The sequence below is a fragment of the Netta rufina genome (assembly GCF_964035555.1).
Source record: "Netta rufina genome assembly, chromosome: 7".
NCBI lineage: Eukaryota > Metazoa > Chordata > Aves > Anseriformes > Anatidae > Netta > Netta rufina.
Genome location: NC_140130.1, coordinates 1,329,589 through 1,536,654, shown reverse-complemented (window position 1 = coordinate 1,536,654; position 207,066 = coordinate 1,329,589). Strand labels below are relative to the sequence as shown.

At 40.9% G+C, this 207,066-nt stretch overlaps 2 protein-coding genes across 2 annotated transcripts; both read right to left on the bottom strand.

Annotated features, from left to right (window-relative positions):
• Positions 1–21,002: 21,002 nt before the first annotated feature.
• On the bottom strand, positions 21,003–118,364 carry BICC1 (BicC family RNA binding protein 1). The gene is made up of 21 exons (XM_084289932.1): positions 118,148–118,364; positions 87,032–87,078; positions 72,280–72,349; positions 48,159–48,238; positions 46,597–46,755; positions 45,558–45,611; positions 44,385–44,579; positions 43,194–43,445; positions 39,372–39,503; positions 38,539–38,725; positions 36,858–37,016; positions 36,293–36,489; positions 35,851–35,992; positions 34,552–34,708; positions 33,037–33,199; positions 31,382–31,421; positions 30,613–30,767; positions 28,360–28,513; positions 26,595–26,755; positions 25,063–25,162; positions 21,003–23,850 (listed from the first exon to the last, which is right to left on the bottom strand). Exons 1-21 carry the CDS (start codon positions 118,347–118,349, stop codon positions 23,720–23,722), a joined length of 2,937 nt encoding a protein of 978 aa, XP_084146058.1. The 5' UTR covers positions 118,350–118,364; the 3' UTR covers positions 21,003–23,719.
• Positions 118,365–142,608: 24,244 nt separating this feature from the next.
• LOC311211162 (protein NDNF-like) lies at positions 142,609–147,352 on the bottom strand (the record flags this gene model as incomplete). The annotated part of the gene is made up of 3 exons (XM_084289715.1): positions 142,609–143,960; positions 145,120–145,253; positions 147,165–147,352. The coding sequence occupies 3 exons, from the start codon at positions 147,350–147,352 to the stop codon at positions 142,609–142,611; spliced, it is 1,674 nt and encodes a 557-aa protein (XP_084145841.1).
• Positions 147,353–207,066: the final 59,714 nt, after the last annotated feature.

The window sequence follows — 207,066 nt, the reverse complement described above, 5'->3', positions numbered from 1 at the left end:
CTACTTACATCCATTAATGCACCAAATTAAAAAAAATAAAATAAAATAGGAAGGAAATCCTCTTTACCTACAACGTTTTAGCATGTGTAGGAACAACACGGGCTGAAGTACTTTCAATAACTTTTCTACGCATCTAAAGATTCCCCAGTAAGTGGGTTGTTTTGTTGCTCCTGACACCTTAAATGATAGATGCATAAGTACGCCTTCTCATGGTGAGAGCTGTCATGCCCATATGATTTGTTTCTTCTTATTACAGCATTCCACTTCTACCAAGCTTTTGACATATTTTTTGTGTCTGCATTCTTATTTAAACCAGACATTGCTTTCCACACACCTTCGTTTTTTTTTCTCCTGTTTAAGATCTGCAGCATTTGTGCCTAGAATACATCTAAGTTTACTTCTTGCCCTGCCTATTTTTATGTACTGATTATCAAGAACTATTTACTTGTAATGTTCTTTGTTATTCTTTCACAAGTTTTATTATATTCTATTATTTTTATTACTGGATTAGAGGATTTTCATCATTTTCTCAGCTTGTGATGCATCATCCAGATTTATGCGCTCTTCTAATGCTTTTCTAGCTTGGAAAATGAAACAAAGCCAACATATAAGCCTCGGTGATGAATAATGCCAGCAGAATAACCGCAACCAACCAGGCATGGCTGAGGTGAAGCCCATCTTTCTTGTGCACACTTGCTCCAAAAGCTGTCCCAGTTCATAGGAAACCTAAACTATGCATCCCAGTACTACTTTTTCAACCAGCTATCAGCCTTGGCTTCTTCCCCTTGGCCGTGCAGGCAGCTGTATCCTGCAGAAGCACCCTCAGCATAGCAGTGCAGTGGTCAGAAGGGCCCGTGCACCCCAGCCTCCCCTCTCCCCTTCCCTGTGCAAGTCATCCCTCCGCCTCGGAAGGGCAGGTTTCCCAGACTGTAACCAAAATGCAACCAAAGCCCCAGATGGTTTTACAACTGCAGGGAGAAAAAAAAAGAGTATGTGAAGCCTTCCTGATCTAGGAAACTGCTGGCATAGCAACCACAGAGAGGAAAATCAGAGCAGAGCATTTTTTTCAGTGTGAAACCATTATTTTTAAGGAGTCTATGGGTAAAAGCCTTCCTTGCTTAATAGGGTCCTTGTCAGAGAGCTGTCGGGGGGGATGGGGTGGGGGGGGAAACACTGTGGTTATTTGGAAATTTGAAATTGGATTTTCCAAAGCCTCACATCAAAAGTGAATTTTCAATAGGTAATATGGCAAGGACACATATTCAGTACTACCCAGCATGAAATGCTAATTGAAACTGAGGTCAAGGTGACTTGCATCTTGACAATCAAACAACACATGTTCATTAAAGGAAAATATTACCAGATGAGCTTGATTGCATTTTTAAAAGAAACGGACAAAATTAGACTAAAGAAATGAATTGGAGACAATTTAACATTTATAGATTTCAGTAAGGAATCTGATATATTACTGTTTAATATCCTGAGGGAAACCATTAATTAAATTGGCTCATTCTAAAATGCAATTAAATTGATACAAAGCAGACCACTGAGCTTCAGAAACCACGTAATAGCGAACCAGAGTCCTCACAGCATCTACAAGAGCTTCCGCAGGCCCAGGTTAAGTCCTTTCTGAAGCACCGTAAAGGAGCTGAAAAGCCACGCTGGGAGAAGCTTGTCTGAGAGCAGAGATGGTGCCGAACACCCAGGGAGCTGGGGAGAACAGGACTGACAGTGAGATGGCAGAGCTCATAAAGCCAGGTCTGCCTGGGGTGCTGCCTCCCTAACACACATCAGGAGCAGGGAACCTGACGGGTACTTCACCAGTCTTTGAAAACAGTGGCAGCAAAGACAACCCGGCTGTGGCAGCTGAGAGCAAATTGCCCAGGGTGATGCCGTAGTAAAGGAACTCAGAACCAGGCAGCTAACATTGTCTTTTCTTTTCTTTTTTTTTTCCTTTTTTTTTTTTTTTTTTTTTTTAAATGATTTGCGTATCTGAGGTCCGCGGTGTTCTACCAATTTGGGTAGTACACCCAGATCTCCAAAATGTGGATTTATGAGTTCAAGCCTGTGCAGCTCTCGTCAGCCTCACAGTCAGGTTGCCAACATTCAGCTGCCTGTCGAAGAGCCCTCTCTGCAGCCCAAAAGGCACATAATTTAAGAACAAATGGGTGAACTCGGCTATTAGTACCAGGCCCCAACAGCTGGAGACTGGTTGACTGTTGAACTAAAGCCATGGCTATGCCTGAGCTGGATACAGATTGGCAAGCAAACAAAAACAGGTTTCCTACCAGAGTCCTAGAACTTCCTTTTTGGGGTCTTATTGGAAGTAGAAGGAGAAAAAAGAATTTTCAGCCTTTGGGGACTTTATTTTCTAGCCTAAACAAAATCAGAAAATACAAAAACGCATATACATGGGAAACGAATGCTACATTTTTCCCTGAACCCTAAAATATATTTGCTCTGGTTAGTGGAAAGGCTTGTGCTGAATCACTGTCCGTTTGAGCTTTAAGGCCTGAAGTGCCTTTAAGACAAATAACGATTTTTCCCTGAGCGAGGGAAGCAGCACGGCTCTGCTCCCAGCGCCAGCCTGTGCACTCCTGGGCCTGTGACACCATTTTGCAGCACACCGGCAGCACGGCAGGAACGCGCAGTGCCTTCGGCACAAAAATGCCTACAGCCAGTGCCCTTTCCAGCCCCGTTCCCCATCTGCTCGCCCATCAGGCCTCTCACCCAGACAAGTCCTTGGGTGGAAGCTGTCACTGGGCCACTGCAGCCCTTCCGCTCCCAAAGAGGGCAGCGCTGTGCCATACAAGGAAACCCAAAGCTGTAGGGCACTCGGGGCTGGCATCTGTATTTCGGGGAAAGGGCCCTTCTGTAAGGAGCAGCACTTGTGCTCCGTGCGAGCACTGCAGTGGGGATTTCCACTTCTCAGGTGAAGAAACCACCTGGGCTGCAAAAATGCCCCGGTCCCTGCAGCAGCCAGAGGGGGTGATCACCAAACCATGCTGAGGAAATGCTGGGGAGGCTGGCCTGGATTGCAAGGCAAATCTCCCTTGCTCCTTTCTCTAAGGGTCTAAATACTGTATTTAAAGCAGAATACTAAAGTGCTCAAAACATTTTAACATGCCTCTAATGGGCTTCCACCAGAAAAGAGAATCAACTACTATTAGGACTCCTGTAAGCAGCTTATTCCTCATTCCAAAAATATTGTTTCTTCCTTAGGGCGTGGAGAAGCGTGGCATCGAGTCCATGAAAGCTTCCCAACAAGTGGAGAAAACTGGATAAGAACCAAATGGACCAGGAACTTTGTGTGAATAAAATATCTACAATATTTACATTTGGTTCTCATTTATAATGTTGTATGTTTTGTGATTTTTTTTTCTTTAACAGAAAGACTTGTGCAATTTTAATTATGCAGAATATTTCGAAGGAAGAGAATTCAGTCCAGAAAGTTATCCCATAGTCCTGATGAAACACAGCTATGCTAAAAATGAGAAGAAACCAAAACTGTCCTAGCTGATAACATGGGAATTTTTGTTCCTTGACATAATTTCTGGAAGCACGGCAAGTTTTCACACCAATACCAACATATTTTCTTTGTTAACGGTAAACAGCAGAAATTCTGAGTTCAGGGCAGTACCGCAGCATGCAATTCACAGCACCCTCAAGCAAGAGGTCCCAAACCTCAGAGCTGCTCGGAAACCTGGCAGAGGAGGGCCCTGCAGCAATCAGCGCCAGGCCCCCAGGTGCCTGCGGGGCTCAGGCCTGCACCGCCACTGTTGACTGATGAGACCGTGCTGTACGCAGGTCCTCCAGAGCACGCTGGCTTTATAGGCACGTAAGCTTAGCCACAAACAAAAACGTGGCTGCTTGGGAGCTGCCTTGGCCCAGCGCTGGCGTGGAAAGAACAGACACAGCAGTGCTGCTCCAACAGAAAGCCCTGCTGAGGTCTGTGTAACCAAATTCAATTTAATTGTGTTCTTACTCTGCAGGTCAAAAAACCTTTCAGAACTTGCTAGGCCTTTACCAGCCTTATTGCTTGCAAAAGCGTTGCACAAATAACAAGTAGCCCCCCATTACCCAAGCTACTATTTATCTAAGTGCCTCAGGTTGAAAGGCGAGCGCAAATGTGTTGAAGACACTGCTCCTCAGGCAAAAATCTGTCTGGTGAGAGTCCCTCCCAGCCTCTCCGCAGAGAGAAACTAACAGAGAGGCATTTGGTAGAGGTTTTGAGCAGAGAGAAATTTTGAAGTATTCCAGTTCCCAAGTTTGGGTTCATTTTCACTTCCAAATGACATACAAGCTTTGCATGCAGGTTAATTTGAAGAGTCCATCTAAAGAAAATTTGGTCCTTTGATACCTATTATTTCAAAATCATTTCATGAATTTCAGTCACCTAGAGGATTGCTGAAGATCTGTACCAATGGTTCAGTCAAGCCATTGCTGTCCACACGTGCTCTATCCAAACTGCTGCGGGAGAGGACACTGGGAAGCCCACGCTAGGCTGAAGGGAAGAAAAACATTCAAGCCACTCTTGGACTTACTGGGGGTGATTTTAAATTATTATTATTATTTTTTTTTAGAATGCAATATGACTTTTGGTAGCTCACTAAATACATCAGTCTATTACAATGAATTTCATTCTGTTGACCTTTTAGGTCACTGTACTATAACAAGATAATGCAGTGAAAATGCTCACTTAGATAAGCAAAACCTTTTCTCTTATAGCTTTAACATCTAAAAAAGCTTGTTCATTACTGTAGAGACACAAACCATGCTTTTTCCTGGGAACTGAGCGCCTACAGGGTATGAAAGCTGTCTGGCAAGTTTCGCACCTAAGTAGAGGAACTGAGAACAGATTTTTTATTCTTTCCAGCTTTATCGGGAGAAAAGAAAAAAAAAAGGAAAAAAAAACAACCACCACCACCTTTACAGCCAAGTAGTCACAGAGTTTGTCTTAGTTATTTTCAGGAAAATTGGCCTCGTCAGAAGGCAACCAGGAAGGTGGGGAGAATAGTGGTGTAAGCAGCATGAGATACATGAAAAATAAGCAACCTTTTTTTGACGTGGATGCTCCATGGGACTTGAACTAATTTGCCTTTTACTGTCTGGGGAGCCCAAAATATTGCAACAGGAATGCAAGAAGGAAGCAAGCACGTTTGACTTTTGCTGGAAGGACTTGAATAAATGCTTCAGTAAGTCTTGGTTTTCAAACACTCTACAAGCTGCAAGTGCTGGAAGGGAACATCCGTGGGATTTAAAGAGCACTGAAGTTATTGCCCTGATCCCTGGTGAACTGCAGCCATGCAGTCCCAGATATCCCTCGAGCCTTAACAGAACACCAGGGGACTGAAAGAAAAACTCTGGTTTGCACTTCTGCAAAATGCCTGCTACGGTGGTACATGGGAAGGGCATGTGGAAACAGGAGGAGAGGAAAGCAGAGCAGCAGGAAAAGTCTTTGCTTTATCCCAATATCATCCCCAAACTAAAACTCTGTATGTGCTGGGGCACAAAAGCCACTGACAAGCTTTTGCCTGCACCTGTTACTTGCTGTAAGCTAAAAGGTCTGGGGGTTATGGCCCTCATACTGTGAGGTCAAAACTTCCACTTCCAACCCTGGGATGCAATTGGAGCTGATAATATTGCAAAGCTCACAGGACTTGTGGATTTTCTTAATTGGAAGCTAAAATCCTGTATCAATGTTGTGCCACACCTGTCGTGATAGGCTGGAAAACAAACAAACAAAAACCTCTAAAATATTCAGTTTTAGATCCAGACCTAGATCAAATGCCTGGCAAATCTGTAGTTGTCTGATTCAGATGTGGACAGCTGGGGCATGCAGCACTGCTGTCAGAGGATCAGCCTCAACTGCATAAGACCTGAGCCCATTAGAAATAATTCAGGAGGACAAGTAACAAATACTGTGTGATCGCACCTTTAGATAGCTGGGATATAGCAATCAGAGGGGAACAGACCCTGTCGGGACTCGGAACACGTAGGGTGAAATTCTTCGGAGCTACATGCTGTGTGATGTGCAGAAAATTCACTCCTGTCTTCCTTTAGGTGCTGAACAAACCCAGCCCCTATAGAGTACGGAGAGCAGACAATTTTTGTTGGAGCAGATAGAGAAATGGTATACATTTTCACAGATGCTGAGAACTCCAAGTTCCTGTAGTCAGAGCCCAACACAGCCCCAGGGACAATCTCAAGCCCATGTTTTTGTCAGCCTCTCAGTGGGGACTGCCCTGCCCTTCCCCTGTAAGCCCTCTCCCCGTGCTTTCCCGGGGGTCACACAGATGCACAGCTCTGCAGCACAGAGATGCGTGGGCCTTGTGAACACACCACCTTCTGCACCCTTGAGATACTGTCAGAAACCAACACCAAGCAACGCTGCACCTGCAGCCCTGAGATGGAGAAAAAATAATAGCAAAGAATAAAATCAAGTCAGTACTTTAAATGATTGTTTTTGCTATAAGCAGAGCAGCAGGCTCAGTGAGGAGCCGTGCTTTGAGAAAGGCCAGACTGACAAATCTCAGCACCCACCATGGACCAGCACCACTAAGGAGAAGCACGATGGGGCATTTTCCCAAGGCAGGGGCAGCCCTGCTGAGCTTGCAGGAACACATCTGAGATCCTGCACCTCTCAGTTGGCTGCAACAACGTCTGCTTTGCCAACAGGACTTTAAAGAATCACCTAAGACAAATGTTAAGGTATAAAAGCGCCTGATAAAATAAAACATTGGCTTACATTGAATTAGGACTATATTTTGGCTCCCTAACAAGAGCTGAAGCACGCCGGGACTGGTTTCATTGGTGAGGAAAGGTTAACACCCTGACACTTAAAATTCTTTGCATGCTGATATTTTCCACTTGTTCCTTAGCAGTGGATATGACCATAGAGACTTTGTAGTGATTTTTCCTCCAGCACATAAAAGCAACAGTTCACACACTGTCCTTCCTCAGAGGTGTTTCTGCCTGGAAAAGCAAGTGGCCCCCAGGGGCTGACTGGACCAGGACAGGCAGTGGCTGGGACCCCAGGGGCTCCTCTCCTGCCTGGCAGGGAAGCCAGGAGCAGAAAACAGTTTCTCCTCACAGCCCTCATCTCTAGATGAGGTGGAGCTCTGCTTTTCCTGCAGTGAGAGTGCAGCTCTGCTGACGGCAGCAGTCGACGTCTTCTTGAGGAGCTGCTGTATTTTCTCCCGTGTCCAAAGTCATCTGTTTATTTTGAGACAGTGACAAAGTCTCTGCTGCTCTCCAGACAACACCGTTACCATGTCAGTACAAAACATCCCCCCTCCTCTGCCTCCGTCTGGCCGCCCCTCCCTGCCTGCATGCGTGCGACGGGTGGGAGGACAGCGATTTCCTTTCGCTAAATTATCCCTCTAAAATGTTACCTCAGTTGTTTCTGGACAAGCCTAACACTGCATACCTCTTCCAGCCACATGCCTCTGCTGTTTTCTGAGCTGCGGCTTCCTTTTCTGGCCCACGACAGCAACCCCAGAGCACGATGCGCTGCCGCAGCTGGTTGACACCAACCAGCTCTTTGGGCTGGCAGGAGCTTCCCTGGCCATTTCCCCAGCATATGTAAAACAGGCCGGGCCGAAGCTGAAGGTCAATGAGGTGATATGCTGCATGAATATTTTTCTTTCATGTTCCTAAAAGCACTCTATGTACTAGCAAATAAACTTTCATGACAGAAACATCAGCCCCTCACATGTTCAATGCTGAATTTGTGGGTGTTTTTACCACGACTGATACCAGCACTCGAGAGAACAAAGATTAGCAGAGCTGCCAAAGACTGGAAGAAACTGCAAGTAAGCGAAATTCCTGCTAAATTTTTCAGATGTTATGGAGATGGAAAATAAAGGGGTTAAAATACTTAGAAAAAGGTAACGTAACAGAGATCCCTATTTCAGCAAAGCCAACATGAAAAACTGTCCTTAACAGTCAGGGTGTATTGTTTGCTGTCTCTTCTGGATATTTTAATCATGGGAGAAGCATCCTTTTAGTCCCTAAACAAATGTACGGCATGTGATACGTGCTGGAAGTGAGCTAAAGCCAATGGGAAGAACGACAGCAGTTGTACACGTTTGTTGGCCTGTTGGATGGGGCAAACGGAGCCCTTCCTGAGCAGGGCAGGAGCTGGGCCAGAGCACAGGGGCTATGCAGCTCATGGCCCACGGGCACGGCCCGCTGACCGGGATTTGTGTCCACCGCAGGCACCACTGCCCGAATCGCCCTTGCTGGAAGGGGACAGTGCTGCTGTTACCCAAACTGTAGGTGGTAAATCACAAAGTATTTCACGGCCGTCCCAATGGAGTTATCTTTCACTGGTCATAGCAGAAGAATGACTTCAGTTTGTTTTTTAATTTTTCAAAAGGGATGGGCTGGCTTGCACATGCCAGAGTCCTGACCACGGCGAGGTGCGGACAACCCAAGGCCCGGGGCTGACACGCAGGCCTCCTCTCTTCTGCACAAGAAGCACCACAAGCAGGACCTGCGTGCCCTTTGACAGAAGGGGCTTCACCTCCCCTTGCCCCTTGAGCCTCCTGTCCCCAGAACAGCCACCAGTGGGTCGCAATGCAGTTTCCACGAGGCAGGTGTATTTCCCAGCTGGCGCCCAGGGAGAGCCAGAGGAACTTGCTGCCCCCCAGGGAAAATGCAGGGCAGTCAAGGACCTCAGCTGCCTTCCCCAGCACCGAACTCGCACCCATCCTCCCCTCGGCAATGGCAAGAGAAGAGAGAAATTCAACTCCGAGAAATGCTAAAACCCAGCCAAAAACACAAGCCAACAGAGCAGGCGGCCAGCAGGGTCGTGTAAGTATGCGATACGTGACAGCGTGCTGCGTTTTATTAAACAGCAAGCACCTCGCAACAGAGGAACCGTCTCCAAAACGTTAATTTTCCTACAGTTGATTAGCTGTCCAGCATCCAGACTCACTTCACCTATGGGATGGAGCACGCGTGGGAGGGAAACTGGCAGCGAGCACAGCAAACGAGTGCCAGTGTGCGGTCGTGAAGTGCTCTCGCACCACAGTGGGGATTAGCGCGTTCCTCAGAGAAATGCCAGATACTCCCCCCGAGTTCCTCACTTCTTTTTTTGGTGGATGGGGGCAGCATTGCCTGTTAGTCCTTCAGTCGGACACTCCTGCTCCCTTCTTTTGGGCAGGCTGACAGACACAGATGTATCATCTACCTCCTCCACACTGGCGTGCAAGGCTCTCAGGAGCCTCCTGCCTGCAAACACGTCCTTCTTTATTTTTTAATTAAAAGCAGTCTTGATGTGCATTTTAATGCAGAAAGGCCTCTCTCAGACAATAGCATTTCTATTTTGTTGTTCTTTTTCCCTCAGCTCTGCAAACAGGAAGGGGGCTGAGCTGCCCCGCCTCCTGGTGCATGTGGCTGCTGCACACAAACGTCAGCCTGTTTCTGAAGGCCAGCGTGCAATGGGAACGATCTCGTTCCCGTAAGTCAACAAACAATGTTTAGAGAGGTCTGTGCTGTGGGAGGATTTCCTAATGTAACGCAAGACAGACTTAAAACACATGTCTACGCCGGTAAAATTAATAAAGCAACAGGGCTGTGTTGGACAACAGATACAGGAAAACAAGAACTTTCTCCTGATGACTTCACCCCAAAGGGGTCAGCTGCAAATCATGGGCTGCATTGGTTGGGAAGGGGAAGCTCTGGAGATTTCACGAAGAACTTGAAAGCAAACTTGTAGACTTGAATAACAAAAACAACATTTTTCTTCTAAGAAAAAAAAAAAAAAAGGAACATTTTCCCAGCATTGTATCACAAGGGCATCACTCATGGGGCAAGTGTTGCAACCTGCATCAGCGAGGAACAAGCCTGGCCTGAGCCACGGAAGAGTTTGTTTCACCCCTTTCTCACTCTGTGGACAAACAGTAACATGTGGACATGTCTCTCCCACACCCCACATTCACCCATCTATTTTATTCAGGCAATCTTAGGGAAGATCAAAAAATCAGGTCAACACTTTTAGACATCAAAAAAGACCAAAAAAAAAAAAAAAAAAAAGTCCCAAGTTTGTCTAACGAAGCTTGGTTAAGAATGTGTCAGCAAAGGAAGTTTGCCCCTGCCTGTAAATCAGGCAGAGAGGGACAGATCCCCCCCCAAGACAGGGCCAGGCTGCCCCGGCACAATCTTCAGATACACCTTGAAAAAAGACATTTAGATAATTAAATTGTGGACCTTTTTTTCACCATCTTCTCAACATAACTATCAAAATAAAAACTGATCCAGTTGTCTGGAAGCCTCTGAGTAATCTGCTAGAGTCCAAAAGGAAATTCTAGGGAATATTCTTGACTCTTGACAACCCATTTCTGGACCACACGGATCTTGACCTACCCCACCATGGCTGTTCCCAGGTATACCATCACCTGCTTCCACCAAACAAGGCTTTAAAATGTTGCCTTATCTATTTTATTTTTAAGTACTTTGCATGCAAATGAAGTACTCGTGCAGCACGCTGCAGTTATAAAAGCTTTACTCCTTTTTCCATTGCCCGGGGAGCACAATAGATGTTTTTCATTTATTACCACGTAGATCTTATCCTCTACAACTTCAAGACCTCTAAAGATCAACCATTAGTAATCTAATTTTAATAAATAAGTAGCATGTTGTAGAAACCTGCATTAAAATCCCACAATCACATGTACACGCAAAACCAAAAACTAAACTTCTATGTGGTAAAAACAAACAAAAAACCCACACATGCTTATCTTAACTCTGATGATCAGCTTTAGCCAAACTCTTAATCTACCTTAAACTTAAGTGCATCTCCTGTTATTTGAACTAAAACTTCTACTTACTGCACTGCATTTGATTCAATGCCAACTCGCTATTTTCCTAAAAAAAAAAACAAAACAAAACAAAAAAAACAAAACAAAACAAACAAACAAAAAAAAAAAAAAACAAAAAAAAACTTCCCAATACCTAAATTTATTTAGAATAGGACAATCACAGAAATAAAACAATCACTGACTCCCCTAACCACATCTCAAGTCTTTTACCTTCCTTCCTGAAATTACACGAACCATATGACCAAAGAAAAACATTGAAGCAGAAGTCGCTGCAATTCCACAAACCATATAAAATAGTTATTTGTTATTGAAATGTCTAAACTACCAAAATGTTTAACTTATTTTCTTCAGTTAAAATGTAAGACAGCAATAGCCAAAGTACTCCAGTGTTGTTGACTATGGAACTCTGAGGATGGAAGAAAGTTTAATAAGCAGTAGGTATTTTTCTCAGACTTCACTAGTTATAAAACCTCTAAACATGTGATATTTTTATGTAATCTCGTAAAAGCTTGTTTGAAATTCTTTAATATGTGTGGCTATACTGATCTAATGAAGTTCATCGTTTGAGCCAGAACGATGTTGTTTTGTGAGGCTATTACCCGGCCAGCTTCCAGACTCTTATGAAATACAGCTGCTGCACGATTCCTGATGAGTCCAGACAGTGCCTCTGGGCACCTCAAAGCTCAGTGGCAGATTTTAAACCACAACTCACAGGTCACTGTCCTCAGACAGAGTTTCAGCAAGCTACAAGTGTGTTGTATGAATTCACCAAGAGCAACTTTGACACACTACAGCTTTACATGCAGAGGAAAAAAAAAAATCTTTGCTTAGTGAGACTCACACAGAAGTTTCCTTTATTGCTTATGACCCACATGTGAGCTGCAGCTGTCCTTGTGCTCCTCATCAACACCAGAAAATCATTACCCTCCCCTATACCCTTATCACTGCACAGCAGAAGCTCACCTTTTCTCACTGCATCAAACACACTATGAAGTCCCAGCACACTTTTCTACAGGTGCTATAGGGGATTTACATCTGATGTGCCAGCCCCATAACTACCTGAAAGAACACTTTATTTCCAAGCAGACAGTAAAGCTTGCAAAGCAGAGAAGAAAATACTGTTTCTATTAAAACATATTCGTTATTCAGCAATGCAATCAATCAACAACTCTTTAAAAAAATCCTCAATGTTTATAACTAATTCATTTGGGAATCTTTTAATTTGCACTTCTTAGCAGTTAAGGATATCATTCCAAAACCCTTAATAATAATTAGCTAGTCACCACAGGGCCAAAAAGCTGACATTTCCGCATACTAATCTGACTGCTGGAATCACAATTCCAAATGTCAGAGCAACGGAGATCACTTAGAAATTTGTGAAGAGATAGTAAAGTTTTATTATTTTGGATAGGTTAAACGAATTGCAAGAAAACAGGAGGGGGTATATTAGGCATGACGTAAAAGAACTAACCTAAAAGATTTCATTAAAAAATCATTTTCTACCAGTTCTGATGAAATCAAAGTTGTAGCAGAAGAAAAATGGCTTCTTTTTCTAGCACAATTAAACATTATTTTAACATTTTTGCTAGCAAGTACAGATGACAGCAATTATCTGAATGATGTGCTCAGATATTTAAGTTTGATTTGTCCCAGAAATAACATGGCACAGAAAGATTTTGAAGCTTCTGGATGTTTTGCAGAGGTTTACAGAATGCTGAAATGCCTTTGTGTGTATGTGTGTGCACGCGGGTTGATGGAAAGCCACAGGACTGATATTTTGCCCTGGAAAAAAAGTCAGAAAAGGTCAAAAGCAATGAAAACCTCAAAACGCTATTAGAAGTTTTGCTACATTTTTGCGGTGCCTTTGGAATCCCCTTCTCAGCATTTGTTACTCTCCCCTCGGCCCTGGCTGCCGCAGCGTGCTCCGTTCTGCCAAGCCGGCTCACCCCAGCGAAGCCCATCTCTCGGGGCGGTGCACGCCATGGCAGTAACGTCCTCCCGACTTGCCAATCTCTCCATCTGCTGCCACAGCAGGGGCGTTGGGAAAGCTCTACTTAGATGTCACACTGCCTGTTGCTGCAAATTTTTGCCATCTGCTGCTAGTGCCTTCACTCCTATCCTTTGCAAAAGTATCAGAGACTCAAAAGGGAAAGCAATTCCTTTATCATACGTTTAAAAATACTGTTAATTTGAATCACAACTGCTTTTTGATTGCTCTTGTACTTGCACAGACATAACAAATTGGCGCAGACCGAGGTATTAAGATGTAAGGTCAGATTGCACAGATATTAAATAACCAAGCATATTTAACCGTCTACACCAAAGCTACTTCTTACAACAAGCTTTTGTACTACTTGTTTTTTAAAACTGACTTGCATAACTCACAACCTGTGTGAATAATACGTGATTCTCTCATACAGCCGAGCCCCAAATTCATCACAGAGCTTATCACACTGGAAGGCAGCTTAAAATCATGCAGTATCACCCACAGAAACACACCATCCCTGCTCGCACAGCACCCCGAGCATGTGGCCAGCCACACAGGGAACCTTCTTTCCCTGTGGCTGCTTCTCTTCCACTTCACGTAACTGCTTACGCCTGCACCTGGCAAACCAGGCCTCAGTGAGACTAAATATGCAATTTGAAATACCCTTGGCTACAACACAACATTTTAAAACAAGTTAAAAATCAAGTATTTGGAGAATAAAACATCTTCTATGGTCCTTCTGTGGCCCAAATCCAGGCATCAACGCCCAGCCAGACCTCGAAGGCTTTAGGGACCACACAGCACACAGACAATGCATTGCCTCCACGGACAGAGCCCCACTGTGTGTGCAAGGGAGAGCAAAGAAAGGCATCGTGTGCCCAGACACAGCTGGGCCACCAACAACTTTCCAGACAATTTCTTTCACAGGATTTTTAAGAGGACTTACCTTAGGATGGTGCTCCTGGATGCTGCTGCTCCTGTGGCAGGTCGCCAAGGCTGGCACTCCTCACTCGGCAGCAGGTGAGGTGATAAAAGCAGGTAAGGTAATAAAAGCAGGTGCTTCCCCTCACAGGCCCCCAGCACCACCCCACCCCTCCCCACCACCCCTCCCCACCTGGAGCACCGTCCGTCACCTCCAGGTGTACCTCATGACACAGAAAGGCTTTTTTTGTACCCCGAATTGCTCCCCACAGCTGAGAAATCCTTACCTGTGTGCTACACGGCATGGCCACGGCCCGCCTCAGCTCGGCAGCCTGTGGGCGCCATCTCCTTTCAGTGCAAACTGCGAGGCAGCGCCTGGGGGTCACCGCGCGGGGCTGAGCTGCTCCCAAACACACCTTGCATGGAGGGGACAAGGTGCACGGTGGGGCTGGGGGAAAATTTGGGGCCCATCCCGAGTGCCCTGGTGCTGGCTGAGGGCCTGAGGCGCTCTGTGAGGAGAGGGCGGCGCCACCCCCCACACACCTGGTCCCGCCGCTTCTGGAACGTTCCAGAAAGTTCTGGCAGCCACGCCCTGAGGGCACAGCTGAGGCACCCCTGGGGTAATTAATCGCAGAACAGGCAAAAAGCATCACATGGCAGGGAGTGAGGGGGAAAAAGTGGGAAAGTCCACACCTTAAGGGGGGCAAGACAATGTATCATCAAGGGTAGAAGCCTGAATTTGGCTTCAAAAAAAAAAAAAAAAAAAAAAAGCAGGTGTAAGATCACAGCAGGGGTAGGGGGAAGGAAGCATTGCTCTATTATACGCTTCTGTGCTTGAACAAAACAACGTGATTTTCACTTGCTTCAAGCAAAGGGAAAATCTGACATGAAGAGGTGGAGGTCACGCAAAAAAGCTTTCGCCATCTTTTTGAGGTTTCCACACGCCCCTCACGTTGAGTAGCATGAAAATATACTGGAACGTTTATTGGAAAAGGATTTTCCTTCAGGAGTCACAAATATCTTCATTCGTCTGCTGCCAAATTTTGTGAGCTTGGAAAATTTCAAGTAGATAAAAATGCTTTAAGATGAAACACTGAACTGTGACTGCTTTTGGGAATGGAGGTGAAAGGAACAGGCTCGGTGATTCTGTCACAGCATTCTGGGTTTTGATGCATATGTACAGACCCTGAAATGCACATGAACTTTCACTTATACCCAACATAGACCAAAGGTACAATGCCTCCAATTGTACTCAATTTATAGTGGAGAATTCTAAAAAAGCATTTTCATACAGTACATGATTTAATGCCTGTTTTGCCCCAGATAATATAAACAAACAAACAAAAAAAAAACAAACAAAAACTTGAAAGTGATTTGAGGAGCAGACACAAACAGTCTCGAAGCTTACAAATCCATCACAGAATGATGTCAGCAGAGAGATGACTTGAAAATGTTGGGTTTTACAGTTGCCAGCAGACCAACACACCTGTTGAGTCCAAAGACTTTATTCTCCTGCCACATTTATGCAACAAGACAATGCACTAGAAACAAGACCATATGCAATCCTGGTTTTGGGGTTTCATTATACTGTCTCCACAGCAGCTCCAAGAAAGAATAACCCCATCTTAATATGCAGCTGAAGAACATGGATGCATTGGTCTTAACAGTGATATTACAGACAGATGGGAAGCAAGGAGGAAACATGCCATTGTACTCCAAAAGTTAAAGAGGAAGTGGGTGGACTTTAAAGAATCCTTCTATGTATAATTGTGTAGTTACTGGTGGTTACAGGAGATGCCCTGTGGAGTCACTCTGCATAATGATTTTTAAACTGTAATAAAAACACCATGCAAACAGACAGATGCTCCTTTTTATGAACGTAAAAAAAAAAAGAACCAAAGTAGTAAACAAATGCTTTCTTCACTTATTCTTCATTCATAATCACCCATACGAAGAAATGATGGCCTCATCACAACTGGTCTTGTAATCAGTGTGCTGTTTATGTTGTGCTTACAAATTTCATTTCAGTGCCCAGTGATCACTACCATCATCTGTGCCTTCACTGCCATTGTCTGTAGAGTGCTGCAGTCCCTACAAAGAGCAATGGAAATGCAATTCTGCCTGAACCTTTGAAATGTCTCAAAATCTCCCACTAGTAGTCCCTTGAAACTTTACTGCTCACCAGAAGAGAGCAAGAACTAGGGCCAAGTATGGGAGAGCCAAGATCTAGGAGAGGTGAGCAGACGAGACCAGCAGCCAAGAAAGCCAGCAGTGCCAGAAGCATTATTTCCACACTACAGTCCTGACGTTCAAATCCCTTAAAAAAAAAAAAAAAAAAAAAAAGCATTCAAAGCTCTCATCCACACTAGCGGTTCTGGATATTCGCCACATTAATCACTCATAGGAAAAGTCAATGCTGTGCTTGTACAAGCAAGAGCTCATCAAACTGCATGTAAAATTTTAAAATATAGCTCTTTCTAGCATTTGGAGTCCAAAAGTATGATGGAAAAAAAGCACTGAATCAACAGTGGAGCATCTGTAACTACTTTTAGTGAAGATGGAAGATAAACCAGTGCTGGAGGCACACTCAGAAGGAGCCTTCTTACATGATAGATGCCTTCAGTATTCCAGCATCTTGGCTAGTGTCATCATTTGGTGGAAGGAGAAACACTGCTGGGAAAAAGGTAATTCTAATGTAGTTGAACAAAAATATCTATTGGCCCAAAGAGACTAGTCAGCTAATTGCCCCCAATCCAGCTTCCAAGCAAGATTCAAATTGTCAACAGTTTAGGGTCGCTTACTGGGTTATCTTTGTACTGATTTTTAGACTCTGGGCTACACTGAAAATATTTTTCAGTATGAAAAGAATCTACATTTTTAATAGTGAACTGTCATCCAAGCTGTTTCAGAGTAAGGACCTTTCTGGTACCTGTAATAGCAACTTCACACTGAGGTGAGCTTAGGCATTAAAATAGAAGCTTATTCTTGGAGAAACCAAAAACCATTGTACTGCACAGTGGAAAAAGAGTCCTTCTAGTTGAAAAGATAGTGAATGTTCTGCTCAATCTGAACTTTAAACTTGATTTACTTTGAAATGCACTCATTCTTAGAATCATCTCGTCTTTTCTTGTAGTGCATTAACATTACATACAGCAAGATTTACAGCTTGAGACTGTGTTTTCCTTGGGATGCTTTTGTTTTAGGAACCATAGATTTGTGCCATGTCCATTTCAGACCTCTTCAAATCTTCTTTCTTCCTTGTCAAAGGCTGACAAAGTTATTTTTATCAGAGCAAAAAAATATAACAATATTCATATCAGTTCCTGGTGCTTGGGTTATTATACTAGTGGTGACTTTATTTCTTAAAACATTCAACAGCCATTGTCATAGAAATGACAAATTTTTACTTCATTACATAATTGTTTTTTTTTTTTTTTTTTCCATATTATGCTTTTTTTTTTTTCCCCCATCTGTTAGTTTCCATTAAGTTGCAACACAGTTTTGGCACAAGCTTGGTAGTTTCCATCACAATGTATTAATCTTTTTTCATGTTTTGGTCAAACATCTGGAATCACTCTGCATCTCTCAGTAGAGCAAATATTGCCCAAATCTTTCTCCTTGGAAGATCAGAGAAGTTTGACAGCAATTGATGCTTTGACTGGCATATAAGGTTCTGAATCTTCATAACCAAGTATCTTAATTTCCCAGCATAAATAAGATTTACTCTGATTCAATTGTCAAATTAAATACATAGAATAGGTCTGATAATTATAGCCCAGGATATTCTTAAGGATACTTGGAGTAACAAAATAATACACCTTAAATATACACACATGAAATTCCAAAAATTTTAGTGTATTTTTCGGACTAATTTAAGAAACAAGGTTTGCAAACAATTTTTTCCTCATAACTTGCTTTTCGATGAAAACTTATGAGTTACTTGTTGTTGCTTTGCTGCTGAAATTTGTTACAGTAAATAGCTTAACATAGTCTGTTCTTCAATAGTTTGCTTTCTTCAAGGTGAGGAAAAAATTAACTCTTGACTCCTCCTAATATCAGTGTCAATATTCAAATGGCAAATATGACTGTTCCACTTTGTCTTCTAAAATTTGCTTTGTTGATTTTACTAAATCATGTAAAATAGGAAAACCAGAAACACTATAAACAGAAAGCCGGTATGTCTGTAGGAGACAGGAGACAAAGAAACCCGAATTTTCCTTAGTACAATGGCAAATCATGATATTCAAAAAGCCACTTCAACTTTTGGGATTTATTTTTTAGATGCAGAGATGTCCCAGGTAATATTTTAAGCCAAGATAAAAATAAAGGAGGTTTATGCCAAAAGCACAAGTTCATTATTATTAGTAGTAAAGTCTGTTACATAACATGAGAGAGAGGAAAAAGGACCATTGGAGTAGGAAACATGAAAATAAATGTCTGTTTCTGCAATACCCACAAAAACCTTCATTTAAACTTGAGCATATTTAATAAGGAATACTTATTATTCCAAAAGCTGTAAAGTCCATTAATGTTGCAACATACACATGATGGGGGGCACACGTGGATACTTAGTACTTAAGCAAGGTTTTCTGCTATGCCCTATTCATAAAAGCAGCATCATGACTTTTTAAATAGAAAATTTCTTTAATGGATTTATGTTCATTCTTCACTAAGTTGGGGTTAATTAAAACTGCTTTGAGATGTACCCAGAGGACAAAAACCAAAATAAATGTAAGTGCCAATCTACAACTTTATCAGCAATTGATTTGACTTCCAAATTACTCCAAAATTCCCAAGCAACCTTTAATGCAGTGGTAAATGTGTTCTTCAAGAGGATTAGCACCGGAAGCTAGACCTGAGTCTGCTGTCCAGACCCCAACTTTTGCCAAATGTGAACACTTTCCACTTGTGACAAACACTGTCGGGCAATGGGTGCATACCTTCAGGCTGTTTGTCAGAGAAGGTAAACACGTGAATTGCCTGCAGCTCAGAAGGTCCTGCATTATGAACTCTTGGGGTGCATCCATCTGAAAGCTTTTTTTTTTTTTTTCTATACCAGATACTGCGTGAACTGTTTTAAGTAGGTACCTTTTCTAGCTACTCAGGAGTAGCCTCCCTCGGTCAGCTTTCAGAGGCTACGCACACTGATTTCCTGCCGGTTTTGTATCTGATCAACATGTTTCTCATATCCTTGTTGTAGCTATTAGTTTCATCTTGCTGTTTGTTGGAGCAACTGCTTGACTGGTTACTGGCATGTCCGTAAGACCATTCTTCTGTTTGTACTTGTCTTGAAGAACCTTTAACAATAAAATATTTTAATAATGAAAATTAGACTCATAAGCAAACTAGCTATCGTAAAATAAAAGAAAAAGGTGTCAATGAACAGACAGTAAAAGAAATAACCTACCTGTTTTCTAAGCTTGCAAAATTAATACATTATATGATTTTTTTGACAATAACTCATCCACCTCTTATATGGCAGGTACAGAAATACTGGCTTATGAAAAGCATTTACAATTAACTCCCTATCAGAGTAAGAGGCCATTTACGTTTCAACCAATTCAGACACCTTCCCTAGCTGCCTACATGTCTGTACAGTTCTCTTACTTCACAGAAGCTATGGAAAATATTGTAGACAGCAATCATGCACATCAGAGATATTTCCAAAAGACCAATTGTTTTTCCTTCTCCAATAATCAAGAGCTGTGCAGCTTCAGGTAAAAAACCAAACCTTTCTTCTGCTCAGATGCCAGTGATTGGTTCTTCACTGAGAAAAGGTAGCTGTAACAGTGTCCAAACATGTCTGGAAACAAATACTTCCTGGTTTACTTACTGTACTTATAGTAAAAGCACACATTCCAGAATATCCTTGCCTACTGCACATTTCCCAGTCAGCATGCAACAGGACTCAATACACCTTCTGTAACCATTTTTTCCAGGACTTTGTAAAGGTAACAGTCCTCTCCACCAAGCAGTTGATTTGGAGTTGGGTCAAACAGTGAGGATGGATGTCCCGTCTAAGGTATAGGAATATCTTTCTATTTTCTCTTGTGTATAGCCAACATTTCTCAGTACATCCTCCTCCTCTTCAGACTGAAGATCACTAGCTTTGCTTTTTTGACTGGTTGAACAGAGAAGTGATGAGTATCTGGGCAGCAAAGCCTCTTCAGTCAAGGAGCAATCCTGTTCATGCCTTGCTATGCCAGCTGCCTGGAACACTGCTCACACTGTATGAAGAATAGCTCTGATGGTCCGTCATTGTTTCTCCTCTTTCCTACACCACCTTTACCATTCTGCTAACTGTAGCCACACAGTAGTTTCATTAGAAGCAATTCCCAAATAAACAGTCTGCAAATGAAACCATCTTGTTTCAGATCCCTGTTGTTAGTTATTGCTCCGGCATCGGAAGTGCTGTGCAATCTGCTGGTCCACCTGCCTCTGCAATTCCCACTTAATTTATGCCAATGCCTTGTGAATTGGTGCTGAGTACTACAGCCTTGGGTTGCCTTCAAGAGAAGAGCTGATCTGTCCCTGTTCCTCCATCATTTTCCTGAATATGTACTGGGAGTTGCAGAAAACATTTTTAAGAGGTCAGTGATCCAGGAATACTGTAATTTGACTAAGTGGAGAGCTGTGTGTACAAAATAATCAACTAAGAAAACACATTAGACTGGAATGATGAAGTGCTTGGACATACTGTGTGAGGCAAGTAACATTAAATGCATCTCACTACATTTCAAACAGACAGGATTGATGAAACATTGCCTGCATATTACCTCAGCGGGAAAGCTATTCCTCTTGCTAGATTTCAACCGGTTCCAGGGCCAGTATCCCAAATAAAAAAATCATATTGATTGTCAAGAATTGAGTTCTTTTACACTGAAAGCAACAGTGTAACAACCGTCACAAAAGAACACAAACAATCAAACCAAGCAGTACTTAAAATGGGAAGGCCAAATGAAAGAATAAAACTCACGTAAGCCAAGCCATTAACACCTGCTCTGAATTGAACCTGAGAAAATTTAATCCCTTTTGCATTATTTTTTTTAATGAGGTATAGCAAAGAAGTGTTCTCATTTAAAAGCCAAACATATTGCATGTGATACAAAAAGAACAGTAGAACAGAGTATTAGCATGTGAAAGAAACATGTTGCAATTATGTGAAATACTGCTTTTTATATTTTATTAACAAGCAAGCATCCCTGGAATTGGGTCTAAATAAAAATATTTCATTAACCAATCAGAATACAAGGGAGTTATATAAATTTATTTTATGGAGCATTGATTAGTTTTGAAAATTCCCATTTTTACTGTTTTAATTTCATCTTTTATTTAAAAAATCACTAAAAGGACACAACCCACAAAAATACAATCTGTATCTGCTCTATATTTACAGATAACTGGTCACTATTAAGGCACAGATTTAAAACTAACATTTTTATGTAGCAAGTCAAATATTTGTGCATAATACAACACTAACAATACGGTATGCTGTACTGTCATATTCCCTTTGTGGAATCAAAAGAAGTGAGAAATTCTTTTTCCAGTGTGTTCTTCTTTTTTTTTGTGTGTGAAGCCCTATTGAAAATAACGTTGTTAATGGGAAATTCTTCACTTTGGTGTAGATGATGATAAGCACTGCTCAGCAAAAGACCACATCAACTTAATACTGTAATAACTTCTGTTTCCAAATATAGTACTGTCTAGATATATAGCATGCACTTATGAAAGACTAAAAATGTAAGAGTGTAAAGAGTTTTGATGATTTAGGTTCAGGCAAAATAAGCAAGAAGGGGTTGCAGAAAGTTCTGTATGAAGTGTTGTTGAGTATTTCAATAAAAGGTCTGATAAGATCAACATGACTGAAAACAACTTGATTTTCAAACAATGGTCTTGAAAACGCAAACATTTAAATGAAAGCTCGTTTGTAAGCACATATATCAGTCCACATCAATGGAGCTATCTATGTGCTTAGAAGCAAACATAAGTGTAAATAGCTTTAGAATTAGAAATTGTGGCTTCCACAAGGGTTTGCATGAAGTTCTCTTTCCTGTGTAACAAACACACACACAAATACCTCACAAATAAGTGGATATTTACCTATGGCATTTGAACACAGTAGCTTTGATGTGAACAACTGTGTGCATGCAAGATGCAGTTCTATCCATTCTAATCCGAAGTACAATTTTAAACCCAGAGGAAGCTAACTGCTACTTGATCTACAGTGGAAGTCACCCAGCTATACACCATTAAGTAGATATGGCTGAAATGAGTACTGAGCAGTTATTTTTTGTTAGCCACAATAGGCTTTATATCATTGCTTGATCATCTATGCCCTCAGGTAATAACTTCTTGAAATTCCCTTTGTGTGTGCAAATCTCTCGACCTCATTTTGTTTTTCTCACCTTAAAAGAATTATCCATGGAAAGTGTCAAAACTATTTCTCACCCATTTTTGCATAAAAACCAACTACTGTAAATGTTACTCTAATGCCTTCTGTTAAGAGCACTTGACAGTGGTTTATGTCCATCTCAAAAGGCTTGTACACTGAACATAAATAATACTTTACAGTAGAGGTAATTCACAACATTTCTTATGGGAAAGCTTTTCAACAAATTAATGCTTGGAAATTTTATATTGCATTGCAGAAAGAGGCACTTTATGAATTCCTTCATTATATGAGAACCCTTCATAAACCCATAACAAGACATCTGTAAAGACAGAGGAATAATATTGCCAAATTATTCGGACTTTCACAGTATAAGAATGCAATAGTTAGCTCTAGCCACTTATAATATCGACTCTGTTGAACATAACTTGTTTCAGAAATAGTTCATCTCCAGAGTTTTAAACACTTCTGCAGCTGACCATTACACATCTAAACTGAACAAAACAGATGCTATTACACCTATTTCATGTTGGTCACTTATTCGCTGCATGCATAGTCATGTAAGTAATATGCGTCATTTATTAAATGGCAACAGTGCCGTCTTGTCAAATTAGATTAGTTGTATTTAATCAAACTGACAGCCCAGAGCTCTAGTTTGATGAATGCCTTTCATTCTCTACCATAAATCTGCAGTAGATCAGTTTAATGTTACATATTGTAGGTGTATAGGATCTAAAAATAAAAGTCTGATATAAATAAGTGTCCTTTAGTGGCAGGATACTAAAAATAGCCCTTTGCTTTAAGACAACCATTAAAAACAGTTTTAGCATAAAGGCAGCAGTTAAATATGATGACCGCAAAGGGTTAATATTGCAAGGTCCATTTTGGTCTTTCATTGCATCTGTTACAGTTAGCGAATTTCATTGCAAGCAGTACTAGACTGCTTCATGAGAGCATAATAGGACTGGTCCACTACCGTGTGGCTGGATTTTGGAACAACCTCTTCAGGTAGCTACTGGGGAGACAGAGAGAAGGGAAATCTGCATAAGAACCAGTTCCTAGTACCATTAGAGTGAGAAGTGACTTAATGCAGGAACATTGAAAAAAATTTGATTAGTGCCAATATAAAAATCAATATGGAAATGAAAGAAATAAATTTCCACAGGACAAGAAATCAGAACATGTAAAGTGCAGAAAGACCTCAATAATTATTTTAAGCAGTACCAGAAAAATCCATCTTGATAAAACCAACATCTATGCTCTCTGGCATCCCAGCTCTTCATTCTTCCTTCATTCAACAAAGTAAAAATTCAGTGCATACATTATAGTTATAGGTAATAAAATACTAAACAAAGAACCCTATATTATTATTATTGCAAAATCTGTCCAATCTACATGAGTAAAACATAACCCACATTTGGTGTTTTGAAAGACAGAAAATGTGTTTTCTCTTTTTTGGCACAGTACTGTGCAGACAAAATGCTTTGGTCCTTGATACCCAAACTCCCAAAGTGCAGAGGGTGGTGTGCAGTGAAGGCTGTCCACAGGATTGCCATGTCCATCTTTACAGCTGACTTTTTGAGCCACAACTTACTGCTACCAGCGACCGCTGACACTAGCAATGTCCGAATGATACTGACGTGGCAGTCTTCCACTCGCTCCACCTTCAAGGAATGAGGCACGTATGTTTGCTGGGTCAAACAGCTTTCTTCGGTTTTTATTCAGCTCTACAAAGTAAACAAAACACCCCTCAGATACAAGCGTTTATTTATTTATTTTTAAATCAAAACGACCCAAAACTTCTTTTTCAATAAGAACACTTTAGATACAGAACAGTATCAACTGAGAACGTCAGTGAGGTACTCATTCAGTTTAATCAGGATAGTAGGAGTGCCAGGGTAAGACTCTGTAGAAGCTGATTGGGAAGCAAGCATCTATTCATCGCAGTTCTTAATTTGCACTGACACAGTGTGGAGTTGATACTTTTTTTGCAATGATGCTTTAGATCAAATTGCCACAGCTGAAATAATTTTAAAAGGTTCTGCTACCGAACTCAAAGGCTGCAGTCTTCTGAAGGGACATGCACATAGAATGTATAGTTGCAGCACAACCATGTTATATAAAATGAGATGACAAAAAAAAAAAACTTAGCATCTCAATCATTTCCCAGTGCACGTATCTTTAACAATAACATTGAAACAGTATTTTACTATGGATTTTATTAAAAAATGGCGCTCACCTCTCATTCAAATACACACCCTAAGTTTGTATTAGCAAATGCTCATCCAAAATGATTTTTCTTTCCCCACTTATCTGTTCTTATGAGCAAACCAGATGTGACAAATCACTGAAAGATTACAGAATTTCATGACAGCTACTAAGCTAAGTACATTGTATTTCCACCCTCTTTAGGCCATCACTTTATATGCATTCACTAGAAGCGATGCAATTGGAAGGAAAAATGAACTAATGTTGCACTACCTACCTGAAGAAAACTTTCTCCAATATAAATTCATCACCAAGACAGCAAAGACAGAATATTCATATGTAATATGAAATTGCACGCTATTTCTTACAATTAGAAAACAGAGCTAGGCATAGTACAGCACACTGGAAGAATCAGTATTTGGCCTTCATCTTTCTGCACACGGGGTATGAGACAACCTTTTAAAGTGAACTGGAAAAAAAAATCAAGTAATGTGTTTTATTCAAACCTATGCAATTTGTAGGGACTCACAGTTCTGGGGAATAAAACAGAGTTCACTATCTGCTGTGAAACAGACTTTGTACTAGGCTCCAACTTTTCCAAGCAGACCATGCAACTGAAAATTTATTTGGGAATATGAAAGCTTTATAAAGCCTGGTCTTAAGTGCCTTCTGAGGAGGGGTAGGTCACTAGAAATCAAGAAAAGAAAACCCGTGTGAAGTAGTTTCTTTACCTGAGATTGCAAGCAGCATTTTTCTTCTGGCACCAAAAGTGGTAATTCCTAGCTCTTTCAGATCTTGATCAGTAAGAGTAAGAAACGTCTGCAGATCGATCTAAAGTGATAAGGAATAGGAAAATTAAACAAAACAAGTTTATCCCCCAAACCATTAAGCTGTAAAATGTGGTTCAGAATAGCCTCTTTTTTTTTTTCCTACTGCATTTTACATGCAGAGAACTAGTTGGCAGAAATGTAAACAGCAATCACTGCATTCTAATGACTTCTTCACAGTTTCTCAGTTTGCTACCCTCTCTCTCTGACAGAAACTTAAAAAGTAAGCAGTTTTTGAAAAGCACAGAAGTCTACTAATGACATTTGATTTTGAGTATTTATCAGAATTGCTATAATGTAATTGGAAACAACCAGATAGATATGGTAGGTGATTCAGATTTCAGAAAGTTAACAGAAGAAAATTGCTCAGCTACTGGTGATGCATTTGAATTAAAGCACTGAGCATTTCACAACGTATCAGAGTGTGTACTACTAATACAATTCATGGAAATGCCATAGAAAATTTACTTTTCATTCCGGCCTGTTACGCTCATCACACTTGATCAGTGACTTGAGGTTAAAATAAAATAAAACATCAAACAAAAGCCATCTTTAATGTTAGAAACAACACAGCCATCTCCAGTTACTCATTGAGAGTGGCCTCAAAATAATATCAAAGTTTTAATGACTAGATAATATGGGCACTATGGAGCACGCAGGGGAGCACAGAAGAGATAAACCTGAGGGACTGTACACAGAATTAACTGAGGCACAGATGGACTTATTTCTCCAGATTGACTATTGATCCTGCCACACAGTTCGGTTGCACAGAAACCGAATTCCCCCCAGCAATAAGCAGTAAGATTAGAGAGATGAGAAGCATTTGGCAGGAAATGCACCAGATCCAGCTGCACTGGACTGATATGGCAACAACACACTCCGACGGACTCAGGATGATTCCGTGAGTGCGTGTACATGAGTGACTTGGAGTGCTGGAGGAGGTACAAGCTTGCCTTCTGCCTAGCCTTGAATATACCCCTGGTGCATGCAAAGCAGTTTTCCTCTCCCAGAAACATATCTCAAGCTACAGATATATCTCAAGGTACACCAACAGAGCAACTCATGTACAACATGAATGGAAGGTCCTCTTGGAGTTTATTCTTCATGAACAAGTGCACAGTCCCCTTGACAACAAGGCAGTGTGTGCAGATACCTACTTTGCATGGTCTGTTAGGACAAAACACTCAGGTGTGGATCTGAGACCACCAACTGGTGCAGATCTCACTGCTGATAAAAATAAAAGTTGCAGGATGAAACAATGCCCATGCCCAAGCTCACTATCTGGAAATTCAGAGACATGATAAAAGCTAGAATAGCGCTGCTCATGAAAATCCTGTCACCAAGAGACTTCTCAGCAGCTTTGGTCAAGAGATGGAACCACCACTGTTGTAAAAACACACTACAAACACAAAGATATCTTTCAAACGAATACTGACCTCTTGCTGTTGGAATACATCTGTGTATTTGCCCAAACCAAGTTTGCTGAACAGCTCAGGCAGGTCAGATCCCTTGAAGAGGCTGTTCAGGTTGCAGCCATTGCTTCCTGTCAGCGAGGAAATGCAGTCCATGTAATTGCTGCTACTGAGATAGTGTTCAGCTGAAAGGGAAGAAGTGCACTTTTCAGTCACGTCACAGAGATGTGCGATTTTCTGTCACTTCAACACCGCATTCAATTAGATCATTAAATTACCTAAATATTTAAATTATTTAACATCAAAAATGAAAGCAAAAAAAAGATCAAAAAACACTTCTCAGTTGTCTTTGAAAGTGAACAGAAGGGGTTTTTGTTTTCTTTTCCTTAAGTTCTGGAATTTGTTTTCTACACAAAGTCACATTATGTAAACAGTCACATGGATGCAATTCAGAACCTCATACAGGGCAAAGACCTGAAATGCACCACTGCTTTTCCCTCTCCTTACGCCCTCTCCTGTTTTCTCCAGTAGGTGTTTTGGAAAATACCATTGCAAACAATCACAAACTGCTCTTTTTGGTCTGATTTGGGAGAACACCATGCTGGAGCAATTCCTGGTAGAGGACTAGTGAATAGCTGCATGATTTGTTGTACAGTACAGATTAAAAAAGAATTAAATAGTTTTATAAAAGATTAAAACCAGAAATATGCTCCCTATAAAATTTTAAATTACATTCCCAAAAAGTGCATTTTAAAATGAAATTTTAAAATTTTGAAATTTTTAAACAAGAAAACCCATGTAGCTGCACAATCCTTACCTTTTGTATGTCATAGTTCACAAACATATAGGGGTTTTTTTGTTGTTGTTTTTGTGCAGCATAAGAAAAATAAGATAGCTGCCTGGAACTATATCAGGAATTTGTGTAAATGAAGCCACTGTAAGCACTCCCTCACTTGTTTACAGACACCAGAAAGTATACAGCAGAAGGGTACCTTCCTACGCAAGTAAAAATATGATTGTCCCATTTTGGAGGAGAATTTTAGAACACAGACTATTCAGTGTTCAATAATAGAACCGTGAACATGAAGTTTGACAAATGAAGCAATTACTAGGCTGGCATTTTAGGCTGTAAAAGGCAGTGCCTTCATTTCCTCTGTATCAGAGTAAAACAATACAAAACATATCAAAACAGAAACTAATGATCCTACAATCAGTGCAGATTATGCAAAACTTTGTACTGGAAAAAGTGAAACATTGCAAGATACTACTGATGCAGTTAGGAACCACTAGCATAAAAACAAAGCAGAAATTCAATACCACTATATGACCGTATGAACAAAAACTTACATAGTAGTACTCCTAAACTTATTTGTTAAGGTAAACACATTAATTTGTCCAGCCAACTCATAACTGTTTTTTCATCTCCTGTCCAAAAATTCCATTCTTCACTCACTAGCAGATAGCCCACTAAAGATTTGTCTATTGCTGCATCAATTACAGCAGAATAATGGTAGTCTAGAAATAAGCTTTTACATCTGTACACCTTGAAAAACAAAACAAAACAAAAAAAACACCACCACCTTTCAAGGCAGCAAAGAGCTTTCAGAAAGATTGTTTTGCATAAAGAAATTCCTTGAAGGTTTTCTGGATCAACACTTGTATATCATATTATACTACCTTGCAAATGCTTTGAATATGTATTCATTTATATCAATTATATATTCACAATATTCATTGATACAAATTTGATTTAATAATAGTAATAATCAGATCTTAGGAAACTATTAACCTGATTTATTTTGTTTCCGCTTGGGGCTGCCAATTGAGGAGACAAATTCATGAGCTGTGGGTCCAAGCCCATTATGATCTCTCCAGTTATCAGATTCACTGCCATTTCCAAGGTGCTCCCGACTGTTGGACCGTGAGAGAGACATCGATGAACCCTGCAAGCCACAGAAAGAACATTTGGGCAAAAAACAGAAGTTTCATTGTGATTCAAATATTTTCTTTGAAGCAGTCCTGCTTAAAAACAGCTTTAATGCTTGCAAACATTCTTTTGGCAGTTGATCAATTGTCAAATTGCAAGCCAGACACAAAAACAGCAGGTGTGCTTAAAACATATGTGGTTTAAGGATTTTAAACAGTTCAGAGACTACACTTCAGAATGAATTGCTCGGTATTTCCGACTTTGTTTCCAAAAAGTTCTGTGAGATCAGATTCCCATACAAATTCTAGACATTAAGCACTCTGTCTATGCATCCCTTCATGGGGAAGAGAACTACAGAACATTTGTTTAGAGAGAAGTGAATGAAGTATACAGTACTTGACTATTGTATACAATGCAATGACAACAATCCTATAACCATTTGTGAATTTTTTTGATATCTTTTATAAAAGATTTTCACATTCCTGTAGAATATTAATTATCAACTCCAATTACCACTGAGTCAGAGTGTTTCCAATAAAGGCAACATTCCCTGAAAAGCTGCGGTTAATTAGGGAACTGGGTGGGGATATACCCAAAAAAAGATTAATATTGATACCGCACACATACACAAGCTAAAAAAATATAGAATTAAAACAATTTAGTTCTATATATTTGCATCAAATTCTAACTGAAAAAGCACAATTTAGGAGTTAATCTTTTCCACTGCTCAGGAAAATTGACACCACTGGAGAAAAGCAAAAGCTCCTTGTCATTAGCAAAATCAGGTGTCAACTGTGGTTAGTATGACCCAACAAATGAAGAAAGGAATGGATTTACTCCAAGCCTTACAAATGAACAAGAAAAGACAGAGCTTATACATTGCGCCTGAATGTGGTGACGGCTAAAAGTTGTAAAGCAAAAAAGATGTCGGCCAATGTTTCTGAATGCCCGATAAAATATTACAGTGGAAGTTACATGTTCAGTGATCTTTTAATTTGTAAAAAAAACAAAACAAAAAAACTTTCTAGACCATAGACTGTAATACCAATACTGTGTCTCTTCAACGACTAGTCCCTCAGTACATTCTATGTTTTACCCAAAAAAACGTACATGCAGGGAAGAAGAGTGGCAGCATGATCTCTGATACCGATGATGTTGCAGACTTCTACTAAATAGAAGCATGATAACAAGGAATCCTAGATTTTTATTTTCCCCAGATGTTTCCACAATAGCTCATACCAAGCAAGGGAAACAGGAGTCCGAACATACTACATTTCAGGGTGAGGAGCTAAGCCTGTGGTTTGTACATGGGCAAACTCCAAGTGACTAAAACACAAAACGGTCTTAGAACTATATGTCTGCTTAGAGACCCTTAGTAGTGCATCACAGCTTGGGGAAAACCCCCAGCCCAGCTCAATCAGTAAAGTAAGTTAAATAAAATGACGGATTTTGGTTGTCACTTTTTCTCTCCAAGTCATTTCTGCAAACTCAGTATAAGTACTCAAATCTATTACACATAACTGAATGTCACGTGAAGTTCATATATCAAGTGGGGAACACTAAAGTACTTTTTTTTTTTTTTTTTTTAAAAAGTGGTTGACTTTAAAAAAAAAGTGGTTGAATATTTCTTTTAAATTAAGTAGATCAATAAAGCAAACTTCTACAGCTTTGTGAACAGAATGTAACATAAGCTGCTACTATTCCTTTTTCTAACATTGTTTCACCACACAGTAATTTACATTATATAGCTTACATGTTATATAATCATATTATTTTAAAGCAGGTTACACAATTACTACCACTAGTCTGTCTACAATTATTGAGTCATTTGGTCCCTTAAGTTGTTTTCATCTACTTTAAACAAATATCTTTACAGGAGCAAAATTCTACAGATCTAGAGCATGATTTATGCAGCTGATATAACTGTATGTTGGGCTGAATGTATTCCATATGCATTGTTAATTATCTAAGAAACATTTTTCAGAATAAAAATACTTAATACCTTAAAAAAGGCTAAAAAATCTAATCTGAAACCAAGGTTCAGACATTTCTCAAAAGAAAAAATTACATCATTCAATAGAAATAAATTTCCATTGCACTCTGTGTTCCATATACCTCATATGTAGTTGTCATAGATGGCTTGTACGATACATGATTAGCTCTTCTCAGTTCTTTGATAGTTTCTGCAGGCATAGATTTAGAGAACCCCAACCCACTCCATGTATTTGTTGGGGTTCTCACTTCGGTTACAACTGGCTTCTTTAACATAGCTGAAAAAATTCAAAGATAAATTGGTAAATCTCAACCTTACTAAAGACACAGAGATAATCATCTTGAAATCATGTATGCTCACAGGCTTCTTCAACACACCAAACAAATCCTTAACGCCTTCAGTTGCTACACAGATTGAATCCTATACTTCCTGAGGACAATTTACTCTGTCAGAAGTTAGGGAAACCCCTTACGGCTACAAGGAAGCCAAAAGAATCCCATCTGTTTCAAAACAAAGTGCTTCTGTTTTTCTTCTGGCAAGAGCGTATTTAGTTTATTTTTTAAATAGGGTCAAAGACACGGTTATGTCCCTTATCAATTTTATAACATAATCTACTCCTGAAACGTGGAGCAACCTTGCCAATATGACAAACATGCTAAAATTTGAGCTGGTTCAGATGAAGCATTACAGCTGTGAGTCTTTCTGCAATTTGTTTACACTGAGTACTTGATACTACGTTGGTATTAAAAAAAATTTGGAACATAAAAAATATGCCTGTGTTTCACTATCAGCTTGAAATTTGATTAAACCAAGTTATAGAACTGAGCCTTCAGAAAATTCTTTCAGTGATGTACCAACAAACTTTTCAGAAGTCATTGTTAATCCACATACCTTTGGTTGCTAGTAGCTTCTTCTGCTCATAGTCAAATGCCTAAAAAGCAAACACGCAGGAGATGGTTTAATTACCATTCCAACTAAATGTCATTCTAGTATTTAGCTCTTTTTCAAAACAAAGTTTTTCAGAAGCTGCCAAGGAATACGTAACAGTTTCTTGTAAACGTAAAGCACTCATTCAAGCATAGAGTAAGATTTATTCAAGCATAGATAAAGATTTGAAATAATTATCTGATTTCCATTTGTGTGAGGCTACAGCAGCATTTAGAAACTTAGGGCAGAACAATTGTTTTGTAAGATTTGTAAGATTTTTTTTTAAACCCTAGTTTCTCTTCCATAATCACCTATTCTTACCAGTTAAAACATTCCCCAACAGTATGAAGTGATATGTATCTTAGATTGCAAATCTAGGTACCACAGTTATCTGGAATAACCTTCTTTCAAGTTTAGTTCCTCTCCATGCACTCACTTTCTAAAAGGAAAACAGGTGAATTTTGGCAGAATTTAAAAAATTGTGTTTCACTACCAAAGACGATAGAAAATTTGAACTTTAGATGTCACTGATTAAATCCATTCTACTTCTCTGAATTACAGATTAGCAAGTCTAAATATGCAAAACTACAAAAATGCATTATTTAGCCTGAAGCGTTAAGCTCATTATTTAAAAGAACTAGACCTCTGATACGAAAAACAGCTACAAAACATCGAAAACACCAAACTTCATCTTGCCCCATTACTTGATGCAGTCTAGTTATGCCCACACTGATAGATCTGTACAGAAGAACTGTTACTACTGTTTTACAAATAAAGTATATCATATTTGTATGACAGAACTAGTGTAGCTGCTTCAATAAATGCTTCTGTAGATAAACCTGAAGCTACAATGAAAAATGTTTTGACACTGCTTATGAAAACTTGTAAAGTGTTTTTCGTAAGTTATCACTCATCCTAAAGTAATGATATAAGATTTTACACACGTTTAAGATGCTTGAGTAGACTAATTAGCCATATAGGTTTTTTGTGCTGAATTTTTATTTATTTAAGCTCAACAGAAGCATAATAGTTCCCTCCCTCCTTCAGATGTTAAGTTGAAGACCAAACAAATTTTTTTTTCTTGCTTTCTTTGGAGTACAAAGACTTAGAGATTACTATTTCTCCTACATTAAGTTTCTATGAGAAGGTAATGACTGTATTTACTTATTTGAAAAGGTCTTGCTGTATTATGTCAAAAATAGCTAGTAATCCTATAGCAGTTTTAACACAAAAATAAGGTTACTTTCTTCCTTCTGTAATGTATGGTACCCTTGGATGTCATCTGAGAACTAAGGGAAAGCTAAAGTTAACAACAGAAGTTATTGTTATTACACATCGAAAGAAGCCTCCTGTATATCACCACACCTTCCTGCAACTGGAGATACCATTTAGTCTAAACTCACAAGAGCAGCCACCTCAACATCATTTCTGCATATCAAAACAAACCAGCCAACCTAAGTACAACCCACATCTTGAAAGAATGAACAATTTTGCTGGGAAATGCATTCCTGAAACCATAATGGCAAGTCAGTCTGCTAGCCAGTTTCCTTTGCACTTTGCACATATACTTTGCAATTACCAAGTCTTGCAGTAGATCTGGGTTTATTTGGGAAACATACCTGCATATTTACATATGATGGCTGTGCTAGACGTGCTCTTTCGGAGTTCTGCTGGGCAGCTGCTGCTCGCTCTGCTGCCCGCTCACTTCCAGGAGCCTTTTTGTCAGCCATGGGACTTTCAGAAGCACTTAACTCTGCATCCGAGAGCAACCTCTCTGTAGTACTATGGAACAAAGTCAGTATCAACTCCAGTCTTTCTTTTCACAAGCAACGAACATTCAATGCAATTGTCATAACTGAGCTTTACTCCGAGAAGTTTGGCAGCAAAACTCAACAAAAGCTCAACAAAAAAAAAGTCAGCAAAAAGTACACAAATACCAACATTTTTCCCAACATTCCCTAAGTCTCAGTTTTCCTTCACTATGTACCATTTACTTCCAATGGTGAAACGAGACATATTGCTGCTGCCTATTTAACCAAGTATGAGGTCATCAAGTAAGATTGAAGCTTTCTTGTGTCAAGAATCATTACATGCAATCCCTACATAGTGTGGCTTTATGCTGTTTAGCTTTGCTCAGGCCAGCACCTCAGCAGTTCTAACAAACTAACAGCAGCAGGGAGAGATACATGTAAGTGGCAAATAAGAAGGATAACGTGGGTCCTACGCTTCGACAATCATGATCCTGCATGCCAATGTACCTCATATTGGAATTTTCTTCTGAAAAAAAGCCCTATCTTATGCCTGCTCTAAAATAATTGTAAACTCTCACTTCAAAGCATATAGAAGTAATCATGTTTTGAAAGATTACTCCCAGAAGAATAAAACCCTAAAGAAATGTTGAGACTAAATCCACAACAAAAAGAACAAGACATACAAACAACTGAGCCTGATAGTTTAGAAATCCAAGGATTTCTGCTCATGAGAGCAGAATTAATGAAATAGATATTACAGCTTTAACAGTGTAAATAGATGAGGTAAAAGATAACATGCATCTCAAGAGTCATGATAAGCAGTTCCCAAAAGCTACTTAATACTACTTAAAGTAGATTGCACAAAACATCACACTAGGAACAAAACCTGTATTGCCAAGATGTATTATGACTCAAAAGGGCCTTTCCCACTGCTGGGTCATGTAAAAAAGCAAAAACAAAAAAATCATTGGGAACATGCTGTTATGTCCTGAAAGTCATTTTTCTACGAAGAAAACAACCTCAAGGACATAAAGGCTGGAACTTAAGAATTGTTCTCAATGTAATCAGTAAGAAGGGGATGTGCAAAAACATATCCTTTAGAAACAGCTAATGAAAGTTCCTCTGAAAAAAATGCCCAGCCTTTTGTGGGGAAGAAAAGTTGTTTTTTTTTCCCCCATCTCTTCAGACACAGACACAAACTAAACAGAAAAATTCCTGATATGTACAAAAAGTATTCAAAGTTTACAAACAAAAGACAAAGTGGAGGACATAGTAAACAAGCCAAGTTCAGTTTAAGACAGCTCTTTGAACATCTAATGACGGAAACATCTATCTACAAAGACAAAATAGTTCCATTAATCTGTATGTGCACTTTCAGCTTACTGTAAGTGAGAGTTTTTGGTGCCTTGCAGTAATTCAACTGTTTGCCTCTTCGTACACGCCTGCTTGGAAGAGCTCATCATCTGCTTCAGGTCACTGGTATTTGCTGAATGTGATGGACTCCTTGGCATGCCCACTTCTACAAAAGCATCATTGCAACCTAGAAGGCCAGTAAAGAGGATAGTTAAACAGAACTCCTCTTACATTCTAGTGTGCTTAGTGAAGTGATGACAACTATTAAAAAATTGCTCTTCTTATTAACCTAGTCTGCAGAGTTAACAACTTGGCCTGAGGTAAATCAAAAATGTAATTTCAGATACACAGAAAAAAAAGCATCAATATTAATGTAGTGTGTCTACTGTATCTTGTAAGTTACTTGAATAAATGAAGGCAAATAAAAGGCAAGTAATATTAGTTAATATCAAATTTAAAGATCATCAGAATGACTATTTCAAACAAATTTGATTTGGTATCCAGTTTTAATAAACCTTGTCAGGTGCTTATATAATCTCTGCTGGGATAAAAGCTCCCCACTTAATATTCAAATACTTTCAGAATGTATTTTTGCAAATATTAATTGCCTTAATTAGGCAATGTACCATTTATTCAAATCAGTATTTCAGATGACTACAAGCATTAAGAAAAGAACATCTCCTTGTTGATCAGTATTTGAAAGGGAAGCAGGGCCTTTACACAAACCTGCACAGAAGTTTGAAATGAAACTTGCTTTCCTTTCCTCCATAAATGAAGGAAAGATAATTATTCTGCATTCAAACAGCTAAAGGAAAACTGAGGTTTTATTATAAATAGCCAATTAATTCTGTCTGCCGATGTCATCTAAGTCTGATCTACACATAATTTTGTGCAAGAATAACTCTCTCAAAAGGCACTATTTCTTTCCATTCACTGAAGAGCAAAAATAAAACAATGCTAAAAAAATTATCTACTGGTTTAAGCTATGAAGTGAAGCTGCTACAAAAGAAATATTAAAATTGTTATAGATTGTTTCCCTAGATAAATAATATAAAAATAACATGGGATGTAAATAAAATGATAAAAGCGTGTTTATGTTAAGTTAAGGTGTTTCTATCATCAGCATGGCTCCTTTAGCATAATTTACTTTACTTGACTATAAATCTGTGAGATCCAACAGATATTTTCCTTCAGTATTGCTGCACAACCAATGCACAGGCATAACGTGTTGATTTAACTAACTACATCAATTGTGCATTTCCGTTTCATGAACTCTATGTAGGTTGCACAAATGCTACCAGACAAAAGAACAGAATGTCAAGGTCTTACCTTCTGCACTATTTGACTTGGCAGCTACTTGTTCTGAGGCACCATGAGTACTTGTTTGTCTTGCCGAATCACTGTGGTTTGTGCTCAACACATTTTCTCCCAGCGATGTGGCAGACAGCGCAGCATACTTGATATTTGAGGTCTGAAATGATTGTCAAAAATGGAAGTGATTTTATGTTTTATGCTTAAGAAAATATTGCAAAGTTTGCTTTTCTGTCTGTGCAAGAAAGCAAGAAATTCATTTCTGATACAGGAGAAATTTCATTTCCAATTTTACAACATGGGACAAGTTTTCAAAAATATAAAGATGTTTTAACACTACTGCTCTATGTAGAAACTTAGTAGCTTTAAGAATCTACCAATGAAGCTATTTTTTTCCCTAACTTTTGTAGAACAGGTTTGTTACAAACAGATCTGGTTCTCCAGAGATCACATCACTTACCTTCACGTGACCATTTAAAGAAGGTGACCCTTTTTTACTCTCTGGTTGCATGCCGTTGACATGAACTTCAACAGGAGTCAAGCCTGGTGGTGGAGATGGAGTGTTCTGGCTATAACTAGGTACTCCAGACAGCAAAATACTAGTTAAAGTTGCTTGGGCAGTAGATGGTATCATTAGGTGTGGAATAGCAGAGAAACCTGCAACAAATTTTGGTCATGTTCTGATTAATTTTCTCATTTTAAAAAATTCTCACTTAATACTTCTAATAAAAATGTCTATCTTTATATAGCTTGACACATTACTGAAGAAGTTGCCTTTAAAATTGCATGCCAAAATCAAAATGCTCTAACCATTACTTTGTGAGTTAGCAGTTTCTTACCCAAAACATCAAAACATTGTATGTACATCTATAACCTGCTGTTGCATAAAGTTATAGCTTCAAATTTTGATATTTATTAATCTGTGTGAATATAAATTCTTAAGGCTTTCATAAATGAAAAATTCTGGACTTTCAGTTGTCATTCCTACAAGTTACTGTTGAACAATTCGTTTAACTTCTACCAACCTGTGGCATTTGTGTTAGCAAGAGATGTCGCCCATAATGTGGGGCTAGGTGTGCCTGAACTTGGACTCTGCAGGGGACTCACAGAGCTATTCAGAGCATTCAACAGAGAGTTTGGAGTAGTTGAGGTGTTGACCGACAGGGCTGTTGGACCTAAAAGGCCTGCAAAAAGTCGCACACGTGAATATTCGGCTAAGACTTAGTGAAAAACATTGTGACCAGTTTTTAAGTACTAATTAAAACAAAAACAACAAAAACAACTAAAGTAGCACCCTTGTACATTTCACAGACATATTTGAACACTAAAGCTGCTGTTTACTTGGTGCAGAAAACAAAGTACAGGTAGTCTTAAACTAGGAAACATATAAGAAGAACTGCAGCATCCTTTATGTCCACCTACTGGACTAACTATGGTAAAATCAAAGCATCTGCACAGGTTGCTTTTCATCTATGCCATTCCTGTTTATCTCCTTCATCACTGCTTCTGTCAGTTTGTTTCACAGAAGCATCATTTGCAAAACAAGAAAGTAACTGCACTTCACAACCTTACTTCCATTTCAAATAGCCTTTTTCTGAGCACCTCATATGGATGAACCACTACCACACTAAAATTTATTTAGCTCCTTCTTGCTTTTTCAGTACTGATGGCAAGTCACCCTCCAAAGCCATTTCCTCAAACCAGCTCTTCACCTATGAACATTCATAGGTCAGTTCAGCATTGTAATGAAAAAAGGTAAAGCAAAACTAAACAAAAAAACAATACCAAGGACCTAACAATGCAAAGGCATAACAACAACAGTACCAAGAGCTGCATTAAAAGCCACAGTCAAATTGCACAACCACTTGTACCCATGCAACCCTCACAAAAGCATCTGACATGGAACTGCACAGCACTGCTGGATGGCAGATTGCGAAGTAGTTATGTGAGAACACTGAATTTCAAGAGCCAATGTCAAGATTTGACACTAAATTCTTCTGTCAATTTTTATTTATTTATTTATTTTTAACATTTCTGGTAATCACATATTTACAGAACTTAAAAATGATGTGGTTATTGCAGTCTGGACTCTGCATTTCTTCTATAAAATGTTGGAAGATAGCAAACTTAAGCATTTTTGCACTAAATTTTATAATGATAAATAAGGTCTAAATTGATAGCCTGCACATCCTCAACTCAACTAGAACTGAAATACTGTTTTTGGTACTTGCACTTCCATGTTACAAACATAAGTACCTACCCAAATTCAAGGCAACCTCATACATCACAACATTGCCAAAGGGAAAAAAAATCACTTGAAAAAGATTCCTGTGAAAATCACAGAAGTAGTGTCCTATATCACCTGCATTTCCCTTCCTTTCCTTTTCAGCTGAGTGGTTTGCAAGCTTCCGGATGATTTTCTACAGAGATGAGTCATGCTGCTGATTATGAAAGCCTTGGAGGAAGTTTTTACAACAACAAGCCCTTGAAAGGCCAGATGCTTTTGGAATAATCTAATGCTTTAACACGAATCCTTATGCAAAAACACATCTGGGTTTTGCACAAAAACTAAATATGTATATTTTTCAAGTGCACGTGAATTAAGTTTCAAATGTGTGCATGTGTACATATATGTACATACATAAATGTGTATATAGGTAAATATACATACACATATAAACATATACATAAAAATAAAATACATACCAAGTCCAGTGAGTCCTAGTCCTGCTGAGGATAAGATATCCAAACCAGGACAGGAAAGACCAACAGGGCATGAGACAGTAGAGGGATTTGATGGTATGGTGACTCCACTACTTTCAAGTCCCAGTAGACATTTCCGTGCCTCATACATATTTAAGGCATTTCGTTCAACACTTTTGACAATCACAGACTGTAGGGGGAAGAAAAAACAAATCAAACCAAAGGAAAAAAAACAAACAAGGAAAACCAGTTACTAGCAAGATCTAGAGAAGTGAGCCAAATATTAAAGGCTTGTATTCTCTTTTATCAGTAGTCTATATATAAAGTGGCCAAAAAAGGTTTATATGAAAGCTATTAAAGTTCTAGCTGTCCAGAAAAAAGAAGTTAGGAACACCTGAAAAACTAAGTTACCAAAAAACTATTTCTTGGGTTGTTTTTTCTTTTTCCAACTTCTCATGCAGACAAGTTTTTCTCACAGTAGATTTTTTTTTTTTTTAATTGATTGCTAACAAACATTGCAATTATGCAGGGGAGATGTGATTGAAGGCAAATTTCTATTAAAAAAGTGTTTCAAATTTGCCTCCCCATAAACAACCAAAAAAATCATCAGTATCTTCCATAAAAAAAAATAATCTCTGTATTGTCAAATATTTAATGAAAAATTCAAACTGTCATAAAGGAGAACTGTTTTAACATTTCAATTGGCATTTCAAGTGGAAAATATGTATATGCATTTATGATCTGTTAAGGCAGGAAGGAGGGGCAGACATGTCAACTCATCAGCTCTGAAAAGCTGGCATGAAAGCCTAAAAAGAATATTTGAGCTTCTCACCAACCTTGCTTGGTTGCTTTGGCTTTGGCTTAATGCTTATGAAGACATCTAACTGCTCCATTAGTTGTGTTATAAACTGTGGTTCTACTTCAATTTCTTCCTTCATATCAAACATGAGCACAAGAGGAAGGCACCCCTGAAAAGACATTCAGAAATTCATAAAACTTATAACCTACGCTGCTTCCACATGAATGTTGGCAATAAACTGAAATACATAGATTGTACACATGTACGTCATGGTATTATAAGTACAGAATACAAAGCATGGATGAAATGAAGTAAAAGCTACCTCATTGCCTGCAACAGCATAACAGTATATTTTTACCCTAGGATTTTGACCATCACAGTAAGCTCACACATGCCCCCACATTAGCTACCTACACAAAATTAAGGGTGTCTGGAGGATTCAAATTCAGAAACAACTATTATATATCAAATCAGAATAAAGTATTGTCAAGAACAGATAGCAGCACTCAAACAGTCCACAATAAACTAAGTTTGTAATAAAAGGTTTCTGCAACTCATCGTTGTCTGAAGCTCAACTTTTACCTTTCTTTTCCCCCCTCCTCTGTAGCTACGTCAGTATTTTCCAGTGATATAGGTGACAACTCTGAAACCTTTCAGATAGTGAAATTGTAAGTAACCTGCCAAAAATTAAGAAAAAAAATCCCTACCAAAACAAAAACACAACCAAAGAAGGGGAGATGACAGAGGGACAGAAAACCCATCCTACAAGATATCTTGGGATTATTAGATTGCTCATAAAATAAGAACAGAGGGTAACAGTCAGTGAAAGGCAAATCTTTGAGAATTTAGATTCACACAAAGTAAATATAACACATCAGAAAAAATTGTAATGTACATTTTAGAAAGTGGTCACATTTAGTCAGTTTCCTGTTTCTCTAATTTTTTTTTCAAAACAAAAAGCAGCTGATTGGTATATTCTTCAGGTCACCAGCTCAGTATTTTATATTTAGATAGTCCTCAACAGTACCACCTATAGCTACAGAGTAGTTTCCAAACCTAAATAATTGAAGTAATTTTAACTTAAGGAAAATTAAACCAAGATATCTCAATTATTTTGACTTTACGAAGACTGACAAATACAGCTTAAATTCAGTAAATGAACTTATCTGAAAAAAGTCATAAATGGAGTTTATTTTAAAACTCTGAAATGAATAATCCAATAATACAGGACTTAAGCTTAACAGAACTGCTGAGAGCAATTCATACATAGATTTTCCAAATGTTTTCATAAAAGAGTTACAGAAAGTATTATCAGGTTTCAACAAATGCCTGCTGAATGAGAATGCAACTAAAAGGATAACAAGAAAAAAAGGAAAGTGAAAACTTTGAAATTGGAATGTCATATTTTATAAGTGGATAGATTTTTGCACTACGGTTTTGGTCTTGTGTGTTTAGAGCACCTGCATGATGATGTTGAGAGAAACACAAGCATTGTTCTTTGATAGATTGTGAGTGAACAAAAGTGATTTGTCAACATCCTTCATAATACATGTATAGTACAGCCTGCATTATTATATATGAAACTAACAAAAAGCAAGCCTCGGTATATTTTTAGTAATTATCAAAACAGGAGAAAACCAAAGGGTTTGGGATGAAGGGAAGACAAACCAAGAACACGTCTCCAAAACTCCTCTCACTTGTTTAAGTATTTAATTAAAAATCACTACACCTTCTTCCTTCTCCAGTTTCCTCATCACTACTGTGAAAACTATACTACACAATATAACTCTACAAGCAATATGCTTACGCTTAGAAATGAAGACTTGTAATGCTTGTCAGAGATTATAGGTATTCACAATTCATACACCACACAGCCTTCTCAATTAAATTAGTTACTAGTTAATATTAAAGCTTCCATTTAAGACATACTGCTAAGCAACTTCTAAAAAAAATAGTGCTACTACATTGCATATGTCATACTCCAAGGAATGCTACCTATGCACAGTATTACATTTCCTGTTGATATTGTCAGCTCTGCCTCTAACATTAGCCTCACGAGAATTACAGAATCACATGCAAATGACAATTCAGTAGTTCAGAAAATGGTTACGGCATTTCTGTTCTTGGTATCAATGTCCAAGTGCTTCTAGATAGTTACTTATAGGACAACCTATCAATAAATCAGTTTTTATTTCATTTTAAAATCACACACTTAGTTCCACAGGACATTTCTACTGCCTTGCTGTGAAACAGCATCAGCTATTACTCTGGCTGAATCAGAGCACTTGGAAGGTGCCAGTAACAAACGTGACCATGGGGAGAAATCCAGTGTGCAGTCACACCTTGCAGGAAATTGCTCCAAAACACAGAAATTTGATTCCACCGGACAATGCCAGAGAAGAAAACAATCAAGCAAAACATACTTCAAAAGAAGCTGAGAGTGACTGCAGGCATTTATCTCTAGTTAGCACAGCTGCCTTCTTGTTTTTCTCTGAGGCTGAAAAAAAACAACTCACTGCTTTTACTAAGGTAGGAAACGGAGATAAGCTTTTATCTGGTTAGTTGCTTCTTCCTTCAGCTTTTCAAATTTGTTTTTTGAATACACATTCTGTTATTAAGTCTGATTTATCTACAAAACTGGAAACAACAGCAGTTTCTGGATTACATGTCCACGGAAGTTGAAACAGACCAAATCTCAATTTATCCATGTCCTTATGTCAGTACCCTTCTTAACGGGTGACAGAGTCGGCATGCTTTGGGACACAGAGCTGTTCTGCTGCATTTGCAATTAACAACTCAGGCTTCAATAATTTCATAAAATGGCCCTTGTGTAATCCGAAGTTTCTAGAGTAAAGATATATTTTCATATTTACAGGATAGCTTGTTTGCATTTCCTTCCACTTATAAAACCTACATAAAAGCACTCTTTAAACCTCATTACAGAAATACGTAGAATAAGATTTTCTTAGTATTTTTAGGCACTGTCCTCCCAGAATATAATAACCATGACTATAATTGTACAAAGAGAATGGTGGCACATTTTTGCTTTCCACTATACAGTGAAGCATTGTGCAGCACAATACAGATGTTGACTTATAGAACTTGATGGTATCATGGTTTATCCTGATACCAGCTTCAAACTGGATTTGAGTCCAATCTTCCATGTGTTGCTCATAAATATCCATATAAAAAAACCACATGTACAAGCATCAGTACTACAACAATGCCAAAAAAACTCCTATTAAGCTTAAAGGCCAATATAACAAAAACCTTTACAAGTAATAATAATATTCATCACCAGAGTTATTTTTATAGAAGGGCTTATAGTATTGAGACTACATTACTAGGAGTGTAAGACTGTGGTGTGAGTAAACAACAACATCCCTAATTATCTGTTTTCCTTGAAAACTCACCCACACAGAAGGTAAGGAAACCCTGCCTCTTCCAAAGGAACCTACTTACCTGACAAACAGGGAAAAGACAAGTTGACGAAAACAACAACAAAAGACAGCCCAGCACCTAACAACAATAACCCCCTTCTGCACCCTCCAAATCTGCTTTCTACTCTGGAGCACATTGTTATCAAATATCATAAATTTAAATTGCTTATGCTGCATTTATATTGCCAAGGCCTTTATTCAAAGCATACTACCACAGATTGCAAAGATTTTGGATAACTACACACACTCATAGAACACTAACAAAATTAGAGCATTCAATCAACTCAGCATTCTGCAACATCAGTAATAAACCCTCCCCTCCCAAACTCATTTAAAATGGACCAATAAATACATATGGAAGTGGCGTATTTTTCCCAAACTTAACATTTTTACAAGGAAGTTTAACAGAAAGTACATACCATGAGATACTGTCTGGCAAGACAGACAGACTCAATTGTGCCCTGGAGGTAGACAGTGGATTTCTTCTGTGGGTTACTAGGGTCAGGAAAGTGGATCTGAGCACCAGTCCTCTGCATGATATGCTTGATGTTACTTCCATTTCGACCCATCATAAAGAGATGATGCTGTGCTGCAATGTCTAGTTGTGTGCTCACAGGGATTGCAGAAGCCAAGCTCCCAGCTAGGTGTTCTAGAAGCATGGCTGTTCCTTCCTGCAGGGGTAAATGCAGGAGACTGGTTAAGCAGTGCCCACAGGCATACAAAACAATGCTTCATCAGATGGTTTCCGTATCCATCATGCACTTCACATCCAAGGTAAAGAAATTTCGGTTTTGTTTAAAAACCTGATTGATTTGTAACAGGGTAAGATAGGAACTAACCGTTACCCACTATTTCTGTTCTATAACAAAATGCAGAGTTTAATTGCCGTTATTAAAGGTAAACAGGAAGACATCAAATTGCCTGAGCCCAGTGGAATTTCTGTGCTCGTAAACAGCAGTAAGGAAGCCAACTGAGACATAACTGGGTAGGTACGCTTCCAAAATGTTTGTCTTTCAGTTTTGGCCCAAGACATTCTTACAGGCTTGAGATATACCCTTATGAGACCGTATCAATCTGTCACAGTGGCAGTCATTAACAACTTACTAATTTTATTATGATAAATAGCCTCCTGGCTGTTCCTTTACTTTCACGTTAAATTCACATCTCCCAGTCCTGGGAGATTTGCAAGATAAGTTTGATTAACTACTATGGCAAGTTTCAAAGTTATGTATACGACCATGAAAATATTGAAGTGTTGAAGATTTTTATTGATATATCAGTCTTTTTTTTTTTTTTATTATTATTATTATTATTTATGGACATTGGTAGGATTAGGACCTATTCCAGAATTGCTGCAGACCCAAAGAGGTATGCAACACGAAAAAAAAACCTTATCACAATGTCAGATTCTAAACTTAAAATTATTTCCTCCACATTTTTATGCTTTACCAACATCAGTTTAATAAAAAAAAATGAATAGTAGTTAGACTTTAAAAGTGATTATATGATAACATGTACAGATAAGGCAAGATATAATGTTAATACAGTGCTTAAAGTCTAAATTATGAATATTTCTAAAATGCAGAAGCTTGCTTAGGAAGACACATTACCTTCACAGCACTAGTGTTATTTTGTGACCCTCTGACAATGACTGTAGCACCATACATTCGAGACCGTTGTTTAAAGGAAACTGAAATATTGTATGTCTGAGATATATGCTGAATTGTGGGAGAATTAGGATCTGGGATTGGTTGCAGAATTCCGGCAATAGGCAATTCAAACATGAGTACCAATGGAAGCAGCTCCTAGAACATTAAAAAGAAAATATCAAAAACCTAAGTCATTCAGTGAAATTACCACAACGTGCTTACTGAATCATAATGTATCAGTCAGTGATAATTAAATTGATATAATACACACTCTATGCAGCATCCATTTGTAAAAACTTTATCTTGCGTTCATAAAAGGCACTGCTTTTCCAAGGAAACAAGTTTTGTTTTGTTTTGTTTTCCCTCATGTTGTTTGTTTACTTTGGGTGGAGTTTTTTTCTTTGTTTTTGATCCAAAATAACAGAGTCTTTTGCAATTATGCAGCAGTCAAAGTCAGGTTCATTGCCTGTATTTATCCACATGGACCTATAGACATCAATATTTGTGAACATTCACAGGGAAGCTTCTTCTCTGTCATGGATTAATTAGAGCTCTGAAGTCAGTTACGAAGCTGCATACCATTGGTTTCTTTCATGACTGTCAAGACCGAAGATTTATGTGACACACCTGACTACAGTTGTGAAAAAATCCATTTATTGGACTTAGTATCCATGCCACAATGCACATACAATCAAAACTAGAAAGCGAAGACAAGAAAGTGCTGTGAGTAGAGAAACAAATCAAACTCCACCAAGTTACTTAAACGGTTAAAATTAAAAAGGTTGCAGTTGCTTTTCTTAACTCAGATTCACACCGGATGGCTGAGCTCCTACAGACCATCTCTGGAGTGTAAATTAAGATGCAATTTTAAGTACAATATGGGATACTTTACTTCATGCTTGTACTGTAGACTCTGCATTCAAGGTCCACCTCGGACTAGTTAAAGATTTTGCCAGAACGTGAATCACTTTTTGTAATACCCTTTGCATATTACTCATACAAATCCTCACACTTGTTCTTATATTTTTGCTGTCAGAGAACAGAGCTAGACAACGTTGGGGTTCTCAAACCTCTACTGCAATATTTTCCTTTAAGGTGTTTTCACAGGAACGTTATACTGAAATAGGCTATTACCCGAATTCTAACTCTTGCAGACTCCACTCCAGCTGGCTGTCCTGCAATAGACACCTGGAAAAGTAAGGATATAGAAAATATTGCATCACATTTTCAAGTGAGGCATTTGAAAATATATTCAAATACCTATGTTTTCTTTAAGTATCAACATATCACATCTGGTGACATCCTAAGTGTTGTCTGAACAGTAGATGAAAATTTAATTCTGTTAAAAAGAAGAAACTTATCTATAAATGTTGTAGCATGTTAGCTTACGTAAGCTTAACCAACTAGAAGAAATTTATCAAATGATCAACACAGCAGTTTGGATCAAATAGTGGAATTACTATTGTATGCAGGAGCTCAATAATCAACAAAAAATGTTTTCTTGGATGTTTTGAAACCATCATGTTTTGCTGAACAGCCACTGGGATGCACAAGACGGATTCTAAATACTAGGATGAAAGATTTGAAGGTTAACTTTTCTCTAATGTTAGCTTTACAAAAGATATCCAGATCAGGTACAATGACTTATTAGAATAAACTATTAGAATAGAACATTCATTTTTGCTAGCTATCCATCAACTTTAGTGTTCAAAAAAAGTTGCATCATGAGCCAAAAGCACCAAGAAATTACATATGTGCTAAGCAAGTCAAGATTTGAAGAAAAAAAATGTACAAAGGCTTTACTTTTCATACTGTTTCTCTAGTAGAACGCTCACACTAAGTTGTTGATTTCTGTACACTCAAAATAACTTCAGTTGAAAAAATAAAATGACTCACAAATCATCATAAATTGTTCCCACTCGTTTATCAAGTTTTGTTCATTTAGGAAGTCCCATGCTTTCCAAAAAGTGTAAATATAAATCTGACTTTCCTAAACATGAATTCACTACCCCTCTCCACCCCCCCAAAGAAAACCAAATAAGTAAAAGAAGTTTAGAAAAGTCATGTTTCATATTCTCAGCATCTACATTATAAATAAGTTTAAGTACATATATTTATTAAGATACACTCGTTTTTATAAAAATAAAAGCTATATACACATGCACACACTTACTTGGTTGCTTTTTTCCGCTTGATTATTCCTATTTGAATCTGGAAAATGAATATGGCATCCGGTTTCCTCCATCACCTTTTTAATATTATTGCCACCTTTACCTATCACATGAGAATGTTCTGTATGCGAAACATCCATCTTCAAGGTTACCCGGTTGCTCTGGAAATCAAACACCCATGATTAGATTTATTAAGTGCAGAACCTGAGTATTTTATAATAATTTAGCTTCAAGAATGACATTGAAAATTGCATTTCCAAGCATTTTTCTAGTGGCTTAGCTTCTGTTCAAGTAAGACGCTTTTAATATGGATAAGAATCAGAAGCTAAATCATTAATATTTTCTTTCCAATATGGAAATATGGAAATTAAGGTACATCTTCAAAAATAATGCCTAAAGCTTTTAAAACATGCCCCAGATTTTATGAACAGTGACTTCAATGTCCTTCTGCAAACCACTCTAATTTGTTTGAATCCTGTGGTGTTTCAATTGCAGTCATACACACCTGACTGATCTGAAAGGATCATATGATGACAAGTTCAGAAAAAATGAGAAAGCCAAAGGACCTAAAAATAACCTTTCTTCCCCCTTAAGCCAACACACCAAATTTTTCTGGTGCATCAATTTTTGAAATATACAGATAGTGTTATTAAGAATAGCTGTAGATGCTACCTGTTAACAATAGACCTAATAGTTACTCAAAAAAAACCACACCTTTCACTGGTGAGCTCCTTTTGGCAATCTGTTTTGAGTACCAAAGAGCTGGCATACAACTATGCAGAAGCTGTGTACACTGTTCCTGAAAAACTTGCCATTAGATGAAATGAAAATTTGATATAAGACTCTTGGCCAAATACTAGAAATCTCAAATTCTGGTCTGGATTTTTTTTAAATTAGATGCTTACTGTAATATTTAACACCAAGTTGTAAAAGTGTTCCTAAAATTAAATTTCAAGCATAACTAGCATTTTGAAGTCCATTAATAAAATTATTTTCTTTATAAAAGTGTCTCGTCATTTATCTCAGAAGTAGCCAATATTGCCAATGAAAGACATCAGAAAAATCCTCCTTTTGAGAAAGAACATTTGTCTTCAGGAATGTTATCAAGAAGTTTGGGGATTAGAAGGGATGTTTAGCTTGCTTCTGCTTCCTACAATGGAATACAGACCATGTGAACTCACGTCACTTCTAACCTGAATACCTGCCAGTTTCCAGAAGTCTCCAGAACGAGTAGTTCTCAGAGTTCTCCGTATTCTCTATTTTTCATTTTCCTCCCCTGGGTAATCCAATCCAGCCCGGGTACTCCTGGGTGTGTGTCACTACCTACCGCTGCTTGCTCACTCCCACTGCAGTAGTGCAGGGACCGTGCAAGTTCTCCCAAGACACAGCACCATCTTCACATCTTCCCCAGACACAGAGGTATGCCTTTTGCCTCTTGACCAGGTCCTAAACATTTGGCTTTTCTTTGGGCAACGTGCAAAGGCATCTGCCTTCTACATCCTCTTCTACATCAATTTCACCACAGATTTAGGGGTTAAGATGTCAAAGTAAATTTTTTCCTTACTTTTGTGTCCAGGACAGACATGATTTTCTCTTTAGCTTCTTTAACATTTTCCTTTTTTCCAGAAACTTTAATATGGGGATCTATAAAAGAAATAGATACTTGTAAGACAAAACAAACAAACCAACAAACAAGAAAATATGTCAAAACTTCCCTCACTGTTTCAATAATTGCAATCTGAAAACAAAGCATTTTCAAATCTTCCAGAACCATTTGTACCCATTAACTATAGTTCATTGATAAATAGTACCACCAACCTTTGGGATTCAGCTAAAAACAAACAAACATTTTTCAATACATTCACCCCCCACTAAGATTACTAAATGAGTTTATTAAATACGCTAACCAACTTTAAACAAATAAAACTCAAATGTCAAGTCCAAGTCTCAGTATTAAAAATATTAATCCGCAATGCAGATACGTAGCGAAGCCACCACGTCTTCTCAAAAAGTAGTAAGAGAGGGCAAGCAAAGAGCATTTTGACAGCCTCACTTAAGCTTCTAATGGAGACAACATCTAAGAGGGGAAAAAAACAAAACCCGCCCAAACCCTTAAGCATTACTACATTATTTAATTCATTCCTGCAAATATCCTCTTCAGTCTGAACTGGCAATAAAAAAGGTGCTCTGCCAGAAGCTTTCTAATTGAATCTATCAAATCAAATTTAAACGGTACTATTAAATAATAAATCAAACCTCTGAAGTGTCCTGTATATGCATTAGGATTTTCTATTAAGCTAAATATCCAAGAGTAACACCAGCTGATAAAAGTTTTAGCCTTGTGAGACATAAAAATGCGGTTCCACAACACAAATCAGTCTGCATTATATCTTTCAGACCATTGTCTTTAAAAATGAGAACGTGTTGTGCTGAGCTAACACGTAGACTTTCACTTAAGTGGAGTATCAATCACTCCAAGTGTGAAAATCACACATTATAGCTGGTGTAGCAGCACCATCTGCTGTCCAGAAGCATAAAGTACCACAATGTAAAATTTATCAACATCAGACACCAGCCTCCACCCAAATCTCTCCATCTCAGATACAGTTCTGCAGGTGGGTTCTGGTCTGTTTCTCTTGCCCTAATTCTGGAATAAATTTCCTTTTTCTCCTGTGATGAGGTCAACTGCTTTCCTGAAAAAAATAAGCAACAAAGAAACCCTCTTCTAGCTAATGAATGATAAATTAATCTAATTCATTATGCTAAACACCTCACATAAAAGTAAATGTGTGTAACTTGTACGTATTTTCAATGGCAGGAGAAAACAGTGTAACAACTTATCTGCCTTTCCCATCATCTCAGCAACTGAAATAATTTCACTACTAAAGAAATGCCAAATAATACAACTTCAAATTGTAAACCTGTTGTATTCAATTGAAAACTGGGTATGTTTAAACTATGCCTGAATACTCTTCTGTTCCAACAATAAAAAACTAGGCTTTTACCACTGGCAAGTTTTGAACACATTCAGCTGGAGATACAGAAATACTGAACGAACAGCAGATTCACTGCCAATTCTCATGAAAGTCAGGAAAGCGCAGTATTTTCAGTTCTGAGAAGCAGATATCTTTCATTTTTTTATTAAAAATAGAAAAACTGCAGTCGCTAAAACATGGTATGCGCACAGAATCTAACAGAAGCTCTGAAAATCTGCTGCTTCAGCCTTTTCACAACAAAGTATAAAAAAAGTAGTCTTGAGGGCAATTTTTCTTTTCTGTTTTAAGTTGACAGTAAGCCATGTGGTTCTAATGTGTTTAAGCTGTGAATGATATTTGAAGTGGATGTTGCAGGCAGAAATTCCCAGAAGCAGATTCTAGCACACGATGTATGCTCCAAATGCTCATTAGAGGCAACCAGGAAAAACACAAAACCGAAGGAAGAACACTTCGGGCTGATTTGCAAATATTTGTAAGCCCTGTATTTTAATAGACATTTGGGTCTCAAGTATGACAAGTATCTGGAATCACATCTAGCATCCCATAACTTTTAGTACCAAAGAAAAGTATTACTAGTCTGTAATGCTATTTATTCATCCATAGGTGAAAATACATTTCAGGATGCTTTTTTTTTTTTTTTTTTTAAATCCTACCAGACTCCCCTTTTTTGTTAATACTGTCAGCTTCAGAAAACAACAACAACAAAAATCCTGTACTGGTGCACTTAAGCTTTCTTTGTTCTTTATAGTGGGGAAAAACAGCTCAATTCCTCACTTAAAAAACAAAAAACCCACTGATGCCAGCGACAATTCCAAAACATGCTAAGAAGTCTTTCAAAATTGGTCTTAAATGCCCTCTCCTTACTTGATGACTTCTCAATGACACAGTGGTTGGTAATGGATATGAAGCAACTTGTTTTTAAGTTACCCAAATTCCTCCTCTGAGGCTTGCTCAGTCTTTCCTTCAAGGAAATACAGTTTTGATATGACATCTCAATTGAAATCTTGCATAAAAAAAAAAAAAAAAAAAGCAAAAAACCCCTAACTTTCAACAAACAGATTTTTGAATTGGCTTTGGAGGAGTTGTGAGTGCCCCGAAACGATGCCTGGCCTCCAGGCAAACCGACAGATACCCACCCATGTGACACTGAACTGGTGCACAGGAACAGATCACTAATTCAGGAATTGCTTAAGAGTTCAGAGGGGCAATTAGATTAGATTAGCATCATTTTCTGTATATTACAGACATTTAAATTTCTTAAATATACCTCTCCAGGGAATCACTTAAATTGTTTACTTCGCAGTTCCTCTACAAAACATGGAGAAGTGGAGAACTGTCTGCTCTAATGATTCATCAGTTTCAGCCTCCCAAACGTGTACCTGGTTTCTGTCATGTTTTTCACTTATATTCCGTGTTTCTCCTTCTACCTTTTTTTTCCACTGAGATTCAAGAACAGTATTTTCTTCCAGGGAAGGTACCTATATGCAATCAAGTCACTCTATCGTTACAATTGTTTTTTTTTGAGGCAAAGCCTAAATGCTTGCTTGTCAGATCATTACAAACAAGCTAGAAAAGCTTTTTTTTGTTTGTTTTGTGTTTTCTTGGCTAAATAGTACACTTTCAAACTAAGAGACTTCCTATTTCTGTTTTTAAACACTATAGCAGGTTTATTAGAGGGAAATCAAAAGACAAGTTTCTCCCAGGCTTCCTGCAAGCCCAGGTACACAGTACAGACCAGGCTGCATTTGACCTGAAGTGTCTGCCAGCAGAGAAAATCCGTCACTACTGAAATCAGCATTTACCTGCTATTTCAACTTTTTTTGTTAATCCAGACTATTTGATGCGAAAGCCTGAAACTGCATAGTATCTATGAATTGTTGTCACTGAGTAGAATAAAATAGCATGCCATGTATTTTTATGCATCAATACAGGGGAGTAATTAAAACATTGACTTCGGCTTCTTAAATATTTCTTGAAGCTGCTGCCATCAATACAGAGCCAAATACCTTAAAAATCTTTGTTCCAAACAGTTTCTGCTTTTTAGCTCCATAAACTCAGTGTTGGTCAGTAACTGTGTATGGCAAGCAACATCCCTCTGCTATTTTATTTACATAAGCTGAGGCTGAACACAAAACTTTTCCATGCCACCTATTTTCTAACGTGCAAGTATTTATTTCATGCATTTACAATTACATTTTGAAGTTTATTAAAAACTTACTATCTTACCTCTATTGAGGCAAAAAAACATTTGTTGGATCAAGCTATACACTTAATATTTGAAATACCTGCACGGTACAAACATCACAGTGCATTCTCATCAGACAAAGCCCAAAGTAAGATAATTAGTACTGTTTGAAGTGTGAAGATGATTGTCAGGCAAAAAAAAAGTAGAGCAGGTGTAACAAACATATAATACTGTCAGGACAGATGAGCATAAAAGTCACCCTTCTGCCAGTGTCTAGACTTAACTGATTCACTATAGCAGGTGCACGGGGTCTTAGCCTACCAGAGACCACCACTTCATAAGGAGCAGGTTGACTACTTCCCACAGAGCTGGCTCTGGTGAGACTGGGACATCACAAGGTCATTTTTTGCCCAGATGACAACTGGATCCAATCATAAAGGTGCCATGGCCTATTCCATCCTGAGGCTTCAGGATAACATTGGTTTGTACACCTACCTCCCCCTGCCAAAACACTTTTGAACATATCAAATCTTAACCCCGTATTTATCAACTCTCCTGACTGGAAGTATGCTTAAATATATGTATAATCACAGCAAAGAACAGATGCTTACCATGAAAATATGAAAAAAGGAAGGAGGCGCTGAATCTTTACAACCTATCTGCCACATAGCACAAAGGCCTCGGAAGCAATCTGCATGCTGAAAACATGCAAAGCTCTAATACTTCACTACACGTGTACTATCACAACTGGAAAAGATTTTGACTTATAAAAAAACATTTAATGTCTTGTAAAATGTGAAAAAAAATTGCTCTATGGTAATTTACCTTGTAATATATTTTGACATAAAGTATCTTCCGTAAGAATGGAAAAGACATTTTACTTTAACAGATTATTTTCCTTCAAGATTGGGGGAATGTTTATATAAAATAGAAAGCTGAAGTTGCACAACAGAAAATGCTGGAAGTTTTTCTCAACAGTCTTCATTTTGCCAGACTCCTGCCTTGAAGTGGCCTTTTATTGCTCCTCTCCTCAAATTCCTCATTCCACACTTTGGCAGAGTTTCCAGCTCCTCTGTCCACAGCTACACCAGCAAGCCTCCAGCTTTTTTGCTACTATTGTGTGCAGCATTTCTGTAAACAAAGTAAAATTCCTCCAAGCCAAAACACGTCTGTGCCAGTGCAAGCACATCTACACTAACTTCTGCCAGGCAAAAAGTATTTCAAATAATTAGACATCTAACTTGCAGGCCTCTACTGTAAATCAGACATTACATTTAACGGGCAAGCTCTTCAGACCACAACTATGCATCTAGCTTGTTTACAGGCTGAACAGACTTAAGTTACAGAAAATCCACTATTCTAAAATTAGCTGGGCAACTGGGCAACAGGAGGGCAGATGACAGTCATTCACAGTAAGCAGCTGATTAGGATCTGAATAGCCCATACGTATTGCTGAATCTGAGCCATTTGAAGAAAAAAAAATACAGACTTAAGAGACCTGGCATTTTTAAGAAGTTATGAAAGTAGCAGCCCAGAACGTACTAGCAAAAATTCAAACTATATGAAGAAATATATATAAAAAGAGAAAGTCAAACGCACATATGGAAGTTGGTGTGTTCTCAAAAAGAAAGAGCACATTTACACTACAGCAACAAGATGAAACAGGTCTATAAACCACAGAATTAATCAAAAAAAGGTCAAGTAGAACTTACTATTAATACAGAAAAAAAGGATACTTAAATTGAAAAATATTTATTCAATGCTTTTAAATAAATTTGGAAATACTGCGTATAAAGTTGTTACAGTGGATATTCACTGGCTGAACAAGATGGATTGATGTCAATAGCTAAAATAGACTTGAAACAGGCTCAATCTATTCCCATGGAGAGCAGCATTAAGGAAAAAAGCATGCAGCAAATGCTCGTGATTAAGGGCATATGCAAATGAATTCAATGGAGTGAGAAAGGCAATTTGTCATTTGGGCACTTCTCGCTGTTGGCTGATCAGTTCAGAGGACTTCTCACACTTCCAGTGTATTCACTTACCTCCCGGTATCTAAACCACAGAGGAAATCAAGCTACTGATACACTGAGGGAGAATGTGGGGGTCATTGCCTGGTGCAGACTTCCCTGTACCCTCAGATGTATCGCTTAATGCCACCAGGTTGGGCTTCTGGTTTAGTTTGTTCTTCCCCCCTGTAGTTGAAGTCAGCCTGCAGCATTGTCATATCTGAAGAAGATTTCAGCCGGCTAACTTGGGCATCATCAAAAGCCCAGCCAGAGCACCACAAAACTCAACATGGGCTGCAAGCAATTAACAGTGTCTTCAGAGCAGACATATCCTGAGGCTCTGGGCATTCTGGGGGATCTATTTGTTGTGGAGGAACAGCTGATTATGAAATGTCCTTGTGAAGAGCTAGAACCAATGCCTATATCCATGCATGTGTTTGAAAAGCTTTTTCTTCTCAGATCTTTTTGACTCTTAACTTTCCCTCTTCCTGGCATTTAACTCCAAGCCTTCTTTAGAATTTCTGTTCTACCTGGAGTGTGACAAGGAGAGGGAACAAAAACTGAGTATTTGTGGCACTGCCACAGCTCTTGCATTTCAGCTGTGGTTGTTCAGTCACCTGAAGAGCATTAGATCTCAGAGCATTACCTGTCAGTCCTGCACTACGACAACTGTATGATGGTGAAGTCTGCTATCCCCCCTCCTTACTTCCCAGCATTTATACAAATACATGGATACACATGTACACGGGTGGGTCCACCCAACTGCTGATTATTGAAGCAGGGGCTGGGTAAAGCAACCCTGACACAACACCCCCTCACTCCCCTCCAAACAATGAATTGAAGAAACACCGTGCAACTTCTGCTAGAGGTGAGAGCACCTTGTTTATCAGATTCCATAATATGCATTATATACAGGAGTTTAAAAGAGAACTTTAAAAACTCTAGCAGGCTACTTCAAATAAAAGCTGTTTGATGTAACATTACAAATAAAAAGAAAAAACAAAATCAGGTGCACTTCTGCATCAAATCATAGCTGAATCCTACATTCAGATCTCCTAGCAGCCTTGAAATGTCACCACGGAAAACCAGAAATTAAAGTTCAGAAAGCCTAGAATTAAGTGACAATCAGCCAGATAAATCAGATAAGCTTAAAAAAGATTACCTGTACAATTTATTATATTTGGAGAAAACCTATTGATGACTGGATTCGGATCCAGTGACAGAGGAAATGAAGTTGAAAAGGCTTCTCTTAAAGCACAAGCAAAGAGGCAAGACAAGGGAGAGGTAACAGAACAGATGACAAATTAAACAGAAAAGTGACTGGATTTGAAGGGAGAAGGGGAAGGCCAAGGTGGAGAAGAAGACCTGAAAAGAAGAAATGAGAATGAATTAATTGTAGTCACCTGGAGAGTTCCATTTCAGACACACAATTTTCATCTCTGAGCACTTTTCTTAACATTAATTTCCTTATTTTACTTTTTCTAAACATAATTTTTAGGGACATTTTGTAACTGCATTCAGCCCAGGCCATCAATGCTGACACTTCTTGGACAGTTAGTTGATTTTCAGCCTTTCCCCTGAAAGGCCAGCCCAAGCAAGGCAGTCCCTCAGCAGGACCCAAGTCTGTTATGCCTTATTTTTCCAGTATGGAGCCAATGAATTCATGGCTCATTACTTAAATGTCTGTTGCCATTGTATCTCAAAGCACAAATGCAGAACCACAATGCTTGGGAAAGAAAATAAGAAATAAAGAGAGGAAAAAAATTAGGAATTTAAGCCATCTCTTAAACTTAATACTATGAAAGACACCACCATTATATTTTCACTGCACATATGGTCAAATTCAAGGTAACAATTCTGATGTATAAGCCTGGAAATCATTTTAGATTTTGTACACCCATACTCACAAAAAAAAAAAAAACACAAACAAAACAGTAATGGTGGCCATGCTTTGCTAAATAAAAGGGGAAAAACATTGTAACACCTGACTTGTCAGCCTAAATGTTAGCCTTAGGCTCAACCTGCTTTGCGAATTCTCCCACATCCAAATCCAACTACATTTACTTTGCATCTTTATGCCTGCAGGTTACTGCTGCTCCTTTTAATGCCTTATGGCTCTAGCTGACTGCATTCCACTGTGCGCCCTGTGTCTCACACAGCCATCGGGATACAGCATTAGCATTAATTTTGTGGTTGGAACAGGAGGATGCAGCCAGCCTTCCAGCAAAGAATACTGCACTGGTTACACCTGCGTGTACAGGACAAACACAACTCTCCTTCTGAGAATCCCCAAAAATCAAGGTGAATCAAAGACGGAACAAGCTGGTTCTTGACACTGCGCTAGACACTTGGTGGCTAAAGCCAAAAATAATTAAAGGTACCATTTTTGGTTACTATTACAAATATTCCATCACTTCTGTTAGTACAATATTTCCACAGTGCAAAAAGCACATATCTCCCTTTCCTGGATTAAATTATTTTAAGGTTCTTCTTTTATCTGCATTTCTGAAGAACGTGGTGAGGATCTTCCTGCCCTCTCCTTACTGAGAGCAATGCCAAGTCCAACACAAAAAACAAACACCATTTGAACCACCTTCTTGAGAGCTAAGTAGCAGCAGCTCCAAGAAGTAATGGAAATGATTCATATTTCTAGTTGCAGCAAGGCACAGTCAGGTCATGCATTACGAGCGTGTTGGCCTTCCAAAGAGTACCCCAGCCTCCCACCCCAACCCAAACACAGATAAACACACACCAGGGAGCACTCCACCAGCTGCCCAGGAGCAATCTGGAGTGCAATGAGCACAGTGACAAGATGCAGCATCCCACAGAGGAGCAGGGCACTCCAGTGGGGTCAGCAAACAGCCTCTGTGAGAGCAGGAAAACAGAGACGTGTCCTGATGAGCTAATGCTGGAGACAGTTTGTAAATAACTTTTACTATGGGGGAGAAAAGTGACTGTTTTTAAAAGATGTCAATGATTTATTGCTCATAAATCCTAGTGTGTGTTGTGCCAATATCACCTGCCTACACTGCATTGGTGCACAGAGCATGCACAGCGCAGAATAGCAGCAGCACAGTGCAGGGGGCTCTTACATCCCTGACAACCCAAAGCTCCTGTCTAACAGCACACTGTCTAATACTGATTTGATGTTTTAGTAGACTCATAAAAACAAACTCAAGTTCAAACAGAACATGTTCAGTGCCCAAATTTCACCTACTTGTCTACCAGATACAAATTACATTGCTTACAATCTATCTAGATGCTAAGGAAGAAAAATCTGCTTAATCCTTTTACAAAATCGTATGGTGGCAATCATTTTATTTCTAATGCACAAAGTCACATTATTGCTACATATTACATTTTTAAATATTGGGTTTGAAATTTGAGATGTAATATCAATATATATTTTAAAATTATGGTAATGTTAAAGTGTATAAAATTTGACTCAAAAATAGTTATGACTTTTGAAAATATATTTTAAAATCACTGGGTGTTTTTATCTGAAAGCCAACATGGTAATATAATAGCTGGAGACCTTTTTCCATGACTTACTGCTATACAAGCTCTAATCTCCACAAAGAAAATAATTAACTTAGACAGAAGGTAGAAACACTGCTTCCCCTAAAGCCACCTGTGATGGGCCTCATCAGGAAAGAAAAGTAATTTAGAGGCAATTATTTGATCTGTGAAAGCTTCAGGATGCTTTTATACAGAGAATTTCTAATGTAAGTACCAAATTACACATTCTAACCTAATAATTATCTGCCATTTCTTTGTTTTTAGCACAGTAATATTTATGTTGCACTGTAACAGTTGAAAATCTTGCATTAGAAGGTAATTCTTATTTAGGAATACTAAATTCTCTGCCGAATAACAGGCAGGGTGCCACTGATATGGGAAGTGAACCTTCACATCCTGAAGACCAATGACCTCCCTAAAATTTCTTCTGTTTAACAAGGAGTTCATAGCAAGTAAACAACACACTGCTCGTGCTGTTTCTCTGAGGATAATTTTTCCAGGCTTTGCTTAACAAAATTACCTGAAGCAAATGTCAAGTCTTAGCTTTTAAATCAGCCAACCAGACCTGAGCTGTTCCAGTGAACTTGCTCTGCATCTCTTCTGTTCATCTGTCTCCAGCATTAGCTCAATTGCAAAGCTCATCTCTGGAAAATTCATCTCCTGTTGAGCACCCATGCAATGTCAAATTCAGCAAAATCACTCTTATCTCTGCGCGCCCCAAATCTGAGTTCAAATAATATGATGGGCTCACAGAGAAGACCAGTCAGTCTCTAGGTCACAAGTACACAGTATAGAGCACATTGCCAGGTACCTGCTAAGGACAGGAAAGTCTTTAAAAAAAAAAAATCCAAGAACACCACATAAGCTAATGCCAATTTTTGCTGAAAGATTGTGACAAATCTGTATCCCCAAGTAATTTAATTACAATAACATGAGTTTGTATTACCACATTCCAGGGCTTGAAATTTTAGTTTTACTACAGTTAGTGCCAAGCACTCTTACTGGACATTAAGGCCCTTGATAATTCCCTTCATAACACAACTGTGCTTGTATTTTGGCTCTGCTTTATCTCCCAACTATAAGCAAGTTGCACCAGAACACACAACAAGCCCTAAGCAAAAACAGGAAAGTTTAAAACCTTGTTAGCCTAGAACTTTGTTCCTGCTCTTCATACAGAAATAACCACAGTTCAAATAACTTTTCTATAGATTTACTTAAAGTTCCTGGGCTTCTTTTTTTTTTTTTTTTTTTTTTTAAAAAAAAAAAAAGGACACATTCCCACCTGCTGCCTTGCTCACTGCTTAGAGATTGTTTTCGTAGATCATAAACGTGACCAGAAAGTACTGTATGTTTCTCTGAGCCAATACTAGTTCGTGATTTTGCATTTTTGTGTAGAAGCAGGACTAGATACAGGATAAGCACCGAGCGTGGAAGACTCAACAATTTCACCACAAACAAGATAAAAGACTCCAGCAAATGTGATTTTCTTTGAAAGGTTTCTCAGTTGTCACCTACACTGCACGCGAAGCAGGGAGCATTAATTGATCTGTCTGCTTTCTGAAGTGGCAGCAAGCTGGAGGCTTGTATAAATAGCTCCAGTAAATGAACTGTGTGCTGCCAGCTGCTGGCTCAAGGGATGCTGTGGATTTGTGCGTGTCAAACTGCTCTGATCGAAGAGAATTGACATGAACTCCCATGGCCATGTTTTGCATGGCCTGGGACAGTCTCTTCTGTTCATTTATTTATTGCAAAACAGGGAGGAGTCATTTATGCCTGGGTCAGCTCCTCCAGAAACAAAAGAAATAAACGAACTTGTGATCTAAACACAACTGCTCTTTAATTTTTAAAGTACACAATTACAGGGTTTGAGGATTTTTCTTCAAAATATGAGAAACAGTTTGCACTGACAGTTTCTCATTTATGGAGAAAGTTAACAAAAAGCAGATGCAGCTCATAACACAGAGCCTGCAATACATGCTGTAATTAATCTGGCATTCCAAACAATAAACACAGTGTCAGCAAGAGACTTGCTTTAAATCTTTAAGTCAATTATGGACTGATAGCCTTAGCAACACATTCAGGAAAATATTTACCCATTTACAAAGCTGTGTTAAGAGGAGCCGTAGTTAAACTGCTGTTCAGCAGGTAGCCCATCGGTTAATTTGCAGCTCGGCAAGCAGTGAGTATGTGAGGTGAGTACTTGGAGAGCTATTGAAACCACTAAGATCCTTTCCCTCAATTTACTCACAAGCCAAACATCATAAAGACAGAAAAAAGCAGAACTTATCCAGCTTCTTCTCAGCCTGATGACAGCAACCGCCCATGGAAGAGGGAGTGAATATTTTGTGTGCGTGCATGCATGTGTCAGATGACAAAATACACAGATACCATTACTCCTAGCAAATTCTGAATAGAAAGTAGTGAACTATAAGAAACTTGTGCCTTCAGGTACAGAACAGGTGGTGGCAGCAGCTGTTTCATCTGAGATCTTGAGAAACTCAGTCTTTTTTCTCCACATTCTGCATTTCCTATTTCAAGTAAAAGCCTTCCAGCCTTAGCTTTCCACTAATTGTTTGTCTACAGCAGGAAAAAAAATTAAAACCCCTTTCTAGCATCCCCTACAAATCTGTCCAGTCAATGCAAGATAGAAAAACACAGAGCAACAGCTGTGGACAAACAACATAAAACAGCTGAAAATCGTCCCCACAGTTTAGCTGTCTAAATATTTGTGGCAGAAGACAAGTTTTCCATTCAATGCAGAAAAGTCAAAGTGAAAATTCCAGCTCTCAAGTATAGTCAAATTCAAAGAGTAAACACTGAGAATTCAACCAATAACGAAGTTATGCCATATTCAAGAAGCTGCTTTCAAATTGTTTTACTCTAATAAAATTCAGCCAATATTGTTTTTGTTTATTGCTACCACCAGGCATAGGAGTCAGTCATATGCAAGCACAGGATGAGTCAACCATGCCAAAGATGCTGCTTGAGAGAAGCTCAAAACCATGATCTAGCACCAGTGTGCTGCAATTCCTGAATGCCAATATTTCAATTACATTCTTATGTACTTTGCTGTCCAGGTAGACCTCTACCCTCCTGTTAAAAAAAAAAAAATAATTAAAATGAAGAAGGTCAGAGAGCAATGAGAATGAGCCCAATACAACAGCAGGAAAAGAAGATTTGCAACTTCAAAGCCTTTTCAAAATGAAACTCCTTTCAAAAGCCTTGGTTGGACAAACACAGCAAATCTGGCTACCCCGACACCCACAGCCAGGACAACAGAGCATCCTCTGCTTGGTTATAAGCATTGAGGCACTGTCAATGGCAGCACAGTAGTTGTGACACTGAGGTAGCAACCATACGTGGCTGGGGGTGCAAAATAAAATGTGAAGGAGACGAATAGATGCTAAAATATCACGGAGAATCCCCTCTGCAAGGAACACTCTCTCCAGCCCCAGCTCAGTGCTTGCTCCTTTTCTCTGCCAGCAGGTGAGAGCAGAGCAGCAGAGGACGGCACTTTCAGATACACATTTAGGAATCTAAATTTAAGTACTCAAACACAACTTACCAAGCATTCATTTTGAGCTGACTGTGGTTCAAGTTGAACTAAAACTGCAGAATAGGAAGGAGCAAAAATTATGCCAAAAAACCTGTTAGCTTTTCCTCCATAAAATCCAAGAGAAATCTCTTCTGTGACAGAAATGTTTGCTTCCAATCCTGTACTAAGCAGATGCTGATAACAAGTCACCTCTCCTATTCCTACATAACATTTATTATTACCTTTTAAAATATACACAAGAATATTTTTAAACTCTTCCTACTTCTTATTTTCTAAGCATGCACTCTGCTTTTGAATGTCAATAGTATTCTGTTGCCTTGATGCCATTGGCACACCTTGATAAATGTGTCCTATTCCATCAATTAATGGTCACTGAAAACACCGACCAGTATAGGGCAGCATGTCAGAAAATTTAGCAGAAGGGAAGGTGCTACATATCCATCACTTCCAGGATAGGAAGCCACCTCATCTCCCTGGGTTTCAGGCAAATTTCTTGGAAGCAGAGAATAACATACACTGCACCTAAACATTTTTGATTTGTATTTTTGTCCTAGGAAGCGTACACATTTTGAAAGTTTGGATTTCCTTGAGGTGACTAAATGTCTATTTATTCACACGTCATTCATGTTTATTGTTCTGCAAGCGCCTGTACCCCCAGACAGAGAAGTTAACGCTAACAGCGCTCACATTTTCACTCCAATTATAATAAGAAAGGGGGAAAGAAATATACACATGCATGTATTTTGCACATGTAGAGTTGAGCATAATTCAAAAAATTTATTGCTAAAAAACTCGATGTGAACAGTTTGGCACAGCGGTATTTTAAGCAAGTTCCAGAAGACAGCTTGCATTTTCTCAAGTCTCAATATTCTCTCAGCTTATTTTACTGGCTATTATTCTCCTCCAGAGTTACAAAACCAAGCAGTTTACGTTATTTGACATTGCACTGGACACAAATCTAATAAACTGGATGACAGTTGCGCTCAAATTGAATCCTTTTTATTGCTGTCTTATTTCACTTGCACACATTCCAATTCTGTTTTGCGACCTTTAGCAGAAAGCACCAATATCCTCAACTCCCTCAGATTAGAAGCATGCTTTGTGTTCCCCATATTTTACATCATACATATGTTTTGATGTAAGTCAAGACATCTGTTAAATCTTTAACTAACTGAAATTGCAGTCAGCTAGCTACATCTTTATCAAAGCTGCATAAAGATACCAGATAGGAGAAAAGCGATATGCTAGATACCTAACCAGCAGTTTAAGATAGTAGTGGAAGTCTGCACCAATACACTGCTGTTTACCACCTTTTCTCCATGATACTTTGCTCACAGAAATTTCAGAGCTGAACCTGACCTCATTTAAGCCTGATTTTTTATTTTATTTTTTTTAGACTCCCATTCTGCCCTCATGTTTCCTGCACCTCCTTTACTGACCCACACCTCCATCTCTCCGCCTCTCTCTTCAGTGCCTCCATCAGCCTCCCATCAGCCTCCCATTTCTTTTCTGTGTCTCTCCCTTCTTGTTCCACTTCATCCCCAACTTTTTCCATTCCTACAGCTTCCCTCCCATTACCAAGACATTATTTACCTTTTCCCTTCCCATGAGTTACTGTCGGGAGGACACGTAGCCAGCAGCCCTCAGTGACTAGCCGTGGTCGATCAGTGTTGGCAGGCTGTAGGGGTCTCCCTGGGTGAACCACACCAATTCGCCAGCTGCAGTTGCAGCCACACAGCCAGAATTGCAGCCTACCACAGCTCATGACAAACACTTACCAAAACAATTATTTCTGAACTGCTAAAAATCTGGAAAAACAGTATTTATCCCAAGAACACTATTTATGCCCTGGATTTTGCTCTCTTTGGATTTGAGTTGTTTTACAGGAAATGTTAGTCTTGCTCAAAAACCAAGAAATCAAATGACTCGCACAGTTTATACAAAGTTAAGTTTGTTCAGATCAAAAGCTTAGAAGTCAGAAAGCCATTCCATGCTGTAGTTAGTTTTCAGATATTCCCTCCTATTGCTTATTCCAGAAAAGTCATATGATTCAAATTAGTTTCCAGAGGAAGTCATTAAACAGAGTTTCTATCAGTGATGGTTTTGTGTGTTTGCACTTGGTCTTTGGCACAGCCTCGGGCTATATTTAGAATCTAAAACGTAAAGAATGTTTGAAACCAAAGCAATTAAAAAAAAAAAAGAATTTATAATAAAATAAGATCTGCAAAAAATGGATGATACTCATTTAGATTTTGGTTCTAGACAGTCTACAGGGGTTGCACAAGTTTGAAGAGGGGAGCAGGGCCGCCAACCCTACCTCCAGCTCCCACGGGCAGCAGGAAAGCCTGAACATCAGCTGAGACACTGGCTGGGGAGGATTGCTCTCAGGATGGCAACTACACATCAACAGTAGTACAAAACTGAAAACACTAAAAAACACAGGGATTTTTTTTTCAGACACTAAATACTGTATATTTAACATTATTCCTTCAGATGATATAAAGGTAGTGCTCTGACTCCCTAGTAAAATTCGTATGGAGATATATGTATATATTTAATTAATGTAAGTGTCTGACAAGTTCTTCAACTTGATATCTGCTGTGTGCAGTATTTTCTCCATGCTCTTGAAAGCTGTTTTCAGGTCTATCCTCTTCCACTCAAGCCATTTTTGATCCAAATCAAAATGCAACCATTTGCATCTTGTTTACTAACCTAACACAGCATTGCCATTCACTGACCAAAGCCTAACGCATAAGCAATCTTTTAAAATTAGCATCTTTAACTAGACTTACATCAAATTTCATATTAGTGTCAAACATCTGCATAAAATAACATTAGATTTGTTTGGAACCTTCTGAATCCTTATGGTTTAAACACATGGAAGCAGGAGGGAGTTACAGCTCGAAGTGAAACACAACACTTGCTTTCTCAAAGCTTTCCCAGTCAAATCCAAGATAAAGTATGTGCTCAAACAAAACAAAAACATACTGTGGGCTTCAAGTGATGTTTCACACTTTCAGGGTTAATTTGCCCCTACGGGAAAAATCCTAAAAACTGTGAATAATCCCTTCACAAAAGAAAGAAATATATTAATGAGCAGTAATAGTTAGTTAAAAAAGCAGATAGCATACAGCTACAGCATTACAACTAATTGATGACTGCAGCATCTTCCAGAGATGCATTCTGAAGCCCTAATTATATATGCATGTATTTATGCATGATTGATAGGAATTACCCGACCATCATTCTGTATTATGACAATTATCACGAAGATGCAGACTATTAAAGTATTTTTGCAACCATATTTATTTTGGTTGTGCATACTTGATTTATATCAGAGCAAAATCAAATCAGAAACTAATTTTAAGCACTTCAGACGATTGGAGTTACAAGCTAGCAGATGCCACATGGACCAAATTAACTTTTATCTACATGGAAATGCCAAATAGTTCTGCTATAGAACAGTCAAGCACAAATTTAAAAAAAAATGTTTCCCAGATTATGTACCACATCTGAGTGAAACATCGTTTTATCAAATAATTGGAGGTACAAGAAGTGATCATTTTTTCACCTCAAGAAGCCTTGTTAGCGTTTTCAAGAAACATTACAGGGCATCCTTCACCTCCTGACATGATGGCCTGCAGTATGTAGAAACACACCATTGTGGAATTCGTTAGCTTCTCATGCATACTACTTAAAAGTTAGGAGTTACAGTTACTTAAAAATTTTACCATCTTTAATATCTACTTCCATAAGAAGTTATCACCTGAACAACTCCAGATCAGAACGAACCGTTTACATGTTTTTGAAGAGGTCAAGAAAAGCTGCACAGGAATTTTGTGGCATGCACAGTCCACAGCAGAGCTGGCGTGGAACAGCCAAGCCTGTCGTCATGGGGACCAGCAAGGAAAAGACATTTAAATGCCAAGATTTTTAAGAAAACCTCTGCTGAACTGGTATGAAGTCAGGCCTACATTTTATACCTTGGGAACCAGAACTGAACAGCTTTAAAGACCGATCTGTGACAAAAGGGCAGAGACATCAATAAAGCAGCAGCCTTGACCTCCCTCTCCAGCAGGAGGATTTGGCACGGGGTGCACCAGGCTGGTGGGCTGAGCTGCCTGGCAGGTAGCTGTGGAGACACAGAGGCACGGTCAGGCACGCAAGAAAGCAAGAGAAGACCACAACCGTGCTGTTCCACAGCTGTGAAAACAGCTCTGTCTCCCTCTTGTTTCTGACTGAAATGGTTCCTGCCTGAGGGGAAAACCTCCCCCACAGCCATGCTCCTCTGGGCAGCACCGATGTGCCTGCAGGCAGGGTCCAGGCTGGGATCTCTGCAGACCCTGTACAACATGCAGTAGGGCATTTGCCATTTGAACCCATGCTCACGTTCATCTACACTGGAATCAATGCTGAGACAACAGAAAATGGTACCTTGAACATGAACTGCTCCAGAAGTTACCTTTGGTTTTGAGCACTTCAGCATCTAAGCACCTCACAGAGGTCTGGCTGCTTTCTGTTCCTGCGAGATCTGCATCACTTGACAGCTCTAGTCAGAGACGACAGAGCACATCCTCAAAAGCTCAGTAACACCACTGCAGGTCAACAAGGGTCTGACTAAAATAAATTAGCATAAAACAAAGCTCTGAACTAATTACGTGGCTCTTCATAGCATAAAATTTTAGGCAGGAAAATGAGTTGATTGTATCCCATGTTCTCCCTTCTTGCACTGTCCATTTGTTTTGCTTTGCCTTATTCTGAGAACAGCAGAAACTACAATTATTTTAACCAGAAGCAGCACACAGTGAGGTCAAAGTAGGTCAGGAACAAAAGCTGACCAAAACTATGAAAAATTACTGTTACTTCAGACTGGTTAACGCAGCAAAAATAACAGTCTGAAGTATTTGGCAGTCCTGTGATGCAGTATCACACCTTGTGCAGTGGGGATGGCTCAGCATATAAGATTCAAATGTGAAATAAAATTCAAAGAATGCATTACCACACTTACAGAAACAAACTGTAAACTGCTTTTACAGTAAGTTAGTCTTCAAACTTAAAAATAATCTTCACAGTCTGATAAGTCAGCTAGATAGCTGCATACTGACAAGTATATAAGCAATTCCAGCCCATTAAGCTTTGTTTCCCCATTATTCACCAAGTCGTTTTTCTGCAGTTTCAGAGATTAGGGAGGGTTACAAGTAAAAAGACTCATTTTAGAATGGAAAGAAATTACCAAAATTCTGTGACAAAGTTTGAAGTGCTTATGCACTTAAAGACCATTAACACAGTTTACATGGGCAAAATCTCTACGAAAGTAGCAGGATCCACTTTTATCTTCAAAGAATTAAGATGGTATCAAGTAATCATGTAATCATGTAATTAGGAAATGTAGCCTTTGTCAGAACATGTTTTTACACAACTTGAACCATCTCTGAAATACATAATCAAATTTCTACTGAGAAGTATGCCCTGATGTTGCAGCCTCAGGTTCACACGCAGCTGTAAATTCCCCTTTCTCTCCTCCCATCCTGAGATGTGAATCTCCATTTGCCAAGTAGAACATACATTATGAAGAAAAACTTACTTGAAACATACCTATTTTCAGATTGAGGCCACAAACTAAATCTATGTCGCCTGTGAACACTTAAACTCACTGCCCATATTCAGTGAAGAGAGATGCTTATTTTCTTCTGTTTACATACACACATTTTTATGAACTTTCCAGACTAGATTCATATTCTCCATGAAGAACTGAGTAACTCACTACATGCTGGACAAACAGCCAAGAGGTTCATGCACAGCAAGTCTGGCTTGACATCACCTACTCTTAAGAGAGCAGCAAAGTAAGTTAGAGATTTTTCCAGTTGTTTTGTGAAATAACAGTTTTCTATACTTAGAAGAATAACAAACAAAGTGAAGGAATTCATCCTCACCATTCATTTCTAGGAACGCTTTTAGAAGTGTTCTTATGACACCGTACAGAATGCAGCAGCTACTGATAGGAACGCACAGGTACATGTTCTAATTTTATTCTAATTTTGGTTAAAAAGTAAAGCAGATCATAGTACATATGTGCTATGAAAAAAAGAGGATCTAACCTCTCTTTAGCCCAGAGTAACAAAGTCATTTAAGGAAAACATATATGAAAAAGTTACGTTATGGCTATAAATAACAGTAAGTAGGAATAACATACACAAATAAAGCCTGAGAATAGGAAAACACTCTAGACTTTAAGAATAAAGCAATCCTACCAGGCATAGCACGCACATATATAGCGCAGAGTACAGATTTGAACTGCAAGGTCAGTGGTGTAGCTGCCAAACTGCAGGAAACAGCCTACAGTTTCCAACATCAGTAGTTAAACAACACAGAAGTAAATAGCCTAAACTATTAGGTCATTTTTAGTTACTTTTATGCTTGTTAGACTAAATTCAGACTTGACCTAATTCTTAGGGGAAATTTCAGATTATAGAACTGCACTTCGCAGACGTGCCAGCCCCCCAGTATTGACAAGAGATGGGCATTTTACCTCGTAGCACACACTATGTGCTTTCAGTATTCCAGCATTCTCAGTGATCACTGGAAGTCGGAAAACCTATTTGTTTATCTAATGCTTCCATTTATTATCAAGTAACATCAACACGAGGAACTCTTCCTGAAAGGGTCCCAGACCACTTTTTTATGCCACAAACATTTCACAGTACTCAAAATTTCTCACCTGCTGCCTCATAAATATTATTTGATGACTATGTCCTGGCAGACACTTCGCTGGGGTATATCGTTTTTAGAGGAAGGAGACAATTAGTCAGTCCAGTAAGTGGCTCTTCTCCTGTGCACCAGCAGTGAGCTCAAGTACCTGCAGCCTAAACTAGGCAAACATCATTTTGAGTGACACAGAGCGTCCCCTCCTCCTCCTCAAGTTTTTGTCACCAAACAAGAGCTTTCTGTTTTCACACGACATCGCTGTGGTCACCACAGAGATCCCACACAGTGGTCAAATTAGACGTGGGCAGTGTGGGAGGGAAGGCAATGCTGCATGGCCACCACAGGCCACATGCAAAAGGAGCATCAGTCACCTATAGTAGAGATGCGACAGATAACACACAACTTAAAGCTTCTTGACTAACCTGCACTCGTTTTTCTTCTGAGCAGATCAGACCCATGCTTGTAAGAAAGCACCATCTGCAAGCAGGCAACTTGCTACCTGAGAATGAACAGCAGCAGCCGCTTGCCTGACCGCATCTCTGGGATCCTGGGCAGGACTCAGTCCTTGACTCGTTTTTCCATCCACTGGAATATGACTTCTGCACACACTGGAAGAGGTTATGGTGCTGTATGGGGGTTATCAACTCTCCCACTTGCACTTCACCCTAAAATACTGGGTTTCAACACGACCATTCAATACATTTCATCTGTGTTCGTGAATACACTAGAAAAAAACAATGCTGAGGTGTTGTACAGTTTTATGCCATGTGTTTCACTGACATTTCCATTTGGGAACAGCAGCCTCGCTCTCTTTTGTGTGAGTTGGGGATTCAGCTCAGTCCTGATATTGGGAGCTGAAATGGTCAGGGTTGCATTTGTGTATTAAAGAAATGAGGTAATTTCTCCATGGAACATGCTTAAATTATGAAGTGCCTGCACGTGTGACACTAAAAGCTGGCAAGTAAAATGCTGAACTGCTGATATGCAAGCCAATCCTCCATGTTTAGTAGTTTTGTTTTTTTAATCATTTTCAGAGGTTTAGAGACTCACAATTATCCCTGTTCTGTAAGCTCAGTGTAATTTGCACTTCCCTTTACCACCTCTTTTAATCTCTCCAAATTTTCCCTGCTCTAACTCTCCGAATTTATTCCTGCCTAGTGCCAGTAAGTTCCCATGAGCTGCAGTGATTTCTTAGGCCAATTGTTGGCCAAGCGTTACTGCAGGGCTGCCCATGTTCTCAGCACACGATGTCCCCCCGGCTTCTTTACAGCTGTTGAAAATAAAGGCACACACCTATACCGAGAGGAACAACATCTAAAGGAGGAATGAAGAAACATGAACACACATGAAATCTCAACTCTTAGCTGTAGCTAAATACACCCTGCTGTGAACTTTTATACTACTGAATAAATCTTTTAAAGACAAGCATTCCTAGGCAACATTAACCATACCAGAGAAAAAACAACAACAGTGATAGTAAGGGGGAAAATAGAAAAAATCCCGTTTGTCTGTTTGACCATGAATTCACAGAACGCTGGAAGATCGGAAGCCTCCGGAACATCAGCTGCTGGCATGCCCTGAACTCCACCTCTTGCACCCCCCACGTAAAAGCAGAGGTGCACAGCTCAGGGCGTCAGTTCTGGGTGTTCCAGAGAGGGACTGGGCATTACAGAGTGTTTCAAGTTGTTCCCCCTCTAAAGGCCTAATGGTATGGAATCTCCTCGTGAACCTGAACAAATGGCTTTCTTAAAGATGCTATTGGAAGACTTTTATCTGTTTGTGTGTTTTCTAAACACACATTTCAAAATACTTCACCCTCATCACCCGAGCAAGACTGCAACATCTGGTATTCATTAAAGCCAGGAAATTCCTGTTTTGGCCTTCATGAAACTATTGAGAGTTGATAATTGATTTGTGAATCCTAGTCTTTGTAAAGGGCTATTTTTGCAATTTCATATTAAAACAATTTTTAATTAGCAAATTGTTTAAAATCTGTATATGGTAAGTGCAGACATTGGCATTTTTCAACTCAAAATTTTATGAAAACACTTATCAAGTTTGAGTTTGAACTCCCCATTACAATACTCTACATGGTTATTTCACAACCATTAATTTAAAAGTTGTAGTAAATATGAAAGAATAAAGTTTAGCAACTTAGAGGTCACTACTCTGAATGCTTCAGCTTCGTCACAGCAAATTTCTCCTCAAGGGATCAGAAAAAGATTCAGGGGCTTGTACAGAACATAATCTTCAGATCCTGACTGACCCTTCTGATGCACAGCTTGCCTACAAATCTCCATTTATGTGCAGTAATTAGAAAGAAAATATGTAAGCTGTCCTTCCTGAAATAGTACCAACATCAAATTAAGAACTGACAACAGCGAGAAGAGCAATACATAAAGCCCTAAACACTTCACAGTAGACTCGATAGCATGACACAAAGAGCATGTACAGAGAGGTCTTCCTAATGGTTTTCTTCCTTTAAGAATCATCATTTTTTGATGTGTGATACTACTGATGCTGCAGGCAAGCTGTATTTTGTATTTATTCATACAGCTAAACTTTATCTAAAGAAGTTTAATTTGATTATGATAACGTGCAGTATACGACTGGTTTACAACATTGTGCATCAGGAACTGCTTCTCCACCAGCTGCTTACCAGGCACTCAACTGGCAGCCCAGGAGATGGGGAGACAGCGTGTGCTCAGAGTTCAGCTCCACAGCTGGCTGTCCAGTTCCTTGTGTCAGACTCCCCTCTCCATCACAAAGTGCCATTAAGCAAAGCTCAAGTATGTTAAACACTTGAGAGTATTCTCCCCATATAAACAGCTGCTGCGTCCACAAATGTAAAGTTAGACAACTGCAAACAATTGACACCAAATGTAAACAGAATATATAAACTACATCGTATTTCACAAGAAATGGGAACCTTTAGGTTAAGGGATTCTTTGCACACAAACTGTAATTCACTATTTTAGGTGAATATACCCAACTTCCCTGGGCAAAGCCAGCCAGAGAGTAAAATCTGAACTCAAGAGCCACCCTGCAGTCCACAGAGATTTGAAACTTTCTTTTTTAATAGTTCAGCATATTACAAAAACGCCTCCTCATTTGCAGCCCACCACTATCTAAAGTATATTTTGGCCTGAAGACTTTCCAAGATATTCGCTCCTATTACAGATGCACTCAGTGTGCCCTACTGTACTATGCATTTCTTCCCCCACTCTCCCCCATAATTTTTTAAATTTATCATCTCATATCTTTTAGCTATTTTATTACCCTTGGTCTTCAAATTCATCCCGTGTATTTACAGAGCGTCATCTACAATCTAGCATTTTCTCTTTGAGATCACCAAAAAAGATTAATTTACATAATGTGCATGTCTAATTACCAACCCAGCATTCCAGCCAGCCACCTCTTAGCTCTCTTCACAGATACTTTTCAGCTTCAGAACTAGGATCATTTAACTTGGAAAGAAAGCAAATGCAAGTACTGCTTTATTTCTTCTTTTACCCACTTCAAAAAATAAAAAATAAAAACCCATACACCTCTCCTGCCTCAGTTTCCTGAGGAGCTTTAGCTGTGTTTTGATTTATAGCACAGTAGGCAGTAGACCACAGGATTGCACAAAGACCTGCTACTCTCACCCTCCTATAAACATTAGTTCCACATTTGAATATATACATATGATACCTGCATTTTTTCCAGTCTGAATTCTTCCCCCATTTTCCCCTCTCAAGTGTTTTTTTTTCCTGTACAGGTGGAAAATTTGTACTTCAATAGCATGTGGGAAAGTACCTCTGAGACCAAATCTCATTATACTCCATGTTATTAATCCTGCACTTTTCTGAAGAGACTATTTTTCTTCTCGTAAGACCTTCTTCACTTACAAAGGTTAGCCCACATTTCCACTACATTCTAAATAAAACATACAAAGGAATTATTTGAACTCCACCTTTTGGGGTTTTAATGTGTATCAGCCTGAACAAAAATATGTGAAACGTTGAAAAACATACCCAGTTTCATTTTTTTCTGCAGCTGAGGAATTAAGTACTACTTTCATTCAGTCACAACCTTTAAGAACAGAACTAGAATGCTTATTTCTGAAAGATCTTCCAGATGATATAATCGATACATACGAATAGCCTGTACTTTGAGAAGAGGCATCATTTCAAACAGATAATACCAGCCATTGGTAAGGAAACACTCTGCTTCAGTTTCATTAAGAAAACAAAGAAGCATACAAACTGTTGCTGTCAGGAACAGAAACAGTGTTGCATTGTTCTAACTGGGCTTCACTAACACATCTTTTACTCTATAAAACAAAACAAAAAAGAAAAATAACAGAATACCCACTAATATACAGTATTATCAGGAAAAATAACTAGCTTTGGCTACCATAAAATACAGAAGCCATTCAGATGGTATGGAAAATTACACAGTAGAAAGCTGGCATGCTAAAGACAATATGTTCATCAGTGTTGACAACATACCTGCAGAAGCACAAGTTACTTAAAATGGATTTCTACATCAGGTATCTATACAAAGTTGAGATAAATTCAGCAAGAAATACTCAAAAATAGAAGATTGAAATAAAAGTTTCAGATGCCCACTACTGATACGGCGACTCTAAAGACAAAACTGCTTGTTCCATGGCTTTACTTCTTTAAGAGTTGGTCCCACCCAATAAAAATACGAAGAATGAAACAAAATACCTTTTTTCGATTTTGCTCCGATCTTCAATTTTGATGGCCAAGCAATCTGTGTATTTGTTTCTTCCATAATCTGTTAAAAAAAAAAATGCATTTAAGCCAAATAAAGTTTTTATTGCCCTACTACAAAACCAAGAGTTCATTTTTGCAAAAGATAAATTTGTTCACTATTTGTAATCTATCAATTGTTATTACAAATTCATGACTTGTGCTAATGTTTTTTTTGAGAGAAATTTGTTTGGTGATAGGTGGATATGATTTCTGATAACCCTAAAAAAATGTGAAAATCAAACCAAGAATGCTGCTCCATGTCCATGAATTTCAGAAGGCTCCTGCTAGCCACAACATGCTCCAGGTGCATCTCAGAGTGAATTTCAAGGCTTTACATTACAGTTCAATAAAAACATTCTTAAGTTATGTTAAGATAGTTTCTAAGTAGAGACCATCAAATTTAAAATGGAGTTCTTTTCAGTTGCTTTAAGATGCATCAGTTTGCCCTTAAGGCTTTTTGCTGTAGTTGGGTTTTTGCTTTACCTTTACCTGAAAGCAGTTTTTCACTGTAAGCCTATCCAGGCTTCAAAAATTTTACTTCCTGGTTTAGGGCTCAGATAAGAAATTCAACAGCGTTTAGCATAACGCAATGCAACCTATCTGAAAATCTCAAGCTAGTTAACAGGGCAAAACCCATATGCGTGCAAACATGCACTTGGAAAACCATGGCTCGATGTGGCCTTCTGTTGCTTTCTCCATTTTAGAGACTAAGTCCGCTGGGCATAGGAACATTTTACTGGAATTTGAAGATGACACAGTTACAGTGCATCACTAACACATTTAGTATAAATATAGGTGAACGAACCAAGTAACACCAGAGATCTCACACACAAACCAAATTGTTTCTAAAAAGCGTTGGGCTCATCTACTGAGACTGAAGAACTTTTCTCCTACACTGCCATCTCATCAAGAAGTACGATGATCGAATATTTGATACCAGATACATCATACTTATATGAGAATAACTGGCCATCCTGAGTACGAAGACAGTATTTTATCACGAACACCTGCAGAAATGAGAAGGATCTGTCCTTATTAGTACATGACAAAATGGTTATAGGATGCCAAGAAAACTCATCCACTAAAACAAAAATACCATCCTAGATGCATCGAGCAAGGCATTTTCCCAGGGTTCTTTCCCTGGCAATAAAGACTGCAATTAGATTCCCTTCGCCTCCTTTCCTCCATGCTGAACAAACCCTGCTCTCTCAGCTTCTGCTCGTACATCCACTGCTCCAGGACCTTGACCAACCTGGTGACTCTCCACTGGAGTCACTCCTGTTTATCAGGGTCTTTTTTTGGGCTGAGAGGAATGCAGCCGGACAAAGGCCTCCGTATGCTGCTGTCAGGACCCAAACAGATGGGACTAACTAATTCACTTGATATGCCGGGTCATGTCATTTTAGATAGCCTGTACAAAAATAATTCTGCCAAGAAAAGGGTAGTAAGTATTAAAGAGGTTATTGAACACACAAAATGGCAAAAAGTATACAAGTATTCACCGTAAATTCAGTCTGTGAAGTGGAAAAACATGTAAAGTCCAAAGGACTAAAACACTACGCAAGTAAGAAGCAGGAATAGACAAAGAGCTTTTCACATGGCAACTCTCAGGGTCTGGTTCCTCCTGTATGAAGGATATAGGTTCAACTTCCATGAGAGAGATAAAAAAAAATCCTCATACAAATGAGAATTACAATACACAAAAAAATGGATACCGTCCAAAAGAGTCAACTCATGAAGAGTGGTGGGGGTGAGGGAATTAAACAAAGCAGTACATTTTAGCATTTCTTGTCATGAGCAAGAAATGTAAGCAATAATAAAAAATATAATTCCAAAATAAATTATAGTCACATCCAAGAAGAAAATGAGTGCATTAAATAATCAGCTACAATACCAATAAACTTTCAATAGTAGTGTAAGTCACAACTAAGGCCGACTTCTCTAAAAACTCCTTGTTATCTTCTCCATCCAAATCCCCAGTATACCAAAACAATTTCCAGATTAGCACACCATGTGGAAAAACTGAAAGCGTCAGCCAGACTTCATTATACTATATTTTTGGTTTCAGCAAATATTGGATAATAAGTTACAGCTGAAATAAGCCATTTCCAGGAGGATGAAATTCTATCAGCAACATAGACATACTTCTCACAATTTTCCAATCCAGATGTGAAAAAAGTTATTTCAAAAAATTCACCTGTGTCTGATAGAGGGCTTTGGGCCAGGATTATTCTTAGTTGTGCAACAGGCAAATAAATATACAGAAAAAGAGCAAGGAATTAACTAAAAGGAGAAAGGAGATGCTAAAGCAAATAACAAATGCAGGAGTGAGTTTTACAAGATTCAACGTAAAGGGAACCACAAAAGAGGAGAAAAGAGAGGAGTGAATGATCATCATTCCAGGCAAGTGTTATGTCCCATCAGTACTTCACCCACTCACTAAAAACTGGAAACTTGCGTCTTAAAGAAATTAAGTCCTCCTTATTTCTAATGATAAAGAAATAAAAGCCCATGGCTTCAGAGATGCATACATTCTGGGGACATACAAAAGAGATGCCTGATGAAATCTTCAAAGGAAAAGAGGTCTGACTGGCAGTCACTGAGATTTGGCTAACTAATACCTTCAAATTCTTTTGAGAAAGCAAGGCTACAATTTACCACATTAGACCAAAAGGAAGGCTCACAATTTGGTCACTATAAAGACAAGTTTATCTCCTGTCTTATGTAGTTACGCAGAAAGATGTCTGGATGCATTTACATTAAGTGCATTTATTGAAGTAGAAGCATGCTCAGAGTACTACTGGCTTTGAACTCTAAACAGTAAACTTCATGATAAATTCCAAGCTGACTGTAATCATCAGCATCATCTTTTCCACGTATTTGAAAACGCCGTATTACATAGGAAAAAATAAGTTTTTTCTGCAAAACTTATTTTTTTTCACCCATTAAAGTAACTTCTCTTGCTTGTCAAGCAATTTGAGATCATAACTGCCAAAAAAGGTTTGCCATAGAAAATAATTTGTTTATATTTTTGAGAAATCACAATTTTCCTAGGAACCCTTAAGCAGAGTGTAAGCTGTATTTCAAAAACAAAGCTCACGCACTACAGTAATCAGAAAACTCAAAAAATTGTATGACGAGGACCAAAACTGCAAAAAAAAAAGTTGTATTTTGTATATTTCCTAAGTCAGGTCACCTACTTGTTTTTTGTTGGCATTGGTTTTTTTTTTTTTTTTTTTGGTTAATTAACAAAAAACACCACTCTTTACTGTAACAGTAGGAGGGGTCACAAACCTCTAGAAATACAGAAGCTGAGTTTGTCCTACAGCTGTTAAACTTGAAGGTAACAATCTTGAAAACTGCACCACAGTAGAACTCTGCATAGCATATATCACCATGGCATCAACTTTTAACTGTATCTTAATGTTCTACCCGAGGCAGTTTTAAGTGTAAAACAAAACAAAACAAAAACAAAAAACAAAAAAAACCACAGTACTACCCAGGTGTTTTTTTGTTTGTTTTTCCCCACAAAACAGATTTGGAATCACTCCATAAAAGCTTCAACAGCATGTTGCAATGGAATACTTTTATTAGTGTAAACACGGTGTTATGCCACATACCCTGAGAACAACAGCACTGCTCTCAAATAAGCAAAACAGAACACAGAACTTGCTCTGTAAGTGATATACAAAACATGTACTCATCCTTAGACTGAATTTCCTCTAATTCTGAGTTCATGACCAGCTAGACTGCTAAACAGTACCTCTGCCTAGGTTTCCCTTTTCACATGAAATAAACGGTAGGGTTTGTACTAATTGATAACTTCTTTCCGTCAGTTGATCCTTCAAGATGGGGAAAGTATCAGGCACATTTGGCAGCAAGATTTAATCTCATAATAAATAATCATAAGATTCTTCTCCTCAGAGTGAGAAAACTCTTAAATAATTTATCTCCATCTTCACTTCTCTCAAAAGAAATTGTGGTATTTACGCAGCCAAAACACACAAGTTATTCTCAGTGGAGAGCACACAGGTGACACAAGATACTGTAAGACACACACACAAGAAATGGGGCTGTGACCTGACCCTAAAAATCTGACTCCAGTTGCAGATCACTGGGCCTTCAAGAAAAAAAAAAGTCTCAGGCAGCTTTCAGCCTCTTTGTGTTCCAGCTACTCTGGAGTTATTTAAAAAATAATAATATAGTTTACCCACTTCAGTAGGTTTTTGACATTGAAATATGATTTCCTATTGTCTGAAGTTGTAATTTTTGTATAGCTGATTTTTGATGGAATCAGAAATGCCCTGATGCAAAGAAATAATGAAACAGAACTCTATTAAAACCCCAAGAATTTTAAAATTCAGAGGAAGTATTTTACAAAAAGCAGATGAAAAAGAACAGCCGATTGATTGGGCCTTTCCTCATTTAGAAGCAAAGTCAGCAAATGAAAGCAGTATTATTTATCATTTGTGTTATGAACTTATCTTTTTCTAATTACCTGGCCTTTGGGATTCATGCATCTCAGCCATTCCTGCCTTACTCTTTATTCACAAGGAAAGGGAAAACACGTAAGAAAAGAGAACCTCTAAGTTTTCGCACCTGCCAGGGCAGGCACTTCTGCAATTGCTTTTCTCAACTTTAACTCAGCAACCAGCTCATTCAAACTGAAGTGACAAAAACTTCTCAAAACTGCAAGTATAGCTGTCAAAAATACAAGAACACCACCAAAAACAGCAAACCGACATTCATTTTGTCAGTGATAAGTCCCTTTCAGCGTGGAAAGTTAGATTCCTCAGTTTAACCTTACTAAGTAGAACAGAAAAATACGTACACCTTTTTAACACAGTATACTTAAACAACGAAAACGTTCCAAATCTTTAAAAGTGTATTTTATTTCCATTTTTAGAACAAATGCATGTTTGTCTCTATCTATATTTAAGAGCATCACTTTTTCCCCCCCTCTTTATATGCACAATAGCAAGTTTTGTACATACCCTGCATTTTTCATGCTATTAAAAAACACAGAAAGTAATTGAACTGCACGCCCACTGGCAGTTCTCATTCACCTGTCCAGGTAGTGTTTGTGTTCCACACAGATCAGGTTTTATCTTCACAGCCTTTCCCTATTTTGTCTTTGCACATAAAAACCAAACACACACCTAGGCTTAGACCACCACCACCACCAAAACCCCATCTCAGTTTAGATGGTCCTTCAGCATCCATTGCCTTCGCACAAGTGGCACCTTCTAGCACAGTTCTCTTCAACACCAACATTCCAGTAATACTGAGGATATACTCTAAGCATGGATCTAAGATTTCAGTAAGCACAGATAAGGCAGGCAAACCTCTATTTTCATCTGCTGCCATGAAACAAAACTCCTTTCCCCAACAAGAACCACCTCCCACATTCTCAAGGCTAGAGGCCAAGTTACTTCTTGCCAAACAGCTGGAGCAGATAGGGTAGGTAAATTACACAAAATAAAGTTAAACTGCATAACTACAGGTGATCACATCTGTAAAAACAGAAGTTACTGTCTCTGTGGCAAAATAAAATAGAGGTAGATGAGAAACAAGGGAGGAAGCGGAGCAGTGATTCCTGTAGCCTGCTTTACCCTTCTCAAAGTGACCTGAAATCCCCTTGGGGGAGTGGGGACAATTCCTTCAGCAGTTTAAATGATGAAACAAGAAAAAAAAACTGTAGGGAAAAATAATGACATCCTTCTAGATCTTGGTTTTGACTTTGAAATTACCTTGTCATACAGAAAAACACACCACCGTGTACAGTCAAGACAAGGACTGAACCGTACTCAGAATACCTTTAGACAGTCTTAATGTTATGTCCAATCCTTGGTTCACATCTCATAGACCAGCTCTTAGTATGAAATCTTACAGCAAGACAAAGAGGCATGACCAGATAAGATACGATCTTTCCAAGCAGTATGAAGGCAAAATGGAAAAGTTTGAGGTAATGTTTAAGTATCAAGTCAAGGGAAAGAGCAAATGAGAAAAAAAAAGGAAAATAATCTAAATCAGAAGAGTAAGACACTGAAGCAAGAGATAACATGTAGATGGCTCATCTGCAAAACAATTCAAAAAATATTTGCGAGGACTCAGTTGTAACTCAAGCAGGTATTGGAGACGGACAGAAAATGCACGATAGACTTTACTCATTACATTCCATTAGTATACCTCAGACGAGCAAGTATAAGGATGCCTCTAGAGAATTACTCCTCGCAACAATACCCTCTGGAACTTCAGAGCCAGATAATCGGCAAGTTCAAGATGACTCCAGATCTCCACTTCAACTCAGCATCAATTCATACCCGTTTCTCCACTGACATAAGAACTATAAAGCTCTTGGAGTCAGCACAAACCCTCAACAGCTACCTACACTACAAAAAAAAAAAAAAAAAAAAAAAAAAGGTACCTCTCTGCATTAGCATGTACTGTCTAAATTACTCAAAGGAGAAAGTCTCCTGTATGGGGGGAGGATGAAGATAGAGAAAGATGATAAACAGTAACATTTACCAAACACTTATTTATGTTATCATGACTTCGATGTAATCATGTTTTGGAGCTGAATCTCCATGTTGTTAAACTGCACGACTCTTTCAGGATTACCATGATTGGTGAAGTTTATGGAGAATAACAAGTACCCACGGAATCATAAATGACTGCTGAAAGAAAGGTGATTGATAGTTGTTACATCACTGTATCCACATCCATTTTTAATATCTAGTTTTGGGAATCAGTCTCTCCCCTGAACCTCAAGAAATTTTTTATACACTTATTTTTCCAGGTGTTACAAAAAATATTATTCAGGATCAAAATGCATTCAGTGGTTAACGGAAAATTGTAATCAGACTACTCCAGTATCTTCGATACTCTTACCTTACCAGAAGATAAAGATCATAATCTCATGCCTGTTAGTTCTCGTTTACACCTAAATCTACCTCAAGTACTTAGTAAAATTGGTTAACCAGAACCAAAGTGACACACTACTGTCAATCTTACACTGGCTCAACCCAGTGTAAACCATAAACATGAAGTATAGCTTGCACAGAAATCAATATAGATTTGTTTATAAGCAGCAGAATATCTGAGCTGAAGAGTCACAGCAGACAAGCAAAACCCTACAAGGGTTGATACTTGTTCTTCTAATGCAGATATGGTGAAACAACAGTATTTGAGAGGATGACTAATCCCTGAACAAGAGTTTTGGCAGCAAGAACAGAGCAATGGGTGTAGCTGGAACCAGAAGGCATATTAAATTTAATGCCTTTTTTATCTGGGGGGGGAAGACAGAAGGAATGGGACAGACAAGGATGGGAAGAAAAAAATAAGATACAAAAGCAATTGTGTTGTTAACCAGGAACTGGCAATTCAGCATCTAAAATTGGTCAGACTAGAGTAAGTGTTTAAGATGCCAAAGCCAGAACACATCAATGGTAAAGCACCTATGTTTGGGAAGGAAATATGGGAGACGTAAGACATGGTGGAAATATGTAGGTCTTCTGAAGGGCTGGCTCACATTTTGCGTACAGCAATGAATTCTTAGCCCAAGCTGCGCCCGTATCTCCCCTCCTAAAGTCTACACATAAAATTCAAGATCAGAGTTTCCTGCATACATTAGCAATACTGCACACACAGAAAACACCCACCACCACCGTGCTATGTGTCTGACTCCATAGCGTTCAAGGTACTTCTCTGCAGGTAAAAGCAAAGGGATATTTCTGAACACAGGCACTACACTAAGATGGCACCAAGGCACCAACAACTTTTAAGCTAAAACAGAATTTGGAGTTCAGTGTGATCTTCTGTAGCCAAGAAAAAAAAAAATCATCTGCTATTCAGAATGGCTGCACAGTGAGCATTAAAGCTATAAAACAAACAAAACTGTATTTAATATAGATTGTCCTAGATTAATAGTTTACTTAACTATTTAAAAACATGCAACAAAATCATGCATAAAGGAGACAAGAACTGATCCTTAGTTGTGTAAATTCCTGTATAGCAAGGAACAGCATGAAAAAAGCCTTCCCAGGTGCAAGGAGATGAATGCATGCAGCTCTCATAGAGTGGGGTAGGGGTATCTGACTTTCCTATTTTATTTTACAACTGTCAGAAACCCAAAACGTTTAAAGTCTCTCTATGCAACTACTTTGCTAGTCCTTCTCCTGTAACTCCACCCGTATTTGAAAAGGGTTAAATATATATATATATACACACAGTCATCTGGGAGACTGTATATGGATAAGGTTCAATATTGGCAAAAACAACAATTTCATGATTCCATTACAAGTTATTTATTTCAGTATTGCAGGAATTTGATCTTCACGTATGAATGTCCTTTTTGTTAAAAGGATTTAAATTTAAAATTAGCTTCGATAAATGCTAAAATAACTTCATCCAAAAAAGTAAAAATGTTCCAGAGTTATCCAACTAATCTAGATTCAGGTACAAATGCAACCAAAAGTGTGTTTATTTCCAAATCACAGAAGTCTACAGCTTCATGTCAAGCTAAGCAAAATACTGATGTGTTTTCCTTTAACTTCTCATGACTGATAATTTTGTGGTCTGCATGTACAGACTTAGAGACTTCCACTAACAAGCAAGCAGGATGTTTTAAAGGGCTATATCTGACCCCAGATTACATCTAAAGAAACTCACCATCTTTGGTACATATTCATAGCTATTTCTAGTGAGAAGAAAACTATTGATCAGTTGCCCTTACCTTTAGAGAAACATTTAAGCCTTTTCTTGAATTCAGTTCATTGTTTTGTTTACCCTGAATGGAAATATAAATTCAAAGTGACAGGTAATGCTTTTATTTTATATAAATGGCTGAAAATATAGTACAAAGTGTAAAAGGATTATCTAAGCTAGCTTCTTTTTTGCATGCTATCAGTGCATCTGTGTACAGCATTAATGAGTTCCAAACAAGTAACAGAAAAAAGGAGAAGTTTTTCGGAGAGAATTACTTAACATCGAAGCCCCACAGCATGTTGCTGGAAGAGCAATGGATAGGTAGCCACCTCTCCTCCCTTCACAGCAAGGGAAGAGGCAATCAGGCAATCAATCCCCTACCAGCAAGGATCAGAAACCCGCTGCAGGTTATTGATGTGTATCACTTGCTCACCTCCTTTCCTCACCGTTTCAGAAGAGGGAATTTGAGGACCAAAAATCCTTCTTCTGTATTGTAAGACAAGACTTCTCTTTCAGAGTGGAAAGGATCAAGCATCTCAACAGGGATTGAGGTGACTAACTGTTCCTTCTCTATCGCTGCAGAAATCTTGCACAAAAGGTGAAGTATAGCAGTATGGTTGCATAAAATCGGTCTTCATCAACTGAAGCTGTGTTTCACTTGGACCTCAGACCAAGTTCCACACAGTGACACAGAGTCACTCACTCCATCCCAATGGGCATTTTGATCCCTTGTTTCTGACTAAGGAAACCATCCCCTACAAGCTTGGCAGGGACAGTCACTGTTTCAAGGCTTTCACATGCAGTGGGCACTTACTGAGCTGGGCCCATCAGACAGCACTTTCCTATCACAGCCTAACTCTCAAGATTGCCCCCGTTATATCAGAAGCAACAAAGAAGAAGCTAAAGCTTGTGATTTGAGTCATTGTATTTACTCCATCCCCGTAACAGATGGATTGCTACACCACAGATGTGATGAACGCAGTTTTCCACACAAATGGAGGCTTCCCACCACTTTGCTCTGCCTGAACTAAGCAAAACGGTGAAGTCAACATTCTCAATTTACCTTTTTAGACAAGCTGATCCAACCTTAATAGCCTCCTTCTTTCCACTGGGTGGGGCTTCACCAAAAGGGAGACAGAACTCTTCATCTCCAGATTTCTTGCCAATGCCGACTACTACTGACATTCTTTGAACTCTGCCGTCCATACCAACATCCCTGAGCAGTCAGTTCCTCTTTCCAGGAAGCAAAATAGAGGAGCTAAACATAAATTAGAAGCTCATGCCAGCATTCCCACCACAGAATAGCACAGCCAGGTGTTCGAAACAAATTCTGGAAATGTATGGCCTTAATATGTCCTTGTCACATGCTATGAGCCAAACTCCACATCAAGCATAGATTTTAATGCTGACTAATATGGATATGGATTGATTTCTACCCAGAAAAAGGTAAAGTGTGGAATCAGTTTCTACAGTTCCCAACTGCTGCTGGGGTTAAAATGGGGACAGAAACCCATGATAATGTATAGATAAGCATGAATTTATTATGTCTCACTAGCAAGAATAAATAGCACTGGAAGAAACCAACAACTGTATTATTGCCATCAGAAATGAGAATATAGCCTCAGGGAAGCAATAATTACAAATACACAGTTACAGAGAAGTCATGGATGAAGACACATGGAAAGCCCTTCAAAAAGTTCCTGCTGAGCACAGATTATAATCAGCCTGGGACATCTTAGTCTCAGGTCAATGATTAATATTTGTTATGCCTGAAAGTGCCCTAAGCCATCCACATTTACAGCTTTACCTACACATTCCGTATTCAAAGATTACAAAAGAAGACTGACCAAATTCCAGCCTGGCCTACAGCAGCAACAGAAAAATATCATTTTTAGTTATATTTACATGTATCAGAACATATTTGAAGTGTTCATGTACATAAGAACTAATATGATCTCCAAAAGTGTTTTTTTTTTTTTTTTTAAGCTGCATACAAATGAAAATACAGGATGTTGCAAAACCAGCTCTATTACTGTTAGATAAATAAACAGGGGTTGAGGCTGCTTCCTTATTGCCTTTGCTACCAGAGCCTCCTAAACAAAAGGTAATGTATGGTCATTAATAACTTATATGCATATGGAAATGAATTTAACCAACAAGTGATACAAAATGGAATTAGATGTGTTTTCATAACATGACTGCAAATTAAAACAAAAAAACAACTCTTACTGCTACTGTTTTTCCAATCTTTATACAGAAAAAGTAGCTACCTTTAAGAGATCGTTTCACCAAATATTGCTTCCTAGAAAAACACAGTATATTTGAAGAGCCTACTCATTTAATGAAATAAAATGAGAAAAGGAAACCCTAGTCTTCCTTTACACACCTAACATTATCAGATGAGACTTTCATACAGATGTAATATTTGCATATTTGCAGCTTCATGCTTCCAACACTGCCAAGCATGATTACATTCCCTTCAGCAAGTAACAGGCACTGTAGTCAAGAAAGAAGCATAAGCATTTATAAAACATTTTGCCTAAATCCAGCGTTAACTTAAAAAACAAAACACCTACGTATCTTCAACTGTGTAAACTGATATTAATTCCTGCAAACACTACTTCTTCTTGATTAAAAACAAATCCACATCTGAAACATTCAGAGACAATGAAAGCCACAAGTTAGAGTTGTCTGGTAGCATGTTGTGCTTTCCACAAAACTGAACTCTGCAAACAATTGAAAGCCAGGAAGGGAAGAACTGAAGAGCCCCCTCAGAAATACTTTAAGAGCCCATGACTAATGCACATAGCACACTGAACCATGCTGAAATGAGGAGCTTACATCTGACCTAGAGTCAAGCACTTGGACAGAACCCCACATGGGCATTTCACATGGCCATGCACATGCAGTCTTACATTAGCCTAACAAATCCACCCAGTTTCTACTAAACCCCAACATTCACCCATCTCCCACCATACTGTTGACAGTCTCATAATTAAGGCTCCTCGTACACTGTTTCCTTCACAAATTTTAGAGTGAAAGGTTATCATTTAACACTAAGATTCCAATATTAAAAAAAAAAACAACACCAGGCAAGACTTGAGAAGGCCAGATCCAAAAGCAAGCAGAAATGATGCAATAAATTCCCCTCTGTCCATATGGCCAACACTCATCTGGTTTGGATTATAAACTCCTCAGGGCAGAGACCCACCACCTTCTTACATTTTATATAAAGTGCCACTCATATCTATAGTGCTACATAAATTACAATGTTCTCTGAAACAATGTCCTGCCTTTGTCTGGGAGGGACCCTGCTTGCCTATGAGGCATGAACCAGATGTTATGGAACTCAATGGAAAAAATCCACCGTCAACTGCAAATGGGCTTTGGATCAAAAGAATTTTATTATGCATTACTCACAGAATAAATTAGGACAATAATATATAGAGCATGGTCCACAAGGATCTTTTACATAAACTGTATGCAATACAACCACCAACCAATCACGTTTATTTAAGATTATCTGCCACTGAACTGCAGATCAGAGAGCTAGGGAGGGACAACCATCACATTATTGATGCATCCCTTGTTAGCAGTTCCCAGTGGTTTTGAAAGATCCACATCAGACTGTGTTAGGTCCTCACCCTCCACCCTGCCTCTGCTAAGTAGAAGATAGCATCACAAAATCTGTGTTAACCTAATCCTTCAAAAACATGATGGATTTGTTAAGGAGCATGCTATGTGTAGCTTAATGACCCTAGTTAAGTCCTGACTTTATAGCTCAGCTTAGGGATCACTGAGTAAATTCTGCTCCTCCTGCAGCCTAGCTTATATGAACCAAGCACATCTCCTGCTGTCCAGCCACCACGTGAAGCTATCAGCAGTGTCTTGCTTCCCTCCAGTACTGGCCTCCTCTCTCCTCACTCTTCATCTGTGCCTTGACGTACAGAATCACTGAGTCTTTGCCCCACTGCTTCTGTCATTTCAGCATCCATATGGAAACTTCTCTCACCTGGCTCCCTCCTTCCAACCCACTGCAGTTCAACCCATTGAGCATACAGTTTGTCTGAAGATGTTACACATGGCAACATCGATGCTAATTATACCCTCAATTCTTGATGTCACTTAAGAGTGATGTACCTCTCTTCACTACTCAACTTGGGTCCAACAACACAGCCCTGAGAAAATTATTATTCTGAATACATTTTTGAATTTTACTACACCTTTGAATTCATATCAGTTTTCTGGAAGTACCTTGCTACCTTAGTTTGCAATATGTTTTCAATGTTCCAAATGAGTTTCTTCCTCATTTTACCTCCAGAAACTCTGCCTTATTCATTTCACATAAAAGGGAAAAAAAAAGCATACCCCTGATTAAAGGAAATTGCACAGACAGACGGTGAGTAAGCCACGAGCAAAGTTTTTTTGAACAAAAGAGAAAACTCGCAAAGCAGATAGTTTCCATCTGTTTTTATTAGCTGTTATATCATGTGTATGTACAGAAGAGATTCACTAATCTAAATTAAACTACAAAGTTGGTGAGTCACTAAGAAGAATGCTAGTCAAAATGAAGCAGCTTTAGCTTGTTGCCATATCCACATTGTGCCTATATAATTACACAGGCACATGACAATACATTAATGCCAAAATAGACAACGCATTATCAATATTGATAAGTAGTGTACTCTTACTCACACAGCACTTTTTCCTATTAAATTCAAACCAATATTTTTTGCTATACTAACAGCTGTGTATTGTAAGGTACATTATATCTACAGTACATAACCAGGTATCCCAACGCACATCACATATGTCAGTCCTTTAACACCCCGCCAGTGTGTGAAAATGCTGTGATGTAAAATAAATGTGTAATATGAAGTATCTGCTACTAAGGCTCAGTTTCGTTGCAACAAGTTAAAAAAATCCATACATTTTGATAAAATCCTAAGAAAGAATTATTGATAATTTCTCCTTTGTGATCACTAATATTGGAAAGTCAGGCACAAACAGCACATTCAGAAAATTCATTTGTCAGTCAAGAACATAATCTGAAGACTCCCATACAATTGTGTTTAAAAACAGATATTTTGCTTGTATACATATTCCTCCCCTCCAGCCTTGATCAAAGTGCTTGATGACCACAGAAAGGATGAACTGTTCTTTCACATCTAAGAAGATACCTTCTAGCAGTACCATCTTTAAAGTACAAACCAAACATTGAAAAAATATGGACAAATACTTGTTTAACAGACAACCAGTCAAAGAGCTGTTTCAAGACTTTTCAGGATACAGCATGAGGATTTACATTGTCTCTTCTACGGCACAGAAAGACAAAGCAGCTCAGTTTTATTTGCATACTGTATGCAGATCTTCATTAACTCAAATAATATTTTGCATACTATTCATAAAAAAACATATTGCTTTGTGAAAAGCAATTTCAAAGTCATTACTCTTGCTCATTCTTCTCTTTGTAGTTTAGTTGCTGCAGGACTATTTTTTCCAGTCCTTCCATGCCTCTGTCTAACCACAAGCTTTATTGAATCACTGTGTGGACTGTGCATTTCTTTCTTAAAAAGGACTTTGCATTTCCCAACCAAATATTTATGCTTTCAATGATAGCACAATAAGTCTCACGTCAGTTCTTCAATAACAGGATGCAGTGTTTATCCCCAGAGATAAAACCTTAAGACCACCTCACAACATCTTTTAGATGAGCCCCCTCCTATTAGGCCAAATACTTTCATAACACGGAGTTTGAAACTTTCAATTAAAGAATAATTAAGCTCTTACGTGAATAGCAGTAGAATATCCCAAAGAACGTATTTATCACTGTCCATGCACGGCTAATGGTTAATAAATAACAAAGACATAAAAAGTGTATTTGATCAATACAGTGGAAACTGCACATGAAGTTTAATTAGTTGACCTCATGAACGAGCAATTAATGTAATTTTTCATCTAGTGAACTGTTGCTATTGAATTAAAATATCTTTCTTACCTTCTGAAAAAAGTCTTCCCCACTTTTCCCTTTGCCTTCAGCAGCAGCTGTAAAACAAAAACAAGATCTGGTTTCAAACTACTTCAGAGAAATTTTTTAAGTCTGCATATAGAAATCATCAGTGAGTTCATGCTACTGTGAAGTTACAACTCTAGGTCCTCATCTTCTCATGCTACAGACATTTATCAGCAACTGACTAACACTTGGAACAACTCCTCCCAAGTCGCTTGCTAAGGATCAAGTCCAAGCAGATGTTTTTATTTGCATAATAGAGCTACTATACATGGATCTATATGTTAGTTACAAACTATCTAAGATCACCCAAGTCTAGTGATTTATTCACACTGCATACATTACCATGTAATTCTACTAATAAGATGGTAAAAAGAAAGCCAGAAGGGCACAGCATTTGCTCGATCAAGAGTTGGAACCTAAACCAGAAGTGTTGTATTAAGCCTGAATTGACTTAATAATAGTCCTGTTTTATTTTTTAATTCAAGGCAAATATCACAACTTGATCCAGAGAATTTTTGCAGCACGTACTTCCCACCAGCCAGTGCTTGAGCTGCCACATTCAGCTGCCACAGCTGAAAACCAAAAGCAGCCCTAGACACCAGCAACAGCACCACTGCACACAGGCGCTTTTGAGCACTCCGGAACAGCGTTCAAAGGAGACGACTTCAAGCTAGAAGTGGCTGTGAATGTGGCTGCTGCTGCTCAAGCTTGGCAAAGGGTAAATACGAACTCGTCATGCAGGAAAAACATCTGGATATGCTTAGCCTAGGAAATCAACGGCTGGAAGGTGAAAATACTGACTCCATGAAGAGAAGCTCTTCAGAGGAAGGGAAAGAAACCTCTTCACACCAGTACCATTTGTAGAAAAAGAGACAAAATGGGGAACACCACCCTGCTCCTCACACCCAACATGCTTCTTGTGGTGTCAAGGGGTGCGATGTGAGGGGTCGAAAAGGGGCATGGTCAGAGGGCTGCGTGCCAGCACACTGAAACGCTCCCTGCACTCCCAGGGCCACACCAGGACATTCATATTTATCAAAAAGGCAAGAGCATTGGCAGGAAGAGCAAATAACTAACCTAAGCACATGTGGGCAGTAAAACTATACAGCCTTAAGAGTACTTTTCAAAAAGCCTGCAGAAAAACCAGCAGCAGCATTTCAGAACAGGGCTTGCAAGCTTATAAGAAGCAATCATGTAACTTAGTGGTTTCCAGAAGATGACACGAATTAGGGGTTGACTCTCTCCCATGTGTACTTAAACCTCTAGCTGGACACTTAGACAATGCAATAATGGCACTCAAAAGTGGTACAGCTGTTTGCATCTAGCATATGTTGCAGCTTATCTGTGTTGCAACTCAGGACACAGCAACCAAGTCCAAACACAGTAGGTCTTCAGAAGAGAGCGAATCACAGAGAGGATAGTTCTCTTTTCCCAGAAAAAGGAATGCCTCCAGATGAAACTCCAAGGAGAGGGGAGTTTCCTGAGTAGTACCGGATTGCTGAAGAAACTCCTTGTCATTGCAATGTTTTTGTATTGCTTACGCACAGACTAGGTCTCTGGTTTGCCCCACAACCCAACCTCCAAAACTCTGTCCCCGCTACTCCGTTCTTCCCACTCTAATTGCACAAGCAATTTCAAGCTCCTCAGTTAGCATTACCTCAGCTAGTGCATTCGAAGAGCAACTGCAACAGAGCAGATACAAGCTTATGGCATGAAACTCATTTCTGCCCAAGAGAAAACAACACCACTACTGTTGTAACAGTTTCTCAGGAAACACCACCACCATCACCTACATACCATGGAGAAACCATAGACTACAAAGTCCTATCTGATAAATCACATCAGCTTCTGAATTGCAACTCAACAACAGTCAAAACAGAGGCACAGAGTGCAGCCTAACAAGCAGCCACCTTGGGGCAGAGCAATTCCAGGCTCCACAACCCCACAAACCGAGAAGAAAAGGGCACCCTCCAAAATGCTTTTCTTCAGAGGACACAGAAGATAAGCTGTAGAAGAGATGAGGACAGATGGGAAGCTGAAGTTGTAACTTTGAGAATAGGCAAATTTTGTTCCAGCTGCAAATATGTGATTTCTAAACTGAATACAAACCAGAGATGGCTCAGATAATAGCAGTGATGCTCTGCAGGGCATTTAAGCAGGATGCTGACAAAGCAAATTCCAAGCTTCTCATTGTAGGTTTATTTTTAAGCAGGATCATTCTGGTGACCTGATTTACAGCGTGGCCCCACCAGCAGCTGTATGACACAACCCAGTGACTCCAACAAGCACGGACAAAGCCAGGAAGAGCAAGGAGTGCCAGCGGCCTAAACAGGGCTCACAGAAAAACACAGACAGTTGTAGAGAGAATGACGAGTTAGAGCAAATGGCATCTACAAACAGTTTAGGTTAATATCCAGTGTTTTCAGTTGTTATACTGTATTATGAAGATATGGTTTGTCATCGTAGCTTTTCAGTAGGTGAGATGATTGTCAAGTCCCATGGTGTCTACCAAAAGGCAGGGAAAGCTGTACTGAATTTTTTTGAAACAGACCTGAAGTTTACCATTGCAATACCTTAAAGTTGTTCTTACCATGATTGAAAAGGCACAGCAATATTTCAGTATTTCATCCATGTCCATTCTGCATTTAGTCTCTTAAGAGTAACTCCACTACTCCTTTTTTTTTGGGCAAGACAGTTGTTGAATATTAAGGTGGCCTAGTCATTACAGAATCACAGAATTTCTAGGTTGGAACCATCTCCATTATGCAGTGAAAAAAAAATCAGAATATTAACCCAAAATACTGAGCTAGACTTAAGGTATCTTTCAACAGAAAGAAAGAAATAAGAAAATTACAAGTCAAAAAGATAATCTGTATGAAGCAGTATATTCTGTTTTCCATTGTTAGCTATTTTCCAGTTATTTCCCCCTTTCACACTCCCTCATCCTTGTAATTCTTTGAGCCAGTGATAGTGCTTTACTGTGATGTTACTCAGCTTCTTATAATTAGCTTGTTTATTTCGAAGAGGAAGAGAAATTACACTTAAATCAGAAATTTCATCACTAGTTTATACATTTGAGGATACCACCTATAACTGCATACTTAATAATCTATGTTTACCTGCAAAGTACAGAGGCAAAAGATGCAATGAGATCCACTGCTCCTGAGAACAGCAAGAGTTGCCAGACACAAGGAAAAGTTACCCATTTCTTTCATAATTAAAGGGTTGAACTCATTTTGTTCAAGCACCACAAACCCACTATCCTCTATAGGCAAAGAACTTGCTGGAATGGTTCTGAGCTTCTGAAATTTATGCACCAGTCATTGAAAATGGAAACACTTCTACAGTGTTCAAAAGCTTACAGTGTTCACTAGGAAAAGCTGTAATTTAGTAAGTCACTGAGGTTGACCTCAATCAGACAAACTTAGAGAAAAGTAAGTGTTAACCTGCGTTTAGGAAAAAAAAATAGCCCGCTAGGTCACTGCATCCTAAGCTCAACTTCTTTCTAAACAAATTTTGAATATTAACCTTGACTTTCAAAACAAATTTCATCTTTTACAAATCACATTGAGGAGCTCTCACAATTTGTATCTGACATTTGTTCCCTGACAGATTATTTTAGTAAATCACACGAATATTAATTGAAACATCAGTATGAAATTGACTTCCCTTCAAAAAGCAGCCTTTGCAAGTTTCAAGCAGGGGAGGCAGAGGGACTGGCAGCGCCACACAGAAGGCACAACGTAAGCCATCTGACCACTGAATTTGACACAAACCTTCAGATTTTAATAGACAAAAGTTTTGCGTTTTACGACTTTGTAAATAAAATGTGTTTTCAAAAACACCACACCAGTAACAAAGATGAAACACCCCTGCCTAGCTGTTAAAGTAAGATCATTAATCCTGATCTAGGAAATCCTATGTCAACAAGGGCAACTCTGTTATTAAATGACTTGCCACATTCCACTTGAAATAATCATTAAAAAGAAAACTAAACCAAAAAACTTCAAGAGCTCTTTTCCCATATGCAGGTCACTAAAGCCCACTCTACCCTGAGCTGCTGTTTAAACAACAAGCCCAAGAAGTAGTGTGAAAGATTTTATTTTCTAAGAGCACTTGCAGCCATCAAAGGGAAAGCCTTTGCTGACCACTTGCACCTTGTGCTGCTCTCCTCGGTTTGGCAGCACAGCCACGGCAGGGCCCACACCTAGCTCTCTACCCCGAAGAACCAGCAGCACTTACTGGAACTGTTCCCCAGTCGTATTTGGCTGGAAGGTGCTGAGGGAAAGTTTGGGGCTGACTTTGCTGGCAGCTCTGCCACGCACCAGCTGACGGGTTTTGGGCATCCCCAGCCTCAAGCAGGAGCAGCAGACCAAGTTCTCTCTCCTACATCTTCCCCAGAACCTCGAACTCCTCGAACAGTGGGACCAGGCACCACAAATATGACCCAAGTAGGAACAGAGCAGTTCTTAAACTTCCTAACATCCCACCTTACAGCATAAGCACTACCAAGTCAACAACAGCACTCCTTGAACTGAAGCGTGCACAATGATGAAGGATCAGCCCCACCTCCATGGAGAAATAGGAAAGCATCAGCACTTAGTCAGGATTTGCAGAGCTCACGCCTAGGCACACCAGCCTCAGACGACCACCATGCCCTTCGGCCCATGTCCCAAAAGAGGATTTGACCAAAGCCACATGAAATGAAATGGCAATTAACACCATGCTCTGACTTCTGACTGAGAAATTTATTCATCTTTGCCAACCTCTGCTACTCAGGAAATACTGTTTTCTTAGAACACTATTTATTTTCTGGTATTAAATAAATAATCGTTTAACTGACCTTCACAAAAGAATTATTTTTACAGAAAATGGTAACATTGGTTTCAGAAATACAAAAAAGTACTAAAGTAAATGTGCATAATAAGCATTTTATATTTTAAGCCACACTGTTTATTATAATTTCTTCCATACCATGAAATATTTTATATCAGGTTTTCACTTTTCAAGATATATTGGATTGCCAAGGTCCCATCCAATCCAAATATGAAACAGTTGAAACAGGTGTTAACTATTATGGTACCCACCAAGTACACCGCTTGTCTACTTAATCACCAAATCATAAAAAAGCCCAACTGTAATTTCTTCTAAGTTCACATGGAAAAGTGAATTTGAACTTTTACTTTGAATGTTATTTTAATTAAAAAGAGAATTATTACAATGCAGACCATATTTTATAGGAACCAAACCCAAGGCCGAAGGATTCAGTCAAGTTTTGTTTAAAGGAGCTGTTGTTGCAACTTTTTGTTGATCTCACACACGAGCTTTGTGTCTCATTTCCTAAGCTCTTGAAACTGATACTGCAAACAATGAAATATGTATTTGTGAACGTGCCTTTAGCTTGATTAGCATCCAAACTTCTTCCTTTCTCTTCACTGAGAGACTGCAGTTATGAAAGAATCTAATAGCTTGTCTGTCTCTTAAGGTTTCAGCTATGAAGAAAATTATTCCTTACATCAAAACCCTCTTAAAAGGAGAGTTAACAACAACATATTTGAATTTTAACAAGACAGACCAACCTAATGGGACTTCAAGTAACTGTAGAATATTCCTGAAGATAAGTCACAAACTATCTTAACTTTTCCATCCACTGAATCAGAAAGAACTTGAGATTTTCCTCATGGCAATTAGATCTGATCTTTTCTTGAAGTCATAAAAAGGTGTTAACCACAGTGTTATTTTGTTTGTTTCAACTAAACAGACAGTTCATCATCAGAAATAGACAAAAGCCAAGTCAGAGTTTTTTCCTCAGAAGCTACCAAGCCTGTTATTGTTTAAAAAATAAATAAATAAATAAATCATTGAACAGCTAGGCTTGCACCAGAAACCAACACAAAAAATATGGTTTTCTGTGCACAAAGTCAGACTATAACCCACACATACTCTTAAAGCTTGCTTATATCAAGCCAAGATAAAGAATTCCACCCCCATAGGTCACTGAGTTAAGCCAAATAGCATAAAACAAGCCTTTAGGAACGAAAAGATAGACTACACACTGTTAAGAAAAAAAGTCTGACCTAAAGTTGAATTTATTGAAATCCAAACAAAATAATTCTCCATTTTCCTTGTAATTATAGAGCTAGCCTCACTTCAAGTCTCACTTTCTTTCAGCTCAGAAACTAAGCTTAGTCATCTCTTTTTCTGTCTAACTTCTGAAATGAAAGGGTCTGGTGAAAGAAAGTAGCAAGGCCTAACTAAACAAGGAAATTACACAAACATAGAATACAATGTTGTTTTTAACTGGCTTTTTAGTAGCGCATCACTTATACATTCTTCTCACTGCAAAGTTCCTTAGATTTTCTGTGACTACTTCGAAACAGGCTGCAAGTTACAGATATTATCCCGATAACACAGCTGCCTTTGCTTTCATGGGAAGACAGACCTTCGCTACTAGGAGGGGGAAAAAAAAGTCAGGATCTTCCCTGTGCAATGTGACAAACAGGAAAAAAAAAAAAAACATGAGTTTCATTATAATAAATTTAATCAATTAACATATAACCCTTACCAATCTCAGTTTTTTAGGGTCTCAATAAGTCTGTTTTTCAGAGTCAGAGAATCGGGAAAAAAAAAAAAAAAAAAAAAAAAAAACAGGCACTTACACTTTCTAAAATTCCTAAGGAAAGCAGCCTTTGGTTTTCAGGGTGCTCACCACAGGTCAGAGTAAGCCACGAGTCAACTGGAAGTATCAGGAAGGGAGACAAATGCCAAAATACTCAAGAAGTTACTGGCATGCTCAGCTAAAAAAGCTAGCAGTAATATATCTGTACACACACAATGCTGACAAATTTGTTGAGTCAGGAACTACAAGACATCTGGAGCATTACACAAATTACCCACTGTCTACATATTCTGTGACTGAAGGACTCTTGGACTGCAGGTAACAATAGGAGCATCACCTTTCATCAACAAATTACGGGGGGGAAAAGATTAGAGCAATGAAGATAGATACCCCTGACACAGCTTTCTTCCTCCAGAGAACTCGAAGAATTTCAGCATTGTCCATAAGTGACAATTAAGAGGTTATAAGTAACGGAAAGGACGTTGTCTGGGTGGGTTTCATTGGATCTCCTTCTGTTGGAAGGTGCTTGATACATAAGCTACAAAGCCACTGGTAAGAAAAAAAAGAAGTGCTAGGTGCTAAAACATAAAACAGGTACCCCTAATGCTGGGAAAAAAGCAAACCGAACATAGGAGGCTTTAATCCTGCTGTTGAAATATAGCAGCTATGAGCACCATGGCAGTACAATGCCTATGGCCTCTTTTCGGACTACCTACTAGCCAAATCAGACTTCTTGAATCCAGTCCTCATCTGGACACACACAAACAGAGGTTAGAAGTTCTTATTTTTCATTACTCCCCAAAGCCTACATTTACTCCGACACATCATGAAAGCTATATAAATTTATTCAGCCATTAGACTGTTTTTCAATAACCTTTTTCTGCATACTATAATTAAGAGTACTAGCAAATAACCAAAGCCATCCTAAAAAAAACCTCAAAATTTCAGTCTTTTTCAATGTCTAGAGAACAATGCAGAGAAAAAGGAAAAGCTTAAAACAAATTATACATACTTCCATTGCAGACATTGCCAAGAAAGAATGGAAGAAAAAATGCCACATATACTCAGAAGACCAAGATGACATTGGTTTTGAGCAATTATTTCTCATGATCTGGGTCTGTTTTCTTTAAGAACTCCATAGATTTGGTGGCTAATAGTACTGGGGGAAAAAAAAACAAAAACCAAAACAAAACGAAGCTACCGCCTTGTCAATTTTCTTTCCCCTATATCAACATTTTCAGAATTGCATACCCTGAAGTCCATCCAGAACCAATAATTTAATATATAACAATTGTAAATCTCAGATACATACCAACAGATTTTTCTCATTTTGTAAAACAAATTTGTCTCCAGGGAAAAAGCTGTCTGCCAAGCCTCTGCGTAGAGAAAGTTTGTTTTATATACTTTTGTAATCAAGTAACAGACTGAAAGCCTGCTGTGAAGCTGGGGTTGCTTTGGGACCCCATTTTCCATGTTAGGGATCTCTTCTGCGAAAGGCACACGTGGGACTGGCTCACCCTCACAACCACAGCACACCTCCTGACACGACACGGAGTGCAGCAGACTATGGCCAAAGATTTGGGGTTTCAGTGAAGATAAAGTGAATGCTTTGCTTCCAGCTAGCTATTCTTAAGAATTCAGCCAGGAAAACCGAGTAGCTGTCAGTGCTCCATTACCTGATTAGAAGTACTCTATTCGCTGCCTCACTGAGGCTTCTTCAGTATTAAAATGCAGAAAACCTCTTATCGCTTAGCTAGAGGACTGGTGATCGTAGGAGATACTGGATGTTTTTTCTGAAATGAGGGACAGCTAGCTTATGTTAATTACATTAAGTATTCATAAGTTGAATTTAAAACCTTATCATTTTAATTAAGTCCTAGTAAGAAAACCTGAAATTAAAAATAACTGTTGAAATTCTAGATCCCACTACATAAACTGAGAGGACATGCTCAGTGTAGACAAACTGAAGTTTAGTTTGCTTTCTCAAGAGGTTTCTTTAAAGAACAGCAACCTAACTTTTGGTAGTTTTTCACCCAGATTCCCATTTTTATTTTAGACTTTTTTTTCTCTATTTTTATCAATGGATTAAGACAGCTTATCAGCATCTAAACATTGTACTAGGAGAGCTTAGCTACCTATTTTTCCCTTAGGCCAGAAAAAAATGCATCTGAAGTACTGATAATTGACTTTTTTTTTTTTTAAATATCACACTATATTTTACAATAAGACAGGTTTGCTAAGTTTCATGTCTATTAATATGAGTGAAATCTGATTAAAACATTGTACAATTGTGCACCCTCCCATCTACAACTATTTCCCCCCCGTTTTGCAAAAAATACTTCTTGAGTATAAATGGAATACAGGACTAAAAAAAGAGAAGTATGATTAACCCAAATATCTCTAAAATGCTTTCACTAACTGCTCTTCTCACACTCCTCATCCAAGCTGTGCTGCAGAAAGATGCAAAGTGGAGTCATGTCCCAGGAAGCATCACCTGCACTGAGATACATTTGCCATTTTAGTCAAGAAGCCAGTTAATCACCTCCTCTCCTTCAAAAGAGCCTTTCTGCAACTCAGTCTTTCAGGAAATTTGGGAGCCTGTGGTCAAAGTGATAGGCTGGCAAAAAAAAGTTTGCACATCACATGAACTCAACCCAAATGCTTTGTAGGCACAAAACTGACAGCACCAGTCCTTGGCCAGACATGAAGTCAACAAGAACGATGCTCTCCCACACCACACACTGCCAAAATAACATCAATTCCCTTGCACCATGATACAAAGAGAGAGAGAAGAAGACAGCTGGAGAAGGGCTGCTCTGGTAGCCGCAGGAAAATCTCACCAACATCCCACAGGACCCATGGCTGTTATAAAATACTTCTCAGTGAAACGAAGAGCTATTTATCCTGGCAAGTTGTTTTTCCATTGCTGTATGCCTACTCCCTGACACAAGGGAAGAGATCAGAACAACGCAGTCAGGTTCAGCCCCTCCAGCACCGCTTCCATGTCGCCCACCTCAGCCGACTCCCTTACTGCTCTGTGAGCCCACACGCACCCAACCCGTGCTGAATGTGAGGGCTGCTTTTCCACCTAGGGAGAAAGGGAGAGCAAAGACGAAGACAAAGACCAGTCTTCCAGGCGCTAGCATCCTTCCCTGTCCCTGCAGCCCAGCCACCACACGCTTCCCAGGAGGAACAGGACCCGCGGTGGAGCCCCGTGTTGTCACACACCTGGAACCAAGACTTAGAGGTGAGCGCACGAGGAAGAAGTATGAGACGTAAAGCTTGCCATTTTCCTAAAAAAGCCCTGCAGCAGGGCTGCTTCCCTCAATCGCTGGATGCTGTGGAAACAGGAAAAAGTCTCGAGTGCCTCAGGAGGCAGAGCTTCTCCTGCTGCCAGTGACTGACAGCGCTGATTCTGCCCCCGAGCCACAGTCTCCATTTAACAGAACTCGCTGTTTACAGGAGGGAAAAAAAGAAATAGATATATCATCGTTTCAGAAGTGCCCCAGGGGCTGACAGAGGATAATTGCCAAATACAAAAGCTCTGCTCTCACCAGATTGATGACTAGGGATATTCTTTCTATTTGTTTAGTGTTCAACTTTCTCTCTACGCACGAGCACTTTTCTTGTCAGGTACACACACAGATACTGTATGATTCATTGCATAGGAGAGAAGAATGCAGCGAGGCTGTAAAAAAATTAGAAAGAAAAACCCTACAGATTTGGATAAAAATGTACACAATATTTTTCTGATGGCTCTGCTTCTTATGAGTCATTCACAGATGTGGAGTTGCAGGATGGAAGCCAAGATTAAGTCAAAGACAAAGCTTTATACAGGAAACCAGCTCAAGTCTGTTGCAATGCAGGTTACATACTGAGCTACAAGGAAAAAAAGCCTTTCCATCAGTAAAGAAACACTGTGCTTATCTGGCACCATTATGCTAAAGGGATTCTGCAAATACCCAGGGACAAGGACAAAAAACATTATTTGGAATGAAGATGTCTCTTCCCTTTCTAAAAGCCAACCAGCCACATGCTTTCCAGCTTTGTGGAGATAACCGGAATATTTGGAGAATAAAAACACAAACAGTTCCCTTTTTATGTTCAAAAACACTTTTTCATTTTGTCTCTGTATCAAAACAAATAAAAATGTCCCTGAGTTTTTCAAGAATGCACGTTATGAGCCCTTTGCAAGATTTCTGACCTTGTGTTTCTGCAGGAGTACACAGGTTGTCTTAACACCTCATATGACAAAACCACACTCGCAGACCAAGCACCCCAGCCGTTTGCTGTCACGTTTTCCCTTGAGCTCAGCATTCTGCGTGTCTGCCCTTTCCTAGTTCGCATTAATCAGACAGTTTGGGCAATGATCCATCGCCTCAGATCTAAGTTCTTTCATGGAGACAGCCACACATCCTTCTTGGTTTTTGCCTCCCATCCCAAAACTCCTCATGAAGGATTTGGCACTGGGGTCAGGTGTTTGCCACCTATCGTACCATATATAGTTAGCATCATTAAAATAAGTCTAATTATTAATTATCAAATGTATTAGAAGCCTGTAAAGTTCTACTTAATAAACAAGCAAACAAATCACAAACAGGAGGTAAGGCATGTGGCTTCAATAATTCTAGCTGGGGGCTGTAAAATTTAGAATAACATGATAAAGTTGAGTATAAGACTGTCTCTCTTCCATATTAGGTTTACAATGTATTACACTACTGACACTACAACTGAAGCTGGGACCATTTGTTACCAACTGTTACTCTGAGCATCCCGTAAATCAGATCCTTTTGTCATTTTTTTCTCCTGCAGGAAGAAACAGAATCCTAAGCTTACATGCAGAAGAAAGTAAACCCACTTAGATAACCATAACTGGGCTATACATTTGTATAAAGTAGCAAAGGACCAAAGTTTAAAAACTGATCAAGAAAAAAGCGTCTAATGTCCTGGGATACTGATGCATTCAGGTGTACCTAAGTACAGGCACAAGCACTGGGGTACTGCAATTTCAATGGAGAAATTAAATGGAGAGAATATAAAACCTCAAACTTCAGAGAAGATAAAAATTGCATCTTAACATGTAAGCCAACTTACAGCAGTGCATTTCATGTCTCATTACATACAGCTCACATTTAAAAAAACTGTGTTCCAGTCTGGTTTGTTCTAAGATGTTGCCATAAACCAGATTACATTTGAATGAAATAAGTTGGTCTGCTTCATTCAAGAATAAACACTTTTTTTTTTTTTTTGGTCTGTGTACTGCAATCCAGAGGAACTAACTTCAACGTGCAAGAGAAGTTGCAAAGTAGTTGTCTGTGTAAGGAACAGGGAGTGGAATCGATCTCCCCAAATGATGTATGTAAGGGACAGGGCACAGCAAAAGAAAAACTAACCCATACTTCAAATTTAGAGCAATGGAGCACTGCAACAAAGCACTCGCTAATTTATTACCTTGTCTCCCATACATTAGATAGGCAAAGAATCCAAATTATGCATCAGCCCCAAAACCTACAATCTAAGTTACGTCGCCAAACTAAAGTTTACTCCCAGCATCAAGGTCTTTCTTCTTTTAAGAAACCAAGGAAATGAAGTAATTGTTTAGGTAAGAAGATCAAAGCACAACAAAAGTCTAGACCTTTCTGGTAAAGGTGAAAGAGTTTTAAGAGTTTTATTTTCACAGCTGTTTTTATGTCCACATTTTCAACATCTACATATTTTTTTTCCCTGTGACCAGTTCCCATATTAAAAAACAGAGCTGCTACATGCAGATGCTGAAGAAAACAAACGACTGTTTGTGTGTATATATAAATAGATAAGAACACACAAACTCAGAGTGAAGAAAGAATGCCACATTGTATAATTACAATTTATAGATACAGTATAAAATTAGGTAAAATCCTGTGCTGTTTTACACTAGAGTGGTAAATTTTAGCAAGCCTAGCACCCATACAGGCTCAAATCATGCTGTGCTGGAAGATGTAGACCACATTTGTTATTGCGTGTTGCTTTCATTTAACTAAATGCTGTTTCAGAAACCTAACAAACTGACTGTAAGGGTGGAATAATGAAAGCAGAATTCCAAATTACACAAACAAGCAAAGTAACATATGTCTGTACAGTTTCATTAGTAACTGCTCAGTTTAAAGCTTTTACATCCCACATCACACAAAATCCACAAGCTTCTACAGACTGCCTTGCAACCCAAAGTACCACCACGGATGCTCAAATATTGCAAACTGGCACTGATTCTGTAGATGACAGAGGGGTCACAGGAACAGCCCAACCCAGTTATCCACCCAAAGTTTAAAAAAAAATAAAAAAAGACAAGTTTTAATAAAGCAGAATGTTCCTGGCACACACACACAGAAAATGGTTGATAAACCCAGGGCCTGATGAAGCACTGATTGTCTCATTTTATGCTTGCTGCTGTTTGCTCAAGGCATCTCCATTAAAGGATGCAAAAGAGAAAAGGTAGTGAAACCACTGGCCTTCTATATAGACTTAGGTCTGTTCAAGCCAAATGAAATGTCTGCTGCTCAGATAACAAAGACAAGGGACTTCAAAGCAAGAAAGCCTTCCTAAAGCTACTTTCAAGTGAAAGACAGTTACGCTGTTATCACTGGCAAAGGTTGAGGTACAGCCTGAGCTGATCAGCCCTACAGGCCTGAAGCTTCTGGTCATCACACAAGATAAAATACAAGGAAAAAATAAACAGCAATAAAACCATTTCCTCATCTTTTTGTTCTACTAACTTGGTGTAAGAATTACTTACCATTGAGACTTTTATCTCAGGAATAATCCAAATCTCTACTTGGAAGCTGAATGAACGTACTGGAAGCACCTGCTGCTGAGACTGCATATGCATGGCGGAAAGCTGATGTGTTATATTTAAGTAGTTTTTACCTGTTCCTTTCACTGTACAACACTGATCCATGCATTTTCACATGGTGATTCCTCCCACACTGAAGTTGATCTCAAGACAACAAAAACTCAAATCAAGGACACAAGCTTTGCAATATTTGATCAAAAAGTTATTGCCATAGCTTGCTCATATTATTACTGATTTTATAGCTCAACCATCAAACCCCACACATTTTATTGAGCCAAAAATACATCAGCAAACTCTCGCCAATTTTTGGCCATATATAATTTTTCTCCGCTTCCAAATTATGTATGGTGGCTACTTAGGAGATGTATAGAAACACAAAGCTTTCCTCTGCCTGCCCACCCCTTGCAACAGATCTTAGCAGAATACATGCACATCTATGCAGAAAAATGTGTTTGTGCTTTTCAGTTTTCATGAAACCATCTTAAAACTCTCGTTTTGCATGTGCTGTATTGCCTTTGACGACTCAGACTTGTACAACAGCACATCCAACTAGGTCCTAACAAAACACCACTTACGAATAGGCCTAGCAAAATTTGAAAACCAGTCTTTGAATTGGTGATTCTTTTATTTGAAGGTTATTCAACTGAGCAAGGTGTTGAGAAAACAAAAGTAGAGAGTTGTTCTGACTTTATGCTGCCTACACGAGCAGGCCCCAGGTTCATTACTGCAAACAAATCAGGGCCCACAGCACATGGTCCAGCAGATGAGTAGTACGTAAGCCCCTGCTAGCTAATTTATATTTTTATGGACACAAAGCTGTTTCTAAAGCTGTTGTTTACAAGAAATAAATAGAAGCCAGAGAAGTTACACAAAACTATTTACACAAACCTGCGATACAGGGCAGGAAATGCTGAAGTTAAACTAATGACTCCAAGGAAACAAGAAAGCATTGTTTTGTGGTTAGACACCTAATTCTGAATTACACAGCTCACTTGATCTGGTTACCTTCAGCATTTCTGATACTAAAGTTTCTCATTTCCATTTTTTAAGACTCAAAAAAAATCACGATCTTCTAAGCGGGACTAATACCAAAAACTTTTAAGTTCATGCAAAATAAACTGAAAAGAAACTTGTAAACTTAAAGGATATAAAATGTCAAGTGTGGGGAAGTGAAAAATTAAAACAAAGAATGTGTGATTTCTGCCAAAATCTAGAAAAACAAACGATAAAGAGTAAGGAACTAATATTTGGCCTACTTCTGCCTCCAGTTCCTGTGTGGGAGCTTTAGCTGAAGAAATACTGCATTTTTGCAAACAAAAACAACATTAAGCAGCACGATGTTAGTGCAGCTGACAATGTAATGCTGTTTTCAGGAATAATTTTCACTATTTCTGCTCCATAGTTTTCAACTCAGATACTTTTGGAATTCTTGTATGTTTTTCCTGTTTTATATCAACTATCAACTCCTCTTTTAGTGTCTACACAGTAATGAGTAACTCATACAGGAGAAATAGGAAAGGTAATCAAATCCTAACCTGTATGAGAAAGTTTTAATATATCATGCATGTTTATAAGTGACCTTGAACATGACTTAGCATTTCAAAGTGTCTGCTGATTAGTGCAAGGTACATGTATCACACAATTAGGGATGAAATAAGCATTCACACTTCCATCTACACAAGCATTTAGCATAAAACGGTGTCCCCAAGATCTACTTTTTTTGTATGTATATTCAGAACTAAAGTAAAAAGCTTGTTGAGTCTGAAGAACACTGGGAAGCGCCTCTTTCACCGGGTAGTATACCAGCCTACTTCTCAGAAAAAAAACAACCCAAACCAAAACCAAAACCCCACCACTCAGAACTTGCAAAACACAAGACAAATAAACTGATAACGTTTATAGCTCTTCCAAGCTGGAGCAGATTTAAGTAATGGGGTGACAAAAATCTAATTCTTTATCACAAAAGGCAGAGTATTACCACATAATCTACAGAACATGCTACGTACAAAACATCGTGTAATGCTTCAGGACACATCTCTTCACATGATGTACCTCTTGCAAAATACCCCAGTTTTTTATTAATATTCTCCATGTGCTTCATGCCTGCATAAAGCATTTGCCAAAACACTCGCTTTCTAACTGACATGGAAATTGTGCTCATTTGGAAGGAATGTCAGTGAACCAATGAGAAAAAAAATCAGGACTATTTTTAAAACCTCGTCATTTGCCCTATCTGTTACCTGCCAATTTGTGTCCTTTGGAGCAGACATAATTAACTGAAATAACTTCACAGCTGTGGGACAAACAAAACAAACTGCTATCCAAGAACTTGTAAAGATTATATTGCTACGGCAACAGATAATGCATAGCCTTAACCACAGGTAATCGTGCTTTTATTTAACAGGAAGACGGGTATTGATAAAGTGATTTTAAAACAGGGCAAGAAACAAGTAGCCTAAAACATCAACTTAAATAACACACAAGCCTGGCAGAAGACAACACATTGTCCACAAGTCTTTATAAAAGCAGCATAGCCAACAACCACAATTGAGGAATGCTAGAAGAGAATATGATTACTGGTTAGAATAATTTTCAAGAACAGAAACAACATGTGATGAGAAAAAGGAGTCTTACTCAGGGAGCCATGTTTGCCCTGAGAGGTACCTAACTGTGTTTGCATTCCACTATGCAAAACACATGACTGTATTCATATAAATTATTAATTATGTGGTTATTTTTAATTTTCAATTATCATATATATAGCTCATGTGGGCAAACAAGAACATTATATGAATACATAATGTCTAATTCGAGAACACTTTTGTCTTAAGTGGGCAAAAACTCATTCTAAGTTACGTTCTTTTTCAACACTGAACTACAATGCCTACAGGGAAGTATCACAATCACAGAAGAATCTCAGAGTTCACGGATCACCATTACTTCCTTGGGGTTTTATCAAAAAAAGAGAGGAAAAAAAACCTTTTACACACTGGATCAGATTTAACCTTCTGGGAACTTCTGAAAGTTGATTTCATCCTCTAACGCGTCTTCCACCTTATAACTGAGGAAAATACTCCATTGATGACCTTCTTATATTACAAATATGTTCTTTTCAATATGTTGAGCCCTTCCCCTCTTAACCACAATGACTCTGCACAGAGGATGCCAGGTCAGTATTCTCACAGGTTTCTAAGAATCTCCAATCTAGGCGAAGCTTAGACAGATGCTGAATAATGTCACTAAATCACCCAGGAGCAAAAACCAAAAGGCACAGGTGTGCCACTCGCAGAAAGAAATAAATTTAAGAATATTCATCTTCACTAAAATAGCCAACCCTACATTTTTTCCACTTAAGACAAGAAGGAAATTGAACATGGAGCCTTTTAATCAGAAAATACCTACAACCAAGGAACAGAAAAACTAAACAAGTGATTACAGCCTTTGCTTGTAGCCATCCAAAGCAAAGATACACAAAGTTCTGCGGCAAAATATAAACCGTCCACAAAAGATTCCTAACATTCCTCTTCCATTATAATAATTTAGTCTTCAAGATGTTCCACAACATGAGCTGTAGCTTCTTGCAGCACAAGCCAACTAACGTAAGAAGTGCATTCTTTTTGCAGTTAAAATGGATTAGCTTTAAAACTAAGCAGAAAGGGAAAATTGAGCAAAGAAAGCTAGGACTTGCTGCTCTACTTCCTCTGTTGAATGTTTTAGAGAGTTCATGTTTCAGGAGTTTTTAAGCCCAGTAAACAGTAACCTAAGGCTGCAAAAGACTGCACTTGAGGAGGAAAAAGAATAATAGTACAGTAAGTTGTATTACTATAATTTTCCTGCAAATGCATCACGCCAAAAGCTTCCACACAAGGTAGTTGCATAATAACTACTTCCTGAAGCCTTAAAGGAGCCTTTATTCTCTAATACCATCCAGACATGGAGAAAGGATAGTGCTCAGCTCTGCCATCACAGTGCTGATACAGTGGACATGAGATAGTGTTCCAAGTTCAGAAAAATCCTCCTTAAAAATCAAGGGCCCACCTAGCATCTAAAAAACAAACAAACAAACAAAAACACACAACTACCTAATGCCTGCTCCAGAAAAATGGCAAACACAGCTCTGCTCACAAATAGCAAGTATCAAGCAATGCATCCTACTATTAATTTAACTGCATCTTTTTACAGTTGTAATTAACCCATAGGAATTTTCCTAGTTTCTCAGTTAGCAGAGACTTCAAAGGATTTTATGTTCAAGTCTTTTTTTACAGTTTAAAAAAAAACACAACTCACGTCCACATACAATAATGCAAAACTAAGATTCAGACTACCATCTCCTAATATTGAAATCCAGGTATTCTAACTAAGTATATAGTTAGAATACATACAAAAATATACACACTTCATTTGGCCACACTCTAAAGCCAGTATTTATCATGGTCACTACTTACTCTTAAACACACAAGACGTTCCAGAAGCCTTACCATCAACTGCATGCAATATCACCTGCACAAAGACACCAGAGGAACTTCCATTCTTCATGCTTCAGAGTCCCATCAGACGAGACAAGCCACATTCACTGCTGGTTCTTGAGATAGACCTGATGGCGAGGTGTTTTCCACTGTACAAACAGTAATTTCATCATTTACAAAACGTATCAGTAGTTAAGCTTTTTCATTGATGACCTCTTTTGTTTCTGTTGTTTAAAATCAGTGCTACTTCAATTCTTTCAGCTGTTCCTTAAAGCCAGAAACTGGCTTTTTTTTTTTTTTTTGCATGTTACTAAAAGCAATGAAGTGGCACATATAATTAAGTTGTATGAAGACTTGTGGATTGCTCTGCAAGGACAAGCATGGAAGTTTATAAATTACTCTTTTCCATAGACATTGCAAAGCTCCCAAAGTGGTGTTGGCACAGTAAGCAATATTGCAGTGATCAGAGTGAAAGTCAAAAAGATCAGATGTGAAAAAAATCACTGCAAATATCAGCTGTGAATAAAGAAAAAAATCTAGAAAGAACAGAGGTAAGTTTGGATGGTCAACTGCATTTCTAGAGTTCACAAGCCATTATTAAGACTGCCATTATTATTAAGACTGCCAAAAAAAGCAACATTTCCTGTTTGCATTTTCTTCTTTTATTTTGATATTGGTTGGATTCAGGTTTCCTGTTTCAGTTCAGCTGGCTTTAACCATAAAATACTTGTCAGCTCAGTAAGTTCCTACCCTAAAATCATGAGACAGCCTGGCTACTATGAAGCCACAGTTTTGGCAAAACCGATTTGCAGGAACTGAGACAAGTTCTCTCTGTAACTTGCTGAAAAATAACCACCAAAATTAAGATGTTTCAGAAAAAAAAAATTGCTTCTGTTGCCTAAGCTGCCACAGTGAAATGTGTACCACCTCTAGCTGTGCCTGCATCAGTCTGCTCAATCACAGGTTAGAGAAGTTTATCCAGAAAGAAGCTATCTGTATGTTGCTGAAGAAACAGTCCTGAGGAGCTAGCTCTAGCACAATCCCTGCGCACTCAGTGCAGACAATCAGTCAGCTGCTAAGCTCTACGTTGCAGCAATTAACTAGTTACTCTCAGAAAGTTGTGAAGCACTCCAAGTTTAAGCAAAATTATTCGGTAACACAGTAGTTTGGACCCGTGGTCCACCTGGGGTTGTAAGTTGCCATTTATACCAGGAAGTCCTAGAGTCTTCAACTGAAAAACTTAAAAAAAGAAACAAAGGTACAGAACAGTTTGCCTAAAAGGCATCCTCCTCCTGAACAAGCACCTTATTCTTTTCTGTCCTGACAAAAAGTGGGAATACCATCTCTCTAAATGCAATGAAGTTCAATTCAAGACCTACCTAAAAATGTAAATTACGTTTCTGAAGCAGAAGAGAAAGCATAAGAGCAGAACACGAGACAACAACAACATCTGGGAATTGCTAGAGATCACAATGAAGGATTTTTCTATTTTTTAAAACCTAAGTCATCCCTAGTTATCTTTTGCTGATGCTGAACTCTTGTTGCTTGATGTACAATTACTTAAACACCATCAAGAATTCATTACTACCCTTTCAATAATCAAAGTAATAAGGTACTAGATAATATTACATACTAAGGTGATGCAGAGTATGAAGCTGTCTAAAAGCTCAAAATTACTACCAGACAGAATTGATCTTCCTTAAAAATCAACACATTCTCCTAATTATTTTAATTAATTTGCAATGTGAAAACAATTTGTAAAAAAGTGCAATACTTAGAAGGTGAATACTGAGCTGTAGTTCAAACTGATTGACTATGATCTTTAAATCTCAGGGGTTTCCTAGAACATGACAGCTTCTACTTTACGGTCATTGCTTTTTCTTTAGAGTAGAATGATGCGAACCAAAAAAGGCCACCCCACAGCCAACAGCTCTACATCACTGTCTTCCTCCATTTTTTATTATGGAAGTCAACAGGCACTGAGGTATCTGAACTGGCTGTTGACATTAAGAGAAAAAGGACACCTGCCTTACTCATGTTTTCACTGCAGCAAAGCGACCTGATCAACTGGAGTAGCGCTCGCCAGCATGCACTAGACAAATGCACCAGCTCTCCCTACTCCATTTATCACACAGAAAGCAAAGGGCAGCCACACAAACCTCCCCCCCAGCCTGGCCAGCATCCTGGCTTTAGCTTGTAAATGGTGTCTGTAAATGGTGCAGAAGGTAGCAGGGAAGAGACACCAAAGGCAGCCCTGAGGCTGACAGCACTAACCCTGTAACACCCACTGAAGCTGCTGGCTCCTCAGGCCAGAGGTTGGTGAGGCAGCACCAACGCCACCTCTGCAGCAGTAACAGAGACCAACCCCATTACAAAACCCTTGTAAATAAACATTTGATATTCTAGAAGGAAAAAAAAAAAGTGTATTAAATATTTTAAGTTTCAGTTTGAATCATACTCTCAACTCAGAGCACTACTAACAACACTCAGCATCCTATGTAAGTGAAAAAAACATATTTCCAACAAGATACATACTGATTAAAAATGCTTAATTCAGATATAACGATCTGTAATCAAAGTTGCATCTTTCAGGTGGTAAATCATTCAAAATGATACTAACATCCAACAGGATTCTCTTGCAGCACTCCCAGATACTTGCAGTAACACAGAATTTAAGTTCCGTAAATATTTAAACATAAACAAAACTTTACAACAAACTGACCCTACTTTTTCATGGCTTAAACGATGCCTCATGTTTCAAACTCTGGAATGACTTTTTATTTCTGCCAAATCTCTGAAAAAAATCGAAAAGATGTCACTGAAGGCCATTTAAAATAAAGAACCTGACTGCTGCTAGGCAACCCAGAAAACATCCTTATGTGTTCAATTGTTTAGTGCATTAAAAAAATTTCACACATATGGCAAATCCATGTATTCTGGACTCTAGCGACGGTAATGTCTTCCACACTGAGGGAAGAGAGAGAATTCTGCAGGATACATTCACATTGCAGAAAGGAATTGCTTTTAAAGCACTGAAGATTGATCAAATTTATTCACTGTTTCTGCACATGGCATAGATTAAAGACCAGATTCTTTCTTATCCACTATTTTACACACGCTCCAGAAGTAAGTTTACTAAGGAAAAGCAGCACTTAGATTTGTTCTACTAAAAAAAGTACCGAGATACCTTTCCACCATATACTATTTTCAAAATGTGCTCCATATCCATGCTCTTAAAACTAATGCTATTTTAACTGCCCTACCTGCACATAAGCAAAGGCTGTTTAATGTCATCAAATATTCACCATTCTGCAGCACTTCTCACCCATGGGTGCACCACGCATTCAGAAAGAGTGGAACCAAGTTTTACATTCTTTGAAGTAGATGACAATGAAGTCCTTTGGTATCACAGTGAAGATGACACGCACGTGCATCCTGTACTTGTCTGACAAATCCACAGCTGATGGTCGCCCAGAGCAGCGGAATGGAGGATGCAGCAACTCGTACCGAAACACTCCAATTTTTTCATTAACTGATTAACCTTTCACTCATCAAGGCTTTTGTAGTGCAGCGCAGTGTTCGGTACAGGAACTACCTTACAACACATCTTTTGGTTTAATTATTCTGCACTGTTTGCAGAATCACAATTTATATTCCCACAAGCAATTCAATTATCTTACCATAAAGGTCATGGGCAATATCTTCAAAAGACATCAATCTGCTAAAGCTTTCCAGAACATAAAAACGCTTCAGTGCACCACTTAATTGACCTAATATTTATTTTGGAATTAAGGATTTCATTTTTCACATTTCTCAAGATGCTTCGTCTTAAGTTACCAGTCTCATACATTCAACTGCTATGAATTTATCACAGGCACATTCTGAACAGAGCAGAGCCAATAAAAATAGATATAATCAAAGCCCTCCATTCACACAAAACTATTGGCAATGGGGAAAAAGGCAGATTCAAAGGTCAGTTTAAAACACTAATTCGGGACAGCAATGAAAGATTCCTAGAAGAAGCAGACCTGGCTTAGAAGGGAAAGCAGTATCGTCACCCATAAGGAGAACATATATACACATACACACAAATGTATTTGTTTTACAAGCAAGAAAGGGAAGGTGGTGAAAATGTATTTAAACTTTGGAAAATCTGATAACCCCACCATGAGACTTCGTAACATTAGTAGAAATAAAAATTGTAAAGCCTTATGCAGCAACATACTAACAGCACAGGGTGATGACAGAACAGAGGATGTGGGGGTGTGTTACGCTTAAAAAAATCATACATATACACACAACTCTTTTTGAAAGGGCTGAAATGGGATGGTGTTTTTTTAATTATAATAAAACATAGTATCACCAATTTCTAGCTCCAATTATCTATTAACATTGTTTCTTCAGGCCAGATGTACTTGGCTTACTGCTGACTTCCAGACGTGTTGTACTGTTTAGCTGAACTTCTTCATAAAAACGTTGCAAGTTTTCCTCACAGGGCAATAGAGCGTAATTTCTTTCCAAGAATGAAGCTTACCAGAGGAAACACATGACCTGGCCTCCTCCACACGGCACAAAATGGCACACGGGTTTATTGGTTTTGTTCTGCTAGTTGTCTCATTACTAATAAGGGGAATTGATCTAGCACCAACAGTATCTATAGCATCTAGCACAGATACTTTGCACCAAGTGAGAAATGCTAACGTTGAATTAAAAAAAATCTATATTCAAATTACATACTTATTTCACTTGAATGATGACCTGGAATGAGAGCATTTGTTTTTTCATCCCTTGGCATTCATTTTTATTTATAGGTTCTGCCTTCCAGCGCTCTGTAATATTCCAGCATCTACAGCAAAAATATCCTGTGGCACTTAAGTTACCTCTGCAAGCCAGAACGCTTCAGGGGAGGACTAGAAGACCTACAACAATGACTATCCCAGAGCTTCTTAAGGAAAATGTTAAGTGAGACGGAGCAGACAAAACCAAACAAAACAGGAAAGCCTTTTTGTGGCAGAGGGGGAAGTCTTCCTTGTAGAAGCCACAGCTTAACAAAGAAATTCTTGACCATCTATCTACTGCAAGCCTCACAAGAAGAGTATGAGCAGAAAGGTAACTGCTTATTTTTTTTTATTTTTTTTTTAAATTTTTCCTCGAAAACAGTTCTTCCAAACCTTCCCCACATCGCATTGCTTTAGTGGAAAATTGAAAGGAGGCTCTGCAAAGCCTCCCGGGCCTGGCCAATAGAGAAATTTAGCAAATGGAAAAATGGAAGGTTCGGGCTTCACTTGCATCTACACACATCCCAACAGGCAAGAAGCCAGAAGAGGAAGAATAGGAGTCACCATTTCCTTAAATTAATTTTTGAGAGAAAGCTTTCCATACGAGTTTATCAAGTTTTCTTCGGAAGAAGTATTTTTCACAAGGTTTACACCAGCCCCTGCACAACAGGCAAGCAGTAAAGGAACCGCACTGCAGCGGGGGACCTGAGGCCACACTGCAGCCAGCACCGTTTTGACCAGCTTCCTACCTCCGTGAACAGCTCCTGCTCAAAACACACTGGGGCACGGAAGGCAATTTAATCAAGATCTGAAGGCAGATAAGTGAAGGATATTACTTTCAGTTCAGTGACAGATCCAGAAGGCTGCACTCCTAACTGTAAAGAGAGAGCAACAGCTACAACAGCTATAGGCACACACATCACCCACCACAAGCTGAGGAAGTCTTTGGGAGACCTCCAGCTGACCACAGGCTGAATACATCCTTGCAAGTGACCTCCTCTAATGACCACAATGTCCTCCAATGCTCCTTAGCCTTTAATAGAGAGGTCCCTTTTTGACCCATTTAAGTTCTAGGGGATACCAACCTGGGTGACTGAAAAAAACTAAGAAGAGTTAACTTTATTTCACAGTCTTTATAGGGCTGCTGATCCCAAGATGCATGACAAACTCAAAAGAAGCAACTGCTGGCATCTGGCCATTTGGGAGGTAGTCAGTTTTTGAATTATAAAATGGTGTCTGAGAAACAGCAGTAACCACACTGAAAGAATAGAACAAGAATGCAAATAAAGTATTAGTGATTTTCTACTTACTCAACAGAATCACGGCTTGAAAATGCAAAGGCAGCCTGAATAACTTTTGCATGTTCCATAACTATTTCAAGTTTCACTGAAATAACACTAAAAAGCATCAATAACAGGCATAAGAAATCTTAAGATTAAAAATCTAAATTCTACCAGGGCTTTTAAAGATACAGACCAGTTTTTTTCCTAGCTTCTCACTGTCCTGGGGAAGGCAAATTGATCCCAATATTTAACCACAATTTAATCAGTCCTGGAATATAGCTCATGCTCCAAAGTGCCCTTTCTTCCACTGGCAACTGATCAAGCACTTACCTAAAAACGCGTATTAATACTCCCAGTCAATACATAACATTAGTAAATACTGTGCCTAATATTACACTCTAATATTAGATATAGTTTAACTCAACTACAAATTTGAAATTAATGCTAAGCTTTGTAGTTAGGAAGCAAAGCCACTTGCTCTGCAAGAAAAGACAATCTCACCTCATCACTACAGAGCTGAAAAGTCAAGATCTTTACAAACTTCTATCTAGGATAGATCCAATTTTATCAGGTTGAACTATACATTGACATGCAATAAAAATAATTGTTTTTTTTTTTTTTTTTTTAAATCAGGTAGGTTTTTCTTCTGTTTTAGATCATAAAGCTTGAAATCTTGATTTCTGCTGTATCAAAGGCATGCTTGCTCTTTTTTAAAAAACTAAGTTCGGTATTTTTCTTATGTTGTGCCTATTGCACAACATCCAAACTGTCAGGATTCCTACTCAGCATCCCCAGCCCAGAACGGCTCAGGGAAACGCCCCCACCACACAACAGCATTTGAAGTGTCCCACGCATTCCTACATACAAAATCCAAGTGCCACAGATATTTATACACACCCATCCCCTTTACTTTTATAGTGTGAAACAATACAACCAAATTTGCCAATCCCAAACTAGAGTATAGGGATAGCACACATTTGCATGCCTTTCTGACTCCCACGACCTGGCTGCCACTGCGCTACAGCAACAGATCCTGGAGAATGGTCAGCACAGACCCAAGGGGACGCATACATCAACCCCAATTCACAAAATCGTGTTTTCAACAGAGAAATTAAACATAGTTATGCTAGTGGGCAACTGATTTATCCATTCAGACACACCCTACTATCTGCATTCATTTTAAGCCCCCCTAGCCATCACTCCCATCTTTTCTCACACAATACATCAAGAGCTTTTCCTACCAGTATCCAAAAAACTACACTAGTAGATATAAACATGGGAGAACTCGGTGAATATCCCAATTCCTCAGACTGCTATTAACCACATGAACAGCAGAAGCGATGCAGCTCGTTTCTGTCAGGACTGCAGTCATCCCAACAGCTCCACGCAGGGACAACTGGCTGAGGGCTGCTATCACGCGTGACCAAAAGCCACTGCTCCTGGTAGGTTTTGCTGTGTTTTGTTCAGATCTGGGTAAAGACAGATGCTATCTGTGGCTGACACTACAAATACGCTCGCTTACCCTTAAAGTTCAGAAATGTATTTCTCACCAGTCTTTTGATAAAACATTCCTTCGCAGCATCAATAAACCTTTAACGGGAAACATTTCTTAGGAAATTTTATATTCCTACCCCAGTAAAGAGGCTATCACTGCAGAAGTCTTTACATAAATCAGCTATAAAAGTCAGTGAAACATGAAGAGTTACATTACCCCATGCAAAGCAGTCATCCTGATCTGAACTGGATACATGAAAGCCTAGTCATAAACAAAACCAGACACTGAGCAAAGCTTCCCAGTATGCTCAAGAAGTGGTTTTTTGCTGCTGAACACAAAATCTTTCTGAAAACTACCGCTGATTAACAGGTAAAGGCTTAAGGAAGAAATCCTTAAATCACGTACTCACTCCTTCAGCTACAAAACATACAGAGAACTAATAAGCTATCTCAAGTCCAATTCATGTGTAGGCAGTGTTTATGCTCAAAGTACAAGAAAAGCAGCACTGGGCCTTCCAGTAAGAAGTATTACTGTAAAAGAAATGTAGAAAAAACTATTAGTTCTTCAACACGGAGGGCTGAAATTAAAGAAAAACTAGCATGTTTCATTGTTTGACAGGCATAAAGCCAAAAGCCTGGAATAAGTACTCAAAATAGGACATATTTTCCAATGGAGGTAAAGATTACAATATAACCAACAGGAATGTGCAAGCCAGCAATACTTAACTTAGGAGTTCATGCCAAACCATGATAGTCCGTTGTACTACTTAAAAAACACTGAAACTTGAGAAAGTGGTATTATTACAATTGTTAACAATGGAATGCAAGAACATTTTTAAACTACAAGTCACACAAATTCATTTCATATATTTATTTTTGTAGAAATAGACTATTCAGCACTTTGGGGATTTGAAAGCCTGACAAAGAAATGAAACTTTTTTTTTCCTGCTACATGTAAGTTAAACACCAAATGCAGATGCTGTTAGAAAGGTTCCTGTTACCCCACAACAACAACGTTCTTGCCCAGGCCATGCTGATAAATTACAACAACAAATAGAAAAACATGAACAGAAATCTCACAGCTCAGTAGAAAAAAAAAAAAAAACAAAAAACAAAAAACACATTTCTTTCTCTAGGAAGAGAAACTGTGTTTAGAGCCTACTAAAATTAGACTTTGAAAAGTCATTTCAGCAAGAAACTGGTGAAGGAAAACATAACATACCTCTTATAGCTCCAACAGGCACACAGGGAACTTTAAACAGAAGTGAAAATCAACAGCACCAAGTATTTGCAACTTCATTCATAAGTAAGGTATGCTATTCAAATGAGCACTGTACACTTAGTTTTACCATCCAGACTTCTGCCATCATCACACAGCAATCCAGCAGGGAAGCCGTAACTCCTGCTAAGCCATGCAAACAAATACCTACATATTTAACACACCGGTCAAGGTCACCATCCCCACACGGAAACCACCAGTCAGGACCACCCTACTTAAGCTGAGATTGCCACCAAAGCACTTAAACTGCTCAAAACCTATTAACTTGCATCTTCAGCCTCTAATATAACTATTGTTTGTAGCAAAGTCTCAGCAGAGGCCCAGTTTTCACCGAACACTGAAGAAGATGGAGGTATCAAGGTTTTTTTTTTTCCTCCAGCCCCCCCAGCTTTATTTGTCAGCCATTGATCTATCATTCTCTGCAGCTGACACAAACTAGTCTAAGAAAGGTATTAAAAGGACACTTGCCCTAGTTATGCATTAAAATGGGCAGAAAGTTTCACCCGACAGAACAGCAAACAGGAAATAAGTTGGTTTTCACCCAAGCATCAGAGGTAGGCATGGCCTGAGCAGTCTTAGCATCAGGCAACGACCTCAACGGTGAGCTTTGGGCAAAGGAATTAAGGAGTGATTTCCAGTAGGTTTACAGTAACGAGGTACAGCTCACTTCGATTAAATGGACCATACGAAATTGCCCGAGTATTTCTGTCCCTCCCATCAAAGAGGAGCAGGACTTGTTTTGGTGAAAAATGACCACTTGAGCATTTCTCCAACACCAAGCCACAGGCAGAGAGCACAAAAACTAAGGGAGCAAGAAGAGTCGTGTCTATGTTCATTTACATAAGGTAGATGCCTGTAAATGTTGACCTACTCCAGTTAGCACATGACAGACCCAAGCAGCGTTGGTAAATCAGCGCAGGACAGGATTCCCACTGGGCATCAACACAACCTTCTCTGGAGCACATCCAACAGCTGATGGAGCATTTGTGGTGCTGGGTACCCATCAAAGCCTCCTAAGCATCCAGTTCTGTGCTTTTCTTCAGGTGCTCATTTATCAATAACTGAGAAGAACAGAATTCCCTCATTAAAAGAGTCTCTAGGTCCCCAAATTCAAGTTAGCCAGAGAGTCCCCAACATGAAAGATGTGTTTAAAAAAGCAGAATTCTGACAGGCGCACACACTTGGTCTTGTTTTAAGACAAGACACGTGTAATATGGCATTGTCATCACTGCTGCAGTTAGGCATCCCTTTGGCAAAAAAAAAAAATATCGCATTTTTAAAGTAATATTGTATGAAAGAGCATTATAAAATGAAAGTATTTAAACATGCACTGTACATGCATCCCGTCAAACCCCCCTATGTCTGTTAAAGAATGTCATAGCAAAAAGGATTTTTTTTTTTAAATAAAAGGCTGGCACAACACTTTGTAGCCAAGAAGAGAGGCCATGCAGAAGAAAGGTGTTGCCTTTTTTACTTCTCCTTTTCAATAGTGCATGGCAAACTTGTGAGTCTTTTGATGGCTGATGCATTAGTTGTTAGATTGTACCTCTTTCCACAGCTTTTCCAAGTTTCACAGTTTTCATTTTTGTAACAATACTCAGCTGCTACAGTCACTCAAATAAAGTAAATTATTCCACAGTATTAAGTCACCTGAGTGTTCACCAGAAGGTAGTGCACAGCAGCTATGATTAATAAGGGTACTATGAAATATTTTCTTCTAATAAGCTGTGACTACTGAGAAGAATAGCTGATGGTTTTTCTCCTATTTGTTTCCTGGAAAAAAAAAAAAAAAAAAAAGGAGTCTCTCTATTCTAAGAGAGATCTGTTCACCAACAAACTCTGATGAGGATGTGTGCTATAAGATATTACACATCCCACTGTAAAGACTCAGACTTCAGGGCCATTATTCTCCTCACCTGTGATCAAGTACTATAACAGTAATACAAGATAGTTTGACTTTTTTTTTTTGATATAAAAAAAACTCACATTGAAAGTTCTCACCACAGCTTTTGCCTTTTCTGATCTACCAGACAAAAATAAAATTTCAGAGGCTCCCTCTGCCTTTCATTTAATATATGTATCTTAAGGCTATTCAGAATCCAACTTCAAAACACCAAAACCACTAAACCAACTATTTGAAAGTGAGAAAAAAGTACAAGCAGCGCCCTCACTTCGATCAATGCTTTCTGCCACCTCAGTTCAGACTTGGTTTCTGCTTCAAAAGCGATTGGTAGCAAAAGGGCCACATCAGTGATTTTTCTAAAGAGAGCTGCCTTCGCCATGCCACTGCACTTGCTCCATCTGTGGACTGTGTGTATGGCATTACAGCACCCAAGTCCCCAGTCCCACCCATGAGCTAGATTAAATGTCTGCTACACCAGGTGAGCTTTGCAGAAGCCAGCATGTCCCTTAATAAACTATGCATGAAATATCAAGTGCAGAGAAGATGAGTAAGAATCACGGCAGGAACATGTGTAAAATTTAGTAAGGCAATAATAGAATTCAATATACAGCAGAAACAAAAAGCCTAGCAGTAAGCTTCTTCAATTTCTTTCTACTGTTGACCCCTACATATATTTCGTCATTAGTATAGTGAAGGGCAGATAGTAACCAGCAAAAAAAAAAAAATAAACAAGAAAATGACCAAGGGTTCCCCAAGCAAGTAGGACATTTCTTGACAGGTTTCTTCAATAGATGCTGTTTAAAACTTGGCTTTAGGGACAACTTAACTCAAGATGTTGTATTTGCACATTTGTATAACATAAAAGCTACTGTGAACACCTGAACAAGTCATATATTTTAAAATAATTTAATAAGTAACTTTCATGAGCATAAACCTGTTCTCTAAGAGCTGGTCAAAACAAAAGAGTAGACCTCAATGATCCAATATGAGCAAGAAGCTGTAATTACACCAGCTCAGATTTAAAAAAGCAAATAATTGGTTAACTGTTGGATATCAGAAATCTGGCCATCACCACTTAAGACCACAAAGATGACTCCCTTCTGTGGTGTCATTTCTTCACATCGAGACCTTCCAGTGAAAAACACAGAATGAGAAACATTAGGAAACGTCACCCTATCAGTTCTCCAAGGAAAGTTCCTGAACTCCTGAAGATTGCATACAGATCCGCTTCCACCATTCCTTTCCTCCTAGGGGTGAGTCAAAGTCTATGCTTCCAAAAGATGGCCACAAAAAAAAAAAAAAAAGCACAAAAAAAATCAACTTTGGCTTGTAATCAGTAACATGACTGACTTGCAAGTTCTGGGTGCCATTTACAGACCCGGCTTCACAACGTCCTGTGGGACACTGGCAGCCTTGCTCAGTACTTCACGTACTCCTCCACAAAAAATGAAGTAAAACCTACCTCGTAAGGAAATCAGGACGTAAGGTTAAAAAAATGCGTACAGTAGCAAGAGGAAGACTGAAAGCAAATGTTTAACAGACAGTTTGGCTTCTTCTGACAGAACAAAGTATTCTTTGCCTCCTTTATATTTCCTAACACATCTGTTTCCTTTGCACTACCAATACGCCAGAAAGGTTAGGTTTGCGCACTAAATTATTAAATCAGATGATGCTGCATTCAACACGTGCTTCCCTTCACACCCAAACAAGCAGACAGATGCAAAGCCTCCTCAAACCACCTCCTGAAGCGTGTGTGTCTGCCATGGCCGCAGAGCACATCCCCCAGACACGCAGCCTGCTGCCCGCTCTTACTCAGCGCGCTGTCAGGCTTCTTACTCACCTCTTACGAGGAGGTGAAAAACAAACAGAACCAGGAGCAAGCAAGGAGTGCCCCGTTTGCCACGGGCCCCCACCTACAGACAGAGGCCGTGGGTTCTCCTCAGGAGCCCTGCTTACCCTCCCGCAGGAAGACAGGCTGTGTGCGGGATGAGAAAATGGAAATTTGTTTCACTACCAGAGGAAAACGCTAAGGCACCCGTCAGTCTCCTCGCAGCACTTGGTAACTCCGGACCCTTTTCCCTGCCTCTCCACACACACAAGCGCTTTCCCTTCTCAATATCCCCGGTGCCTCGTAGGTCCGAGCGGCTCCTGAGCGCATCTCCACGGGCGGGTTTCGCTTGTGGCCGGCTTTTCTCAGCCTCCTCACTCGCGTTACATACCGAGGTCTCTCCACCAGCCCCTCACGGTAGCCCATTCCAGATGAACGCCCCCCCGGGACACAGCACCTCATTTAGGGAGATCCCAGCGGTGCAGCCACCTGGCCCCCCCCGGTCCCTCCCGGGGCCGCTCCCGGCGAGCCGCCAGCCCGCAGCACCCCGCCGGGGCCGGCACCGCAACCGGGGGGCTCCGCGGGCAGCCCCGCGCCCCCCGCTGCCTCCCCCCGCCCTCACCTTGGAGCATGGCCTCCAGTTTCTTCCTGTCCACCCGGAATCGCTCCTCGCCCCACTCCGGGCTGTGCAGGGGCCGCGGCGGGCCGGCCGAGTCCTCCTCGGAGCCGGGCACGGGCGAGTCGGTGCTGCGCTCGCTGTTGGAGCCGGGGTCGGAGAGCGGCTGCTGCAGGTACCCGCTCAGCGGGTCGCACTGCGCCGCCATGGCGCTGCCGGGCGGCCCCCGCCGCCGCTCCGAGCCCCACTCGGCCGCCTCCCCGCGGGACGCTATCTGCCCCCACAGCCGCCCCCCGGCCTCATCCCAGCCGCCGCCGCCGCCTGCCAGAGTCCCAGCCCCGGCCCCGGCGCCGCCGCCCGCGCCCGCCTCTGCCCCCGGCTCCCCGCCGAGTGTGCGCGGCCCCGGCTCCAGCCCCGGTCCCGGCCCGGCGGCGTCCGCGGCTCGGCGGCGCCCCCAGCCCGCCCGCAGCCCGCACAGCATCCCCGCCTCCATGGGGCCGCCGGCCCGCCGGGGTGGGGCCGGGGATATCCCCGGCTGCGGCCCGGGAGGAGGGGGCGGAGGGCCGGCAGGCGATGGGAGGCGGTGGGAGGCGATCCGCCGCCGCCCTGCCCGCCCCCCGGCCGCGCTGCCCGCCCTCGGGGTGCTGGCGGGAGGAAAGGGCGCCCTGGGGTCGCCATCCTGAAAATTGGCCCTGATTAACACCCCTCTCCCAACACACACACACGCACAAAGCCGCCACAAACACACCTTTGTGTGGTGTGAAGCGGCTGTGCTGGTCAGCGTGTGTTGGAAATGGCTCCCGCCCGGCAGAGCCCACACGTCGCCGCGCCCTGACGGCTCTCGCCTTCGTGGCTTTTCGGTACTGAGGCTCAGGAAGAGAAATTACCTCACGTTTCGGTATCCTCTGAGGAAAAATGTTACAAATCCCTGACCTTGGGGCATAATTGAGTTAACCTACCCGCTAGAGTCCCAGGGCTGGCCCAGCGGTGGACAGCTGATCCTTCATGAAGTGTTTTTACCACAGCGTAGTTTTCACCACAGCGTAGTTCGCATCATTAAACAACCAGTTGAAGCCCCAAATCGCGTATTGGTGTAAAGGAAGCATCCACAGAAGACCTGGCACTGGCTGTGATGCCAAATGGCTCCTGGTGGCCAAAGTGCGCTGCTGAACGTGCACCAGAAAGCAGTGGAAAAATTACAGTGGGCTCAGGTGATGGTTACCTCACAGCTAACGTCAGCCTGAAGGACGATACCAAAATTCCTCAGGAGCGGTGCTGATGCTCCAGGTAGATGGGAGCCACTCTACATCTTGTTGTAAGGCGCAGTTATTTTTACAGAGGTTTGCATTTTGGCTCACTGAGACATTTGCACATTTCCCACTTAACACCGTGATTGTGATTTTTACACCACCTATGGTTTCATTTTTACTGAACGCTACATGCACAGGGGGAGGCAGTCTTACTGGAAACACCGAGTATTCAGCTGTAGCATTTAATTCTCTTGGAGGTCTCACAGCCCCTGGGAATCCTAGCCAGTGGCTTGCAGGCAGCATACTTTTCACAAGATCCTCTGGTACTTCTCATGACCATGGGAATTAAAACAGCCAAAGCCAACAACAACAGCACAAAACATTAATACAGGTCTTTAAAATAATGTGATCTCCGTTTCTCTTCATAATAGTTTGCTTGTAGCACGATGATACTTAAGGTGTGGTAGGCAGTCTGAGGAAAGACTGAAAGTGGGACAATGCTTTTCTTCCCAGTTCAGAAGTTTAGTTATCAATCCATTCCCCCCCCCCCTTTTTTTTTTCAGATGGGAAAGTGAAGATGGTCCATATCAAACCAGGTTGATATCCAGAGAATTCTGCTGCTTTGCCCCCAGATCAGCATCAGCTGGACTTGTCTGTCTTCTAGATGCCACGACCTGTGAGTTATACAATCCAAATGTTCGGAAGTTATGAGTGTCGACAAGGCCAATTACAATCCACAGCTGCTACAGGTGCTTAGCACCTCCAAGCAGAACAATTATTTGGGTATTTTCCACTCACAAGCTAGTTAGATTTACAGTCAGAGATTCTCAAGGTAGGAGGTCCCTTTCCTTGCATTTTATCAATTCCTACAATACAGCCACAGAAACCTTCTTTCTCCTAAATTAGCTATGGTCAAACTCAGCAGTATTTTTTCAGCAACCATGTAAACAATATAATAAATCAAAGATCTCTTTAAAAATAATGATGTACACAGTTCAGTTTTTATTAATTAGAAATAACCCCTTTCATGGTGCGGTTTTAGACCAAAAATGAAATTAAGCCTATCTAAATCCATATAAATGTCCAAAAAATAAACGGTTTTAATGATTAGGAGTTTTTATTGGTGGTATATGTTCAGTAGAGTATCATTTGTATTGCATAAATGGCATTTTATTTCTCTACTATATTGCAGTGGAAGAATAAAACGTTTGTTGCACAGAAGTCTTTAAGGAGAAACCACATTTTAATGGCTAAAATAATATTAAATGTGGACACAATTGGGGAAAGTGGGAGGAAGTTGGCAGATAAAAGATCAAATGGCTATAAGGAACATAAGCTGGAGTTGACTTTGGCATACGTAACCTCTTTTGGCCATTTTTCTGTGGCCAGTGGCTTGATCAAAGAAAAGAATAACAGGATCTTTCTCATTTCGGCATACCAGGTCTATTTTGCTACGTTCTCTCCCTCTTTTTTCATCCTGTTCTCTTTTCCTCACCTCACACACATGTAATATTTGCAAAACTCAGAAAAAGCCTAACTGAAAAGAACAGTTGTTTTTTTTTTCTCACACTCAAAGGATATGTAAAGTCTCTTGTATAGTATCCATCTGTGCGGAATAGCTTCTGTGAGTTTAAAGGAGATTCATGAGCCAGTTTATCTATTCTAATCAATCACATCTCTTTGGGACTGCATGGAACCCCCAGATTTAGAGCTGTATAGGACCTCTCCTATGGAGAAGGAAGAGATGTGACAAAGGAAGAGATGTGCTGCCAAAGGATGAAGCTGACAGCTGGCTGTCTCTGTACTCTGCAAGCCCAAGATGCAGAGATCACCTATAAATGGAAGAGTGGCGTGAGACATTTGTCATCAATACAGCATGGTCTGTATTCCAGACCTTGCAATCTTGAATTTATTTACTTACTTCACGACACAACTGTGAAGCAAAGTGCCATTGTCTGTATTTTTTTGAGGTGGGAGTTATGCATGAAAAGACTGGCTCACAAAGCTATGAAGTGAGGGTGGGGAAAGAAATGGAGGCATACACAATCTTTAAGTGACCTGTGGTATCTAGAAGTGCTTTGCTAGGGAGAATGCTCACTTTGGTTTCAGTAATTTAGGAGAGGTTTATTACTGGTGAAAATTAATGCTGGTGGCATTTTGAAATGCTTTATTTATAGCATTGGTCTCCTTTGCAGAAGTAACAGCCCGTAAGATTTGACTTTTCATTATATTGTGCCATATTCCCCAAGCTGGGCCCATTAACTTCAATTTCTCAGATTAATATAATAAAACCTACTCTGCACTAACATATGGTATACTTAAGGCACACCAGCAAATAAATAAAAGGTCCTCCACAGCCATTATAAAAACTTTTCTACCTGTACAAATTCCTGACATAAATTCTTTTTCTAACCATAAGAGTTAGAGAGATTCTGAAACATCTTTCTAATTATACTTAATAGTGGATCTATAAAAAAGAGATTGAAAGAAATCTCAAAAAGGTCATCTAGTCCATCTCCGAATTACGCTCACTTCATTCCTGACAGATATAGGTATATTCACTGCTTAACAATTTCTAATTGTTAAGAGGTCTCCGTGACCTCTCTAGGAAATTCCTATCTTTGTTTACCATCAAGAAGTATTTTCCCCGTAATAAGTAACTTGCATTTTTCTTGCTTTTATTTAAAGCTGTTAATTCTTGTCCTGTCCACGACAGACATGGTGAATGGATTATTTGTTCTCTGTATCAGCCTTCAGTGCTTGTGAAGACTTTTATCAAGCATTGATCATGCATGCCTTCGGTGTTCTCTTCTGTTAGCTAGTCACTCCTGTCTCAGCCCATTCTCAGAGGTGTTTTTTATTGTTACTCTGCAACAAGCTCTTTCCACAGTAGTCTACAGACTTGCTGAAATACAAAGCACAAAACTGGAGAGAGTGTAGCAGCTGAGGCCTCACCAGTGCTGAACGTAACTGCATGATCTTATCATGTGTTTCACGCCTGCTTACTCATCTCTGCATCATGTTTATCCTGTCTCTGCAGCATGACATTGTTGGCTTATACTGATGTACTATAATCCCTAGGTACTTTTCTGGAAAAAAAAAAAAAAAAAAAAGGAAAAAAAAAGGAAAAAAAGAAAAATAAAACAACTCTAATTGTTCCTCAGTGTGCATTTGTGATGTTGATTACTGGTCTTCTGGGTTTGTCCCTATTGAATTTCATCCTGATTTTTTTTAAGATTGTTTTCCCAGTTATTTACATCTGTTTGTGCCAATATTATACTTCTGCAGTTTTATTTTTTATGCGTCTAAGAAGCATACTCTTGGTTTCCTCACCCAGGTCATCACCAAAACACTGAACAAATACAGGCCCAGAACAGAACATTGCAGTCCTCTATTTTATACACCTTTCTATTTTGGCATTGAAACAATGATAACAATCCTGCATGGAGAGGTTTATTCGCCCATTTTTATGTCAGTTTTACATCAGTTTTAGCTATACCGTAGGGAAATATTACAGGAAACAGGGTTTAAACTCTGTGCAAATCCTGAAGTATGGCCTCTGCTGCTACTCTCCCATCTGCAGACTTTTCTAGTTTATTATAGTAGCATATTAGTCCCCTATGATTTATTCCTGTCAGATCTATACTGGCTATGTATACATCCTGTTATTAAGTTACCTGTTACGTGGAACAGTTACCTATTCTGGTTTGTATGGTAGGGTGTTTTTTTTTTTTTTGTTTGTTTGTTTGTTTCAGAATATTCCTGGGAGCTGAAGTTGAACTGATTAGACTAAAATGTTCTGGTTCTTTTCATTGCAATTTAAAAGACAGTCACTATATTTTACCTTTTCTAGTTTGCTGATATCTCATCCATTGCCAATGAATTTAAAGAAATTAGTTAAGTAGTTACTGTGAGAATAAGCAGAGGAATAAATGCAGCCTTGCTGGACCTGAGAGAAAAACAGGGAACCTGAAAAAGGCCAGGCTTAAAATTCTCTCTGATTGCACACGAGGTGTTAACAACATTCGGTAAAATTCAATGTACTGTATAACCTTCTATACACTGGTATTTATAGACATGCAATGTTAAATATCTTAATCTGACTGGAAGACTTTTCAGCAATAGGACTTTGTAAACTTTGTCTTTGCTGAAATGTTAGGAGAATGAGAACCAAATGTCAGCATCTCAGAAATCTAGGAATTTTCACTCTTGAGAATTGCATTGGCCCTCTCAAGAGTCAACCCGTCTATTTCAGCTGGTTAGAGCTAAGTAATAATTTCACATTCTAAATCAAATTAGAAACCAACTATAGTAAGAGATGTAAATACCAATTAGGAAAAAAATATATATATTTATTGGTATTGTCTGATTTGTAAGGAAAGTAATTAATAAATGAAAGCATGAATTATGATGTAACTGGAGATGGTACTATAAAGAACCAAAATGACAGAGAACATGAATAACACACTGGGAATCTCATTGTCACGTCGGATAATATTCTGCATTGCTGTCAAACAAATAATATTAATCTGTAAATTAGGAAAAGCTATTTCGTAAAGTTTTCAGTAAATTACAATCTAAATACTAAATCCTGGATCTGATAACCACATTTTTTTCTTACCTAAGAGGAAGAGGAACTCTCTCTGTCTGTCTCTCTTCTTTAGAAGCCAGTAGAAAAAAAGTCTTTCTGGATTAAGAAAAAAAATATTCCTGTTCTGAAACTCCTGTTTGCCACTGCAGCCTTCACAGGTGTCTTTTAGGTATTTCACACTCTTTCTGTTTTATTAAAATAGGTTTAAAGTGGGAAATATGAAAGACTTGTATTGAAATGTCTGCTTTTTCACGTTGACCTTTTTCAAGGTCAGTCTTTAAACAGAAAGCATGGACAACATTGTATTAGGGCTTTCTAGAATTAATTTTGTTGTTTCTTTCAATGACCTTCCTACACAATTCAGATTGGGGCAGGGAGTGCAGGTTAGTCAACTGATCAGCTTACGGATAGAATAAGCAATTGTGAGAGGAGAAATATAACAGTCGTTATTACAATCATTAATTAAGAGAAATTACAATTTTTCTTCCTTGTTAGACAAATAATTAGAATAAAAGCAAATGTACTTTTTTAAAGCGGGAAGATTTAAGACATGAATTAGGGGGCACCTCTGGAGAGGGTACCTAAAATCATTTCTGGTATCACTTTACCACTGAGGAGACAATCCTCAAGACAATGATGCTTCATGTGAAAACCTTTCACTTGAAGCCAAATACATACTTAAACATTTTTCATGAATACTCCTACTTTAATAGAAATAAAATTACAGATATGTTACAATATTTTCTGAACTCATGTCACAAACGGATCGATTTTTATTAATAATATTCTGGCCATTTTTGTTTTGCTAATATTTGAACGTGTAGTGTACATTTTTAGCATCTTGCATAGCTAAAATGCTGCATTAACGGTGACACATTAATGAAATCTATTTTTCCATTTGAATTAGCAAATTAAATTGACTACATTATTATAATGCTCCCTCAACTACAAGAAAGTTTCCTTCACTCTGCACATGTACCCCTGGTCATACAAGGCTTCCATGTTGTATGAAAATGAATGAATGCAATTCATTCTTTTCCACTGCAGCAGTAAAGGCTAACAGCTACTGAGATCAGCCTTTGGTTATGTACCAGGAATCAAACAGAAAAATGTGATTTGAGGATTTTTTTTTTTTTTATGTAAACCTAACGCTTGATTTCACTACTAAGGATTGCTAGCACTTTGAGAGACACTATTTCATAACAGAGAGATTGACACATGCTTTCCTTTATTCTGCACAGCTACTCACCTCTCCCTATAGAGTATATAGAGTATAGCCATGCCCTGACACCTGCTGTCAGAACTGACAGTGCAGCTGAGTGCACTGATACGCTCAGTTGCCCCAACCAGCTTCAGCTGGGGCTCCAACTCCACCCAGGAGTGCAGGAGCTCTATGTAAGCCCAGACCTGAGCCTTTGTTTCTGGTTTGGGTTACATGGTGGTTGCATTTCTTGGACTTTGGATTGGGGCTTGGATGCTCAATAGTTGTGCCTCCTGTTTTTTATTTGATACTTTTTGCTGGATTCCTTGTGTGTGTGTCATAGTGGCTCATAATTGACCCACATCTAATTCTGTTGATAGGATGTGTTATTTGTGCCTTGCTCTTCCTGCTGTGTTCAGGTAACATAAAATTGCACTTAAGTTGCTGAGGTCCTGTTGCTGTGTTTCTGGCTTGTCCTGCCTTATGTAGCAGCCTTGCTCTTGCTGCTTTCTGATAAAATTTTTCCTGTTATAAAATGTTTTACCAGCTGGTTGTCCTTCTTTTAAAAAACAAGTCCATCTTCCAAGTGGGTGTCAGTACTGCAAACTTAAATTGCTTACTTGTGACTGAAAGTGAGGCTAGCACTCTACCAAGCTTTAGATCTGGCTTTTCAGTAACATAGGACAGTACAAATACTGCTTTCTGGGTGTTGGAAAGAGGAGAACCTCACCAACTTCAGGCTGAACTCTGGGTATCTGTTTCTCTCTTCTCCTGGGCTTTGTATGTTCGCTTATTCCTGCAGGGTAAAATGCTGGTGCTTCAGAGCTTCCAGCAGTTTATTGTCAAAGTAACACATCTACTTTATGCATGTATAAATAACTGAATAAAACAAAGGGGATTAAGAGTCATATCAAAAAAATGCTTTTTTTTTTTTTTTTTTTTTTTTTTACTCTCCTTTAACTTTGGATATTGAAGAATTTGTTTAATTTATTTTATCTAAAATGTGTTGATTCAAGCAGACCTGGTATTCTATCAGGTCATTGAACTAGAGGGAAGAGATACATTTAAAAAGGACCTTCCAGTTTCTATTCAATTCCCCTCTCCTCCTAATACTCTTAGTTGCTTTGATGTCTGTGTTTTTGCGTGATTCCTGAAGAACTTAACATGGTCTGCTTTCAAAGATGAAGTAAGCGTTTGACCTGGTAGAGGAAGTGAAACAAAAGGTCCTTGAACTTCAACAGCCAACTATCTGTGAGAGCAAAAAACTTCTTCTTCTTATGAGAAGACACGCAAGAAGTACTTACAGGCAGAGAGAGTGTCTTGTTATAAGCACCAAGAAACTGATAGCTAAAACTTCTCCCTTGTGTGTTATTCCTTTTTTTGTTTGTTTTGTTTTGCACTGCTTTGTTTTGCTGTACCAATTCTGAACAGAGAATGCTTTTAGAATATGATGTCCCTAAGTACTTTCTATTTCCTGTTTGCGTAGCTATCCCTTAAACTCAGCCTAATATGTTGCTGAATTCTGAATATTGCTTTGTGAAAGCAGAGTTGAAGCTGTACAAATTGCTCTGTAAGCATACATGTGAGCAGTTTTTTCTGTTTCAGTTGTTATGCTTTATTATATTCTTTGTGATTTGATTGTTCTGATATCTAGTTTCGAAGTGGGAAACGTTTCTTCCCATTTTGGGTGTTTGGCTATCCAAGTGCAAGGAGCTATTCGGTGATTAAATTCTTAGAAAAGTTAAGATAGTTTGATGGAGGTATGAAACACAGGCTATGAAGAAAGTACTGTTAGCTTTCCAGTGCGTTTGTTGGGGCAAATGCAGCCCTGACTAAAATAGGGGGGAGTGTTAAGAGCAGGAAGGGGGGAACCTGGCTTTGCAGCTGGGTGCTGTGGGATTAGAATCATGCCATCAATGAGAACCATTTCAGCAATGGCAACTGCTTTGAGCCCAGGTGGTTCAAAGAAGATGAAAACTGCCTCCCCTTAATCTCTTCTGGACCTGTTGTCTTGAGCTGTATCTGCTAGATGGAGAATACAGGTCTCCTGAATTTAATACCGTTTGTATGAACTCTATACGTGACCCAGTTAAGGAATAAATGAATAAAAACTTGTTTATGTCCAGAGGTCAAAGACTTCATGTACTGACATTCTTGTTCCTTTTTTTTTTGTGTGTGTTTTTCCTCCCCCTGCCAAGTGTTAGGAGCATGTAGAAGACCTGTGTCATCAAAAATGTATCAAGACCTGACTGACTTGGTTAAGTGTAAAGACTTCTTTCCACTTATTCCCTCAGTTTAGTAGTACAGCCATGTTTTCAAGCATGGGAAGTGGCTAGTTATCTGCAAGGGCTTTATCAAAATGGTAATAAAACATAGGGCTCAGACCTTCAACAAGTGTAAACTTACACAGCTTCAAAGAAGCTGTGCTGACAGCTGGCCTTGAATGATTTACATCAGGTGAAAATCTACTTATTTCAACAAAAATACCTTAGATAAAACACATGGAATAGAGAAATGCTTCTAGCACACGGTGGAATTAAAAACAGAAGTGGAAGAGAAGAGGAGCATTGGCAGTTCCTAGTATCCTACAGACTGCAGCCAAACCAGCAAAGATTTAAGGAAATGACTCATAGTACTCACAAGAAAGAAAAACATCATAGTAATGGCAAGCAAAGCTAGGTTAATGTAACCATACTGTTGAAGTCAAGTTTACTAGCCCACAGAGGCAGAGACAGGAAGCATTGAAATGACTGAATTACATTCCTAAAACGAGTCTGTAATAGTGTTTTATCAGGTTAGTGACTGTAAATGGCCAAGAACTTCAGTGACATGAAGGAATACCTTTTTCTCTTGGATGTTTTTACACAGACATGCTGAAGTAAATGAATTTGCACATGCAACAGGTAAAGATTTGATCCAGTCATGTTAGTGTAACAAATACTCTTTGGTAATACCAAGAAGCATATTTTTTACTTAGCCTAATAAATACCTGATTCCCAATCTTGCTATTTTTTAAAAATGTTATTTAAAATATATATGTATGTTGATGATTTCTGGACTAATCTTTATATTACTGCTGTTTAAAAAAAAAAAAAAGAAAGAAAAATTATGTAAGATACTGATTACATAGGAATGTTTGGTGTCTTATTGCATGACTGGATTATAAATAGTAAAGACAAATCTGGGCTTATACTGTAAATAAAATGATCACATGTGGATATAGAGTTTCTCTGAAAAATATAGCTTGGGCCATAATTGTTACATTTATTTCCTAATTAGAATAATGTTTTTAATGGTATTTTTTGTGAACAATTGGTGTTGCCCTTAGCTCAACCTCCAAACTTAGTGTGGCTGTGGTTAGCAGTGCTGCCTGAGAGCTCTTCTTTTACTTCTTTCAAAGGAGCAGTCAGGTAATGAAGGGACGGGAGGCAGTGGGCACAGGCTGGCACTCTCAGTCCTGAACAGATTGCTTCGGGACATGACCATGAGCAACCTGTTGTAATTGGCACTGTTTTGAACATGGGACTGTAGGCTTGACCTTCAGAGGACACTTTCTACTTAATTTAGTCAGTTTTCCTCTGTTTTCTGTTCTTTACATGACTTGTATACAGACTTTTTTTTGTTTGTTTTTCAGACAGTTGTATGGTCTTACTCTACGTGCTTACTCCTTACCACAGTTTTCTAGTTATAAGGATGTTATGTGGAACTTAACTTCATTAAAGGCTTATTGCAGTATCATTCTGAGATACACTGCATTTGCTAGTTTTCTTTGTGGAAAGCTGTAACATGTTATTGACAAATCTGGCTATTCTTTATGCCCTATGTGTTTTAAAAGCACTATTAGTTTGTTTTGGCATATATTTGGTTATCTTTCCAATCTCACTCTTCCTGCTTCTGAGATTAGTGCTGTGCTTCTGCGGTATTTTGACTTCCTCATTTTCTATGAGGGTTGTAGTTCATGGTTTTTGGTTTTCCCCTGCTTTTTTTTTAATATGGTGACTGATGCATCACCTGCAGGGAGTGATGGTCGTTGCCTTTAGGAAATGCAGCACCTCTGCTGTGACAGCTGGATCTGCTCCTTTTGTTTTGTGCAATATATTGACTCCTACAGATGAGGACATGAGGACAGACTTGGGCTTGGCAGGAAAGTACTGTTTGCTAAGAGGCAGCAACTAGTCTCTTCCCTAAAGCTAAATGTTCCAGTCACCAAGTAAATAGTATTCTCTTGTAAGGTTGACCACACTAACACAATATTTTTCTGCTGAGCAATTTTCTGTCAGCAGAAGGGACAGGATCTGATTTGCAGAATCAGATTAGATTTCCAAAATGCAAAGCTGGAGACTGTTGGGATTGTCCTTCTGAATTTAGTTGGTGTAGGTCAATATATTTAAAAATGGGATTCTCAAAAAAAGGAAATAGACACTCACTTTCTATCCATGTGCAATAGGAATCAGCACCTAATTTATTCTAGTGCCAGTGGAAATGGTTTTTCCGCTTCCTGTCTTCTACTATGGTTTAGTTCTTCTGCAAAGCTGCGAACACTATAAGAGTTGAATAAGTTTGCTTTTCAAGCATTGCTTGGAGCAGTACTGGCTAGGACCACCAGCCAGAATTCATCATACAGGAGATAGACATTTGCAAAGTTACTTGCAGATTATATTTACATGTACTGGTCTGCCTGCATTCTGAGTGAATGCTGTGGAGTTTGAAGAACTGGTGCGGTCACCAGAGTAGTTTGATATGCAGGTATGTCTTGTGCTGTGATCTAAGGGGAATGGGAAGCTTGGGTGGCTTTGAACTATGTGGCTTGCTGCACTTTTCATTATGGCCACCAAAGCATTTGGCTTATTCTACTTTTCTAGATTCCTGTTGCACCTCTGTATGCAGTTATGATACGCTGCTATGCATAGATGAAATACAAAGTGATTAGTCTTCCATTCCTTTTTTTTATCCTAGCATGTGTACATTTAAATGAGATGAATTACTAACTTGACTTGGTTAACCCTAAGGGAAGGCCCTTTAATAATTAACTTAAATAGTTGTGGGAGTCTTGCACATTTTGCTCTAAGAATGTTATGCATTTTATACTAAAATAGTCTGAGTGTCTTATCTGACCCTTTCTGCATATTTGAAGTCTTAATATCTAGTGACAAAGCACTGGCTGAGACCACTGGACCTAATTAATCTTAGGAGGTGAGGCAGCAGATCCAACTAACCAAGAGCAATGTCCTTCCACACAGCCACCCTGCAAGGGATACAGACACTTAGAGCTGATGGCGTTTAAGCGAAGAGCAGCGTGTCTCCAGAGGGTGATGTAAAAGCACAAAGATGGGGGCTCTTCCTTACAGGGCACGGTAATTATGCAATACAAGGGCTTCTGCACAGATGCTGTGTGCTGAATTATGCTTGCTTAACTTACCTGTACCCTTCCTGAACTCTTTGTGTAACATGCTGTGGTTAGTGCTGGAGTGGCAAAGGGCGTGTGGGTCTTGAGGTGCGAGTAGACGAGATGCATAATAATTTATATGTGGAAACAGCCCAGCAATACAGCACCACAGACAACTGCACATCCACCAGTGGACTATTTACTGGAGTGACTCTCTACGCAGATGTACTGGAGCAGACTGCTTGAATCCACTTTGTGTGTAATCAGTTAAAAGACTGGCCTGTAACACGGGGAGGAGGAGAGCAGGATTCAGGTCCCTGGGAGAGGTACTCTGTAGCGCCATGGTATCGATGTTTAGCTCATACTGTAGAAATCCTGGATGCAGCCTTTCTGAAATAGCTAAAGCTTATCACATACATATTGACATTCAGATAGCTAGAAGATTCCAGATAATATGTAAGTACGGGATTGTAAAGAGGTCATCGTTCACTATGATGCTTCTTCCTGGCTTTATGTATACAAATAAATCCACCAAAATCAATAGGCCTACTAATGGGATTAAACTGTGCATCTGCTCAAGTTTCTTGTTGGAACAGTCGTGCACTTCAAACTACAACACGTAAAACGATGTGCTTTGGGGTTAAAGGACAATCTGCAACAAAAATAATAGCGGGAAAAGGAGGAGTTAAAAATATGTATTTGGCTGTTACTAGGTGCAAGTCTGAGAGCCCAGGGTTGACAACCAGACAGGAGCATATTGTGCAGTGGAGACAAATTTTCTTGGTATGTGGATTGTTGCTGACTTAGAAGTAGGCTTTGTGATGCATGGCACAGTCCTTTGAATACTCATTACATGTTTTAGTAAGAAAAATGTGTATAAGGAAGCCTAGAAAACCTTTTGGCTACTGGTATTCTGGTGGTCAGGAAGCATTGCCGGTTCGTTACCATTAACATTTTTGTGAAACCTTTTTCTGTTCTGGAGCTGATAAAAGAATGGCTAATCATTGAAAAATCTCCATGTGCTCATACCAGATTGAGTTTCACAAGCAACATTCCAGTGTCTTACAAATGAGCTGCCATGACACTGATTCCTGAGCTATGAGAAAATGTTTTCTTTGGTTTACAGGTGGGTTAATATTGGAAATTCCTATGAACAGTGCCAGATGCTATTAGCTCTGATAAAGTAAGGTTGTTTTTTTTTTTTTCTTGTTTGGGGGAATTACATTGTTCATCTAGATTCAAATAGCATGGAGTTAGCAAACCAACTCTCCACTTTTTGAATTTTCCTACTGCAGTTAAAGATAAGTTATGCATCTACAAAATGTTTGCTGTTTTTTCATAATGACACCTTAGATTGGTTTAAAAATTTGCCTTTACATTAGTAGCTGGGGCACTACTCAATATAATACATGAGGAATTAGTTAAATTAGTGATTTTTCAATTTCATGAAAGTGAAAGCTGAGCTGTTAGGAGAAGACTGCATTTCTTGACTCTTCTACATCTTCTGTAGACGAGATTATGTTAATGTTTAGTCTATGCTAAGTGTTTTGAGATGACTTTTCCTCACGCTGTTCCACTCAGCTGAAATGGGTCAGTCTCATGATCAGCTTGCCTGGGAATTTTGAGGTTCTGTGGGCTTTGGGGGGGGTTCCCTCCCGCTTCCCCAGCAGCGTGTTTTTCCTTCAGTAAATGGACCCTCAGGGATGCTTCAGCAGCCTTCAGTCAGGCCCTGCTCCCACCGGAGAGAAGCAGAGGTGCGAGGTGTAGTGGGTTCTGCTCTAGTGGGGACTGCACAACTTGACCCAAGGGGAGCTGTGACTGACAAAAGGGCAAGCATCTCAGTAACTAATTGGCTTGCCTATGGATAATTATTTAGTATGTTTGCTACCACCCATGGCTTAAACTTTAGAACAGTTGCAGTAGTTGGAAGGGAAGCATAAAGGATCTAAACAGGGTCAGTCTTTAATATTCTGAATTCAAACATAAATGCAGCATGAATGCAGACCTTTGTCTTCTTTGTGTGGTGAATGTGTGATTAAAAGAAATTAACCTGGAAAAATAGTTCACGAAAAATACACTGGCATTGACCCACATAGTACAGCAGAAGTAATCCTGGACAGAGTTGATATAGCTCCTGAGATGACTGAACTATGATTTTGGTATGTGTATGAAATGTAACTTAGCTTACAAATGTATTCCTTTTGTTTTTTCATTAGCTGTTCTATGAATTCTGGTTTGTTGTAAACATCATTTTTCCATCTCTTACTGTTTAGTTGAATATCTAGAGATTGTTTGCTTCAGGCCTGGTATGAAAACACTGTCTTCATAGTCTGGGTCTAAGTACTCCTGTGAGTAAGAGCACGGGATCGGACTCGGTTGCTTAGTCAGATGAATCAGAAATGTGCATAATGTACCAGTGTTCTGACTGTTAATTGTAGCCTCATGTTTACCCAGCACTACAAGGATGTTGTCTTAAAAAGCCATCTGCAATTAATCATTTAAAAAAAAATAATTGAAAATGATTTGGTACATTTTTGTCATCTTACGTAAGAAGCATATTTTTTTCCACTCTGTTGACAAATGAAATAAATAAGCTGTGCAGGAGTTTTCTGTAATGCTGGAAAGTAAATGTACCTCTAATAGTTTATGATGGCTTGAAATCAGCCTTGGTAGAAAGCCTAAAAATTCCTGCTTCCTGTTGAAAGCACATTTAGCACACTGGGACACATTTGTCTGGATGTGATATGTAGAAGGTCTACTTTTTTTTTTTATTTACACTAAATTTTCAGTGATTCCTGTTATTTCAAACCACATACACCCACACAGCTATGGTTACTTGGAATCTGTCTTGACTGGAATATATCAGGAGTAATTGGGTTGGTATGCCATCTTTTGTTGATAATTGGAAACTTTTGGATCTGACACAAGAAGCTAACAAATTCCCTGTACTTAGCCATATGTTTTAGAAGTTCTTGCAACAGCAATTTTCAGGTCATTTGTCTAGCTGGAATTCGAGAAGAAACATATGGCTACTGCTTATGTCCTGCCTTACTATTCTTAAGAGTATTATTTCATAAACAGAACGAGCTCATTAACTGGTAAATTATTCATAGACCTAGCTGGAACTGAACCAGGTATGCAGAGGGACTCTTGAAAGTGCCTTTTTTTTTTTTTTTTTTGATAGCCTGTGCTTGGAATTGTCTGGGCAGAGATGTGTTTCTTTCCCCAAGACAAATAAAACACTACAAAGCAGTTCATCTCATTTAAACCAAACTGTACGGCAGTTTCACATCAAATACTTCTCATGTGTAAGAGTAAAGGGAAAAAAAAAAAAACTTGCTAATAAAGAAGTCATGGATTTAGCTGTAACTTGCATTCTGATGAGCTGTGTAAAGCTATCGCTTATAGTCAAGTAATTAAAGTGCTCATATGCATTGCAAAGATGAGTATTTTTTTTTAATTTTAGTGGCTACATCTGCTTTAAGACTATTCCAGGCTTCAGCTTCAGTGGTCCTTTGTGTAAATGTTAAAATATTCTCTGGTGCCATCTAATGGTAAAATTGTACAGTTACTTTATACTGAGAGTAAACAATGGTAACCCACCACATTTATTATTTCACTGAGGTCTGCAAGGATCAGTGCTGTGACCTGAATATATGTATAGTAAAAAGATGGTTACTGAGACAAATTGCTTCCAGTTGAAACATTTCATTGTTAAATGAAACAGTACAGTAAATCCTTTACTCCTTCCTTAACTTCTAACTGAACTGATTCTTAAAGGGTTTGGATACCAGCCTGATCCAAAACAACCAGACCTTAAATCAAAGCTGCATTCTGCAAACCCATAATTTTGCACAAGGCCAAACAAACTCAATATTGCAGTTCAGTATTACAGTATGGGGAGCAGAAAATTCAGATAGAGATCCTAGGTTTGTGGCTGTTTTTTCTGTATTGCCACAACTCTGCAATTTGTTGGTCCATGCTGATTTCCAGGAAGCTGGAAGATGTCCCTCTGAACATGGGAGGTATAGTCTGGATGTATGGCAGCAGTGCCATTCACCTTGCACCATCTGCAGAACCTCTGTATGCTTCAGAGCAGTTGTGCTATCTGCAGAATCGGTAAGTGCCCAGTGAACATGCTCTGCTGGGCAGGCAGTATGCTGGAGGATGTGTGGAGGGAACCTCGTGCTTCTGCAGCAGAGGGGGAAAGCATGTGGCAGAGGAGGCTGCAAGGCAAAACAGATCCAGAACCTCTACAGGGTCTTGGGAGTCACTCGGAGGAGGTCAAGTTCCCACAGATGCCTGGCAGCCTGGAAGCAGGTTCCTTGACTTAGCCCAAGTAACCCTTAGGAGAGGTGGATCTGGTCATTCCTGCCTGAAGGCTGTAGGTAATTCTTTGTTCCCATTCCCTCATGCTCTTAGGGTTTGGTCTTCCCATGTATTTATTCCACTTGCTTACATTTAAATATGCTTTCGCAGTTGGATGTGAGCATGCTTACAGCTTTACTGTAAGATGTCGTTGTGCCTTGGAGTGACTGTTTACACATGCTGTTCTCGGAGAGGGATGGGATGGAGAATTGGGGAAAACAATGTCACCTCCTGCTCTAAATGAACTAAGTGTATGTGAATATTTTGCTAAAGTCTGCAGAGAAAAACTGTGATGGGACAAAAAGATGCGATTCTCTGTCCTTGTAAGACGCTAGTGGGAGGGACAGTGTAGCCAAAAGATGTTGCAAGAGAACTACTTAAGTGAATTATTTCTCAATCGTCTGGAAAAGAATGTTCAGTATGTTTCGACTGATCAATTCTGCTATCACACATTTTCTGAATACCTGGTTAAGATGGAATTAATAGAGTTGAGGCAAATAAACAACAATACCCTAGAGGTAAGAACAGTTTTATCCAAATAGCTGAAATATTAGGTTTGCTGCCAATTTGAGTCTCAGAAGGCTATTAAAATAATCCAATTGTCAGTTACTGTAGTTAGAAGTAACTGCACCCACTGCAACGTGAGCTGCTGACTTCCGCTCTGTCTGGGTTTGAACAATAGATTTACAGATTTTTTTCACATTACGAATCATCTTCCGATTCTGTCTTCGAGTCCTTCCTTCAAGAATAGCCTACCCTTGCAAACAGGCTATTTGCACAAATAGGAGTTGTGATATTACTTCTAGAGAAGTTTAATTGTGGACAAGGTGAAAGTCTTTTTTTTTTTGCTGTGTAATAGTTGCATCTTGGGGTTGTAAGTGACTTGCTTTTCCTCTGTGGCTTGCGATTCCATTTTGGGACAAACAAAATCCCACTGTGTGCTCACAGGTATTCTAGATGGAGGGTCAGTACGTATGGATAACAGGGATTAAGCAGTTGCTAAAAACTGGCATCTTTTCCCTTTGCATAATCATGACTAGGGAAAACGCAGGTCAAATTGTTTGCAGATGTAACCAGTGTGGTTTCATTGACTTATGGACAGATTTTAAAAGATTTTGTCCCAATAGGAGATATGTGCAAAGCACTTCTGATGGTCTGGCCAATTTGTGGGTTCTCAGTCTCAGCTGAGAAACTGGCACTGTGCTTTTGGAAATCTGGCTTTCAAAGGATTGTGCCACATTACAAAACCAGAGGTTTTGGCCCAGTTATGAAACTAACTGCCTGAACACAGATCTTTGATCATTTTTTAGGTCAATCCAATAATGAAATTATTTCCTTCTCTGAACTGCAGATACAGGAGCCATTCTCTCAGGGTAATTGTGGATTGCTGTTGTCCTCAAAGGCACTGCTCACAGTCAGTCCTTAATATTGGCTTCCCCTTCAGCTGGGGTCCTCCTATCTGGAAAAAAAAAAAAAAAAAAAAAGGCTAAATAATCCTCCAAGTTAAAACTTGCTCTGTATACAGCCAACATCCTGAGCCTTCCTGCTTGTTGTTGTAAATGAATTTTGTTCCTGCTTTTGTGATCCTTAATAAATCTGCGGCTGACATTCCACTGTCAACTCATGTTTAAAAAGCTTGAAGCTGGTCCCAGATAATGATGTCGATCTACCCAAGATACTATAAAAAAACATTTGTTTTCCAGCTGGGTACTGTAGCTCATACGTACACCTGCATTCTGTGTATTAAGAATGAGAAAAAGTGAAGGAAGGAGTTGTTCATTATAGGAGTTGAGAGGCTGACGCCTCAGGAGATAAACGGTGGCACCACTGCAGTTAACACAAATGGTTCTGCTCATCCTGCAGTAGTTATTTTATCCCCATAGTGCAAACCTGTTGCAGACAATGTGAACCAGCAGTGCTGTCTGTTGGCAGCTTCAGTTGTTTGAGGTTATGGAAAGCTCAGCTCTGACCACTACACCTGATCTCCTGTCAGAAATGTCTTCTGAATTGTTTTTATGCCAATTTTTTGCACCTCCTACTTATGGCTAACTTCTTCCAAGGCAAGCTCAATGAGTGTTGCAAGTATGGCTTTGTCGAGGAGCCTGGTGTGCCTAGGTGAGTGTGGAAAGCTTTCTCTCCCTTCCTTAGTGCTGCCTGGAACACCTATTGTTCAGGGATGACGTGACACTTGTAGATACCACTGTCCAATGTCATAGCAGGTTTTTTAGAGCATGGGTTTTCTGAAGGTAGGTTAAGGAGAAGGCCTTACAGACCCCACCTATCCATCTTACAGATGCACTTAGTATTTCACAATGCCAATTATTTGCCTGCAGAAATGTTCACCTGAAATCATTTTCTAAGCAGGTGCCACCAGTGTTGAGCCACAAATCCTTCTGACTTTGGTGGTGAGGCCTAGGAAGCCAGTCAAGCTGCTGGTTGTGCTTGCCTCTGTGGTATGCCTACAAAACCCTCCCTGGGGGCATGTCAGAAAAGCTGCTTGTATACAACCATGTAACTGGGACCTACTCAGATGGCTGACCTCCAACCTGTTAATTAACCTAGGAGCTTAGCAATGGATGGAGAAGCGGAGCTGGGGAGCAGAATGGAAAATGTGGTTTTGCTACAGCCTCACCTTCCTGAGAACACTGCAAACAGAAGAGGTGGGTTGTGTCCTGAGTTTGTGGTGGCTTTGTGTTTTTATTGTATTAATCTCTTCTGTTAGATGGGAAATCCGTGACTTCCAGCACTCTACCTGAAGTGTGCTGTGTGGCTGTTTGCAGAAGCCTCTGAAGGAGGCTGGGTACTTCCTTAGTCACAGTCCTAGTGCAGACTGCACGCTGAGCTCTCCTCCTTGTATGAGTCACGAGCTACAGGACTACTAGAGGCTGCTTAGTGGGTTTGTATGCTGGCACTGAACCGCAGGGACAGAAATGAATCAGTAGAGAAGCTCAACAAATGGGAGCAGGATGTGAAACGTAGTTGCAGCGGGACCCTTCCTTTTCTTAGAAGTGTCTAACAAACTCCACCTTTACCTCATTACCTTTAGATGCTTCATGCTTTTCTGTCCTGACCCTTGCCTTGGAAGGTCTCCTTTCCTGCCAGGTTCTGCTTTCAGAGCAGATTACTACCCGAGTCTGAAAGACTTTTCCAACTCCCGAGTCTTCCTCTGAACCCTGCCTGTGTCACTACTGTGCCAGTACCTGCAGAAAGACACAACGCTTTCTGGTGCTTGCTTCCTGTGTCTGATCTGCTCTCATCTCAGGGCAGGTGAGCCTTGTTCGGGTATTTTCAGAAGTGTGAGGTAGGGGAACAGCTTGACAGAGAAAGAGCAAGAGCAGCAGAGGAGCAGCATGTGGTTTTCTAGGGATGGCTCTTTAACCAGAGACTCGGCATCCTTAGTCCCTGGAAGCACATCCTCTGAGGATCTCCTGGGGACAGCTAACCAGTGAGCAAAATCCCTGAAGAACAAACGCCTGACAGACTGGGGTCTGTGGTGAACGTCTCCCATGGCGTCCCAGAGAGTTGGTGTGACAGCCAGCTTGGGTGGGAGGTAAGGCCCTGCTAAGAGTGGTGTTGGTGAGAAAGGGCAAAAGCACTAAAGGAGAAGTTGGGGATGCCAGGGATCACATGCTGGGCAGGTTATACCTGAACTGTAACTCACCACTTTAAACATATCAAATGTGACTGCCCTTGGTGCTCTTCTGTGACGATCTCTGTCATAGGAGCCTTGGCTCCTCCTTCAGTGAAAGCGGTCTTTAAACTGTCAGGAGCGCTGGGCACGCTGGTGATAATCCTTCCAGCAAATGGCTATGCTTTCTTTGTTCCTCGGTGATCACTTTTTTGTGCCCTTCAGCTTTAAACATTAAAAAAAATCTGGGAACACATAGACTAAAAAGAGTTAGCAGGTCCTTGTGTTTTCTTTTGTCTCTTCTGCCTTACTCTTGTCAGCAAGATGCTTGGCTTATTAAATTTGAGAAAATATTTGCTCCCAATGAGCCTTATCAAATTCCTGCCTCTTGTTTGCTGTCTAACCCTGCCCTCTTGTGCTCGCAGCCCTGGCCACAGCCAGGATGCCCACCCATCTGGCAGCATCAGCTGCCAGGGGACAGCAGCACACCCCAGCAGCGGATGGCACAGCATCCTCCGGGCTCCTCCTCGAGCTGCATTTCATGGCTCCTTGCAGAACTGTGCAATGCAAGAGTGGCATAGTGTTTGCATCTTTTAGTAAATTTAGCTTTTTTTTTTTTTTTTTTAAACAATGTTTTTTGTGTGTTTGCTGAAGGAATCTTCAGCTACTGCGTTACCCATTTTTTCTAAATGCCAGAGAGCTTCAGTTGCTCCAACAGCTCTTGAAAGCCTTTGGCGTTTTGGGGTCGCTGGTTAGGACTTGCTGTCAGTATTAATGTTACTTGGCTCCTAGATTTCTAAGCCTTGTGCAAAGCCACATTTGGCCAGGGTGCTTCACAGTGTCGAAGGTTCATAAACACTTCTCCCCCTGTTATCCTGCCCCCCCTCCAAAAGCTAATAGTAATAAAGCCCCAAATGGGGGGCGATACACATACATGTACGTGAACACAAGCTCCGTGTCTTTGAAAGCAATTAGTGAGCTGGATTTCAGTCCAGCACCTGGGGCCAAAATAGCAAGGCTATTTTTAGCTTGTTCTTTAAGCTAGAAACAAGTATTCAGGTTGAGAAGACATTAGTTGGGGAAAGACAGCCATGCAAGGATATGAAGAAAATACTTCCTTTGCTCAAAGCTGGGGCTGCATCCCTGGATGTATTTGTAAGCAGAAAGGGAACAATTTTTAAGAGACCACTGGATCTACTTCAGAGGATATGTACATTTGTTAAGAAGCTTGAAGTAACAAGGGTTGAATACATGGGCTGTTAAATACAAGGGAAAGAGGAAGGGTAAAATTCTTAATGTCAGTTGGTGTGAAACTCATAAATGTCATCAGTCCTTGAAACTGGTTTTAAGTAGCAGTCTACTTCAAAGCATGGCTGAGATGAGCTATTATTACAGTTTTAAGTTGTTTCAAGGTCTCTAGCAGCTGTACGAAATACTGGGAAATGCTGAAGAGCCCCTTGCTGTGCAGGGTTGCGGCTTACAGGTGTGTACACAATGGCAAACTTAGAGTCCATGCTTCATCATTGCACTGTTTCAGACTCTTCCTCTTATCCAGCAGGCAAATAATGATTTGGGAGGCTTCAGCCCCCAGGGGAAGGAGATGTGGATATGAAGCCTGTCTTCTGTTATTACTTGTCCTGTCTGGTTTTGGTGGTCCCAACTGCTGCTCGCCATGTGCAGCGGTGACTTAGAAATGGGAGCAGTTCTGTAATAATGCAGCCTGGTGCATCCAGGTGAATCGCTGTGGAAGGATCAATGGGGAGGAACGTTTGCTGCTGCTCCTGGGCTCTGTTACAGGCCGTGCCTGGCTGCACGTGTGGGCTATGTGGGCTGTTACCTTGAGGGCAGGTTGCCTGCTCTGCTTGTAACAGAGGCAAGGGTTTTGACAGCACAGCATGCTCTTCTCTGCAGCCCAGCGCTGCCTCCTGTGTGCTGGGGCCTTTGCTTATGGATGTGGGGCTGGCAGCTCCTCTGTGAGCCCCCCTAGCAGCAGCAGTTGGTGCTCCCATGAAGATCCCTTCCTCAGACTTCTTGGCTGCAGCCCTAAACCCAAGTTTTGCTGAGGAGTCTCAAGCCAGTTCTGTTAAGGAGGATATTCCTCAGCAGAGGCAGGGTGCCAACGCATTGGTCTTCTTTCAGAGACATGTTTGTGACACTTCTGTGTATGGGACAAAAGTAAGGGTTAATGCTCTCACAGGCTAGGGGCAGAGAAATAATTGTGTTCTATGTGCCAAATACTTCCTATTCCTCTGTTATTCTGGCTATTAATGGTTTGTAGGGCATCTAAGTGAAGTTCATCCAGAATATAAATGGCTGAGGAAGGCAGAAGCAAACACGAAGATTTCCAAGTGGAGGTGACCTCTGTTGCTCTTTGAGCTCAGGCTCCTTTTGGCTGGAGCAAAATGAAGAGAAGGCTCGCCTTGGAAAAAGGCGATGCAGCTGCCAGCCCCCGGAATCAGCCAAAAGGCCTGCGGAGTGTAGGGAGGGGGTCACAGCACATGGCTCCTGCCATGGCACTGCTCTATCTACAGTAGTGCCTGCAGGAATTTAAAGCCTAGCCAAAGCCCAGATACTGCAGCTGATCCCATGGGAAGGCCAGAACCCTTCTCCTGGGAATGAGACTGCTAAGGTACAGGATGTGCTGTGCAGGGCTTGGGCCACCTGCCCCTTTAGCACGATGTTACGAAGTTTTTGGAGCAGGAAATGCATAATAATGCATAATCCTATGTGAACGCACAGAGCAGTTCTTACCAAGTGCCTCCAAACATGCTTGCAGGTAGTTATTCAGGGTAAACTACAACCTTGAAGATCACAAATTGCAAGTGAACTTCTGAAATGTACAATAATGGAATTATTTATAACTTTGCTTAATGTAATTGCAGAGAAAAGGGTTGCAGCAGGCAAGACTTCTCTGGCAACCACTGGGTCAGTGACATTATATTTCTATAGATGTAAATTCCAGACCTATGTGCAAAATATTTTCTGCTGATAATTGAAATTTAGGATAAGCTTTTTATCAAGGCTTCATTTCTTCAAGATTTTTTTTTTTTGTACTTTCACATGTCATCTAAGGAAGGAAGTCAAGGAAACAAAGACAACAAAAAGTTTGTCAGGCTTTTTACTACAAATATTTCTCCCTCGATATCTAAAAGGAAAACCACATTGACTTTTTTGCTAAAGCAACACATTCATTGATATAGGCTGGATTGGGAATGTAAAGAGCAAGTATATCAAACTCAGGAGTAACACAGGAATAGACATGGGCTTGATATCAGAAACTGTAGATTGGAGGAAAAAAACACCTTTCCTTATTGGGAAGGAAGTGGTAGGATTCCTTACTTATTCCTTTCCTCAATGGGTAGCAACAGAGCACTGTATTTGTATACTCCCCAGTAAAACTGGATGCAGAAGCAGTTCCAGGCCCAAGATATGTCCCCAAGCACAGTTTCTCTCTGGAAGTGAAAACCAAGCAAACATGCAGGCAGTAGGGAAAGTATTTCAGCCTGCACTTCTTGAGCTGTCGCAGCTTGACACTAGTTCTGCGGCTTTTTTTCTTTTTGTCTCCATCCCTGCAAACTGTTCAAGCAGCAGGGAAGTTGGATTTCTCAAAAACAGTTTTGCTTGTTGGGTCTCGCAGTTCTTCATTAAGCGATGGAGTTACATGGTGTGGAAAACTGTGGGAATTCAACAATAATGATGTGTGCTCCTTGAGAGGCATTTCCCATCACTTCTGTATTGGATTTCAGAAGTATTTTAGGTAACTGATCTATTTCTCATGGGTGCCATTGTGGGTACTTTATTTCCATGTACATGGATTTATTTCAAGTTTGTTTTTGTTATGTGGAGGAGACAGCTGAGAAAAACTTAGGCAGGAGAAGATGCACAAGTAAGCGTAATGGTCTAACCTAAGATCATTCCTCTGCAGAATCTCACAGCTTTAGACTTTTTTTTGTCAACATATATTAAACTGTACGGGCTATGGCATGGATTGGCATAGGTTTTGATAAGTTGTCATTCATTCCAAAACATTTTGTGAAGAACCTTCAGCACTTTTTCCTGGTCTTCACAACTTTGCTGTGATATCTGACAGGGATGCCAGATGGCCCGATGAGATAAACATCAAACAAGTAAAGCGTCCCGGCATCCAGCCCTTTGATGGTCTCAGTGGTGACAGCTCGCTGGAGATTGACATCATAGAAATACTTGCACAGCACTTTCTCCGACTTGTGCCGAGATTCAGGCCCAGAGCACCTGTCTGTGCTCCGCAGTTCCGTCCACACTTGATCTTCTTCGATCCGTTTCTTGTACACGCAGTACTTGCTCTGCTCCTGTGTTCCTAGCCAGGCGATGGTGACAGAATTGCAGGTCCTCAGTTTGCTGAAAGACTTGATCTTTAAGCTTTCTGGAAGAAGTGGGAATAAGGGCTTATTGAATTGAGAGGAGACCTGTACTTTCACAGAAGAGTTGGATTCCTCTGTGGACCTCAGCTGCACCAGGTAAGTGTCCAGCAGCTTTCCCTTCAGTGACAAATACCTCAGTCCCAAAATGTTTTCTGATGCCACTGTTTTACCATTCTTTGTTATGTGAACCCGTACCTGACCACGACACAACTGAAAGGTAAATTGTACTTTCTTGTGCCTCGCTTGGTACTGCAGAGTGTGGAATTTCTGCTTTTTTCCATCCAGGACAACCTGAACCACTTTCCCCTCTTTCAGCTCCATCACCTTAGGTTCAGGTTCTTCTAGAGTTCTTGCAAATGTCCCAGTGTAAGCAGCGCTGGCGTTTGTGAGGAGGTTGACAACAAAAACGTCAAAATAATACTGAGTGCTGGGACTGAGATTGGGCACAGTGTACGTGTTCTTGGTACCCATGCATATCTGCCTGACTTCCCCACTGCTCGCTCTGTTGATGATGCTCAACTCACTGTTGGACAATATCATCACCTGCTGTGGCTCAAGAAGGTATGGAGACAGAGACAAAGCTAACGTAGCTGGCAGTTTCATTCCAGAAGATCTGATTGCTGTCTCAGCAGCACACAAGCTCTTATAATTGTGCTTTTCATTAACTAGGAGACAGTACTGTATGTTTTCTCGATGTTGCAAGACAGAGGGACTGTGTTTCCAGGTCAGAGTCACTGTTGTATGGCCAATGCCAACCACATCTAAGCGTGGATCCAGCGGCAGCTCTGGGTAGAGGTGCCCAGACGTTGTGTCAGTTGTTAAGTACACGGTGATGTGTGTGTCACGCTCGGTGGATAAGAACTCCAGCATGTAGAGGGCAGAATGAGAAGACATGCCCATGTACGTCTCTACAGAATTTCCCTTGTAGTTGAAAATGGTCGACACAAAGCTCGTAGCCTTCTGGGCGTTTGAGACATCTTCTGTATCGTGGTCACCTGCAAGCAAAAAGCAGACCTGTAGCTTGCTTTCATAGATGTCAAAGCACATTGCTTAGGTTTCCTTGTTTGTGTCAGGGAACATCCTACTTCCTACCCTCCTGAAAATAATTATAGCTAAAGATGCTTTTTGCTACTGGCCGTTTATTAAAAGAAAATTTGAGTGACTTTTATTTTAACAGTGCAGTTGTGGAACTGTTTTCAAAAAGACTAATTATAAAACCACAGCTTGCACAAGCTTGAACTTTAATGTGCCTGATGCACCTGCAGTTTTCTTCTTCCACTAGCTTTTTATTTAGGTATTTTTCTTTAAGGAGACTAAACTACTTTGAAAGTAGTTTATTTTAGTTTTGTGCCTCTGTCTCCTATGAGGAGGAAAAACATCACTTCTAAAAGAACAGTATTTGAACTCCTCAGTTGGGTTTATCTGTCTGACAGGAAAGAACTTGTTAGTGGCAGCTTTCAGATCATAGTTCTAAATAAATAAATAAATAAATCATTCCAGAAATCATGGAAAAAAAAATGGATTTTCCTCTTAGGCTGAAGTCAGGATAATGCCTGCTGCCATGGTAAATATTCCTAGAAAATCAAATGGCTAAATCTTCTGCATGACACTGGGAGATAAACCAGATGATGACTGGTTTAGGTGGCCTAAGCCACAGAGAAACATCTGAGACAGTTCCTCCCTCTGGCTGGGCTGACTGGCAAGCCTGCCTCGATAGTGCTGTGTAGCAAGATTTCCTTAGGAAGAAGGTGGTTTTAAAACTGCATGGAGATCCAGGGCTACAAGCAGGGTGTTCTGCAATGTGCTAATGTTACCGCTATCAGCTTAGCTTGGTCACAGAAGGCAAGATTACAGAGGGAAGATGGGGAAAGAACAAAGAGTTCATGAAGCTGATCCATGCTTGTGGTACCAGAACTACCCAGTGTTGTTCCCAAATATTACCCTGAGATTTTGATGTATATAGATGTAACCTCTCATTTTCTTGAATTGATGGCAGAATTCCATGGACTGCAAATATCGCCTATGGAGACATGGGTGTCCTCTCCATGGTAGAATTCAGAGATGTTTAAGCTTGTGGCAAACTTTCTGTAACAACACCCCTTCTGAGTAACTTAGGCTTTCTCTGTCTCTGCTCAGGCAGGCTGAAGGTCTTACCTTGTGCTGCTTTTCCAAGGAGGCTTGCTGAAGCCTTGTGCACAAGTATGCTCCATTCGATGGGAACGTCACAGGGGGTCACTGTTATTGAGAAAGGTGCCAGGGCTCTGCCTTCCTCCAGAACAAAGTAGTACCTGTAAATGTGGATTAGAAATAGAGCAAGAGCTGCAAGAAATTCAAGTTTACCACTAAAAGTTGTCCCTTCTGATGTGGTCACTCCATGGTGGGTAGAGATGACTGCTCCCTTTTGAGGTGCATCAACACCAGGATGCATCTCAGTTGCAGGGTGTCTGAGCCTTTCAGCTGTGGGAAGAACATACACTGTGCTTTTTCAAATTCACAAATGGTTGCTGGAAGTTGTGTCCACTTACCACAGGCAGTACTTTTTTTCCCACTGAATTTTAGTATGCTTCAGGTGAACAGCATATCTCAATATTTACCTGGATATTTTGGATGATGAATGTGGTAATCTGCCTTAAAGATAACCACTCGTTGGCTAACTCTGGGGCAATTTGGTATTCTTTCCTCACAAATTCCCTGACTGGAGTTCTGTGAAAGCTCTGAGTTTGTTTGTATCTGCTTGAATATCTAGGACTTCATCTGTGTAAGATGAAGATAGAGCAGCTGTAGCCAGTCCTGGAGATTATCAGGTATCACTGGCAGGTTCAGACAGTTCTGTTTTAACTTCCTTTTGTGACAGAGGCTGCTGTGTGTTAATACTACAAAGGGACATCAGTCTCCCCAGTAAATTCTTTATTCTTGCTTATTTACAGTAAAGCCAAGCCTCCTGTCTCACTCCTTTGGTCTTTTTTTCTGTTGTTTCCGTAAATGTTGACAGTGTACAGCCACAGAAATATTTGGACTTGGGTCACTCACTCTGCAGTTAAATGCAGGCAATTGTAATTCTGTTTGCTTGCTGGCGAGACAAGCCTACTCATTATGGATGGATTATGTCAGCCTAAAGGTCTGGCTTGCTTTCAGGATGTGGCTACTGGTCCGGAGTTAACTTTCACTGGAAACAGCTCCACATTCCCAAGTCTTTTAAGCCAAGTTTGGTCATCTGATTTCCTTCTTGGATGGCTTCGGGTCTTATAAGGTTCTTACTTGGTCATGCTACCCTGACTTTTTTCTTGTGTTTTTTTTTTTTTTTTTGATTCCTAGTAGAAACCGTAATGTTATGCCACAATAGTACAGCATAATTCACTGTTCTTAGATTTAAACACCGATTTCCCTTCAAAAAGGACAGCTTCTAGTTGTGATCTTGTGAGCATCATGGCATTATGTAACGTGCCATGTGCCAGTCTGTGCAGCGCACGTCAAGACCAAACCATCTGGCTCACCCTCTGCTCCGTGACTGCTCTGCTCAGATGGACATCAGAAGCTGTACTTGCTGGTCACTGTTTGAAGGATTCTGGTGGATAAACCACTTGAAGTGCCTCTCTTCTTAAACAGGCAGATCAGTTAGCCTTTCCTGCCTAATATGCAGTGCCAGTTCTAATATTTAGATAGGGCACCAAACTTTGCAGCTATTTGGAGGAAGTGAGGAATCCGGAATTTCCACACACAAAGCATATTTGATCTTAGCAAGCAATAGCTCCATTCAACTAAAACATTTCTAGCATGCAGGATGCTGACGGAAGTCATTCTGATAAGAGAAGTCTGTACACATGTTCTACTGATTTTTGGGGTAGCTACTTTGGTAAAATTGTCTTACAGCCAATGTAGGAAGGCTGTGTCTGCGGCTCTGAAGCCAGGTTGTTTATGTGACAGCTGTTTGCTGTTGGAGCCCCCCAGTTCTGTACCACCACAGAAAGCTGCCTGCAGTGCACATGTGAACCTGAGCTTTGTCTTGGGGGGTCTCCAGACTGGGCAAAATAACAACAAACATTGGGGGACACTGAGCTGGGCAGAAACAGCATGGTGTGTCTCAGGAAATCCAGTGCATGCTGATGGAGCTCTGCAGGCTCTTTGCTTGTGCTGGTAGTGTGCAGCTACTGGTGCCATAGGGAAGTACCTGAGAACAGGCGTGACTGACTTGCTCTTACCTTTTAGGGATATCCTTCAGCAGGTGAACTGTGGTTTCCTTACCATCGGCAAGAATCAGAGAGTGGTAGAAGTTGAAGAGGTTGCTCTTGAAGCTCTGTTGCAAACTGCTGGTGGGTGCTTTAATGGAATGACACAAGCAAGCAGCCGTGAGAAGATGGAGAGGCAGATAAAACCAGCACCAAGACATCTTCAGTACTGTGAAGTGAAATGACAAAAGTGAATGTGAACTCCTGTCTTGAGGGAGAAAATCAGTGACCTTCTCTTGTTGTTCCCTTAGTGATATTGATCATAATCACAGCAAGCCAGGCATTCAAACAACCAATCTCCACTTTGCTGTATTGCTTCAAATTCACTGAGAAATATTTTTTTCAGATCTCATTGTGAAGATTTAATGGCAGAAGTCTTTAATTATAGGATTACATACACACACATATATATATATACTTACATAGTCACTGTAGCACAAATTCAATATCATGTAAAAAAAAAAAAAAAAAAAAAAAAAACTTCATTGCTGATAGAATGAATGGAAAATTACACTAAAGTTTTTCCTAGTTTATAAAATTCATTTACTAAATTCAAAGCTGGGTTATTAGTAATGGAACTGCTTTTGAAACTCAAAGCAGTTACTATCCCAAACGTACTTTCTCTCAGAGGCCATTGAATTTTTCTCATAACAGACTGTACGTCTCTCATGACTATAGGTATATGTAAGGAAGATCAGAAGTTATTTGGAGTTGGATGAGATCTTGCTTGATGAGAAGTGGCACATGCTGGATAAGTAGCCCTACATTGATTCTAAATTAATTTAAGTTGTGTGCACCTACTTTGGAAGGGAATCTTGCTGTTCGGGTAGCTGCATAAATCCTTCCGAGATTGTGAATTGCACATCTTTCACACCTGCATCACTGCCAGACCGTCGCAACATTTGCTACTCTAACAGCTCTGTAGTATTCACCCTTACTGGGTTTCAGAAATCATATATGCCCACCCCCTTTTGTCAAGAGGCTTTATTATCAGCTTCAAATCTATGAAAGAAAAACACACTGCCAGAGCTCACCTATGGAGATGCCTGTTATTTGAACTGTTCTTTGTACATCATACAGAACTACACAGGAGGCTCCAGTTCAGACAAAATTTTGACAGCACACTTATGTGAGCTTGTTGATTGTCCTTGCAACCTTTTCTTTCTGCCACATCCCGCTTTGGAAGGGGAAAAATGCAGAAGTGGGAAAGGCTTTAAAGAGAAGGGAATAGACCTTTTAAAAACAGGTGACAGCTGTAGCTCAGGGATTTGGAAAGCAGAGGGAGCTCTGTGAGCAATATCCCTTTATGGGAAAAGTAGTTTGTATCTTACAAGCAGCAAGGAGTAAAGATCCTGCTTGAATCTAATTATCAGTCAATGATGAAGAGGACATAGAAGACAAAGGTTCAATACTTTGTAATTTTTACTTGTTTCCGAGAGCAGACATTTCTTCTTGGTATCTGAAAAGGTGCTTTTGACTTCAGCACTCAGTCTACAATGCATTGTGATTCACCTAAAGGAGTCTGTAAAAGAGCCAGTTCCTTTATAAATTCATTCAGGATCTGCACATTTAAATGTAGTACTGAATAAGCTGTGGACTTCTATGTACAAGACTTTTTATCAGTGATTCCCAAAGTAACGTATATCTTCAGAATTACTGAGATTATTAAAATTATCACTCCCAGATCATCTGAATCTCCTATTTAACATCCTAATAATTAGAATATTCCTTTCTTCTTTCAAGAGGTCTGTGATATTCCTAGCACCTGGCTGGATGTAAGACTAAATGACAGTCCAAACAAGTCAAAAGAATTGTTGAGAGGACACCGCTTTTTAAATGTTTTTTATCAGTTTTCCTTATGAATATGAGTCAGTTCTCTCCCACTTTGTTATTCTTGTAGTCAAAATATAGCTTACACATCAAAAATATAACTCCAAATATTTTGCTTTACCTTTGATGCAATCCACGTTTCTTGCCTTTCAGAGAGGATTTAAAAAAGAAAAAAAGTCTGTCTGCTGCTTGAATGACAGGATCTCGCCAACCACACTGACACCAGGGCAGCTCAGCTTTTCTTGTCCAGGAAAACAAATAAACCAGGCGACCGACCAACCTATAATCAGCTTATCCCAAAGAGAGCATCGTCCTGAAGGCTGATTTCGCTCAGTGACACAAACAGTGGACTCCTAGCCTCCTGAAATACATTACACAAAAAACACTCTGCTTACCTTGTGTGTTTCTGGCCAGATGATCCCCAGACCACTTGCTTGCTTTGCTGGAAAAGCATACAATAAAACAACATAGACTTTTCAGATCTCTGTAGACAGATGAAAACCACAACTGTGCAACCAGTTCAACAGGACAGAACTGATTTTTCCATATGGCTCCTGAACAGTCATTGTAACTAAAATGCTTGCAGCCTTTCAGGAAAAGAAAAAAAATAAAGAGTGTTGATATTTTGTTAGGTTGGGGCTTTTCAAAGGTTATTTTGAACTTGCAGGTTTTTGAAGTCTTCCCACCCCTGCCTGCTGCTCTGTCAGGTCCGGAGCTCTTTCAGGAGGGCTGCGCGGCGCCCACGGGTGCTGCCTGTGGACAGCGGGGCTTGATTCCTGCACAGGGTGTCCGCCAGCCGGCTCGCAGCCTAATCCCAGCCCTGGCTGGCCAGGGAGCAGGTCTGTGACAGGAGCGCACAGAGGAGGAGGGGGCCAGGCAGAGAGTGGTTAACCCTTGTTAGCCCACGCCAGCAGCCAGCCAGGGGCACACTGGTCTCCCCCAGAAATGTCTTGCATTAGCAGCTCGATGGAGCAAGTCCACGGAGCGTGCGAGCTCCTTGCCCCCAGTGCTGCAGCAGTGGCAGGCTTTCTCCAGTGTGCTTGCGGTTCTGCTGGTGGTGGCCCAACAGGTGCTGCCTGGCGCACGGAAAGGAAGGGAGAGGAGCTGTGAGGCAGGGAACGCTTTGCATTTCTTGTGCACGCAGGAATTAGCAAGCCTTTGAAGGCTGTCGGGAGTCTCCAGCACGGAGCTGTGGAGATTTCTGGCAGAGGCTTTGTAGGGAAGAAACTCCAAAAGTGCTCGGGCTGCTTTGTGGCTGGGGGAGCAAGCAGAGAAAAGGTGCTTGGGAAACTGCCTGCAACCAGTGCAAACGCTTCCCTCTGCGATCGGGGCGGTGAAGCAGTTGCAGCAAAGCTGTGGTCCTGAGAAGGCCTGCTCCTGCTGAGCCACAGCAGGGTACGGCCGGGACACGTCTGCTGCTTCTTTCTTCTTGGCCTGAGATGGCAGGATGGGAGCTCATCTCTGTGAGGACGTCTGCTCTGCTTCTTCAGGTCTGCTGGGAAGGGCAAGTCCCAGAAAGCTGCACCGGCTTCTGGGCAGGCACTTTGCAGGGCTCAGGGGCAGAGGATGGTAGGGAGGCTAGGCCTCTTGCTTATTTTAAAATAAATTCAGTGTTTGAAGAGAGTGACTTGCAGTAACCCTTTACCATTGCCCCCTGGACTTGGAGTTGTATTATTTAAACCTTCCCCAGACCAGGAGCTTGCTAAGAAGAGGGGCAGGTGAGGGAGAAGTAGGAGGAGGTTTCCACAGGTTTTACATAACATACCCCTAAGAAAACATACATTTTTCTCATCAACAGACACAATGGAGAGAAACATTTACAGTGCGCTTACTCTCACTGCAGAAGATGATAGGAAAAATTAATCTGTTGTTTATCAGTGCTTTCCTAAAATTTAGTTGCACAAAGTATTTGCTGAGCAACTGGGCTGTTACCAAAGGGACAGCATGTGGGAGCCTCGATACAGACACTGTGTGATTGGGGATTTGGCACCACGGAGCTGGTGAGGGATCTTGCAAGATGTTTGCTGGAATGCTAGAAAAAGCAGGACTAAAAGATGTCCATGTAACAGATACCAGCTCATGTCCATTTGGAGCTAATGAAACCGTATGAACTAGTGAAAATACGTGTATAGGCACCCAGCCTGAAGCAAACCGTTCTCCTAATGGAGGAGAAGCATGAGAAAAAGGTGCTGCAAATTCAGTAAGTTCCTGGACCAGGCACAGAAGAGGGAAGTGTAGGTTGGCTGAGGTGCATCAAAAGAATGTGCAATGAAAAAAGGGCACAAAAGGAAGGGTATCAGCCCTAAGCGCAGAGACTGCAGCATGTTGATGCTGAGGTTTGGAGGGACTCCCGAGTGGCAGTGAGCAGGGCTGGGCTCGCTGTCTCACCCTCCAGACCCTCCCCACTTGTCTTGCCCTCAAGACAAGCCGTTCCCCAGGGCACAGTTCAGCTTCCAGGGCAAGTCATGGGCATCTGAAAACTGTCCGTAGTTTTAGCTAAATGCTTGAAGGAGCACGCTGTCTCCTGCTGCATAATGTGAACGGGGATGTCAGGTGAAAGAGGAGGACAAGGTGGTTTTACTGTAGAAGTAGTCCAATTCCTTCTTCCATGATTTTGCACATACTTCCCATGTGTGTGTGCTTCCATGCTTTGCTGGATGTACATTGGTAGATTTAGAGGTTCACTGAACCAGTCTCAAAGAAAAACTACATATTCTCTACTGAGAAAGTAAGAGCTAAATTCATGACTCATAGAGCTTGACTGAACTCAGTGGAGTTACAACAGGGATAAATCAAACCCTTGATTTGACATAAAATTGATATGACAGACTTCTCAATTAAAAATAAAAATAAAAATAAAGTAGTCTATAACGAGCAGGCCCTGCTGTGCCTCAGAGCTGAATCAATGACTTTGGGAGTGCTGTCCAAGAGATCTTGCTCTTGTCCCAGCCCTGCTGGCCATCGACACCTCTCACACGTGTGAGTGGTGGCCACCCTTGACATCAGAGGCTTGCCTTACAGTCTGCTCTGTAGCAGCTCTGCTAACAGATTGGTAACGCAGATGAAACCAGAGCAAGAAGTCAGACCATCAGGGAGCTAGCCTGAAGCTCTCAAAGACACTTCAGGTGTGTATTTCCAGCAACCACAGTCCTGGTTTCTGTGTTCTGGTAAAGGATCTGGGAGCCAGAGGAGCGTCCTGCAGCCCCTCCCAGCTGTCCCCCCACACGCCCTGCCCGCAGCGTTCGGCGGCTCTTTCACAGGATGCTCTGCTGAGGGATGCTCGGGGCGATGCTCAGAGCCTGCAGGAGGGACAGCCTGCCCAGCACACCTCCGGGAACCGATAGCACCTTCCTACTTGGCAGGTGGGTGCAAAAACTGACCGTGGGCATTTCTGATGAGGATCCAGTCCCCACCATCGGTACCGTGCACCGCGGAGTGGTGACAGTGGTGTTCCCGTCCACAGCCCGGCTCCATCAGGGCCTGGCTGTAGCTGCCCACCCAGACAACTTCCCTGTGCCCCCAGCCCTGCTCGGGGAGCTCTGTTCCGTGATACTCTGTAAGCACATTAAAAATGCATGGGGAAATAGAAATCTAATCTTTCAGTTACGAGGCAAGTAACGTTCCCCCCTTCTGTCTTTTACACGTGTGCACACACACATATATTCTGTGAACCACTAAGTCAAAATTAGTCTTTAACTTACAGCTACGTATCTGTCTGCAAAATATCTTTGTAACTAATCAGGGCTTACAACCTGTGTTCATAGCACTGAGTGGAAGTAGCTGTGGCTGTCTGCTGTTTTTGAACATGTTCTGCATCTGATCTGTTGGCATGATTGTAGCATCCTGATACATTTTGCATTTTAACCACTGTAAGTTACAATCCATTCCTCTTGGCAGAAGACTCTAGCTTCGAACTTGTCCTGCTGGCTATGGAAGGGGGGAGCAAATTTCCCTAAAAATCCCCTGCCAAGTGGAGGGATTGTCAGAATCACTGCTTGACAGATACCAGAGCTAGTAGGTCCTTGAGAAGTTAACATGATGATGGTTAGTATTGCTGCTCAAAAAATATCTTCTTAGGCAGCTTTGGCTCCAGAATCACATTTTCCTTTGAAACTGTGAAAGACAAGCCTAAGCAAGAGTCCGGAGCTTAAAGAGCTCCACCGAGGGTGCAGTCGTGGGGCAGCTGCTGATATTTCTTCCAGGTTTTGTTAAGCCCTGGCAATGCACAAACATTCAAAGGCCTGTCTGATAAGAAAAGCTCTGGTCTGTTCCTATTCAGTGGCTTTAATAAGCAGGAGAGACAGGGAATTGCTCTGAAGTGAAAAGCAGACTTGGAATTTTCCTGCGGCAGGAAATAAAGGAATAGGTTGGTTCAGAAGCTAGGGGCTTGTCCCAGCATCGCATATTGGCTTTGTAGGATGAAAGGCAGTGGCCTGCTGTATTTTGGATCCATACCCTCTTCGGTATGTCTCTGTTAAGACATTCTCCAGAGGATTAGGTAGTGGTGATTGCTGTAAATTCAGAAATTGCAGATGAGGTTTTTTGCTTAGCCGTCCCTTGCCAGGGAATAAGATGCTGCTGCCTTTATACTTGAAAATGATCTTTTTTCTGATACTATTGAAACAAAAGATAGCCTTGAAGGGTCTTTTAGTAAGCAGCCATCTAAAAAATATGGAAATATGATTATCCCTCACTATATTCTCATTCCACATTTTTAAGAGTAGTAGTAGGTAGTTAGAGGAATCCGGAGACCAATTAGACAGGTGATAGAGGGGAGATTTCCTATGCAAAGCTCTGATTTTCCAGGATGTAAGAGATTGCTTCTGAGGGTACTATATACAATTTATTGGGAAAATTCCCTATTTTTGTGGCAGAATGTGTTCCTCCACAAGAGTAAATTCAGTGCAACAGAGGAATCTTCGAGTCCCCAGCCAGGATTCAGTATTACACTAACAGCTTCTTTATGAATTAAAGAGGAAAACATATTGAAGGTCCTGAGCTGCTATTTCCATTTCCTTTTCCTTTTACCGTACCCCCTGGCTTTCAGGATTTTAGGTTAAGTCTTGTTAAATGTGCCTTAGAAAGCACCTACCAAATTCCCATCACAGCAGCGGATCAGCTGGGGCAGGTAAGGAATAACAACGTGAGGGTTTCCGTTCAGCTGGAAGCTGCTGAACATTTCCGTTGCCAAAGTCACAGAAAGGAAAGAGGTGGCATTGTCCCTAATCAGCACGCCATTTTAATGGGGTAATCCTATATTTTGTGTTTAGCTACAGTCTTGCTTGTTTTACATGCCAAAGGATTAAACTCGTATAAATAGGACTAATCCCCCCTTGTGAACAAGGAACATCCAAGTGTTTTCTGTGGCAGAGGTTCTCAAGTGCCGCTTTAATTCCTCTTAATGACAAGTTGGAGAGGAGCAGGGCATGTTGAGCAGCCAGGCTCTTGCTCTTAAATCAAGCACAGGCCTGCCAGATTTCACTTGTCTGGAGGGAGAATCTCTGATCCCGCGCTACTCCACAAGCGTTTTACAAACACCTTCGGTCTGGCCGGGAGGCCTTTCGCCATGTGGGTGCTGGTTTCACGTAGAGCATCTCACTTCCCTCTCGGGCCCCAGGGAGAGCTCCCTCCTTCACATCTCCATGGGCATTTACAAGCAGCCGAAGTTTCCACCTGCAGCACAGAACGGATTTTCAGCAGGATGTGGTCCCTGCTCCTTGCTCTGTGTGTCCCCAGGGGCTGCAGCGGCTTGCTCCCAGGAGCACTGAACTACAAAGTGCATGTTATGGTGTTGTCAGGAAGGCGGACTGCATTCGTTTCCCTTACAGACATCTCCTGCGGTGGCCGGCAGAGCAGGAGTTAAGCGCTGTCCTCTTTTCTGCCTTTGCTGGCTGGAGTCACTGGCATCCCATCTGGCCCAGGCTGTCCTCAGCCCTTCCCGGCCGTCTCTGGGGAAGGCACTACAATACCCAGGAATTTTAACAATCCTAAACAGATTGGGGGCCACATATGGAGCAAAATGATTAGATTATAAGAAATCCAATCACATTTGCTGCCCCGGCCTTATATTTGTAAGCATTCGGGATCAGGCTTTCTGCTCAATTACGAATATTTTACGTGCAGCAGAGATAAAGTTATTATGTTCATCTCTCCATTTTGTCCCCACAGGAATAGTATCCATGTTAATGTTTGGTTGTAGGAATTTAATGAATAAGTTAACATTACATCTAATAAAATCTGCCACTTTTGTCATAAATTGTCATAGCGACCTACTGTTCATGGCAGTCGTATTTACACTATACAGGAGAAGGAATACAAAACATACTCATACATATGTATCCAGAAGGGGAAAAATAATCCCTGTGCTTGCTGATTCTGCCTTGTGTATCCTATTATTTTTTTTTTCCGAGTGCAATGAAAGAGTTGGATATTTCATGAGTTCATTTCCGTGAAAGAATTTTTTAGCAAAAATTCTTCATTGAGCAAACCCCTCCAAATGTGAAGCATAAGTATAAAAAATGAATAGAAAACCACGCAGCTCGTCCTCCAGTCATCTCATCCTTCATCTCTTGCTATCACTCTCCCTTTTGATGCAGAAATCACCGGGCAGGAATACAGGTCCTTGCAAAGTTGCGGAGGATCTTGTAAAGCCAGCGCAGCTTTTTGTCCAGAGGCAAGCCTAAAAGGCCACAAACCAGCACAAGGGCTCCGCAGGGAATTCTCGGAGTGGAAATGCAGAGCTGGCGGAGCTGGCTCTCTTCGCTTTCCTTCCCACAGACCAGAAGTTTTGCCTGGGGTGAATTTTCCACTTAGAAAAGTTGATTATAAAAATCGTCTCGCTAATTCTTCTCCCGACATCTTGGGTAAGATGTTAAGTCCTCAACAGCCCCTGAAGGAAGCGGTCTGCCAGGCTGCTGAAAGCAGGGATTGCCGGACTAGGACTGCCTAATAACCACCCAGTGCTTTATCTTGTCTCTGGCACTGCTCTGCAGCAGGAGCCCCAGCTCTTTGCTGCAGCACGGTAGCACACCTAAGACCAGTGATTAAGAGCAGTGGCTGGAGCCAGCTAATGCTTCAGAGTCTCCAGGAAAGTTGCAGCGTTGATTTTTTTTTTTTTTTTTAACATGACTGCTCTAAATTTACAAGCTATTTTATGGACTCATTAATTTTTCACAGGGGAAAGATAAATGAGTGGCTGGAGAGGAGCTCAGAATACGGGCTATTTACGCTTAATTTATAAATTATGAACTTGAAAGCTGACGCTTTATGGTGCTGGGTATCATTTCATAATGAAATGGAATGAATCACTCTGCTTCTACGCGAGCTCTGGCATAACATCCACGTCTACACCACCAGGCAGTTTCTGACAGCAGCGACTGAGCACTGCTCAGCCCGGGGCTGGCAGAGGGGTTTCCTTTGCAATCATCTCAGCTCATTTTCCTTGCCATTCCTCCTGCCTTCCTCCGGCAGATGCTTGGCTCCCTTGCTCTGCAGCTTGCAGGTTACCCCTTAAAGTCCAGGCATGGTCTGGGCAGACGCCGTGACCCTGCTCTGACTTCAGAACCCGCTGGCTTCACCTCTGTACCCAAGGAGGCGTGAGTCAGGCTCACCCACCCTGCCAAATCACCCCGTGAGGTTTCTGCAGCACGAGGGGGAACTAGGGAAATCTAAGGCAGCTCCAAAGGCACATTCATTCTGATTACGTGAGGTATCTGGGACAGGGATAAGAGAACTTGCCCCTTCTGTGTGTCTGCTGTATTCAGGTGCCCCCGATTCTTCATGGGCAAACTCCTGGACTCCTGGAGGGGCTTCTGAAGAGTCCTACAACAGGAGCAAGAAGCAGTGATGGCACTGTGAAGACAGAAGTGCAGAGGATCCACGGAAATCCCACCGTTTACATGACGCTTACAGGACTCAGGTTGCACTGCATCAAACACGAATGTGTGTGCAAAGAAAGCACAGCCACATGCTCATGTGGGACTAATTCAATATCCTCCCTACACTGACACTGCTGCCTACGTGTCAGTCTGCCTTAAAATACTGCTCCTGATGTTAGATTAGCTCCGGTGTGTTCCACCATTTCAGATTTATTCCTGACACTGGCCTCATTTATTTTACCACTTGGCCAGTGGCCATTTCTTACCAAGCCTGGCCTTTAGATTTCAGCGTGAAATGAAATGTCACCACCTTGTTTGCCCTCCCCTTCGGCACCCAGCCTCCCAGGGCGCTGGGAGCAGCCTGAGAAGCCGGTCCAGCCCCTCGGCTCTTGCTGGGACACGGGGCTGGCAGCACGGCGATTTGCCTCCCCGTACCTCAAGTCCCTGAAGTGAAATTGCTCTGGTCTTGGGTCAGACTTGATTTTACTTGGTGTCTAGTATCAGGACTGTATTAAGAAAAATTGTCGTGACAAAAATTCACCGCTTTAGCTCCAGGTCAGCGCCTCCACCAGCTGGGCCCTGGCGGCTGGGGGAGCTCCTCTCCTATGCCCATTTTTATGATGTGGGTTTCCCAGATTTTCTTGGCTGGAGCAACGTGCACGAACGTGTTACCTGTTCTGTTAGCCTCTGCAACCTCGGACTGCGTAAGCCAAAGAATAAACACGTGTTCTGCCCTCACCTGGCTCCTGGGATGAGTTTGCTGGTCTGACATACCCAGATTTATATTCCTGATCTATGCTAATAAATCCTCTTTTCATGGGGGAGGAATCAGGGAACGGGAACTTTGAATGAGGAACAAGGAACTGCTGGGAAAGCAAACATTGGTAAGAGCCTGCACTGGGAAAACAGCTTTCTAAACCAAACTGCTCCCAGAGCGATTGCCAGGGAAGCAACAGTCAATTCCTAAAGGAATTAATCTCCTCATAATCGCCTGTGATGAGTGTCTTTATCATACTAGCTGAGTGATTGCACTGCTGTCAGCAAGGGATTACTGTTAATTGATTAAAATGTTGTTTCGCTGCGGTATGCACCTGACTTATTATCCGAGGGAGGGAAAAACCTTGGCTCAGAGAGAGGAGCCAAAAGAGTTGGGGGAGAAAGGAGGGAAGGAAAGTAGATTTTCCTCAAAGGATCTACTCAGAAATACAAAGCAGGTTGTCAGAAAAAATGCATTCAAAGGAATAACGTCCCTCTCCCATCATATTTCAACTATAAGACCGCAAGGAAATGAAATTCACCCTCACGCTCCAACATGCCCGTCTGATCCAGCCATAGAGGGAAGCTGAACTGGGGAGCGCACGTTGCACTCGTATGGAAATGTGAAATCTAACAGCCAGCTAAGGAAAGTCAGCAGTCTACGTGGTCAACAAATGAGACATTGCTTGGGCCAAGTTGGCTTTATTCCTGGGCTTCGTAAGCCCACACAAGAACTCTCTGCACTTCAGAGCAGATGATCGTGTTAGCTTTATTGTGCTCATACGAGCAAGCCAACAATGGCTTTTCCAAAGTTTGGTGGGTTTTATTTATTTATATATATAAATATATATATAAATATATATATTTATATTTTATATATATATATATATAAATAAATATATATATCTAAAACACGAATGTCACACCTTTCTGGAGTGAATCCTTTTTTCCTCCCCTCGCAAGACCAGTGAAAATGCTTGAGGGTCCCAGTCTGCAAGCACTGCCCCTGAGTAAGCGACACGGCTTCTCCCCGTGAAGCTCTGCCCAGGGTAAGCGGTTATGAGGTTGAGCCTGTGGCCCAGAGAACCCATTCTGGCTTGGAAAGGTGCAAAGAACACACTTGTAATTGCACAGTGAAAAAAAGCCAATTATAAAATGAATACCACAAACAGCACAGCTTAGTAAGAGGTGGGCCCCTTACCTTTGAGATAGAAATGCCACACAATTTCATCATTTCTACATAGCGGTTTAATGCACAAAAGAGGCTGACAAATCTGGCAGTCTGACCACATATTTTCCACTTATTAAAATGAAATGTGTGTGACCATTTCTCCAAGCTGCTTCGGGAGTATCTGCCTATTAAATTTCAACAGAAGAGACTTCCCTGAGACTTTCCACTCCTCAAAAAACTCCTTCCCACTTTGGCAGCTCCCACAGGAGGATCTGAGTCTGCGGCTACCTTCATTATTTGGAAAGCCCGAGGGACATACGTCCCCAGGACACACTGTGGGGCAGTGGCGAGGTGCCAGACCTGCACGCTGGCTGGTCACAAGCACGCTGCTCACAGCATCGTTGCTTCATGCGGCCCCACACGGGAGGAGCAGGCTGAGCGCTTTCACAGAGGCTGAACTTGACCCTGAGGAGCAGCTTTGTTCTTCTTGGTCAGAAGTGCCCGAAAGCTATGCAGGGAAAGCACAGGTGCGGATGATATTCATGCTCAGAGAGGGAGATTGTTGTGATAACTTGCTGAAATACCTGTGCCATCTGAGCTGCTCCACTGTAAACCGTACTGCAAAGAGCTTTTTGATGGCAAAAAGTGGCTCAGAAATCTTAACTTCCCTCCTCAACCACCCCTGCCAGCTCGTGGCCTGCACTCTGCTGGCACATCCACATTCCTTCCCGTTAAACAGGGGGGGAAAGAGTGGAAGCTGGTAGGGATGGGTGGCAGAAGCTGCCCACTAGGATAGGCGGAACATGAAATGTGGCTTGTGGGATGTGCTAGGAGCCTTCTCTGGAAGCAGAGGATAAACCTCATCTGTGTAAAGTCACCAACGTTGGCCAAGCTGCTGCAGATCCAGAGCTCAGCTGTTGTCAGGTTCTTTTTGCTGATGCAGACCACGAGCTAGAGAGGGAAGTGCCCTCATTTTATTACACAAACAGCAATGTATATCAGTTTTTAAATACTCAGATAAAAAGGCTTCAAGCCATGCATGCTTTTTTAAGGTCCTCTCACAGACCTCTGTCTAATAAAAATCTGTTTGGCTTTTGTTGCTGATTTCTTTTACTTATTTAGAGGAGAAAAAGCCTGCTTTCGCCTTGATGGCCTCCCCAGGCTTCTGCTTCCCTGGGCAATACTGGGATGAAAACTGGGATGGCTGGTCAAAACAGAGGGCAGCTGATGCTATGTTGGTTACATTCCCTTTGAGACTTACCTTATTCTTCCACTTTCCCGTTCTTTCTACCTGTTCTCTCTCTCACACACACACAGGAAAACATAGCTTTGGGCAGTCCTGTCTGCAACTCCCTGCAGCGAAATTTGTGAAGGTGACGTTTCCTTGTGAAGAACATTCATCCCAGCCCTGGGGTTTCCAGTTTTCTCCCCATTTCTGTTGTTATCTCCACTGTTAACTCAGACTGTCATTCTGGGCAGGTGTGTGTCTTTGGTCTGCCCCTTCTGTGCAGTGGGCAATGCAATACTTCTGCCTTCTCACTAAACCCTGTGTTGGAAGATGAAAGAAAGTTTGAGAAACCTTTGTAAACCCTGGCAAAAATACAAACTGTTATAGGTGCCAGAAATGAAAAACAGTGAAATAACCATCTGGAAATAATAGTAATAGCTCCACAGAAACATAAAAGCATATCTTATAATATTCATAGCATGGCTGAAAGCGCTTATCTGTTCCCTGTATTGAAATACCAATTTCTGAAGCATATGCAAAGAAGTTAGGCTGCAATTTGATAGGATGTGCTGCCCTGAACATTTTGCTGTCAAGCACATCTTAAACTGAGTGATGACTGCTGCATAGTGACATTGCCTCTATTTCTGTCCATCAGCAATAGACAGCAGGCACCTGTGAGAGATGGTATATCGGCTTCTTAATTGTATTGTAATGTATATAGAGTTTCTGGAGCACACGTTAGGACACTGTCTGTGACCTTGAGAGTCCTGAGACAGCATGTTTTGATACTACTTCTTGCTTTACTATCTGTGTCTTTGTATTTTAGGAAGAAGAGATGCCCTCCTTGCAGAGCTCCCACGAACCAAAGGCCAAAATACCCAACAGCATGACTCATGTGCCTCTCTGTCACAGGGATGAAAAAGGGGAAACCCTTATTAATGGGAATTTAGTTTACGTTGTGCGTCCTGCATACCCAATGTTCTTGCAAACTGAGGAACAGGTGAATTTATAATGCTGGAACAGAGCCATGCTAGGCATGATAGATACGTTATCAGAACTAGAGACAAGAATAAATGTAATAGAATGAAATAACAATACTTCCAGTTTAAATGGAGATACCAGCTCTATCCAAGCAGTCCTGAAGAACGGTATGCAACATAAGTACACAGTATTCAACACATGCAACTGCACTAAGCAGTTCAGGGAGGAATTCTTCATTCTTGTGTCTCCAGTCCTGGAGCCTTTGGGAAGCACGCTCTCCTCTCCACTGAGGGTAAAAAATTCTTCTCTTTAGACGGGAATGAAAGCTTGCACACTTAGTGACGCCACTTGTTTCACTGAGCAGACATAAATGAGAGCATTGGTTGCCTGTCTCCCTCATGCATTAGTTTAGAGAATTCAACTATGTGAGCACACAGCTCCTCCTACGTTTAAATCAACCATTCTGTTTGCAGACCATGACCCTCTTGTCCTTTCTGCATTGCTAAATGGGGCAGGGCGGGGTGAGGATCTAACTGGGACCCAACGTGCTGTGAATGTGCACTTCTGTGGGGAGTCAGCTGGGAGAAGTTGAGTCACTGATCTCATTTTCAGAAGAGAGTGGATTAAATAGAAGGAAAGACTGTTTCCTTAAGACTGACATTTACAGGTATATGAATGCACTCAGAAATGAATGATAATCTGCTAATCTACTCCTACCTGTGGTTTGTCTCACAACACTTTTCGATGTTATCTGAGATGCATTATTATCTGAGGTGGGCTGGTCGACAGATTTGTGCTGCACAGCTTGTCAGCTTGTTGTGGAGTGTCCATTTAGGTTTTTGTCATTTATTCTCCATGTTTCTTCACTGCTAAACCACATTGCCACCATTCAAAAGTCAGATGATGCCAAAAAAAAAAAAGAAGAGAGTTCCTCAGTTCCCTGACCTCCACTGACATCCTGAATTTCTCTGATGTGTTTCCAAACAGGTCCTCAGCTCTTAGGTCTATTTTTTCTGACCTCAGATGAGCAATCTGATCTGATCACAAGTAAGATCCTCATTTTGGGCATGCCCGACTGCACGTTGCACCACAAAGTCTTAAATTCAGGCTGGAGGTTCCCAACATTTGTTTCTCTCTCATTCTGAAGTGAGCAGGAGAGAAATGGTTGATTGTTTCCTGGGACTTGTAGAGCTCCCAGTGAGTGGCTGAAAGGTCATCATTTAGTTCAGGACAAATTGCCTCTGGGCAGTTTTGGTAATAGACAGAAATGCAGACAGTCAAATAGGTACTTGTCCTCGGTAATAAGAGCTGATAATAATGGCTGATCCTTTCTTTAACACCACTACATTTATTTTTTTATAATACTGTGAAGAACTGTGACGAAATAATTTCTCTAAAAGAATGCAAGTTGATAAAGGTATAAATGGAGTATAAAGGTACAAGTGGAAGCATTGATCTACAAGGTGAATTACAATATTATTAAAAAATCCATGAGTAGCTGAAACTGCAAAATACCGGTAGTTCAGCATCACGCTGAAGAGTTAATAGCACTTTTCAAAACACCCAGACTATTCAAGTAGGATACAAATGCGTGAGGGGTTAAATTACAGGGCATCTCACTTTCCTGATGTCTGGGAATGGAAAATGGACCTCTTCAACTCTGGGTAACTTTGAGATCTACTAATATGACTGAGAGTTATGATTGCCCTCTGTGAAATAGTGTAAGTCTTTTTCTCCGGATGAAAGAGCTCTCTCCCTCTGTCTGTCTTCTCCTCCCCTGATGTAACTCTCCTGTAATCAAGTTTTGGTACTTTTGATGGGGAGAGTACACAAATGCCTCAGCAGCACAGTGAGAGGCTGTGTACAACCTGCTGCCACACCAGGAATGGAAAAGGGCACGAGGGGGTTATGCAAACTGGATGAAAATCTTTCTTATCCTGACAGATCTGAAAGGATGATCTTGTATAAACTCTTTAAATAGTTTTGAAAGGGCTTTTTAAATACTGAGGATATGCGGTCTTATTGCATTGAGTGACTAAAACCCGAGCAACAGTACTGCTTACACTCTGTGTGGAAATGACACTGCTATACAGAGCAGTTTCCTCCTGGCAGCATGGGGAAAGAGTTGTCACTGCCTTGCAGCATCTATTGGCATTACATTTGTCACATCTTCATTTGCTGGGGCTGCTCTGTGGGTGAACACAGGATATCCATCTGCAGTGCTGCCAATCAATAATTTTCATCAACATTCACTTAATTTTTAGTGTGGAAAACAATAACACTGCGCCAGGAGATAAGGGCAAGCCAGTGTCTGAGACAGCTTGGCGTGCTTTGATATTATCTCTCTATCACTGCTGTTCTGAGATTCTCAGATGAGCTCCAGGCAGCACAGTCTATATTACACAAGGACACACACGCTATCTGGAGAGTTCGCTCTTCTTTCTGCTGGACAGCAAGACTGCCACCTTTTGTAAAGAAACTACTCCTTGGCAGGGTCTCTGCAGCAACAAAGAGCTGCGATGAGCTCGAGCTGCTGGCCCACTTACATATTTACGGTCGTGGTTGGGTCAGACCCTCCCAACTGCAATCATGCTGAAAGCCAATATAACCCCATTTTTTATTGAAGCAGAAATAAAAATCAAAGAACAGATGTGAGGTGGTGGACAAAGAGGAATTCTAAGGTTGTTGCACTGAGGTAACGTCAGCGCAGCCCGCTGGGTTAAGGAGCACTGGTTTCACCAGAGATTGTGTTGCTGACAGGTCTCCTGGCAGGTGTTCTTACTCTTTGGGCCATGACGTAGAGCCAGAGCTGTTCTCCTTCCTTTCAGAGTGGATACCAGCAGTTTCCAGAGCAGGTTCTGGCAACCCTTAGCACACCCGTGGCCTCAGTGGATCTGGCGCTGTTAGACCCTGCTCCGTAACGAGCCCGGAGCACTTGCTGTGGCTCAGCCTGCACTGCGCCCACGGGATACCAGGACGAGTATTTGACTTGCCTCTTGATGGCAAATTTCTCTTTAACAAAACCCCTGTCAGTGGGCTGCTAGGCTGTCCTCACCAGGATGCTCCCACTGAAGCCTGGCACAAATGCCATAGCCGAGCGTGGTACAGGAGGGCTCTACGTGCCATATGCTCCTGGGTGCTGTCAGGGCCCAAAGGCCACGAGTAGCTCTTAACAGCCCTGACCAGCCCCACCTGCAGCCCCAGCCCATGGGCTCAGGAACTCTATTTAAGCTCAGCCCTGGGCCTTTCCTTTTAATTGGAGCTGTGTTGTATGCAAAGCTCATCTTATAACTGGGCAGCATCCTTGGCAGTGGCAGCCAAGCAGCCACATCGAGCTTGGCACACGCAGTGAGAGAGAACTGAGCTGGAGCCTCCTGCTTGGCCTCGGTGTGTCAGTGTTTCTTGTTGGGGCAGCAAGGGGCACGGGCAGCTGGCAGAAGGGATGCAGGTGGGGCAATGGCCTTGGCAGGCTGCTTTTCCCACAAGGCCAGGAGCCAGCCTCTGCTCTCAGATGCATGATTTCCAGCGGGATCAACAGTGAAACCTGAAGGTAAGGTGAAGTCCCAGACAGCAGACGCAGTGCTGTGATCAAAAGCAAAGCAGGAGTTCAAGTTGATATTCAACTTGTCAAATTACCTCAGCTGAAAGTAATTCTGCAGGGACTGCACAAACACAGCAAGTAGGGATCCTGCAAGTGAATTTGAATTACTTGAGAAGTGCTCAACAAGCCTCTATCTGGTTTTGTTTTTTTGAATCTTACTTTTTAAATTGCCTGTGTTGGCTGTATGCTTCTTGTTTTGGGTGTGTACTCCTTCACTGGGAGAGGAGGGTCAGAATCCTGGCTCTTAAGTGAAGGCAGATGCCCCTTTTGCTTGTTGCCTTTGAAATGTTCTTAAAGTGGGATAATGTTTCTGCATGGAGTTACTCAGTGTTACTTGGTGGAAAGGATGAAAGGAGCACCAAATATCAGTTGAGCACAATAACACCTTTGAATAGGGATTAGACTCCTGAGTTCATTTCTGTTCCCTCTCTCCTTTCAGGCTTGTTCAGACAGCTACACAATTTCTCCTATAAATTTGCAACTTTTTTTCTAGAAAACAATTTTAAACAAGCAAATGTCATTGCCACACATGAATATTTGCAATTCAGATGCCACAGGATGGATATTCATATCAAGTGTTTGTGCATTCATCCCTCATGAGAACTGACATCACGTGGCCTATTTGAATCATCCCAAACAATCAAATTGGCTTAATCAGTAAAAATTACATAATTACATCTACTGTGGTTTATAATTAAAGGATGAATGTTGGGAAGAGGCTCCCACAAAGCCTGTGGTGAGGTGTGCTGCAGAGGAGGTGCAGCCCGCAGCACCTGTGCTGGGTGTGCCACGGGGTGCAGGGAGATGGGAGCACGGTCCTGTAGCCAGAAGTGCTTTATTTACTGCACCCTGATGTGCATCCAGCTTGGAGTCCTGTTTCTTCTTAATTGCATTATGCTGTAAGTCACACACACCGTAAATGATTAATTAGCTTTGGTTGTCATTTGGACAGGGTTGGTCCCGGATGGCTCAGGCTTGAGCTGCGCACGCAGTGCTGGTTTCTGGGGGAGTCCTCAATTCAAAGCCAAGAGCAGGCAGGGAACATGCAAGGTCCCAAAACAAGTATGCATCTCAGGACAGAGGGAAGAACTCAAGTGTTCTGTAAGTGTGCCAAAAACCAACCATGCAGCATCCTTCCAACCCTGCTGGTCCTGACGGGGGCTGGAGGCAGGGGAGGTGTTGCCGAGCCGCCCGCACTCCTGGCTGGGGAGGCCAGCCTACTCCTGTGGCATGGGCAGGAGAGCACTTTGTGTCCCCCCGTGCCCTCCAGGGTGGCTGTGCTGCTCCCTCAGGGAGTGGGCACCCAGAGACTGCCCCGAGGAGACCTGGTGCTCTCTGCTTCACTGGAGACCCCAGCCTCACTTTTGAAAAGGGTGTTTAACTCTGGGCAATGGAGACTGACTGCAGACACAGGTAACAGGCGGAGGTTTTTCAGTGGTCACAGGAAAAGAGCAAACAGCTTTCCTCGATGTCCCACTGGTCACATCCTGTGTCTCAGGGTTGTTCCCACCTAGCTGCTCCCAAGGGCTGTTCCCATCTAGCTGCTCTCACCAGCCCTACCCAGAGCCAGTCTCCAGAGCAGTTTCAGCTCCTTCAATATGTTTATGAATAAAAAAGCCTAACTACAAGTGGGAGACAGGTTTTCTTCTGCACTCTACACTGTAACCATTTAATGGAAGGGCTCTCCTTTGGGTCAGGCAAGGAACTGTACAAGACTGTGGTCTGTGCAATGCTGTCCCCAGGCTCCTTGTGCCAGCTGGCAATTGCACTCCACCTGCAAACAGCCCCACCGGCCCTGTGGTCCTTGCTCTGTGCTAATAAATGAGTTGAAAAAATTGTCTGTTCGTGGCCGATCTGTGCTCACAGGGATGTGCTGTGTCAGATGATCCCTTATGTGTTATTTGCCTGGCACTAATGGGAACATAGCAGCAATGGATGGATAAATATGCCCTCTCCAGGAAAAAACATGTTTCCTTAATGGAGAAGCAAGGGAAGTTATTTATCCTTAATATTTAAAATAAAAATTGCCTGATTGTTAGAAGTGATTTATTGGTTTTGCTTGGGTCCTACAAATGGAGTGGATTCGGAAGGTTAAACCCAGATGAGCTCATGCTGTTCGGCTGGATGATATTAGGAGTTAATCCCTTTGCATGGTTCCCTGTTCTGTAATACCTCTCAAGCCTGATGATTGCAGCTGTATTTTAAAAGCTTTTTTAAAAGATAATCTGCTGGAAATGTGAAGCTGGTAGAAATAGAAGAATAGTCTCTTCTTTCCATGGAACAGACACGGTATTTGTTTCCACACTTAAATTTTTCTTTGAACTGACTTGCAAAACAGATCCAGGATTGATTAGAGCCTTCCAGTGATGCCTCGTAAAGTCAAATCTCTTTTGGAGATACAACTGGCAGCGGTTCCCACAACTGCTGTAGGTAATTACAGGTCTCCTTCACAAATCTAATAACCTGCTTGTTTCATGGCTGCTAAGTAACTTTTGTTCCATGTGGTTTTTCTTTGCTTTGTGCTGCTGGCACTTAGGATGGCTGGCTTCTGGAGTCTTTGGGCTGCCACGTGCTTTAAGTGTAGCTTATCACCAAGCAGGCAATTTTATAGGCTTCCAGTGATGAGATTAGCAAAAAAAATAATGTATAAGAGAGACACTCTGTGGCCTGAAACTCTGTGCTCGGTTGACCTAGGGGTCCCAGCAGGGGTTATTTATTTGATTCCCATGCTAACAGAATGTTTTAGGGATTTGCTGCTTACATGTCAAATCCTCGTACTGGGTTTCTGAGCCCTCCACCAAACAGCTGATCCACTCATCCAGGTTAACCTTCGTGTTCCCATCTGTGCCGCAGGACTCAGAGATGGAAAGTGGATTGCAAACAGCAGATGAGCTCTCTTTGAAGAATTGTGGGAGCACTGCAGTGCCTGGAGTGTTTGCAACACGCCTCTGAGCTAAATATCAATTAAAGAAAGCTTTCTTCTGAAAGAAAGCCAGAGTGTTGCTAACTCTGGCTTGCTTTAATTCTCATGAGTTTTTTCTACAGCTTCTGTGTAAAAAGTGAAAAGCCCATATGGTTGCAGAGAAACATTATCTAAGCAAATTCTAATAACTTAAAAATCAGAAAGCAGAGCAAAGGGCTTTGTATAGGCGAGCATGTGGTCCTTTTACAGACAGAGTTTAAATGCAGAACTGCAGAACTCTGCTTTAGATGGCTCTCCTTGCTGAGAGACCAGACCAAGGCCAGCTAGGAAGAAGCTTTCTTTTCTGTAGAAATATTTAGTGTGTGAGCTGTTACTCAGAGCTCCTCGTGGGCACAGGCTCTGTGTGAAGAAGTGAACTCTGCAGGCACACGGCAAGGGTGCTGCTTCCAAGATTTCTGTGATCTATAAGTCAGTCAAGTACTTGTGAGGGCCTGACTTTTGATTTAGGAATGCTGAGGCCTGCCAGTGCCAGGAATGGAGCAGAGAGTAATAGAAACGGGGTTTGGAAGGGAGCTAAGTGATGAAGGAGAAACAGATGGAAGAAGAAAAAGCATGGTATTGTGCCATTTGTACTTCTCTTTTCAATTGGTATTTCTTTTTCATATGTTTCCTTGATTCTTTTCCAACTCCTCCCTCTGCTCTCTTTTTCTGTTTCTCACCTGCTTAGGTTCAAATAAATGCTAGAAAACATTGGTCCTGTTTTTTATCTGTAGAAATGTGTGGAAGAGATTAGAGTTTAAGGGACGTCAGTTCTAGGCTGGATTTTGTGACTGAAATGGATTATATTATTGTCCAAATCTATGTACTGCTAACACTGGCTCTTCTGGTGTCAGAAAAGTTGGTCTTAAAGTTCCTGAATTTAGCTTACTGGGGCCAACAAGGAGGTTATCTGTGCTAGACGTGCAGTTTTGCTGCCTTATTTGATTGGATTAGTTCTCAAGGTGTAATCCTTCAGATTGCGCTCCCTGGTGCAGGCTGAAAAGCCTCCTGGTTGAGGCTGAACTAAGACATAAAAAATATTTTGGCTCTCCGCTGTCCCTCTGATCTTTGGCAAATCTGATCTCAGTGCAGCTATTCACCAGGAACGTTTCGTGTCTCCCAGGAGGGGGGGAGGCAAATTGTTCATGTCTATGGCATCTGAGCCTTTCAGGGAGGTGAGGAGCATACAAATACCTGCGGAAACAGGCAAGTTTCTAGAGCAGTGATTTGTAAATACCTGTCTTATTCAGTGTATGATAGCTAGTAATTTGTGACTTGCTTGTAAATGAGCACGGCTGGAGTCTGTTTGCTTTTCATATAAAGCAGCAGTAATAGGAACTGAGCCTGAACTAGGTTGTATCCAGTGTCTGCCAGTGCTGCTGTCCATGCTAGTGCTGGCCTGGGTTGTTTTTGCAGGCTCTTTTGTGAGGCACCTGCATGTCACCACCCTAACAAGCAACTCAACTTGTTCTCCATATGTCAAAACATAGCTTGCATTACCCCAAAGCCACTCTACAAATCTCATCGGTGAGATGGGAATCCAGTCTGTACACTTCAGGTTGGCATTATGGGTGCTGGCAGGAAGGTGGGTAACTGAAGTCTGGCTCACTGGTTTTGTGCACCTGACTGGGTGGCCATGGAAGAGCCTCCTGGAGGTGTGAAACCTGTAGCTGAAGAGTCCCTGATGTAGTATTTTTAGTTAAACATGGAGCTGTAGGAGGTCCTGCTGCCTGCTGAGCGCTCAGCACACCAGCTCTTTATTTCAGACTTCAGATACTTGGGAAAGGATGGGGAGTGCTCCCGGGATGTAACCTCCAGGAGGAACCTTCTCGTCCCCGGGGCCTCAGGTAATGCATGTGGAAACGCCATGCAGTGCATTTTAGAGGGGAAACAAAGAAGCACATCTGGGAAAGGAAGCAAAACTTTGTGCCTGCTGAAACACAGAAATGATGTGTTGTTCTTTAACTGGAGGGGATTTTCATATTAAGATTTACTGGGGAAAATTGCTTCAGCAGGCTATGCCAGAGGAAGGCATAGGTAATAAAGTTTTTGCAGCTCTTGTTGGCCACGTTTGTGGTTTGTTATGATCTGAGATGTGGACTCTGCTGTAATATCCCCAAAAGGGAAGGAAGAAATAAACCTAAAGCTTTTTTGCAATGCTTGAAGTTTAGGTATATTCTCTTCATCTTTAAAAATGAGAAATCAAGAGTGATGAAAAGATGGAGTTGTTCAAGTCTTCCATCCTGCATTTTGGCTGCAGTCATACTAAGTCCTTCTATAAACTTGGTTGAATAATGACTTTTTCAAAAGAAATAATGTTCCTCTAACTTGCTGAATTTCAAGTATATTAGCTGAGCAGTGGATATGTGTACTTGGGTTGTGATCTCAAAAACAATCTTTTGCCAACGCCACTATTAAGAGTTTATAAAGGCACTAAGATATAGATGAAAGTGATGTCTTGGTTTACATACATCTTAGAAGACAAAGTGATGAGAAAGTTCAAGTTAAGTTTCAGCACAAAACTAGGTTAATTGTGATGTACTTCAAGTTTTTTCTGCTAAGACCCAGGTAAAATTACACAATAAGCTAGGATCAGTAATAATCACAATAAGCTAGGATCAATAATCTGGCTCCTTGTCTGAACGCCCTGGGATGTAGCACAGACGTGTCCTGGGCTGTTCAAGTGGCTGCGTTGCTGTTAGGTGGAGGGCAGGTGGCCTGGAGAAGGATGTGTGCAGCCTCCCCGTGTGAACCCCTTCTGTGTCTGAAAGAAGGCAAGAGGACAGCACTGTCTTTACTTTTGTCCCTTTGAGCTGGGCATGGCAATGACAGAAGGGGAGAACTGGAGCCCTGACCAGGAGCTGAGCTGGGAACTGCGCTGCCCCGTTTGGTTGGTGACTCTGAGTCAAAGCAATCCTGGCAGTTGGTAGGGATGGGCGAGGATACTGGCTAACAGGAGCTGCAGGAAAGCATTTTCTTGGGCTTGGAAAGAAGCCACCAACCTGGAGCAGAGCACAGGCTGAGAACAACTGCTCAGAGCTTACCTTAATCGTGGCTTTGTGATGCTGGATTAGAGATAACGATTAGGTCTGCTCAGCCATGCATGGGGGCCACTGTTCCTGGCCCCTGCTGCCAAACCTGGAGTGGGTGCAGCCTGCCAGCCCCAGGCAGGGGTGTCCTGACCCCGAGGGTGGCTGGGGTGCTGTCCCTGAGCAGGGCTGTGCCGCAGGTGGGGTTATGGTGCCTGCTGGAGCCTTCCTCAGGCAGGAGGAGGAGGGAGCAAGCAAGCACCGCAGGCTTTCACCCGTCCATCCAGGTGACTGAGCACCAATGTTATTTTCAGTGAAAGCTGATGCTAGGAAAGCAAACATGGTGCATCTGGCAGAGCTGCTGTCGCTTCCTGCGCTGTGGGAACCCGCTGAGGCTCTGGGCTGCAGCGCCTTGGATCGGTTTTCCTCCCCGGGGCTGAGTGCTTGTCAGCGTGCTCCCCGCTCACAAACGAGCCCGTCCCTGCTGAAGGTCGTGGTGGCTTCTCCGCACCTTTTTTCTGTTCCTGGAGGTCGGGTGTTTGGCTTTCCCGTCTGTGCGTGTTTTGGCCAGCAGAGGGTACTAAAGGAAAGGTTAAGACCGAGAAAAGCTTTTTGCTGTCAGCTCGTTTATCGGGCTGGGCTCAGAGTTGGAGATAAAAAGCTGTCTTCTGGTAACCGACAGGTCTGTAACAAAGAACAATTAGAAGCGCTTATATCCTCTGATTGCCTTTCTATGCTAATTTGCCTTGTTTTATCATTAAAACATTTGAATTTAAAACTTGCCAGTCACGTAAATGATTTCAAGCTTCTACTCAGTGCTCAGTTAGCAATATATGTTGCTTCACATCCTTGATGGCATCTTTTGTAGAAACGAATAAATGCCTAATAATTATAGGGTTATGGTAAAAACAAAGCTGTAAAAGCAGTCACAAAGTGATCCCCATTATAAAACACGGAGCTGATTTTAAAGAATGTATATCTGAAGCTAGTGCCTGGGAGCATGGGTGTGAAGTGTTTATCCTCCAAGATTAAGGTGGAATTCTCACCCACTATTTTTATCCACTTGGGACTTCACTGTCCCTTCTGTCCCTGCTCGTGTAACCTGTATCTCATTGCCAGATGCCTGCCCTGCCTGGGGGGTGCTGGACCACCATACTCCACCTCTTTTCATACGGGCTGTTTGCTTAGGCTTTGGTGAAGATCCCGCTTTGTGCTTCCTGGCTTATTGCTGGCTATTTCTGTAAGCCCCAGGCATGGCCTTGCTCTGTTAGCCACAGGCCAACACTTCCCAGGTCCCTGCCTGGGAGGATACAGAGACCAGTGCTGCTGAGCTCCTGGAGCATGTCTGCAGCCAAAAACGAAGAGTTTCTTCTCTCCGAAGGCAGGGCTGTGCTGGCTCTGCTGTGTGTCAGCTGCGGAGAGGCTCCCCGCTGCTGTCAGGCGGAGCATATGGCACGGCTGGGTCACGGGCTGCAGCAGGCTGCGGCTCTCCCCCTGCTCCCCTGTCCCAGATCTGGTGATGGATGTGTTGGCCAGTTGACCCGAGGTAGTTTGTTACAGTGGTGATGCGTGGAGCTGCTGCTACTGTGGTTGTGTGGTTATCAGAGCCTGTGGGGTCCCAGAGAAGGGCTGCGGTCCTCCTGTGTTGCTCACAGGCACCCATCTCCTCTGAGCACGGTCTCTGGAGCAGTGAGATGGGGATGAAGGCAAGACTGGAGGCAACAAATCTGTTAATTCTCCATGGATTAGGGTTTTTCCCCCTCTGCAAAACAGATAATACCATAATCAAACTGCACAGTTGTGACCTGCTTTCATATTTTTCAAGAAAATGCTCTGTTATTGCTGTTTGGTTAACTTCTCCAGTCCATCCTTGTGCTCCCATCTGGGAGGAGCTACAAGTAGGGAAAAGTGAGGTATTTTCAGGAAAAACAGGGCTTTTGGAATACCTTCTTAGAGAAACAGCAAAACAGCAGTGGCATTTTTCAGCTGGGGCTCTAAAGCAGTTTTACATCTCTGAAATCCTTCCTTCCATCTAGCTTTTGTCGTTTTATAGATACTTCATACACTAATGGTTTGTACAGACAGTGCTAATATGAAAAATAAAACAAGCATTGATTGGGAAGCATAATTTAAGGTAGATAAATCAAATGTTCACAAATGAAGGCTTCAAGTTCACATGCGCATGACCCCTACATCTTCTCATGTCTTATCATCAACTCTATTTCACATTGACAAGTAATATCAAATATTGTATGGAGGGTGCTGAATTATGAATGTGTGCGTGCATCTGCAGAACCACCGAATGGGACAAACAGGACTTGCATTCATCTGGGACTGAGTCCTCTGCACCTTCGCTCTCTAAGCTGTGACCAAATGGGGAAAGCTGCCGTGAGGAAATGTGAACTCCTCTCCGTCCCTAGCAAAAAAAAAAAAAAAAAACTTCCTGCATTCTTGAGGCATGCCAAGACAAGGAGTCTATCTTGTTTTGACTGTTTTTGGCTTGTTTTTGACTGTCCCACATCACTAGTCTTTATTATGCTTTTGGCTACAAAAGATGTATGCTTTATTCCAGTACAACAGATTTCTTAAATTCCTCTGAGCTTTTTGTAGCAAATATCAATAAACTTATATAAGTGTTAATGTGAATTTCCACCCAAATCTCTTCCAAAAAATACTGTGTCACAACAACATGTGAAGAAGTTGAAGAGTTAGGCTGTGCTGCTGTTGTGTTGCGATCGCTGCCTGTCACAGTGAGTAATTCTGTTTTATTGTTTTTGTACTCGTGCTTATCTCTTGTCACTTAGGTCTTGTTTTGGACTAGATTTAAGTATATAGTAGAGGGATACACTTAATGTTTTTTGGGTACACTATACTCTAACTAATAGCCAGAAAACCTGAAGGGTAACAGACAATGAATCTTAATCATATTTATAAAAGGAGCATCTAAACAGGAATATAAGAGTTAAATATAAATTCCAATAGCTGTAACTGTTGTTGCTTTGCAGCTTATAACTTTCCTAGAAATACTATATTGATGTATGAACTGGGGAGATGATCTGCACCACCATGCATTGCTGCCTGGGATAGAGCTGCCCTGTGTTTAAAAGATGTCTTAAAGTGCAAAGTGAAGACAGAGTGCTTGCTTGGGAAGTACTGTTTTGCCATATGCTGACTCTGAAAGCACAGATGCTTAGCTTGTGAGTAACCCCCCCTCACAGAATTGGGGCTTTCTGTAGCCAAGTGATGTTTAGATATTCCCTAATAGGCTGTGACATACCTCTTCAAGGAGTAGTTTCCTCTTCTAGATTAAATCTTGATTTTCTTTGTTTTATATCTGCCTCTTTTACAGGCTTATCTGGAGATCTCTGTGCAACTCAAGTTAAGAGCTTATTAGGAGCTTCAGTCATTCTTTCAGGCTTCTTTTCCCCTCAGTCCTCAGTTATTTGTGCTACGTGTTCACTGCTGCTCTTGAATGCTCCGCAGGCAGAGCAGGTCAGGTGGATTCTTCTAATTCCTTGACTTTCAAAGCCTTTCCTAGTATTTAAGCCACATGATTCTCTCTACAATCACTAAAAGGTGTCTGACTTCAGTTCTGTGTAATGTCCTGAAAGTGTAACAGTGGCTTTCCTTTAATACCTCTCCAATATTTTTCTACTTTTGATCCTTGGGAGTAGATGCGGATTAAACTATAAACAGAGCCTGCAGAAGGTGCTTATCATTACTGCTTATTTAGGATTAGCAGGGTTAGTGAAAATGACCCCTTTCCATACTGTGACAAACTGCATGCTTCTTTGTATGTTCATGAAACAGCAACATGAAGCTGCGCAGCTCTGCCCTGAATGTTAGCAGCTGTGCCACTGAGCCCCGTGTGCAGCGTGGTAAGGCTCCGTGCAAAATAAAAGACTCATTGTGAGGTCCTGAGGGCCGTGCCGTATGCCTGGTGTGTCAGAGCATGAGAGCTGGGGCTCGCAACACTAGAAGCTTTCATGTGTCAGGAACATGGGATGGGGGGGGGGATAATGGCATCCCTGGTGCCACCTGACCCCACACGGCCATGTAAGGGACAGCGGCTGCTCCAGGCTTGTTTTCCCATTTGGACAGGGCTCTGCAGCTAATCTGCTGGCTGGAGGTGGAGCTGAAACACGAAGCAGTCCTGTGCTGCTCCCAAGAGAGCTGCCCCAAACGGTGGCAGTGCCAGTAATGAACTTCGCCTCAGGATTTCAAATCCTGAGCTACTGCAGAAGAGCTTCATACGCACCTACTGCATGTGGACAGGTCCATAACACGTCTATTCCTGACACTTCTCAGTGTCTTAAGGGACTTTGCACTGGTGATTAGCGATTGGGACTGCGATGTTTCCAGGAAGAAAGCCAAGATCATGGGCTGTGCCACCAGCCCCACCTGTAACAGCAGGTCACTGATCAGCTGCAACTTGCACGTGCTCAGCAGGAGTGTGCTGTGAGCCTTCCTTTACAGGAGGATGAGTAAGACCCCAGGGCTCCCCAACAGCCTTCTGTTCCTTCTCAATCCCAAGTCTAGGAACTGGTGTAAGCATTCATCAGTCCTCTGTAACTCTTCTGGCATTGAGCAGTCTGCAGGGCTTGCACAAGGTGCACACACCCTCCCTGCCCAATCTTCCCCCAAGTAAGTTGTACATGAGGGAGAAAGACGTGTTTCTGGCCAAAATAAATAACTAAAGCATGGTATTTAATATAAGAAGTGTTAAAAACCATGATGAAGTGGTGGTTGTCCTCTTGTGCTCTTTCACGGGACTAGAAATAGACAACCAAGTGTTCACATTCATGAGCTTTGATTTTATTTAAAGGACTTTCTAAGAGGCTCTCAATGGTGTCGCTGTTCAGTTCTCAGTCCACGACACAGCTTCAGTTCTTCATTCCTACTGTCTTTTCAGTGAACCTTGACAGCCTTACCCTCAGTTCATAGTTCAGCTGCTCGCAGGCACTGACACGAACTACAAAAGCTTTTCTCAAAGTCTGTCTTGGCTCAGCTGCAAACATGACCCCAGCTGTGAGAAACTGGGGTCTGATGACGAAGCTTGGCTTGTGATGTAGATTGTGGGCTCCACACAGCTCCTTGGCCTTCAGGACAGTGCCTCAGACACAAGGGAAAGCTTATTAGGAGCACAGCTCATTTCTGCTTCTGCTGAGCTCCTGGGTGCTCCCTGCAGGTGCTCCCTCCTGCAGAAATGCCGGGGGGCTGAAGCAGGGACTTGACCCATTAAACCTGGCCGCAGAGCACGAGCCCGTTGTACTGGCTGCTGGCCAGCTGCTAGGGCCACTCAATTACTTTCATCTCCCATCTGGACTGGATTTCAACCAGTGACATGGGGTAAAAAGCTTGCTATCCCATTACAAATCCCCTGAAATTTCTGTTTGGCCAGCTGTCCGTACGGGTGAAGCTTTTTGCTTAATGGCTACCTCTCACATCTTATCTGGAGGTCTTGGGGACCTCTGGCTTTTCAGATGATGCAGTTTTACAAATAAGTTGCATTTCCAGACCGTCAGTAATGTTTCTAAAAATGCCTGGCTGTCTTGAGCATCCAGGCAGGAATTAGCCTCGAGGCATCTTTTGGTCTAATTGGATAATTGCCCAACGCTGTAAAGGCAGCTAAGAATGGGCCCACCCCATTTTTCATATTATTTGCATCTTTTTGGGTGACACAATTAGCATAATGCACTGAGTAGCTATTGATGCTAATTGCAAAGCTGCATCTGGAAATATTTGTAGCACCCATGTTTGCTATGTTTTTTCAATTTGAAAAGCAATCACTTTTCAGAGCAATAGATGAATCATTATTTTTCAGCGCTGAGAAGAGGATGTATGAGCAGCCCCCTGGGACTTCTCTATTAAAAGAAATTCTTACAGTTCATGCCTCAACTTTTGATTGCAATCCTTTATAATAATACTCTGACATATTGTTAATTCAGCAGATAGTGGAAAAAGTTCTCCCTTGACATTTTTTTCCTCATCTTGGAAGGTGTTTGGGAAGTGCCATGCAGTGATTCTTGTCCACGTGGTCCATGGTTCCCTGCTTAGGGATCACACTGCTTGGAAATATATCAAGTACTGCATTTAGCAAGAGCCAGTGGGTCACTGACCTGCAGTGTGATCTGGTTTGGTAATGTAGTAACTTCAACACACAGTCTTTGCAGGCCGTTGCCAACATAAACTTTTTTATTTTTTGTCTGTTTGCTGTTTGGCATAACAGGGCTCTGCTGTTATACCACAAACTTGGGGGCTGGGGGATCCAAATACATTGGAGCCAGCTGTGTTTTCCTTTTGGCGAGCCACATTGCTGTGTGTTGGCATTCAGGGACACTAACTGCTGCTCTTGCAGAAGTCAGAAGTTTTGAGGGCTGCAGAACCAGGCCAGCCCACTGTGGTGCACAAGTGGCTAATGCATGCGAGCTGTGCCTGTGAGTCCTGGATATACGCTGGGCACAACAAAGTGTTTTGGGAAATATGCTGAGTGTTCAGTTAAATAACTGATTTTGTTTAATTTTTAGTGTTCTAGGCTATGTCCACATTGGGATAACTGCGGGTCAGATTCCCTTAGTTCACACCCCAGCAGAGACCTGGGGACTCTCGGTATGTACGCAAGGGGAAGCTGGAGCAGGTCTCCTGGTGATGCAGCTTGTCACTGATGTGCTTAGAGGCGTTTCAGTTAGGAAAGCATTGCTTTCCCCTGAGGGAACTGTACAGGACCCTTACAGGGGTTAAAGCCCACAGCCATCTATTTAGCCGAGATAAGAGCGAGCAGTTTCTATTTATGCCATGCAGCTGTTGAAATGAGCACACTGCTGGCTAGAGGCATCTGCACAGCTGCTTTAAGTAGCTTATTGAATCTGAAGCTTTGCTGGTTACTGCTGCCCTTTAGTCCTTGTCAAAATGTGGACAGAAAAGTCATGTTTGTTCTTACAGAATAGATACCGTGTTCTGCTCTTTCTCTAAGAAAAAAATAATGCTTGCTTCTGAAAAGCAGCTCAGGAAGTCAGATAACAAGCACGGAGACTTGTCGCAGTCCTCCTGAGCCTGGACAAAGCAGCTACCGTGTCTGCAAGAACTCGAGCCCTGTTGTCAGCCTTCAGGGCAGGGTGTCAGTCCTTGGACACCACCTTGTTTTGTACAACACGGCTCTGAGGGCCCCCAGGAGCAGCTGCCAGGTGGTGCTGCCACCGAGGGCAGCATGCGGCACCCACATGAGCTGGCCTCCGTCCCTCGGGGCAGGGACCTTCCTATCCATGGCCACTCCATCCTCCAGGGCAGCGCTGATGCTTTCTTTGTGTGTTGACCCAGCAGTGGGTCAGAGGATTTGGAAGCAGCATGGAAAAGATCCCATGGGGGAGGCACCTGGGGCAACCAAAACGTCAAAGCACAAAGGTTTCACACAGCAGCCTCTTTCCCCCCTGCCTTCCCCTTGCAGAGCCTGGAGACCTGGGATGGTGCATGCTGTTTTCCTGCAGTCTTTGCACACACATAAAATGCTGTGGTGCTTGTTAGTGCCTCGTAGGCACTATAAGGAAAAGGGAACAAAAGATTTCAATTCTATGAGACACAGTAGAATAATTAAATCTCATGCTGCCAAGGCAATGTATAAATAAATACAGGCTGTCACCTGTATTTCACATTTACTTACAAATGAAATGATTAAGCAGAGCGTATCAGCTAAGGTTTGTTAACTTATTTTATTATAGATAACTACAATACGAATGCAAATCAATATAACTGGCTACCGAGGAGATATGAGACCTGCATTGTTTCTATCAGCTTGTGAGAAAAGTTAGCCTTCGTTTTAATTTTAGATATGGGGCTGGAAACATCACAGGACTTAAATTGAATAATATATGAGTAATTTCAATCACTAACTTTATCTAAATTTGAAGAACAGTTTAAATGCCTTTCCAGAGAATGTCCCACCCGTTCTTTTGAGGAAAATAGGGTTTCAACAATAGCAATACTTTAATGAAAGCCCTTATTGAGGACTGAAATTAATTACTCAATTGCATAAAAGGACTTGTAATGAAATTAATAGAGTAGAAAATTTGTAATGTTAATTCAAATCTAAATTGACTATGGAAGAAAACTTCAAAGGAACTACTCCAATGGGAGCCTTTTGCTGGCTGCAGTAGGCATGGGTAGGGCCTGGAGTCATGGAAGAGCTGTAAGAAATGGCTGAGGGGGTGGGAAAAAGCATTTTGCTACTAAAATCACCCAGGATGAGAAGATGATGAAGATGATTGACTGGCGGTCTGTGTGCCAGGTATGGGATTAGCAAGCAGGCAGAGCTCCTACCAGTTAGATGTTAATAATGTCAGGGTGGGGTCAGATTAACTGGGGCATGGCCAGTGCTAAGCTGCTGTGGGGTCACCTTGGCCTGACCCTGGGCTTCCCCTGCAGGCACAGCTGGCTGCACACCGCAGCGAGTCTCATGTGCCCGTGGCATAAAGTGGCGATGAAATATAGCCCAGGATCTGCCCCCGCTGTTGCAGGTGCAGCCCGTCTCTCTCAATACGGAGTTTTTAAGGCCCTTCTGCACTCTGTCATCTGTGCCAGAGGCTTACATACCCTAGCATAGCTCTGCAGGTGAGGCCCGTAACAGTGTCAGGTTATTGATGCAATTTATCTGTTGTCACTTGAGGCAAAAATCACTACATTGAGGTGCTTGCAACTGGTATAGCTGCAAATGACTCATCCAGAAATCTTTAAAACCTGACATCCCATCAGTACCCCCAGAAAATACATTGGGAAACTTCAACGGCTCTGCAGTATTCTTCTGTCTGGAAGGCAGTCCATAAAAATGCCCTACGTGGGTTCCTGCTGCATGAGAGCCATACGGTCATTTAAAACTGCAGTAAAGGCTGCCCAGGTGCAAAGGGAAGGGGGTTGGATGCAATGGGAAGTCTTAATCTCATCTCCAGGTACTGCCATGAATCAGCTCTTATATGAGCTGGGCACAAAGCAGCACGGGGCTAGGTAAATGCACATAACAGGACCCGCTGGCATGGAGTCCTTTAAAATAACTTTTTTTTTTTTAACTCACCCTTAGAAATGGCTATTCTGTTCGTTTAGAACTTCTGGGCTAGAACTTGCACGATCTACTTCAGGCTATTGTGCAGCTTGAGAGGCTCGTAAGAGGAAGAAAAGGGCTATTTTGAGTAGGAAAAGCTCCTAACCTATCATTACAGCACCCCCACTTAGCGATGGCAATTTAGCCAAATGTCAGTGAAGGAAGCGGGGAGCAGCAGCACAGCGCGCTCCTTCGGAGGGCTGCGGTGCTCTCACTCCCCCTCCTCAAAGGGAGAGTGGGGAAAGAAAGCAAACTGGGAAAGAAAAAGGCTCCCTGGTTGTGGTAAAGGTAACTTCACCGACGGGAAAAGGGGTGTGAGGGGTGGGAGATGCCCCTTTGGTTGGTTTAGGTCAGCTGCCCTGGGGACTTTTTGTACAGGCTGAATTTGGGTTTGGGATATTCACAAGCAACTTCCAGGGGGTGTCATATATTTGGGCAGAATTAACCTGGAAATGTATTCACCACCCTGCATGTATCAAGCTGCTAATGAACTAACGCAGAGTGCTGGGAAGGAGGAGGCCAGCAGCAGCAGCAGCTGCTTTGTAGCCCAGGCTGAAGCCAAGCAGGCTGTCACAGACTGAAGGAAAAAAAAAAAAAAAAAAAAACAACATTTTTTTTTCTTCCAGCAAGGTCCTGTAACTGTTCTCCCTCATATTAAACAGAAGGGCATTTCTGTAGAGCCTACAAGTTAAACTTGTGTATCGATTATGTGGAAAGCATTTTGTTTATTGCTGCAGAGTTTGCTGGATGCCCTCACGGGTGAGGGAATTTTCCACTTCTAGATCCATTTCAGTCTCATGAGCACATTAAAATGTATTTTCGACAACTACCTATGGTGCTCAGAGGCCAGGAAAATTCCTTTTAGATCCCTCAGGGTGCGACTCCCTCATTCTGGTTCTGCTGTGTCATCCTGCAGCGCATCCTGCTGTTGTATTGCTGCTGACAAATCAATTCCCTGGGCCATCAGTTAACCCCCGTGGGCCTGGTACCTCGCTCTGCAGCAGGCAGGGGACTTTCTCCCCTTCAGGAAGGTACAAGAGGAGTCTTCTCCCAGGGAGAAGTCGTAACGATGGCAAGCAACACGCAGGCAGTGCTGCAGACCTGGATGGGACTTTGCACATGGGATTTATCTTTCCACTAGCACGTATGTAAACGCTGTTGTTTGATGAGAGTGAAAAATGCATCCCCTCAGCAATGGGAGTGATGTGGGGCTGGCTGCTGCGTGGCCCTCTTTGGCCCTGTAACCCCCCTGCCCCTTGACTGATGTGGACCAGGGCTACTCTGATGGGTGCTGCTGATGCTTTCAATGCCACCGCGAGAGAGAAACAGAGAAGACAACAGAAAGTCTCGTGTTATGTGTCTGGTACAGCTGCGGGTATCTCAATAAGGTTTCAAGGAGCCTAAAAGGCCCTTGAGATTTTCATTGTGTTTTATGAATTCAGTCGCAGGGATTGACATTAAGAGCATGCTCTCGGGGTGCTGGTGATGTTTCCGTGCTCGCTGTAAGTGCCTGCACGCCTCTCTTTGTGCCGTCGTTCCCCTCTTCAGGTGGCACAGGAGCTTGAGTGCTGCTTTTGCCATCCGGCATCACTGTGTGTGTGAGTGCCATGGCCAGGATCGCTGCTTCCTACTCCCTTTGCACTTCTCCCCTGCCCCTAATAACACCCAGGGAACATGCCAGAACAAAAAAAGGGGGCAACCTCCAGTCCCTTTATTTAGAAACAGAGCTTGCAGATCCACCAGCTTTACTCCAAATCTGTGCCGGGATAAGGGCAGATCCTGGCCTTGGTGAACTCCTGGTGCATGTTTTCCAGTTTGTCATCTTTAGACCTATACTTCCCTGCCTCTTGGGGGTGGGAGGACACTTCTGAACTCAGGCTTTCTGCAAGAAAAGGGTCTGCTCATCAGAGGCATGTTGACACAGGGGAGAACTAGCTTTGATACTAATTGAGAGCTTGGCCTTGAGTACTGCAGCTGTTTTCACATTCATAAGCAAATATTGCCGTAAACAATAGGTTAGACCCTAGGCAAACATTCGGTGCTGGGGCCTAGAAAGAAAAGTTTGTGCTCCATTTCTGCTTTAATGTGCAGCTATGTTAACTGATAGCGTACAAAAATAACAATAAAACCCTCTCCTGCTGGAGTTAACACCGTGGGCCCATCCAAACCAATATTCCTGAAGGAAACGGGGTGAAGCCTTTGCAGTGCAAGTGTGCTCCAAAATGCTTGTCCATGGGGGCACTGGAAGTAACTGCTAACCTTTGCGACTGCACAGTAATACTAACAGGGCTTCTTTTTTAAGGCTGTATATCCTGCTCTCTGGAAATTAGGGGGGGAGAAACTGGGGTAGGATCTCTTACTTTTGAAGGAAGCTTCAGTTTTGCAAGGAGTTTCAGCACATGTTCATGGACTTCTCATACTCGCTTTTAGTTCCACAGGCTCCTTAGAAAATTGTAGCTCAGTAGCTATGATTTAGGTGAAACGTTAGAGCTACTTCTGTTATTGCTGCTCTTACATCATGAGGACGTACCCCAAAATCTATTTCCATTCTGCTGTGGCAGCTTGAAACAGTACAGCACAAAAATCCCTAACTCGGGACTGAATTGTGATCAGCCTGTGCAGTTACTGGTGCCAGAGTATCTATGTCAAAAGCAACCTGAAACTCTTTCTTAAGAGCGACTAACTGAATTGGATTTATTCCATGGTATATGGGGTTGCTGTCAGACATCCCGTTGACTGGGAAGTGTCTAGTAACTCTAAGTTTAAAGTCAGTAAAGGAATGCAAATAATTGAATTAAATTAGTACATCTACAAGTCTGTCAAGACAAAGCAGAAATATAAGAATAGGTGCATTACTGTTGATAACGAGACTAAATAAAAAATGTAATAGGAAGAACTTCTTTACTGAAAGGGTTGTGAGGCATTGGAACAGGCTGCTCAGGGAAGTGGTGGAGTCACCATCCCTGGAAGTCTTCAAAAGACGTTTAGATGTAGAGCTTAGGGATACGGTTTAGTGGGGACTGCTAGCGTTAGGTCAGAGGTTGGACTCGATGATCTTGAGGTCTCTTCCAACCTAGAAATTCTGTGATTCTGTGGTTAAATGCCATAATAAACTACAGCAATTAAGTTGAAATAACTCGATGTTTGTCAAACAAAATTCTAGAAACGTCACATTGCTGTGAAGCATTTATTCTAATTAAAAAGTATTAAATGCATATCGTGCTTTGTGCTAGGGAAACAAAAAGGAAATAAATCAGAAGATAATGTAGAAATCCTTGAAGAATAGTCTACTTAACCACTTTTTTTTTTTCTGTGCTATTATCTGTTTTATCAGTTACTGCAACTGTTCATGTGAAGTTCAGACTTTGATTTTTTTTTTTTTTTTTGATAGTGTTGGTACCATGTGGTAATTCTCTGCTTGAATTTGTCCTAATTATGATATCAAATAGTTAATATGAAACAGACTTCTGTTCTACACAGGTTGGGTTGACTTTTTGCAGAAGTATAAGTACACTTACAAGTACAATAAGTTTCCCATTATCTAATTAACCGGGTATAGGTAAAATTTTAATTTAAATCATATGGTAGCTACTATTTAAACATGAATGTACTTAAGTCTTGAGATAACTGATTTTTAATGTAGTTAATAGTTAAGCACAGGTTCTCATTTTTAAAATCTCAGCCAAGCCAAGAAAAGAAGAAAACCTAATATGCGAGTCCCAGGCTAAGCCATCATTTCAGTCATACAAGAAGCAGACAGACATCATCAAACCCTGACCTGAAGCTATATCTGGGGGTGTAATATCATACTCTGATGTCATATTGTGCTTTTTTCTTTAGCAGGCTTTAGATAAGCACTTGCTCCCGGGAACAATTGGTTCAGATGATGGAGTAAGGTTGCCTGCTCTTGTCCGAGATACAATCTTTTGTATCCTAATAAGTCTCATACACCCTCTGTATTTCTACAAATGACAGCTGCAGCTGAGCTTTCATATCAGTTGCTGTTTTATGTGAAGCTTAAATATTCCTCCCTATTATTATACTATTGCAATGAACTCGATCATTGCACATTAAGCAAGAAAGCAACTTCTTCCACTCAGGCCTTTCGTTCTATAGATCCAGTCCTGTAAATGCACACCTGGTAGAGTTCTTGGAGTGGCAGGAATAGCGGCAATTTGTTATTGCTAATTGATCTCCTGCAGGGGAGGATGGCCATGCAGTCCAGGAGCAGTGGGCTTTGCCTCTGGTGAGGCAGCAGGTGGAGGGGACAAGGAGCTGAAGGTCACAGGCTGTAGGGACGGTCACTGTCAGGGGGCTCCACATCCAGCTGCTGAGGGCCTGGTCCAAGTTCCACAGACCCAGGTGCTGTCAGGAGTGCTTTAAATAGCATTTTTAGGGGTTACTGGGACATACTAAGTGACATCTAAAATTCCTTGTAGTGCAGTTTTCTGTGAAGCTATAAATCTGTGCTTATGTCGCCTGCTGCAGGCTGTTTATGCTCTCTCTGCATAACATCTCCATTCTTATGCCTCCTGATGCAGATGGAATAATGAAATACTTGCATTAATGGTCTATTAACCCACCTAATCCTTTCTTTAGACAATAAAAAACTTGGTAGCTGAGTATGGCAGTCCAGGCCAAAAGCCTGCTAGCCTCTGACACAATACCACAAGGCTACACTTTTCGGGGTTTCGGCTCCACCGTCCATCCCCAGTGTGGAAGTTGGGTCCTTCACACCCGCAGCTGCGGCCAAGCCCTGCAGGGGCAGGAGCGGTGGGCTCAGCCTTCAGCCCTTCTGTAAGCAGAACTTAAAAGCAGTTGTTCCCCCTGCACTTAATGAAAAGCTGGAGAGAAGAAAAGGCCAGCGATTAGTAACAGTAGCTAGTTAATTGATAGAAACGTTAAAAAACCCCTTTGATAATCCCGTGACGAATGTCTGAATGGGGCTGTGACAACGACAGCTTTGGAATACGCACTCGTCTGGAAAAGCAGCTCCAGTATTGACCAAATTGCTAAATCTATTTCAACGTGACTTTGCGTTTCTCATCAACCTCCAGCAACGATTATATTACAGGGGCCTGTACTGTATGCTTTTTGACTCTGCAGTATTAAATGTCTGCTTAAGGTATCTACTGAGACAATTACAGCTCCCTTTTTGCTCCTGTGTGTTGCTCTGGGGCCTTGCGCTGGAGTCGTGCGCTCTGAGCTGCGCAGGCAGAGCCAGCAGGGCTCCTCTGGGCCTAGGAACAGCCTGGGGCCTGCAAGGGTGAGGGAGGGTGAACAGAGGGAATTTGGGTGAGCACACCAAGAGCGGGGCCGTGCCTGGGCAGGACGGGCTTGCCTGGTGTCAGTGATGACACTCCTGTATTGCTGGGGCTGTGTGGCCTGGGGGGCCCAGCACAGCCGACAATGAATCAGTGGATGGCACTGATCTGACATCCCTACCTATGGAAATTCATCCCTGGTGCATCCCTTACGTGGGAGCATGTACACAGTCTGTCGTTACACCTTTCCAGTTGGTCTGCATCGGTCTTGCACTGGCAAAATCCCAGGGGCTTGTGGCTCCAGCTGTACCTCACCGGCCGGTCGCTGGCTGGCAGTGGGGAAAGCCAGAAACAGGACTCCTGTTCTTGATGCTTCAGAAGCAAGTATCTGAATCTGGAAATGAAATTTGAGGTTCTTGCCAGAACTTAGCAATAAAAACATGATTGAAACATGTCTCATATGTCAGGCCAAATTTTACTAAGCCTTTCCTTTGGGAAAAGATAGAGATTTCCAGGGTGGATCATGCTGGATATGAAAGGCTTGAAACGTCTCTTTTCACTTCTAGGCTGCGTGTGAAGTAAGCAGGAACATGTTTCAGCCAGAAGGCTGGAACAATTTAATCCTCCCTCCTAGCCACTGGTATAATTGCAGGCCAACCCTGAGCCAGGCATTAGAGATCAGACCTTCTGCCGGCATAACCAGGCTGTGTAGTGAGGAAAGGGAATATTCCCACCAAGATCCTACAGGGCTGAGCAGAGCAGATTTTTTTTTTTCCTGCTACAGTTAATATGCAGAGCTAAGCAAGTTCTATAAAGCTCTGCTCCTCTGTTGTAACTCATCCAAACACCTGGGATCTGTCATGAGTTAATAGGTAAGGGTTAGTGCTTGCCAGCCCAAATTTTCCCAGTCTGTGAATCCTTTTCCCAGTTGAGGTTGCTGCTCTGCTGAACTGTGGCTGCTGTACAGTCTCACAGTAAAATACTGCAGGCTGTAGTATTGTGACTTTGTCGAAAGCACTTACAGGCAAAAATTAGTGTCTGCTGGAGGGCTGCGTGTACTTCCTTTGCCGTTGTTTATACAGGTAAATGCAGGGGCAATGGCTCGAGTGGCAGAAACAAATGCAGTGGTCTCCGTATTCTCTAAAACCCTGTCATTGCTGGCTGCTGCTAATTTTCTAGTTGAAAATAGTGCAGACAAGCAGACCTTCACTGTGCAGAGATTCTGACCTCCCAGGTGAATTTAGTCTTTCGTATTTTAGCTGAAGCATTAAATGCAATTGTTTCTAGCAATTTTGAATCAATTTTGTTAGTTCCTGAGGCTTTTTCCACACATCATCTTACTGAGGTAACAGCCAGCTGGGCGTGAAACCAAGAAGAAAAGCATGAAGAGAAAAACGCAAGGCAATAAAGAATATCGAATGAGCACAATTATGGGAAAAAGAGATAGAAAGTCTATTCCCCTCCAAACTGTAGACCTGTGAAAACTGTTTTTAAACCTGATTACTGTTAGTAATCTCACCGCTGTTGTCCTCTTTCTCCTACAAAACATTCCTGTGCGTGGCAGATTGAACTGGAATCAGGAGATAAATCCTCTTTAAATAAGCAGCACTTTCTAAATTGTTTGTGAGCGTGGCACGTGGGCCTCGCACAGCTCAGCTGCCCAGAAGGCATCTTTGGGAGAGTAACGGGAACTATCGCGCCGCGCTCCGGGACGCCAGCAGGTCTCCGAGGGCTCGCCTGTAGCTTTGTGGTAGCTGCCAGAATCGCATCTGTTACCTGCTGGGGTGGTGCTTGAATGCCTCCGATCTAAACCAGGTGTCAAATTCAGCAGAGTTCAGTCTGTAATGCATAAACTCCTCCAGGAGCTCAAACTGCGGTGTTTAGCTGGAATGCATCTGTTCGGTGCCCTTTATCTCTGTCCTTCACGGAGGGCCATCAGTTCTCAGCTGAAGAACAGAGCTCCTGCTTTTGTATTTGGTGTTTGGCTCTGCAGGCTATCGGAGGTTCTCGTGGGAATGACCTTCCAAACTCCTCAGTGATAAAATTCTGCAGAAAATCACAGTGCTGCTCCATTTACATTGCAATACGTGGAGCAGGGCTGTTGTGATAAACTTCTGGTTCCCTGTTTGTGCACCGCAGTGAACTCCTGATTCTGAGCGGTGAAATAGCTGAGTTTATGCACGGCAATGCAGATGGAATTGATGCATTAGAGTTCAGCAGGTTATCAGTACTCTAGAAATAGATAATGACGTATCTTCTAATTAGGAGAAATACTCAGTGGTTAGGGTGAATTAAAGGCTAGAGCTGATTTGACCCCAATCAGTACAAGTGAGGATAGAGTGCTTCATCATGCAGACAGTGCTGATAGCATCAGGGTCCAAAAGCCATCTGCTCCTTCCAGTCTTTACAAGAAATACACCCAAGGGTGTTTCTAGGACTGTTCTCTTTCAATCTTTGGTCTTTCATGCAAATGGGAGTGAGTTGAGATTCCTTAGTGCAATTGCTTTAACTCATATTTAAGTCACTGTAATGTTTGACTCCGGTTGAGGCAAATCTTAGCATGCTGGCAGATCTGGTGCCAGCACGATGCCAACCTACTGCCCATGTCCGGCCTGGGAGCTGGAGATTATACATTAAAATATGAAACCCATTTCCTCATCAGCAGTACCTTAGGGACATCCGTGCATTTGCAAATCTCAGTACAAGGAGCTAACAAATGATCAGGTTACCCGTTGTTTTTACAGTTTTGAAGATTCTTATTTAGCTTGCAGGAAACTAAAATTGAATTTATCACATCGAATATAACATCAATAAAAGGTTTTCAAATGTATTTCACAGCACTATGACAAAATGCAATCTAGAAATTGTGAAGTAAGTATTATAAGCTATGTAACAGCCAAAGAGGTGAAGGTAGTTTTAGGTACAAATCACGAGAAATTCCTTAATAAGGGGTTTGGTTTTGTTTTCTATCAAAGGGAAAAGAATATTTGCAATGAAAGGATGGGTATAAAAAAAGTGCTGCTCCAGTTTTACCAGATGCCTCCCAGTGAGAGATGTCATCACTCACTGGATTTTGAGGGCACTCCTTTTCATGTCTGATTTCTGTTAAGCCAGGCAGTGCAAGGAAACTGCTGTTCTTCAGCAGGACACTTCCACATGGAGAGAAAAACTCACCTCTGGTATCGGCCTGTGCAGGGAGTACCTGAAATTTTTTATCTGTCTCTCCTGTTTCTCATTGTCTTTGGAATTAATTTCATCCTACAGGATGTGTGAAAGATAAAGACAAGGCAGTCTCCTGAAAGCAAGGTTTGTCACTGTTCCCAGCACTTGTACAACATGGCTGTTTTCTTTTCCCATATGCTCAACAAAGGGAACAGAGAGGTACACAGAAATACTTTGAACAGAGAGGTAAACAGAAATACTTTCAACATTTTGCACTGCCTTTGGTAAAGCAGAAAGATGGATGTAAGAAGCATGAACACTAAAAGGTAAGAGGACGTGATGATGAATTGTCATGAATGATGGATTCACAACTTCAGTCCCATAGGGCCCTGAAAAGATGATACAGAGTATAAAAATATTTTACAATCTTGCAATACCTTTTGCAAGTTGAACTTAGAGTATTTAACTTGCTTTTATAGAAATGTTCAATTACCTGTGAAGGTCTTAAAGATAATCATAGCCTTTGTGTTTAAAATATTTCACTTAGGGATGAAGCCATTCATTTCTAATGGAAGTTATTCCAGGAAGGATATGTATACAAAAGCCTGACTTAAATTTACTGAATGTTATTTGATAGAGAAAACCCTGCTTTCATATAAGCTGAAATATGTTTTAAAGGAATTTATGGGCTAGTCTGGAACATTCAAAAAAAAAAAATGATTGAGCTTGCACATACTTAGCTCAAAAAGTATTTTTGATTCTATTAGTAAAATCGTAATTGTACCCAGGTAAATATAGCAACCTAATTGCCATTTTTCCTGAACACAACAAAACAAAAAAGCCCACTAATTATTTTAGTTCTTGTCATTCTCTCGGAGTCGTGGCATCCCAAGTACTGGAAGACAAATCCCTTGAGAGAGACTGCAGGAAGTTTATTCACAGCAGCAATCTCTTGTGTAAACATATCTTCCCCTGTGTGACTTGACCCGCAGAGGAAGTGAGGCACACCTACGGAAAGTGGGGCTGGTGCAGGAGCTTTGCCAGAACATGAGCACGGCTTTGAAAAGTTGCTGGGGCAGGGGGTGATTCTTACTGTGGCTGCACTGTGCAGCTTTTCATTTATCCGTTCAGGTCTTGCTTGCAATACGAGTTTGGATTGCTGAGTATTGTGTTTGCATTGCAACTGTGCAGTGAGGGCCTGTGCAAAATACAAGCTCTGTATTGCAAATAAAAATACAATTTCTAGTTGTATTTCTCCTGAAAACTACTTAAAAAGGTAGGTATTACCCATATTCCACTTGTGTTGGAAAATAAAGAAATCAGATAAGGAAGTCTTAGTCATAAGGTCTAAATGTGGAAGAGAACTGTTCAGGTAACGTATCGTATGACTTACCAGAATATTAAACTTTATTTAGCTGTTCCTAATCTGACTTCACAAGTTAGTAAAAGACTATCATGTTTAAATTGGTTAAATATAACAGTTTCCTAATTTGTGCTTTTTTATTTCTCAGTAATCTAAAAGAAATACAAATAAATAAAAGTACAAACCATACTCCATTTATCAGCTGAAAACATCCAAAATGTGTATAGCTCAATATTTGCTTATTCTGTGCAAAAGGAACCCCTCACTGGTACAACACTTCTGTGTTCCAAAAACAGGGAAATAACCTTGGAATAAACTCTCCATATTAAAGCAGCTTTTTTTTTTTTTTTAAGTTGATAAATAAGGGCAAGAAAGTCTTATAAAAATAAAAGCTTTAAAATTCAATAATATATAAGTATGCGTAATGTATCTAACTGCAAAGTACATTGTAAATGCATTTTGGAAAGACAGATAATTCGCTTTTCTTGTTTTTCTTTCGTAGTTCTACACTATGCAACAATTTACCCCTGAAAGGATTAGCTACAACTGAGTTTTGATTTTGTGCTACTTAATTTAGCTCTTTAAAAGTTTGTATTGCTGGCACTTACCTCTTTTTGGTAGAGAGGAGTCTCTCTTCCTCAGCCAATTATTTTTCACTCCCTTGGGCCCTTCCCTGCTCAGGCAGCTGTACAGAAACTCTTAAGAATCTGAAAACAGTTGCTAAAGTTGGATCTGGAGCCCTTCAAGTGAGCAAAAATATTAAATTGGACTGGTTCTGTTTACTACAGCCGTACCCAAGGTCAAAACGCTCAAGACAAGATGTTTTGATCACAGGCAAAGTTTTAAAAAGATTAGAAATAAATAATACAATCATTTGGTAACTGTTTAAAGTCCATTGGATGCGGGGGACTGTAAATTGGATGGGCCATTCCCCAAGGCTTCTTTACTTCAGTCCCTCACCTCTGGCTTCTCACAGGTTGTGTTTTAATGAAATAAAGTTAAAAAGTAATTGCCTGCTATGGGCTTCAAATATTAAAATATAAATACTTCACAGTTCTGTATCTTTTCTCTGTATCTGCAAGTAAATCAGTTTTTATTTCCAAAAGACACTTTTTTTTTTTTTTTTTTTTTGCTAAATGCCTCCATTCTGGGCAACCAGCTTGGTGGACCTTGGTCTAGGGCTCCTTGGGTGCGAAATGCATGCTCCAGTCACTTCCATGATTGCTGTGAGTGTACTGGGTGCTTCTGACAACAAACAAACCAAAACAACGACAAAAAGTGTCAGTAGTTGATCATACAGAAATGCAGGATGCTTTTGAAAATTTGACTTTGTGGCTGCTGGAGTTCATACAGCAGTTTTGTAGGAGAACCAGGATGCAAAACTGTGGACCCCAACTTTGCAGCCTTATCTTCACTGGACCGTGGAAGCGTGGACCATTAATTTTCATGTGAAAAGGGTTTTTGTTCAGGGTGAGCAGTGCAACAGCAGTATTCAGCGTGCTGCTTGACTGCATCTTGTTAATACAGTGTTACGTTGACACAACGCCTTTCATCCAGGATCGTAATCACCATATCGCATCACTGGTGGTGTCAACTGAGCGCTTTTAGTGCTGAATTCTGCCTTTGCCCTGAGCTGAAGAATAAGGCTTTTAGCCTTTCCTGAACTGCTCGGATGGAGCATGACAGGAGCCTGTTGGCCTTTCTGTTCTCCTCTCAGGATCATTAAGCTCACACATGGAATGGAGGCTGATCTCGTGCTCGGTTCTGCTAGTCCTCCCTAAAGGCTACTGTGAGGCCACAGAAGCATTAATTGACTAATTTTGGGGATCGTTTTACACAGAACATTTTGTCATCCGTTTCGATCGCAAGCTCCGTCTTGACGTTCCAATGGATTTGAACACATCAGGAAGAGCTTTCTTGGCAGGTAAACACTTTGTGTTTATGCACAGTGCTGAATTTCTAAAATCTGGGAGGGAGCGCAGGAGCAAGACAGAAAATTTCTGTTGCTTTAGAAAACAAGAGTGATTTAACAGCTTGTTGATGACTAGAACAGCAGAAGAGCTGTCTTGGAGGTCTTCTGATCACGTTAAAAGACTTCCATGCTGGCAGGGCACTTTGCTAACAGAATTGAATACCACCAACTCTGTGGAAGAAGTGTTCACTCAGAGGGAGTATCTGTTAAATTGCAACTAATTAATTAAACACGTCTTCAACAGCAGATGTCACTGAAGCCTTAAAATTTAAGAGAGGATTTCAGAAGGCTGAGGAACTAAATAAGCAAGCCTTGGTATTACTTTAACCGTTAACATACTATGTATGTACATGTATACTACGTTATTTACTATGAGTCTCATCATTAGAAGATGCAATAAGTTGATATTCTTTATTGCACTCATCATTATTACTGTTATATTTGGCTTCACCTTTGCTAAATTATGCCTATGTCAGTGGTGTTTTTTCTGTCTCCTTAAAACTGACTTCCTTATTATTAGCTCAGCTTTATCAGCAATAATATGTAGGAGGTATTAGGATAAAGAGGATTCATAATAACTTTCAATCGTAGCCTTCACAGCCCCTGATTAGGCTGGCCTGTCCCATGCAGTGCTCAGAAAAGAATCTGCTGTTGTAGCATTTTCAATGCACTCGCCTAACGACCAGCAGCGGTGTTTTTCTGCTGAGAGATGCTCGTGGCAGGCGGTGCTGTCTCCTGAGCACCGAGACACTGAGCATCAGTGAGGGACTCGGTTCAGCTGTGGGCCCTGGGGCAGCCGTACGGATGGCTGGCCCGGCTGGGGGGCTGTCTGGCTCGCCTCCCGAGCCCGGTGGGGGCAGCCAGCGGCTGGGGTTTTGTCAGCTCCTAGCTCACATTCCTGCGGGCTGCAGCCTTGTGGTTGTGTCCCCGGGTCTGGCTGCCCCACTGACCTCAATCGCTCGGGACCTAGATCTTCCCATGCTGAGACGGAGCTGCTGAGAGGGAAAAGGTGTTTGCAGGGAACCCAGAAAAGGAGTCCAGGATAAAGATATTAGAGATTAGTCTCTGCACTGTGTTAGAGTGATATTAAGCTGCTAAGTTGTCCCACTTTCCAACTCCTTTTCATAATGCTGCTTAAAATGGGAGTGATCTGACTACCTGTGTTTGTATCAGCCCTGATTGGTACAGTGTGAGACAATGAAATAATGCGTCAGCAGACTCTGATTGATTTCTCTCTGCCAGATTTTAACCTTTCCTTATACTCAGCCTGTTTCTTCACCCCGGATTAACATAATGCAAATGCAATTCAATTTTCTAATGAGAAATTGACCCAGGCTCTCTGCTGTAAAATAAAGTGAGTGGACAGTCACAATCAATTAGGGTCAGTATGGCTAAGTCAAAAAAATCCATATGGATGCCGTTATAGAACATCTACGTCTGGTGGTGTGTCTTAGAGGCTCGCATCTTTTGATTAGGGTGTCAGACCCAGGATAGGTTATCCACGCTGAAGCGTGCATGGCAGACGCTTAGGAGAATGAATCTACGAGCTTTCATTTCACACCCTGTTGAGATGATTTTCATTAGAGAAATTAGATGATGGTACAAATGTCACATGCTTTATTGCTAAGGCGTGTGATGTGAAAAAAGCTGATTTTTTATTTTTTCAGTGGTTGTATTAAGCTGTTGAAAAGAAATCAGTGAAGTTTCCCAAGCTCTTCTGTATAATTTGCTAATCCAAAATGTCTGAAAGCAGTATGATTCACCACAGTTGTTTAGGATGTCAAAAAATATCCAGAAGCAAGGTCAGACAAGAACCTTACATTCAGTCCTAACCATAAGGTGTAAGGCTGTCCGATGCTATAGCGATTGAAATCTGCCCTGAGAGGTATATCCTTCACTAGGTGGTGTGAAGAGAAAAGAAATTCAGGGATGTGTACGCCTCCCCTTCCTCCACGTGAGCACGGGTGGATGTGGCAGAAAAGCTCCCACATCTGGTGAGGTGTTTGCTGTCTTGTGGTTGAGCAGCTCTCCGCTTTCCTCTCCCTCTTCTCAGCACCTCGCAGGGCAGGGTTGGCTCTGTCCTTGTCAAAAATTGCAGACACAGTGCCTGCTTTCCAGTGCAGTGTAGGGAGAGCAGAGCTATGCTCAGCTAACGTGAATGAACAATGAACAACGTGCTGAAGATTCTCAGACTTGATCCCTATAACCTTTGTAAATCACCAGAAGTCTTAGTAATGCTTCTGCCCTATAATAGAAATTTAGAAAAGGACGTTCTTTATCATTCATCTTAGAAATTTTAGAGCTGCTCTGCTTTGAGAGAGAAATTCTCACCGCGTTGACCTGAGAAGATTTTCTGGCACACGTATGCAGGCTGTATTTTGTACCTTTGGCTTTGGCTAAATGTTTCCAAATAATGAAAACTGCAGCTACGATTGCCTGTTGTTAGTAAAAAATCACAGGTCCAGGAGACTTCTAATTCATAGCTGTGCTCTCCAGGACCCACTGGGAACAGTCCTAGATGGAGTGCACACAAAAAACCAAAAGGGATTTAGGATTATACTGTAATATGAAGCCACAGGCCCTGTAAGACGTTGAAGATTCTGACCATCTCAATTTGTAGCTGTGTGTTTAATTGCTTCAGCTTTAAATTCTCCCAAAGGAAGGATGTATTCTTAGGCACAGAACTAAATGGGATGGTATACAGATGCTGACAAACTACATGCATCTGTGGAGTAAAATACAACTCGCATAAAGAAGTCGGAGTGAATAAAGAGCCCATGGATCACAGTGACAATAGAATTACCGAGAGGAATGAGGACACATCACAGACGATACTGTAGTCATTGTATAGACAGCCATAAAAAAAACCCACGATGCTATTTGAGTACAGTACATGATGATATAACTAAAGAATGGAGCACAATATACGTACCCCTATGAAGGGAGTCATATGTTTGGGTTTTCCTGAATAATGAGCGCACAGCCATTTCACTACAGCACTTCTCAGGCCTGGTTTCACGTGCACTGGGTATTAACTGGCAGTAACTGTGGTGGCTACTGAGGAAGGAGCATCTGCACATTCTCTCGCCTTGCTGCTGTTATTCTGCATCTGAAGCAAAAGGCAATTCCAAGAAATTGTTGATGTTTTTCAAATAAACAAAACAAGAAGTCTGAAAGACAACACATATATTAAAATATACATAGATATAGAGTGCATTTCAGAACAGATCTGGGTGGCGTTGTGTCCAGCTGTGGCTGGGCTATAAAGAAGGATTGTACCACATCACTAATAGGCCAAGAACAGGATCTGTAGCAGCCAGGGCAGCCGACAGCATCTTTTATGTGTGTTTTGAGACACGCCACAGTTCCCAGCACTGCAGAACGCTTCTCCAAAGCAAGGCTGCTTTGCCTGTCCTAAATTTAATCTAGTGGAAGAAATCTTTTAGATTATTGCTGTGTCCTTTACTGACCCTCAGCTCTTACCAGCAGGTCTTGGTGCCAATATCTTAATTTTTCATTTTATGCTGCTTGCTTTAACAATGTGTTCTTTGGCAGTCAGCCACGTCTACAGCACTCTACTATTAAAATGCCTGCTCTCTACTGCAGCTGTCCATTTGCTTTATGGACTGATCAGCCAGTAGAGTGTAATTTAAGAGAATAGGAATAAGTCATTGTTGAGGGCACAAAGTATCAGCAGATTCGCTGTCTGCAGGTCTGTCCTTCAGAGATTTTTGAACACGACTTGTCATACTACATGTTTATTTTTTAATTAGTGCATTACATGGAGAGGAAGAATGACTTGTCACGCTGCACACAGAGGATGAATAAAATAGTGCTGCCCTTGTGGAAATACTCTTGGTACCGAGAGCACTCAGGAGTGACACAGCTGTCAAAGTGAACACAGCACATAGTACTTGCCTTACTTAAATGTTATTACAGGTCTAGAGGGCAGGACAATTTGAATTGGTAATGGCATTAGCTTCCCGTTTAAATAGAGCAAGAAGATGATGGGTTCTTAGGAGACACTCACCTACTAGATTTTCTCTTGTAATTACTGGGGTCTTATTGGGCCAAAGCAAGCTGTAAACTGGGTATTTGGGTGAGAGGCGTTTTACAAAATGTCCTATTTGCCTATAACAATGGATGCTAAGGGAAACAATGGAGAGAGTGGCTTACCGAACTAATGAAAACAAAAACATCGACCGATAAAACCCAAGGACTGGCTTGACATCATGTCTGGTAAACAAGGGAAGAATGGAAACAGAAATTAATGGATCATAATTGATGTGTCGGGAATTAGAGCCAACTAGCAGACGGGGTGCCGGGGGGATGACTCTGCTCCACATCTTTTCTGAAGTCATTAAAAAGTGTGGGAAGCGGCTGTGGAGGAGAGCTGGGAGGGTGGAAGGAATTTTTCTGTCATGTTTGCCATCCTTAGTATCCCTGGGATTTAGAGAAGTCCACCTGCTTCCCCCCCACACCCTGCTCATAACTGCATCGTTTCTGGGCCTGATCCAGGGACATGCACTGATGAGAAAAGCCAGAGATAAGGAATATCGAGACTGCCATCTTGACCAGCAAACAAAACCTGAGAAGACTTTTCTGCTTTCCTTCTCTGCTTTATTTTTCTCCTCTCATCTTCTACTTAAAAAACAAAACAAAACAAAAAATTTGCTTTAGCAAGACACGACTTGCTCTGTCTCAATATCCCCTTAAGCTGATGGGCTGTAAAGCAGTTAAAAGCAATGACTGAAATGGCTCAGCAGTGGGGTACACTTGCCAAGTCTCAGAGTAGCCAATGTGAATGAAATGAGTGCTTGAATTCCTCCCTCCAAGAGTAAGTTGGCAAGATATATAAATAAATATATATGATATATAAATAGATGTAAAAATCAAGGCAGGAGAATGAATGATAAAAATAAGCAAACTAGTTTATCTACTACAGATCTAGTTTATCTACTTAAACTTAGGTACAAACAGGAAAGCATCAGACCTGCAATAATGATATTTTTTTTCCCACAATAAGAAAAAAAGACAGAAGATCTTAAGTATATTCTCACTCTCCCTCTTCCCCCCGTCTATTTGTAAGCTGGCAAATACACAATTTACTACACTAATCAAAATACAGCCTCCTGCTGTTGCCTGCATTTTGATATGGAAATGTATTCTGACTTGTATGTATCATTTTACAGAACCCAGTCTTGCAGACCAAATATAAAAAACACTCTTACTAATCAGTTTCTATTCTTTCTGTTTACCATACACATTGATGAACTTTTAGTGTTAACTTCATTCCCTGCTGGCAGTGACAAAAGACCATCTAATATAGCACTTGAAACATATTATTAGCTTTTGACTGAGTAAATTTTATAAGAAATTACATCTCTAAAAAGAGATAATGGATAATAAGATCTATATCTCAAAGGAGTAGTAAAGGGAATATAGCGAGATTCAATTCGCAGTCATCAACTGGGTCACGTCTCAGTGAAAAGATGTATTATTTCTGACAGACATTATGGTCCGATGACTATTAAAAGAGCAACAGAGTAAATTTGATGATCGTAGTCCAGTCCTCAGTGGTCAAACTTCCAGTGAAAGCTGGTATTCCCAGCGGGTATTAATATTTCTGTCTTGTGACCATGTGCTCTTTATTCTATAAAGCAGAATGTTAGTAGTTTTGGTTAAAAAGGCCATAGACTAATTAGACGTGTCTTCTCCCCTGAAGAAGATCTCTTAGCTTAGAGAAGACATAATTTGGCAAGGCAATAATTTTCTTTGCGGGTGTTTCTAAATTGTGTAAAAATGAAGGATTTGGTTTTCAGCTTTCTTAATCTGATACCTTTATCATCATAGCTTTCTAAACTTGTAAAAGGCCCAAATCATCTGCCACGGAATTGTTATTTGGGGGTTGGATCCCAAAAATTATTACTTAGGGGTTGGACCCAATGACCTCTCAAGGTCCCTTCCAACTCCTACAATTCTGTGATTCTGTGATTAGCCATGCAAAGATCTGAAATAATCTATCCATATATTTGTATTCTTTTTGTTTGCTTGTTGTTTGTTTTGTTTTGTTTTGTTTTGTTTTTCACAATAACTTTTATTGTTAGACTTGTTGTTTGCCATCAGCTGTAGATGCCTTTAGTCTCAGTGTGTCTGGAAACTGCTCTCAACGTACTTTTGTGCAACAACTTGGGGAAGAAAGCAGGCAGCTGAGTGGTTTTTATGATCTTTATAGTACTAAGAGATTAAGTACTTTTTTTAAATTTTTTTTCTTTTTCCCCAGTTAAGACCCATCCCAAGCCACAGACTAAACCAAAGTATTAATTCCATAATTATTTCAAAAGGGCAACATCATATCCCTAACACTAGGTATTCTGTGAGGGAAAATGGACCACTGTAGCAAGTGGTCATTCTGCAGGACGTTTCAGAGGAATGTAAGCCTAATTCGATGAAGCTTTCTTTGCAGCTATTTATCTTTGCTTGAAAGTAAAACAAAACTACTTATGAATCAGGTTAGAAACCGTCCTACTGAGGGTGATGCTATAGGCAAGGTCTTCCAGGGATGGGGAGGAGGAAGCATGGCATCCATCAGGTTTGGGAAGAAAATCTTAGTGTCCATCTGAGAAAGAAGCATCATGCTGTAGTTTATAGTTTGTACTTGGTTTTGAAATGGTTATGCCATGCAAAGTTAACTTGATATCTATTTTAAAAACAAAGGTGCTGATTGATGATGAAGCCATAAATACATATGTCATTTCTTCTAAATGAGATATGTTCATTTTAACATCGAACTTGTAATTGTATTTTTACTTACTGACAAGACATAAAAATGTGAAAAACATGTAGGAAGCAGATTTTAAGGACAGTTGGACAACATTAGAAAGAGGAACATGTTTGTAAAATAAAACAATATTTTAAATGTGTGCCAAAGCACACATTTCAGTTCTACTATCAGTTAAATTTGATGAAGGATATGATTTTCCACAAAATATTTTTCAAGGTGAAGGGAATTAACTTGTAAATGGTGTTGAGTATATTGCCCATGCATCGAATTTCAGGAGCAACCATAAGAAAAATTTCAGGCCACTCAAAAAGCCACCATGGTGGTTGCATCATGTGTCAGTCTTCATCTTGCTCCTCCGGTAAAGGGAGAGATACTACTGACTCTGTAGCCTGTTTTTCTTGAAGCTATCTAACAGTAGGTAATGGAAATAACAGACACTGAATGCTAGTAAAGCAGTTTGAGTTTTGCAAAGCAATAAGGCACTGATGTGAGAAAGATAATCTAACTCATAATTCATCTTTTATACCTGTATTACTATTAAATGTGTAGTATGTCTTGGTGATTTACACTGTTGGGGCTGCAGGCAAAATGATAATGTTTCCCAGTATGCCCTTAACCAAAATTTCAATGTTTAAAATTTATTTATGGAACCACATTTATTTAAGCAATAATTCTGTAGATTCACTGTGCTTAAGTCAAAAGCTTCTGAGGATGGTAAATGCCTGCAGATCCATCTTGAGCTTACAGCAAATAAGTGTATCGAATGCATTCATTTAAATGGTATTTCACATACAGATTTCCCCAAGCTGGTACTGAATCTACAGCGTGCACCTGGAGGAGTAGCTCAGAGCTAGGAGTATCACAGGACTGCAGATCCTTGCTTAAGCTTTTTTTTTTAGAAAGCCAGTAACCTTGGGCACTGATGTATTAAAATTGCCAGCTACGTTCTGCTTTTAAAATGACAATAGACTTCCATGACTCATGAAATGGCACAGAAGACTGTACCAGCACCTGTTTCTTCAGTGACTAACAGACAAGGAGATTTACATGTAGCCGTAAGTGTCGGAGCAGAAAATAGATCTGAGGGCTATTGTGCTTCTATCTGATACATACATTTTAATTCATTCACTGAATATGCAAACTATACGTTTAGCTAAGTGCCTGTACTTGGCCTCAGGTGTAAGATTGTAGAGATCGCAGCCGTGTCTCCCCTGCGACGCTCTGCTCTATCCATCGAGGCAGAGGATGCCCCTGCGTTAGCATAAGGAATTAAAAGTGACCTGAAGCAACTGCAAACTGGGGAGCTGCACCACTTCAGGGGAAAACAGCAGGCCTATTTCTGTTACTTCTGTCTTCAATATTTCGTGAGACCTGATCTTTTATCATCAAAATTGCTGTTTCTTTCTGGTCTGAAAACCCTTTCTCTGTCTCAAGTTGTATTTTTTTTGTTTCCTTATTTCTGAAGTCTAATTCCCCTCTGTTTTCTCCCACCTTTGGGCCACTCCAGGTCATCTACATCCAGATAAATACTGTTTAATATTCTTATCTTCAATCTGGACAAATAAGGCTTAATATTCTTATCTGCAGCTCTTTCTATGCTTTTGCTACTTCCCACAAAATCAAAAGACTGCTAGGATGCCCCGACCATAACAGAAGTACAGCTCCAGGGAAAACGGAGGTTCATTTCTGCTAGCTGGAGTCTGCACTACTACTCATGATTTGGGTGCATCAGCAGCACATGCTACCGCTTCCTTAGTATTGAAATGTGGCCCTTTAAATGCACAGGATCGCGCTACCACTGCCAGGAGGAAGGGCGCAGTTATTTATTTAGGTGATTAGGACTGTAAAGACTTCTATCCTAAAGAAAATTAACATTAGAACTTTTTTCCCCCATCTACGTTCTGTCATTAAGTCCTTTGGAATCAGTAAGAGAATTTCAGTTGCTGAATTTCCACATTAATGAGGGTTGTCATCTGAAAAATTTCGCAAGAGGTAATAAGAAGGTATCTCTTTTAAATGAAAATGCCTCCAAATCTCTTTTCCCTCTGGATACCACAGTATGTCTTGAGTTAATTATCATTAGAAATTCTGCCTCTGAAACGAGAACTTATTTTTTTAAGTGCTTTCTGATGAACGTGAAGGAAATGATATTCCATGCAGTGGTGTGTAACACTATCTCATTTACACAGCAGCTGACTCTGGAGTCTTAGGAGGAATTTAATACTATAAACATACATGGATGCCTGCCGCTGCAGGCACTGGAAGAACCACCCTCCAGGTGGTCCCGTTTTCACTTTGAGGAGAATATTCCCCTTTTACCAAGCTCCTCCTTTACATGTAGGTGCTGTGTTCAAACCCAGCAGCTCTCCTTGTGTTACTGATCAAACTATACAATATTTGGCCTCATTTTTTATTTTTTTTTCAGTATATACAGTCATGTTGCCAGAGTATCATAATGTTCTTGAAAAAGGATTGCAGTGGATTATAAAAATGCAGCATAAAAATAAAATCAGATGTCTGAAAAATGCTTGCAATCAAATACCCAGTTCAAAGTGATATTAAGAGATGGAGGAAAGCCAGGCATTCCATAAAAGCTTATCCACCTCTCTGTGCATTCTTTGTAGGTTCACTACTTTCTAAGTGCTTATTTGCTACCACTTTCATTATGTGCATCACTGCGGTCTGAGTTAGTTCTGCACTTTAGCTGCATTCTCAGTGGAGGTTTCCTTTTGCTTGTTTGTGTTGTCTTCTTTTCCTGCATCTCTGAGAATCACAGGCATCTCAGTCACGCCTGTTTAATCCCCACCAGTTAGGTGAATATCCCCCAACGTTTCTTATTTTACTCATGGTTATTATTGTTACAGCTTCCTTACATTAAGTGTATTGGATTTTATGTTCTTTCTCCACACCGCTTCGGTAGGGCGTAGAGTTTCATGCTGGGTGTTGCGTGGTTTGGTCATAAACACCCTGATCTGAAGTGAGGAACAGCGGATTCCAGCCCTGCCTCCGCCACCAGCTTGCCGGTTTGACCCTGGCACCTTCTGTACCTCGGTTTATTTGAAATGAATTAGAAATAGCCTTACCCCTGCTGAAACCTGTTCTGAGGATACGCTCATGTTTGCAGTGCACCATGAGTTCCCTGACTACGAAGGATCTAGAGGGCAAAGTATTTTTGATAGCTACCTTTATGGTGAGGCAGGAAGAGCAGCAGTTCTACTCGCAATTTTGCATGTAAGTTTTGGCCTGCCAGCATTTTCTAATTGATTTTTCATAATGTGGATTGCAGACATATTTTTAGCCATTAAAATGCCAGTCATGCTGCTTAGAATTTGTCCTTGAGCCTTGTGACAACCATCTGAAGCATATCCACTATTATTTATTGCATGCATTTCTAAAATAGTTCAGTCTCTTTCCAGCTTGCTGCTATCTCCAGTTAGTAATTATTAACTCAGAGAAAAACACCTTCAGCATCTCCTGGTTAGAAAAGCCTTCTTAGCAAGCAAAACCTTGCTAAGTCTCTTACTGGATAGATCAGCGATTGAATCTCTGGTGCCGGTATTTCTGTCAGAATCTCTCAGGATGATGCCTTAGAAGTCCATGAACCAAGGGCAGGCACCAGCTTATAAGAATAAAATTTCTCCTATTTTGCCTTTGTGAGAATCCAGCTTTCTTACTTGCCAGGAAAACAACTCCTTAGCACTCATTGCAACTGAGCTAGGTTTGATTTTAACAGAAGTTTCCAGAAAGATCCAGTGGTAAGGAAGGACCTTGGAGAGAGTGAAGGCTCATCCTCCAGCTGGTGTTGAGGCGGGCCAACCAACCCCACCTGGAGGAGCGATCGGTATCAGCCTGTATAAATTAGCCCAGGATTAGCTCCAATAGCCCAGGATTGCTGTGGAGGAATCATCCAACTGTCTACTTAGATTGTCCAGGTGATTCCCAGTGCCTAGAACAACGTTTTTAACATACGTATATATCAGGGTACATGTAAAAGTAACATTTTATATAAATATATTTGTGTTCATACACATGTTTATGCATGTTTAAGCATAATTTTCCTGAGTAACTAGAGCTAACAAAATAAAGAAAAAAGGGGAAGGAGTAAGTATAAAAGAGAAGAAAAATCCTTGTAAGATACATAACATTTTCTGATATAATATTTCATGGTTTTATTCAAGTGACTACAATTTTGAGAAAACAGTGTAACTGTACTTAATGTTCCAGTGGAGCTCTGAGACATTCAGTTAATTATTGAGCTACCCTGGTTAAGTTGGTCACGCAAATTCAGATAAGGTCAGCTCTTTTCTCGGTGCACATGTTACTGCCATGTGCACAAAGAGAGGAAAAGCAATTGCATCTTTTAATCTGCATCTTTGAGCTCCTTGTTTTTCATTGCCATTTAATACTGAAAATGTAATCTAATCACTGAAAAATGGAATTTCAACTTTGATTTTTTATCTTTGGATGCTTTCACGTGTTCAGACAAGAAAGATTAGGGTCAAATATATACAGGGAGTAAAACTGTTTCTGAAGTCCTGAACTGTATTTTGAAAGTGCTGTTTGCTATTGGAACAGTCAGCTTGTTTTTGTCAGTTTGTTTTTTTTTTTTACATCTCAAATTTCATTGAAACTAATAATTTGCATATAAAAATTTAATATGATTGAAGAAGTATTCATGGAAAAAACATCACTTTGAGTTAATTCCTTTCTGCAGTCTGCTTCAGCTATGAATCAAGTTTCAGAAAATGTGCAATTCCTCTTAAAAGGATCCTCTCTGGGTTGAGATAAATGAGAATGAATTAACCTCAATACTTTCAGTGATATATTTTCTCATGAAGTTGCCTAGTCAGTGGGAATTTTCCCTACGAAGGGAAGATAGGATTAATCTGCGAGTCTATCCTAGGTTTCTTGTGAAGTGTCACCATATTTCAGAATATCTGTCATTGGAAAAAATAGTATTTAAAGAAACAAAATTATTTTCTCATAAAGATAATATTGGACACTCCTTAATCACTCTAAAGCCGAGTATCATGTGTTACAATGAAACATGAGGAGGTAATGCAAGGGGACATCGTATAATCAAGCTGTTTTTAGGACTGGTAAAATCATTGGCAGTCCTAGTGGAGAGGATGACTAGAATTAAACTGGTGTGTTTCTCTTAGCTGTCTTGTCACTTCAAGGTGGGGATTAATCAGTGGGGGTATAAATGAGCATCTCTGTTACAAATTTTGCATTTATTTTTGTGCTAACAGCATGTCCAGATGTGGTCACCGCACCAACAGGTATCTTTTGTCTTTTCTAACCAATTTTTGAATGAGGCTCAAAAGGACCAGGTTCTTTGCTTCTGGCTGCTGAGTGATGCTGACAATCTCTCCCTGTTAAGATGAATGCTGTCAAATGAAAACAAATACATACATGTGATGTGCTTATTTATGTATTCTTTCGCTATTTGCTTTATGTTTTATTTCTTAATATGTATAGCTGTATTGCTTTGTTATTCACGGCATTGTAGGCTGCTTATAAGTAGATTATTACTTCTGCGTATCACAAGATTAAAGACCATAATGGTATTGTAAAATGGAGGACACTAGCTATACAAACAAAAAGACTGCATTTCATCTTTATTAAACTTTTTTTTTTTTTTTTTTTTAAAAAAAAAGGATTGTGCTATTTAAACTGTTAGTAAATAGCAAAATTTACCACATCAATCAGCTTAGGACAAGCATTCATTTAGAACCGGATCTTTTACAACGACGTTTACATGAAGATAAGTGGTACAATGCCAAATATATTTAAATGTTTTTATTGAGTCTACAGAGATTTCATTGAATTCCAGTCAACTTTTCTCATTATATTAAATTTGGAGGGAGTTATTAGAAACATAAGTTTAAGTTATTTTTTCTACTGTGTCACTGAATGGCGTCTTCATAGGTTGGGTTTAAAAAAAATCCCAAACACACTAGATAAATTTCCGTAACAGTGTCACTAATGGAAAGATATTTTTTGAGTACTGAGATTATCAGTCAACATTTCGGTTACAAAATATGGGGCAAAATGTTTATCCAGCCTGATTTAGAATCATTTTTATTTATACAAAAGGATATAATTTCCATACGTATACCTCAGGCTGAAATAACAGCTTTTACTTATGTTTCAGAATCCTGAAGCTTCCTACTGACTCAATGGAAATGTTAGACATTTGTATTCCTTGGGGCTTTTGGCGTATGTGAATACAAGCTAAGTTGGAATAAAAAATAAACTGTACCAGGCTTAAATGAAATATATACTAATTTGCTTTAACAGATACTGAGGGAAATGTATTGAAAAATAAATGAAATACAGCATATTTGGATTTTAGACATGTACAATATGATTTTAATTGCTGTCTAGAAATGCTTTTGCATGTTTGTGAAGGTGACATAGTGTAGAAATATGGCCACTGAAGACGTGCAGAAAAAAATGGCAGTATTTTACAAAGTCGTTTCAAACAGATTGTTTAAGTAGTTTAACTAGACTGATTAAGTAGTTCAACTAGTCTCTTAGACCTAATCAGGTCTATGTTATTTACACTAGCAGAGTGTTCTGAAGCATTATGGGTGGTTAGCGCTTAGAAGAATAGTCAGGAATAGTCAGCATGGATTCACCACGGGGAAAATAATGCTTGAGCAGTTTGATGGCCTTCTATGATGAGATGACTGGCTGGGTAGATGAGGCGAGAGCTGTGGACGTGGTCTGCCTTGACTTCAGCAAGGCTTTTGACGCTGTCTCCCATCACATCCTCATAGACGAGCTCAGGAAGTGTGGCCTAGATGAATGGGCAGTGAGCTGGGTCGGCAATTGGCCTGACAACAGGGCTGAGAGAGTTGTGCTTAGTGGCGCAGCGCCTAGTTGAGGCCTGTAGCTAGCGGTGTCCCCCAGGGGTCAGTGCTGGGTCCAGTCTTGTTCAACTTTTTCATCAACAACCTGGAAGATGGAACAGAGTACACCCTCAGCAAGTTTGCTGTCACAAAGCTCGGAGGGGTGGCTGACACCCCAGAGGGCTGTGCTGCCATCCAGAGGGACCTCTACAGGCTGCAGGGTTGAGCTGAGAGGAACCTCATGAAGTTCAACAAGGACAAGTGCAGGGTCCTGCACCTAGGGAGGAATAACCCCAAGCACCACTACAGGCTGGGGGCTGACCCGATGGAGAGCAGCTCTGCAGAGAGAGACTTGTGAGTCCTGGAGGACAGCATGCTGGCCATGAGTCAGCAATGTGCCCTTGTGGCCAAGGAGGCCAAAGGTACCCTGGGCTGCATTCAGGAGAGTGCTGCCAGCAGGTCAAGGGAGGTGATCCTGCGCCTCTGCTCAGCTCTGGTGAAGCCACACTTGGAGTACTGTGTCCAGTTCTGGGCTCCCCAGTACGAGAGGGACACGGAGCTAATGCAGCAAGTCCAGGGGAGGGCTACAAAGCTGATGAGAGGACTGGAGCGCCTGTCGTATGAGGACAGGCTGAGAGAGCTGGGCCTGGTTAGCCTGGAAAGGGGGAGACTGAGGGGAGACCTCATCAATGTGTACAAATATCTGAGGGGAGGGTGTCAAGAGAATGGAGTTGGGTCTCTTTTCAGTTGTGCTCAGTGACAGGATGAGAGGCAAGGGGCACAAACAGAAACACAGGAGGTTCTGGCTTGATATGAGGGGGCACTTTGCTGTGAGGCTGACAGAGCCCTGGGACAGGTTGTGGAGTTGCCTTCTCTGGAGATACTCAAAACCCGCCTGGGTGCCATCCTGTGCAGTGTGCTCTAGGTGGTCCTGCTTGCTGGGGGGTTGGACCAGATGATCTTCAGAGGTCTCTTCCAACCTTGGCCATTCTGTGATTGTGTGATTCTGTAATGCTTCCTTTTTTGAAGTTATTATTCAAAAAAAGCTATGCATTCTGTGGAAAGCCTGCATCTTATGATTGAAGCCATATAGGCATTATGGCACATGAGCTATAGATAAAAAGGTGGTTGTACCACCACTTCTAGGTCAGTACATGAAGCTTATGTGCCTCCCTTGTGTTAGTACAAGATTTCCTAGTCTTCTGCTCTACTGGAAAAGTGTGATGACAGGAAACAATTTGCTCCTTGATCTGTTTTACTATGCCCATTTGGGTGCCGGCCCAAGAGCTTCATCTTTGAAGCTCCACGGTCATTTTATGAGCTTATATTTAAAGTATTTGGGTTGAGAAAATACCTGCCACTGAGAAATACTGTGCCTGAGAAAAGGGAAGGTAACTGAGAAGTGGGGAACATAAGAAGGCCTCAGTGAGCCTGTAATATAATTTCTGTTAATTTTGGGAGGGAAAAGAAGTTGGAGGGAATTTCAGTGGGAACAGTAAAGTTGTTCTGTTGAACAAAGTAGAGGGACAGCAAATCTGTGCTAAGGCTGCTGAGGTTTACATTAATGCTCAGAAACTGAGAAGGACCAAAGAAAGGATGACTGTGTGGTCACAGCAAGGACGCCTGATTCGGGAAAGCTGAGCTCACTTCCTGGCTGCGCTATCTCTGTAGCCTTGTGCGAGAGATTTAATCTCTCTCCATTTTTATTTATTTTCCCTTCCTGTACCACAGGGGAGTGATTACAACACGCACACCCAGCCGGGAGGCTGCACGCAATGGGTGCCTATGGCAGGGCTGTCACTGCTCCCCCCCAAGCACGGCTCCCTCAGGGCGCTGCTGCAGGAGGCGGGCGGGTGCCGCCCGCGCTGACGTCGGGCTGAGGCGAGGGGCGCGGCGGGGAGGCGCCGAGCATGCGCAGAGGGGCGGCGCGCCCCGGCGGCGGGGAGGGGA

Excerpts from the sequence above, each read along its gene's own strand:
- BICC1 (XM_084289932.1), bottom strand. The coding sequence starts at position 118,349 with ATGGCGGCGCAGTGCGACCCGCTGAGCGGGTACCTGCAGCAGCCGCTC. Across the intron at positions 43,446-44,384 it reads ATAACACTAGTGCTGTGAAG|GAAGGAACAGCCATGCTTCT; the intron begins GTAATGTGTCTT and ends TTACCCCTGCAG. Across the intron at positions 39,504-43,193 it reads TTGCCAGACAGTATCTCATG|GGGTGCCTTCCTCTTGTGCT; the intron begins GTATGTACTTTC and ends ATGTCTTTTCAG.